The sequence below is a fragment of the Sphaeramia orbicularis genome, chromosome 7, assembly GCF_902148855.1.
Source record: "Sphaeramia orbicularis chromosome 7, fSphaOr1.1, whole genome shotgun sequence".
NCBI classification, from domain to species: Eukaryota; Metazoa; Chordata; class Actinopteri; order Kurtiformes; family Apogonidae; genus Sphaeramia; species Sphaeramia orbicularis.
Genome location: NC_043963.1, coordinates 29,360,180 through 29,568,808, shown reverse-complemented (window position 1 = coordinate 29,568,808; position 208,629 = coordinate 29,360,180). Strand labels below are relative to the sequence as shown.

Genomic DNA, 208,629 nt, shown 5'->3' with positions numbered 1-208,629 from the left:
ATGCCTAAGGAGGAATAAAAACACTGAAGACAAAAATCTTGACTAAGGTTCTCACAATTCATACATGAAAGGGTTAAATGTCATTCAGAGTTGGGGTTAATAAAAACAGTTAGTCAAGCCTGTGGAAATTAAGACAGGAGAAATGTTGTTTTGCGTCTCTCCATAGTTAATTTGCCTGGCCCCTGCATTTCTAACCAGGTGAACTTGTGCAATTTCTATCAGACTGTCACTGTCAGAGAGAAAAAAGAGGAAAAATAAATTTTCTTTAAAAAAAAAATGCATCAGCTTTCTTTGAATCATCCTGTTCACATTGAATTTTAAGTCATTTTTAATGGATTCACTTTTTTATGATTAAAATTAACACTACTTTCAGAGTGAAAATTAAGTAAAATTAGTGTTATTTTTGTTACTTTCATGGTGTTAATTTAACTCTGTTTGAGCTAAAGGAGAAACTCTGACAGTGTAAATAATAAATCCATATGGGTTAATTTAACCCAGGTTGGTGAAATTATGAACTCTTGTGAGTGTTGGTAGTTAAATCAGTCAGTGTTAAGTTAACTCAGGTTTCTGAGTTAAAAAGGCAACTCTGGCGTAGTGTTAAATAATTAACTCCAATGAAAAGGTTAATTTAACTCTGTAAAGTGTGGACCTATATAAACTCTGAAAAAGAGATAAAATCAACTCTGTGGGAGTTGATTCAACTCTCCAATTTTTGCTGTGTGACGGATCTAAAGAAATTACACAGTTTGTTTTCTGACACATTCCTCTTTCCCTGTGGCTCAGAGAATAGACTTTAAAACAGCTCTACTCGTTTATAAGTCTCTCCATGGTCTAGCATCAAAGTACATCTGTGACATGTTGGTCCCATATGAACCATCTCGGACCCTGGGAACCTCAGGGTCTGGTCTTTTCCTGGTGCCCAGAGTCAGGACTAAACAAGGTGAAGCTGCGTTTCAGGTCCATGCAGCTAAACTCTGGAACAGTCTTCCTGATGACATCAGACAGACCTCTACAGTGACAGTGTTTAAGTCCAGGCTGAAAACAGCTCTGTTCAACTGTGCATAGAGCAACTGAAAGGGTTCTATCTGCACGCTTCTCTTTTACTTTGTTTTAATTGATTATTATTTCTGTTCTATTGATTATGTTTTATTTGTAATTATGTTTTTAATCTGTCTCTTTTCCATTTTTGTAAGGCATTGTGAATTGCCCTGTGTATGAACTGTGCTATACAAATAAATCTGCCTTGCCTTGCCTCTTTTTATTCCTACATCAGGAAACACCTTTGACTGGGTACAATGATTACATACTGAGTCCAAATTACAGTTTATCTATCAAGAATAAATCACATTATCACAATCATGTCATGAGAAGAGGTAAAATATTTTATTCCAACTTTATGTGCAACATAATTTTTAGACTTCCTTTCAGTTTTTACAATAGTTTTTACAATACAACATCAGTACAAGTGATTTAATTATGTGCTTGCTCTGTCTTCTATAAAGATCATCATACTTGCCAATGAGATTTCAAGTTTCAAGTTTATTTGTCATATGCGTTCAGGATACAAGTACCATGGCAATGAAACACAGTGTGCCCTTCATCAAAAAATAAATGACAAAGAAATAATAACAATCACAGCAACAATACAAATACTTAATAAATAGCATTAGCCCTCCTATTGTAATACAATAACAAAATAAATAAATACAATTATAAAAGCTGTAGATTTATAGTATTTAATAAGCCAGAAATATTAAGACATGAAAAAGCGTTAAAACACTTTCCAGTGTATCCTCTGTGTGGGGTATAAATGTATTTATTATAGTGGCAAAAGATGCAGAGACATTGTATGGTCAGTGTGTTTGCATATGAGTTAAGAATTATCTACTGACTTAATGCTGAAGCAGAGGGTCACCATCAAAAGCAGTGAACTACATGTTTCTGTTTTTGCATTTTTCCCATTGATTGTAAAGATTCATGAACCACAGGTATGACAGGTGGGTCTAGACCAAGGGTGTCAAACTCATTTTATTTCAGCCCAAAACAATCTGAAGTGGGCCAGACTAGTAACATTAAAAAAGTAAAATTATATTATGAAAGGGTTTGCATCTACAAAGTTTCCTTCAAAAATGTGAATAACATCAACAACCTGAAATTTCTTATGAAAAATAAGTGCAAATTTAACAATATTACGCCTCAGTTTATCATTTATGCATGTACATTACAACTTACAGATCACCGTGGATCTACAAATACACAAAACATTTAACAGAATGTTGGTAAAATTACATTGACTTCTCTTAAGACATTTCAGGCTGTCTGTATTTGTTCGGGTTATTTACATTTGTATGCGAGGATAGTTTGTAAATGTCAATATTTTTTACACTACAACAAAGAAAAAAAAAATGGAGTTGTCATTATTTATAGGTTATTATAGTATTTTATTTGTCTGCAATTTTTGCATTTGAAAAATTTATCCCAGGGGCTGGACTGGATCGGATCCTGTGAGGGGCTGGACTGGATCCTGTGAGGGGCTGGTTTTGGCCCACAGGCTGTATGTTTGACACCTGAGTTCTAGCCTGTACAGCAGATAAGGAACTGATAAAAGTTCAAAATCTACAGAAGGAATTTAACCAATAGAAACATAGTGGCTGAGGTTAGTGAGTTCCATTTAGTGAGCTGTCAGAGCAAAGACGTGTATCTTCAAAACACAATGACAAGACAATAGACAGCATTACATGACTTAATGCATTAACCCCTAAAGACCCAGTGTGTGAAAGGCTAAGTACAAAGGCTGAACCCAAAAGCAAGACCACAAGTAACCAGTAAGGTTTAGTGTTTTTATTAAACACTTTCACAGGGAAAATGGTACAACACAGAGATAATATAATTTCTGTGGAGCCTCTGGTTCCGGGATAATCGTCTGGGCTGCGGGTGGATACGGCAGACGACCGGCGTGGCCTAGCCGGAAAAACCCCAACGGAATCCCCACTAGGGACAGACACAGGGTGGTCAATAAACAAGCCAGGTCATACACGGAAAGACAGTCAAACAAGCAACGGTACATGGGGGACAGGCTGACTCACGGTAGTAATCCAGGCGAAGGTCGAAGCACAGGTAATCGGTGGAGGCTGAGGTATTTAAAGGGAGAAGGCAGAGACAGAGTCGGGTACACGAACCAGGTCGAAAACGAGCAGGCAGGACAGGAACAGGCTGAATCGGTGGTCGAAGGACGAAAACGGGTCAAACACGGCAGACAAACGAACAAGATCCAAAAACCGCTGGTAAGTAAACACAACAAGTTGTAGAGCACAAACTGGCAACTAAACAGGGGAAGACTGAGGGTTTAAATACACAAGAGGGCGGGAAGACAATTGGACACAGGTGGAGATAATCAGGGAGGAGTCAGGTAATCAGGGAAAAGGTGAACACGATCAGGGAGAGGAAGTAAAGACAACAGACAAGACACATGAGGGAAACTTAACAAAATAAAACAGGAAATGACAAACAAAACAGACAAGACAGACAATGTCCAATAGCCGACATGACACAGTGCTACTTTTGCAGCGGTTCCCAAATGAATTTTTCACCCCATATAACCTTTCTTAGGTGATTTATCGTCATTTATTATAATATTATCCTTATTTTTATATTATTTTTTCAGAAAATATATCATTAACTGAGCATAAAACAAGAGCTCCATCCACTGTCATTTATCAAATTCCATGGGTTTTACTGGTGAATCAAAGTTGTAGAAGATGATGGTGTTTCCACGGTAACTACAGCACCTCTGAACGTCCAAATGGGTTATATCTAATGACCATGAAAAGATAAGAAACTATATTTTACACCAATTATTTACATGGATCGATAGGATTAGTGGATCAGAAGTTATTAAACATATATTTGTAGTTGATATTGGTCGCCTGTGGTTGTTTGGGTCTTTATGGGTTATATTTACATCAGGATAGATGATTCCATTTGACAACACTGGTTAAAGTTTTATTGGTTTCAAAGTTTACATCAGACTTAGAGTATGTAAACACTAAGATCAGTTATAGTTTACTGTAAGAGATTAAAAGTGAGTTACTTCCTGATGAGTCTTGTTTAGCAGGTCTGTCACTGAAGTACAGAGGTTCAGCAGTGCAGCAATCCAGTCTGTTTGGTGAAGGGACAGGTTGGTACATAAGCCTTGGCTTGAATCAGAAAAGGAATGTTGACAAAGTACATCCTGTACAAACTACATAAAGATTACATCATCAATATATTCAATGAATGAAAGTGAATTTTACCAAATTCTTCTGATTATAAAACTTTACCAGGTACTTCATTGTCTGTGCAGTGTAATTCATATACTCTGAGAGGCAGTATGTGTAAAGTCACATATGCACAAGCAACAAATACTACCGTGTCTGTAGTACAAGTCTATCCTAAATGGGAAGTTAGGCCATTGATTACAAGCCCAAATGAACAATTTTGACAAGTGGAAGATCTATAGGTCTAAACAGATCCAAAGTAGTCGTGATGGTTCTATGTTTCCTCACATAAAGTTATATTAAAAATAAAAGTAACCTAAAATGTTTATATCAATGACAGTGAATGCAATTAGTGACTTTTACTAAAGGTCTGTTTTCCTGCACAATGAACACTTTGACCTTCAACACTTTAGAGCAGGGGTGTCAAACTCATTTTAGTTCAGGGGACACATTCACCCCAATATGATCTGAAGTGGGCCGGAGCAGTAAAATAATAACAGTGAAAAAAGTTAAATTAAATTATGATAATGTGTACATCTACAAAGTCTCCTTAAAAATCTGAATAATAGGAACAACTTGAAATGTCTCAAGAAAAAAAAGTGCAATTTAAAAAATATTCTTCTTCAGTTTATCATTTACACGTGCACATTATAACTTACAGATCACGGTGCATCTACAAATACACATAACATTTAAAAACAGAATGTTGGTAAAATTGCATTTACTTCTCTTAAGACATTTCAGGTTGTTCATATTTGTTCAGGTTATTCAAATTTTTTGAAAAAGTATAGTTTGTTAATGTAAACATTTTCATGTAATTTTACTTTTTTACACCAAAACAAAAAATTTGCTGTTGTCATTATGTATAGGATATTATGACGATATTTTACTGCTCTGATCAACTTGAGAACTAATTGGTCTGTATGCATCTGTACGTGGAACCTGAATTAAAATGATTTTGACACGATTGTTAATTTCTTCAGTGTAATTTTTGCACTTCACAAATTCATCCCACGGGCCGTATTGGACCCTTTGGCAGGATTTGGCCCCCGGGTCGCATGTTTGACACCTGTGCTTTAGAGGTAGGGTAGGAGATCCTGAAAAAACATTTTGAAAATACACAATTCAAAAGTTGAAACCTCTTTCTTCAGACTTACCCCCCAAGCCACGCCTCCAGAGTACTGGATTATACTTGCAGAGGGGGAAGGACAAATGGCAGTTGAATTTGATAGACATATCACCATTCAATCATTTCAATGGGCTGCTCAAAATGATTGGATGGTGTTTTTTCAGTCCTGTCCATTCCATGGGTGACTAAAAATTTTTTCTTTTTGTGTTAGGGCATTTAATTAATTAGTTGCAATTGGGGTGTGAAGGGGATTTTAAGTAATATAGTAAAAAATGCTCCAGGAAAACATCCCCTACTCTACCTTTAACTACATTTGGTATGGTTATATAAGCTCATTTTGATGACAAATATAGAATGGAAAATAGTACTTTCACTTGCAATGGAGTATTTTTACAGTGTCTAGTACTTTACTGAAGGAACTGATCTAATAGTTCTTTGTCCACTAATACTACACCAAACCAGGAACATGTATCCCAGCTACTCCTGTGGTTTGATTTACGAGAACCTGAGTTGAGATTTTTTTCCTGAGTGTTTTCATTCCTCTTTAGGCATGAAAAAAACAATGCAATTGATTTTTTATTTTTTATTTTTTATTTTTTTTATGAACCTGTTTTTCATGGAGTTACAAACATGTCTGCTCAGCTGGACACCATACATTTAATTATTTAAGCAAAGAAACATTGATTTAAAACCCATCATCAGAAAGTGATGTACCGTGTGAAAACTATTCATTCATTCATTAATTTTTTGTTTATTTCAAGCATTTGTTCAAAATTCCAAAATCATTCATCTACACTCGAAAAGGAGTGGGAAGAAGAAAAACTATGAAACAAAAACATTTTTCATGCAGCTATTCGGATGTTTTCTCACATTTTAACATATTCTAATACTAGTTGTTACTAACTTCATGGTGATAAAATGCAAAAAAAAAAAAAAAATTGATTAATATGATGGCATTAATGAGTCTCCTTTTATTTCCATATGAAAGTCACTGATTATAGAGGTTAGTTTGGTAAGACTTGGATATTATATCAAGGAAGGACTCATGTCTTTGTCTTTGTTTCAAAATGGAGGAAATGATTGCAAGCTCTAGCAGTGAACTCAATAATATAGACTGAAGTGGACATTAATTCTGGTTACATGACTGACTTGGAAGAAGAAATCCATTTGTCTCTGTATGAAAATATTATCAAATTCAGTTATTAATACTATATAATACTCCGTAAATGCTGTACTTTGTCTTCTATCAACCAGTCTTGTAAAAACAACATTCAGCTTGTGTCTAACACAATTATCATGAGTCACTTTTTAATCAAATGTCATTATTTCATACAATATCCACAATGAACAAACAACATCAAGCAAGACAAACAAATTATAAAGAAGAACATGTGTCTCAAGGGAGTAGAACAAGTGGAATCGTCAGTGTTGACAGGATCTGGATTTACAGTTCAAAGTTGTTTTGCATAAAGTTTTCCGTTGAACTGTAAAACAGGAGATGATGGAAAGTACCCTGGCTGCAGGTTTCTTGTTATAATGCTCTGAAATTTTGAGGTAACTTGTGTTTCTAAGCAGTTGATAATATTTGAATAATACTGTCTTCTTTGCGGCACACACTGATAACAACATAAAATGCTCTATGCTGTACTTTTATCTCGATCATTTGCTGCTGGCTACTATTAAACTGTATGATAAGCAAATAAAATGAGACTTTACGGTTTGTTTTTGAAAAAAAGGAGGTAGCATGTGTGTGCATACTGTGTGACAAAATGCCAGACAAAAACCAGCTATTTGCTATAAAACATAATAAAAACAGAAAGTTCATTCTGGTGGTTACAAAAATAATATTAAAATTTGACATGAACACATTAGTTGAATGGTAAACCAAAAAAAAACACATTACAAAATAAGTCATTTCATCTTGTCACTTGTACTAATATAGAAAATCCAGGTTAGGTTCAGTGCGTGTGTTTTAGAGGATCTTATGCAAATATGTGACTCCCTGTAAAAAGCAGTCTTTTGTTTCAGTGCTACATTTTCAAGCATTAAATGGACTCGTAATGAAAGAGAGATGAAATTTGCAAGTGGATTTTCATAGAGGTTACAAAATTTACAGAGATAAGACAGCTGTTTTGTTCGGCTTCAGTCTCAAAACACACATTTTGTAAATAAACAGACTGTGTTTGATACAGGATGCTTTATGTTTTTCTTAATATGCAAAACAAGTCGTGGCCTTTTAGATCTGACCGTGACAAGGGTATGGATTCACTGGCTCTGAGGTGTTCAGTGTGGAACAGCAGCTCACATTTCACACATGTGTATCATGTTTCCAGAAGAACAAACATTTGTGTCTGTCCAGCCGGTGAAACCTGAGATAGAGGCGTCTCCGGTCTCCATGGTGACCGGTACAGAGGCTCCTGCTCTGGAGTACTTCCTGGCCTCTCTGTGTCGAACACCAGTGGCAACTTGAGCTTACCCTTCATTTTCTCTGATGATGTGACACTGACTCCTTTCATTTTCTTTTCTTGTGTCTGTGGCAGCAGTGTTTGAAGTCTGTGGGTTAACTGCCTCGCCAGCCACAGAGATAAAACTTTAGACATGAGCCTCGGCCAACAGTGCCACCTGAATGTTGTGTTCTCTGTTGTCCTTGTCGTCCCTCCTAACTCCTGTATCAAGCCCCTGAAATCATGAGGTAAGCAGTATCGAGGGACACCTCTGAAGGTTCTGGGGATGTCCTTGCTGTGTCCATGGCCCTGTATGTAGACAAAGGCCACCCTTTGACCTTTGTTTTCCTGAATTGCTCCTGCTAAACAAGAAAGGGCAGCTCTAAACACTGGTGCTACCACTGTACAAGGCTCATTCTGGGGAGATGAGTCTGTTTTATTATCTTTTTTTGTCTCAGTTTTATCTTCTTTGCATTTTCCTGGTCTCAATCCATTTAATCTTAAATTCTCTTCTACATCTGCTTTTGGTTTTTTATGCCTCTTCTCTGCCTTGCTGTAGTCTTCCTTCCTTTTGTCACTTTTATCCAATTTTCCCATTTCATCCCACCACTTCTCATAGGTTTGCTTGGCCTCAGGGGTCCAGATAATCAGAACATTTCCTTGTGCTTTGAGCACAGTTTCCCACTGCCCATACAGCCAGGGAATAGGACCCAGGTCCGCCACTCCAGTCCCAGGTTGGTTTTGTGAGCTTTGGGCCCAGAGAGCCAAATGTACTGTGGCGCCTAGATCCGCCTGCAGGATGGAGGCTAAAGTACAAACAGCAGAGATGTGAGCCGGGTGCTCAGATGAACACACCAACAACACTGGCTTCTGGATATACAGCCAACCTAAAAATTCAGGAGGAAGAAAGAGATCAGTGTCATTAGGTTTATAAGCCTGTAAATTTACAATAATTGTTAATACTTTATATTAAGGTTCTTTTTATAATAGGTATTTAACATTATTCCCTTTATATCAGGGATCTCAAACATGCGGCCCGGAGGCCAAACGCGGCCCGCCAAAGATTCCAATGCGGCCCGTGGGATGAATTTACAAAGTGCAAAAATTTCACAGTCAAGGCTGTGGAACTCATTTTAGTTCGGTTTCCACATACAGACCAATATGACCTACAGTAAAATAATAACAGCAGAATAACCTACAAAAAGGAATGACTCCATATTTTCTTCTCGGTTTGATGTGAGAAAAATAACATTGCATTATGCCTATAAATAATATAAATGTCACATTTTTTTCTTTGTTTTAATGCAAAAAAATAACATTAAATTCTGAAAGTATTTACATTTATAAACTATCCTGTACAATATGAACAACCTGAAATGTCTAAAGAAAATTAAGCACAATTTTAACAATTTTCTGCCTGTTACTAAGTGTTTAGTGTCTTTGTAGATCCGATCCATAACGCACATGTAGAAATGATAAGTTGATGCATAATATTGTTAAAATTGCACTAATTTTTAATTTTTAATTTTTTTAAATTTCAGTTTTTTCAGGTTTTTTTTTTTTTTAATAGTTTATAAAAGTAAGTATTTTCATAATTTAATGGGGGGGGGGGGGTTGCACTAAAACAAAGACAAAAATTTGCAGTTGTCATTATTTATAGGTTATTATGTTATTATTTTACTGGTCTGGCCCACTTGAGATCAAATTGGACTGAATGTGGCCCCTGAAAGAAAATGAGTTTGAGACCCCTGCTTTATATAAAACATCATTAATAGGTATTTAACGTTATTACATTTACATAAAGCATCACTAAACATTAAACATTATAATAACATTAACTACGCTTACATCTGTGGTATTTAACATGACACTCTGTGGTGCGACACTTAGTGACACCGTTCGACTCAAGCATTTGTGAGGTAACCATAGAAATACACAATTATTTTAAGATACAGCCTTATCAAAAATTCTTAAAATCATAACATTAACTAAAAATGTTAACTTGACATTAACAAAAATTTAATTATAAATGACAAAATTATCATTATTATTTAGAACAAAGAGCTCTGAGGTTATGTCAAAGATGTCAGTATATTGGATAGTTGGCATTTGCACTGAATCTATTCACACCTACGAGCCAGGGGGGTCATGTTGGATTTATTTGACCACTAGAGGGAGTAGTGAGTCACTTTGTCAGTGTCCAATGGCTTTGACAACTAATAACACAGGGTCTTTGAACAAAGTGTCAGAATATGATAAAAACTACAGGAAGTGACAATGTTTTCACCACTGGACACAGCACTAAAGCAAAAGAACAAAGTCTGATGCTGAAATTGCAGTGTTTCTTTCTCTGTATAAAGTTATATGATGGTATTATCTTTGCTAAGTTGTCGTTTGTTGGTTCATGGTTCAGACTAAACTGTGATAGCTCTGACTTATTTGGACGATTCCAAACAGATCTTTAGTGCAGCTATTGACAGCAAAACCTGTCCAGAAAATGGAGGTGATTTATGGTTTTACTGTGAGTGTTTTCTGTCTAAACCAGTGTTTTTCAACCTTGGGGTCAGGACCCCACTTGGGGTCGCCTGGAATTCAAATGGGGTTGCCTGAAATTTCCAGTAATTGCTAAAAAAAAATAAACAAACTAAAAAATGTACTAATAAAAATATATGGTGAGTTAAGAGAGACAGTCCAAGACATGACAAACTGTGAGTCTGAAACTGAAGCACTGTGGTACTGTTTATCTTTCAAATGTTCATTGTGGTCGGTTTCAGATGCTGCAGCTCTTTCATAATTCATAGTTTGAGTTCTTGTTTGTTCAGTATTAATTGTCAGCCTTGTAAATCCAAGCTGGACTGACTGTACATATCCTGACCAAGGAAAATCAAATTCTCCCTTAGTGCAGTAATCTACACCTGACTTTTCTGCCTCCGTCCAGAATAAAATACATTATATAGACTAAATGTCATCTAAAATTAACTTTCATTTGTAACATAGTATAGCAAACTATTACATGATCAAAAACAAATTAATTTTAGCCAAAAAAAAAAAGTCTCCATTTTGAATGTCTGGGGTTGCCATAAATTTGTGATGTTAAAATGGGGTCACGAGCCAAAAAAGACTGGGAACCATATCTAAACTAACAGAGCTATAATGCAAACTATGAGATGATACAGTTACCTATGTAATGATTATAAGACAGCAGTGACAATTTAACCTGGTCTGACTTTTTGTTTCGAGAAAAAAACTTGATGATACCAGAGTACAGATGTTTAGAAACAATAAGCTTCAGACTTTATTCAGTGAGCAAATAAGACGTATATTGAGACGTAGCATTAAATCATTAGTGGTTTCGGTAACCGTGAGTATCTTTGTATGAAACTTCCCTCTGCTGTTGATAGTCTGGTCTGTCAATAATATGCAAACCTCTTTAAAGGAACACACTATGAGGGACTAACCTGCAGCTCCTTTCTTGGTGAGACGGTGGATGAACATTCCCAGTAAGGTAACAATAACCACAAACACCAAAGCTGCCACCGCATACATGCCACACCTGTTGTGTGTGTCTGAAACACAGAAGATGCACTGAGTTTATGTACTTTGTAAGTGTTTCATGCACATGTGTTCACATATTAATGCATGGGTTCCTAAATGTGCTGGCATACAGTCGCGGAAAAAATTATTAGACCACCTTTGTTTTCTTCAATTTCTTGTTCATTTTAATGCCTGGTACAACTAAAGGTACATTTGTTTGGACAAATATAATGATAACAACAAATATAGTTCATAAGAGTTTAATTTAAGAGGTGATCTCTTGCCATTTTCCATGGTTTTCTTGATAATAACCAAAATCACTTCAGTTCTTACATCAATAGCTCTGGCATTGTACTGACAAAAACAGTGCTTTTAGGCATTCCATGTTTTCTTTTCTGTCTGTTTTAGTCACATGATACACACAGGAGATAGTACTTGATTGCATAACCGTTGTTTTTGAGGACTTTTGATGGTCTAATAATATTTTTCTTGGACTGTATGTGTGTGTTTTTAGAGAACTCACAATCAGGACAGTAGATTCTTTTCCCATGAAGAGCGCGATCTGACTGCCGCACCTGACCAAAATCATGTTGACAGATTTAGACGCAAGAACAAGAAATGCAATGAGTCTAGAAACTTCTCTTAATGTTGTCTTACCTGTACACATGGCCTCTCAGTAACGTTGGACAGAAGAACATTTATAGTTATCGCAGAATTATTCTTGTCCTGTAAAACGTAGATTAGATTAGAATAGAATAGAATAGAATAGAATAGAATAGAATAGAATAGAATAGAATAGAATAGATTTTATTGATCCCACAATGGGGAAATTCAATGGCCAAGGCAGCAACAGAATAAGTGTGCATGCATAAAGATAGTGCAAAAAACAAACAATATTAAATTTAAAAATAATAATAATAGTAATAAAAAGTACACAGACTATACACATATTAACAACAGAGTGGAAGAGCAAAATGTCAGACAGTACAGATGAGACACATACAGGACAAGGTTATGCTATTGTGTTGTACAGTCTGTTGTAAGACTGAGTTTGTATTAAAATCAACTGCATTTGTCTCTGTTTTACAAACACACTTTTACAGTTTACAGACTTACCATTCTACCTGAGTGAACCACTCCAATGGGTGCACATCCTTCGCTTTTCAAGATACAAAGTTGAGCTGAGAACTTTGCAGCGACTGAGGAGGTAATATAAACAAATACCCTCTGCACGCCTGGCTCGATATTCACCTCCCATGATGACATGTCTTTTAAGCATGAAGAAATATGCAGTCAAAAGAGGAAACAAGAATTAAAAAATGGACAAAATATTTCAGAATAACTTAGAAAGAGCTTTTTTTCAGTTTTACTCACCAGCTTGAAAAGGGCAAGAGATGTTATGGCTGCCTTGTAGAGAAAACTATGAAGATGAAACACAAATACTGATGAATCTGCAACTATCACTAACACAATACAACTGGGTGCTTCAATGAAACTGGGTTCATTTTGGTACGTGGCACTTTCCAGCTTTTTTAGACCCAATAATAAAAAAGAAATTTAGATATATTTCCCCCCAGGATGTACCTAATGATGACCTCAGATAAATGCAAAAAAATTATACTCTTGCTCTGAGCTATCCTAAAATTAATGAATTTTTAATAAAATATTGGGGCCAAAAATAGGACCAAAACTGGGACATGAAAAGCTACCTAGGTGTCAGTGCAACAAAACAGCTGGAAAATATGGCTTGAAATGGTCTTATATAGCACTATAAATAAAGACACTGTTAAATTTGATGATCCAAGTGGTGTTTCTTATCCAGACATGCAGGTTTTTCATGAATTGGCAGTCTCATTCCAGGTTTTGTATGTAACCCATTGTGTCCACTTGCATTACATACAGAACCTGCCCAGTTAAACGCATGTAAATCGTGAATGATTTTGCAACAGCGGTCATTTCTGTGAAACACTCTGCCTTGTATAATTAGTTCAATTCTTAAAACGTACCTGTGAGAGAATACTCTTAGAATCTTTTAAAAAAATAGTAGTACATAGTTTTCGTGTCCTTTTGACTATGTTACATGCAGATTTTTGTATTAAATATAATGTAAAATAATATAAAAATGTGTTTTATCTGAAGAATAGTTTCTCTATTATCTCAGTAAGTATTTATTTTTAAAATAGACCCAAAGTGCTTCCAAAATTACTTCATAACATTAGTCTACATCTGGTTTGAATTTTAAGTCCCCATGTCCTGTTTTTAGGGACCAGTTTGATAGAAGCACCCAAATATAAATAAAGGGATGTCTAACTCATTCTCACCTGGACACACATCTGAGGGTGTTTGTCCACAGCAGATGTGTTATATATCTGTTAAGGAGACACGGTAAGTATTTGAGAACCCCATTACTTCATAATATATTTGTTAGGAAATTGATGACAAACGTACCAGTTTATGTCTCTCCTCTTTCTCCACTTGGGACAGGTTGAATACAGGCGTGCAGAGGTGTTCATGCTGCTTCCAACAGAGGGAGGCAGAGATCTTTGCATCGCTGACAGGACACTTTGACCTCCAAACCAGAAGCTGTTCATGCAGTTCGACTTCAGCGGAGTACCAAACATCACTGACATCTGTTATAGTGGTGTAGATATGGATGTGATTAAGACACAGTATGACAACACCATCACTAACAACCATTCAGCCATGAATGTGTTTGTGAGGAAGTAAACCGACAAAAAATGTGTTTGTCCATAATTGATGGTACAGATGGTTTAGTGTTTGAGCCATGGTTTTTAACCCTTTCATGCATATTGGTCACTACAGTGGACAGTTATTCAAAGTCGTTTCCTTGTATATTCATGGGTTTTGTTGTTTTAGTTCCATGTCAGCCAATACAGTGGACCCTTATGCATCATCTCATACACTGACATTCATACCATTACTGTAACTTTGCTGTTCTTGATAAACCTGATCAGCAGTGACATGTTTTAGTGTACATCAATTGTTATTTGTAAGACAAAAAGAGGGTTTTTTTGCATATTATTTCAATGAAGTGAGTAACAACTAGCATTAGAATATGTTAAAATGTGAGAAAACATCAGATTAGCAGCATTAAAAATGTTTTTCTGTCATTGTTTTCATATCACTTTCTGATATTGGGTTTTAAACACATTTCTATACTTCAAAAATTAAATGTATGGACATTTTTGTAACTCCATGAAAAAAAAAAACTCGGATCACATTATTTTTTTCATGCCTAAGGAGGAATAAAAACACCCAAGACAAAAAAATCTAGACTAAGGTTCTCATAATTAATGCATGAAAGGGTTAAATATTATTTTTGAAATTTCTCTCTACTCTTAAGTTTTACACTACAGTTTTACAACTACAACTAAGTAGTACATAGCTACATGTAGCCACACCTACAGTGTCCACAAATCAAACTGGGTCAAGAAGCTTCAAGAGGAAGTGATCTGAATGTTACAATAACAAAACCTTAAATCTTCAGAATGTTATTAAATTTTTATCTCACTATATTGGAGATAATCTATATGCACAAAAATTTGGGACACATCACACCTACAGTCATTCCTGTTAATTTGAAACATTATCATAATAAAAATGTTCGTATTAGTTGTTGTCAGTAATTATCAGTTTTATATAAATGTCAAATCAATATTTCTCTTTAACCCTTAAAGACCTAGAATTATTTTTGTAGCAACTTCAAGATGAATTTTTCCTTACATTAACCTTTCCTGAGTGATTTATCACCATTTATTATAATATTATCCTTTTCATTTGTATTTTTCAGTGAAAATCGGGTATTTTCCTATAATTACTTCACTGACAATGTAGATGATCATAAATCTAAAAGTAAATTTGAAAGTTATTTTATAAAAACTCAAGTGAAAATGACTTTCAGCAAAATAGCATAAAAACAAGTGTCTACAACCACTGACACTTCTCAAACTATGTGGATTCTACTGGTGAATAAATATTACAGAACATGACAGTGTTTCCATGTTCTCTAAGGAGTCTCTAAATGTCCAACTGAACCAAATCTGATGACAATGAAAAGCTGAGAAACTGCATTTTCCCAGAATTATTTCAGTGTATTAATAGGATTAGAGGTTCGAAGGTTACTAAACATTATCAATCAGTAGATGTTTTTGGTTGCCAGCAGCTGTTCAGGTCTTTTAGAGCTAAGTTAAAGGCTGATTTTTCTTCCTGAGTGAAGAAACTAGATGGTTATGTGTGGTTTGAAATGACTATTTATAGTCAGAATAGGACAAATATTAAATAAATCTACTGATATAATATTTAAAACAATTGATTTGAAAAAAAAATCACTGTTGAGTTGAATAAAAACAAACACTTCTTAAGAATTTTTGATGGTAATATAAACCAAACAAAATCTAAAGATGAAATAAAAATCTTAACTGCAATAATATTGGTCACATTATAAAATTATATTACATTTGTCATCATAGTTTTGCAGATCAGATCTCTGCCAGCAATGAAACACCTGAATTGAATGTGTCCCAATACTTTTGGCCATATAGTGTGACACAGACAGAAAACAAGGGGGAAGGTACAGTACATGACATTGAGGCCAGATTACAACCTGAGCCGCTGCAGTATGTGACACGTGCTCTACAAAAGCAACACAACGTCTTTCATGTAATAGAAACAATAATAGCATTAGGGAAAAAGGAAAGAAATCAAATCCTGTGAAAGATACACAAAGGACTCTGTATTGTCTGGAGTAAACCCAACACATCTTCACAAAGACCCTGTTGGTCAATCAGTGCATGGAAGTACAGGAATGGTTGTTTTTTTGCAGATTTTTTTCATGTTTCATATTCTATTAAATATAGATAGTGTATGTAGTGGACGTATTTCCTGATGACCGTGATGAAGGCAAAAAGCTGAAATGTGTTGGTCTAAATTTAGAGTGGAAAAAAAGTACTGCTGGACTTCTTGACCTATTGTAAGTTCTTCTCCTCCAACTTGAAAGTAGGTGACGTTATGCAAGAACCGTTTACTTAGATTAACTATTGTTTGGAAAAACACATTTCAATACATATAATAATGAGCACTCATGACTGATGGAAGAAGAAAAAGAAGAACAATAACAACTATTGTGCCAAGCTCTACTATTGCTCTGTTTGGTGCAACTTCAAATGTTTCATCATTGTCTTCAGAAAACAGATCTTTTATAGCCTTTGTCCGTTTGTTGGCGCGACGACTGATTCTTCTAAAATGGAAATCGTTCACTCTACCGTCTCAGTCTCATTGGGTCAGGGATGTACTTTATTTTGCCAATTTGGAAAAAATCAGACACTTGTTGAGGGGCTCACAACAACAATTCTCTAAAATATGGGACCCTTTTTTTGAACATGTTCGGAAGCTGGACTTCCCTGTAAACTCCGACTGATTTTTTTTCCAATCCTGTGTTAACAACCCAATACCGCTTCACTAGCAACTTGTAATACATATATCATGTTTTGTGTTGTTTTATATGGTTTTTTTTATATTTTGTGTATGTTTTTTCTTGTGTTATTTTATTTTAATAGCTTTACGGTGTTATTGTCCATACACTGTGTTTTCCTGTATTGTGTGATTTTATTGGGGTGGCATCTGGGGGTGCTGTTTCTGTGTATGTGTTTTTGCATATGTGCTTATGTGTTTATGACCCCTGCTGCACACCGAATTTCCTTTCCTAAGGATAAATAAAGCTGAAAGTTGAAGTTGATGTTAAAGTTGATCCTTGAACATTCTTGTCATAAGCTCTTGTCTGTGATTTTGTGTTCTTTCTGAAATTATGTATGAAAAGTTTAATAAAGAAATTGAAGAACTCAAAAAAAAGAACAACAACAACAAGAAAGTGACAAAAAGTCTCTCTGAAATGAACAATCCCTACAGGAACATTAATTATCTTGTATCTGGGTGTGGTCAGTTCACCTGTAATGGTTGTATTCCTAAGAGGGCATTTGGGCAATGATCGCTTGGCATCACTATAGGTGTAATATGCCTGTGAATACAGAAATGCACACATGGACATATGAAAAACCAGCCAGAACAACAAAAAACACCAATGTCAGGAAGTCATTTTGAGTCAAGTACCTCCACACAGGTGCAGGGCAGAAGGTAAGGGAAGTTTATAACAGCGGATGGAGTCTGAGATGGATCAATCTGTAACACATGAATGTAACGCAGAACATCGTGTTCACCTTCTGCTTTGTGTTCATACAAAAGTGTGAAGAGGAGTTTTACCGGTGCTGCTTACAGTAGTGAGGTCAGCGTCACCAGTGCAACGTCCTGACATTGTTAGGTAACACCATCTGATGTGTACTTTGTTTCCAGGCATCGCACTAACAGTGAAGGATTTGGACGACTTGTTTACAGACACATGAAAGTCTGGAATGGGATCTGAGTGACACAAAAATAAATACACTTGGGCAGTTGGCTTTCTCCATAAGCACAATGTCAAATTACATAAAACTGATAACAGAAGTCAAAACATTCACAGAAAAGATTCAAGAACTGAAACAAATGTACCCACTTATAAAATGTACAATGTCTGGTAAGGTCTGACTGTTTTACTTTGAGTGTGTGAATGTGGGTGAAACGTGAATTGGATTTTATGTTGTTTATTACCTCCGCCAAGGAGGTTATGTTTTTGTCAGCGTTGGTTTGTCTGTTTGTCTGTTTGTGTGCAAGATGACTCAAAAAGTTATGGATGGATTTGGATGAAAATTTCAGGAAATGTTGATACTGGCACAAGGAACAAATGATTAAATTTTGGTGGTGATCAGGGGTGGGGGTGGGGGGGTTACTGATCTGCCTTGGCGGAGGTCTGCACTCTACGAGTGCTTTTCTAGAAAAGACAGCGCAAACCTCCACCAAGGCAGATCAGTGCCCCCACCCCACCCCCGATCACCACCAAAATGTAATCATTTGTTCCTTGTGCCAGTATCAACATTTCCTGAAATTTTCATCCAAATCCAGGGCACTGATCTGCCATGGCGAAGGTCTGTGCTCTCCGAGTGCTTCTAGTTTATACTATTGTACTATTGTTCTTACTGTTCTTTTTATTTGTTTTGTTTTGGTTTTTTTTGCTGTTGTTTATACTGTAAATACATTTCTCTGTTGAGAAGCCCAACCAGGGACAGGAGTTGCAAACTACCAAAAATGTAAATATTTCTTTTTATAGCTTTTTATTTACTCCTTGTGCAGAATATCAGATGCTGTATATGTCTACTATGTTTCACTGCATTGTCACTGACAAATAAATAAACAAATGAATGAATGAATGAATGAATGAATATGATGTGCGCTTCACTGCTGAAACTATACTGTATGAGCCTGGTTTGGATGCAGTTGTAAGGAAGAAGTCTCAAAAAACAATACCTGAAACAATAATAAAAATGGCAAAGATCTTTTCAAGGATGTAGTAAATTTCAAGAGGCAATCTGCAGTTTTGTAATAGAGTTAATAAGGTTTTTCTACCCTCAACTGATCACTGACATTTGTAACATTCAGTCTTCAGACTTTAAGACACAGACATTTCTGATACATAAGAAAAAAACATGAAAAGGAGCAAGTGCAGAAAAGGAAGAGCACATGAGACGGAAAGGAAATATAAAACAAAAGGCCAAACGTGAAATTCTGTCCACTCGTACTTATTACACTACCTGTCACTGTGTATTTGGCACTGCAGTTTGTAGATCTAGTGCTGTAAGACACTAGGACAGTGTCTCTTACTTCAGTCTTGACACAGTTATATACCAGCTTCCACTGAAAAAGAAAGTATCAGAATTATTGTACAAAAAAAAATATTATAAAAACATTATTATAGAAAGCTTAAAACAGTAAATGTGTCTCACCAGGGCCGAACTGATATTAGTATATGTCAACTGCTGTGTGTCCCGGCAGCAAAATCTGTTTCGTCCTGCTTTTAGTTTTCTGTCCTTGACACACTAACAAAGAGAGAATAAAAATACAGTTGGATCTTTTTGATTCCATGAGGTGATTTGTGGGTTTACTGTGTCTTTTCTGTCTAAAAACAGAGCTAAACTAACAGAGCTATAATGTAAACTATCAGCAGGTAAAACTTATAAGACACTGTGATATTTTGACTTTTGTTTGAAGAAGAAAACTTGATGATACCATAAAATATATGTGTGTAAACAATGAGCTTTGTTCTTTATTCAGTGAGTGATGCAGTCTGTGTGTATATATATGTATGTATCTATGATCTGTTGGTGGTTTTGGTAATCCTGTGTGTGTCCTGGTGTGTGATTTCCCCTGCTGTTGAGAGTTTGGAATATTACATTAGAGGTCAACCAATATGGGTATGTCTAAGGCCGATGCCAATGCCGATTTTTTAAAATTTGGTTAGCTGATGGACGACATCTACAGTCAATTTTTGAGGCCGATATTTAAGGCCAATTTTTTTTTTTTTTTTTTTTTTTTTTTAAGCGCATTGACCTTAAAATACAATTGAAACACTCAGATAATTAACATTTTTATGCAGTAATATAAATGAAATTATTAATACACGTACACATAGTACTCTTTTAACATTTACTGAACTTCAAGTGCTGCCCACACAGATGCCTGATCAAATGCCTTCTAACATTTTTACTACTGATCAAATATCAGCTTTCAAAAAAAAAAAAAAGAAAATCAAAGCTGATGGCCAATATTGAAAAAAATCAATATTTCGGTCTACCTCTATATTATATTTGTATAATCACTGTGCAGTTGCTCCTGGAGGATTCTGTTGGGTTTCTGTAAATTGGCTTAGTGTCTGGTTTCAACCAACTCAATATGTAATGTGATGTGATGTAATGTGTTGATTTGATTTGATTTGACTTGAATGGTCCATGTCAGTATTTATTATATGGGATGTTTCGGATTCATTTTACCGCTGCATTTGAACTACTTCATCACGTGTGAGTGACTCCCTGCAGAGTTGTGATGAACCTCTACCTAAATTCTTATCTGATTGTTCAGACTGAGGTCGCACTGAAAAAGATCTGATTCAGGACCACATATGGAGACGTCCCCAGATCAAACCTGAAATGATTAGATTTTATGTTTGCATGATTTGTGCTGTTCACAAAAACAAAACAAAACAGAAAATTTTGGACACTATTGCTGGCAATGTGAACGCAGCTAATTGGATAAAATGCTGTACAGTTGGACACAAGTAGTATTAATTATTAAATGGCTTCAAGAAAAAAAAAAAGGCCAACCTTTTTAGGCTTAAGGCTTTTGATGAACTGTTCATGACCCAGAGACTGAATGTGATGAATGTCAATCCTCGGGGCATTACTGAGCTCTGAAAGAAAACACAATGATGCAACACTTGTTTAACAAGACAGTTTTATGTTGATGATTAAATATGACGTATGTGATTGCATTTGAATTTTTTTTTTTTTTTTTACCTATATCCGTCATCCAAACATGGACAGTGACGCATTCATAGTAAGAATCCCCAAACTGACGGACTGAAGTCAGGTTCACGAGACAGGGACCTTTGATTAAGTCTGTCGGGGGGGAGGAAACAGGACCACCCAGGTGACTCATGGGAAATTCTAGAGCCTTTCATGTAAACAGTTACTTGTACCACAAAAACCTGAAACTTACCATGTGGCTGTTGCATCTAAAATAGAGACAAGAGAGTGACATTTGATTAATACAAAAGAAATACTGTGGCCTAGAAATAGCATATTAGATTATTTGTTACGCTTATAGATTTATTTCATGCGATAAAATAGTTACTGATTTGTCCTCATCTTCAGTAAAATAGTATCAGTCAAGGTTTTAATACTACGTATGAAATATTGGGATACTTATTAATGCTGCGGTAAGTGTATTTTTTTTTTATTTTACTACTGTAAATGATTAACTTTTTTGTTGTTTCAATGCATTATTAATAGAAATTAATAATATAAAATACAAGTTTCCCATATGTTGTTGTTCTTTCATTAGAATTTTACGTGTAAACTCCATAGGACAAAAAAGAAACAGATAATAATAATAAGTGAAATAAGGAAAATAATAACCAGTGACCAAGAGCATCTACTGATTGAAATGTTTAATAACCAATGATCCACTAATCCTATCAATACATTTAGATAATTCAGGTAAAATACAGTTTTTTTTTAGCTTTTCAGTAGCATCAGATATGACTTGTTTGGATGTTCAGAGGGTCTGTGCTGAATGTGGAAACTGTGTCATCTTCTGAATCATTGGTTCACTAAATGACTGGTCGTAGGTGTTTGTTTTTACATTCAGTAATGACCTACTTTGCTGAAACAGTCACTTTTTCTTTCTTTGAAAATAATAACCTTTGAATTTTCTCTGAGCTTTTATGAACATATAAATAGTTGATCAATTAAATGCAGGAAAATACACTGAAAACTGCAAATTGTAGAGAATAATATTATAATAAATGGTGATGGATTACTAAGGTGTGGTTAAATGTGGGGAAAAAAAGTCATTTTTGAAGTCGCCACAAAAATAGTTCTCGGTCTTTAAGGGTAAAAAAGGACTCTATAGTACATTATTGTAACTGTTAAGCTATGAAATGAAGTCAAATCACAGTCAGGAGGTTACAGAGCCGTGTTATTACAATGTGAAATGAATGGTTAACATGTATTATTAAAGCAATCATTGTTTCCTCTTAATGCATATTGTATTTTTCCTGGCTTCAAAAATAGATTTCATCTTTTATTGTGACAGATTTAGATAGTGATGTAGAAGATTTCAAAGCAAGGAGTACCCAAACAGTGATAAAGGCACTAATGTCTGTAGATGATTAAATCTGAGGTCATTTGCACAATGACTGTAACAATGTGATCTATCTTTGATAAAGTGTAAATGGGACTAAGTTTGTAATCATTAAGCCTAGTTAACCCTTTATTGTTCATTCATAGAAGTTATTAAAGGACACAAGACTTGATTACTTTTGTGAACTTTTTCCAAATTTTTATTGTCATGTAATAAATCAAGGTCACTGAAGTTACCATATTTGGTTCCTTGCCCAGAGGTGATTAAAAAATACATATGTAATGTGACAGGAATATGTATTTTAGAACATTAGAACATCACTTTTAGAACATTAGACCAATATAAGTGCTGATCCAGACCGCTGTCCACATCCACATTCTCCCTTTGAACATCATTCCTTACATTAGTACCATTACTTCATGGTACCTAACAAAGCAGGTCCACTCACTGTTCATGCAGAGGTGGACCTTACAGACCCTGTAGACCACATTGGACCTGAGATTGTTGACTCACTGTCCTCACTGGAACTGTTGCTGTCACTGTCTTGTAATGTGTGCAGAAATTACTAAAAAATAGTCACTTGCCAGATAAAAGGTTAAAGGTAATTACTGATGTGTATAAATATGAATAAAATAAGTAATGTGTCTAAAAACAAAATTATTCCAACTTCATGGGTAGCTGTGTGTATTTGGAGCGTTCCTGTCCTGTTAGAACCACATATCTTCACAAAGTCAAATTAGATGTCAGCTTTTGTGGCAACACATTTTACAGCTAATTCAGGAGTCAGTACAGTTTAGTTTGCTTTGATATTAACCCTTAAGTCCTCCTCTGGCATTTTTGTACATTTTTCTCTTTTTTTTTCCCCCTTTGTTGATCATTTTCACTGTGTTGCAGCTTTTGGGACATCATTTGGCAAGAGCTTTCTCTTTTGTTATATTTTTGAAATCCAACTCTTAAACTCTTACATGTGTTTTGCACCCTCTGGTTACTTTCATGGCAAAAATGTACACACAAAACAAACTGCTATAAAATCATCATTTTGCAATTTTTTTTTTTTTTTTTTTTGCTTGCTTTTTTCATAAATCTCTATAACACCTTCTACCCTGCTCAAAAATACCAAACACGCAACAATTTTCAGGATTTTAACCCTTTAAATGCCAGTTTAATTATTTGAATTCTGAGTTATTTATGACAAAGAAAACACAAAAATTTAATGTTTTCCATATTTCACAGTTAAAATCATTTTAGTTCAGTGGCCATTTTCAGACCAAATGGGTCCGACCATAAAATACTATCATAACAACCTAGATATAATAACAACTGAAAACATTTCCCTTCGTTTTAGTGTGAAAAAGAAAAAATACATGAAACTGCCTACATTTGCAAATTATCCTTTTTTTTTTTTTCAAAATGTGAATAACCTGAACAAATATGAACCACATGAAATGTCTTAAGAGAAGTAAGTGGTATTTTAACAATATTATGCCTGTTACTAAGTGTTTTGTGTCTTTGTGGATCCACTGTGATCTGTATGTTGTATTACACATGTGTAAATGTTAAACTGAAGCATAATACTGTTAAAATTGCAAATATTTTCTTAAGGGTTCTTCATGTTATCCACATTTTTAAAGGTTAGTTTGTAGATCTAAACATTTCATAATGTATTTTTACTTTTATCACTCTAAAACAGTCTTTTTCAACCTAGGGGTCGGGACCCCACGTGGGGTCACCCGGAATTCAAATGGGGTTGTCTGAAATTTCTAGTAATTGGTATAAATAAAAAAAAAAAAAATTACCAATAAAAATATATATGGTGAGTTGAGAGAGACAATCCCAATCCATAAAAGACATGACAAACTGAAGCTGAAACTGAAGCACTGTGGTACTGTTTATCTTTCAAATGTTCATTGTGGTCAGTTTCAGATGCTGCAGCTCTTTCATAATTCATAGTTTGAGTTATTGTTTGTTCAGTACTAATTGTCAGTAAATACAAGCTGGAATGACTGTACATATCCTGACCAAGGAAAATAAAATTCTCACTTTGTGCAGTAATCTACACCTGGCTTTTCTGCCTCCGTCTATAATAATATACATTATATAGACTAAATGTCGTCTAAAATTAACATTTATTTGCAACATAGTATAGCAAACTATTACATGATGACATGACATGATGAAAAACAAATTCATTTTAGCAAAAAATTCTGAATGTCTGGGGTCGCCAGAAATTTGTGATGTTAAAATGGGGTCACGATCTTAAAAAGGTTGGGAACCACTGCTCTAAAACATAGAGAAAAGTTTGAACAAAGGTTATTATGTTCTAATTTTACTGATCCAGTCCAGTTGACACCATACTGGGCTGTATGTTGCCCCTGAATTAAAATGATTTTGACACCGCTGGCATATTATAAAGCAACACTTAACCCTTCAGTTTATCACAAAATCAACACACGTGGAAACATGGCTGCCAGTGGAATAAAAGTGAAACATAAGAAAGGAAAATGAAAAGTAAAACATAAGAAATATGTGAATGTTTCTGTGCTGCAGTAAAAAGGCACAGCATTTGACTTTAAGATGTATTTAAAATAGGTAGAAATATGTTAAATCTGAAAACCCACAGTCAGCTTGTCAGCGTGTTACCGGTGTTTATGGGGTGTTGTGTTGTCTTACCTGACAGGTGGTTTTGGCACATTCCATCAGCAGTGGAAAAAACGCGATAACAATGAAAGTCAACGCGATGCCAAGACGCATTTTGACGCCTACCGGACATTACAGGTGAAGAAGGTAATGATCATCTGGAGGTCTTTTCTTTGTGTCTGCTCAGATCGGTTGGTTTTCTGCTCTTGGAGTTTTTTTTTCCAGACGCAGAGTTCAGCTGCTTCATGTACCCAAGTCTTTACGCATAAACCCATGAGGGTAAAAGGTTCCAGTAACAGCCTGTTTTGCTGAATGACTCAGTCCTGAAGGCGTTTATGACACAAGTCTACTGTGGGAACAGTAGTTGTAGACCTGTGCTCCGCCTATGGATGACAAAAGGAGGAGACGTTTTGACATAATATAGTATTCTCACAGGATCAGGTTCCCCCCCACCCACCCACCCATAACACACAAACTGCCTGCTGCCAGGAAGTGATGGTGGGAGGTCATGACAGGTCTGAGTACCATGATGTTTCTGAAAGTCTAGTATCTTTCATTCACAAATGTAAGTTCCGTAACACAAAACCAAACTTTTTTTTTTTTTTTTTTTTTTTTTTAAAGATATTGAACTTTATTTAAAGTTTTTAGATAAATATGGAAACAAAAAGGCTTTAAAAACCACCAGTATTTGTTTTGATTTAGACATTGTATTATAATAATTGTATAATCCTTCCCCATAGGCAAACCTGTTATTTTCTTGTTGTATATATTGATTGTGTACTTTACCTTCTTGAATAAAGATTTAACTGAGAAAAAAAAGCTGCAAAAAAAAAAAAAAGTCTAGGATCTTTCATTCACAAATGTAAGTTCTGTAACACAAAACCTTTTTTTTTTTTTTTTTGAAAGATGTTGAACTTTATTTAAAGCTTTTAGATAATACTGGAAACAAAAAGGCTATAAAAACCATCAGTATTTGTTCTGATTTAGATATTATATTATAAAAATTGTATAATCCTTCCCCCTGGCAAACCTGTTATTTTCTTGTCGTATACATTGATAGTATACTTTACCTTCTTAAAGATTTAATGAAAAAAAAAAAAGCTGTAAAAAAAAAAAAAAAAAAAGTCTAGGATCTTTCATTCACAAATGTAAGTTCTGTAACACAAAACCAAATATTTACTTTTTGAAAGATGTTGAATTTTATTTAAAGCTTTTAGATAAATATGGAAACAAAAAGGCTATAAAAACCACCAGTATTTATTCTGATGTAGACATTATATTATAATGACTGTATAATCTCCCCCCCTGGCAAACTTGTTATTTTTCTTGTTGTATACATCGACTGTATACTTTACCTTCTTGAATAGATTTTTAACGGGGGGAAAAAAAGCTGCAAAAAAAAAAAAGTCTAGGATCCTTCCATGGTAGTGGGTTCATTAAATTCTCAAATATTGATTTGATGCATGCAGCAAAATCTTTCACATGATACATAGCCCTCATTAATTTTCATGCTATAATGTATATTTTATTGATCAGTGATTACACTAACTCAGGGATAGTTTAGAACCTAGGTACATTAGTTTCTTTAATGTTGACCAATGGGCCAATCTCCTGAATAATGGATGTGTTTAATGCAGTGAATCATTACATGTGGGTTGTGGGGGTGGGGGGGTGGGGTGGGGTGGGGCTTACAGTCTGAAATAACACGCTTGTAGCATATATGTGAAGTCCACTGTGGTGAAATAACAGGAACAAATGAACAAATGGAAACGACTGTAAATGAAATGTTTAACCTCTGACAGCTTCAGTCCTTCACACTGATCAATACACTGAATGAATGGAACATACAGACTGAATATTGGCTCAGAAAAGTGAATCAGAAAGGTGGGAGCAGTGTTTATTTACAACATGCAATACGATCAACCATATATTTCCAAAATAAAAAATTCAAATTATTTAATTTTTAATTTTTTTTTTATTTTCTTCTTTTATTTATTTACACATTTATTATTATTATTATTACTTTTTATTTTAATTGGCATAAACCAGTACCAGAGAAAGAAAAACAACAAAAAATTAAAAAGGCGAAAAAGGGGAAATAAATATACACTTGCCTATAAAGTTGGAATAAAATATTTAATGAAGGAATGAACTAATGAATAACCCTTTCAGAGCCTCATATGGTTCTACAGAGGCCATCTCATGGTTCTCAGTTTTACAGCTGTTCCTGAACTCCTCCTGTCCCACTTCCACACATGGACATTCACACACTGATCATTACAATCTCAGCATCTTTTCCAACTGTGTAGTCATTTTTAGTATCATGTATAGGGTGGAGTTAGACTCAGAACAGGGTTTAGGTTTCAATTCAAAGGAGGACGTGTTACCTTAACCCAGAACAACCCAAACAGCCACTGGTGACCAAAAGCATCTACTGATCTAAAATGTTTAATATCTTCTGATCCCCTAATACTATCAATAAATAACTGGTGTAAAATGCAGTTTGTCATCTTTTCATGGTCATCAGATATGACCCATTTGGACATTCAGAGGCTCCGTAGTGAACATGGAAGCTCTATCATCTTCTACAACATTGATTCAGAAGTAAAACCAAGAGAGTTGGATCAATGACAGTGGATGGAGACACTGGTTTTTACATTCAGTTATTGATATCTTTGCTAAAAAAAGTCATTTTTTCTTGAGTTTTCTCTATTTCTGATATAGTATTCCTCACCTTTATTCTGAACTTTAATGAACATCATGATCAGTAAACGAAATGTAGGAAAATACCTGATTTTCACTGAAAAAACACATAGGATAATGTTATAATAAATGGTGATCAATCAATTAAGAAAAGTTAAATATAAACAAAAAAAAGTATTTTGGACCTGCCACAAAAGTAGCACTGAGTTTTTTGGGTTAAAACCACATCAGCAGACAACACATAAAGTTGGAATAAAATAGTTTTACTTCTTTTCATGAAATGATTGTGACAATGTGATTTATTGTTGATAGGTAAAGTGTGACTGAGACTCAGTATGTAATCATTGGGTCTGGACAAAAGTGATTACTGATGCATATAAATAGGAATAAAAAGAGGAATGTGTCTGAAAACAAAATTATTCCAACTTTATAGGCAACAGTGCACATACACAAAATAGCAATAAAAAATAATAAGATGATAATGACGGCAATATTATAGTAATAAATATAATAAATAATTTTAATGAGTTATGTTATTGCCTATTGCACAGCACTTCAGTCAGATCTGTTGTCTTTAAACATCCTTTGTAAATACATTTGGATTGGGTTGGGTAGTAATAATAATGAGAAGAAAAGGAAATAAAAAAAAACATTTCACTTTTATTGTGCCTGTGATTCAACTCTTAATTCTTATTTCACTGTATGACATACTATTACTAAATACACTACTGTTCCTGCTGTTCATCATTTCAAAGATCCTTTTATCATATTACTCTTAGTATGACTGTATTCTTATCTATCTCAATTTCTGTCTTTATTGATTGTTTTCTCCTCTGCATGTTCTGTTTATTCAACTATAGGTGAATTCAACTGATTTAGAGTTTTAAATGAGCTATAAAATGTGAATAAATATCACCCAATAAGATTGCTTGGCTATATCTTTATTTCTTATCTTCACTGAGGTTTTGGTTGTGGTCGACTCTTCTTCATTTGGAAGACTTGCGCTGAGGATTGTGGGTACTGAAACATCACTGAAGAGCATCATTAAAAATATTTAAAAGGAGAGACACTGGAACAGTCAAGATAAATAAATGAATAAATGGTCATTACAGATATTTTCCTTGTCTTGATGTTTCACTCACATACACATCAGTTAATATTTATACTCACTTTGTACTCATTTTATACTCGTCTTGTCTTTCATATGATTTCTGTGCATATTTATGTCTTGATTGTCATCCTGTCTCTAACCTGGTTAACTGTTCAACTGTTTGTCATAGCCAGGAAACTCATGTTACATTTTAAATCACACACGTAGGCACAAATGTCGTTTTGTATTATATTGTAGTGTATTGAACTGTACTGTTTTGTAATGTATTGCACTGCCTTGCTCTGTACTGCACTTCTGCCACTGTATGGCTTTGTATTGCACGGATCACTGTTATTTATTTATTGAGTGGTGACTGCAGATGAAAGTTAGCACTGATGCTAACTCTGCCATATTTACATGTTTATACTGAAATGGAATGTATAAATGTGTTCATTAATGTGCACTGTCCCGCTGAAATAAAGACATATACATACATGTAAATCTAAACAAGTATTTCCTGCTATATATAATAAAGGCTAAGTAACTAACTAACTAAATAAATAAATGTGTGCAGTTCAGACAAAACGGCACAAACCAGCTGGACAAAATGGTAAAGAAAGCTGGTTCAGTTTGATGATAAGCTAAACCAAAGAAGAGATGAAGACTGAGGGACATCTTAGACCACAGGTGTCAAACATGTGGCCCGGGGGCCAAATCCAGCCCGCCAAAGGGTCCAATCTGGCCCCTGGGATGAATTTGTGAAATTCAAAAATTACACAGAAGATATTAATCATTTTAGGTCAGGTTCCCAATTTAATCTCAAGTGGGTCGGATCAGTAAAATACCATCACAATAACCTATAAATACTCATAACTCCAAACTTTTCTTTTTGTGAACGTACAAATTTTCATGTCATTTTACTGTATTTACACTAAAACAAACTATCATTTCACAAAAACGTGAATAACCTGAACAAATATGAACATTTCAAAATGTCTGAAGTGCAAGTTTTCCCATATTCTGCCTGTTAGTAAATGTTTTGTGTATTTGTTGATCCGCTGTGATCTGTAAGTTGTAATTTACACGTGTAAATGATAAACTGAGACATAATATTGTTAAAATTGGATTTAGTTTTCTTAAGAAATTTCAGTTTGTTCATGATATTCACATTATTTTAAAAGATAGTTGATAGATGTAAACATTTTGATCGCATAATTTTACTTTTTTTACTCTAAAACAGAGGAAAGTTTGGAGTTGACATTATTTATGTATTATGTTATTATGTCACTGGTCTGGCCCACTGCAGATCAAATTTAGCTTAATGTGGCCCCTGAACAAACATGAGTTTGACACCCCTGTCTTAGACAGAGAAGCAGCTGCAGAAGACAATAGCTTAGTCTGATGATTGTTTAATTTTATTTTCTGGAGCAGATGAACCTTTTTCCTTGTGGATACGTAAAGTTATTCTGTATCTGTTAAGGAGGAACGGATATGCACATACAATTAAAATATGAAGTAGTTCAGCTGAAGTCTGTATTATTGGTTACTTCAGCTACTAAATGCACCCTTAAAACCACATCTCTGCACGCAATAATGCAGATAAAACCTGCATTTCTGTGTGCACAGAGATAGGGCACAGCAGGTCTAATGATTACAGTCAGAACGGAAACCTATAAAAAGGCTTTGGTAGACAGATAGAAAAACAAGTTCCCACAAAGTCATAGGTCACCTCCTGTCTTAACTGGAGGCTGCTGAAACCACTGACAGATGCTTATCTGTCGTTTCCAGTCACGTTTTGAGCGTCACTCAGAGCAGGAAACAAGGCATCTTTAATCAGAAGGGTGTCGTTTTGGTTGCATATCTGAAAACGTAGATCTTGTGGTGAGTGGGTGTCCCAGTTGGGCGGGGAATCTTTATCATGTGTGGAAAGATTTATCAGAAACTTTCACATGGGGAAGAAAGTTAAGAGTTGTTTTTCATGACACAAGATAGGGTTTAGGCGCAAACACTAATTATATACAAAAGCTGTTTGTATTGTCATTGTAAACACATTTAGCTGTCATTCACTATGTGTTTTTATGAACCTTGATGAACCAGTAGAACCAGCTAATCTGTCGTTAGACTCCACATGACAGTCACAGGGCAGGGAAACCAGGATAATAGGCTTAAATTACAGCAATGTTTGCATCTAAACACCTGTTCAAACACATGTAATCCAATATTATACGAAAGAGGAGAGTGCATTTAATTACAGTTCGTACTTGATTTAGATATTTTCAATAGGCATCTGCTCCATGCCAAGATGCATCCACAGTATAAATGTGGTGCAAATATCTCAATGCATTCTTCAGATAATGTGATTATATTGTTGACTGGAAAGACAGAGCGACAAAACGATTACAATACCCCTCGGCCGAGAGGTAAAAACCTCTCAGAGCACCAATAGTCCACCTTTTCTGTAACATGAAGGCACAGCAAATAAAGCAAACAGGAAGTCTATTAAAGATCAACTCAATACACAATGACCACAGCCCAGAAGTTTTAAAAAACTCAATTCTTTTTTATTAAATGTCTATTTTTTATGCAATCTGTTTATATAAAAGTTCTACAGCCTTCAGCCTGAGACTAAGACAGACAGTGACACGATCATGTGTTTCAGTTTAGTCATTATTCATTAACCAGCGTTCGTTAACAAAACAACCGTAAAAACAAGAGAGAGGATGAACACAGAACTGACAGATGAAAAAAAAAGAGAAGAAATCACACAACAATGGTTTGTGCAGTCGGAGTGATTAAAAGTAGTCCATGCTGAGAGGAGCTTGTGGACTGTTTTAAAAAGAGTGAGCAGAATAAATAACATGAAGTCTTTTTTCCCCACAGTACTGGCTGCAGCAGTCCCTCTTTGTGCTCCTCTGATAAATGACAGGACATTAGCACCAGGCCTGGTATTATTTGTTTTTCTTTTGGAGAGCTAGGTATTGCATGTGAAGACGGTGCACTGGGGCTCTCACAGCCATGCCCACAGTGTGTGCAGTTACTGTACACTACATGCATTTCCCTGCTCTAACGTACAAATACATGAGATCGTGTATAAGTCAGGGAGGCAGAATTGTGTGTGTCATAGTGTAATACTATGTTCATTTTATACGTGTGTAAACGATCTCATTTGTTACATATATCAACCACATACGAGGAATATCTGAATCATGATTTTAAACACTTTTTTCAATCATTATCATTAATACCTTTTTTCAATTCTCTTAAATACAATATTTTACATGTCTGATTAAATATGGCTTAGTGTGCATGTGTTTTGGGGCCATTTGAGTGGATGCATTTTCCACTTGGTGCTACTGGCACTGTTTCTTTTGATCTGTGACGTAGGGCTGGGCTCTGTATTGAGAAACATACTCCACAACAGCTGTGAGTAACACAGGGGGTTTGTGTGTGTTCAGTCACTGTCACTGGTCTCACTGCTGGGGTCTCCCTGCACCTTGCTGCGGTGCTGCATAGCGCGATGGTAAGCCACCTGTACTGATTTGCGGATGTTGGATTTTCTTCCCTCCAGCATCTTTTCCTTGTCCAGTTCCTGGTCCACTCCAAGAGGCACAAGCTTGGAGCGTGGCAGCCACTGCCTGCACGAGAACATACGCACTCAACTGTTAATCCAGAAATAATGACACTTTGCATTTTAGTGAAGTATATTTACAGTATTTATTTATTGATATGTATTTAATGTGGACAAAATACAAAATAGTTCTCATTTTTAAATATTTTAATGCAGAAATAAACACATTCCAGCTTTAAAGCCAACTCATGTCACTGTAAAGCTTAAAAGCATAAATACACTGCTGGTTGTTTCACTGCTTAGACACAGATGACAGCTGACTAATGAGCGAGGTCTATGAGGATCATCAAAGCTCTTAAAATGACTCCTGTCATCATGTTTCTAACTGATTCTTTTTTCATAGTGCAGCATACAATGACCTAAAAGCCACTGTGTTTTTTCCCTCTTCCTCTTTTCTGAAAAACCGCTTCGCCCTATTTCTGCAAAACTCTGTCGCATTAGGTCTCCATGCTAAGGGTGCAGTTTCCTTTGAACTACTGCAGCAAACTGCATAAAACATCACCCTCAACTTTGTCTTTTGTTACACAAAGAGAGAAAATAAACACAGAAGAGACACTTCACATTACAACAGCCAGATGAGCCAAAGCACTGACCAGGTTCTCTTGTTGTCAAAGAAAAGCACCAGGAACAGGTGTTCTCTGGCCTCCTGGGTCATCTGCTCTCCCAGCTTCAGCACATCCAACGGTGGGACAGGAATTGGAACGCCCCGGTGGAATACGCCCTCCCTGGGCATTTTTGGATCAATTATCTGCAGGCAAACAGAGGCAAGAAGAGGTTACACATGCAATTATTATGAACGTCTATATTAATCTGTAAAAATAAACATTTATATGGACTGTCCTCTCTCACCAGAGCAGGATATGAAGGATAGCCTCTGCACTTGGCCCACACCAAATCCAGGGCTTCCAGAGAAGAATAGTCATCAGAGGTCATCCAGCACCCTGATCTAGCCCGACTTCGCACCACTGAGATCAGTGAAAAAAAAAAAAAAAAGACAGGAAGACAGTTAACCTCATATAACTTCACTTCTAGCAAAATGATGTGTGCATAATCACACAGGATTTGTGTTAGTATCAAGGTACAGCCCTTTTCATTTCCACTCAATTGTGCAAGAAAATTACCTCCCTAATAACCTTCCACAGAAATGTCAAACATAGGCTGTGATGTCAGATGGCTTCAACAGAGGGGGAATGAAATACTCGACAGAAATGCTGACATTCATCATTGTTTCTCACCTTCCACATCTGAGTCACAAAGTATCTTTTTCAAAAACAACTCAATTAATACCATGAATGTTAAATCATACTGCTGTTCACCAATATGTCTGAATTATTACAGGTATTTAATATGACCATGTTTACACTAACCTATTGCCACATCAACCACAGGTTATAACACAATAGTACATCCGTTTGTGGCCTTTTGCATTGTAACTGAAATGTGTCACATCATATTCGTTTCATATAAGAATGATTTTTGTGCTTGTGTTTTGCACCACAATACAGTGAATGATATCTAATCAAACCAGACTATTCTTTATTTAATTTCGGCTACTACAAATTAAATTGCCTTGACGTCCAAAGCACTGGCTCTTATCAAATGTAGAACTTATTACAGCCATAGTGTGGTTTGCCTGTAATTACAATGTTAAGATCCATAAATATTCAAGGAATAAAGACAATCTTGATAAATACAAACTTGTTGGCATTCAGCCACTTTTTTGGGTTTGCAGGTATGTATGTGATGTCAGTATGTGAGAAAGAGAGACTATAGATTTTCCATGATTTTCCTGGGATTCCAGTAGGATAGGAGTCACTATTAATCACATATTGGGAAAAAAGACAAAGTGGGAATTGTCATAACTACAGGTTAGTTTGTATAAATTAATATGCAGTTCTGGTGTGAATAATACATCATGAATAATATGAAATGTAATTGTAAATTAGTGTTTTTTGTGGGAGGGACCAGAAAAAAACATTACTTCATGAAATGAGGTAGGACTAAGAGTCAGTTTTCTGCTTAGGATAGGAAATGGGACATAAGTTTCTTTTTTTATTCCGTCATGGGATTGGAATGGGACAGGAGTGAAAATCCACCCACATGTCACCCTCTCATTAGTGTGTGCTTACAGTGTGAAACGCTGCGTGATCCTCCGACAGAGTAGGAATCATTTTCTGTGCCCGATGTTTCCTCACTACTGTCCTCCTGGAAGGCAGAGCGAGAGAATGATGCCTTTCCTCTGCCCTGCTTTGAAGGGGTTGTACTAGAAGAAAAGAGAGAAGGCTATGAAGAAGCAAATAAATGCTGTGCAAATTTCAATTTGACCAGTCATTACTTATCAAATCCCAATAAAATACAGTTAAATGGTTGCTTTAATTTATAGTTTTTCATGGATAATTAAATGCTTTTTTCCTTTCAGATAGTTATAACATTCAATCCAAGTGTAATTTGGGGAAGAAATGGGTCCTCTGTAGTGAATGTCCTGACTGGACTAAGCTATTTTGCGCAGCGAATTACCATTCCCTTTATCATCTGGTCAGAGAAAATATTGACTTAAGAAACTTTACACACCGGGCATTGTAGCTCTGTTAACTCAGTGAAAATACAGTCTATTTCTGCAGTAATCACCTGGTCCTGTCAGAGGCCGCACTGCTGCTGCTGCTGGTCGTGGACTCCGAGTCTGAACTAGATCGTGGGAGACGAGGCTCATTTCTGTACACGCGGAAGCTCTCTGTCACCGGCTGGTTTCCTCCATCAAAACCGTTACTGGGCAATCCTAAGGGCAAAGAGTAAGAAGTGACTCTGTGTTTCAAAAAACTGCACATTCATCTTTTCTAAACATGCGTCTCCTGTACCTGGCAGCATGTCGTCATTGTCGCTGTCGCTGTCAGAGCTGGAGCTGCTGTGGGGGCTGCGGGGTCTCTTCCTTTGCCTGCTTGGCGACAGCAGGGGAAGCTGAGGGGGGCCTATGGAGCTTGAGCTCACCCCTGTTGCAGCGTAGGCGGCGTCCCGGTTCTTCGGGGGCCGACCTGGCCTTTTAGGGGGGCCGGCCATTCTTGGGTTTTTCTTTGAGAAGAGGACAGACGTCCGACGGCCCACCTCTGGAGCTAAGGCTGATGAGGACACACCCAGATCTTGATAAACAGGAACATTTATGCGTTAAAACACTAGAAAATGTGACACTGGATAGTTACTTCAATATTTCTCATCACTGAGCTTGTTCACATAAACACTAAAACTCCAATCACTATCTGATTTTTGGAATTACCATTATTCAATGATCACATAAACAGCATAATCTGATATGCTTTATTAGATAACAGTAGTAATCTGACTATGAGGAATCAGATTAACACAGGGGGATTTCTCCCCAATACTCCAAAGCCTTTATACATGTATATATGTTAATCTGATTTATTTTGTTCTTTTACATCTGCGCATGTGTTAAAAAAAAGAAAATTAGAAAATGGAGGTGACATAGTAAAACAAGTGCAGATGACCATGATATGAAGTTTGAGTCTACCATCACTACATATGTTCTGTACATACTCTAAAAGACACTCAGTAATGGACTAAAATGTCAAAACCGGGGTGTTTCAATTATTGAATTTGTGAAGTGTCAGATCTGATTGTTATAACTATCTGATTACTCCCAGTTATCAGATTTTTATGGTCATGTAAACAGGCTCCCTGATATATTTATACACTCCAACAGCAGACATTTGGAGTTACACACTGTATTATTGATGGGATAATTATCCACACACACCCTTTCCGCCAATCTCCTGGCTGCTGCTCTCTCCCCCTTCATCATGGTGTCCAGAAGCTGATGCGTGATGGGGGAGAGAGCCCCGTTCTCCTCCCAGTGAATCCCTGGCTCCCATACCAGAGCCTCCCTCTCGTTGGTGTGCGAGCTTCCTCTTGATGACACTGATCTCTTTCCTCAGAGCTTTGGCTCTCCGTGACTGGCCGATGCTGTGCTTCCCTGAGTTGACCTCATCGAGACGTGCTTGCAGGTAATGTAGCTGCTCTTCTAGAGGCAGCCTTCGCCTGTTTTCTGGCAGAAGTAGGTCTGTGAAAGGTGAGGAGGGACAAAGCTGGGTTTTACTAAACACAAGCAACATTACATGTCCTGGTAAAACAGTTGACGTGATGATTTCAAGATAATGCATGGATAAACAATGCCATCTAGTGGGCAAGAGGCATTAAAGCACCAAAGACTCTGGTACTTAGTTACAAGAAATCCACATTCATATTTAATCAGTTAATGAAATATAACTACAATCATTAACAAATACCAACACAAGCTATAAATTAAACTTGCTGTATAACTAAAATTCATCATCAATATCAAATTAATTTTTTTCCTTTTCTGCTTTGTAAATATTTATCCTCACACCATCCTCCCATTCAGACCCAAACCTCTCTTTTATGACACAGAACATTAGGTTATATTACGTTATCTGCTTCACCATTCACATTCTCCATTTCAAAAATAAGTACTTTTTGAGACTCAAATTTCCAGATTTGACAGTAGGTTTATCAAAATGTTTCAGACATCTGTCTATAAATAACCAGATAAATAACTAAACCATTTATAGTCTTTCAGGACTTCATCACAATGAGCACAATGTCAATCTTCATTCATTAAGATGAATGAGCCAAATTTTTATATAAGACTAGGGCGCATTGGCCCCGCATCAATAAAATATTATCGGATTTTCTGATAGCTGTCAATGCTGATTTTGGCTGATATATCTGTGCATCCCTAAATGAAACATGCATATCATTCAACCTCAAAAACATTACGGATGAACCTGTGGTTTTCTTTGGTAACACTGTAGGATGATTGCTTACCATCTTCATTTGAAGACAGTGGTCGGTCTCGGTCTCGATCTCGATCTCTGTCCCTGTCTCTGTCCCTGTCCCGGTCTCGATCCCGGTCCCTGTCTCTCTCTCGTTCCCGGTCCCTCTCTCGGTCCCTCTCCTGGTCATGCTGACTGTCTGGGCTCTGCTCTCGGTGGAGGTGCATACCAGTCTCATAGTCAAAGCCTATTCGTTCAGCTTGGCGTCTGGCAGATCTTATGACAGCTCCACCCATTTCTCTGAGCCGTAGAGCAGCGCGATAGAAGACTGTGTCCTTGGCGTTGTACTTGAGGCAGTTGTTCACAATGAGGCCAAAGTCTGCCTCAAAGGCCTCAAAAGTGAGGTAGCGATGGGACTCTAGGAGGTTCCACATGGTCTGGAAGTCCATTGGAGTGTCAATATGGTCCAGGTAGTCTGGCACCTGGGAAGAAGGTAAAGAAACAGACATGTTGTAATAACCACAAAGCACTTAAACAAACAGGAAGAGGTTGTGCAGTGTATGCATTTACCTCTGCCAGGGGTACAGGCTCAGTGAAAAAGTTGTTAGTGTCTCTTTCCTGTAACTGCTCCAATGTACTCCTCAACAGGACCAGGAAGGGAGTCAGCTGCATCTCCAGTGCCATCTGCTGCACTTTAATCTGAACACAGACACAAACTTCAACAAAGTCGAACTTGCAAATGAATGTTAGTATAGAGTTAAATTTATGACTTTTAAAGACCTTTGAAGACCATTATGAGGGCACTTCCCTTCATGAAAGACAACCATAGCGATATGGGAAGGCCATAAAGAAGAATAAACATAGGAAGACTGTCAATAACCTCATGAGAAAAGTTGTTGGTAGTTTCTATGGGTAAAGGGCTGAATATCCATTGGATATTTTGGCAGGAGTGTGTTTGTACTTTTTGGAGAACATGTCTGTGTAGGTTCTCATTTGCCCAGGTCATCATTCTTAATCAACAACCAATGCACAGTCATCAAACTTCTAGACACATTATGTGCTGGCCAAACACATCAGTGGTGAAGAGTCCAACCAAATAATTCCGCACCTACAATCTCAATGTAGCAACCACAGCCTCCAGGGTCAGCTGCAGAGCCTGACATTGACAACTCTTTACTCCAACTCCTCCACTCAGATTTGTCAACATAAACACTTCAAAACTCTAGATCTATGGATCCTTCTAGCCTGCTGAATCCTTAAGCCCTGCCTGCCTCTACCTACCCCTCCCCAACCCCTCCCTTCACAATCACTATATTTATTTTATTATGAATAAGATCAATTGTGCATATTTTGTTGTAATACACTAAACTACCTTTAACCAAATTCTTGTGGAATGATGGGAATCCATCAATCTGCCTCACATGGTAACCCGACTTTGGAAGCAGGATGCAAGAGTGACATTTGGCAGCAACGCATATCTACTGCACCTCTGTTCACAGCTGAGACCTAAAAGGTTCCACTGTGTACATTATTGTTATTTTGACCAATTTCGATATATAGTGTTACCATGGTGTAAAAAAGCATGTATAATGGTAGAAGTTTTTGGCTGTGTAACCCAACCACTGAACTTGATATGTGGACAAGTAGCTGGTGGACATCAGATTCGCCATTTCTGATTCAGGGCTGTATCTTACCGTCTCCCTCTTGAGCTTCTCCCTCTTGCGAATGAGCTCCACCAGTAGCCTGGCTCTCTCCAGGTCATGTCTCAGTCTCTGCCACGCCTTCAGCTGCTCCTTTAAAGCGCTCTGCTTCTCCTCACTGTCCCTCTGAAGCAATAAGCACCAAAAGAATTACACAGCTGGGTATGGCAGATTTATAGTAACATTCCCTTAAATTTCTGTATTGAATCTTAGCTTTATTTGTGGCTTACCGAAGGAAGTTGAGAAGACGGTTGTGGTGGAAGTGGTTCAATATGTCGTTGTGACTGTAGGTGGGTTTGGAGGCGGCGCAGCAGAGGTACACCATTACGACTTTGCCTCTTGAGGGTCCAGTAGCTGTGAAGCCGCTGCATAAACTGGCTCTTCCTGGGTACCGTCAAGTTACTTGTAATTTTGCTCAACCTAAAGAACAAAAAAAAGAACACTCCACCTTAGATCATACCCATTATGCTGAATAATTGCACCATATTGTGAATGCTGTGAATACAATAAAAAAGTATATATGTTAGAAAGAAATTCCTTGACTCTTAGAACATACTCCCCATTATCTGAGTCATGTGTTTATCATCAATGGTCGGTTCAGACAGACCCAGTTGTAATACCCTCGCAGGAGTGGGTGTAACTATAAGATAGTCTTTTGCTATGGCTAAAAGCTGAGTGTAAAGCCTCATTTTCCTCCCTAAGGAAAATATCCTGTTTCATGATGTCAGACAGGGCTGGCAATAACAAACACCTGTAAACACTTCCACTGCAGGCACATATTAGAGATGTTTGTTCCAATAAGCAGGTCATCCCACTTTATATTAAATGTTTAAGTAGCATTAGAGGCTTCCATATCCTAGGACACACACACAGTATAAATTTAACATCATCTGCGTTCATACCTGTGGGGTGGTATACAGGGTACAGAAACTACTGGCGCAGCAGCTCTCCTCTCAGCTAAGATCTTCCTCGCTCTCTTCATCTTTAGCCTCGATTTAGCTTTTGCCCTCTTGGCCCTTTCAGAGCTCCAGCCCTTGGAGTCATCATCATGGCCAATGCTGGGTTCATCATCCTCCTCAAGCTCTCCTTCACTATGAGATGAACCCATACTGGCCCCGCCCACTCCCCCTAAAGGTCTTGCTGAGCCTGGGGGTGTGTGGATGTCACAGTATGCTGTCTTGCGGACGCTGAAAGAGGTGCCGTTAGCACCCGTCTCTCTGACAGGCTCCATTTTCATATAGAGGCCCGCCTGCTGAGCACAGGTGACGTGGAAGGCAGTGTAACAGTTGGCTTTGTGACACTGGATACAGGCGCCTGAGCCACGCTGCTTACAGATGTAGCAGGTAAGCTTCCAGCGCGCAGGAGGGATGTGCTCAATACTGTCGATTGGCTCCAAAAAGACCGTGTTTGCAAAGCACACCTGAAGAAATGCAGCAAAATTTTGTTTTAGAAAAATTATTTGAAATCAGAGTAAATAGCTGTAAAAATGGTACATAAATTACAATACTTATGAGATATTCTAACTGCAGTTTTTTCCAGATTATTTTTTTTGTCTAAGAACAAATAACAAAAACCTTGTAACTTTTCTTTAACGGAACACTCCATTGTGTATATAACGATAAAACCCAGACTATATGAGGCTAATAAATAGATACGTTTTACATTTTTCTCCAAAATTGTACCAGTTTAAAAGCCTGCCTTCACTCTCAAACAAATCTCAAAATTAACTGCTCCAGATTACTAGAAAGAACTATTGTGCCTAAATGAAATATGAATGCAAATGAAATGCAGTATATCCCACTGTATCTAACATGTTAAAATGTTGACACAGTATCAGTACTATGTGATGCCCAGTTAGGTTGTTCTGTGCACCTTACCCACTGTAAGAAATTCCACTTAGCTCTATTTTGTGGCTGTTAACATCAGTGTTTGTGCAGCAGCTGTGTATGTCAAATACTGTGCAGGTGATGTGTAAGCTATGACTTGGAATCACCGGTTATGGACAGTTAAGATGAAAAACAAATAATCCACAACACTGGCTAATTGATTGGTGCATCATTAATAATCATTGACTGTTATCATATGTGATTCTTTGTATTGTGATTTGCAAACTGTCACGTACATGAGGAGTCAGTGATGTTTGTATAACAAAAATAATGACTGGTAAGTGAACTAAGCAATACATTCACTCATTTTCTGAACCTGCTTTATCCTCACTAGGGTCACGGGCTAAGCAATACACTGTAACTACAAATGCACCCTACATGTAAGTGAAATTCACTTTGGGACAATTAAATCCTTATGTCTCCATAAATGGACAACAGATCAGTGAAAGCTGCTTTGAACTGCTGAAACACAGCCCAAAGTAGAGCCTCTTATTTTTAATTATTTTCACCTCTGATGAAACATGCATGTTGTGGTGTATAGATTCACCTCTGGGATCCAGAGAGCACACACCACATGTGCCCAACGTGCATCATCTGTCTGTTTGAAAGCTCCACCCTTGTTAGGACAGAGTGCACAATCCACCGCTCTGCTTGGTGACTGCAGACAACGGCGACATAACCACTGTCCCTCTGGGATGTAGGGTACACCATAACACTCCTGGTGTACAGCCAAGTTACACATGTCACAAAACAGGATCACATTGCTGTTCTGACACTCTCCATCATTGCAGATGCAGCACACAGCATCCTCATCAATTAGAGTGCTGGGGTCAGCCTGAAAAATGGAGAAAGAGGAGATATTAAAGGTGGATATCATCTATGTTTGTCCCAGAATTAAGATATCCTTTAACAGTCAGTATTCAGGTACCTTATTGTGACTCTCAAAGTAAGATTCCTTCTCCAAGCGGTCCATGAGGTACTCAAAGACTTCTTGAGGGATGGGTGTCACACCATCACGCCTCCGCTTGTCGTTCATGATGTCAAGCCAGATGTAGTCCTCCTCATCAATGTCATACTCCACTTCCTCATCCAGCTCTTCAACAGACTTGTCAATGTATCTGAAGAAGAATGGAGGAAAATGTATATGAAATACAGAGCATGTGAGGCATGAAGAAATACAAATATTAATCAAACCTCCACTTCCTTGAAGAAACAGAAAATAATGCTAATAACATTGTCAACAAGGTCAGAATAAAGGCATGCTGAAGATATACCAGTATTAGCTTGTGTTTTCAGATACTGGACAATATAAAATCACATAGGTACAAGTTTATTTTCTTATTTCAAGTAAACATGTATTCTATTCTACACATGCTCTAAAATTGACTGTTCAGTGCACTGATACCAGACTTGTTTTAGATAGTAACATTTATTGTAAAACGTAAAATATGAAGTCTCCATTACATTAACTTTGTCACAAATGTTTGAGAACCATATTGCAGGATCACTGCAAAAAATTTTGTCTGTTGATTAATATATCAACATCAGAAATTTCAAATATTCTGACTAATATTAGTACTGTCTACGAAAATCCCATTTTGGATGGGCTTTCACTAAAATCTGCTGGCAACAACAAACTTTCATTTTTTTATTAAATCATCTTCAAGAACCTCTAAAACATAATTTGCTATATTCTTGGTTCAACTGGACTGGTTTAGCTCTTTTGAAAACCTTTCATCTCTCATCTTCGGTTCTGAAGAAGTCTCTTGGATGAGAGATGAAACATTAAACCAGTCCAGTTGAACCGAGAAGAACTACCAAGAACGATGACCTGGGCAAATGAGAACCTACACAGATAATTGGCTACACATTCTTATATAATCATGATGCTACTTCTAGGCTTTAACTACTGCAATGTAATCATTGATGAAGAAGCAGCTTTTAATTAACACAGCATACCTGTAGTAGGAAGAAGGTCGAGGAGGGGCATCTGGTCTTTCTTGGTCCAGTTCTCTGAATACTGCCTCAGGAAGCTTGACTGCAGGCCCTGACTGAGCACTGTGATGATGCTCCGTCTTCTTCTTTTCTTTACCTTTATATTTGGACTTTGGAGTGGCTTTGCCGCCATTAGCAGATGGGATATCTGTCCGGTCCTTGCCACTACCTCCAACCTCGCTACCTCCAGCTCCACCATCACCACCGTTACACACCCCTCCACTACTTCCACCAGTGCCAGATGGTGGAGCATCTTCTGCATCACTGTCTTCCTCTGACACCACATCAATGTTCTCAAAGATGCTAATGCGATGGATACGTCCTTGAAATTCCAATTCCACCATGCGCTGTGCCTGGGCATACGTCATTGTCTCTCTGCCTGGGGAGTGAGAGCGCTCTGACCGGTTGGGACTACCAGGGGTGTTCCCACCGTGCCCTGGACCACCTCCGTTACCTCCGCTTTCATCTGCATCCCCTGAGCCAAGCAGTGGTGCACGAGGAGGTCGTCCTTTCCTCTTCTTCTGTGGCATAGTCTGTGCTGGAGTTGGGTTGTCATGGTCATAGTGGTACAGGTGGTACTCGATGCCGCTGTAGCTCTTGTAGACCTTCCGACAGCTCTCCACAGGACACTCATAAGGTGGCTTGGTGGCCCGTAGGTTATGACAGAAAGTCTTTACATCAAAATCCAGTCCCATTGCGCCAACAGCCACTGCTGGTAAAGATGCTGCTCAGGTTTACATCTGAAACATGAAAACACATATGCCAACCACTAGTAGATCACTTTAAATTCTTATATATACAAACACACAGAGAGTAGAGTACGTTAGTGCTATTTAACTGTAACAAAGAAAAACAGTGACAGATGTGTCTGGACATTGTGCACCTGTTATGGTGCAGTCACGTGACCATTACTCCACCACAGATACACACAAACACACACATACTTCATCAAACAAACAAACTGTTAAGTTAAGCAAACTAATAACAGGTGCAATTTAGGTCAACAAGCTTTGCCAGTATTCCTGGCTGACTTCAGCAACTGATGTCTGGTTGTTGTGCACCAAAACAACTGTCACAACAATGGCTTGGTCTGCAATGGACTCAGCAGAACGTTAACTTAGTATAAGACCGAAATAAAATAACACCGTGTATAGCATATTAAAGCTAACCAAACGATTTAATGCTAATCCAGTTTACGTTAACCTTAGCATTTTACTGCTGCTTCCTGCTCAAACAATGAAGCGGTTTTGCTGAAAGCTTTAGCCAACAAGCTAATTGCGGTTAGCAAACACCATCACCAAGACACTTTACAAACAGTATTGTAACGTTATAGTAGCGGCAGAGAACATTATGCTCATATGCAAGTTACAGAGTAGTCATGTTAAAGTTACCTTCCATTGATATTTTATCTAAAGCGACGTTGTGTTGACGGTGATATTTCATTAGGCTCACTATCCTGAACGTTAGGTTGATATCCATGCTAAATTCAGCCTGAGCACAGAGCATACGGTAGCTAAGTTGAACTGAGGTGTCAATTTAATGGTGCATAGCGAATTTCTTTGGAAGTATTACTAACGACAAACATATAATAGAGTGACTGGAGTTACTATAGAGTACCCTGAGTGCAACTTAGATGACCAGTGAACCCTTTTCACCGTTTCCCTCCACAATGACCTCACCCTGTGTTTCCCAGACACAGAGCAGTCAAATGACAGTGAACGTCTCATTAGATTAGGTTAGCACACAATAAAGCATCCGTGAACAGACACACTACTTTTACCAACACCAGAGGTCCAATAGACAATGTGTAATCCCTCCTTGTGGCAAAATAGCTCAGAAATATAGAGCTGTACGAAGAAAATATCCAGGAATGCTTCATTTGCATTGTGGTGGCGTTACTGCTTCGTGTTTTCAGATCACAGCGGGTTTAAACTGGATCCTGAAATGCCCGCAAAATAGCACTACACTTATGTTTCGATGCTGAAATGTGACCCAGTTCGCCACATAACGAGTCTCAACCGTTTAACGTTACAGATTTGCACTAGCGTTATAAACACTTACTACTCCACGTTCCTCAGGACTGCGTGCTTCGGAAACCTCACACCAGACCAGAAGGGCTGCAGATCGATTTTTAATTCATTAGATAAATCCACAGGAGGTCACAGGACGCGTAGATATGGTAAAATGTTTTGTGAAACGGCATAATATCCAGATAATTTCATTGTGATGGGAATAATTCAGGAACTCGGCTGAACAAAAGGGGCATCCATTGCTGTAACGTTACGCCGTAAACGAGGTTGACACATTCGCCACACAAAGCGGGATCTACTTCTCGCATCGAGTATTAAAATAGTGCCCCAATGTACATATTAAACACTGTCTGCTGTAAGGTAAAATATTTCTTAATTTTTTCCAGTAGTGTTTTTAATTTCCTCATGATTAAAAATTTCTCGCGAGTCGTGTTAATGTTGCGAATCTGTGGATTTGTTTTAGGGATGTTGGCAGGAATTAACGTGAAACCTTCAGTTTATGCGACAAACACAATGATTGTATGAAAATCATTGTGTATATTAGTTTTTATAAAGTTACAGCACTGAAACACCATTCATATAAAAAAAAAATAGCCAAGAGTTTATTAAGTTTTTCTGCATGTACACAATAAATTAAAACAATCAAAAACACCAACACCACATAGTCAAGCACAAAATAATATTTATTTCTCTCTCAACATACAGTCTGTGATTAGAGTGCAGCAGGGAAGGGTGGGGTTATGCAGTGGGACACAGAGCAGGCAAAAGCTATCCCACACATCTGAAATACAAGCCTTTTTGACATACAGAGCTTGTTCACCAGGGGGCAATGTTGTCCACAGAGAAATGAGATGAGCAGAGGAGGAAGTGTCAGCTCTGGTCCTCCTTCTCCTCCTCTGTGCATCTCAGTCCTCTGTTTGATCACTGCATCCAAATGAATATGCCAACATTACACTGTTATTCCCTCCTCTACTCACTGTCAGTTAGCAGGGAGAGAGGTGGAACCCAAAAAAAAAAACAAAAACATACCAGATACAAGTGTAACAGAGAACAGAAATCTCTTACTACTGGAAGTATATCACCAAAGCAGAAGACTCTGCATAATATCCTATAAAAGTCCAATTCAAACCGAATTGATGGAATAATATACATCAAAGCAACCCCTCCACCACCATCACCATCACTTCTAAACAGTCAAACAAACAAAATGTACAAATATAAACTACAAGAAAACTGTACAGTTCACAGCTTGGCAGGACTGGGGTGCTGAAACTGTTCAAATGTGGAGATGTGACATTTATAACCATAGTTGTGTCATTTTAACTTTGCTTTAGGAAACATGAAAAGTTGGCCATGCTTGTCAGTGATTTCAAAAAAATACAGGCGGTGAAACCCACTATATACACTGTTGGAAACTTTTAAACACAGGTTAAATTTAAGGGAGACGAAATGTTGTGCAAATCTCCCACATCAAGTATATTTTCAATTTTGTAATATATTACTGACAAGAAAGAAAAAAGGCTGTCATCAAAAAAGAGCAGAAAAAAAACATACCATCAAACTTCTAACAAGGCAATAACACTGCTTTGTGAGACTCTTATTTGTTACTTTAACTCGAAGGGGATCTTTATTTTTAAGTACCATCCAATGTGAGGAAAACGTTCAACTGTACAGTGGAATCACCTCAGACAATAGCAGCATCCCAAAAAGATCAAGCTTTTAACATAAAATCATTTTATAAACATCAGACTGAACTGGTGATTGCACAAGGAAAGTTTACAGTGTATGCTCTGTAAATAGGACAGCCAAGTTGAAAGAACATTTAGCAGTAGTGAATTCTGAGCTTGCTTGGTGGTGTGTGTAGTGTTTATACTTTGCTTGGTAACATCTGTGTTGCTGGGTGATTTGTAACTTTGTTCAACTTTTCAGCTTGCTCCTGTTGCACACGTCAGAGATAAGGCTTGTGGCAAGGCCACGATCAAAGCTTTGTGGAGGGGATAAATTGCACTTTTAAGCCTCACACCTTCACATATGAATTGCTACATTCTGATAAGAGCACTACCAGAGGCATATACTGTATAAAAGGACTATGTACAGTATCATAGGCTCTGGACACTGCCTTTCATCTAAGCACAAGGCTACAACACTGCCAGTTCTTGTGCTGTCCTACGCACCTATTGTCCTATCAAAAAGAGGCTGTGTCCAAGTGAACCATTCGACCTGAAAAAGTGGATTTTGGCTGCTGGCGTATATATATATTTTTTTTAATATTTTCCCATCTTCAGTCGTTCATTAACCATTTGTTTCTGCAAGGCAACAGTACATCTCACCACTATGGCATTCCATCTGTCACAGGGGTGGAAAGTAAACAAGGATTAAAACATGATTTTATTTAAATAAGAGCATATATTGTGTTAATAGTGCAGTACTACAAGGGCATTTTTATGTAAACCAAAAAACAAAAGTGTCTGTAATGCATTAAAAATGAGACTGCACTCAAGCTAAAACAACTTGGATGCTGACATGCTTTGTTTCACAGAAGAAAAGAAATATATTAATCAATGTCCAAGGCACTACATTCCTTCTCATCTTAAATACTGCCCTGTTTCTGTATCTCAAACCACTGGTATTTGGATTTTCATGTAGTGTGTAAAGTGTACATACATGTAGAAAAAGGCAAAAAAAAAAAAAAAAAAGAGAAAAATCAACGTGAAAACTGTCATATTAAAGAATAAAGTGAAATGTTTTTCTGATTGCTGACAAATTGTCATGTATGGCTGAGTTTAGACAAAGACCAAAGCCAAAAAGCATTAGGTATTCAGGCATACATACTTAACATTTACTGTATAATATAACACGCATACCTCACTCACGCGAACTACAGATATAGGTGTTGTATCAAGAATATCAACACTTGCATCATGTTATTTACAAGATCAAATTATGTACATGTGTGGCTCTGCTGAACCAGATCAAAGTGGACTGTCCTACCCATACACACTAACAAATATTAATATGTGGATTAAGTAGTCCTAGTGGTTTTCGGACAGGCGCCATTCTCAGCATTGTGCATAACCAGAGGGTAGGCTTGGATTCCTGGGTTTGCCATTGTGACATAGGGCATCATTCTTGCAGCACCAAGCAGGCCTACAGGACCCACAGACCCTACAGGACTAGGTAAACCAGGCCACTGCGGGGGGTAAAGAGGGTTGGGTACCATCCCGCCATAGGAGCCTGATGGCAAAAGGTATCCAGGAGGGGGCACTGCAGAGGCGTTTGGAGCCAGGGCTTTAGGCATACCTGGACCTAAAGTAGAAGTCAGGGGGCAGGACAGAGGAAGCTGGAACTTGCTGGATCCAACACGGCATTTCATCTGGAAAGGAAGAGAGTTTACAGGTGGTACAAAACTGTCCATCCATTGTCCCAAATTTACACAAAGACTGATCCTAAGTCATCACGCTCCCTTCCAAATACCTCGTGTGAAGCTGCTCCTCTGGGTGGAGCTCTGCCATCCAGCTCCTGCCGGAGTCTCTGCTGTTTGATCTGATTGAGGGAGGGGCGTGGCTGATGGGCTGCTGCCACTGTCTCTTTCGTCCAGTCATCCACTAGTTTGTGAAGATCGTCAGTAAACGTGCCCCTCTTGTTGTTACTGTTGTTGGTCTGGACCTGAGCAAGACGTGTGATTGGCTGAGGAGACGGCGTGGCTGTGGTGAGAGACGTCGGCGTCTGATGGGAGGCGGTCTGAGCTGCAGGCGTGTTCAGAGAGGACCCTGAAAAGACATTACGGTCTTAACAATTTGCCACCGTTTATAAAATCAACATATCAATTGGCTGCTTTACGGCCACAGTAATTTAAGGCACTTCTACCACAATTAACCTATAACATTATCGGTTGTGATGCCAACCTTAATTTGAGAAAAATAGTCTTCAAAGGTTTGGTTGAGGCTAAAGTACCTGTGAATAGCTGCAACTTATTTTACTGCGACACATTTTCCAAAAGAGCAGCCAAAAGATTACATGAAAGATAACAAAATGACTGTCATGAGTAATTACAGACAAATGAAATGTTTGGTACGCAAGCAATGACACAAATTAGCAAACACAAGTAGGCACAGTGCCATGCAACGACAACAGTAAAACAAAACATAACAAAAACCATAACAAAGTCTGTATAGTACCCATGTTTTCAGAGAGGAATGACACATCTTAAGTGTCCAAAAAAGATCAAATTAAGTGCACATACAAACATAAGGGAGACTGAAATAGTGAGGACAGAGTTAGAAAGACAGAGTAAGAAAGTAAATGAGATAGTTACTACTACTGCGCTCTTTGCCTAGACATAGTCGTTTCAGAGTGGACCCTATAAAAAGGTAAAACAGCACAAGACAGAAACAGTTAGGCTAGGACACACTGCACACCACAGGTATGTGGACAAGCTGCTTCAAAAGCACATTCAGCTATCAAAACAATTAGGGAGAGAAACAGGAGAGGACAAGGGGTTTAAAATTCAGTGAGAAGGACTGGAGGAAAGTGCTTATGTGTTTTCTTCAAAATGATCAATTGGAAACTTCTGACAGGCTTAGAAAAAGAACAAAAAAAAAAAGAAAAACCACACTTAGCCTTGGTTTGTTATGCTGCATGTTAACCTCTTCCTGCAACCCCAAGACCTTCAAATTGAAAATTTTTTGTAAAATAAACTTAGCGAAAACAAGGGAGAAAAATGGCGTTATTGTTTTTCTTTACAATGCCATCTTGGGCAAAACTTAACTATGGCCATTGTCATTTTAGTCAACCTTACACAGAAACTGAATAGTAACTGAATATGGATTACTGGCCAATTCATTGATAGAGAGACAGAATAATGGCATGTTCTAAGAAAGGAAGACTGGATTCTGGATTATAGAGAGATCCCTTCTAGTTCAGCATTTGCCGATGTTAGAATGCCTGTGAAACAAAATAAACAAAACTGAAGGAGCACACAGGTAACTAGCTAGAACGCATCAGAGTCAGCAACTGTCAGAAACATGCAGGTAACTCAAAAGGCAGAGAGGGGAAAAAGAAGAAGTAATATTGATGATACAGCCCTTCATATGGCGGAGCAAGTCTCCATCAGTGCCCTGCCTGGCGCCTGCATCATGCACGTCTTCTCCGTCCAAACATGAGGGACAGAGAGAGCCCGCTTCTATCACAGCAAAGGGCCTGGCTTATCAGGGAAGGACTGGGGGGGGGGGGGGGGGTCTCTATTAGCATACAGAGGACTGCTGACTTGGGCAAAGTGCCTAGACTTGGGAGATGTTACACAATCAAAATTAACAGTGGATGGAAACACACAAGAAATAAATAAAGTGTTAAAAAGGATTTGGGTCTGTCTTTCACACATGTACACAATCTCATACACACGTAGATACACAGGCTTCCTGTCTTGTTTTAAATTGGACCTCAGGCCCATGTTTGGAGAGGACTTGCCATTCACAAGCCCCACTCTGCTTGTGTCTGATTTGAAAGCCAGAAGCACTGCAAAGCATTTGTATGCAGGGGTGGGGGATTTTAGGCAAAATATCCACAAATGACTGGCCATGAATGTAATTGTGGTACTGAAATATTGCCAGAGGACAGACTGTGTGCAGTACCTCAAAAACCTTAAATAAGATGTACTGTCTCGTTACTGCAGGCTAATGAACAGTAGAGGACACATGTACATGCAGGAAATGTTTCCTTCTACATCTTTACGCCAAGATCCTGATGACCCAGTACAGAATTTGAAGTAATTTAGTTACCCATCTTCTGTTCTGTCTTATCCTCTGACCACCAGACAATATTTACCAGGTTGGGAACATAATATAATATAAAAACCCCCTCAAAGGAAGGAATCTCCTGTGAGGATTCGAGTAATAAGAATGGCACTGCCACAAGATAACAGGAGGCCACACACATATGATATAGAATGACTGTGCAAAATACTGAACACTAGTAAAGTAGCAGTGGTGCAAACGCATCATACAAAATAATGAAATAATACTGGAATTACTCTGCACCTGCACATATTACTAGGTATTTTTTAAACAATCCATCTATTAAAGCGCTTTATGTGAAAACAAGAAATTTTAAGTCATATTGCAACTGTTCTGAAGAGGTCAAAGTAAAAAAGGCTGAGCAAAACTGAAAATGAGCAGCTGCCTATATTAGTTTTAATTCTGGGTTTTCAGTTTGCTTGAATTATCATCTATCAGCCTTTCTTCATATACCAAAGGAGGGCGTCAAAGTAAAAAAAAAACAAAAAAACAATTCTATGTACAGTGGCTTTAATTGCACTGGCATGAACCACTTTAGGAGAAGTTCATCTTTTAAGCATGGTTAATTATTAATATGCTGATCAGCTAAAACACAAAGCAATAATTACTTGAGAGTGTACTACACTTTATTATTTATGCTTACAGATTGAAAGCAAACATTTCCTGATTGCACATGTTTTGCTGACTTTTGTTTATATAAATGTTGTTTGTGTGAGGGATACCCTCTGGCTGGCAGAAAAAAAGATATCAAACTCAAGCTTTACTATTGCTGAGGGAGGGGGCCAGCGGTAAGAGTCAAAAATAGGGGATGTAAGTGAGAAGGCCTGAGAGGAGGGTGAAATAGAAATCTGCTGTATTACATAAAAAAAAACAAAACTTGGCTGACAGAAGAGAAAGGCAGGTAAAAGAACAGAAAGATGGAATGAGTGAGGGGAAATAGAAAAGAACAAATACAAACAGATGGACAGAGACACAGGTCCACTGAGGAATCTAGTGCGTGGTTTGCTACTAGACTTATAGGTGACTCTCTCTGACGTTTGGTGGTAAACCGTCCAGCCTGTAAAAATGAATATAAGAGGGAAGAAGAGAAGAAACAAGAGAGACACTTTGTAAAAGTGCACAGAGACCGGGATGAGACCTCCACCATTAAAAGCAGCAGCAAAGGATACTAAGAAGGAGTTCATGATAAGCTGACGGCACTACATTGTCTCCAGATCTTTTGTTTGTTTTAAAATGATGGGATATCTTCCACTAATTATAATGTACAGACTTTTAAGGTATGCTGGAAAAAACATCAGGTTAGTGTATTTTGGTTGTGAGGTTGAATTTTGTGTCTGATATAATCCATTATATTCACATGCTTTTAAATGACCTTACTCAAGAAAAAAAACCTGCTGTATCATAGCTTTTGAACGGACAAAATTATGATACAACATACAAGAGTTTCTAATCTTGTAGAGTATTGATCTATAACATAAGAGATTCTGTCATGCAAGCAAACAAAAACGTTTACGAGTTCAAGTGTAAACTGAAACTGCACAGTGAAAACACCACCTAAGATATTGCTTATAAATTTTAAATGTATATTGGAAAAAAAGAGAAAAATTAGCCTAACTTACCAAAAACTGCATTACATCAGATGAAGAAAAATACTGTATTCATACATTGACATAACAAGTCAGTTATTGTAAGCTCAGAAATTTCACAGAGGAATCTTTATAATACTTGTAACACAGATGGTTTCCAGTACATTATTATTATTACTATTCTGCTTTCCTCTACCTGTGCTTTTCTAAAAGTGGCTCTCCAACTGCAGTTTAGTTCAGTAAAAGGAGAACCTCTTTAAATGCTACAGTATGATTTGCAGGATGTCGTGAAAATACCACTTTGCAGCACTTTGGACGCACACACAAACATATGTATAAACCTATATTGCATACCTTGGGCAACGTTAGCTTGGGAAGCCATTCTGTCACCGTGTAGACCAGCATATATGTTGTCTGAGGAAAAAGACCCCTTCAAGGAACAAGGCTGTTGGGTATGGACCTGCTCTGGGGCAGTGCTGGGCTGACTGCCAGAGCTGGAGCTTCCACTGGAGTGGGCCGAGCCATCTGATAAAACTGAACTTTTAGCAGGAGAGCCAGAAGAACTGGCAGCACTCTCACCTTGGTGAAAAAAAAAAATAAGAGGGAAAAAAAAGAGAGAATGTGAGTCAGAGTGAATCACTTTATGAATCACACACTCCTACATTTTTTTCCTAAACCTCTCCGTTTTCCACTTGTACAAGATGCACGCTTCCAACTGAAAATGCCCTTATATACACACACACAAATAACACACGGACCAGTTATCACCACACCATCCCTTCCCACACACCTTTTCTCTCAACACTGTTGGTGTTGAGGTTGTTTCTGAGCTGCTGCACCATTGGATTGAGCAGTTTTCCAGCCTTCAGCTTATGTTTGCTAGCCCTGCGTCTGCGGCCACTTGGAGGTGCAGCATGAAGAAGGCCTACATTCGGAGGCAGAGTTTTACCCAGTTCCTTGTACAGATGCTCAATCTCACTCCTTTGGAAGGCCTGCAGCTCTGAGATTTCCTTCATGTGTCTAATAAAAGAATGGAGACAAAGTAACTTAAACTCTGACAGTAGCCATCAGAAAATAATGCTCATTGTATGAGTAAGTTTGTTTTACACTACTGTAGGACATTTACTACAATAAAAATGTTCTATGCAGTAGCCGAAGCTGTGACTACCAGGTGTATTTGCTGAAATTATGACTTATTATCAGAAGCAACTCAACTTGATATATTACCAACGCTGCGGCTCAAGATAGTGCAATTTTTATGACTCACTTAATGATAGATGGCTATTACTAATAACTGTAATATTATAATTAATTTTGTGACACGGTGCCGATTCTCATATATATTTTCAATAATAATTAATAGTTTAAATGTATAGATTCAAGACTGGTTCATTTTGTTGTGTGTTTAAAGCCTCAAGCATTAGATAGACTGCTGTAATTGATCTTCAGTCACTTGATTCTTCCACTCAAATAACAGAGAAGCGAAGTAGCGTTACACTATGGCAGTTTTCCAGTCAGTGCCTGACATAATGTCATCATGTGTGGTACAAGATTCCTGTCAATAAATAGCAAATCAAATGTCAAATATACATTAGTAATTTCAAACTCTGAAAGTAGTTACTGAACATCACAGTGTATGAAAAACAGTAATAACAGACTTTTCAGCTTTAGTTGTAGGTAAGTATGCAAGTTACTTTACTTTTCTCTCAGTTTCTGCAGTTCTTTCCTCATGTCTGCATCCTCAAACTCAGAATCATTGTCACTGCTAATGTAGGATGACTGGGCATGTCCTGCAGAAGGCGAAGGAGCATGACCGTTCATTGCCACAGGCTGCCGGCTCGGTGAATCAGCGCTCTGCTCACTTTTGCTCCGGCCGGTACGCCGCAGGAAAGCCACTGCCCTCTTCATGAGGTCGCTTCCGCTGTGTTCAGACAGGGCATGGGCAGGGGGAGTAGGGTGGGGAGGGAGGGCTATGCTGCTGCTTTCTTCATCTGCTGAATCAGAGTACAGGTGAGAGGAGTGGTGGTAGTGGCGAGGTGTGGAGGTGTCTATGGTCTGGGCACGGGGAATATGGCAAGGGGTGCTATCTGGGCTGGAAGTAGGGGTGGCCTGGTAGAAGTTAGGCGGGGCGGAGTAACGGTTGCTGTGGGGTTTGGAGGTTTCTGCATTCTCATCATCTGGTGCAGCAGATACAGATGACTTGCCAACAAGCATACCATCTTTCTCAGTCTTGCCTGGGCCTTTCGTCAGACTGTGAGACCCTCCAGAACCACTAGAGGGTGCTGCAGAACTACAGGTACTGTGGCTCGTCTTGCTTTTCTCTAAATGGCAAATAACATCCGGTGGGGTGGGGATGATCTGGCAGGAAAAGAAGCCAATGTTGATAACAAAATTAGAGTCCATCAACATCATCAACTAATGCAATGTTTGAACAACAAACTGGCACAGGACAGACAATGGCATAAGTCATGACCTGCAATTTCATTAAATTTGGTGAAATGACATTTATATTGAGCAGATTTGGTCATTTCAAGTTTTGAAAGTGAATTCTTACTTGAAAACGGCTCTTGGAACCACATGAACTTGAGGTGGAAGTTGCATCTCTTCTGCTTGAAACCCTATTAGTGGCTGAGGAATCACAGAGAATATATATTATATATATATTTTTTTACATATTTATTTTCAAGCTGTTGTGCAGTAATGATAGGAGATAATAAAGGACTTCAACCTACCTGCCAAGGCAGAGTCACTTAGTGCACCCACAGCATCTGTACGCTCAGGTATCTGAGGCTAACAGAAAAAGAGAGAAAGGTGTGTTAGTATGTGGGAGGTTGTAATAATTGAAAAGTGGTAATTTGCCAGAAGGAGTTCATCAGTGGGCTAAGGCTAACCATTATCCTCCTCTGACCTGTGTTTTGTTTGAATGAGTCAGACCCTGTTTTGTTTTTGGATGTACACACAAGGACACACACACACACACACAAAATGAAGACATCAGAGGAGGATTATGATGAATTATCTGGCTGACAGCAGTAATTTTGTTATCCTCTCCTTTACCTAAACACAATATTAGTCTTGTTCTTTGCAGCCACTAGTCAAATCAATACAAAAAAGCAAGGAAGCCAATGAAGGATGCTGCCATTAATTTACTAACCACTGTATGAATGGTCACATCTCTTCTATCGCTCTCTCACTCACACACATACAGAGACAAATAAAATATGGATTTACCAGCAGCTCTGCCTTCTTCTTTGTAAGTGCTCCCTCGGTGCTTTGGCTGTCTGAGACTGGTGTTGCGCTCACTCCCTCTGTGGTGGAGGCCTGGGGGTCAGAGGTAGAACTGCAAGACTGGGCTGGAGCATGCTCCTGGTACAAAAGGTTTCTTAGTTTCTCATCCAGAGTCTTGATGGTGCGGTCGACAAACTCCACCCTTCGTGGTCCCTCACTATCTGACTCCCCTGGTCCACCACTTGCTGCTGACTGCTGCTGGGTTGACACCTGGGAACTCTGAGAGGCCTGGGAAGATTGATGGGCTGGACTTTGGGGCTGGGACGTCACTGGCTGCATTGATGCAGCGTAAGGTTGCTGCAGAACCACAGATTGATGGGAAGCCACCTGAGGGGGTAGTTCTCCAGTAGGACTGGTCTTCAGGTTAGGCTGATTAGTTTGAGAAGAGGCCAAACCACCAGCTGCCCCTTTATCACTGGCATTCACCTCTAGAGAGACAGGTGGCACAATAGCACAGCATGGCATCTCTGTTACCATAGAGACAGCTGAGATGCAAGGCTCCTCTGCAGGAAGGGAGGTGTTATGGCTGACACCTGCAGCAGCAAGGTTATGTTTTGTTACACAGGGCTGTGGCTGCTGGACCCTAGCTTTGCCCACATTTTGGTCCTGAGGTTGTACTGATGACTGGGCTGCAGAGGGCAGAGAGGAGGGGGACGGGCTCTGTGAGGATAAAGATGCAGCTGGGGTAGACACTGCAGCAACACTGCTGTTGGACCTGGCTGATGATAACACAGGCTTTTCAGATTCTAGAGAAATCAAAACGTAAGAGTTAATTAGAAGAAGAACAGATTGGGAGTTAAACACGTGGGACATGAAGAAGGGAGGCAGGGTCCTGTGGGTGCCAGAGTGTTACATCATTGCATGCCTTCCCCCCATCAGGCACTTGTCAGCTGGAGTATAAATCCTGCCCTTCATTTTTGCCTAGAACCACTGCAGAAGCACTCTTATATAACTGACCCCAACAGCTGAACTGCACGCACACACACACACACACACACACTAGAGCATGCATAGCATCTTCAGAATTAACAGCAAGACAATGGAATAATTCTGTGTGTTCCCTAGAAAACAGCCATCCTCATAAAAGATTTCTGCTCATTAAGACATAATCTGTGGAAATGTGACTAGCATTAATTATGCTTTGTAATTATCCAAGTATGCAGTATACCATGGGCTGTAGAGGTCTGAGGTGTAGTCTTCTCTTTGTCGAACATGGGAGTTTCATCCACTGGACAGATGATAAACCAGCGTTTGCCAGTGTGGAGGACTGTCAAGGACATCAACAGAGAAAAGCTCATAAATCCACACCTATTTTAAAATCTGCTCAGGAGAACAGTTTAGACATCAGCCAAGAAGAATATGGAAATAAAGACATGACAAATCTTTTTTTGTGCTTGAAGGTTCAGTGTATGTGCTGGATGTACACTGTGCATGTATTGCCCTGTATAGTAGATCAGAACAGATTTCCATTTTATGACATGTGGCATCCAGTGTTAACATTCATTACTCTCATCTCCTACATTTGCGTGTGGACCAGTGTTGGCCCCTCCCCTAACTTAAACAGGCCAGAATGGACACAGCAGATATTGGCTTTCACATTCTTGCCTTTTTAGCAGTCACCATAGGGGAGGGTGAGGCAGTCTACAACTACACTGCTAGATGCTACAAAATATTTCACATGGACCTTAAGTAAATATATAAATATGGTGTAAAAAAAAACCTCACCATTTTGCTGGTACACTAGCTGTGGGGAGCTGGGTGCAGTGGCCTTCAAACCCTAAAGAACAGGATAACAATTACTACTGCATGGGTTGCATTTGAATAACCATTTAAAGTTTCTTAAAGCAGCCAAAAAGGGCTAAACTGTAGAAGGGAAATTCAGTTAGATCAAAATGTCACATCAGCAAGAGTGGTACTTTTGGCAGCCCCTGTTGGCAGCACTGCATGTAAAGTCATCTTGAGAGTGCTGTCAAGATGATGCATCCCAAAGCACAGGCACTCCTAGACTGATTGTGCCATCGCAGCTATTAACTGCCAACAGTTCCTTTCTCACCTCTGCTCCCAGAATGCCAGCTCCATCACTTTGTTTGGGACTGCCTCCCTGGTCAGAGCTCCTCTCACCCTCAGTGTCTTCACTCAGCATGTCCTCAGCCTTTTCCACAATGTCCTTCAGCTGCTCAATAAACACCTCTTTTTCCAGCGGCAGAATGAAATCATTTTCCACCTGAGAGGAAGGAAAATGGCCACAAAACACTAAGGGTTTTATCTTACCACCCAGTGCTTAAAATAACTTTATTCATGGCCTGAGCAAGCATGATGAGGAAGAAAAACAACATTCAGACCGTAAACAAAATTATTTCAGTAGGAGTTAAACCATGAAATATTGATCCACCTATCTAAATATAAATTTAGCTTAATTTGGAGAGACTGCAGGAGACACACAGCAAGAGAAGCACAGACATAGATTTTGCTGCATTGCAGCTGAGGACAGCAACATGAGGAGTTTCAGACTTAGCCACAGAAAAGGATCTCCAACAGTGCACTGCGTTGAGCACATTTATGAATTTTTGCTTTTCTGATTAAGGAGGGGCAACTCATTTTCTCACATACCATGTATGTAGCTATTTCTTCTGGTGCATCTCCATCCAAGTCAAACTTGAAAGTGACCATCTTATGGTTGTGCGTTTCCAACTGACACTCTACCATCTTATCCCCAGTGTTACACACCTGTAAGAAGGAGGAATACAAAATACATTATCTGCTGTAACAGTTTTCCAACACAGAGTGCATTTCTGCAGCCTTTGTTCAAAAGTATAGTCTGGATACCCACGTTGAGCATGCTGAGCTTTGGCCTGCTAATCTTCTCCTGTCGAGAGCGAGTACGTGTAGATCTGCGGTGGTGTTTGCGGACTTTCCCCTCGCCTTTGCTTCCATGTGTCCCCTCATAACCATCACTCATCTCTTTTCCTGAAGTAGCATCCGAGTTGACACTGGTGTTTGGAAAGCAGTATATACATTAATACATGTTTTGGTTAATCCATAAGTACAAAAACGAAAAGAGACAAAATTTAAAAAAAGAAATGATCAATGAAAATGTATTTGTTAAAGGGAGATAGGTGATGTGACAATAATTCAAATAAATCAGGTACATACAATCTGACATCCCTACAAACATTATAAACAATGTCAGGGAAACAGTGTTTCACTGTGTGAACTTTCTTTTCCTTTGTACCCACCCATTCTGATACAGAGGTTTCATACAATGCCAACAGTTTACCAGTACACAATAAAATTGCTCAAGGCCCTTCTCAAAATAGAGCTCAGTGAGAAGGTTTTGTAAATTTAGTACTGTGGAATGGCCAGCAGGATTTGGTCATAATTGATATTGTCAGATGATGCTCACAAAGAGCTCAAAGTCATCTTAAATTGATATAGATTTGTGGGGGATTATACTTTATATGCACAACACATTACAAAAAAAAATTATTTCTAGAAAGTACAAGACAATTGTAATTGTATACAACAGTAGCTGACTTAAGACAAACACATGCCATTTCATTGGCTTTACAGACATATTTTCTTCAAATTGTAGAACTATCCTTTGGTCACCACTGTACCAGAAAGGCTCAAATAAAGATCTACATTTAAGTGCTGGGCAGGGAGGAGCATTATGCAATGCCTGTCCAATTATATAAATGCAAAAGGCTGAGCTGAGACGCACTGTGTAAAACAATCAAAAATGAAAGTTGGTGCATTTTTAAAATAAGGTTTTGTATTGTAGTAATTTGTGTTTGAATGTTTTAGTTGGAAAAAAATACACATTTCAAAAATGGTTTGTAATTCTGTGCATTTTCCTTGATAACGAGGCAAGTAGACACAACTCATAAAACTGTCCTCAAACACATCATAAAGCCACCCAGCCCTAAAACTCTATTTTACCATAAAAACATGTATTTTGTTAAACAAAAACATCATTAGCTACAAACTCAAGTTATGGCCAAGAACTCTTTCAACTTGAGCTTCTCATAGTGTTGGTGTGACTACATATACTATATTGTAGCCGCACAAACAATAATTGGTTTAAATTGTTGTACATTTATTTGACAAAACTGACAACTGATTCAGATTTGCTTCATCCAATAGGCATTTCTTTAAAACTAGCTAGTAAAAGTAGTCACCTGCAATGATAGCTAAAGAAAAAGGGGCTAATACCTGTCATAGCTCTGTCCTGCTGAGTGTTTCTCTGCAGCTTGATCCTATGGACAGAACAAAATTCCGAAATAAGAGACAGAATGGATTATGAAGAGTCACAGTTTTCAGACATTTCATTTTGACAGGAGAGGATGTCCAGGGATGTTATATATGCAGTGGGTAGGTGTGGAAAATAAGCTGGCAAATGGGGACAGAACTTCAAAAAGTTATTTGCTCATACCTCCACAGTGGTCTCTGCTGGACCCTGACCAACAGCTCCTGTCACAGCACTATGCTGTTTCTGCTGAGTCAAACTGGCAGATCCTGATGATGCATTCTGAGACTCAGAAGGGTGCAGTGCAGGAATCTGGCTCTGAATATGAGTCTGACTCTGGTTCTGTGGGGGCAGCTGGCATGGATTCTTATTGTCCAGCTGGGTAGCAGTGGTTACAGCTCCTGTCTCAGAGCCAATCTGCACGGGTGAAGAGGACACTGCTGGTTGTGTAAGCTGAGAAGCCTGGACTGTGTGGGAAGGGGGGACAAGCCCAGGGGGGCCAACGGGGTTCTGCTGGGGAACCTGCTATAGAAGACAAAAAAAGATAACATCAGGTACATATTTTCTGACATCCCTACAAACAATATAACAATGTAACATAATTATGACAGACATGGATATCTGGGCACGTGCAGCATTTGGCACTTTGGTCATAATCACATTAAAATATATCAGACTTAAGGATATGTAACGGACACCTAGCAACCTGAATCAGGAAGGCCACCATCCAACTCATACCAGAGTTCTTTGACATATATTATTGTTTATCATTATTTAGGACAGTTTCACTAAAATCAAAGCTTTGTTGTGATTCAAGAACAGATGAAAACAATCAAAACAATGACAGAGGTTATCAGAATCACAGGTTCACCACAGCCACCCTTAAAACACACTAACACTCCAATTCCAAAGCACACCTTCTTGGTAAACATCTGCACTCCACTGCAGCCTTTATAATTACCTGTATCAGGGACTGAGTGCTTCCGTTTTTGGGAGGGTGTGTGTTCTGGACCGAGGCAGTGTGTGCGTGCAGTGGGTGTGTGGGTAATGGTGAAATAAATGTAGGTTGTGGAATGGAAACATCAGATCTAACACTCTGCAACATGGCAGTGGTGGAGTGGTGCTGAGGAGAAGTGGGTCCCACTTTACCCATCACAGGTGTGGGAGATGGTATGAGTGAAACCGGAATTGATGGAGTGAAAATGTTTTCAATGAGTAGGGGGGAAAGGGGAGAGACAGAAGGAGTTACAGGAAGAGTTTGGCCAGGAGACAAGAAAATGGGATTGAGAGAAGAGGAGGTTGAAGGGTGGGGGACAGAGCAGTGAGGGTAAGATGATTCACAGTCAGTCACAGCTGGCAACACCTGGACTGTGGGATACTGTGAAGGGAACTGGGGAAAAGACAAAATGAAAAAGAGAAAAATCAAAAAATCTAGAGGTCAAGGTTGATACATAGGAGGATTATTATTTGCATCATGTTAACTTGCTTCAAAACAAAACTGTGTGTAAATATCGTAGCAGACTAGAAAAAAAATACAGCCAAGAAGTACAAAAGCAGTGAAAGCAGACTGAGGATACCTGGGACTGGTGTGTTGTTTGTAAAGAAGATGAAATCTGCAGAGGTTGGAGCTGTTGGTGGACAGAAGCCTGAGAAGGTAGAGGCTGGGATGGTGCACTGGAAGCTGCCTGTTTGACATTCAGCCCATAGCTCTGTCCGTCTTGTCCTAGTTGTGAAATGTGTTGACCAGCAGCAATATTCTACAGATAGAAAAATGGCACACAGCAAGGAAAAGAGGAAGAGGAAGTTAACCAGTGGCAAGGATTCCAGTTACATCTCTGAAAATCTGCATTTCCTGCTATTGACCAAGATCAGAATAGCTCACATTATACATCCTGTCTCTACGCCTGGTCATCTTGTGATGTTGCACAGAACAAGCCTGGGATGGTTTCATTATCGCTCTATCCATGTAAACTCTGTTTATTCTATCTTTTAACTAACATGTTTTGAATTCAGCAGCACTAAATCAAAACCAAACAAACCAAAGTATCTATACAATGAAGCTGGAAGCGCAGTTGAGAATAGCTTTACAATTATATATTAAAGTACATCATAGTCTGATCCTCCCAAGTCCCACTGTAACAAATTGTGTGGAGGCAAAGTCATTCTACCTGATTCAGGAAAGCAGCGAAGCAAAGATTGGGTTGAAACTGATGAAAAATGAAAACAGGGAAGGGTCAGAGAAGGGAATACAAACAGAATCCAAGACTGGGGCACTGTGTGCGCAACCTAACTAAATGTACTGTGCGAATTATTGACACTACACACTCACCTGTTGTGATATGTGTGCAGCCTGGCTATGCTGGGAAGCAGCTGAAATGCCTTGGGGAGTCACTAACTGGCTGGCTCCTCCATAAGTCTGTGAAGCAGCATTAGACTGTGCAGGCAGGTACTGGCTCTGAGCTGGAGCAGTCTGCTGCTGCAGCCCACTGAGGGAGGAATGTGCATAGGTCTGAGATGCAGCATCAGGTAGGCCTGCAGCAGGGTAACTCTGATGTGGAGCTGCAACATTTATAGCCGAGGATGCTGTTGGATGGGGCTGGGGAGCAGGAGTCTGAACTGCAGTCTGGGATAAATCCTGGCTCTGCTGTGGAACTGGAGGCTGCAGAGATGTCTGACTGTGCTGTTGCAGAGCTGGTGTGAGTTCTTGTTGCCGTGTAGAAGACTGCAGGCTTTGCAGGACAGGCTGTTGTGTCTTTTGTTGGTGTATAGTTGATGCAGTTTCTTGGCTATGCTGGAGATTAGGCGGAATAGATATTAAGCCTTGCCCAGCTTGTTGCTGTTGTTGAATACTGGACTGAGCATTTTGTGGTGGAGACTGTTGGTGCTCTTGCTGAATAGGTATCTGTTGGCTGTTAAGTGCTGGTGTGCATGAGCTCTGGCCAGGCTGCTGACTCTGCAGTTGGACTGTGGCTTGGACGTGCTGCAGTGAGCTGGGAGCCTGTGCCGGATGACACTGAGCTGAGGCTGCCAATGTTGGTGCTGCAGATGCAACAGGATAGCTTTGTGCTGGCTGCTGTACTGTCAGACTAGCTGCTGCACTCAGTTGCTGAGCAGGATTAGGATATCCTGATGAAGACTGAACCTGTTGTGTTGGAGCCATGTAAGTCTGACACGTTTGCTGGATCGGTACAGGAAATGAAGAGCTTTGTCCTGCTCCCTGTTGCTGTTGTTGACCTGGCGCTTGGTAGCTTTGCACATGTTGGGGTACTGCTGGGCACTGTTGCACATTAGGAGGGGTGTAGCTAGCAGCATTATTTGTTTGCTGGATGTTGACTGAACAAATATTGTTAGGAGCTGGTGCTGCAGCACTTGAATGGCCACCATAAGGAACAGCAGAGTAACTCTGTCCAGGCTGGATGTACTGCAGAGGTGTGTGCACTGCTGTGTTGGATGAAGAAGGCAGGCCCTGGACAGATGGCTGATTCTGGTGACCTGCAGAACTAGCCTAAGAACATAAGAAATAAACAAATGTGACTAGGAATAATTTGAGTCATGGTTAAAATGCTACAAATGTAAACTGTGTTAGAATTACATAAAATCATCCAGGATAAGTATAAAGACAGGATAAGGCATAAAAACATTTTCATAAAACATCTGATTTTACAGTAAGCAGACGGTGACAGGTATATGCTAAAAAGGAGGCAAGTGAGAAACGGAACAAATTGAGGGAGATAAGACAGCTGCCACTTCTGTAATCAGCCACCATCTACTCAGGATATAAGCCAAGCTACGGAGAAAGACAGTTGTGATATTGGGCTGGTAAGCAGGAAGTGAAGATGTTAAGGCCTGGGTCAGTTCTAGAAGGATTGGTTAAGGTTAATCAGCAGGAAGAATGTGATCTGTTAGAGACTGTGCCACCGTCTTACAACAGGAGCGAGCTTGTGATTTTTAGGAAGATGGTCAGCTCTGGAGGCCTATGTAGGCAGCAAGACTTAGACAGCAAAGAGAAGTTCAGGCCATCTCCATGCAGATTAATGCTGAACTTCCTACTAATTGGGAGAAATTAGGTAAGCAGGCGAAGACCCCATTTAGTCAACTAAAGGGACTTGTCAGCTATTGATCTAGTGACCTACCACTCCGACAGCCCTGGTAACTTGCTGCTCTTGAGCACCGCATCTATTCATGCAGTCCTGGAGGGTTTCTTGGTCCCCAACTGAACTGCCACTCAGAAGATGCCTCTTCAGGCTCCCGTCTCCATCACTTCGGCCTGGCCTATGAGCAACTGAGGGGTGCACCAGCGAGGTCTGGGTGGGTGTAATGTGACACGGGGCTCCTTTGCGGCTAATTATATTGTACAGTGACTTCTGCAGTAATGAGAAATCTGAACAGGGGTTCACCCCATATCCAGGGGAGGATGTTATACCACCTGTAGACAAGGTGTGTCTCAGGTCACATGGACAAAGATGTGTTGGCAAAACAGAGGTGTGGCGGTTACTGACTTCACGTGTCTTCAGATGAATCAAAGCAAGGCAGGCTTGGCACATGTGTCCTCTTTGCATGGCAAATAAATGGTTGTGATGAGAGGCAAGATTTATAAGACTGCTTAAGTCAGAGTGTCTGCGTCCACTTGGTGCACGTCCTACCAAATTTTCCTTAGTAGAGTCGATGCAGGTGTCACTGAGGCGACGGAATTCAGAAGGTGAAGAAAAAGGGGTGACCTGTAACACTGGGAGTGAACTCTGGGAAAGGAACCCATCCTTAGTCTCTGAGCAAACCTCTGTGGGGCTGAGCTCAGACTGGCACTCTGATACTCTGGGGGTAGGACTGATTGATCTCTGAGACTTAATGAGGGCATGGAGTTGAGCAATGTGGTTTGCCCTATGAGTGTCAATAACAGGGGCACTTCCTCTCCGGGCTGCTGCTCCCAAATGAGTCCTGAGCTCTGGGTTCAGCGTTGGCTTCCACACTTCACCTTTCTCACACGAGTGAGGACGAGCTGTTGTCAGAAGAGGTCCCTGGCACTGATCAAGCTGATACCCAAAAGGCAAAAAATAATAAACAAAAATAAAGAACATAAAACTGTAAGGTGAGATGATGGTTGTAAAAAAGATAGTTTGCAAGAACACACAGTGCTTATATCGATACTGTAAGGGCTACTGCAATGTGGTGATGATGAAGATTCATGTTCACATGTCAAAGACGTATATGGGTGTGTTTACATAGATTTGAGTGTTCTGGCAATGATCACACATACAAAAGCATTCTGTTTGTTCATCTATACATCCAATCCCAATTTTAGAGTAACTGATAAGTGCTTATCCTCGTGAAAAAAAAAAAAACAGATCATGCTAGGTAGAACAGACCAAAAGAGAAACTGCTGTCAGCTGCTTCTACAGGCATAAATTCAGCCAAATGACATAACAGAAACACAAAAATGTAAATATACTCAGCAGTTGTTGGTATTGTAATTAAAAAAAGAGTAATCAGGTCCCAGGACACTTGTAATTTTGATTATATATAGGGATATGAACACCCAGATACCCGATTTATGATCAGACCTGGAATAACCAGGACACTGATGCACATGTGAACACAATCAGGACGTGTTGAATGTTTAAGTGACATTTTATTTGTACAGACAAATACCTTTTGTCTGGTGCACCAGACACAGGAACACTGACTGCTTGTGAAAAGTATACATTTTAATAAATCTGAATGTTCATATTCGGTTTGGGTGTGTGCCCCCAATACAGACCTGCTGTGTTGCCATAGTGATAGGCTCCAACAGGGACTGGTAGAGGACACTCTGTTGGCTGCTATGTGAATCTGAGTACACAGTAGAGCCTGTGCCACTGTCAAGTGTGCCGTCGGCTGCAGAGACACATGCACAAATCATGAGCTTAAAAAAACCAAAAGAATAAAGATGTGTGTTATTTGGTGAGGGGACAGAATATCTTACATGTCACTGATGTAGCACTGGTTGGTAGGTTCCGCAGCCTGTGCTGGTCTGCCTCTGGGTCTTCTGAATCAGGCAAAAGGGGCTGTCCTACATGTGCAACCCCAGCAGAGATGCCCTGAGATGGGGTCATCTGAACCCTGTGGCCTCCTTCACTCTGATCCAGTGGAACTGCAGCAGACACAGTTCTCTCTCTCCTCCATTTGATCAGTGCCACACGATCCCTGATCGACTTTCCCACAGTCTTAGCATCACTCTCGTGGAAGAAGCCAGACTCCACCTGACAAAGAAAGGGGAAGAGCATGACTTCTAGGATATTTTTAGCAATAAGCATGTGAGAGAAGGGAGGGTGCAAGATTGAGAGAGAGAGAGAGAAAGCGAGCGAGAAAGAGAAAGACCAACAAAAGGAAGGAAAAGGAATCTATTTTAAGGGGATCAGACCAGTGGGGAACTATTCCCTTGTCAGCAGCTGAGCTCACTGTTCAACAGGGCAGTCTGGACTCCCAACATCTGCAAATTAAGATGGAGACACAATGCACAAAGCCAATCCATCTTATATATAATCCCCAAAATAGTCCAGATCTCAAAACCCAAATACAAAAAATAAAGTCTATTTAAACTGACAGATCCAGATCTATTAATAATGAAATAAACCATGATTGTCAATTGCTTGCCTGCAAAGAAATCACTCAGGTGCATAAGGAGCACATTTAACATATGGTCTATTAAAATGCAACCACTGCTGAAATGAGGCCAAAACAGCCAAAGACAAATGAAGCAAACAGAGCAAATGATAAAGTTCAGAAACATGTAGAGAGCAGAAAGAGGAATGGAAGAAAATGAATAAAATAGCCAAAAATCGGAGGACAGAAAAGCAGGTTATCAAAATGCAGCTAACTGTATCACTTGGTTGGGTGAATAAAAGTTCTCTTTAATTGTGTGGGAATAATGAATTCTGGGAAACACTGTACAATTTTCTGTACTGTACAATGAGAAATTTCAATGAGAACCAGACAATGTATGTTGCTCATTCATAATTAAGAATGTTAAATAATAAAGGCTGAAAATACCTAGATTTACAATGACAAATTAAAAGTACAGAGTCATACACATATACTCCTCCTGGCAAGGACTTAACAGCTGGGAATCTAGAACCAGCTCTGAACTAGAAATGGCTAGAATCAAAACTTTATGTCTCCAAGCTAATCAGTTATCTTTTATCAATGTCAACTTGTTTTTAATCAATGTTGCACATTGCAAAACAATAAAAATCAACCTCAACTTGCACCAAGAAGAAATCAAGAGGTGGAGCATGTCCAAAGAGTGGCTTAGTTCCACAAAGAACAGATAACAGTACTACCTGTAATATTTGTAAAATTATCATTCAACAGTAAAAAAACAGCTATGTTGACACTGACAACATGTTTAGGGCAAAAAAAAAACTTACGGATAAGGAAAACCGAACCACCAGAATCAATAATGGCCCTGCTTATCAAAAACAACAAAATATTATTAATTCCCATCCCTAGCAGAGTATAAGGATGGGAAATGTCAGAGGGGGGTACAAAGTCAGCCTCAAGTGGTTCAATAGGTAAGTAGACGTGTGGTTATTTTCATTCTAATTTAATGTGGGTTGTGTTTTTCTATACAACAGAAAGCTAGAACAGTGATATTAAGCCTTCAGGGCTTTATTATATTGTAGCTCCCACATGGAGGGAAAAAAAAAAAAAAAAAACTCGGGTTCTGTGCTGTGGATGCCTTATCTGATCATCATGTGCACTCAAGAAAACCATGTAAACAAAAAACAGCAAAAGGAAAACAACAATCACTTAAGGGTACATTCTCCAATGCCAATGAGATGCAAATGGTGCCAGAGGTTAAAACACACTGCAAATGAGAGCCAATTATACATATACAACATGCAAACATTTAAACTTGGAAATGATGAGATAGGTTTCGAAATATGTTGACTATGTCTCATTGTATGGTGGGCTCAATGTGCAAAAATAATTAAATTAGGTTAAGATTTATATAGATGCAGTAAATCTCAATACCATGAATAAAATGTATTAATAAGTCTTTTCTGACTAATTATTCACTCACCATCTCTTGTGCCACAACTTCAGGGACCTCCTTTTCCAAGTCAAAAGTAAACTCGATGGCTCCACTCTCCTTGTATTTCCCTTTTAACTTCTTGTGGTCTTCTACCCACAGTTTCAGGGCTATTGAAACCTTTTTCCCATCATCCTCCTCAGCTAGCTCCACCCTAACGCCTGTGTCCTCAGCAAAGAAGGCATGGTTCAACAGGTCTTTGATGGTGTAGCTGATAAACCAAACAGAGAAGAGCAATACAAGTGTGTTGTGTTACACATCTTTTCTTGTTTTGTTTTTTTGCATGTAAAATCATGAAAAGTATAAAACTACACAGCAGAGTGTAACCTGTATGTTGCCTAAAGGACAAAGCCACTCTGTTAGCATTCATGCTTCAACAAAAACTGCTTCGACCATAAAAAAGCCACAGAGACCTTATTAAGGGTTATTTTCTCCCCTGTACACAACCTCATTATATAACTGAACTGAAAGACACCCTGCAGATATAGAGGAAAGCTGCAATGCTGCTGAGAGCCCAACTGTCAGCACCAGAGCAATGAAGCAGGGGAGGCGAGACAGGGCATGAAGGATGACAGGGCACCTTGCAGACCTTACTGGTTGGACACTGGACAATATCAAGCTCAGTCACTCACCGCTCCTCTTTCTTTTGGCAGATACACTCCCCAATAATCTCCTTGATTTCAGGATCCATGACCTTGTTGTAGCTGGCCGGTTTTACTCCCTGAGGAAAAAGGAAACATAAACAATGACGAGGACATGCCAGGAGAGGCCATCTTGATTAGAACACATTGATTCTGAAAATAAAAGGAAAGAGGCATTGGTGGTGATTTTTTTTTTTTACGTAACACTCAAAGTGACACCCTGAATTTTATCTTTTGAGTGGCACTGTCACCCACTGAGGGCTTGCTGACTTTGACAGAGAATGGCAGCTTTTGCCACTCTGACTGCAATGAATTCTGCTGCTGATTTTTTTTGTGGGGCAAAACCATAAAACGCATGCAAAAAAGATACTTAGAAAATTCTATCAATATCTTCTGTATGCTTAGTATAACTGATACAGAACAGTAAAGACAAATGCATCAAACTATAGATAATAGGGCACTCATATCCTTACATCCTTGGTCATGGCCATCAGGTGTTTTATTGTCTTGTTTCTAAACTACAAATAGAACACAGTTGTTTGCATTGGTTACATGGGTTACACAAGAAGTTATGTGAGAAGTTTCCAGGGATAATTCCATTCTTATTCTTGCTGTGTAAATTTTGTTTAGAGTTTCATAACAGTTGCACTTTTGGTAAGACTCCATGTTTTTAGCCAACTAAATAAAAAGTTTTATAGCAGTGACATTTTGCTCATTTATTTTCTGTGCTCAGCATTATCACTGGTGTAAAAAAAAAAAAAAAAAAAAAATTGGCGATTTCTGCATCCATATGATAATGTGCATACATTCTCTAGATGCTGTAAGAAAAGAAGAAGCAGTATAAACCTAAGAGGGTTTCCTTTGATCAATCTCCTATTAATATCCTGCAGTAGTCCCTGCAGGATAGTCTAATATACATACAGTAACAGTGAAGACAAGGATATCTACAGACAGCTGCACTGATGCTCTCTGACCATTAATGTGGATATAGAGAGCATTGCTTCTTAAACAGCAGGTTAAAGAGTCGTCTCTCAAATTCCAACCCTGCCAAGTCCCAAGAAGTGGAAAATCAATATTCCTCAAAGCTGGAGGTATAGCATGATCTCCTAATCTACAGTTTGCAGAATGCTTTGCTAGAAGAGAGACATTGAATTGGAGTGGAACACAGCCTTTAGGCTTTATCTAAAAAAACAAAGGAGATTTGGACCCCCTCTGCAACTCCATATGGCTCATTAAATTCTTCAACCAAGAAATGCTAGGCTATGGAAAGCAAGAAACTACATTTCCTCCAAGCATCTACTGTTTATTTCAGCAAAAAAGCAAACCATCATCAATCATTTTGAGGCTTTGCACTTCAGAAATCTTGTCATGTAGAACTTACTTGTTTTACTAGGAGAAATAGTAAACATGGTAATAATAAGCCTACAGATGTTACAATCCTTTATCAAGGACACTAAACTTGCCTAATTAACATAATTTGTAAAATCATTAATACAATCATTAATTACATGTTTTTCCATGTTTGTAAAATAATCAATACTCACGCTAGTAACTTTGCGGTAAATCTGAGCAGCATTTTGACACTCGGAGTAGGGGTATTCTGAGGTGGCCATCTCCAGCATACACATCCCAAAGGCATAGACATCAACTGCCTCATCATAGTGCTCCTCATACATCTCTGGAGCCATGAACTCTGGGGTGCCTGAAGAGAGAAAGGCAACATTTTCTATTGTTCTATTACCTAGGGCAAATAAAAAAATATATATGTCAGGTTGATGTTCAAGTTTCCTACCAATGACACTTTTGGCAAAGGAAGCTGCCTTCAGTGTCGCCAGTCCTAAATCACCAATCTTGACTGAGCCAGTAGGTCCGGTGATAAAGATGTTATCGCATTTGAGGTCCCTATGTATGATGGGAGGGGTCCTAGTATGGAGAAAATGTAGGCCTTTCAGGATCTGTCGACACCAGCTCCTCAGCACCTTGGGCTTCATCACCTTGAAACGCTTGAGATAGCTTTGGAAGAAGAAATGTGGATAAATTAGCAACTGCATTTTAAAATATGAAGCTATTTAGTTATTTGTCAGAGTAATTGTCTTTCCCATATGTGGATTTTCTGTACTCACGTTTTTAGTGTTCCTGATGTCATGAGTTCTGTCACTAAAACAATACATTTCTTTCCTTTGAGGGATGACTCCCAAAAGTCATAGAAACGTACAATGTTGGGATGCTGAAGACCCTTCAACATCTCTGCCTCCTCCTTAAAGCGCTGTCTCTCCACTTTTGACAGCTTACGATCCTATAGGAAAGAAGCAAAGGAAAAATAAAGGGTGAATATGAAGCCACAATTAGATATACTCATAATACCATATTGGCTTCTTTTGAGCTACCAGATGGCAGAGCCTTCACCTTGGAGGCTTTTCTGTGCATTTTTGAATCCATTAAGCCTGACCACATAGGGAAGGCAGAGTAAGGAAGACATCAATGTTCATCGCTGAGTTGTACAGACATCTAATTGGACCATATGTGGTACCAAAGCTCTGAGAGTTAACAGCATGTTTGAGTATGTACTTGCTTTCTCAAGCAATAACAACATTAAGGTCTTTAAAAAAATGGCTGTGTTAAAGAGACATAAAAGGGTGATAAACCACAGTGGGTCAGGGGAAAACACCAACATGGTCACACCCACCACACATTGCAGCTACATGCCATCGATCTCCTTCTCTATCTACTTCACTTGCATGCTCACTCTCATCCACTACCTTTTGCTCTTCTTCCCCCTCCCCCATATCTGCAATCTCTGCACCCCTTACACCTACCACTCCCTTTTTCATCACCACACATCCCTCGTCTACACAGAACCATATCTCTGTTAATCCACCCCACTTGATTCCTTCCTCATCCAACTTTCTATGAAGGCTGACCCCACTCTATAAAGAGCTTGGCTCCCACCAGCATCGGAGCTTTCTTTTCACTGCAATTTCTTTAACCACAGCAGCTAAGGCTTACGTAACAAACACACGTACACTCAGTCAGCACAGAGCATAGTCATGAAGCACTGCCCCACCCATTACAGAGACGACACTGACGGAATGTAACGAACACATCCTTGCGAGATATAATCTATTCAATTATTCAAAAGTAAACTCTGCTCGAGACAAAAGTAATTTAATACCTAAAATACACCTAAAGATGCCCTGTGATGCAATGTGCTGAGGAATGGAGTGATATGGTGATGAAGCATGAAATGTGTGTGCGAATGTTGCACGTCAGGTTGTGTGTGCAAGTGTGTGGGGGGGGTGGGGATTTTCACTGCACTCCTCTAACGTCCATGAATAATTCAGTTCTGCAGAGAACCCTTTCTACTGAGGCGAGCTGAGCAATAGAAGGCTGGGGCCGCCCAAGTTTGGCTGGGTTATCCCTAAATGCTCCTTGCTGCACAAGAGGAGCACGTGGACTAAGTTTTACCTCAGACACAAGTTGAATAAAATAAATGAGTTTGACATCTTTGCCCTTTCATCTGACAGACATCACTTATTTGTTGCTTCAGGCTTTCATCTTTCATGAATCCAGCTGCTTTCCTCAATAACCCCTCCACAAATGCTCCCCAAATCCCAATCACACTCCCGACACACCTCCATTTGCTCTCCCATTTCTGTTTTGCTCACAGCAGACACTGGCACTTCTGCATAATTCAGAAGCCACATGTAGGCTCAGAGGTGTTGTGCACAGCATGGCGAAAGACACAGACATACATATGCACGCTGAGACACCCAAACTGTCACTCCAAAAAACACCCATCCACACACACACAGATACACACACGTCAATCACAATATGTGATAAAGCACATTACACAAGCATAGATGAATGAGACTTGTTGCTCAACACTTCATATTTAGTGCGAGGGATGTGAGCTTTTAACAAGTATGACTCATTATTACATCTCAAATCCTAGCACTGCCTCAAATAGATCATCTAGTGTTGCTGTGCGTATATGTTCTCAGAATGCCATCAAGACTGTGCTGTGCATTTGATTGGAAACCTGCTCAGATGGCCATGGGAGTGTGGAGCCGCCCAGCCAAGGTTAAACACACACATAACCAAGACAACAGGCAGCAGGGACAGAAAAATAGATTGTGACATTACCAGGAAGCAATCTATAAACCTGTGCTCCACTCTGCTGCCACCCACTACCTCTGTGACTGTATTAGTCCCACAGTCCAGAGAGCTCATACAGTAACATACTTAACAAAACAGTAGGCCTCTGCGCTCTAAGGGACCAGGTGATATATTAAAACATTGGTCATGGGAACTTAGCAGGCTAATGTAACATGAAATTGCAAAACTATGTGTTCAAATCAAGTTAGTGGTCTGATGTCACATGATTGTATCTGTACTGTCTATTTATAAAGAAAGGTACTCTATAGATGAGGGATGACTATCAGTTCAGTTCAGGATTTTGACCAAAATATGGACAGATAAACAACCCACTGCTCCTATAGAACAACAGGAAGCCTCCAGTATTATCCTCAACTTTATATCCTTAAGTTAACTCATTGTACAATGAATTGTAAAGCCATCAAGCTTTTCTTGTCTGAAAATGGGAGACCAAAAATCTGTCAAAAGAAAAAGAAAATGCATTATTCCATTATTAGTATTAGAATTAAGGATGCAGCAGCTGAAATCATACCAAAGAGTGCCAGAATCTCTTCTCAATTCAAATGAAAAGATGAAATAAAAATATTAATATATGGTAGTTGACCTGATGTGATTCCCTGTTACGTAAAAAAGTGAAGCCACTTTTCTGAGCTTCTGTGTCAGGACATGGAGTACAACAAAAACTTTAATGACAACAAAATCCCAACTTTCTCAATAGCAAGTAACCACTAAATTATAAACATCTGATATGTAAAAACATCTTGAGATGATTCATAATGCAAAAAAAAAAGACAAAAAGGACATGCTGAAGGACTAGTACACTGAATTGTTACAGAAAATCAAAGGGGGACTAATTAATTATTTCCAAAGCTGCAGGTTCCTAAGAAATATGACATGGCCCATTTTCAGAGAAACTAATCTTGGAGGTTAGCCCGTGTTACGAGAACTGTTAATCAAGCTTGATTACTAGCAAATCAAACTCATGCAGAGAGTAGACAAAACACTCAAAATGCCAAACAATCCATCAGAGACTTAGCACCCTTCAGGTAGAACCTCTTCAATGGATAAAATTCTCAAAATACAGAGATACTATACATAGCAAGAGCTTTGTAAGCATGTCAAAACATCTACAATTAAATTAGAAGGCCAGTCTCGAGGAGGAGGTAAAAACAACCCTAAACACTGCACACACAGAAGGTACAGACTCAGTGTACAGGCACTTGGTGTTTTGAGAGGGAAAGCAAAAAACAGTTTCACTGACAACAGAATGACACAGCCGATGTTTTCTGCAGTAATTGCACTTTTTGCTTGATAAAAAAAGTAGTGACGTGCCAGAGGGATTAAGGGGCCTATAGCAGAATGAGTGCCTACTATTGATTAGCCACTAATAGAAACCGACAGCTTCCAGTGAGGTTAGAAGCTGTGGAGCTGTTGAAGATGGCCACCCCATTGGAGCATCAATCTAAGAGACACATCCCAACCAGGCTGACACTCATGAACAGGAGATATTTTTTAGGGATGGCTAACAAAACCAAGTATGAAACGGGCCATATATTCATAGCTCAGATGTTATCGTTTTTACTAACAGTACAGGAGACAGAAAAATTGATTTCCTATATATTACAGTAAAATAAGTTGTTTAGCAAATTTTTCTCACTAACTCCATTTATAGGATATTTGTCTGAGATGCATTTTTGCAATGTTCAATCCGAATGAGAGACCTGGTATCAGGTCTCTGAGGGGCAGGGTCAGCTTTGTTGCACATGGAGAAATAAATGGAAGAGTCATCACCTCATCTAATGACACACATGCAATAAATCTTGAAAACATGTGCTATGCGTCACAAAATCTATTTTAAGCCAAGTACAAGCAGAAAAATGCACAGTTTAATGTGTTAATCTTAGCTAATCTGCCTACCCTGTTTATGTTATCCACAGGTAACCGTATGTACTGGTGCAGCCTGGAACTTCAATATGGGTCTGTTCATAAACTTCATTTCAAATCATCAGAACATCATCAGATGTGTCATTCATAGATGCAGAGAAGGAAGATGTATAGATGTGGAGGCTGCAGAAGTGACAAACTACTGTCCAACAGAAAATTATTTATATTTGTTTCATTACCACTATCGTAACAGTATTACACTATGATAGTGATTAGTTCAAAATAATGCTGTAGCACTTTGCTACTGAATAATATTATTTATAAATTAATGGTATAGGCCTATACCAGGGGCAGCAGGCCTTCGGGAGTACCAGGAGTGTTTTGGTGGGCTACTGGGTCAGTGGGCTGGTGCAGACAGTGAGAGGGAAAAAAAAAACAAACTGCTGTTGCCAATACCTAGACGGCCCACAACAGGGTGAGTATTGGCGCAGTTGGGCCGGCGGCCGGCCTTTAATATGGTTTCCAGTGTTTTATAGGCTAGTTTCACAAGTGACAGGCCAGATAATTTTGGTCCACGTGGGTGTGTCACAGCCCTTTCCCCCTTTCACTTAGCATTTGGGCTGTTTCAGCCAATCGCAGCCAAGAGTCATGGTCTCATCTTCTCAATCCATCAGTCGGGCACGTGACTGACAGATAAAAACAAAACAAACAAAAAGGAGGTGCGGAAAAAATCAGAGAGAAAAAGAGACAAGCAATGTTGGCAGATGCTGCCAAATGCCAAAAAATAACTGAAATGTTCTGCCGCATGTGCAGTGGCATGTTCAGAATTATGTGTATTATTATTATTACTATTATTATTATTATTATTATGTGTATCGTTATTGTTATGTGTATTATTCATTATTGTGTGACTTATTCATCTTGTAAATAGTAACATTAAAATTATTTATCATTTGTTATAATCAGACCTTGGGTGCAAGGATGTGTCATTATCCCATCAAAGGGTTTTCCAGAGACATAATTATGCATTTTGGTAAAATATTATTGCTTTTTGGGAACTTGATGTTCTGCTCACATCTGTTAGAATTACACAAGCGAAAAGCCTAGGGTTTGTGTGTCAAACATGCACCGTAGTTATTTTGTTGTGGTCTGATTTGTGTTAAATAAACTTAAATAATATCAATGTTTAATGGGACATGACATCTTTTTCGGCTGACCACTACCACCCCATTCACGCCCCCTGGAGACTGGACTGGTCAGGTACAAATTCTCAGGCCACTTTTTTGCCCCAGTCCGTCCCTGGCCTATGGTACAAATGAGAAGATAAAGAAAATAATTCAGTTCACAATTTGAACAGTAACCCTAACCCCAGTCTGAAAAAAGAATGGAAAAGAATACTGTTTACACACCAGACAAATAAACGGTGTCATTTGTGGTAGTATTGACAAATTCTTAATGATACCCATCCTTAAAGTTCTCTCTAAAACAGTTTAAGATGAACCCTAGACTGTGTGTTACCAAAGTTCTAATAGAACTCACACAAACATAGCATCATGCACAAATTTGCCTTTTAAGTATAAAAGAACTGAGAGATTACATTTGTCAACATGTACTTTTCCACATCTCATACCTGAAATTAGATACTGGAAAATAAGTGTGTGACTAATCTAATGACAGCCTTTAACATGAAAGATACAGACACACATTTCTGCAGAATTTGGAACAGGTAAGCACAGTAAGCACTTTGTACTGCACCAATTTACCATAAAATGTTGATCACAGTAGCGATACTGGAAAAACTTTATCATGCTGCTCTTCTATCCCATCTTAAATAAGAAAAGTTGGTACTAACTATATATGACATAACATTTCAACCACACAATTTCCATAGAGAAAAACAAGAAAGACTGAGGGTTGAGTCGTAAACTAACACCAACACCATAGAGTCTATCATGTGGAAATTCTCATTCTTGCAGTCCCCACAAGTCACTTAATGGAACTAACAAAGGTTTCAATCTAATATTCAAACCTTTCAAATCTGTAAGTTTGTAAAACCCAGGAAAGGAGCTTTATTAGCAGTGAAAGTGATTTCAGCTAAAGTCCTTATTATGGCAGCTAATGATATAATGTTTTTAAAAAAATCTATGTCGGCTTGGGCTTTTTCATAGACAGCTTTGTGCTCCAACAACGTTCCCTTTCCTCAAATGACTTGCACTTATCCAGAGCTGATTAGCCACATTTGGGGACAAAAAAACCCAACAACAATGTGACAAGGATTTCACTGTAAAACAACTTGTCAACTTCCTCTTCTACGAAACCTCGACACCGGCTTAACCCAGAGTTCATGAACTGTGTCACAACACTTGGCTAAGGAGATTTACTTAAGTAAATATTCAGGATGTCCATGGTGTTGAAAACAGATTTGAATGAACCATTATATGGAGGTAAATAAATGATGCTCAACATATACACAGCCACTATGAAACAGAGCAACAAGGCAATAGTACAGCTTTACTGCAATGAATAGCTTAAGTTCAATCACAGTAATAATGTGATGCTTTATTGATCCATGCAGAGTAGCTTTTTACCATCTGTGCTCCGGCAGAGGTCAAAACACCATGTTGTGCACTTAGTGAGTGAGGATGCTTCAAACCATGTAACACGAGCCTAACTTTTCAGATTGAAGGAAGTATGTTAAAGTACAGTATTTGGCCACACTACATTCTTTGCAGATGCAACAAAACCCAGTGCAATAAGCACAATGACACAGCAGTCCTCTCTGGGATGAACTGTGCCCCAACAGTCAGGAGGCCTGCAGGAGAGTTTGCCCATCAGCTATACTGGTCACTCCATTATCCTTATTTCAGTGTTGCAGCACTCCCTTACAGCAGGTTGACATGCAAGCTCTGAAAAACTGGCACACTAGGCTGGCAAGTAGAGGTGAGTAAAATATTTTAAATTAGGGAGAGCTGGTGAGACTGCTGAAAGGCTAAGAAAAATGGCTAAAAAAAAAAAAAAAAAAAAAAAAAAAAAAAAAAAAGAGCATACTGAACATCCTCTCTTTATCATGGAGGAGCCTGAGAGACAGGAGGATTCTCCAGCAGAACATGCCAAGAGCCAAAAAAACCCCAAACTGCTGAGGTACTGCGTTAGCACAACAACAATGCTGTTAAAATAGCCTATGACCAAGTGACTGCTATTCTGTTGGTATGTACTGGGACTAAGGTGTGAAATACAAGGAGGAAGAGATAAGAGGAAGCTATAAAGAGGATGCTATGTCCAGACAGATAGATATGCATAAAAAAGTATTATGTCACAGCTCCACTCATGACTAATGTGACCTGTAGACTGTGATGAAAAACTCATGTTTGTTGCACGGCTGTCCAACTGTGTGACTGAGTTGGCCAACAAGGATTACAGTACACAAAACTCCTATAAACCTCTTTCAGGCCACAGACTGAATGTGTCCACTGACAAAAAAAAGCTGTTCTTTGACACAGAAAGAAAAAAAAAATCTCATTACACACTGCTTCTTCCAAAGGCCAGTGGTGATTATGCAATGGCCCTATTGTTTTTGCAGTAACATTAATAGTTCTGCTTAAATAGAAAACCACCTGAAAAAGCAGTCAAAGGCCCATATCACATCCTCTCAGACTCTGCTGTCTCCTTGATGATTCCTTTTGCTGGAAGAATCAGTTGATTTATCAAAAATAATGGCTTGTATCATGTACTTTCTTCTAATAACTAAAAGTTTACAGTTTTATAGCCAAAAGTGAAATAGGTCGCTATTTTCCATTTCAAAATGATGAGGCTCCACAGCGAATGAGCAACAAAATTAACCTGCGTATTCAGTAGTACCTGAGGTACAACAGCTGGTGGTGACATCCTTGACACACTGGCACATAGACATTAATCATCCACACTTAATCGTAACACACAAATACTTGGAACCATTGTAACAAACAGCAAGGAGCTAATACATTTAGCTATGAATAGCTGTGGTGCTATGATACCCAGGGTGGCAAATTTGGCCATCTGCTCTGAACCTGAGACAAATATTCACAAATGCGTGCATTGCCCCAGTAAATGACGAAAACCTAATGACGCCAGCTTAGACTGGTGCAAGCCAGAAAGTGTGTACAGACTGGGCAGTCTCACACATGTAACCCTTTTCCCATATCACTGATGATGAGGGTTGGAGCTGAGACAAAGTAGAGTCGAGTGGAGATGAACTGAACACCCTCGCCAACAGCCTCCCCTGACCATTTTAGCAGCCCCTGCAGTGTGGGGGCAAAGCGCCAGAGAGACAGCCTTGATTCAGCATAATATCCTGCCCCAGACTAAACATGACCACACAGGCAAAACACAAAAAGGATTTTCCTGCATGGAGTCATCTTCTGAACTGCTTTATCAAGAGGGTCGCAAGGGTGCTGGAGCCTATCCCAGCTACCTATGGGCAAAGGCGGGGTACACCCTGGATATATCGCCAGTTCATCACATCTTGCATTGAGAATACTAAAAAAAATAGGAATCGAGCAATATAATTTTTTAGGACTGATCAGAAAATCAGTATTTGGATGAAATATATGTTTGAACTTAAAATTTTAATCTTGGTGTAAACTTTTAGATTAGAATTATCTCTTATGAATGATAAATACTCGTGAATGTATTCATTTTATTTTTGCTCACTTCATTGTTGATGGCCTATTACTTAAAATATGTAACTATCAGATCAGAGTTGAGCAGGGCACACCTTGAGACCACAGAGCAGGAATAGATGGCATCTGGGCCAAAAGAGCAACGTAAATTTATTCATCAGATAAAAATATATACATATCTTGAAATATCCAATTTTATCTCTGAATATTACTAGTTTGTAAAGCAATAGGACTGCACAATTAAGTGAAATGCAATATCAACCCACATACCACACTATCACAGTAAATGGTGAAAGAGCTTTAAAAACAACCAAAAAAACACAGCCTTTGCTATAACTGTTTGGATCTCAGGATAGTGAGCAGAGAAAGTTAGAAAGGTACAGTGAAAGCAAGTAAAGTGAACTTCTTTTTGTAAGATATTACTAGTTTCCATTTCTGTGTTTGACTTATTATAGAATTACAAACTTGAAAATTATTAATCTATGTAATTTCCCACCATAATCGTAATATAACTTTCACCAAATCCTGCAACACTAGTGACAATTTCTTATCCAAGTCACCTTTGTTACATGTCATTCCCTTCTATCACAGCTCAAAAATCATTATTATTATTTGTTTATTTGAAAATGAAGCTGTTTTTAAACTGCAACAATCATGGCAAAGTCGTGTTATCCAAAAATAAAAGGATATATTTGGTAGGATGCTGGCTTGCCACTTCCACAGCTCACTTGTTAGTTTGTTGTTGGGAACAAGATGTGGTACTTAATGGGGTAATTCGTCATATGTGACAGAAGGAAAATGTAGGCCGACTGCAGCAAAAGGAATAAAGATAAAACAGGTGGTGTTTCAGGTGGTGCTTCTTAATTCCGACAGTATATTCAATGCAAAACTTGAACATTTGATTTAATGCATTTTAGAAAAATGGTAAAAAAACAAAACAAAAAAAAACACAAGCATGGCCTACTAGCAGAGTGGGAGATAGAAAATATTTTTTCACTAACTAAAGCAGAAAACTACAAATGTACTCAATCTCAGTTTTGATGCCACATTCATCTAAAAACCAGTATATATTAATACATATACATACACCTACATACCCACACACACCTCATCATCTTAAAATTAAGTATTACCCAAAACTGAATAAATAATAAATGACTGAGAATGAGGAATCAAAATAAGCATGTAGTTTATTGTACAAATTTGAGTTGCACATTTCATAGTGGGCTTTTTTACATGCGTGATGTAAATGGCTTTAGGATGTACGGGTCAACGTGAGTGTGCATTTAAAATACCACAGCACCTAAGAAGGAGGCCTTAACAGAATACAGAAGTGCTCCTTCATACACATAACCTTCTTAAATTCCTCAGGGATTACTGGTTCTAATGAGCTGTTGTGACACTTTATATTACTGGGGGAGAGAAGACGTAGTTTAAAGGTTATTTAGCCAATTCTTTATCAGTTCTAGATTGGAGTGCATGAATGTACGCATATGAAAAAATGCTGGTGACCAAATAAAATTGAATACAGGCGTAAGCAATTTCATGATGCTGCTGCTGTCAAGTGTCACATACGACACCTGTTTCTTTATGCCAGTGCCTGTATTTGCCATATGGTGCATATACAAACAGCATGTACACTGAGATCCTCATCAACGTCACAGAAGTCTTTTATAAGCATTATTAACACCACAAATCTGATATTGGCCTCTTGTAGTAATGTAAAATGAGTGTTATTTAGATCACTTGTTCATGTTAAAGCCCTTTCTTCCACACATTTTAACTTATACAAAGACAGAGATTTTCTTCTTTTTTTGCAAACCACAATCTGAACAGCAGAGACTGGAGCTGGTTTAACAGTTACTCTAAGGTCTTCCCCTTCTATAGCCACCTGAGGGTGGGAGAGGCAGAGACAGTAAACACAATATCTATACTGACAAGGAATCTTGAGATGGTATTTTTGCTAAATGCATAAGTCACACATGCGGATTCCACAAACATGACCTTCTCCAACAAACCTGTTGGAAATTTACCACAGGACACATTGCTACAGCTCAGACAGGCTTGTCTTTCTTCCCTCAGCGTCTTCAGTTGGCTGAGTGACATGGTAGCTAAGGCATGCCTGAAGACAGAGGTACTAATAAGATTCTGTAAGATATCACCAGTTGATCTGGCTGGCCTTGCTTCCCTGTTCTTCTTAATGCCAAATTAACCGTAACCAAGTTTGTTTTCAATTGAACAATCAAGACAAGGTTGTTGCTGTTATTTCTATACACATTTACTTCACTCAGATCTAATCCAATATCATCCTATGACATGTCTTAATCTAATCTACCAGTACTGCAAAACCTGGTTTTAAAACCAAGACAATGATCTAGTCACTCAGTGTGTCAGTTGTTGCGTTTCCATGGCTCAGGAATGCCCAAACTACCAGAGACGGGCAGCTTTATATCACTGTCATGGTGTCACTTCCAGTTTTGCATTCACAAGCTGAAAACCAGATTTTATCCATCAAACAACAAGCTCACTGCCAAACACCACAGAAATCTGCACAAGGTCAGAAGTGAACTGTGTGCACTGCAGATAAAAATCTCCACAGAGAAACAATTGGCAGAAACAGGAAGTTTCCAGGGTTAAAAAATAAATTTCACTAAGTAACAAAAGAAAGACAGAAACACAACAGAAGTACTTCTTGAAAAGGAAAAACTAACAAGAGGCATGTTTCTTATAGATTAACATCCTTGCCTGAGCCAGGGCCATCTGTGTAATGCCAACAGCCTGGCACAGAGAGATGGGGGAGATGGGCTTGAGAGAACGAGGGTGGGGTGAGACACAGAGAGACAGGGGGAGGAAAGGAGACAGAGAATAAACACAGGGCCAGATTAAAATTTTGAGGCAAGAAAACCATGTGACTATTGGCTGAAGGAAAAAACAGTGGAAAATCACAGAGTCCTATCTCTTTCACTCAATCTTCCCCAGAAAGCTCCCCCGTCTTTCCACAAGTTTTCAGTAAGCAAAGCAAAGCTGGAATCATCCACATGCAACACTGAAGAGTAAACACGCATAGCAGAGGGATAAAACCAACACTAGTTTGACTGCAGTCTTAAGACAAGATGGTACTTGCACTACTACTATCCCTATTATCTGTCAACTTACAGACTAAATACAAACTATTACAAAAGTAAAATCAAATTTCTCGCAGCTTTATAAACACATGCACATCATGTCATCGCATTAAATTATATTTCAACTTTTCTTACCTAAATCAATTTGACACTTCTAATAACACATTATAACAGATAATTAATAAACATACAAGTGGTTCTGGTCATCTGAAGAAAGGCCTCTCAGATCTTATTGAGTGAAGCATGCAAAGTCTCAGTCGATGTTTCTAATGCACTCAATGAAGTCCTTAAGCTAAAAGTGTTGTGAAGATAAGCAGTCAGCCACCATGCTATTTTCTTTATCCAAACGGTTTCATGCAACACTATGTTTACAGAAACACTAATATTCTACTGTTATTCAAAATAGAGAAATATACTGAATTTGATACTGGTCATGTAATAGTATATTTATGTTAATAGTCAGGCCTTATTAGGTCTTATTCTGACTGTAGCACTTTCTGAGTAAAATATATGGCATCATGCAAATATTATGCAGGATTTGGGAGCATTCTTTAGAAATCTATGTGGTGTATTGAAAATGTGTACTGTAGTTTGCAAGATATGGCCTCTTGCCTGTTTACAGTCAGCTCTGAGCATAGTACACAAAGCCACAAGCCAGTAGCTTGTAAGGCTTGGATGGAGATGCATGCCTAAAAGAAAATATCACATTTTTGATCAAAAAGACTTTGAAATGCATAACAGCTTGCATTGTTGACCTTTTAAAGAAGGTGAATAAAGTAATGAAAAGAGGAAGCTGTGTTCACCACTGGCTAAAAAATAAAAAGTAAATCATTTAAAATTAGGCTGTATTTAAACGGCTTAGAAGAATATTATCTTTTTTTGCATCAAGGCAAATATTTGCATATTTTGTGCATGCCATTTCAGGTCACACAAATAAAAATATACAGGAACAACCAGATAAGAATGTAGTCAGGAAAGGGCTGGAAGTATCATGATTATTATCCATCACTGACTGACTGATGACTGTCCACTAGAGGGAGTTTTAAAATGAGTCACTAGGGAAAAATAAAATACAGTAAATTGCTTCCTGCTCTACATCCTATCAGCTGCAGAATCCAGCTGTTAAGTTGAGGGAGATGTTGGATTGCTCACAGCTACTGTCTATGTGCATGACATCATATGAATTAAGTCATGGGTCTCTCACTGCAACTGTATTTTTACTCACTGCCAGACAAAGGCGTGTTATCTCCAAAGATCATAAGAGTAAGATGTGTCACCGGCTTGTGCTGTTATAGTCATTCCAAGCAGGTTTGTTTTCAGTGTATGAAGGAGTCTACTTGTGCATTCTTGAGTCTTTTCGGGTCACTGACACAGCATGTTTTCAATACCTTAGGCAAAGTATTCACTGAGGCCACAGGGCCGCCACACTGTTCCCAGCAGGTTACAGCACACTTCAGCTGCTTCCTGTCTGCCTACCTCCTGTTGCACAGAGGGAGGGAAGCAAGGAGTAGCACAGATCATAACATACAGATACTGCTGAGAATGTACAGTATGAGCAGCTCTTGCAATGTCCACTGCAATGGCTCTACTTAAGTGTGACAATGTTATGAGGTGGGCAAATTGTAGGGAAACGACTGAATATAGATTGCTGAAAGAAACTCCAACACTGTAATTCCACAGAAGAAACAACTTCTATCACAGATTTCCAGTTTTTGAGGGAGTTCAGTCATGCCTACTGTAGTCCCCTTAAGCCTCCTGGGAGAGAGAGGGAGAGGGCAAGAGAGAAATAATCCCTTCTGCAGTCTCCAATGGATGGAAATAATTAGTTAATACCTTCACACAGTCTAAGCTGGTGATTTTCTTGTGTCTGAGTATCGCTAGACAAGACAATCTCTCTTGTGCGTTGGCAGAACTGCTGATCACTATACTTCAGTGCCTGTGTGTTCAGTATGTCCACGCCTGTCAATCATTTCCATGCGTAAACCATTTAGTAATTTAGAGTACGCCTATTTGCAACCTTAAGTAGACCCCCTCGTGAGACTCCACCTGATTGACAGCTCCCTGTAGACATCACCATTATACTATCATGATGTGTGAACCTTCACCGTCAAAGAGAAGAACACACAGAGAGAATCTTGTCATAGCTAGGCATCCCCCAACCCAGGAGAGTTTCTCATAAAAAGGAGAAGAACAAAGATGGTTAATGTTTGGAAAATAAATATATTTAGAGATCAGCTTTCGTACTTTACCTGCAATTCACACCAGGCAACTTCCACCCAAGTTTCGGTATCCAGGCCTTTGTAGACAGTCTTAAATGACCCTCTTCCTAGCTCAATGTCAAATTTGAGGAACCTTCCCCCTGGAGATGTGGAAACTGCCTTCATCTCTGCCTCCTCCTCATTCTCCTCGCTGGCTGCTTTGATAGCACTTTTACCACTGCACGTAACATTCAACGCATCTCCACCTTTCTCCTTCTCCTCATCAGCACTGACACTTTCTGTTGCACTGTCTTTTTGCCCACCTTGACTTTCAGTACTAGAACCCTCCTGTATCCCACAACTAGTCCCTCGTGTCCTGTCAACTATTGTCCGCAGGTTTATGTTGAGGACCTTACTCCTGTTATCACACTCAGGAGCCTCAAAGGCCTGCTCGTCCGCATCCGAGAACCACAGACTTCTCCTGATGAATCTCTGATGCACATTCTTCTGATAACTGGATGATGAAGGGTACGCACTGGGGTCGCTCCCACCTCTCACTACTGCAGAGGAGTCCTCGAGATTGACATTCCCATCACCCATGGCCTCATACATATTTATGGCCAGTTCGCGTTGGGAGTTGGGCACAGAGGGGTATTTGGGTGTGGGGTGGGCTTCTGATTTAGAATCACCCTCCACATCCATGGTGATTTAAAAGTCCAGTCACTTTGGTTTCCAGGTCATGTGTGCCATGGCTTGACTTCCCAACATGGAAATGAAGAGGTGAATACCTGCAGCGCCCACTCGGTGACGCAGTTTGCCAGCAAAGGCCCCTAACAACACTGGATGGATGACACAGACACAGAGATTTCATCCGATGAAACCATGAGCTGCAAAAGAATTCATAAAATTCATAGTTAGTCAAAGTAAATCCAACAATTCACTATGTGCTCAGCTAAACTATGGTTATCTACTTAATACAGGCCTATATTGTGGACTTTCAGCCAGCTAGTGTGACTAAAAGCAGGTGAATGGAAAGACAAGCCCATGAGTTTAAAAGCTACTGCGATATTATTAACCGAAGCAATTATTAGCTTAACGTTAAAAAACTAGCATAGCTGGTTATAGCTTAAGTTAACGTTAACTTTGACAGTTCATAATTAGCTAGCACGAGCGTCCAACGGTGACAATTCACTAACAATTTAATACAAAACCACCGTTTAGTATTACACCTGAAGAGATGTGAAAGCAGACTTACCTTGTACAAATCGAGGAAAACCGACCAAAAACGACCTGAACTCAGGCTAGCGGTACCAGTCTATGGAGACCCGCTGTGTCCGGTAACGTTATTAGAAAAACCTCGCTCACGTTAGCCGATTGTCCACGACAAAAGGTGGACTTTAAAAACGCCCTATCTGCATATTATTCCCATTCTTCACAGACAAGAGCCACCCAGCTACCCGCAAACAACACGGGTCGTGCTAACTGAACACACATCCCATGACGAGTGAGGAAACAAACAAAAAAAAAAACAACAACAATATTTATCTCCTTTCCAGCCGCTGCATCCCCTCTCCGGTTCTTCGGTTGCGGTGCTCCTGTTTCTCCGTTGCCGTTGTATGTAAAAAAGCGTGTAGCTGGCGACCACTGGGGCCGCTTTAAGAAATGGAAAATTTGAGTTTGCTAGTCGGCTCCTTAGTAAGTAATTTACGCGGACAACTGTTTTCGCTTGTCATCGTCTCTGCTCATTAGGTTAATACACCGGTGAGGCTCACAATGTGTTTCCCATTCAGCCTGCTTGGTTCCACGCCCCTGGTAACGACTGGAGGGAGCGTCCAATCAAACAGAAAGACTGAACCTACTTATACCACAGCAATGATCACACATATCTGAACTCTAAAACATCCTGATACTGATAGACCATATAGAATCACCATGATCACGCATAAATCGGCTGAAATTACCCCCCTCTTAGTGTCTCTCACTTTCACGCCCTGCGTCCAATCCATCCACTGTCACCCACTGCTCCAAACCCTGCTGCATAACAACACACTGTAAAATAAAACGATTCACTATCACAGGACGTCTGATTGTTATGCCACACTGTTAAATAGGCTATATGCTTGCAGGTCCCGTCCTCACTTCTCCTCCAACAGGACCAGCTCAGTTTCACAGTGTTACAGCCTGCAGCTAAGGTGCAGTAGCCTACGCATAAAAAAGATGAGCAGCAGCAATAGAGGAAGTGGGGCTGAGGTAAGATATTTGAGACCATTATCTATTTTACAATATGCATACATAAGGAAAACAGGTAAAATGTTCACTGGGGTAACTGGTGGGGCAGTATAGAAGGAGTTGATGCTGTATAATAAGTGCACAAAATGATGCACAATGGAAGACTTCTTAGTACAGTCTGGGTACTGTACATGGAGAAGTTACTGAGTAAAGATGCAAAAAGCAACCAAGTGTGTAGTTGTGCAAGTATATTGTTAGGCAGGGTCAGACACACATTTCTGATTCATCCTCACTGTGGTTCATGACCAAATATTGTGTGATTTTACAGTTGCAGTACCTTTAATTACCTGTTTCCGTGTTTATTGTCCATTACATATCATGCTTATTAACGTACATTTAGAATAGATTGGTGTTCCACCCAGACACCACCTGAAAAAAGAAAATGCTCAGACATCTTTATGTCTGTCGCAAAGCATGGGTCAGATGACAGTCTGGTTCCGTTGAAGAGTGAAGTATTGTCGGCACCACCTGAGTGACCTTATAAATAATAAATGTCCTTCTTTGTTTCCACTTCACTGGCCAAAATCCACACACACACTCGCACATGTGTCTCAGTTTTACATAATGTCATCTCCCTCATGCCACAACAGGATTGTTGCAGGACAATTGACTGTTTATTGTGTTTTATGTGGCGAATGAGGCAGCCATTTGACAAGTAATTACAGTATACTGTACCACATCCGGTGTGCATCAGCCTGTTTTACTGGATAAGGCCTCACTATGTCATCTCTATAGCTACTGTCTTAATAGAGCAGTTTAATTTCAAATAGATACTGCATGTGTGTATATATGTGTGCATTTTTGGAAGGACGGAGGAAGATGAAGAGGAGAGGATGAAAAGCGAGAGAGAGAGAGTCCCTGGCAGCCAGACATACTTTCTTGTGACTGTCAAAGCTCAGCCAACAGATGCCCAATTTAATATCCTTACGCTCAATAAAATGAGCAATTGGTCTCATTTACTATACAGTAGAATTAGAATCAACCAATAGCCGTTTTGTAGAGTGAAGATTGCATGAGCACTACTTCCACAAGCTTCTGATATCTAGGTTCCACTGAAATCTAAGCACAATCAGATTTTGTGTCAGATTTCAGTGCAGCACCAGCACATTCTTTGCCCCCCCCACTTGTCTTTTTGTCTTTCTTAAAATCAGAACAATGCAAATTTTTCCAGAATGAGAAAAAAGTGTCATTGTGTGGAGTAGAGTGCGCTCTGAAATAGCCATGTTTGCTTTGCACTGTGTAAGGCTGTAAAACTAAAAGCCCTATAGAGAATCATGGAAATTAGATTTACAGTTGGGTCGATCCTCATCTGGAAGAGGGCCAGAATTTGAGGTGAGTGAGAGAGGCAACTGAGGGGATGTGATGGATGGAAAGCCCAGAAGTGCTGATCTGAGGGGGGGAAACAAAAGGAAGAGAAACACACACACCCCTGCAGCTGTAGATGTGAGTTAATTTGCTCTTTCATCATGATGCTGAACTGCAGAAAGACCAGTTAACCAAATAATGAATGGAGGGTCCTGTCATGCCTTAAGTGGTGTCTTCTCTTGTCACTGCAAAGAGATTCTTACATGTCGAATGTTGAGCTTATATGGGTGAAAAAAAAAATCATGGTAAACATTTCAGTGGTTAACGCGTATTTAAGCACTTAACTGTAAGCACTTAATGTGACGATGTGGGAAAAGGTTTGGATTAGGTGAAGAAGGTGAATGAGTTCATTTCTTTTGCTTGGATGCCAGCCAAAACTTTAGTTGACCTGAAAATCTAAGAAAAGCAGCTTTTATGGTTCGGTTACGTTAAAGATTTGACTTAATTCACATATGAGTAAAAATAGCTCTGAACGAAATGAGTCTTTTGTCTGTTTTGAAAGAGCTGCATGAGTGGATCCACTTTAAATCTCATCTACCTGATCAATTCCCATTCCACCTTAAGGCCCCTCAGCTCTTCTGCTAAATTACTCCTCCTGTTCCCACAATCCAAGTAAAACGTAGGGCTCATGTGTTGCATCGGAGTTAGGGAGCATATGTTTTACGTTAGACACTGCTACTTCCATCTATATAAATTTTATTTTAACTACACTGTTGCCCATGAAGTTGGAATAAAATTCTTTTTAACCTCTTTTTATGAAATGACTTTGACAATGTGGTTTACTCTTGATAGATAAAGTGCAAGTATAATCATTGCACGTGGTCAAAGGTTTACTGATGTGTATAAATAGGAATAAAAAGAGGAACAAGATTAATCCAACATAATGGGGAACAGTGTATTTATGCCCATATTTTGTTCTATCATATCTTGTCTTATTTTTTACAGATAAAGAGATTAGACTAGTGCTATTCAAAAGCCCTGGATAAAAAAAGAGACTTACAATATAGGTCAAAATTAACAAGTCAGCCTCTTCTGTGTTATATGCTAATATGAGTTTACCCATGTGTACTGAGTGGTATTATTTACATTCTGATAAATTCATGACTCGTCCTGTAAAACTTTTTTTTTCCTCAATACAATATTTTTTTTTCAATATGTCCTAACATATTTATATAGCACTTCAACATCATTTTTTTCTCTATCTCATATCCAATTTTTGTTCTATCCTATCTGTAATGATATCTTAAATATATCTGTGTTTGTGTGTATTTCTCCCCAGTGACACAAAAATGAGAAGACAGACTCAAACAAACTTATTTGCCTCTAACTATAATCTCTTCCCACATCCAGTCTCCGTCTCTCTTTGGTGTGTCCCACGAGTCTGTTTGAGACAAGGAATACAGTGTGAATAATTCATTACAAAAATAAGCATTGAAACCTAGAACCAGGACAAGAGAACGATTGACTTAATGAGAACCTTTTGTTTCAGATTGTGCAAACCAACAATGGCTTCTGTAACGACTCGGTGACTGACAAGCTTTGTTGTTAAAATGGGAGACAAAAGTCACTGAAAAGATGCAAATTTAGGCTGCAATCCTTTTTTTTCAGTTTAAAGTTTTACCCAAATTAAAGTCTAGACAAGATGCATCCCTTAATTTGGCTTTTTACACTTGTAATATGATTTTTCCCCTCCCTTGTGATAGTATAGTATGATGTACCATGGCCTATATCTACTATCTGTTTTGATTAGCTGTTATCTTATGTTCCCAACCATTTGATATGAGCAGACAGCAGGATATATGTAGACAAAAGCTTTAACTGACTGCACACTGCGTGGGTGTCTGTAGCTTTTAGCCTTGTATACACATTAGTGAAGAATATATTGTCATATATTTCCGTTCTTTATAGGAAAAATCCATTCGCTGATTTTTTAGTTTTTCAACTCACATAAGTTTTCAACATGTGATCTCACAACAAGCATTATCTCATTATGGTCTGTTGACTCAGGGATAAAGAGCTGTCTTTTGAAAAGCCTGTGTCAGTGTGAGCTGAATGGCTGACCCTGACACGTCATGACAGTGTGCCATTTGTGGTGTCAGATCACAGTCACATGGAGCACTACACCCCACCACTCATTGCATTAAATATAAGAAAACATGTTTCATCGTCCTGATATTTAAGGTGTACTCCCTTTGTGTGAGATGAAGCATTTTTATCTCATTCTGACAAAGATTTGCATAAAGCCGATATTTTTAGTTTCTGGGTTATTTCTTCAGCACTGAATTGAAGCTCTGCTAAATTATAAAATCTAGGTACACTGCCAGGTGAAGAGTGTGTTCAGTGACATGTGCAATCCATGACCTCAAAGGCAATAGCTTATTAACAGAATTAAAAAGGTCTGTCCAGTGGTTATCACAGGATTGCAAAAACCTCATCAGAATAATGAGTACAACTCTCCAACCTCTCAAACCACACCCACAGCACAATTTGTACTTCCGCCTCAAACCTCTACTGCATCATACCAATCTCCAATGACATTTAAATTCAAATTATTTCACCATGTGGCATATGGCAGGGTTCAAGTCTTTTCTTTTCTCCCCCTTTGTTTCTATTCCATGGGGAAGACAGTCCACACCAGCTCTGTGGTTTGGTAAATCTCTGTCTTCTGCCGATACACAAAAACAGAAGTCAAGATAAGAAACCTTCTGGGAGCACCGATGATTATTTTATGTTATCAGAGAATTTCCGTGTACAAGTTTGGCCTTGACAAGTGGAAATCTAAATAGTGATAGTGCTCACCTGTAAGATATTGGATGTTCTCTCTGAAGGGACATGCAAAAATAAAAACAGAGACAATATTCATGCATCAACTGTCATCGTTTCTGTAACATTTGTGCTGATCCATACATGATTTTTATTGGAGTAGAGAGGAAATGCACACAAAACCACTTGAATACTACACATCACCTCAGTAATAAATGAGCCATACAATCCAATGTTACAGTAGTTTTTTTTTTTGCCATCTTAAATTATTTTCATCAGCACTTTTTGGTTGCTTAAAGATGCAGCCTAATTTCTTCTCTTATCTGTGTCACTTAAATACAATACAGTACAATACAATATTTAACCCATAAAGACCCAGTGCTACTTTTGTGGCAGTTCCCAAATTGATTTTTTTCTATATTTCACATTTCTTAAATGATTTATCATCATTTATTGAAATATTATCTTCTTGGCATTTTTTTCAGTAAAAATCAGGTGATTTCCTATTTTAATTTACAAATCAAAAAGATGTTCGTTAAAGCTCAGATTAAAGTTGAGGGTTATTATATTAAAAACAGAAAAAAACTGAAGAAAAAGTGACTTTTTCAGTCAAATCTATCCAACTCCATGGGTTTTACTGGTGAATCAACGTTGTAGAAGATGACAGTGTTTCCATGTTCACTATGGAGCCTCAGAACGTCCAAATATGGTCATATCTGATGACCATGAAAAGACTTTTACTCCAATTATTTATATGTATTGATAGGATCAGTGGATCAACAGGTTTTAAACAGTTTAGGTCAGTAGATGCTTTTGGTCACGGGTGGATGTATGCATCTTTATGGGTTAATATACTGGGTGTAAAATGTCAGAAAAGACTATATCATAAAGCAAGAATAGGGAAATAACCCGAATAATTATGTTGATTATAATCTGATATTGAACATGAAGTAGTTGTGGATCCACAATAGTGTACTACAAGATGCATTATTTTGTTATGAAAATTCATCAAATAATGAAAAACATGGTTAAGAGTAATTCAGACTGATGTTATCACAGAAGCATGTGCATATGGACTGTGATGATTTAAAGCATAAGTGCTAATACCACTACACCACTGCACTTTTTCATGTTAATGAGTGTTAATGGTATGCTGCTTGTGTGTCAGTATTCCTTTGCTGCACTAATGGTCCCATGTTCAGAGGTCAGCCTTCTGTAATGGTTTCTCATTGTGCTAATTAGGTCAGAATGATAACCAGATCCTCACCATCAAGGCACAGGAAGCACAAAATGACTTGTTTCCTCATCAGCATGCTCCTTGATACTCTATTGGGGGAACAAAATGCAACACACCACATGCCTCTCTGTTTATTTCCAAGTATTTATCTCAAAGTGATGAACATTATCGCTGTGCCAATTACTTTATTTCTTCTCATATCTGGTCCATTCCCCAGGCCACCCATCCAGATGCTTGGCCTGACAGCACAGCCCATCTGAATATGAACCACTACGCCAATAAGAAGAGTGCTGCTGAGAGCATGCTGGACGTGGCTCTGCTGATGGCCAATGCGTCCCAGTTGAAGGCAGTGCTAGATCAAGGACCAAATTTCACCTTTTACACCCCCGTCGTCATCCTAATCAGCATTTCCCTTTGTCTTCAGGTCACTGTCGGCGTCCTGCTTATCTTCATAGGTGAGAAAATAAACACCCCTATTGGCCTTTTGGTGTCTTTGTTGTCTGACAAGCCTCCACCTTTATTTGCCATTTGTGCTTCATCCTCTCTGCTCTGCATTGACGCACACTACATGCCACCTTTTGCCCTTTAATGCATCCCCCTCACCAATGTCAAGTCCATTGACTCCTGACAAACAGCCATTACAAGCTAGACTCAAGCTGTAACCATAGCAACCATGCCTGACACCAGGTCAGAGTTCATTAGGTTTTAGTGCTGCTGTCAGCACGTGTGGGAGATGAGGGAGCGTAGCTTGTATCTTTGCCATGTTTGTGTGTAAACATGTCAATATGTGTGTGTGTGTGTGTGTGCAATTATGTTCATGCATTTCTACAAGTTAATGTGCAAATCAGCAATGAGGGAAATAAACAAATCACAAAATGACATCTATTTACACGTAGGGTAAAATGTAAATGTCTCTGGATTCAGAAATGCAGGTTTTGTAACAAAAATAAATTAGCTTGAATGGGAATTGCTTGTAAAGGTTAAAAAAAGACTGAACAGCAGGTCAGTGAACTTGAGCCCGGTCACAATGACTCATCTTAGCTCTAGCAGTAAATAGAGCTCTTTTGTCAACAACCTGTTAAAAAATAGGCTCTTCCATCTGCTTTTAAATAGAAGTCTAATACACTGAAAATCTTAGATATTTTTTTCAGAACTGCATAAAGAAAAAGCTTTAACTCCATGTAAATTTCCCCTTATATCTCTCATACTTAACCATTAATTCTTTGTGTTTTATAGTTTGTGAAGTTTACAATATCACCGTTATGATTACATGTAACTACAATTAACTACATGATAAAATGGATATGTTGAGCAATGCATTTCAATGCATCACGTGTCAGAAGCAGGTTGGCAAACATGTGAGAGGCATCACACATTCACCAACGCCTGCCCTCTTTGACCCCTCCCTCCACACAAATCCCTCCACACACACAAACCTCCCGAATGTCCCCTGGTCTCCGGCAGCATATCAAACACAAGTCATTCATATCGTTCTTTTCATTCACCCTCCATTTTCTTTGGCTGTTCTCAGCCAAACTGACCCCCCTCCCATCCTCCCACCCCCACGGATCCAGCTCTATCTAATGGAGCCAGTGGTGCATGATGTGAGTGGCCTACATACCACCCCCTCAACCCCACCCCAGGCAGATCACACACACAAACATAGCCAGGAGGGGTCTTTACACCATTTAACCTTTGGTAATCTCCCACAAATACATGGATACACACCCAAATGAAAAAACACCTCATGCACGCAGAGTCACAGCTATAATAATCCCTCCCTTACTTAGAAACCTACACATCTGCTAATCACATGCTATTTTCACATTCACAGGCTCATGATAATTATTATCATATCATTAATGAGTTATGTTGCAGTCATAGATCAGCTCTATTCTTATTTTGTACAGATCAGTGTTATAGAAAGAGGAAATACAAGCTTCCTTTTGACTCTCCTCTCTTTCCTCATTGTGTGTGTTTGAATGTAAAGTTTACTTTTAGGAACATTAATTCAATGCAGTTCAGTTTTATTTGTACACTAGTACCCATAATGTTGGAATAAAATATTTTTACCTTTTCTCATGAAATGATTTCAACCATCTGATTTATTCTTGATAGATAAAGTGTAATTGGGACTCAGTATGTAATCATTAATGAAAGGCGATTACTGTTTATAAATAAGAATGAAAAGAGGAATGTGTCTGAAAACTAAAAAAAAATCAACTTTATGGGCAACATTATATTAATAATAGAAGATTGTCTCATGGCACAAATTCAGATCAAGGCCTTACAAAGACTATGCGGAGAGGAAACTCAACAAATCCTCCAGGACTAAGCTCAAGGTGACGGTGGGGAGGACAGACTTGTTTTACAGAAAGAAAAACCTGTGACAGAACTGGGTTTTGGGTTTCTTGACCAGCTGGGGTTTATTAAAATGCCCAATCATTTTGATGTGTAAAGAATGTAAAAAGACACTTGCCGCACAACTTTTATACTTGACTTTTTCTTTTTTTACTTTACTTTATTACAAAACAATAATACAAACAAATAAAGAACATTTTGTCAATTTTCTACCAGTTTATTTCTAAAAAAAAAAAAAAAAAAAACATGTAATATTAACATGAATCTGTGTGAAATTGTATGTAATTCATTAATACATTTTTAAAATAAAATTACTTTTTTATCCTTCTTATGAGAAATTGTTCTGTAAAAAACAGGGATCACATTATTTCTTTGTCCTCACATGCCCTTGTCAAAATTAAATACATATACTCACCATGTATTTAGGAATTTATGATTTACTGTAAATCCATGTCATCATTTGACTTCAGTCCAAGAGTGAAGTAGATTGCTTATGTTTGATTAGATGTGTATGTGTGTGTTAACAGTTCGATGGAATCTGAATGATGAGCAAAAGCACTGGACGTTAGACATTATGGAAAACTTGGCCACGGGCCTGGTTTTTATCATAGTGGTGGTCAACATCTTCATCACTGCCTTTGGAGTTCACAGGAGCAACTGACCAGTGAGTCCAAAATCTGCAGGTATTCTTTCTGTCTTTTGCAAATCACACATATTCCTTCATGCATGTTCTCTGTTGCCCTCCCTCTATACAAACAGTTTCACTCCTGCCTTACTGAGCAGTTTGACCTGATTGACATCCATGTAGTCAGCATGTTTTTGGTGCTCTTGTCTCCTGGCCTGACCTTCACAATCCCCAACCTGACCTACAAACACACTGACCTCTCCAGGTGTTCAGAGAAAATTCCACCGGAAAACAACTGGCTCAAAATGCAGCTGTTGTTTCATTTACTAGAAAATGACTGTCCTGCAATGCTGTGGCCTTTCAGAGAGAAAACAGCAAACAGGAGAGAAACAGCAGCGGTGACAAAGGGGTCTGGTACGTAAACAACACAACATTTGTTCCTAGTCGACAAACAGGAAAGTGGAGACAACAGCAGTCAGGCACATGTGACCTCATGCTGTCTGCCTCCTTTGCCGTCCGAAAGTTACCCTGAGCACCGGCCAGACACAAATGCACAACCACAGTCACAGACACATGCTGACAGCTGAACAGGTTTCAATTTTTAATTACACTGATGACGTGTGAGCAGGATGTCATGGTTTATTTTCCAGACAGCTCGGACTAGGAGGTTTGATGCATGTTGAGCAGGGTGTGCCTCATCTGACTCAAAACTCTGCCTCACCCCTGCACCTTTAACCTGACCACCACATCTGTCCCCAACCACAGGCGTCAGGCCGAACATTCAATTATAACAATGTTTGGTTATGCCATAACTCTATTTTGCTATGAGCAAAGCCGGAGTACGTCTGTGGTTCTCTGGACCAGCAGCTGGTGATTCAGAGTCAACACTCTAGCAGAACTGCTTGTTAAAATGGAAGCCTTAATTAGACTGTGTTTCAGCAGTGTCACTGAAACCCCAATTAGAGCCAAGCAAATGCTCATTTTATACAGTTGGATGGTTTAACATGGGAGTACAGCAGCAGTTTAAGTATCTGTTTTGCATAATTATTTGCTCAACACCTGAGAAATGTATGGCTGAAAGTACAGTTTCCACAATGTGATCATGACAAAGCACCTTTCCTATGATAAACAGACGTCACAATTTCAGTCTTTCCCTCCTCCACAGCTATCATTGGTAACCGTGGAAACAGACAGACCAGCAGAGGACCAGATTGATGATACGCACAGCTCCACGGAGGGCAGATCTGTAGATTGGTACAGTATATACACATTGCTGCTGCCTGTGGTCTATCTCAGCCAGCAAGTTCAACACGCTGGGACTGTGGGGCTCTGAGATCAGAAGATGCTGATGATCAACAGGGAGTTTTGGATCTTCTGAAGCAGAAATATATATAGCTTTCTCATGAGAACGCGGATACCAGTATTCCAAATGAACAATCAAGCTGGTGACACTTCCAACCTTCTTTTGCACCTCCCCATGCCTTCTGCTTCTAACTGCCTCCCTCTGATCTGTGGTTCTCTCTACATGCAGAAGACAGAAGTGGAAAAGTGCAGCAAATCTCCTGAGAGTCAGACACCTGAGCTCTCTTCCAGAGTTATACTGTATTACACATGTTCGTTGTGGCCTATTTACACAGGCTGTGAATGTGATAAAGCGGGTTCCCTTTCAGTATGCATTAGCCCAGTACACGTCAAACCTGCTATTTCTTGAGCAGGAAAGTGAACAGCAAATAACCGTTAATCAAACTGACTTTATTCATTCTGTTAATTCAGCTCTCCTTATTAATTTATGAGGGCTTTCTGTTGCTGCTGATAGTCGATTTTAGAGAATACCCAACCATTTTCTATGCTCTTCCTTACCATTTTGCACCAAATGAGTAAGCAGTGCCCTCTAGTGCAATTAATGATAGTGTTCATACAATGAAATAAATGTTTTATCCTCATCTCCATTTCATGTTCGCTGTTTAAGCAATCCACTGACTCTGGTATCATAAAGTAACAACCAGCTAATTATAAACTTTCCATTCTCAATAATATTTCACATTATTATTATTTTTAAAAATTATTTATTTGCTTGTATTTAATTTTCATTTAATCTTCATGGTATGTTACAAATGAAATGTAATTCTAAGTGAAGTCAATGTTTTTTAAGTTTTATTTTGACACATTTTAACATATTTATAGTACTGTTAATCTTTACATTTTCTCAGTTTCATAAGGCACTTGGATCAGCGGGTTACAAAAGATATATATTATGTATTATGAAACTGACATGTGTAAAATACATTGTTAATTTCAAGTTATTGGGTTACATTTAATGTAAAAGAGAAAATTCTTACTTACAAGAGGTATGTTTCTGTTTCACTGTGTGAGTTTAGGACACTCCTAGAATAATGTCAATTTGAGTCTTCCAGAGATTAAAAAAAAAACACAAAAAAAACCCCACTGAGTACATACAAGTATGGTTCTGTAAGTATGTATGAATTTGGCACTGAAAAATGGCAAATTTCATAGTTCCATCTCATGGGACCAACTCAATTGTCTCATTTTTTGTGCTTTCCAGCCTCAGTATAGGCAAGTAAAATATCTTTAGCACCTTTACTAAGTCTTGCAGCAGAGCATTGAAGAAAAGGACTGGTAGATCTCAATGTTTCTCCCTCTGTAGGAAGAAAGAAGAAAACAAAAGTGTTTCAAGCAAAATGAAGAGTGATTCGGAGATGGAGACAAAAAAAATGACCAGTATAATTGAAATGAAATGTGGAAATAATGACCCATGGATGTGAAAGTCAAAATTAAAGCAGAAATTTGAGCACATATATTATTATAAGTATGACTTGCCTCCACAATAGTAGAGCATTGCAATGCCAGCAACAAAACTAAAACAGCTCAGGAAGAAAATGGGACCTGCAGAAGAGAAAAAATAAGGCCGGTAAAAGAACAATAACTATACTGTGAGTTTATCAGACAATACAATATTATATTTGTGTCCTTTCTAACATAAAATACAAACTTTAAAGCTGATCTACAGGGGTAAAGTTTTGTTTTTCACAGTCAAAACAGCCATTCTTTCAGTGTATGGGTCATGATTTGGAGTCAGTTTTACTCTACATCACTCATCTGACCTATTTCCCCGCTGACACACCTTTGACCCAGTGGATGCACCCATGACTGTTCAAAGGAATGCAGGACAGAGGAAGCTGTTTTGGATGGCGGCGTACACGTGAGCACAACTGACCCACAAAGCCAGAGCCCTGAATGTAATGGGATGATGAATGGTGGAGCGATGTAAGGCAGTGGGGCCCACATTCTGATGTTTGGGGTTAAAAGGTTCAGCAGACAACTAGGTTTGCTGAAGAACAAAGCTTGACTGGGCTTAAGGGGTTTATCTGAGGATCAGCGAGGGGTCCAGAGGCACCCAGACTCCACTCACTGACTGTAAGACCACCATATTTAAAAACCCACCCTAGTGGTCGTGTTGTCACGTTTAATTATTATAACTACAGTTTAATCGTGTAAAAAAGTTGTTATTGCAGCCATTTTTCAAAGCATGTCATTATTCATAGTCTGATGTTCCACTTTCCAAACAGCTGCTGGTTTTAGTTCTTTCAAGTCCAAAAGTAAATTTGCACACTAGGCATCTGCTTAAAAGATATCCTCACAATGGCCATTTATTTTCTTTTTCTAATCTTACCATCATAGTGTAATACCATTTTCAGCAGGTGCAGTGAGGAAAACTTTTCTCTGATGACATTCAGCAAAGTCCAAATATTCTCAGCATTTGAGAAACTCCTTTTTATTGGCAATGTAATAGTAATTAAATATAAAAATTAACATGAATATTGACTGAAAACGAGGAACAGCATCACGTAAACAAAGTAATATCTTGGATTAACAAGAGAGGCGTGTGTGTATTCTTATCTAATTTTGAACACATTTGAAAAATCCTTTTTATCTAATATGTCCCTGCAACCTTAAACTGCATGGAGAAACAGCTTAAGCTCGCCTCTTTTTTTCTTTTTTTCTTTTTATCCTAAAGGCAATTTAATGTTTAATTTTATTTTACTTTACTTCTAGCTGTTCTTGTTTTAGCTGATTCATTTGCCTTGTTATATTTTAATTGCTTAATTATTCATAATGGTTTAACTGTTTTACTGATTTGCCTTCTGCTGAATTTTATTACATTTGTCATTCAGGATTGTTATTCTCATGCCTTCAGTCATAAGGTTGTATTGTTTATTGTTTTCCATTGTCTGCAAGCTACTACTAAAAAAAACTTATCAAAACATTAATAATGTGGGTTTTTTAAAAGGTGTTGACAGTATTACAGAGTAGGAACAAGAATGAACTTTACACATCACTGTTAAAATAAATTATAGGTTTTTCTGTGCTATTTAACTTTAAAATTAAAGTAGCAGATTGCATCTAATGCCCTGCTGTTAATGCAAGAGTATGACTTCGATTTACCTCTTTCATTAAGCACATATCTTTCTGGGCTGACTTCCACACTGTTGGTCCACTTGGAGTCTGACATCTCTAGAGGGGAAAAGGAAGAAGATGAGTAACATCTACTTCTTCAGTATCAGATTCACTTCTTGAACTACAGTTCAAGCAGTACTTTGGCTCCTGTTTCTATTTTAAATAGGATAAGGCCAGACAGGGCAATTAAACAGCAGGGAGTCCACTATTATTGGACACCAGGGAAGTTTGTAGTGTAACTGCCTTACATGAAACACACTGAATATACTGAAGGCTTTAACATAACAGACATTCACTACTGGGTCTATGAACACACATATTACGAACAGATATATGGACAAAAAAATCTAATATATAACTGCATTTTTCTTCAACAACATTATGCAAAGTATTGTAGCAATTGTCTCCATTGTATATACTCTACATTTAATTTTACTGACTGAAATATATGGACATAAATCAGTCTCATCCAACTTTGAATTATAAAAGCCATTGAATTTCTAGCACTGAATTTTTTTTTTGCACTGAAATAAAGTATCTGAATTCAACTCTTCATATTTTCAATACCCCATCCTCACTTTTATTTTTCAATGTTCACAAATTCTGAATAAAAAATTTAAATTAAAAAAATTCAAGTGATATAAATTCAAGTTACTCTAATTCAATAGGCCAAATTCAGATGCCCAAATTCAAGGTACATACGCATCTACAGCATCTATGTATATATGTCTATGGTAGTGGACCCACTAGTTGACTGCCTTCCTGCACTGGTGTCACATGACCAACCTAACGTAACTTGATTGGGCTGGCTGTTGGTTCGACTTAAGACAGAATTGATTGCTTATCCTTGGTTTTCCAAATGTTTGATCTGAATTTTATACCTCAAAGTTTGGTATCTGAATTTAGCCTATTGAATTTGAGTAACTTGAATTTATATTACTTGAATATTTTAAATGCAAATTTTTTACTCTAAATTTATGAACATTGAAAAATAAGAGTGAAAATGGGGTATTGAAAATATGAAGAGTTGAGACAAAAAATTCAGATACTTAATTTCACTGCAAAAAAAAAAAAAAAAATCAGTGCTAGAAATTCAATAGCTCTTATAATTCAAAGTTTGATGAAACTGATTTACTTCCATAGAAATCTCTTTCTATTGAAACAACTATAACTATAATAAACCATGCATATAAATGCATGTAAAATAGGTGTGGAAGACCTGATAACATTCATCTGGCATTTACAGACAATGTTTGATTAGTCAAGTTTCACCTGTAGGAGGTAGTATGATGGGTTTTTCTGCCACTGATGAAACAAAATCATGTTCAGAAAAACGTGTTAGCATCACGTTAGCTGCAGCGAAGGCTGTAATACATGATTTTACAAAAAAGGTTTAAGCAACAGTATAAAACAAAAATCATAAACCTTTCATGTTAACATGATACATATAAAAATATTTTGAGTTTGTTAGGATACTGTGGTGAGATAGCTCATCCAATATATTCATCATTATTTATCATTATGTATATATCATCATTTTAATACTAAAGTAATCATCTATAGTGGAAGTACTGTTATTTTAATGTCATATTTCCTGATAGAATAATGCATCAGATGTTTCTAGTATGTTTATATTGCAGATTTTTCTGAATTAATAAGATTGCAGTTGAGTTGATGGACTGTAATTTTGATTAAACGATTGTGACTTGATGTTCTCACTAGACTGTCCACTTATAAAGTAAATAATATAAAACAAATGTGAGTCATGAACTGGTAGAGTGGCTTCACATCTGACAGCCTTACAAATGAGGAGTCTGTATTAAAATGTCTGACGTGTTTACCTTTGTGTCTAACTCTAGAGGGAAGGCTGGAGTACACCTCCTCTGCATGGATGTGAAGTCCTCTGTAGAATTCATGACATGCCTCCTCGCCTTTCCTATACAGATCCTTCAGCAGATCGGCTAATCGCACCTTGGTGGGCACTCTCAGGTTCCTGAACTGCAGAGACACATGCTGCATTCAGACACTGAACAGACCGTATCTGCAAACTCTGCTTCTGTTCTATTAGCTACAAGTGTAAAGACATGGCTGTCAAAACAGGATGTCTTCTTGTTTAAACGGTGCCAAATTTTATCTGTAGTGACCCTGTGAGCCTCCTTGTCACAGAGTATCTGTGGGTATGTCCTGTTCAGCTGCAGCACCAGTCTGTCAACCAGCTCAGTGTCCATCCTCTGGTCTGTGCACAGGAAGTGAGTGTCTCTCTGAAGCTGCTCATGGTAACCATCAGTGTCTAGTCAGGAAAGACAGACAGACGTTACAGAATGGTAGGACACACAGGCAGAACATGGTGTTTAATATGATGCATTCTACTCTACATACAGACAGTGGTGATCCTGTACAATTACAAGTTAGGCTCTAACTGGGCACCTGGAGATTTGATGTCTGGTCTTAAGTAGTGTCTTACTGAGCTGGTATTGGCATCCGTTCTAAAAGTAAAGTACTTATATCAGTGGTTCCCAACCTTTTTTGCCTTGTGACCCCATTTTAACATCACAAATGTCTGGTGACCCCAGATATTCAAAATGGAGACTTTTTTTTTGGCTAAAATTAATTTGTTTTTCATCATGTAATAGTTTGCTATACTATGTTGCAAATAAATGTTAATTTTAGACAACACTTTGGCTATATAATGTATATTATTATGGATTACGAGGCAGAAAAGCCAGGCTGAGATTACTGCACAAAATGAGAATTTTATTTTCCTTGGTCAGGATATGTACAGTCAGTCCAGTTTGGATTTACAAGGCTGGAAATTAATACTGAACAAACAATAACTCAAACTCTGAATTATGAAAGAGCTGCAGCATCTTAAACCAACCTCAATGAACATTTGAAAGATAAACAGTACCACAGTGCTTCAGTTTGTCATCTTAAAAGAGATTGTATTGTGATTGTCTCTCTCTCAACTCACCATATATTTTTTATTACTTTATTACTAAGTTTTTTTTATTTTTATCAATTACTAGAAATTTCAGGCGACCCCATTTGGATTCCAGGTGACCCCATGGTTGAAAAACACTGATTTATAGGTTTATTCTCACGTTTAGATGGGTTAATACAGTTAATATTAAACTATACATTTGTGCACACGCTCTGTAATTTTAATCCAATTTTAATCTTTCTATTTTATACAGTACTGTTCAATAGTCTTAGATCATTTTTAGTTTTGTTGTTTTTGCGGCATTTGAGTGAGCAAAAGCTTACTTTTCATTGTCTTTTTTTCTTTAGATACAACAAAAAAATACAGGGAATATGTGCACCACTTTAAAAGACACACAAAAACCTGAACTAAATGGGATCTAAAGGTTAAAGTCACTATTTAGTGTGACCCCTGACCCCATGACAAAACACAACACAAACAGTTAGAAGCATCTGACATGTACTGAATGAAACCTGGTATAAATCATCAGGAAATTAATGCTATAAATCTCATATGCTCAGAACAAAAGGGTTAAAGACATGTTAAGTGCAAAAATACTACCACATTGGTTTATAGAGGTTGTTTTCTCCCCCTGAAACTTCTGTTTTTACTGCTGTGCATACTTCCCATATATCCAGATTGTATTTTAATATAGAGACTGAGAAATGTTAAATGTGTGGTCATTAGAACTTTACTAAACTAGTACACCTAATGCTGACTTTTGCACAGTACTGTATACCTACCCAGAGATATATAAACAAGGCATGTGTTAAATACTAGTCTGGTAGAAGATGATTTTTTTTTTTAAAATTGTATAAAAGCTGTTGTTGATGAAAGTATTTTTTAAAAACACTCTTATATCCGCACCAATTTCTGTTCCATCTGTTAGCATCACAAGAGATACACAAACAGATATACTTTAATCCTTCACTTTGGAGATTATTTGTGTCCTCATCTTTTCCTGTGCTCTTTGCCTTTACATTAGGCCTCTGTTGGTTTTTGAATAGACCTGTTTAGTCCAATGCTACCTTACACAGGATATTTCACATCTGCAGCTTTACCCAATACCTGAGTACTAGGGTGGTCCAACAATCATGGTAAAAAATAAAGTTTCAGATAACCTCAATTAGAACCCTGCATAAGGTTTTGGCATTCAAAAGATGATTTAGGGAAAAATTTGGAAGAAAAAGGAGATGTTTTAGAGGTTGCAAAAGTTGCTGGAAGTTTCCTGGAATTGACTAATTTTGCATTTTCAGCATAGCCGAGCTGACCTGCTGAGAGAAGCAGCAGTACTATCAAAAACCAAGGTTTTAGTGCTTTATCTAGCAATATATGTATTAAGTAATGCATATACCAGGTTAATTTACTGGAATTTTTATTAATGCTTATTTTTTACTGTTAACAGCCCTGGTATTCTTCTACTCCAGTGTGACACAAGAGCAGGAGCAGCTGATGGTTCACAACATTATGGAAAATGAAGGTTCAGAGGTTCCACTAAAGCGTTGGGATGCCCTTAATCATGCAGATTATGAAGGGAAGCAGATCAGTGATTTTGTCACCACCAGCATGATGCGTTTCTTTGAAACTTTGGATCTGCCACTAGCATTCTTAAGAATTCCTCCAGAAGAGGAGTTGTCAATGATGTTGCTGACAGAGGGGTGAAGCTTATTCAAGACTTCAACTGTAGCCTAACAGAAAATGAAGATCAGAAACAGTACTTGCTCCAAGTTGTCAAAGAACACAGGAACATTTTTTGTAATTTCAATAAAGCAACAGTGGTTGCTGGACTTTCTAAGTAACATTTTTATGCGAGTTGCAGTTTGATTTTGAGAATAAAATTACAAATTATTCTAATATGCCTTATTCATTTGGCTAGTTATGTTATAGTATATAGAGCAATCTTCACGTGTCTTGTGCAACCTCTAAATATTAATTAATTTGCATAAAATTTGGACCGAAGTAATTTGGCCAGATATGGAACCAAATGCAGGGTTCTAATCCAGAGAATCTTAAAAAATTTTCTTTGGACCACCCTGCTGAGTACATCTTTTGTTAGGCTACCTGAATCAGTTCAGCACTATCTTTAAAAATCATGCTCTGGCATTAACTATAAATAGACCTGTAACACTTTATCATTCAGTTTATTGAGAGGTCATCCACATTTATTTCAAGATCACTCTGCTTTTCTGTATTCACAATAATTGGCAACATCCTCAGACAGAAAATGATGCAGTATAAGCAGAGTTATCCCAGTGTAAAATTGATGCCAGTTCATAATGAAAAATGAATAAAATCTCGCTTTAATCACACATAAACAGGATCACAGGGGTTTGATCTGGCAGAATGAATGAATAATAAAAATGCAAACAGGCAACTTTTAACTACTAGTATTTTAAAGCACAGACTTTTCAGTGATATTTCAATTGGTCTTGAGTCTACTTATACAAATATCCCAGAAAAGCTCATTGTTATTGCCAGAGCAACAACTGTTAAATCACAAAATCGATGCAACAAGTGCTCACATAGTGATAATCAGCGATTAGTTATCCTTAGTGACCTGTCAGTCACCGTTCAGGGATTAGTGTTAATGGACTACAACGCGCAACACCACCTTACGCTTGATTCACAAACCTGTCATGTTGACAAAGACACAAACTTTCTTCTCTTTTCCAGGGGCTACGGGTGAAACTTCCTGCTCTCCCCTGTGTAACGGTGTCCGCTTCCCCATTACATGAACGCGCAGTGCCGCTGAGCGCGCACCCGGTGCCACATGACCACGTGACGCACCTCAAGGCCACATGATGATTATCAGGTCGGGACGATAGACTGAGCTCAGAGGCAGATTATCAAGAGCAGGGGTGTCAAACTCATTTTAGTTCAGGGGCCACATGCAGCCAAATATGATCTAAAGTGGGCCGGACCAGTAAAATAATAGAAATAATAGGATAAAAACTGATAAATAATGTCAACTTCAAAGTTTTCTCTATGTTTTTGAGTGAAAAAAGCAAAATTCCTCAATGAAAAAGTTTACATGTACGAACTGCACTTGAACATAACATCAACAAATATGAACAACCTGAAAATTCTTCAGAAAAATAACTGCAATTTTAACAATATTATGCCTTTATCATTTATACATGTGCATCACAACTTACAGCTCACTACAAATACACCTAACATTGAGTAACAGGCAGAATATTGTTAAAATTCCACATATTTAAGACATTTTTGTTCAGGTTATTCACATTTTTTGTTAAAGGCTACTCTGTAAATATAAACATTTGTGTAATTTGACTGTTTTTACACTAAAGCAAAGGAAAAGAAAAATGGTTTTCATTATATACAGGCTATTATGATAGTATTTTACTGGTCTGACCCACTTTAGATTGAATGGACCTAAAATGATTTTAACCTCCTTGATTGTTAATATCTTCAGTGTAATTTTTGCATTTCACAAATTCATCCCAGGGGCTGGACTGGACCCTTTGGCCCCTGGGCCACATCTTTGACACCTGTGATCAAGAGGAATACTGCTTTACACACTGGATCACAATACTATCATTCATCACTTTATTTTTCATTTGCATTCTGCCACTTGTTTGGCCTCCATCGATAATAGGTTTATCAATAAAAAATAATAATGACAATATTTATGATCTTAAGTAGGCCTGATACATTCAATTATTTTAGAAATCTGACATTCCTATGTGGAGCTACATTATCCTACATTACACACGAGGTACTTAAATACAGTACATCCTTTAAGTGTTTGGCTGACTTGAAAACAACTGCATTCACGGAATTCACCCATTGCAGTATACAGTCACTATCCCTCTTCATTATAAAAAAATCTTTATTTACATTCCTTAAAAATGTATATGTACAGAGTCCCCATGCTTTCTTCTTTTGGTGAACTTTTTTTTAGTTAAGTCAACTTCCTCAGCTGCCAAAAATGTTGTGAACCATGATCCTAATATACACCTTCATTGTTAATTTAAACCTCAACACAACAACTTAATTGCTGCCTATGAGGCTCAATTAAAAAAGAAACCTCCTTGACCTTCTACAATCTTACAAGATTGATGTCATTATAGTGCAATGACTCCTCATTGTCGCCAGAGGGCAGTGTGCCATCATGTTTCACAAAAGGCACATAAATCTGTCAGTTCAATCTGTGTTTAGTTTGTTCATATCATCTACTGCAGAAAGAATGAAACAAAAGATAAGGAATGTGTAGCCTCATTCTGCATGTTGTCCTCATTGATTGTTATATATAGAGAATACACTCCTGACTGATGGTGTTCCCATTCGGTGCAACGTATCTTCAGACTGATATAATCCTTATGGAAAATTCCTTAGCGGAGTTTATGTTCCTCAGGTTAGACTCATCTGTAATTCCAGACAAAGTGCCGTGCTGTGCTCCTCCATACTGCCACACCATACTAGGCCCTCCAGCAGAGATCTGGATCAGGCTTGGGTTCGTAGTTTGACAGGCTGACGGTGGAGGTTTGTGGTACTGAGTCTGACTGGAGATTGGTGCAGATTCTGGGTCTGGAGGTAACAGAGGCTGATTGTAATCTTGTCCTGGGAGAGGGGGAGCAGGGCTATAGGCACGAGCTGAGGGGGGGGCGATCCAACCATAACCATACTGCTGAGGACACCTGCAGATGGCAAGATATGAATTTTGATCAGTGCATGGTCGGCTAGTATTTGCTGTTTTTTTTGGAGCTTTTAGGCAAAAGTCAGGTCACTTTTTACCTGCAGGCTTGTGAGTTGTCACATGGCAGAGGGCTGTGTGCATCCCACAGTGACAGCACTTTTTCCTGGCTGTTGTTATTGTTATTATTTCTGCCCTTATGATTGTAGCGGGACCTGCTGTGCTCCTGCTGTTGGGCCTGCTCCTCCCACTGCCACGCATCTGACTCCCTGCAAACACATTTAATGTCATAGCGCATCAGTACACATCTGTCAAAGAAAACTGACTTAAAACTCAAATGTCAGGATGGAATTCTGTGTTTTATTGCATCAGTTACTTTCACTGACCTCTCCAGCTTTTCCCGTTTGTCCTTCTCAATACAGTCTAATAAACAGCAGGTGAGGAAAGCCATGGACATGAGAAAGATGATGGCCGAGCTCACAATAGATGCCAACACAGCCACACGGAAACCGTAGTCCTCATTGTATGAAAGCGCTGGGTTTAAAGACAGGAAACTGATTTACTGACTTAATTTCCATGCACATATGTCATGCACTCAAAAAACAAGCACTCACAGCACTTACAAGGCGGCCACATAGATCATGCAGTAAAATCGTTATACTACCATGTTAAATCACACTCAAGTACCACACAAAGTATTATACCACACTGTCTTAACAGATAATGTCTGCTACACAGACAACTCAAATACATCAAGACTCTGAGAAAGATTGAAATAAAGTCATTTTACAGCAAAGCACACTTGCCCTCTCATCATTAAAAGGACAATAAAATGTAAATTTGCTTTTCAATTTCTTTCAGTTTCACATCACACAGCTCCTTCGCTCCCATGGTGATTGATCCCGAAATATAATTAAGATTGCGCTCCCACTTTTTCCACTCACTAACCAAAAGAGAGACTAAACGTGCACCTGGTCTGCCTGCATTAGCATTAATATTCTCCTTTAATGAGCTTTATCCTCGAGCAACAATTATTTTTTCTCGAACGTATTCTCCCATAATTTAAAGTATTAATTATTTCAGGCCAAATTTAACTTAACTTCATATAATAACTTCATTCAATAGAAAGGCTGCCAATCACATAATATTTAATATATATTCCATGGTGTCTGAATAATGAGCAAACAGATAGTTCAGAGGATGTTTTGCTGTCTCTGCAATTCTGCAACACTCCCAGTGAAAGCTTTTGGAACATTTCATCTGCAGACAAACACACACATTCCTTATTTCAAGTGCATATGAAATACATTCATGAGGGTAATGAGCACACAAATCCAGCGCCACTCTTTATACATTTACATGCATTCCAATATCATGTTTCTTTTCTGTCTACTCACGTTTACAGTAGGTCTCCCCCACCCACTGGGTGCTGTTGGTCATCATGACACACATCAGATTACCTCCAACCAACTTGTGTTTGGCTGGACACTGCAGGGAAATAACGGTGCCCACGTTAGTACCATTGCCCTGGATGATCCTCTGGGAGCCCAGGGCTGGCAGGGGCATGGGTGTGCACTGAGCCTGGGTCTGACCTAAAAGAAAAAGACATGATGGTCTGTTGGTGATGGCATGAAACAGACATAGTGCATGCAACAAAAATACTGATTGACTTATATGTTAAATGCTTCATCTGCATTTGTAAATGAGTTTCCACAGTGATGATCAAGTAGCACAGTACTCCTCAGGACTATGAACAACAAAGAAGGGAGCACTGCAGATGAGATTTGTTGTGGAGTAGGGCAGTAATTCCACAGCTATCAGCTCTGAACCCCTGTAGGGGCTGCACAACACCGTGTGACAAAACACCAACCCCCCATAACAGTCTACTGCTTTGCTGCATTGAATTCTAACAGTATCGAAGCAGGAAATGTGATAAATCATTAAACAAAAGGCCTGCAAGGCTGGTGGAAACATTCAGCCCATCTGGAGCCATGCTAAACAACCAGTTATCAAACAGCAGAGCACAATGTTCAGCACATTACAGGAGGGAGGACTCATAGTGTGTCAGCGAAGTACGAAGCCATAACATAGGAGTATCATTTCATTATGACACAAACAGTTGGAATGCAAATAAACACTGACATCAGTTCGGTGATTTCCAACAGAACTGATCAGGCCCAGGATAACTCTTAACCATTTTGTTTACTGAGGAAAACCTGCTTCTGGTTTCTGCTTGAAAACAATGGAGTTTTGACACAGCAAAGAGTTTTGGTCATCATCAATTTCAATATTACAGGAGGAAAAATCTATGCTCCAAAAGAACACTGAAGTTGTAGACTGTTGAAGTGATTTAGGAGTTTTAGTTCAGATTCAGATTCAGATTCAGAAAACTTTATTTATCCCTCAAGGGCAATTCATTTGCATCTTACCACAGTCATCAGCCCAGACATCAGCCCACATCCAAAGTACAATGTGACAAACATAAATAAATCAGTGCACAAATACAGGACTATTGAAAGCAACTATGAATAAATGCATTTAAATAATCAACAATAAATAATCAATAAATACCAATGCAGACTAAAAGACTAAAAGACCCTATTGGTTCCGCTAGTATTAAAAGAAAACAACACCAAAAACAACAAAAAATCACACAAAATGACTAAAATGGCTTCTGTCAGAGTTTAAAAGTGTGATAACTGAAGGAATAAAAGATAGTTTCTGGTTTATTAGTACAAAGAAAGAAAGAAAGATAGAAAAAAATTCAATATTAAGTGTAGTGTGTTCAGTATTAAGTGAAAGTACTTGCTTTCTTTCTAAAAATGTAAACAAGGTTCACTTCACAGAGACAGGAGACACTGGTCCTGGCAAGTGAAACACATACAGTGTAGACAATGGTCCACCATATTTACGTTTATGTAACACAAGGTCGCACTTCGTTGCTGATCAGCACAGCATCACTTCTATGTCATGCACGCCTGCATGTGAGGCTGCCAGAGACGCCCTGCTGTGTGCGTCGACTGAAGAGTTAACGATGAAATCGTAAAGGTGCTGCTGTTGTCTTCCCATTCACTTCCTCTTTTTAAATTTTCCATTAGGTCACATTTTCTTCTTTTAAAAATCGTCAACTTAGATTTGAACCTAGTCCATTGGTCTAAAAATGCATGTTTATGCTTTTATTTTAGATTATTTTGCAGTATTATAAATGCATTTTGGATTTCATCAGAAATTCCACACACCCCAAAAAACTACAAGTGTAGGGGTGAATATTAGACTCTAATTTGTATATTTCATACTTCTAAAATATGTCCATGCAGTGCAGTATATTAATATTTAATGAATATAACTCTGATAAATGCAATGTGCCAAAAATAAGTATCCATCGACTATACGCTCGACCCGGACAGGACTAACAGCCTGGCTCCTATTTATTTTATATGTATCTTATTTGTGTCTTACCTGAGTTATTGGCATCACTGCTGTCGTTTCTGTCAGTTCTGGACACATCTCCTATGGACGCAGTTGCCGCTGACATGGTGATGACAGACAGACACCCTCAGTCCGCTCCTGTGGTTGTGCGTAAAGACTGCGCAACGGTGCTCCTCGGTACTTGGTACAGGGTAAACAATACGGAATTCCGTTGCTGGACTTGTGCGTGAGCCTCTCCGTCCTATTCTGTTTCCCTCCCAGTGAACGGATTGTGATTTACAGAGTCCTCCCACTATGTCTGTGTCCTCTCCTCGCAACACAGGATTCACTTACTCTAATGCCCGCTTTGGACAGCGCGCTGTAGCCTCTGTCGCGCAAGCGGATGAGCGCCTGGTGCGACCAAGTGAGACAAAGTAATCGGTTGAGACCTTGTCGACCAAAGCAAACATGACTGTCTAACTTGACATGACAGGTCAGGACGTTTTGGATATCAGCGCCGCGCTTTGTAAGCAGGACAGTGATGAGTAACTCCACCCGCAATAAACCGCTTTATGTGGGCAGGAAGTCGCAGCTGTGCATTTTCATCAGGATGTGTTTGAGACAAGCCGAAAATGAACAAACTACACATACTTTGTGACGTAGAACTCATGCACGAGAGGCACACGAGGGTTTGCATGGCATGCACTTCTGATTCCATATTTTTATCTTTATCTCTAAAGCTGAGGCTCCAACCCAGATGAATGTGTCCCATGGAGCCTTGAACCAAATTATTCAATGAAAACGTTTATGTTCACTTTGCAATTCTGTGATGAATAGTCAGCACTAAATTGATGTTTTACATTCAGTTTGAAGCAATGGATCAATATTTCAATAATACTAGTGGCTGAAAGAGTACTTGTGCCAAATGTGCCTGTGTTTTCCTGAGTTGGAAAATAAGACTGATGTGATGTGAAGACTTGAAAAGACCACTGGACAGTAAAACACATCCAAGGAATTTACTGTGCATGCCACTGTAAGCCGGGAATTTGTATTTACTAAAAATGCTTTAATTACAATGCACTTAAATGATTTAAGTTTTATGATGTTACTATAAAATGTTCAGTGTATTCTACTAATTTGTTGACATAGTTGAAAGTACGAAAAAGTTTAAGCTGAATGGAATTAAATCACTAAGTTTTAGTCATGACCACACCTTTTTATCTTCGCATTGCATTATGGGTATTGGGCATGTTGTTGAAAATGTGTTATTTTTCTGTGCAGGGGTTCAGCGGGGTTGTGGTGTTAGTGTTATTTTGGATTTAATGTGTGTATGGCAGTGTTTATTGGCCTTTTTGTGTTTGTTTTTGTATTTTTGTAGAGCTGCACCATGAGTCAGAGCCAGAGGAAGAACAATAGGTTTCCTGTTCATCCTGTATTTGTTCTCTGAAATTGATAATTTGGAAACTGTATCAAACATACAATACTTTCTAATCTGACTAATGACACTGAGTAAGCTTCCACTCATGCTGCAGAACTTAAAGTTGAATATTAACGAAACTGTTATGGTCAGGAGAATTACTCTGAGTTTGACCACCTTAAAAAAATACTTGTTTAAGCAATATTAAATTAATCTGGCTGCAATTTAGAATGTTAGTCAGCGTAACCTAAAATGCTGAGTTGAATGGTTGGACAGTGGGGTTGATTTTACGACAGATTTGAAATACAAATAACTTGTCTTTTAGTGTTTTCTACTTAATAGTTTAAGTTCAATACTTTTAGCATTAAAGTTTAACCTACTTAAACCAAGTGATTAGTCGATCATTACTCATATCATTTAAGTGCAATCACTCTCCTCAAATTTTTTGAGTAAACTCTACTTATCCAGGCTTACAGTGTAATTATGTGATGCCAGAATTTTTGTTTATGTGAAAATAACCACTGAAAAGATGATTTCTACATGTTATTAAACATCTGACGGGTAAAGAGAGAAGTTTTCACTTCTGTTTTTGCATGTTGCTGTGTCATAGATCAACAGGCTTGTGGTGAGAAATGGTAAGAGGGGCCTGTTGCTGGAACATATGAATAACTTGTTTGAAATGTTGTGTCATTGATTGGTGCCACACCCAAATAATCTAAAGCTAAGGAATGAGCAGAGTGCTTTAATTTAGCTCACATTAATGTGTGTAATCTTTGCAAAGTAAAAGATTAAAAATGATAAACATGTAGCGGATGAGTTTACTAAAGATGGAAGGGAGGTTAAAAAGTAGGTTAAAATATTGTTAAACAAAATAGGTTATAGTCTAAGTGAACAATGTCATACTTAATGTAAGAGGTTGAACTGGAAAATTGAAATTATCAACATATAGAAGATCAAGTCAAGTTCAAGTTGGCTTCTTGTCTACAAACATGTATTGATAATGTTGTCTACATACAGTATGTGCTAAAGCGGCAGAGTGTTACATTTCTAGGCTACACAGTGCTTGTTGTTCTTTGAAGACTGAGTCGAAACAATTTAAGTCAGACTAAGATTTCTGTTTTAATCATCTCATCTACAGAAGACTTCAACGTTTTCAAAGATCCAACTTGGACGTGTCAAACACAACCACGCTTGAAGGCCCACTTTGTGTGTTTCAATATTTTGTCAGACGTTACATGTACCCGTTGGTCACATGTTACATAACCTACAGTCAGATTATACATTAAATCAGTGACCACTGTACAGTTTTTTAAACCTATATTAATTTTCCTGTATCGAGTTAGTGCTACATAACCCCATTATCACACCATTCTCATTTGCGTTGCTACATTTTGTGTTCACAAACTGCTAAGCTGGTGCACTGGGTCAGTGAAGGTGAACATAAGCCTATCGACTGAACTGAGAGGACGCTTCCCTCCAGCAGCCACAGACTGCTGTTCCTCTGCTGTAGCTGCTTATTTGGCTCCTTCCATTTGCTCACACATACTCACATAGGTTTTTTTTTTTGTTTGTTTGTTTGTTTGTTTTTTTTTAACTTTTACGGACTTTCTTATACTCTGACAATAGCTGATACAAAGTAAAGTACAGTACTTGTAAGTGACTTTTTCTGTTAATCCAGAAAGTACAGTTTCATGAGCGAGTCAGTTCTCTCTTCTTGCATCTCTGCACTTAATATATGTAAAGATATACAGACAAGGATCCTGTTTTCAGTTTGCATTCACGTCACAAAGCTAAACCGCAAATTTTTTTTTTGCTCAAACTGCATAACTCTCTGATGTCATTGAGGATTCGTGGCATGCATTAGACTGTTTCTGCTCTCTGTGATAAGTGTCTCCACAAGTGCAGACCTGTTCACCTGTGCAAACCTCCACACACCATCTCAGACACACCAGGGACTCCTGCTCAGCAAGCATTTTGATTCATCAATCAAGAATACATTATCATAGCTGATTGTTGTTTATACTACTGTGGAAAAGCTCAGGATACTGCCCTAAAATAATGTTGTTTACTGTAGCAAAAAAACCCACTGAGAAAACCTAAGACACAGTCAAGAGTATAAAGTTGTTTTTCATTTGTGGTGTTTTTTTCATCATCTAAAAGAAAGTCTTGTCCAAAATACTGCCAAATACAGTCATAAAGGGAAGATGTTTATATCACAGTTTTATCGATGGTTAAATAGCGTCCAAATGATTAAAAAAAAAAAAAATAGTGTACTTATGGTTTCCAAAGTATTTAATTACTAATGTGCTCATCTAAAATCTTAACACTGAATCGTTTGAAATGAGAAGACCCTCCGAGAATTGTGTTAACTACTGCACTATTTTGAGAAATTAGTTTGCTTAAAAAGTTCAACTTTTCTTCAGATGTGTGGTGAGTTGCTACAGCAACAGTTAATGTTCTGGTTAATGTTCTCAGTGGGTACAGTTTGGAGTCAGTGCTTTTCCACTTTATACTCTACACCCCGGAATGAGCGCTCTGTACTCCCAATAGATGTTCAATGCTGAAAATGTTCAAAATGTCCAATCCAATAGACAACAAGGAAGCTTTCTAATGAAGCCTTGGACGGTCAATAACGCCTCTTTTTCTGTAATAAAGAAGGAACAAAGTGAGTATCGAGCGTCTTACTAAAGAAGTTTCATCCTTGCCAAATTAATACTTCAAGTCAATGACTCTACAAAGAAGCGAAGCAGGGAGACGCTTGAATGAAAGAGTCAGAACTGCAAGAGATTAACTTGAACAAAAGGAAAACACACTCCAACTGTTGAGAGTGTATTATTAATCTGATCTGACAGGGGAGACAGTGAAAGGTGAGTCAGGTGAGACTGGTCAGCTCGGTGTGTCCGCCCTGCCCCTGACACAGTGTGAAACAGTGACGCTGCTGGTGGGGAACCACTTCATCACACAAGTAATTAAGTAGAGCAGGAGGGGCTTCATCTCGTACTGCCAACGGCTCCATCAACACTCCAGCTCGAACTAGGCCACATATGGCTGGAGGTTTGGGTGGAGGACGCTGAAGGTGACCTCTGCTAAATGTCCTTGGCTCGTTCTTAAAGTGGTAAAACAAACACCCAGTGAGATGTTATTGTTAGCAGTGTACTCAACCTGAAAACATTTGTATTCAAAGCCTTCTACACAAGGTAGGAGGTGCTATGGGGAGAGGTTATTGATATGGAAATGCAGCACACTATGGGTCACTACTAGTACAGGTATGAGTGGATATGAAGATGAGCTCTGTTTTAGTCCGACATCGCTAATAAGGTTGTAGTTTGACTCATGGAATGCTGTGAGAGTGAAACAGCACAGTTAAAAATAGTCCTCATGACTCTTTTATTGATGCCAACATTCGCTAATTTTTCTCAAAGACGCGTAACATAATAATAATATCTTCTACCATTGTCTTTTTCACAATAAGTGAATCATTTTTTCAGGCTGGATTGTGGCCACCAGTGACTAGATGACTTCATAAATCTGTTCCTCCATAAGCTCGCTGAGAAGAGTGAGAAATAGAAGGGTGAGGAGATGGGAAATGGATGGCAGGTAATAAGAATGGGAGTTGAAGAGGAAATAGAGATGATAGAGTACTCCTTTGGTGCAAGCTCAGACATGGCCAGCGTGCAAGGCATAGGTAACAGCAGAGCAGTATTTCATAGACACCACAGAGGATGGAGACGGTATTTCTACAAGGTGGAGAAATTGAGTCGGTGATAATATTTTTGCTCAGGAAAGCAAGTTGAATACAGGCTCACTTTAATATGTATACTCCTGTGTAGTGCAGTGTCTCATATCCAGGTAAATGCACTATACTGGCATCTTTGATAAATGGATGTGTGGGGTGGCCTTTATGATGGAGTTGTCACAGGACATCAGTCATGAAGCACAGCATCTTCTCTGTTTGATTTCCAGGCTGGATGACCCCTGCTGCATGTCATTTCCCCTTTCTCTGTCCTTATTTCCTGTCTCATCTCTGCTATCTGCTGTCAAATAAAGGCCGAAAATGGCCGAAATGAATGGACAGACTCTTGAGATTAAGCAAGCACACTTCTCAGACTGAATTAGCCTTTTTGAACTGATGTGTTGAAGAACAAAGAATGTATTAATCAAAATTATTTTGCTTCTTCACATAGGCAGGTGCCAGTGACCAGTCAGCCGTTGCATCATACCGCTGCAATCCCTCCAGCTAAATTCACCCTCCCTCAGCCCCCCATCCCCCCACCACCTCGATCCTTTCACCACATCTGCCACTGGAGAGCAGAGAGAAATTGACAGAAAAAAAGAAAAAAAAGAGACGCTGGCAAAAAGTGAGAAAGAGCTGGGAATTGCATCAGTTTTATCATGCCACAGTTACTTTGTAGGCTCCACATTTACTAATATGACTGGTACAGCTGGGGAGATTATCCACTGAGGTTGTGAAGTGTTGACAGCAGGGTGGCCCAGTGGTTTCAAAGACACCAACAAATAATAACAAATAAGAATTTGATGTCTGAGGAGAGAGGTAGAAGTATACACTTAAGGGAGGGTGTGAAAATGATGTGCTGCAACGCCTATAAATGCATCTACTGTATATCTGTGGTTGTAGTACTAATTTACTGAACTGAATGTTTAGGTAGATTCACAGCAAAAAATTTAAAAAAATAAGTAACCAGAGAGAATAGATTGTTAATGCTGAATATCTAAACCAGAGGTCTCAAACATGCAGCCCGGGGGCCAAATCCGGCCCTCCAAAGGGTCCAGTCTGCTTTGTGAAATGCAAAAATGACACTGAAGATATTAATCATTTTAGTTCAGGTTCCACATACAGACCAATTCAATCTCAACCAGGTCGGATCAGTAAAATACTATCATAACCTACAAATACAACTCCAAATTTTTGTCTTTGTAAATGTAAACATTTTCATGTCATTTTACTGTATTTATACTAAAACAAACTATCATTTCCCAAAAACGCAAATGACCTGAACAAATATGAACATTTTGAGATGTCTGAAATGCAATTTTACCAATATTCTGCCTGTTATTAAATGTTTTGAGTATTTGTTGATTCACTGTGATCTGCAAGTTGTAATTTACATGTGGAAATGATAAACTGAGACATAATATTGTTAAAATTGCACTTAGTTTTCTTTAAAAAATTTTAGTTTGTTCATGTTTTTCACATTGTTTTAAAGGACAGTTGGTAGATGGGTGCTTCTATGAAACTGGGTACGTTTTGGTACCTGGCACAATAACTTAGAAAGAGATATTTTTTTCAGTTTTACTCACCAGCTTGAAAAGGGCAAGAGATGTTATGGCTGCCTTGTAGAGAAAACTATGAAGATGAAACACAAACGCTGATGAATCTGCAGCTATCACTAACACAATACAACTGGGTGCTTCTATGAAACTGGGTACATTTTGGTACCTGGCACTTTGCCAGCTTTTTTAGAACCAATAATAAAAGAGAAATATAGATATATTTCCCCCCAGGGTGTACCTAATAATGACCTCAGATAACTGTGACAAAATTATACTCTTTCTCTGAGCCATCTCAAAATGAATGAATTTTTAATTGAATATTAGGGCCAAAAATAGGACCAAAATTTGGACATGAAAAACTGCCCAGGTGTCAGTGCATTTTAATTTGAAAACATGGCTGGAAATGGTCTTATATACCACTATAAATAAAGAAACTGTGTTAAATTGGATGATCCTAGTGGTTTTTCTGATCCAGACATGCAGGTTTTTCATGAATCAGCAGTCTCATTCCAGGTTTTGTGTGTGACCCATCGTTTCCACTTACGTTACATACAGAACCTGCCCATTTAAGCGCACATAAATCGCAAATGATTTTGCAACAGCGGCCATTTTTGTCAAACACTCTGCCTTGCATAATTAGTTCAGTTCCCAAAATGTACCTGTGACAGAATAAAGAAATATTCAAAAAAATAGCGCATAATTTTTGTGTCCTTTTGACCGCGTTACATACAGATTTTTGTATAAAATATAATGTAAAATAATATAAAAATGTGTTTTATCTGAAAAATAGTTTCTCTTTTATCTCAGTAAATATTTATTTTTAAAACAGACAGTGCTTCCAAACTTGCTTCATGACATTAGTCTACATCTGGTTTGAATTTTTAGTCCCCATGTCCTGTTTTTAGGGACCAGTTTGATAGAAGCAAATCAGATGTAAACATTTTCATCGCATAATTTGACTTTTTTCACTCTAAAACATAGAAGAAGATTTGGAGTTGACAATATTTATATATTATTATGTTATTATTTCACTGGTCCGGCCCACTTCAGATCAAATTTAGCTTAATATGGCCCCTGAACTAAAATGAATTTAAAAACTCTTATCTAAAGGGTTGATGATGAGGTCAGTGGGTTCAGTTGTTTTCCAGGTGATGAAGAAATAAATAAAGAAGGGGCAAAACAGAAAACACAGTGAAATGATTAGTTTCAGACCATAAATTAAAAAAATAAAATAAAATGTTATCATATCTGCTCCCCAAGCCTCCTATCATTGTTTTATTTTTATCTTCAACCAATTATAAAACACGCTGTAAAAGATAACCATGGTACTGTTCAGTCTATATGTTCAAGGCTATTTCTGAATGGCTCAAGTGTTCCATCCACAGGTCACCTACACACAAACACTCAAAACTGTGACTGTTTCTGAGATTAAAATGTTGTGCATTACACCCCAGCCAAATGAGTCATTCTGAGATTTTTCATTCCGAATGACCTCTGGTTTCCTTCAGTTTGTTTTTGATGCTGTCCGTGCTGCTGCATATCATGTTACAACGTTTAATACAAGCTGATGAGATGTTAGATGTTCTCAGTGATAAGATATTCAGGTCTAACGTTTTATTCGTCATTTGTGCAATGGACCAGAGCCGACAGCGTTCAGTTATGGATGGTGTTTTCTTCATTAGGTGTTCTCGTTCAGACTGCAGCGTAATTGAATTAAATGCAGGTTTGTCTGACAGAAGAAAAACTGGTGTCGGCAGGGGGGAGTAAATTATAAACCACTGTTACTTGAATAGGATTTTAGGCTATTTTCCCAAGAAATAGTGCTGTTTTTTTTTTTGTAAGGCGGTGTTTATAAGAGGATGTGGAGGAGAGGGAAAGTCACTGGTGCCCTAGATAATGGAAGCATGGATAATATGGCTCTTTTGAGGCCATTTTGGTCATTTACTTAAATAGACTTCAAATCATCAGCATTGAATCCAGCTTCACAATCTCAAATTAACATGTAATGATAGGATGATCAGCCTTCTCCTGTGAATGTAAATCTTTTTTTTTTTCACTTCCACTCAGGCTGTGTATAAAATGAAGATGTGAATGATGGTGATGTATTATTTTATTACTGCAATTGCTCATCATCCCTGATCCATCACAGAGCCGATGACTCTTTGATTAAATGTAGGACATTTCCCCCATGTATTAGATGTTATTGATTCAGTGACAAGGCCAGACTGTGAAGTGATGAAAACAACTCTTGTACAAACAGAAAAAGTTGTTTGTAAGTTATGGAAAAAGAAAATTCAACCTGATATTTTACCAGTTTCCAGTTCATGGCATAGAGGTGTGTAAAACAAAAGAAAATGACATTTATAATGAAACTGAGTGCCACACACTCTCACCCAATAACCCACGAAAAAAAAAAAAAAAAAGCAGCAGGAAACAGTTGTAACCATTTCCTTTACAGGAATGGAGAACTGTCTGGCTGTCTTCACCACAGTATGCAGTGAAACATTTCAACACTTGCATTAGTCTGTAAGTGGGTGTTGCTGCAAATATGAGAGTTTAAGGTGCCATGATGCACCCCTTTCACATCTATTTTTCATGCACGACCTCTGGTCATGTAGTGAATCATCATGCTGTTATCCAACAGTGTGAGGTCTAATGTCTAAATGTTTAAAATAACTGTGGATAAAGAAAAATCTGTGCTGTTTGACCCTGACATTTTACTGTCAGAATCAGCTCAGCTATACAATCAGAATTAGCTATAATCATTAAAAATAAGCCTCTCTGGGTTTTGACTGTTGAGCTAAAATTGTGAAATTAAATTTTTAACATGATGAGGGAGTTTAAGTCATAGCCTATTTTTTTCTTGGCTTGTTTTATGATCATTTACGTGGAGAAACTCATCTTCAGCATCTTCAGCAGGTTTCTCCTCAGTGACAGTCTTTATAAATACGCATACTGCCGTTAACTCTTTCATGGTTGCTGTGGTAATGTGACTGACATGACATGCTTTGAACAAAATGTTACAGAGAAAATCATCAGACTTGCTAAGAGTAAAATGTTGTGGTACTGCATGTATGGCTAAATATATGTACGTATATATAAAAAAAGAGAAGCTACAGGGGCAATTTCGTTTCACTTTCTCCAAATAGGTAGGCCAGGACAGGCGTGTACTCTCAATTTAGGAATGCAAAATGCAAATGTTTCTAGGCCACACACACGCAGACACACACACAAACATCTGGTAAGAGGCTTATGCTCCATTGCCATATGACAGCTTTCCCATTAAAACCATTCTCCTCAGCTGCTGTACAAGAGGAAAAGACATCACAGAATCATGACCACAGCTGGAAACACTGAAAAATCTTCATCTGAGTTTTGTTTTTGCCTTCATCACGTTCCTGACAAGAATAAATGGTGACATTCGACTAACCTTTTATGCTCATTAAATCTGTGCCCTTGATAAACAGAGCCATCACTAGAACCTCGAGGCCTCTGACATGAGACAGTCCCGCTGCAACTCATGTCACTGTGTTTTAATTGTGCACACACAAACAAAACTAAAAACAGAAGAGAGGGGTGAGACTAAGGTACTGTATGTAAACCTCTATTTCCTCTCACAAACATTTAGAGACTCACACTTCCTGCCCATCGGCTGTTTAAATCCACATATTCACCACAAAACTTATTTGGATATATGTTCAAAGAAAGATTTCATTGATTTACATTTTCTAGGGCAGGACGATGAGGGCTTATCTCAGCATGGTTTCTGTCCTGCAGTAGACACGGCGCCTACCCGGCTCCACTCTGTTCTAGATGTACAGCATGTAAAACTATGACAGAAGGAAGCAGTCAGCAGTTTGCTCTCTATCTCTGCACCAAAGCTCACAGCTCTACAGAGACGCCAGCCTTCCAATTCATCATTTTGACACTTAGTGTTGACTTGCTAAATAAAGAAGTTATGGTTCATACCTCCTATCGATAGCTGTCCTCACCCCCCCACCCCCACCCCTTTTTTTTTTTTTTTTTGCAAATGTACATCAATAAATTTATGCCCTCAAGATCTGCAAAAGCAAGTGTGATGACTGCAAAGTTGAGACAAAACCAAAAAAAAGAGAGAAGATGAATTAAATCAAGATGTAGAAAATTGGATCTAAGGCAACCACAACAGTTTTATACACCCAGTCCATTCCACACCTTCTTTTATATACACATGCATTTCTGAGAGTTGAAATCAGCCATAATTCAAGCCCATAATCTTTACAGTCAGTCATGTTTTCCTGCACAATGTCTCTGTGTGTATTTTTCCTATAGCAGCAGTAATGAAACTGATCACTTTGTGAAGCATACAAAAGATATACAACACAGCTGGATCACTGGGATTATTATCTTTAGACACCAGATTTAGACGGCAGCACTGAGATGACCGTTAAATAATCTGCCTGTGCTGCGGAGACCTTGCATTAAGTCAGCAGAGCACAGGGAGTTTCAGAGCTGTTCTCATGGTGACAGATGGATATTTTGCTACAAACAGCCAACCTGTTCTTTAAAGAGACACAGTGTGCTTGGCTTCATGTCGATAAAGGTTTTTCTTCACAGTTGCAATAGATCTATCTGATCCAGTGCTTTGAATCTATATCAGACACTCTTAAAATGCATACCCACATGCCAAGATAAAAATGCACTCATCTAAGAAACTGTATCAAAGCTGACAAAGCCAGAAAAGTTAAACTACCATTTTTCATTTTCACATCAAAATTAGTTTTTCAATAGTTTCCTGCTGCCAAAAAACTGTAGTCAGTCAAAATACTGAAAACTATATCTATAATCCCTGAAACGTCTATTTTAGACATCGTGAACTGAAAAGAAAACAGAAATTGAACTTGATATGAATCACAAGATAAGTCTAGTAATCCTAACATTCACAGAAATATGTTATTCATAGAAAAGATACAATGTTAACCCTTCCATATCCTGTCGAGATATTAAATTAAGCTTTCTGTTGGCCTTTCTGTTTGCAGATCGGTGGTGGATGCACCTTATATTTTCTGCATGACATTTCTCGTGGACAACTCATAACACATATTTTGCTCGGTTGTGTGTAGGTGATGAAGCCAGAAGCAACAAAAGGAGAAAACACGAGACAGATGAAGAGACAACGTGGTCCTAAATGAACCACAAGGTCTGTTTATTGATGATATGCTTGACTGCTTTTCCACCGCGCACAGTCCATGTTTTAAACACTCTATGTTGACTCTGCTCACTTACAGTACGACAAGAATGAATTCTGGAGCATTAAAAAGGGGAACAGGGGGATTCTGCAAGATTTCATAGCACGGTACATAAATATGAGTGAGTTTACATGCACAAAGAGATCCAATGATGAGTTTTTTGCTACTTTTGCTTGAAGGCTGGTGCTGATAGGAGCAGGGTACAGGGGGGAAGGCAGAATAAACAGTTTTACAGTACAGTACTTGGTTTCCATCACATCACCAAAGGGAAAGAAGCAGGCAAACAGTTGCTATGCTGAGAGAGAAAACTACATGGAAAGGATTTTTTTTCAGCATGTATACACGTGGAGATACTGAGAAACTGAACCTGCAGCATTGGGTCAGAAATGAGGCCACAAGATCTCATTCTGGCTTTGTACTCTCATCTGGGTGAGTCACAATAATAAGAGTTTGGAAATGTGGTGAATCAGACCACTTTCTGCCTTAGATCAGAGGTCTCAGAGTCCAAAGACAGTAAAAGGGAGGGGATTATTACCAATATAAGAAAGACAAGTATGAGGAGGGGGTCTGTAAGATGGGAGCTGACAGTGGGAGCAACAGGTGGCCAGCCACAAATGTGCACATCTCTGTTTATTTTAAGTTAAAACGCCTTTTTTCTTTGTTTCCTTACATCGCACTATAGTATACATACTGTACAATACCCACTGAACTGCCACTGTGTTCCCAGCAGGGATGAAGAGAACAGAGAGGTGTTGCAGGTTTCTTACACTAACATTCAATACTTAATAAACATGGGAGGGAACTCCCACTCAACCCACACTCACATATACACATTCACACAAATGAAGACACGCACAAGTTAATGCTTCACAACACAGTCGCATAATGTTGAGGAAACTTCATCTTAAAAAAGAAATACAGGAACCTTCATTAGCTATATTACAAATAAAACAAGCTCTTCTTTGACTGTGAAAACACTGAAAAATAAAATATCCTAACCACACATACAGTGGTGATGGTGGTCCATCTTATGTTTGTGTGTTTAGAAACAGAGAAAGATAATGACAAGAAGTATCTGTGTGGTCATTAAAATAAGACTGAAGTGGCATAGGAAGGATTGAGTGGTCCTTACAAAGAAAAAAAAACTAACAAAACAACAAAAAGTGCCAAGGTAAAGTGATTTCAAGTAATCTGTGCTCTATACACAGGAGAGGGGGAGGAAGGGGGTGTGACTCCGCTGTGGCCACTACTGGCTCTTCCTGTGTTCAGTGAGGCTCGTCGATGCATCTGTGGGTGTTTCTCCACGAGCAGCTTTTGAGAGGATGTCCACCCACTTAGACTGCAGTTCTGCATCTTGGGCACTTAGGAGCAAAGTCTGCTGGGTGTGACTGAGTCGGAAAGCGTGTTTTGCCTCCGACTTTTCCCCTGATGGCACCAGGTTGACCTCGAAACCAGGTAGAGGAATCCCACGCGCTCCCTTGGAGTCCTGCAGAAAAAAACAACGATGTGAACCAGGGTTTATTGTAATAAATGACAACTGAGACAAAAACAAGCTAGTAGTGAAACATTAATTTGATTAAAATTTAGTTTTCCTCTTAAAATGGTTTATTGTAGACCAGACTAAAATGACTGCACAATATGGGAGAAAAAGCAAAAGTGCAAAGATCAAGCCAAAACAAAAGCAAGTCATAGTCAAAACAAGTGGTCAGGCACAACAAACCCAACTCATGGCAATTATTGTAGCTTATGTTGGCATCGATCCAGCTGATGTCATCATGTCTATGCGTGTGGTGATGTCAGCATAGACATAGATAGAATACACAAATTTCGGCTATTATAAGTAAATGGGAAAAAAAAAAAAGATTTGGAAATTCCTAAAAAATGTGAACTTGGACCTACTGTTCCCAAATGTAATCACATCTGTTCTGGGTCACTGGCAATCTATAAACCCAATTTGGTATGAATTCATCCACTAGTTTTGCTGCTAAAGTGTTAAAGAAGCAAATAAACAAACAAACAAACAAACCAAACCAAAAACAATACCCCTTGCCTCCCCTACAGGGGGTGAGGTAATAAAGTGGTCTGTACACTGTTATAAGGCAATGTTTTCATTCAAATTGAACTTCTTAAGACACACAACAGTGTGCAGGCCACCTCTGTATGACATTTTATGTTTTTCAGTGAAATGAAGCCTTTGATAAGCAAAAGGCTTCTAAATGATACTTGGTTTCATGCAATCTTTCTATAAATCAAGACTTTCTTCATTATACAACCTTAAAAACTAGCACTACGACCACACTAAAAATAGCTGATATAGAAATAAAAGTATTTATTCACTCATTAAAGCAATTAGCTATTTACTGAGATTAAAAATAAAAATATATATAAACTATTTAAAACTATAAACCAAAAGTTTGTTTGTCTCAGCAACTGTTTTTGACACAATTTAATTTGATAAAGATAGGGCTGAGAAATATATAAAATTGATATGATTAAGTGAGGTTTTGCTTTCTTGCAAAATTACGAATATTCCTCTGGAGATTTTCCAAAATGAAACCTGTTTTGCTTTTTCTAATAAATAAATTGTCAGAATGTTTCTCCAATCATATATGTCATATAATTTTAGTAAAGACCAGTATTTTTGAATCGAGTTTTGTCTAGTTTGTGTAGCCTGAAAGCAGTCAATTAACATTGTAAATTATTCTTAGCACTGAAAAAGATTGAACTTTTATCACCTTATCGTCCATCTCTAGATGAAGACAAGACAAAAACAATACACATACACATACACAGGTGACGGCTCAAGATAATACACTCCACTAAGCATGTATAGTAAACCATGCTCTCCTCTTTCCTTTGCCCTTCTTTCTTTGCCTATAATCAGGAAATGCTTATCCAACTCCCATTAATCCTAATCTTTGGAATGGCAGCTTTCTGTTGGGGGATTGGGATATTAGTCTTGGAAATGAATCAGGGAAGCTTTAACAGGCTGACTTCCCCTCTGTGTCATCCAGTATGAATGGCAGTATCTGGTAGAAAGCTTTCCAAACATGATTGCTTTGGGGAATCTTTTTCAAGCAATCATGTCAACCACTAGTTTCATACATCTCTTTGGGACACTCGGAGCAGATTTATTTCTACAAACGGGGGGCCAAGTTTTCAAGGAACTGAATTTGTTTTTATCTGGTCAATACAAGCCACAACCCGGTCCCACAGCAGAGCAGCTACCTGAGGTCACACTCAGGGCAACCAAATCCTCCTGGCCCAAATCTATAGAGCACAGACAGCGCACAGACAAGCCTGGCACAGGAGAATGGACAGATCTGACTGACACATGCTCAGTCATGTGCCCGGGCGCTGCTCAGTACAGATGTCCTGCTAAAACTGGAGGAAGTAAACAGGACGTACAGAAAGCAAGACTATCAGCAAACTCTCTGTGGCTGTCTGAAGTCGCATGTGCAATGTATAGAAATCCTTATTGACACAATGATTATCTCTACTGGGAAGGTTCACAGTAGGAGTAGACTATATGGGTAAGTGACAAACATACTGCCTCAAACAGATGGAAATATGTTTTAGTTTGTAAACAACAGATATGTCCAAATATCATCTTTAGAGAAAGTGTTTTTAACTCTTACCTGTCCACTGCTCTGCACATAGAGCACCAGAGGCTCGGCTTTGGTGACAGCCACCCACATCTTAGTCCAGGTCTTTCCTTTCTCCTGTACCTGGAGGTGACCACACAGTATGCAGTTCTCCGCTGTCAGAGATGTCTGCCTCTGTGAACACAACAATATACTGTAAATAGTATGTCTTTTTTTTTTTTTTTTAAACTAATTTTATTGATCATCTAGATCAAACATTGATCACATACAATCATGAACACACCTTGATAACAATGCTCATTCAACAATGTTAGTTACTGTACCAGTTAATTTAAAGTAGCAAAGGAAGAAAATGAATTGCACAAGTCAAAGCTAAAAAGAGGAAGAAAAACCCAAAACTACACTAAACTGAAAAAAAAAGAAAACAGCCACAAAACAACATCAAAACAAAAAACATAGATAACCCCCCCCCTCAAAAAAAAAAAAAAATCTGCTGTTTCAACAGATATTGCGATACAGATGTCCACCTACGTATAAAAATAATCATCAAATACTTAAACCATAAAGACCCAGTGCTACATTTGTAGCAGTTCCAAAATATTGTTTTTGTCTACATTTAACTTTTCTTAAGTGAGTTATCACAATTTATTATGATATAATCCTCTGTTTTTGGTTTTTTTTTTTGTTGCATTTTTTTCAGTGAACATCAGGTATTTTCCTGCATTTAATTTACTGATCATGTGGATGTTCCCAAAAGCTCAGATTAAAGTTGGAGGTCATTATATCAAAAATGGAGAAAACTGAAGAAAAAGTGACTTTTTCAGGAAAATCTATCAAAAAACTGAACATAAACCAAGTGTGTCCATCCACTGTCATTGATCCAACTCCATGGGTTTTACTGGTGAATCAATGCTGTAGAAAATGACAGTCTTTCCACGGGAACTATGAAGCCTCTGAACGCCCAAATGGGTCATATCTGATGACCATGAAAAGATGACAAACTGCATTTTACAACAGTTATTTACATGGATTGATCAAATTAGTGGTTTATAAGTTATTAAACATTTTAGATCAGTAGATGGTTTTGGTCTGTAGCTGTTTGGGTCTTTATGGGTTAATTTCTGCTTTATTTCTGAAAAAAAAAACCTTTACATTAGGGGGTGTCAATATACAATATGAGCAGCTATGTAAAAGACAAAAAAACAAAACAAAACATTTGATTTTAGCAGAAAAAGCACTTAGATTGAGTTTGTACTTCCAAACTATCTGCATCATGTTTGAGGGTTTAGATTTGATGAGCAACCCAGATCTCCCACAGTGCACCGTTACATAACAGCCTTTAACAAGGATTCGATGTAGGACACAGTGAGATTTGTCCATGACCAGGTGTTCATGCTCCTGTTGGTCCTTATCTAACCCTGGTCTGGTTTAGAGCTCCCTCCTCTGGTACGTAACATCACTGCAGGCGTGTTTTCTACACTTGTTTAGCTGTTGATAAAGTGTAAATGTGAAGTGGACTAAGATCATCAGTGAGTCTGAAGGATCATTTATTTAATTTAATAACAGTAAGCGATACAATGATCAAGTTTTCCGTGTAACCAGATTAGACCGTGTCTGTGTTGCGTCGTGTACCGTCAGACATTTACAGACGCTGAAGCAGACCGATGAGTCAGCAGAGACGGCTGGTCCTCCTTGAGCTCAGATAATCTTATAAATCGCCAGAAAGGGATCAGTTGATCTTTCAATGTGAATATGCGTTGACACATCACGGTCAATGTCTCTGTATAATGTGTTTTAATGTGAGATCCAAGGCCCTCTCATCTTACATTAAGCCATTATTGTGCTTCTTCTTTCAGGCTGTGCTGCAGCAGTGCATTCTGGTTACTGTATTTCACTGCTGGTACACTAGGAGACTTGGATCCACTTGGACTGACATGAATCACGGCAGAGAAGTAAACTATTGTACACTTGCTACTCAGTCTTTCTCAGTATGTGTGTGTTGTCTCCAAATGTGAGTCTCACCTCAGGCGCAGCTTTTCGTTTCTGTTCACTAACGCCCAGATTCTCCAGGCTAAGGCTGGCTTCAAAGCACTCCGGGCACACTCGACTCGTTTTGTTGTCCAAGGTCTTTGAACACTTTGCACAGATGGCCTGCAGAAGGACACAGAGAGAAAGAGAGAGAGAGAGAGAAGGGGAGACAGCGTTGAAATACCACACAGTTGACGGTTAACTGTCCGAAAGATTTTCCTACTTGTTCTCTTTCTCCTTTCAAATTTCCCGTCTAACATCTGCACTCACCGCTCCGCAGGCTTTGCAGTGGTGTTTGCGTTTGGTGAAATTGAAGCTTTCGTTGCAACCTTTACACGTCTGCTTTTCTTTCTCCTTTTTCTTGGAACTCTTCTGTATAAAAGACATAAAAAAAAAAAAGTAGTCATATGTCAAGGTCCTCAGACTTTTGGGAAACCAATAGGGATATCTGGAGGCTTTGTTCCTTTTGCTTGCTTTGCCCATCTTCTCCTTAAAACTGTATGAGCACCCAGACAAATGGACATGCTCTCTAGCAGACATCTAAAACAGAAATCAAACTGACATTTCATATGATATGTAGGAGTCGAGTCTACCTGACAGGTCTTATTATACAAACATGTGGACACACTTTGGAAAAGTTGGGCTTGAAATCATTTACTTTTAGAAAATATGAACTTTTTATTGTTTTAGAACAGGTTTGTGTTGTACAGTCGTGGAAAAAATTATTAGACCACCCTTGTTTTCTTCAATTTCTTGTTCATTTTAATGCCTGGTACAACTAAAGGTACATTTGTTTGGACAAATATAATGATAACAACAAAAACAGCTCATAAGAGTTTAATTTAAGAGCTGATATCTAGCCATTTTCCATGTTTTCTTGATAATAACCAAAATCACTTAACTTCTTGCATCAATATCTACGGCATTGCACTGCCAAAAACAGTGCTTTTAGGCATTCCATGTTTTCTTTTTGGTCTGTTTTAGTCACATGATACACACAGGAGTTAGTACTTGATTGCATAACCATTGTTTCTGATGACTTTTGATGGTCTAATAATTTTTTCCGTGACTGTAGATAAAAAGAGTGATAGGTAGTAATAATCTATCCTAATCCTAATTATCATCAACACAAGCGAGAGGTCTTTTTCTTTGAAAAGAAAAATACAAGGAGTTTTTTTTCTTAAAGCATTTTTCTTTAAATACAAATTGTTCCACATACTAAATGTTTTATTAGTTGGGTTAAAATGAATGTTATCCTGCAGTGACAACAACTGCTTGCATAGCTAAAGAACCCCTTAAACTATTGTTTACAGGGTCAGTAGTATTTTTAATAGCTGAATTTCACACTGTCTTTGTATGTGATATGCAAATAAACCCCATTTCATGTTCTTTTAATCAGTTTGATAAACCAAAATAATGCAATACTAAGCGCTTGACCTCAAAGATTTATATTTTTGTGCCACATTGAACAAAATATTTTCCTGGGTAAAAATATCTTACCCTTTCATGCAGTTTTTCGCCATCTGAGTCGATGGATGTGTTACACCAGGGACCCTGAGGAGAGGAATAAACACACTGAGCACTGGTCACTTTCTCCTGCACTGAGTTATATCACCACTAGATGGCAGTCTACACCAGCTGAATCTGCTCATCGGGCTTGTGTCAAGTTACTTTTGGCCAGAATCCATCTCCAGCCAGCTCAAAGTGGGTCAGAGCAGATCCATAAGAGTTTTGTATACACTTTCACTTAGGTTTTCCCTATTAGGTCATGAGAGAGTTCTGGGAGAAGAGACATGCAGATGCTACATGTGCAACTATCAGCGATGGAAAGAAAGAGCTTCTTTATACGTATGATTGTACCACATCCATAGATGGGGAGTTGTTTGGGCAAACAAAGACCACACTATGATGGACTGCACTGGCTACTGATGATTAATTGTGCAGGATGACCCACTAATTGAGTGATCAGTGAAGTGACTGATAATGGGGGTGAATGACCAACCGGTGAGTCAGGCAGGTGGTCATCTTCTCTGGAGAAAGAGCTGTTGAATGCTTTATTGAATGTTTCGCTGTTTTGCTTGTGCCGCTCAATGGTGGCCAGGATCACCTGAAAGTCAGAAGAGAGAAAAGAAACAGTGAGTGGTAATGCATTATTATAATCATGAAACAAAAAAACAAAAATACATGGACAAAAGTATTCAAAAATGTTGAATTCAGATGTTTCTTTTCTAACAGGGGTCTGGGCTACAAAACAATAAAGACAAATATCACAATATTGTTTTATATTGGGATAAATATCATTGCATTAATTAGTTTTGCTTAAAGTGCTATTTTTGCTTCCAAAATGCTTCAGAGATGGTTTTTACTTAATTTTCCTCATTATCAGTTTTATTTTTATTCATGACTATTTTAAATATTCTACCTCTAAATTTCTAAAATATTTTTCACGGTCTGACTGTAAATAAGGAAATATTTAACAAAATATTAATGTTCATAAACAACACGGACAAAAATACTGGGACACATCATGACTACAACTCGTAAAATGTCCTGTTCATGCTGATTTGAGAAATAAACATCACTATTTCCTTAAAATTTAATGGGAGATTTTTCTCCCTGAGTGACATGTGAAGGAAGGAGATGGTTAGTTGCGGTAGAAAACTATTATTTCCAGTCAAAGCACAAAAAATATTTTTTGAAATTTAGAGGTAGAACATTTAAAATCATGTTGTGGATAAAAAAAAGAAAAAAAAAAACAATTTTGAGAGAAACTACGAAAAAAAACATCTCTGAGGTGATTTGGAAGTAAAGATAACAATTTAAACAAAACAAAGCAATGAAATGCAATGATATTTATATTATATAAATATAATGATAATATAATCATAACATAAAACTTTTGCCACAGAGCCCTGTTAGAAAAACACCTGAATTCAACGTGTCCCAATACTTTTGTCCATATAGTGTATGTTACAGATAACTATCCTGGGATGTACAAACTTAAAATTTTTGTTTTGCTGCACTTAAAGAATCTAGTAATTACCTCAAGAGGAACAGATTATCTAAAATGAAAAGAAAATGATAACGTGAGCCTCTGCTTTCACTGTTTGAGTAGGAACAAGGAGATCATCTATGCTGTACCGTCTACGCTGTCAATGCTGCAAATGAACAATAGCCATGAGGACATCAAAGCTCCAGTGTCTGCAGACCTGCCTCTTCAGTGATGCACAAAAACCTTCCCTAAATCTTTAGATTTCTCTTCCTGTCAGCTTATTAAATGCTGCCTCTATTCATTTATGCACCTCTCTCGTGCATACAAACGCCCACCTACCTTTCCAGGCTGTGAAATATTTTAATCAGCTTTACTCTGCTGTAATGGGCTAAATGTGCAATAATGAGGCGCTTGATTAGAGAATATTATTCCCAAACACACTGAATGAGTGTGGGAAGGAAATCTGTAAATCCAGTTTTTAATAAGCACTACTATGAAAAGGCACATGAACCAAAATGCTGCAAGAGCACGCGTGTCAGACAGTGACAGTGTGTACATATGTGTGTGGGTGTACGACATGTTTGGGAGCATGTGTGTGATCCTTGCCTGAATCCAATCTTCCTTCTCTTCAGCTGTCCTGGAAAGCAAATAAAAGATGGTGGGGGTTATTTAATCGACACCAAATTGCAATGATATAATTGAACTACTCATATAATCAATAAAACAGTGGAATCATATTATCAGCCAACAGTGGAATTGCAATGAACTTATTTATATTCATTACAGAAATGGTGGATTTTAACCCTTTAACGCCAGATGTATCATATTTGATACATGAGTTTTGAAGCCCTCTACATGATCAGTATGATATTTTTTTTCTTGAAAAACATGATATATACAATTAGATACAAGCAATACACGGATAATCCACCAGGGGGGAGGAATTCATTTACCAGAGGCCTTTCCAGTGACACTTGCAAGACTGTCATTAATGAGGAAGGAGGCAGAACTTTGGCAATTTTGAAAAGGAATTACCAATTTGTTAGACATGTTTGTGTTATATTATGTTTTTGTTTGTTCAAAAATAATAATTTTTTAAGCAGTGAGACCCGATGTATCAAATATGATACAAAATTGACACTTATAACAAGGAAACTGATATTTGAAAAACATTTTTACTGGTTGTTCAGAAGGACCAATAAAGGCTCCATTTTCAAAGAACTGGAATTTTCTGTCAATGATTTAATGGTTCAGGCTTTACAGGGATGAAATTCAGGCTGGTTCAGTGTCTGTACCTGGCTTGCAGCTCCAGTGAACGCTGCTTGCCAATGATGGCAAACGTGTGAGGAAGATTCTGTTTCACATTTTCCTGCACCTGTAATCAGCAAATAAAGGAAAAGTCAATTGGAGATGAGGTAAAAAAAAAATTAAAAAGGAGAACAAAAGATATGCGATAGAATGAAAAGCACAACTTTACCTCCATGCCAGCGATGTCAATCCTCTCCCTGACACTGAACTTCTGTCCCATCAGTCTGAGTTTAGGCACACAGTATAGCACCATATTGTTGAACTAGATCAGAGATAAAAAATGGAAATTATGAATAGCATGGACAGTAATGCAGTAATGCTAGAGGAGGGGTTATATTTGTGAGATCTAAAGTCTGGTGCTCCAAATACTTGAAGGATTTATTTCAATTGTGATATGATCCAAATAAAAAGCACAACGTTGATGTTTTGTCCTTGTCTGATATTTCTGCAACAGTTCAACCGTCTCACCAAGTAGAGGTATCGATCTTGTGCTGTTCCATTTTTGGCTGACATCTTCTTGATATGTCCTTCTTTAATGAGCTCATTGGCTGGATTAACTATGTCTTCCTCCCCCCCAAGTCGCTCATAAACTTCCAGCAGTTTGTGCATCTTCTCCTGCAAACATACAATAAGAAAAGGATGAGCAAAAGCACAATAATAAAAGCAAACACAGCCTGCTCCACTAGATGGGGTTATCAGCTATCAGCAAAGACCCAGAGGAAGGACATAGAAGGAACAGTAAGGCAGTGAGCAGGTATTATATTTCTGTTTTAGTTCAATAATATATCTGTGTGCTTCAGATGCTTAAAGGACATTAGAAGTAGACATTGCATGGCCAGACAGAGGAAGAAATTAAAAAAGGATGAGTGTCAAAGGCTTCTGCAAGCTGTGAAACATAAGGCAGGAAACAGCAACTTCCTGTCTGCGCTGTTTCGACTTGTTCACTCCCTTAGACTCATGGTGACTGACAGCATGGCGTCAGATTGGGCAACACACACCGACTGGCTTTTGTCAAGCTCAGTAAGACATCAGAAAGCATAAAAGAAAAAGCAGAATTTGCTGTCTTCAGTAGAATCGATTGCTACAGAGGAATATAGTGTTGAATAATGGACGCTAAGGTATTTCTAAATGGCTCAGTGAAGTTGACCTTTGACCTTTTGGGTGTAAAATGCCACCATTTCATTCATTAAAGGGGTCATATTTTTGCTAAACCCACTTTTATTAGTCTTTGTACATTTATTTGTGTATTTGGACCCTAATAGTTCAAAAAGTTTGAATTTGAACCCTCCAGGTGCTGCAAAGCTATCTTTATATTCATTTAGGCAAAAATCTAGTCGATTTCTACAATGTGTTTTAATTCCTGCTTAATTTGCTACGTCTATAACTAGTTACGTCACGACATTTGCACATATAAGGTCAAGACTTTCGACGAGCATTTCTCTGAGTACGACATAATTGTTTGTCAGCAGCAGCGGTTGTAGTCCATACTGAAAATATGTTCAAACTAAAATGTCCCGTTGTTGGTTGAACAGGACAGAGCAGCACAGTCAACAACCTGGAGGGGGCGGGGCATAAAGTGGCTCATTTGCATTTAAAGGGCCAGCGCTCAAAACAACCTTTCTGGTGTCATTACTCAGAAATAGGGTTGAAGATGGACCTGTGGAGTTGAATTAATGAAGAATTCAGAACCAAGCATAGAATTTACAGTTTATGTAGACCACAGGGAAGTGTTTTAAAATGCATTATTTCATTTTTAAAAAAAGCAAAAAATCATTCCATTAAAGGATAGAGTAGCATGTAAATTCTGGATCTTTGGCTAAAAACTTGTTTCATGACCTTTAACCACCAAAATAGTCTATCTATCTATCTGTCTATCTATCTATCTATCTATCTATCTATCTATCTATCTATCTATCTATCTATCTATCTATCTATCTATCTATCTATCTATCTATCTATCTATCTATCTATCTATCTATCTATCTATCTATCTATCTATCTATCTATCTATCTATCTATCTAATTTAGTGTTCGTTCCAAATGTGAAGGAATTCCCTCAAACTGTTCCTTTATTCTAATAAAGTTCATGTAAATGTGACGTATGGACAGATGAGATAAGTTAAATGCAGTGTTATTTACCATTTTCCTGATTGCTGCATTTGAGTGATTAGCTGCTGTAGAGATGAGCTCCAGTGCCTCTGAAACACACAAACACAAACAAACATCAACACATGTTCATCAGTGGAAAGCAGCATTTGTCAGTGCTGTCACTATAATGATATAACATGGATTTTTATAAACTCAAGCACTGAACATGTACTTTCTTTACAGCAACTGCACTTTGTGCATTAGCCTTATTCTTAGCCAGTACACAGAGTCTAGTATTAATGCCTGTGAGCACCTGAGTCATCTGTTTCAATCATGCCCTACTTAGAACAGAGGTGACACACAGCTGGGAGAAATGAGGCCAGAACCACTGCGACAAACTTCTACTGTAGTGAACGAGAAAGAACTTCCACTGAACTGAAAACACCAATGATGAAGGAAATAATGTGCAGGTAAATATCAAGAACATCAGAATATGGAGAATTACATTAAAAGTAGTTAACCCTGACTTAGATGCAATTATTTTGGATAATCACATCCATTCACCAATTAGTTTTTACACTGTTTAAGATTTGACTTGTGTTCTTTTAATAACATCTTCTTCTGTGCTGCTGTTATTTAAGTCACTTTTGGTATGTGACAATATCTATAATTTCCTGAAATACACTGTTGCCCCTAAAGTTGTAATAATTTTGTTTTCAGACACATTCCTCTTTTAATTCCTATTTATATGCATCAGTAATCACCTTTACCCAGGTGTTATATAACATACTGAGTCCCAGTTACAATTTATCTATCAAGAATAAATCACATTGTTACAATTATTTCATGAGAATGAAATGAAAAATATTTTATTCCAACTTTATTGCCAACAGTGCATTTTCAGTAATAGACTTTGTATATTTAAATTATTATTAGATTTTGTTTATGAAGCCTGAAAGAAAAACAGATGTGGCTTTCAATTATGTGTGGTAGGTGTCCTGTGTATAGAATTAAACTAATGTTAGGCTTGTGTTATACTACTGGTATAATATTAATAGAAAACGACAAATCATTAATCATAATTATATGTATTACAATTAATCATCAGCTCAAAACTTCATTATCATGGCAGCCTTACTTTTAACGGAACTGCTTAACATCCTGCCATCATCATTAAAGCAGAATAAATGAACAAATTACACCAAGTAGGTCATTACCAAGAGGTAAATGCTCGTCTTCAAACAATACGAGAAGCTTTAGGAAGCTAAATTAATTTACGGAAATCGAAGTTAGTGGCAGTGTTCTTTAATATCTATGTATTTATAAAACTAAGTACAAAAAGTCACATACTACAGTAAAAAAGCTTAATTCATGGGCTCCCTTAATGCTTTATCGAGCAAGTAACTATTTTTGGTAATTTCTGCACACATTACAAGACAGTGACAGCAAAAGTTCCAGTGTGGACAGTGAGGTAATAATCTCAGGTCCAATGTGGTCTACAGGGTCCGTAAGGTCCGCCTCTGCATGAACAGTGAGTGTACCTGCTTTGTTAGGTACCATGAAGTAATAGTACTGATGTATGGTTTTGTTTTGCTTGTTTTTTTATACCTGTCTTTCTCTTGCGCTGGTGTGTTGTATATTGATGCTGTTAACTGTGAAATTTCCCCATGGTGGAATCAATACAGTCTTATCTTATCTTATCTTATCTTATTTTATCTTATCTTATCTTAGGTAATGATGTTCACAGTGATAATGTGTATGTTGACAGGTGTCTGTATCACCATGTATGTTGTTGTAATTTTCTCAAAATTATGTTCCAGTGTTCCAAAATACATGTTCCTTTCAAATTATGTGTGTTTTTCTTTTATTTTTACATATAATTCTTTGATTTTTATTTATTTATTTATTTATTGCCACTTATGGGCAAGGAACCAAATATGGTAACTTCACTGACCTTGATTTTCTACATGACAATAAAAATTGCACAAAAGTAATAAAGTCTTGTTAGATCCTCCAATAACACACTAAGGTTAAAATTCTGAATTTCAGAGTATTTCTATGAGTGAACTATAAAGGGTTAAATATTGCAGGGTAGTAGAAAAGTCTTGTGAAATGTCTTCCGCAGTAATAGTGTTAAAGAAATATTTTTCATGTCGCCTGGTAATAAAGTTCTGTTCATAGTTTGAAACGTGGCCAATGCTGTGTTAAACTAATTCAGAAGGTGTGAGATGGCTCATATTCTGAATTCAGAGTTTGGTTTCATCCCATCGCTCCAGAGGTTCTACTTTTTTACTCTTTCCTCTGAGCAGTCTCAGTCTGTAACTCAGCAGAACCATAAATGTTTTCTTAAATCCAAACATTTTTAGCACAAATGGAAATGTATCTGCTTCACTGTTGCCTTCCAGAGGGTGGATCTGGGAGCCAATATATCTCAGGGCATTTTCATTTTTATAACTTTAACACATCTTTTCTTCTAGTAAAAAAAATCTAAGGCTGAACTATTTAGTCTTCATGTGCATTTATAAAGAAAACAACTAGAAAAGCAGAAGTATGAATCTAAAATGGGCATTTTACTGACACAAGTGCTAACTGTGTACACTAATATATCTGCCACATTTACCATTTATAGACAAGACTTCAGAGTGAATTACATGTGAGACACGTACACAGATGATGAAGACGAGATAAACAGGACAGGAAACTGTAACTAGACTGTTCCTATGAACCTGAATTCTCATAAACAGTATGTTCATAAAACTGCTCATATCTCACTCTCTGCGTCTTTTCGGTCCAGAGCATCATCAGGCAGTTTTTTTCAGGTAGTCTTTGAGCAACAGTTCATATCTGGGAATCCTCTGGACCGGTTCCAGCATGTGGTGCTGCAACGTCAGGTTCCCACACACATCCTGTTTCTGTTGGTTCACATGAAATCACAAATATTTGAGCTGATTAAACTGCAGCTGTTGTGAAGAGCAGCACAGAGACATAAAATACAGGGAAAAGCTCAGAAATGAGTCATTTAATACTACACAATTAAGCCTCATTTTCATGAAGTTTAAGATTTTTTTTAACCCTTAGAGACCTACAACTGTTTTTGTGCTGACTTTAAAAAAAAAAATCTCTAAATCTAACCTTTCCTAATTGATTTATCAATATTTACTATTTTATCCTCTGCATTTCCGTTAAAATCGTGTGTTTTATTACATTTAATTTACTGACCATGTAAATCTTCTGAATCATTCATAGGTTATTATATCAAAACAGAGAAAAGTGAAGTACAAGGGACTTTTTCAACAAAATACATCAGTAACTGAACGCAAAAACAAGCGTCTACAGACAAACTACATGAATGAATCCATGTTGGCAGAAGGTGATGGTGTTTCCACATTGACTATGGAACTTATGAAGCTTATGAAAGCTATGAAATTGTATTTTGCCTGAATTATTTACATGTATTGGTAAGATTAGTGGCTTAAAAGTTATTAAACACTTTAGATCACCGGCAGCTGTTTAGGTCTTTGAGGGTTAAACAACTAATTCTTTTTTCTTTCTAGGAGTTCACACACACACACACACACACACACACACACACACACACAGACCTGTATATTCTGAACGACACTCTTGAACTGTGACGACCGCTGTGTCCAGGTGTTGACCAAGTCCATGGCTCGGTCAAAGTTTTTCACATATTCCCCATACATCTTCATGAACGGAGCCAGTTTCTGGAGGATGTCTCCGATACGAGGGTTGGTGTCCCTACAGCAACAGCAAGAAATTGTTTAATTTAAGGCTGGATTCGCAAAACCTTTTAACAGAAGAGGAGAAACAATAGCACAGGGTGTGTATTTCAGTAACTAAACCATAGACGGAGCTTTCAAAGCTTTACAATACTATACAACATTGAGAACCGATGCCATTTTCATGAGTAAAAGACAAAGGCGTGAAAATAAACTAATTATTTCAGGATTTCAATATTAGTTTTTCTTAATAACCTGCTGAAAAGTCATTCTCTGTGCTTCTCAGACTTGCTGCGTGAATGTCGCTTGATTGGAAAACCTTTCATTTGGAGCCAACAAAATTTTAATGAGTTCCACAAAATAATGTGAGGGGAACCATTATGTGACAGGTGATTTCCCTAAACACAGCTCTCTAGAGGAGTCATTATCTACCAGGGGTGGCTGATGCTGGCACAACAACACACACTAGAGGTAAATTTCCCGCTTACAGTGAAAAACTACAGAAAATGCCCTCATTCTGCAACTCTGACACACAAACAAACAAGTTAGCAATCTGATGCTGCTGGAAAACCCAACAATGATGCCCCCGTCCTGCTGAAACCCTGCTGTTTAAGTTAAACACACAACACCAATAACACTGTAAATGACCGCAGATGCTGGGAGAGTGTATTCCTTACCATTCTCCAGTAATGCGAGTTTTCAGCTCAGGGAGCAGAAACTTGTCGTGGAAGCAGTAGATGGAGGAGATGTTGGAGAAGATCCCTGTAATGACATCCTGAGGGATTCCAGCCTCTGTCAGCTTAGTGCAAAATACCTGCAGGGAAAAAAGTGCAAAAAAATTCAGCCAAAACTCATGCAACTGTGTCCAAAACCTCCAAATCTGGCACCTATTCAAGAAGCATGTGCATAAACACGGAGAGAAATATTTTCCTCCTTTGACAGTAAGTGTTTGCTTTCAGATATGGGACAAACGTATCTGTGTGTCACTGTGTGAGACTCTTATATGATGAAAACACTTGAGTGTAAAGTAAAACAGGTCACATCTTCACACAGTTTGTTATGTCTGAGCAACCAAGGACATTCAATTTGATATAAAGAAGAGAAAAGTTGGAAAATTCTGGCATTTTTGCTTTTTTTTTTGTTTAACCCATAAAGACCCAGTGTGACTTTTGTGGTAGTTCCCAAATGATTTTTTCTCTCTATTGAACTTTTCTTAAGTGACCTATCACCATTTACTGTAATATTACCCTCTGTATTTTACGAATTGTCAGTGAAAATTAAGTGTTTTCTTATATTTAATTTACTGATCATGAAGATGTTCATAAAAGCTCTGATTAAAGTTGAAGTTTATTATATCTGAAACAGAGAAAACTTAAGACAAATTGACTTTTTCAGTATGATATCAGTAAACCAAGTGTCTCCATTCACTGTCATTGATCCAACTCCATGGGTTTTACTGGTGAATCAATGTTGTAGGAGATGACAGTGTTTCCACATTCACTACGGAGCCTCTGAACATTTGATGACTATGAAAAGATGACAAACTGCATTTTACACCAATTATTCACATGGACATTATTTACAGTCTATGGTCCCACGATCTGTTGTCTCTACGAGTTCCAAAAGTCCTGCCTGGAACAACCTAGAGAAGGAGATCGAACTAAAGGAATTGATCTCTTTTAACATTCAAAGTCATTTTAAATGAATGGGAAAAGGATAAATGTGGCTGTCGATGTTTTTCTAACTGACTGAATCTGGTTCTGCTTTGAGGTGCTTTTAAGGAACATTGTTGTTATACTTTTAGTACCTTTTAAAATAATGGTGGTGTTTTATATGTATGTTCTTATTTTAATGTTTTATACATGCTTTTAGCACTGACTTTTATTGTGTTTTATGTATGCTTTTTTGTGTACAGTATATTTTTAGTGTGGCTGTATGGCTGTCATTTCTATTTTGTGTAACTCCTGCTAGTTAAATTAAAGGTTATAATAATTCACATTTTTTGCAAAAGGATAGTTTTTAAATGTACACATTTTCATCATGTAATTTTTTTTTTTTTTTGGACTAAAACAAAGAAAAAAGTTTGGATTTGGCATTATTTATAGGTTTTTGTGCTATTATTCTACCGGTCCAGCCCATTTGAGATCAAATCCAGCTCTATCTGTTTGGTAATATGCAACAAATCTCAACAAATCTGATAAAAAACACACACAAAACACAATTAAGTGATTCTTCAACCTCGCATCACATATGTACTGACAGTGTAGCATAATACAGTTTTAATTCATATATAATATACTGTCCTACACCCCCAGTGATTCAGTTTTATAAGCAATACTTCTCTACTGTAATCTACTTTAACCCCAGTGATAAACTTCACTTTCATAACCTTTTTCTTTTGTCCCAGTCACAACAATGGATGGGCACAAGTGTTTCCATGGAAACTTGTGTCGTATGTGAAACCCGTGTGACAAAAACAGGAAGCTAAACCATGAGGCCGTCTGCCCTCTGTAGCAAACACAGCAAAGTCGATTGTGATAGGGCAGCTGTGCAGCTCCTCTACCACATGAACCAAATAAAGAGGAAGAGGATTCAACCACATGGAGTACACTTGCAACACACACACACCAACTAACACAAATAGAGCAAATATATTCACTGTTTTAATGAGCATTTACAGGAAAAAAACAAAACAATACTGACACTACTTTTTCTGCCCTGATGAGCTACTTCAAGGAAATAATAGTAATAAATTTATAGCCTTTCCTCTCTTACTTTGATAAAACATCTATACAAAACATAACAGAATAGAATTGTTATTTAAGCATAATTAAGTGAATGTGGACCAATGTGGGTGGGGGGTGGAGGGGTACTACTTTTCTCTACCTGTGCTGAGAGGATATATATACTGAAAACGTGTCCTAATAAAAAGATTATTTAAAAAAAAAAAAAAAAAAACAGTAATGACGTCACATTTTGTCAATGTTTCAGTCACCCCTTAGATTTTATCAGTCACAATCATTTTCTCATTTTTATCACCAGGAATTTAACTTCATTAGCTGTGGGTATAGGTGTAGATTTCAGGGAGATAAGGGTTTTGATGACTTAAAAACTGCTGGAACGTTAATCCCAGACAACATTTCATCTGAAGGGGTGGCTTTTTACAGCCAAAAATCATAAAATCAAACCTACTGGGTCAAACGTAAAGAGTCAAAAGCAAAAAAGAGGAAGATGTTAGTGATTAGGACAGACTCAAAACCAAGTAAGTGGTCAGAGACAAGGTACCTTTTTGACTAAACTTTTAAATGTGTTGTTTATTGACTAATCTTAAGATAATATCGTCTACCCGAAAAGTTTGAGTTCAGTAATATGGCTGAGATGTCACAAATCATCATCCCCGAAACACAAATATGTGTTTTGAATGTGGAAAAAAAAGTAAAATCTGATCGGAAATCCTTGAAAGAAACAGATATAGGGTGTTTAAGTTTAGTAATATATGTATCAATAATGTGTGTTACTACATTTTTCACAGAATTAAAGGTAGGGTAGGAGATCCTGGAAAAACGGTTCGAGCAAGCTATATTTTGAAAATACACAATTCAAAAGTCCAAACCCCTTTCTTCAGACTTCTCCCCGAAGCCACTCCTCCAGAGTACTGGATTGTACTCGCAGAGGAGGGAGGGACAAATGGCAATTGAATTTGATAGACATATCACCATTCAATCATTTCGATGGGCCCGTTAAAATGATTGGATGATGTTTTTTCAGTCCTGTCCGTTCCACAGGTGACTAAAATTTTTTATTTATTTATTTTTAACTTTTTATTTAGATTTTTGCAGAATATAAAACAGAACAAAACATCTGGGACAAGACATAAATTAAAAAAAAAAAAAGAATAAAATAAATAAATTACACCACATAGTATTATTATTGTTACAGATATTATACTATATCTATAGATACATTGCCAAGTATCGAAATATTCATATATTTGTATACATATGCACACATCTATATAAATACAAAACACCTCATGTCAGGGCTTATAAGAGCAATTCTCATCAACAACCCAAAAAGTTTAATTATACAAATAGTCTTCAACCATGTGCCATCTCCGCTTAAAAAGATCCATTTTCATTTGTAATGATGCAGTCATTCTTTCTATAGTGTACACTTGTTTCAGTCTTTGTTTCCATTCTATTACCGTTGGTAATTTGACACTCTTCCAATTTACTGTTACTATTTTTTTAGCAATCAATAGTAAAATATGTAAAATATATCTATGCTCTGCATTAAAATCATTGACCGGGATGACTCCAAGTAAATAGAACAAAACATTTGAAGAGACTTCTCTTTAAATTTTTTATTTTTGTGTTAGAACATTTAATTAATTGGTTGTAATTGGGGTTTGAAGGGGATTTTAAGCAATATAGTAAAAAAAGCTCCAGGAAAATATCTTCTACCCTACCTTTAAGTGATTTCCAAAACATTTCTACCATCAACTAAAGCAAAAAATGCACAAATTGGTGCATAGAAATCCAAAAGGATGTAGGAGAAGAAGTGCTTAAAGTGTCTCTCCTAATGTTGGAAACCCTAAACCAAATTCTCCTCACTAAGATGTTTATGTTAATAATATTACTACATCAAATCTGCAGTGAGTAATAAATGCGAAGGTATTAAGATATAATAAGAGCTGATGGAATCCTAAAATAGGGCTTTAGTAATTCTGTATTTGTGTATGTTGGAAAAAAAAAACCAACTCCATGTAAAAAGCTGAATCTGGGCACTATTATTAAACTAGACTAGTTTTTAAAGAGCTTTCTACATCATCTTTAATCCATAGGATTTACAAACTTGTACTTTTAGAGCCCTGTGAGGACAAGTCAGGCCAACACGTATCCTTTACAGCCACACACAGTGCACGCAGTGGTGACAAAGCTGTTTTTATGCTGCACATGTATAAATATAAACACATGCACAAACCCCTACACTCACAAACACACAGTCAGTTTCTCACATGATCGTGCTTACACTGTTCTGAGTAATCCAGTCAACAGAGGAAGGGTTGTTGTGGATCACAGTGCCACTTTTAATCCAGCTCAGCCCTGATCTCAATCACTAAAACCACTGGCACACTTAGCAGATTGAAATTTGGACCTCGTCATCGGACTCGCCGAACCGCCGGCGAGATGAAACGGCACACGGGGGGGTGGTAGTTACCTGGTCGAGGAGGTTTAGTCGTTTGACGTAGGCCTCTTCAGTGTGGAGGAGCTCTTTGGCGATGTTCAGGAGCTTCTGAGCCTCTGAGCACTGAAGGAAACAAACACAGGATTATTTATACACTGAGGCTTTTTAACAGAATAAACATGGGAGGAATGACACACACTTCTGTATAAAAGTACAACATGGCTTCTAAAATTCAGAGTTCAGACCCTGGCTTTAGCTTTTATAATGAATATCCTTGGAATGTACAGACATAGGATGGATTTAAGAACCAGAGTCACCATACTTCAAACATATGACAGAAGTAACGACTGGCTTTTGTAGGGATAACTTCTGCAATGAAAACTATTTAACACATTACTGCATTTTATCACAGACATATTCACTATTATCACATCTGCTGTTGTTGGTCATTTATATTGAGTGTCAAACACTTCTTTTCATATATTGTGGATTTCTATGCATCAATTTGTGCATTTTTTGTTTCAGTTTTTGGTGGGTCAGTTAAAAATGCAATAAGGCTCATAATAGATACATGTATTACTTTAAAATAATTTATCTTAAAGCACCTCCTCACCTTCCATTACTGTTACTGTATTTGCACTACTGCCACTATTGTACATAGGTCTTGCTTTACATCTCCACAGAGCATCTATTATATCTTTTATACTACATTTTCCATTATTATTCTATGTTGCACTATTACCTCCACCAAGGAGGTTATGTTTTCATCGGGGTTTGTCTGTTTGTTTGTTAGCAAAGTATCTCAAAAAGTTAAGGACAGATTGGGGTGAAAATTTCAGGAAATGTTGATACTGGCGCAAGGAACAAATGATTAAATTTTGGTGGTAATTGGGGGAGGGGGGTGATCTGCCTTGGCGGAAGTCTGCACTTCTTTTCTAGTTATTATCTGTATTATTTTTTAAAATTTTTTTTTTATGTATAGCATTTTTCCTTCTTTTTTTTATACTAAAGTGAGAGAGAATCAGCATTTCAATTCTCTGTACATCCTGTGTATGTAAAAGTAAACATAACTGGTCCTGATCCTGGTGAAAGTCTGTTAAACTGTATTTTACTCCCTGCTTTTATGCAGACTAGGATTATGTATTTCTATCTACCACTATGCATTGTTTTCTTGTTTGCTATTATGGATTTTATCATTAACGGTGAAGTACTTTGGAACTATTACTATGAAAACTGCTACACACAGTAAATTTCCTATTCAAGTATCTGTAATAGACAATTATAATCAGTATTACCTGAGTCAGTATTAAGGTGATCAGCCTTTTACATAGACAGCTTTTGAGTTGTGTCATATGCAAAGTTATACTGTTGCCTGTTTTGTTTGTGGCTGAGACATCTCTTAGCTGCATTTACAGCAAACTGAAGCGACTTTCACAAAGCTCTATTTTAGTCACTGGTTTAGTTCAACTACCTCTGAAACTGTTAGGACAGGTTCTTTCCTGATGTAGTCAAACTAATGTGCTCTCTTAAAGTTATGATGTTGACACTGAACAACAAATACATTAAGTCTATTGCAACAGTGTGTGTTTCACAATATTCGTCTACCTCACACACAATCAGCTGCTGTAATGCCTGAAGGAACAGCAGAGATGACCATATAATAAATGCTGTTTTAAAGTGCATGATTAACAGCTCAACTTGTTTTAATGTCTGCAGAGAAGATGGCACTCAAGATCAGCAAAACCTTTCACTCTCTTGCAGTGCTCATCACAGAAAAACCCACATCCTCTGTGACAAGATTGTCATGACATGGCTATCAAAATGTCAGCTGCACTGTCAGACACATTCATACACAAACACACAGAAAAAACATGCACAGACACACAGAAAGAAACACACCCTTCCTCTGCACAGCGGGTTTGGGATCAGGAAGTGCTGGACAGTCATGATACCTCTGCCCTGCTCTGAGCAGAGGCCGGACCATAGTGGATTCATGTGACATTAGATTGAGTTTTAGGTGTGTTTGACAGCACTGATGAAAAGGACTTCTGCTGAGAAGAAGAATTCCACTAGTGTGATGATTTTCATGAGTGCTGCTACATTATTAATATGGTGTTGTTTCACCTTGTATTACTTTTTCAGAAATCGGTATAATAGTACTAATACTAATACTATAATAATAATCATCATCATCATAATAATTCCACAAAACTTGGTGCACTGTTTAAAACGATGCTGATTCTCTTTTTCCCAATTGATTAAATCAGTTGAATAGTCCATCCAACTGTTAAAGTGTTTATTGTTTTAGTACTTTTCCAGCTTTTTATTGCTTCTCTCATGAATTTTTGGAGATATATTCCTGCAATCAAATTAAAAATTACCTAACACTTTCTTAAAATGGTATATTTCCTTAGTATAAACACTTGATGACATGTTTTCTATGATTTATTATGAATAAAATGTTTGCAAATCATTCCATCCTGTGGAGATGTGTCACCTGCATCATATACATAATGAACTTTTTTCCTTAAAATGGGAAACTTACTGAGTTTAAATATTTGGTATCTTTTCTATGTTCTGTTGTAAATATATAAAATATGTATCTATGGGAATGACTTTTTGTAATTGGTGAAAATGGAAAAATACAGACACATAAATAAATATGGACCAGTGAAACATCAACCTTGAAATGAAAGAAAATATCTTCTGGAATTGAACATCAAACTAACTAAAAAAAAACAAAAACAAAAAATCTAGATTGAGCATTTTTTTAAAAAATTTTTTGGGTTGCTATTTTAAGTAATTCCAGTTAAAAAACCTAGCTAGAGCTATTTGCAGATATCTATGTCCTTGCTGAAAAGATGTCCTGTTGTTGCTGATTAATTTTCCAAATTGCTGACTCTGTTTCCTTTAGTATATTTAGAGACTTTTTCTAATCAGGAACTGTAGGAAATACTGTATTACCAGCATGTTTATAGGTCACCAGGAAGAGTGTATGTACTGTTTGTGATATGAGTGTTGTTTACAATCAATAGCCAAACTGAAGGACAAGATAAAGCTGAAACTTTAGACCAGCTGTGTTAAGATTTGTCTCTGGCCTCGTCCTTACCCATGCTCCTGTTACTGCTTTTGGGCAGACACTCATCCTTTTATGTAACAGCAGAGCAGCTTTTAGATAAACCTGAGTCAATTCTGACCGGCAAACTGCGGCGGTAACAGCGTATAACGTTTCATGCTGAGGTATTCTTTGAAACTGTTCATCCAGGCTGAGATAATAATAGACACAGGCTACTTTTTCCACTACATGAAAGGTAGTCTGACTGGCTCTGATGAGGCTTTTAACTTGCAAGATGTTCTCATTTTAAACATGCCATAAAAATTCCTGAAAATTAAGAGGTAGGTGGAGGTTGAATGAGATATCTGATGACCACCTCTGATGTTTGGAGTTTTATTTTAGAGTTTAGATTATGGTCTTTTATTTTAATGACTTGATGAGGCTTAAACATGCGAGCTACTCACTTTGTGTGCCTCTGAGTGTGTATCTGTCAGATACACACTCTGTGTGTCTGTCAAAGAGTGAATCTCTCCACTGCTCCCCTCATCCAAGTCACTGTCCTCATCTTGAGTTGAGTCTCGCTTGTTGCCCAGGGTAACACAGCAGGACACACTTTCTGTTTCCGTGACGCTATCATAATGGTCCTCTTCATCAATGGCGTCCTCATTAGGGAACACCTCCCCTTCGGCGGCGCATGACGGGCTGTCGATGCCACTGTCCCGGTTAGGGATCTTCCCGTTCTGCTCCGATGTGTCCGGATTGTCCAGGAGCTCATGGGAGGAGCCGTCCTCCTGCTCCACATCGTCAAGGCAACCAACACTGTGTGCGATGTTGACCTCAGTGTCCAACGGAGCATCGTCCGAGCCGCTGATGTGCACAGAGGCCAGACGGGAGAGTTCAGGCACCTCGTCGGTCCGATCAGATGTGCCGAGTGCAAGTTTGTCCACAGGGGAGGAGTCTCCTGCTACCTTTACCGTGGCGTCCTGGCTGCAGGAGGAAGTGATGTCATTCACAGTGTCCATCCTCAGACACAGGTGCAGCTGAGACCGTGGGAGCACCCCCAGGATGGGAACCCTGGCAAAAAACAAACACACCTGATTTTAACCATTTAACATCCAGAAGGTTATAGGGTTTAGGGTTACGTCTGAGCCACATGTAAACTAATTAAGGTTGTGTTTTAACCAGATGCTCAAAACCGAAATCAGAGTTTTATCTTTAAGTTTAATTTATGCAGTTTGGCCTTGCCATAAGTTTACCTGCAACAGAACGTTCCATGTTGCAACTATTAAATGCTGTAAAACATATGACTAATCTGTCATGTAGCCTGATTACTTTAAAAATATGTAATTTCAAAGAAAGATGTGTTATGGCCCCATGTTTATTACTTTTATCTGATAAATATTGCTTATTCAGTAGTCCTTAGCTTTTCTCAGGCAAAATGAGTTTCCACCTGCTGTATTACACAATACAGGACAGAAAAAGGACATTATTTTTGGAGGATTTCTTAGATTTTACCCTTAAACAGCAAAACACCCAAACAAGATATGAAGCAGGAAATTATTTGGAAACATCCAGTTCCCGTGCTCACATGCAGACGCACACCTGAGCATTATACAACACACTATGAACCCAATGACCTAGAAAACAGATAATGAAGCCTTACCTTGAGTTTTCAAACCTCTCGATGAGCAGCCCCACCTTCTGGGCCTCTCTCTGTGGCTCTGCTCCCAGGACAGGAGGGGTTAGAACAGGCTTTGGTTTAGGAGGAGGAGGCGGCGCTGGCAGGGGTCTAGAAGGTGCCGGGGGGATCCTTTTCGGTTTCTTGTCTTGCCCAAGAGCCAGCAGATGTGCAGGTTTAGGGGGCACTACAGATGCAGACGATGAAACAAGACAAGAACAACAGAGGAGAGTGGCATGAGGCTGCAGACATGAACCAAAATAATCAGGTAACACGTAGAAATCCGAGTGAGAAAACCTCCATGGCTAAGTCCTGATGTCAAATATTGCTCCCTTGTAAAACCTCAAGACCATAACCTAAGGGAGAAGACTAAAAGTCCAACACAGAAGCTGGCACTATAGTAGCGGTGCAGAGTGAGACCGACTGTGAGCCTCAACTGTCTGCCTACTTCCTTATTTCAGAGGAGGATGCTGACATGAACGTGTGCGTAAGTCGTTGTGGTTCCAGCTAAAATAAAAAAAGAGAAATGATAACGTGTAAAAACGTACAGTACATACATGTGTGCATACAGACTACAGACTAGGCTTGGGTATACACTGGCATGGCATCAATTTTCAGAAAGATGAACATTTGAAACCAGGAAATGGAATGATTTGCTAGAGTTGTTAATTTCAGCACTTCCTCTGTGTTCATGTGTGTCTCTTTATTTAATTAAATACAATGCCTCAGCTGGACTCTTACCCAAACAAAATATATTAAAAGCCCTAACAAAAAAAGAGCAGGACCAGTAAATTATTAATTGTTGAGTTTCATTCAATAAATCATTATAAAGATATACATAAACAAGTGTAACCAGCACTTTTATCATTTGTTTTTCAAATTATCAAAGTAAGATTTAGCATATTTTATCTCTTTAGATGATAATTAAAAAAACAAAACAGAACTGTAGACCAGTCATGTTTGTCATTCTTCTACAGTTACATATTGATATTTTTTATTGCATTCAGTCCCTTTTGGTGATAAAGAGTTGCAAATATCTTTGGAAATGACATGAAATAAACGTAAATACAAAATGTGCATTTTAAGAAGCGTGATTCATACTCTTAAAACAAATTTAAGACAATTTTGAATAGCTTATCTGGCAAACACTTTGTTTTTTAATGTGGGAATGTTGCATATTAGAGCATTTAAGCTTGATTTAACAATCCAAATAAAATACACTGTTGCCCATAAAGTGTGAATAATTTTGTTTTTAGACACATTTCTCTTTTTATTCCAATTTATACACATCAGTAATCACCTTCAACCAGGTACAATGATTACATACTCAGTCCCAGTTACACTTTACCTATCAAGAATAAAGCACATTGTCACAATCATTTCATGAGAAGAGGTAGAAATATTTTATTCCAGTTTTATGGGCAACATTATATAAAGTAATACCAAGTAAATTACCTACCATAATGATAATAATAATATGCAGCATACTAATGCATTCATTATTATTTATTATTTATCATAAAAGCACAGCTGGTGCTGCTACAAACCTCCTAAATAATGTCCTGGAATAAATCATAGAAATTCCCTGAACATAATGGGTGAATCATATTTAACATTCTTCCAATGATGCCTGAACATAAACACTGGGGAGCCACTGTCCTGTTTTCCATAAGCAGCTCCATCTTCGGTGACCTACTGAGCGATCTGAGTGACAGAGTGAGGCCAGACAGCTGACACGCTTCATGTTATAGGGGAAGGTTTTCTCAGAACAGAATAAATAACATCTTGGTAGCAGAGGTCTGATACTGCTGCACCTTTCAATTAAAATGACAGCACCGCTTTGAAGGGGCCACGCTGTCACTGCATTTTACCTTGAGGTTTCTGTGCGATTGGTGATTTGGGTGAGGTGGTGAGCTGGGGCCGGGGTTTGATGGCTGGCCTGTCGTGACATGGTCTGGGGGTGAGACCTTTCGTTACTGACCGCGGTGAACACAGGTAGTCCGAGGACCCACACTGGTACTGTAGAGGGGACGGGGGGAGGTCTGCAGGAGGGAAACATCATACAGAACAGTATTAGTTATCGATCGGGAGGATTAGATTTAAACATTTTAATCCTTTTTTGGGTTGGATGAGACAGGTTTCATTAAAAATAGATGCAGCACCCAGTGTAATCCTGCTGCACAGATGCATAGTGTGTGCACAGTACTGCAGGTACGACCTTGAGGATGTTCCCCTCAGATAGAGAACAGCATTGATCCTGTCACAGGCCTCAGGCAGAGCACATTGAACTGCATATTGGTTTCCCTCGAACTCTCTGATAGGACTGAATTAGACTGACTGCAGCGCCTCTTTACTCAGTCTATGAATAGTGAGTGTAGGAAAGAGACAGTAAACACAGACAGTGAATCTGATAAGTATGTATTCATCTGACATCCATTCAAAATGTTTCATGTGTTAGACAGGAACAACAGATGTAGGTACAGTTAAATAAAATGCAAATGATGCAATGAATAGAACTTCTATCTCTAGCTCTCTGACCAGACTTTGTCCCAGATGAAGCTTTTAAGAAGAAGTTTAATGCAAGAATAACAACTAAAAGTATGAAAAACAAGCATAAAGACATATAATAAAGAAACATACAGACCTTAAAACAGGTTAAAGGGTTATACTGTATGTAGTATCTCAGCTTTCAAATATTAAAAAATAACTTAAAATTATCATTACAGTGTTTAGAATAAAGACCTACGATGTTATATCAAAGATGCCAATGGATTTATGTGACCACTAGAGGGAGTAGTGAGTCACTCTGCTGGTCTCACAGAGAAATGAAAATTATTACCTCAGGACCTTTGACAAAAGTCTCAGAAAGTGAAAGATGGGATGAAAACCACTAAGAAGCAACTATTAGAGTAAAAGAAAGTGACAAAGTGAAATTCGAAATAAGAATGAAAAGAATGGAGTTTGATGTTGAAAATCACAGTCTTGATCATGAAAATTATGAAGTTTTAATGTTATTATTTGATGATATTATCTTTGCTAAATTCACTGTTTGTTGATCCACGGTTCAGACTAAACTGTGACAGTTCTAACTTAGTTGGTACAATTCCAAACAGATCTTTGGTGCAGATACTGACAACACAAACCGTACAGAAAACAGAGGTGATTTGTGGCTAAAAACAGAGCTAAGCTAACAGAGCTATAATGTAAACTATCAGCTGATGCAGCACATGAAGATTATAAGACAGTGGTATTTTGACCACCTGTGAATTTTAGTTTGAAAAAGAAAACTTGAATATACCATAATACAGATGTGTGTACACAATGAGATTTAAATTTTATTCAGTGTATGGATACATAGAGGTGATTTCTACGTGAGACTTTGAAATATAAATACTTCATTTAACCCCTTTAAGAGACTCAACTACACAAAAATAGACAGGCAATCTGTATAAGCAACAGTAAAAAAAACAAACAAAAAGTAAATTAAACTGAAGTATTCATATATTTGCCTTATTTAATCCACATTTGTACCCTGATGCTTAAAGCTTAAAGTCATTTAATATATTTTATTTAGAGCTGCACTATATATCGTTTGAATATCATCCTTGCAATGTATGTATGCGCAATAGTCACATCGCAGGTCCTGCAATGTAGGGGGCAAATGAACTCAATATGTTCTCATCTAATTTCAAGGGTATGTGACACACACTGCGCGCAGCGATCCACCAATCACAATCTTTCTCAGCTCTTCTCAGTTTGGGGTGAGTCGCTGGTAATGACGTTGAAAAATGAGCAACGAACAAGAGAAAATCACCATAAACGAAGACTTGGTGCCAAAAAGAAAAGAAACATCAATTATCTGGAATTATTTTGGCTACAGGAGGGATGATATTGAAACACGTGTTCTGTGTCGACAGTGTCTTGCACCTGCAACGAGAGGTAACAACTAATCTGTTTGACCGTTTACATCGGCACCAAACAGCTATTGCATACTCCACAGTATTTTTTTATATTGCAATATATATCACAGGATTTAAAAAAATTGCAATGTCAGTTTTTTCCAATATCGAACAGCCCTAATTTTATTAATAATAAATAATGACAACAAATCTATGGCCTCTAAATTAGAAAAGGGAATTGACTGAAAAGGAAAAAGGAAAGGAAAAAAATTCAAACTTCTTTCAGTTTTTGATGTGAACATTTACCAGACCTGTGTCTCCATGTACAAATATGTTCACTGAACTCACATTCTTCCCAAAGTTTTTCAGAATTTCTTTATGTTGTCCTCTGTTATTCCCAACTATCCTACACGATATTCAAGCAAAGTTTATCTTCCGTACTGCCGAACTTCTGTCAGTCAGTATTCTCTGAATATCGTGGACCAAATCTGTGGAATGATCTACCACCGGAACCTCAATCAACATCTACTTTATCATTGTTTAAAAAGCATCTGAAAAGGACTTTAATTCATGAAAAAATGTAAAGCTATATATCATTTGATTTGTATTTGATGATTTATAATGTGATTTACATTTTTATTGTTTTTACTTTAGTTTATTAATTCAGTTATATCGTATTTTTAATTCTTTTTTCTTTTTCTTTTGTATTGTTCATTTCTGGGGAGGTATTCCTATAAGCCTTTTTTGGGTTCTAACCTCTCCTGCACAATAATGTTACTTGTTTGAATGTTGTTGTTTTTTTCTTTCTTGCTGTTTTATGATGTGCAAATAAATAACTAAATAAAAAGGCAAAAAGGCAAGAAAATACTCTCGAGAATCCTATTTTTATTATGAAACTAATAAGCAGTGACATGTTATGGTGGACTAAACTGATTCACTTAAGGGGGAAAACCTGCTTTTCCAAATATAGCAAACCTTTGTAAATACGTGTGTCCAAGTGGATACTGAGGCATCCTTTTTTGACATTGTTATTATCTGATTTGCCCTTTTGTTGGAACAGAATGATGTCCCTTGGTAGATTATAATAATAACTATGCAAACTACAAGTGCACAGCTTTGTTCCTTCAGGCTTATGGATTTGATCTAGTCACACCAACTTTTTCTCAACTGGATTACAGCCTGGAATTGCAGCGAGCCCCTGCAACAGCTCTGGCACATCTAATTTGGTGTTTTTCAGCTGTGCTCCAGGCAGTGGAAGGGGAGAATTCAGTCTGTAATGAGTGTTGTTACGCTGCCTACCCCATGTGGCACACTGCAGCTTTTCCCACCATCTTTACACCACAGAGGAATAAGAAGAGGCAGCGGGAAAATATGAGACTACACTCCATAAAATCAAAAAAAAAAAAAAAAAAAATACAAAAAAAAAAAAAAACTACAAAACCTTGTTGTCTATTCAGTTTTCTGGAATTGTGTCCCTATAGCAACAGAAATATTCCAAGCATAGAGGCTCATGCTGTGGTTTTCACTAATACTGTCTCTAAATCAGTGAAGTCTAGTGGGTTGAGTCAGAGGAAACGCTTGACCTATAAAACAGTGAACAGGCATGTCCTTCAACCAAACAACTGCCATGTGAAGCACTCTTTGACCCAACGCTGGCTGGGGTCGATCTTGGGAAAAGCAAACAGCCTGGAAGACAGCAGCATAGGGGGCCCGGTACCTATGGAAACTCCACGTCACTATGGTTACAAGCAAGAGAACCTGGCCCTCATATCAAACTGTCTAACACTAAACAGAAACTTGCCGACACAGCAGAGAGAGAGAAAAAAAAAAAAAAAAAACGCGGCACATTTAGACAGTTCACAAACACAGGATAATTGGGATAGAAAACACACACATAAAAGTACCTTATTTTTATTAATAATGTCATATTCCTAAGATTCAGTTAATTCTGTCAAAGAGATAAGTAGAAAACAGAAAGCATTACCTGTCTCCAGCCGTTCAATTTCACATATCCAAAGTCCAAAGACCAAGACAATGCTAATCTCCTGTACAACTGAGTCAGTATCAAAACAAATCCTGCCCAGTTTGCCAAAGTACACGTGAACGTCACCGACTAGCCACACACACACACACCAAACAAAGATCATCAAAGCTTAGTTGTGCATTACACCCTCATTCAGACACACTCACACTTGCTTATCCTTTCCCAGGTGTGTTCGGGGAGCTGCACCTGTCTGTTCACCTGCCAAACCTGATCCACGTACCTCCTCCCGGTGTTGACAGTCACGTATGTGCATGTGTGTGTCACTGTTCAGTCCAGCACTTCAGAGATACTCAACAGCAGGCTCACAGTGAAGAGCTAGAGTTAAACACACCTTTAACACCACTACTGCACTGATTCATTTGTACTGGGAGGGATCCAGTAGATGAGATTAACGCTTTAATTGTGAAATTTTACCAAGGCCTTTGTAAAAACGCACGAAATCACTGATCTGAGCCCAGTTTCAGTTACACATGGACAGATGACGAGACAACTATCATCACACCTTGTTGACTGTGCGTTACCATGACAACATTTCCCCGCTCTGACAATATTTTTGTCATCATCAGTGGTGGAGTCTCGCTCTACGTGCTTATACTTGAATATTTTCATGTAACACAGTTGTCTAGTTCCTCTCTACCACATCTCAGAAGTGAATGTACTTTTACTACATTTATGTTACAGTTTTAGTTGCGAAAACAAAGTTTTTTCATCCAGTTGAAGCTACGTGTCTTGACGTATGTTTATTTTTAATATTTGTGATTTCATTTCATTTATTAAGATCCCCATTAGCAACTGAAACATCAGTAGCTATTCTTCCTGGAGTCTCCAAAAATGTCTGTGATAACCTGAACAACTAAGTGTTATTTTATGGGTTGAGAAAATTCTCAAGCTAAACCAAACTAATTAAAAACCCTAGAAGACAAAAAAAAAACAAAAAACAATTTAACGGGGAGCTACTGGTATTCAGCAAACTAAAGGTGCTCATGGAGTTGGCATGAACAATTGGAAAAAGACAAATATCCAGGCACTCACTTGGTTGGAAAATGTAGAAAATGTATATATAAATAAAGGCTTTTTAGATTTTCTAAATTTTCCAACCAAAGTGAGTACCTGGATTTTTGTCTTTTTCCAATAATTAAAAACCCTCTTGGATTTTCTACAAAACTGATGTTTTTCTGAGCGCATGAAAAGCTGACATTTTAGATAATAATCCAAAAAGTGGAAGTGCTGCTGGGTCTTCTTCTTGGTAATTATCCACAGGTGCTCTTTGGAAACTTGTGGTGTGTCTGGTTATTTAGAGTCAAAAAAAAAAAAAAAAAATCTGCATAAGCATGCTAGATTTCAAAAAATATATCCAAGGCACACTGTAGGATTTGTGCAAAAATAAAATTTTACTTTTATTTTTACACAAATCCTACAGTGTGCCTTGGATATATATATTTTTTTAAATCTAGCATGCTTATGTGGATTTTTTTTTTTTTTTTTTGACTCTAAATAACCTGACATTTTAGATATATGTATGTAGTTCTAACAAACATGCCATCCTGTATAATATATGATGCAACATATAGAGCAGTAAAATGTTATATGCACATTAATGCAGCAGTATCAAGAACATAAACCACACGATGATGTCTTCTACTTTTCATACTTTAAGTACATTAAGTGAGGTTTTAGATCTAGAACTCTTACTTGTAATGGAGTATTTCCAGTGTGGTATTATTACTTTTACTTGCTGTGAAGTGCAGGATGTGAAGGACTTGTTCCACCACTGCTCATAAGCTCAAGCAGCGACTAACCTGTGATCTTCTCAGTTCGTTCATGTGATGTAATGCTCATAAGTCACGCAGAAGAGAACAGAACGAACAGCACCCAGAGAGATTAACAAATATTTTGGGTCGTAACCTGAAGAACCGCATTTCACTGCATTTCTAAATATACTGAGAGATGCGTACCCAACTCGCCAAAAATATTCAGACACTTTCAGGTATTTGTCAGGGATCTTCTAGAAATGTAAACCTGGTTCTCTCGCTCCTGTTCTGTGAGTGAAAAGCACAATGTGCTGCCAAATGTCTGGTGACACTGCGATAGTGTCACAGGAGAAACAGCTCAGGAATGTCCGTCTTATGTCATGTAGCATAGTATATAAGCCCACATTGGAAAGGTTTGGCAGGGACAACTTCTACTTGGAACAGAATCGAGGATGTAATTTTCAAGCTGCTACATTAACTTCTTGTCGGTAAAAATATTTGGCTTTTAATAAAACAATAGATAACGGAAAAAAAATTAACAACACAAGAGTAAAACAGAAGATTTTAGGGTTTTTTTTTGGCAGCGTTTGATTCCTGAGCTAAAATGATTTTTTTCATGTTTTTCATCAGACAACATGAATTCATTAATGTTGCAAACATCTACAAAAACAATAAACAGATAATTATTTTGATGACTGATTAATCAGTTTGTGCAATTTTTTCTAATGAAAAAATGAAAAACCCAACAAATCTCTGATCACACCCTCTTAAATTTGAATATTTTCTGTTTTCTTTAGGCCTCTTTGACAGTAAAACTAATTTTTATTTTTCCTTTATTTTTGGTGGCACAATGAAAAAAGAAAAACAAGAAAAATGAAGAATTACATTACAATAAAAGCAATAAACTGCACAAAAAGTTTTAGAAAATCAAAATTATGTTAGAACAAGCATAAACAACAAGACAATAACCAAAGCAGAACCAAACAAAATAACTTGGGCTTGGATGAACAAACAAGACATCATCAACACTAATCACCCTTGTTTTACATTTTATGAACCAAACTAAGCAATTAATTGAGAAAATAATTGACAGATAAATCCGAAAATAATCGTTATTTACCACGGACAACCAAATTATTCAGATTTACTATTCAAGCCTAAAAAAACATCTCATACACTTAAGCACATTTCCTGTCCCAAAATCCTTAAATTATGTAGAAAATATATAAAATGTGATAAATGACCAAAACCTACAATTTTACTAGAGTTAATCCTTTATTTGCACCATTATTTGTTAATAATTAATGATGGCACCTGAACTGACACTGCACCAGTTTGCTTTGAAAAAAGAACAACCTTATTTTGGAATAAACTCACTCATCTTTTTTCCAGTTTCTCAAACACACAAGAGACGCAAAGATGAAAAAAATGCAAAAAACCTCACTGGTTGTCAGTCACCATCAGCCCTGAGGCGACCCCCTCAGAGTCATTTATTACCCATCATCCCTTGAGTACAGTCCTCCCACCCCAGTAGTGTGTGCCAGTCAATCAGAGTTCCACCCCACAAGCTCACCCTGGATGAGGCTGAGCTGACAACCCTGTTCCCCTCACTTCAACCACCTCCTGATTCCCATCAAGATGCTGCCGAATCCCAGTGACTCCCTTTCCGACTGTGACACCTCATTACTCCCATATCACTATCGCATTTCCCATTGTGTCTGCATGTATAATACCTGCTTTGCTAGCTGGATATACAGTTTTGGTTTCACTTCTTCTCTGCCCACAGTGTATCGATCTGGTTCCTTCAGTGTGTTACCCCGAAAGACTCAGTCAAAGAGCAGCAGTCTCTCATCTAATGGCTCTTAGATTTATAATGGACATCAAACCATAGAGGCACTTAACTTCTAAACTCAACTACACACAGACCTGGGGATACGGCGGGAAGACAGAGTGATGAGCAAATAGACAAACAAAAGAGATAGAGGAGAGCGTCATTAGTTTTCACAGTGTGTCATCTACCACTCCATCCTTTCATATCCCCTCTTACTTCACGCCGTCTCTCTCCTCCCTGAGCAGCAGGAGACAGTAATGAGCACTCTGACCTTGAGCTACTTTTTTTTTTTTTGTCATCACTTCAGCGGCTAAAAGCTTAAGCCAGAAATCCAATGAGGAGCACAGTTAGTTTAGTAAATATTGGTGCACTAAGAATATTAAGGGCTCACACTACAGGGACAAAGAAAGGGGGAAATTGTGACTGTGTTTGTTTATTTAAGCGCAGAAAGAGAGATTCTGCAAAACTAATTTAATACAAATAATACGAATTGAATACAATTAATCTAGTAAGATGATATAAGGATACAGTCTAAACCAGGGGTGTCAAACTCATTTTCTTTCAGAGGCCACATTCAGCTCAATTTGATCTCCAGTGGGCCGGACCAGTAAAACAATAACATAATAACCTATAAATAATGACAACTCCCAAATTTTTAGTGCAAAAAATAACATTAAATGATGAAACTATTTTCATTTTACACACTATCCAAAACAAAAAAAACATGTGAATAACCTGAAAAAAACTGAAATTTCTGAAGAAAAACAAGTACAATTTTATCAATATTATGCCTCAAGTTATGATTTATACATGTGCATGCCAGATCAGATCTACCAAGGCACAAAACAGGCAGAATATTGTTAAAATTGCCCTTATTTTTCTTTAGACATTTCATATTTGTTCAGGTTATTGAAATTTTATTGTTAAAGACTATCAGAATTTAATGTTCTTTGCAATAAATTGGTGTTGCCATTATTTATAGGCATAATGTTATATTATTTTTCTCACATTAAACCAAGAAGAAAATTTGGAGTCATTATTTCTAGGATATTATGCTGTTATTTTTGAGTTTGATGCCCTTGACTGTTAATATCTTCAGGGTAATTTTTGTATTTTGCACTTTGTAAATTCATCTCACGGGCCAGATTGGAACCAGTTTTAGCCCCTGCGCCACATGTTTTACACCTGTGATCTAAACTGATGTTAGGATTGTCAGGGAGGCAATATATTACGACTTTTTCAGTAAAATTTTAGGGAATCGACATAGTACAAAGAACACACCACCACATGCATAGTCTCCACACTTCATTAACACTCTGCCATTGCCGTAAATAGGTCTGGCTCTATCCATTATCATTCTGGAATAGGGTTAAAAAAAAAAAAAAAAAATCTGGGTTGTTTGTTCTTCATGGCACTGAGCGCAGGAACAGAGTTGTTTTGGTGGAACATGAGGAAGCACGTCATGCTATTAAAATGACACATGAAAAGATGTGTATCTGTCAGAACTTGTCATTTTCAGAGTGTATTGTTCTGTCACATAATGAGGGACTTTCAAAGTGAAAACATAACAGAATGACAGTACTTCCACTGCATGATGGAAATATTCACTGCTGACTACCTGCATGTAATCTGAGTTTAGTCAGATAGTACACATAAATTACGACACTGCTCCAAAATGAAACCTATGCAGAAGTATCTGGAAGTGTAATACCCCTTTCAGCCACTAGGTGCTGGCTTAATCAGTCATTTTTTTCCCCCAAAGTCATTCTGGTGTTATTTGTTTTACTTGGAACCTTTTAATACATTTTGTGGTGGTTCATCTTTAAATTAATTCTCAAGTTACAGATTTGATGTCTGCTATGTCAGATTTTGATTGACAGGATGCGACTGATCACTTGCTCACTATGCAGTCAATTGCTATTTTCGAGCTTCTGCTTATTGAATTGAAATATGTTTTTCATGACAGACACCTCAACAGCGGTTATGGTTAATGAGTTGCACTAACAGAAAGGCAAAATGACTTGGTTTTGTAAATGATTAATGAAGTTTAGTGTTTTACTGAGTCATTAAGACAGCATTAGGTGACCCCTGACCCCTTGTGCTCCAACACCTTCAGGCCTTTGGCAGCCTTATCACAAGATCTAATGTTGCATTAGTGTTTTGATATTTTCTAATTATCATAGCACTTATAAATACATTTATACCAGCTCATATGACCATGGTGATAAACACAGCAAAAGACCGTGATGAATAAGAAAATGTAATTTACTCATGCCACTTGTTACAGTGACATTCGTCCTCTCAAGTGGAGCCCCAACTATTATCACATTAACTGGTGTTAATCTGGTGATGACTGAGATGTCATCATAGTACTGAAGAATGTTATCACAGGATACAGATTTTCTCTGTATTATGAGGGACAGTCTAATTAAATCAAGGGCTGACATAAGGGGTTGATTGAATTGAGCAAATACTGCATAGAAATAGAAAAATACCTGTTTTATATTGTAAGATAATGGAGTAAATCTCATTAGTTTATGTTTTGTTTTTTTTTATCTACATTTTAATTACTGATACTTGTTGTAATCTAATTTACAAGCTGTAAACTTGAGTGCAGAAAAAATACAGTACAAATGAGATTTGTGCTGTAATGTGTAATGTAATTTTCTTTTAGTTTAACCCATAAAGATCCAGTGCTACTTTTGTGGCACTTCTCTATTTTTTTCTCCATATTTAACTTTTCTTAAGGGATCACCATTTATTATTACATTATCCTCTGTATTTTGCATTTTTTTCAGTAAAAATCAGGTATTTTCCTATATTTAATTTACTGATCATGTAGGTGTTGATAAAAGCTAGGATTAAAGTTGAGGTTATTATGTCAGAAACAGAAAAAAATGAAGCGACATTTTCAGTAAAATATGTCAATAACTGAACATAAACCAAGTGTCTCCATCCACTGTCATTGATCCAACTCCATGGGTTTTACTGATGAATCAATGTTGTAGAAGACAATGGTGTTTCCATGTTCACTACGGAGCCTTTGAACGTCCAAATGGGTCATATCTGATGACCATGAAAAGATGAGAAACTGCATTTTACACCAATTATTTACATGTATTGATAGGTTTAGTGGTTCAGAAGTTATTCAACATTTTAGATCAGCAGATGATTTTGGTCACCAGTGGCTGTTTGGGTCTTTATGGGTTAAATTAAAAAAATTATACAGAAAAAAAAGGATTAGTATTGAAGGGAGCAGGTATCAGTGTTGGTACTAATATCAAAGATCTATGAATAACACCCACAGCTACATAATAATAAGTACAGAGATAGATCCAATCTATTGGTCTGTGAAGAATGAAAGTATATAGGTTTTTAATAGCTTATCCTATTTTGCGTACAGATGGGTGTATGTGATTCTCAAATGGGTGATTTCAGAGTGGAGTATCTATTTAAATGGAGCTATTCTCATGCACACAGAGGAAATAAAGCTGTGAAAGGAAACCCTGGTGTCAGGACAAGAGCAGCTGCTCCAGGATCTGCAGCAGAGCAAATCCTCAATCTCTGACAATCAGCAGATTTCTCCCATAGAGTAATAAGGCTCCAACTCCCAGTTCACCACAGGGTTTATTAACACACGCACATGCAATCATACACACACATGTACAGACGGATCAGCAGCTATGCAATCACACAATGGCATCTGGCACCAGATTACAAATCTATATTCATCTATTTTTCATCACAATGACAAAATCCATGTTCGCTTTGTCTTTTTAATGCACAGCCTTTGTGTCAGATAATTGTTATTTCAGAATTAGTGATGCCTAAAGTTTCACTCATATCATATCTTTACAGGGGTCTGGGGTAGTGGGTAAATCATCTTGTTAGGTTTGTCGTTTCCCTTAAATCAGGTCAGTGGGCACAGCACGTTCAATGACACGTCTCCCACACTAAGTGGGAGGATTTCACCAGTTCCCACAGATTAGAAGGGTGAGATTTTGGCGATGGATGGAAGGACTAGAGGATGAGGAGGCAGCAGATGGTGAAATATGTTGGAGAAAGTAATACAAGAAGGTCTGTGGGATATGACCAAAATCTTATATCTTGGCATCAGGGCTTTCAGATCCAGGTAACAATGTAATACATGTCCCAGTACGACATATTTTCTGTAAATTCAAGCAAAAAAAAAAAAAAAGATCACATGGTATTCTTATAACACTGGTGCCGACTGGAATTACTTTTCTCCGTTTATTTGAAATCTTAGAGGAGCAATAAATTTGGACCTTAAATGTGAATCTGCTGAAAAATATCTCAACAAATATATAAAACTGATTCATGGCAGACTTCATGGCAGACTTTTAGTTGGAAGCTCCTTGTTTTCTTTTTCGTCTTCTTTAGTGAGGTTCAATTGCCTCCATATTCATGTTTTTAGTGCCTTCATTGTGAATTTCCTGTGTGTTCTATACCAAGTGGAAGAAAACGAAGTTATCCAAATAATGAAAAATATCACTGTCTCAGTAATAAATGAGTAATACAACAAAATAAACAATACAGCTCAGAGTGAAAACAGGCTTAAATATTGTGGAATCACTTCAGAACATATGTATGGCACAAAATATATATATGAAAACAAGTGGAAAAACTAGTCTTGTGAGAATGTGAAAACATGGAATAATGTTCCATTGTAATAAATCACTTCTGATCTGATTTTGTGAAATACTGTTACTATCACAAGTGGAGCGAGAAAATCACAAATAAAAACTGACAAGTCAATGTGGTGCGGTCCATGATGAATCCCTGCCTAAATCCAGCTACTCTAGAAACAATCCTTCCTCGCTGCATCCTGAGAAAAGCAAAGAGACCCAATTGCCATGGCAACAATGTTGATCTATATTGCTAATATAGTAGGTAGGTCATGGTGCACCATAAAGAACCTGCCTAACTTTCAGCAGAATTACAGCTAAGATAAAAGTGGACATAAAAATGCCATAAGAAATGAATAAAACATGTCCCTTATGTCTTCAGATGGCAGAAAATGAGAAGACGGGCCATTCAAAGTAAAATGATATAGAAAAAAAATTATAGAGGGCATGCACATAAAGTGGGTCAAACACCAGCCTTCAACCTTCTGATGCTTTCGTAGGATTTGAGAAGAGCAGGGGTGTTGCATGAGTTTTCCCCTGATGAGACCATTTACAGCATGACCCATAGTCTGAATAATTCAGCTGCAAACTCCAGATTGTTCCTGTACAAGTCATTGGTGAGCACTAAGAGTTTATAGTAAGTAACACAATGACACCGGGATATCACATGGGAATGAATCAAATTTTATCATCATCATCAAACCCACTGTCCTCTCAGCCTCCACCCACCATCACTACAGTACAAGGAGACTTTTATGAGGAAGTAAACCACTGCTTGTCTGGATCCAGCACAGTAGAATAGCCCAGGGCATTACTGTAAAGGAAGCAGCCACAGATTGGCAATTAGGCCAACACACACACACACACACACACATACACAGGAGAACAAGGGGGTTTACAAACCTGCCTGTGGAGATGACTGGCTGACTGTCCCAGAAACGACTGAAGCCTACTGTAGCAGCTCTCAATGGTGGCTTTCACTGTGTAACGTTAAAACCAAAGCGGCTCTTCTGCACAACAATTAGGGTGAAGCTGAGCAGGAGAGCCCATCTTTTCCTCTCAGTCCAGTCTCTAAACACTAACACACCTTCGTTAACAGCAGGGGAAATTTCTAACTGCTGGTACTGGAAAAAATACTCCAGCTCTTTCCATACCCACTGGGGGTGGGGGGAGGTCTTACCAAACACAGGTCTGCTCCATGAGTCACTAGCACCCAAAGCCTGAAATAGCATTTTCAAAACAAATTTCAATCATTCCCTGTCCGGAAAAGGCCGCATTGTAATGAGGAGTGTGCAAGTGAATGTTTTGGCTAATTAGACTGTCAACTGACTAAAGGTCTCTGAAGCTTTAAATGAATTGATTATTTTACAATGTATTGATGAGTGGCATTAATCAATCATTGTTGTGGAGAGCACCAGTTAAAATCTGCCAACGTGGCTGACTGAGTGATTGATTACAAGTGACACATCAATGGATGTTGTGAACACTGTCTGCAGAATCCAACCGCATCAACCTCTACATGCATGCACGCACACCAACATGTGCATGAGTACACATGTTAAGCACACACATACATACGTTATTCTGTTGCTTAGCCCCGCTGCTCGATTCTACAGAAGCCCATCTGCACTACAGACCACCAAATTACTCTGACACTTAACTCATGTCAACATTGTTACCATTACACTCTGATCTGCTAACAGTTTACAGCACGCAGCAAAGTGTTCCACTACGACCACAGAAAAACATTCAGCAGCTACCAAAAACACTGTCGACCAAATCATTCCCTTTCCCAAATAAAACGGAACCCACACTGAGAGAACATTTCACAGCGAACCAAAAAACACCTCTTATGGCCACAGAATTACACCTCTGGAAAAGCCAAAGTTCCCAGACAGAACTCGTCGGAAGTGATGCATGTGCGGAGTTCTCTACTAAATCCAATTTTCAAGTATATACACAATTCATTGGAAATAATGAGAGAAAGATAGGAAAATTGCAGACTGAAAACCAAACAATACAATATGAGACATTGACAGAACAAAGCAGCATATGTAGGGCTTAAACTTCATTTAAATCAGTGTTTTTCAACCTTGGGGTCAGGACCCCATGTGGGGTCACCTGGATTTCAAATGGGGTCACCTGAAATTTCTAGTAATTGATAAAAATAAATTAAAAAAACAATATTTAATAAAAAATATATGGTGATTTGAGAGAGACAATCACAATACATAAAAGACATGACAAACTCTGAAGCTGAAACTGAAGCACTATGGTACTGTTTATCTTTCAAATGGTCATTGTGGTCAGTTTCAGATGCTGCAGCTCTTTCATAATTCATAGTAGGGCTGCACGATTTTGGCAGAAATAAAAATCCCGATTTTTTCCTCTAAAAATTCGATTTTCGATTTTGATTTCGATTTTTGGGTAAAACTACAAAAGACAACAGAAGTCAGCATGTCGTTTTTGTGAGCAGCCCACAATGCTAGGCACTGCTCTGACCTCAAATCTGTGATGGTATCACGTGATGAACCCACAGAAGTTTATTTTTTCTTAATTAAATCTTTATTGAATGAAGTAGAGTATACAAACAATGTATACAACAAGAAAATAACATAAATTTGCCAGGGGGAATACACTATAATACAATGCCCAAATCAGAGCAAATACTTATGTTTTTTATACCTTTTTTTATACCTGCTTTTTTGTTTCCAGATTTATCTAACAGCTTTAAATAAAGTTCAACATCTTTCAAAAAAATTAATATTTGGTTTTGTGCTACAGAACTTACATTTGTGAATGAAAAATTTAGCAAGTAAGAGGACTAAATTAATTACTTATATATACATATATATATATACACACACACACACACACACACACACACACACACACACACACATATATATATATACATATATATATATATATATATATATTTTTTTTTTTTTTTTTTTTTTTTTTTTTCTGGGCATCTGGGCCCACAGAAGTGATACCAGTGTCAGTCAGTGACAGGCATCAGTCGTGCGTGCGTGGACCACGTTAATATGAGTGATTCACATGCGGTTCTATTTAAACTGGGGGATCCGTGCGTGGAACAGACCGACCCAGGACACACTGGAGGGATTCTATCTGTGGAGCTGGTGGATGTGTGTGGGCACAGGGCTGTCTGGGCTCCTCTGCTGAGGCTGATGACCCGGACCCGGACCCGGATCGGAAGAAGACAGTACGGTACGGATCTGGGACAACGTAAGATGAGTGATCCGCATACAGGTCTATTTCAGTTGCGGGATCCATGCGTGAAGCCACGGCTTACACTGCTATAAGTACTGCGGGCTCATGAACACATTTAAAGTCCGGTCATTACACGGATTTCTGTGACAGACCGCTGTCACTGATAGGAGGAGGAGCCTATGGTAGCCGGCAAGCGCGCGGCCCGCAGGCACGAGAGATGAAATCGATTTTACGATTTCCCTTTTTTAAAAATCGTCCAAATTAAAAAATCCGATTTCGATTTAAAATCGATTAATCGTGCAGCCCTAATTCATAGTTTGAGTTATTCTTTTTTCAGTATTAATTGTCAGCCTTGTAAATACAAGCTGGACTGACTGTACATATCCTGACCAAGGAAAATAAAATTCTCACTTTGTGCAGTAATCTACACCTGGCTTTACTGCCTCTATTCATAATAATATACATTATATAGCCCAAATGTCATCTAAAATTAATGTTTATTTGTAACATAGTATAGCAAACTATAACATGATCAAAAACAAATTCATTTTAGCAAAAAAAAGGTCTCTGTTTTGAATGTCTGGGGTCACCAGAAATTTGTGATGTTAAAAATGGGGTCACGAGCTAAAAAAGGTTGAGAACCACTGACTTAAATGCTGAACAATTTATGAATACTCATTAGAATTTTAACAATCCCATATTTAACCTACAAAACAACATAAACATTGCAATAAGACACTCAAAGTTACTGCATTTGACCTTCAATAATATAAAACTTAGTAAAATAAGGAGCTTGATTCAGAGTGTTCGCACTTTTACTTAATTATGCTCCATGAGGAATCGACTGACTTATTTAATACAGTATAGCACAGTATGTAATTTCCAACACTGTGTGGGTTTTTCAATCAAAACAGAAAGGAACGACATGGTAGTGGATGATGTGATGAAGTTTGTGGGATCATGGGAGTTGGTGTTTTCACCACCACTGCTAATAAAAATCTGGACAGAAATCATGTTTACAAAGTATAAGGTAATGAATTGAAGTTTTATTTACATTATGATTTATGATGTATATTCACTTCATCACATTTGAATATATTTTCTGGGCATCTTGCCATGTCTTGTGAGAGTGGGAGCTATGCAGCAGGGGACCAGGAAGTGACCCCAGGTTAGTGCAGTGAGGCCTAAACCTATGCAGTATGTGGTCTACGAGGAGAGTCACCTTGGCAACTGATTTTATCACATTTAAATTAAAATAAAGAGCTACGAGTAACTTTAAACAGTGAATATAACAACGTGGACAGGTGACCAAATGAAATGCTGAATAAAATTGTGCACTTCTCTGTATTAGACCATATTTACAAATACTTAACAGAATCTAAGCGAAGAAGTAAAAAAAATCTGTAGGTCACAACATTATTCGATATTATGTAGAAATTATAGATGATATAATTTAGACACTGCCCATTCGTTCATCATTCGGCTACCACATGCATTCAGTGTGATCTTTTCCAATCTTTATTCAGCTTATGTTTTTCTGTATCTCGTGCCCCCCATTGAGTATGACTGTAGTCGTAGTGGGTGAGGTGGAGGGGTGCCCGCTGCACCACCCTACATCTGTTCCAGGCAGGATGGATGTCAGCTTTTGGAGGGGAGTGTCTATGAGGCTGTTGACAGTCAAAGTGTCCCAGAGCGGGACAGCCCTGCCCAGTACAGGTCAAAGTGTCGCCCATTCCAGTCCAGTTCAGTCCAGTCTGGGTGGTTTGACTTGATATAAAAGGGCTGAGCTGATGAAAAAAGCGGGGTTTAGGGTGAGGAACTGGGGGTAACTCAACATCTCTTGTCCTGATCCTCTGTCCTGATACACACTGGACTCTTACCAACATCCACAAAGAGACAAAAGGGTCAGTGTGCATTCAACACCAATGTGTCTACTTTGACGTCAGAATCATTCTGAAAATGTCACTTGGCTTCTGAAAGGCGGCGTCAGCACTGGGAGCTCTCCAACAAGGAGCATCTGAGGCAGGCAGCTCCTGTCAGCCTGTCTGAACTTATGAGGAAAGCCTTTGACACCGGCTCATGGCTGCGCTTTCTTAGATGAGTCACCCATTTTTGAAAACTGAGAAACCTTTAAACGCCAATGAGAACGAAGCCTAAATTAACATACAGGGAGCCTTAAATGGAAACTTAAATCACCAAAACCTCCTCCTCAAGCTGAGGTTTGTGGAAGGCACAATTAACTAAGACATGGGAGCGAGAAGCCAAGAAATACCATGAAGACACACAAACAAATCACTGTACAGCGAGAGGCCTCTTATAGAAGCCAGGTGTACACTAGACAGACTAATAAAGGCTCCTGTTTCCTCTCTAATGGCTCCAGTATTTCCCCTCTCAGCAACACACTGCAGCCCTCTGAGCCATGCTCGTCTACCCACACAGGAGACGGCAGGACGGTTCGCGCCAACTTCCTAAACACTTAGCCTAATGTAGGAAACCAGTGTTGGCATTGAACCTGATACAAAGACGCTGACATACTGTACAGCTGCATGAAATATTTGTTGAGAACGTGGAAATATCTGTGCTGAAAAGACTGGATCGGACAATTTAGTGAAATTACGATGTAATCTATTTTTGACCCATTCAGTACTTAAAATATACACTTGTATTTTTTTTATTACTCAAATAATCACACCAGACAATGCTCTCTTTTATCTGTAAAATACAATAGTACAAACTGATGCAAGATAAACTCATGGATTTTTTTTGCATTTTCTTCTCATACTTCATGGTGTTGCTCTGATCGACATGCCCACTTCTACATAATGCACTAATAATCAATATCAACTTGTCTAATGGTCACTCTATTCACACTGTATAACAATCTAAACAGTTACTGGGTGATTATTCATGCTATTCAAGCAGAGGTAGTCCTCATTTAGTCCTCACTTCAAGTGAGTTGCCAAGCCTTTTCTATTGTGAGAAAGCATGGATCTACTTTAAACGGCTGTTATATCGTCTTTCATATGTCTATTGGCTAAATCACAGCCCTCGATTGTAATTTCTATAGAAAATAGCTGCTAAGACCGCAATTGCCTGCAGCTACAGCTCTACCCATCTGTCATCTGTCACCTGTGTTACCTGCAGCAGCTCGCTTCTGGAACGGTCTGAAAAGCAAAGGGGTATTTAAAGGGGGCTAATTAGTGGGCTGCAATTACTAGGTTTATTCTGGTCAGCATTCACAGATTCATGAGTGATATGTAGACGCTTTGGGTACGAGTCAGGTGGTTTAATAAAATATCTCTGAAACGTAAGTCATGTACAGTCGCAGAAAAAAATTATTAGACCACCCTTGTTTTCTTCAATTTCTTGTTAATTTTAATGCCTGTTAGCATTAAAGGTGCATTTGTTTGGAAAAATATAATGATAACAACAAAAAATAGCTCATAAGAGTTTGATTTCAGAGCTGATAGCTATCCATTTTCCATGTTTTCTTGATAATAACCAAAATCACTTAAGTTCTTATATCAATAGCTATGACATTGTACTGCCAAAACAGTGCTTTTAGGCATTCCATGTTTTCTTTTCTGCCTGTTTTAGTCACATGATACACACAGGAGTTAGTACTTGATTGCATAACCATTGTTTTTGGTGATTTTTGATGGTTTAATAAGTTTTTCCATCTCATTAACAGATTTGATGTCAGTGAAAAGTACAAAAAAGTCACAGCTAATGCAACAAAATGACCAATTTTTTTCTATTTTGCCTCTATATTCCCATTTTATTACTGAGAATTATCAATCCCCCTCAGAGATACTACCCAAGAAGATTACTGAAAACTCTTACTGTCCTGAAAGTAACCATTTACGGTATTTTACTGGTACACGTAGCCCCCATGTGCGCACAGGTAGTGACTTTTTACAAGGACACATTAAAGTGCCCCCTGATGTGAATATGGCAGGAAAGGATTCTCTGGTCATATATCTCTAAAAGAACAAGTATATTTAAAACAACGATGTGCACACATACGCAGAAACACTTTCCCCTCTGGCAGAAATTCATTAAATATCTTGTTACTAGCCTCTGGAGGCCATCGCTCATCACCGCCAGGGCAAACACAACTACAAAGACACACTTTCTGCATTAACACTGAAACCTTGTAAGCTTTGAACTGAGCAGGAGACAAAAAATTAGAGGCATATGGCTTCTCCTTCTGATGGAGGTCAACTGAAAGATGTTTACTGTTACCACTGACTGAGTATAACAGGAGGGGGTCAGTGTTTGTGTATGTGTGTTTGCGTGTCATTTTTCTATTCTTCCTGTCTGATACTGAAGACTTGCTCAAAGACAACACGTATGGTCCAGTGGAGACAAGAGAGCTCCTAACACTTTCCGACTGAGCGCTCAGACCAAATGGAGGAGTAAAGGACACACGCATACAAGCATGTGCACGCGAAGACACAAGGACACACCACAAACGAGCAAACAAAACACTTGTGTCTTCTTACTGTCCAGCCTGGAGGATGCAAGTGAAAGTTTAAACCTTAAGTAGAGTGGTTATCAGACTGGAACCAAGCAGCATTTAGATGACTGGGAAACACAAAAACACACACTGCCTGCTTCCGGTAAGAAAAGTGGCAGTATCGCCCACCGATCCTTCATCATCTAATCACTTGACATTACTTTTTTTTTGCTGATTCCTATAATCATCGTGCCAACACCACAGGAAATGCCATCACCGCTAAGTAAAGGAAGACCCCAGGTGCCCTGGGTGAAGAGGGCGTTGTGGGTATAATTACCACGGTGATGGAGTACACTAATCACAGTGACTCTTAAAACTGGTATCTGTGTGTGTTTTTTCTATTTGTGTGTGGTGTTGTGGGTCAGCATCATCACAAGCACTTCAAATGATCAAATGACAAACATGGCGTATCTCCTTCCTCTCGATTCATCCAAGGAATGAAAGATAAACACATGCACACGAGTTTGATGAATTTACATCCTCATGAGGACGACAAAGATAGAAACATACAATTTTCATCCAAATGGAAGAAAGATTTGGGATTTTAAAGAATATGTAAGTGCAGCGGCTTCACCAGAATGAGTGTTAGCAGAGTTACAGACCCACCCCTGCATTAAATATTTGTGGATATTGTGGGTTAAAGATATCCTTTCCTTTGGTTTTCTCCAAAAGTAAACCTGTCCAGATGGAGGAAAAGGGTGAAACATGACTCATGACTTTTTCCACTGCCCAGGGTTTCCTACATTTTGCCTTACTCACAAGGTTACTGTGTAGGTCTTTGTGTGTTGGCCTTAGGTCCCAGTGGTTTCTACATGGCAGCCTTTCCATGACTGATGTTTGTGGCTTTCCTAAAAGCTTGTGTGTTTGTTTACACTGTTTCACAGTTCATTTTTCACTTTTGGTCTTTTTTTTAATCCCCATCCCCCATCTATGAGCTTTGAATTGGGACCACCCTTCTTTTGATGCTAATAGAAGAAGTCTGTATTTCAAGACTATTCTCTGTAGCACATCATTCAGCACTTGGAAAAACAGGGCATCAATTATTTGGGTACTGACAAACTTTTAAAACACAGATACAAGTAAAGTAATGCTAAATACCAAACAGTCATTAACTTGTTAGTGTAATTAGGCATAGCTTTTCCATGTGACACTAGTTTCCCTATGCTAACATGTATTTTTCATATGTTATTTCCTTAATTCTGCCCATAAATTACCTAACTTTAAGAGAAGTAGAATTAGATTTGCATATTCAGAGTCTGTCCTTTATTTACACTTAAAATAAATCCAACTAAGGGGCATGATTATGTAGATGTAGGGTGTGAAGCTTGTTTACGCTCTAATATCACCACCAATCCAAGAGGATCAGGCCCCTCTGATCCCTGAGAAGTCTGTGATGATCCAGAAATGTAGGCAGCTGTAGCTGTACAGCTGTTTGACAACACCCTGGTATATATGTCGGTCAGAGCCTGTAGCTTCTTGGCCCAGCACCATCCCATTGATCTGGGTCAAAAGGTCATTGATTAAACCAAGTCTCTCAGTCTCTAGGCAATGCCACAGTGTCTGCCACACACTCAGCCTCAGCACACCTCACACAGCTGCTGCCGGTTGTCATGGAAACACTTCTCCGACTCCTTAAGACAACTCCCTACTCAGCTAAATTATAGTGTGCTAAAAGAAAGCCCTAAGAGACTGACTACAAACACACCGGCAGCAAATAACTGAAAAAAAAAAAAAAATAGAGATGCTGTCATATTGATTGAGATTTAAATCCAAAGGATGAAGTCATGTAATGACATCACTGAGACAGTAGTGGTCATCACTTTGTCACTTTTACAGAACCCAACCTCAGAGCTTGTATTTACTCAAAGTTGTAAAAATGTCAGCATGAGATAGTGTGTTGTGCTATTTTATCGGGAAAACAGGACAGGGGCAATGAACCAAAAAAAGAAAAAAAAAAAAACCTTGGCACTGTTCACTGCTTACAACATTACTCAGTGCACATCACTTGTTCAAGAAGCCAGAGGGCTCAGCTCTCACTCCTAATTAGTCGATGTAGTATAAATCAAACAGAAATCCAAACAAACTAGAGACGAAGATAGGGGAACCAAAACACAGTCCTACTCAGAAATTCCCTGAAAAAACACTGCGGGGAGGAATCAAGGCAGCAGAAAATCGCCCCCGATGTACAGTCTCAATAAAACATGCACCCTGGCATGTATATTTCAGAAGGCAGCAAGAATTAGCCCACATTCAGCAGACAGCTCCGAGCTCACACACCCAAACATAACCCAGACAGAGGAAAACACATGCATTCTGAAAAGCAGCAGCACCTGCTACACACTCCTGTACTTACAAAAATATGCACAAACAGAGGGTTTAACTGCGCTGCTCTTCACTAAATAATGCTCAAGTAAAATATTTCACTCAAGCAGATGCATAAAGATGATTAAAGCAGCATTACTAACTCACCAGGTCAAACTCAGCTTGCCATCAGTGTTTGAGGTTTCCTGTTTTCACTTTCTGCTTGAAATCTCTGTTAATCCTGGTCTTGCCTGCTGTGTAAATACAAAAGGCGGACTCCAATCTAGTTCAGCACAGAAACAGAAGCAGGCTTTCTGAAGAGTCCAGATGCTGTAGTAACGCTGTTAAGGAGACGGCATGCTACTGCTATTACTCCTGTTCCCTCTCTAACCACCACGCTGCCACTCTCTCTCCCTCTCTCTTTCGCTCTCTCCTCCTCTTTCCCCCCTCCTCCTCCTCCTCTTCCTCCTCCTCCTCCTCCCCTCACCCTCTACAAACGCACTGTCCCAGCCCCAAAAAATGTGCTCCTGTCCTGCTCTCTCCCTGTCCCTGATCCCTGCACCATTCAGAGCAGCGGACTAAACAATGCCTCCGCCGCCGCCGCTCTGAAAGGAACCCAGGAGCAGTTCTCAGCCGGCAATAATGCCTCCCAACTGTCGCCATGGAAACTAATGACGGCCCGGGTTGGCAGGAGGAGGGAGGAGGCAAGAGGCGGCGGAGGAAGAAAAAAGGGGGAGATGGAGAGGGAGGGGAGAGTTAAGGGAGAGAGAGAGAGAAGAGTGGAGGAAAAGTGGCTGAATGAAAGATGGGGGAAGTGTGTATGAGTATCAGTGGGTGTGTTCCTGCAGTTGTTGCCTGAGTGTTTGCCAGCAAATGAGTGACCTGGACAGGAGAGCAGGTTTTGGAGGATATCCGTCAGGTATTTGTGTTGGGAATTCAGATAATTACAGAGGTGGAGGGTCCTCTTTGGGGCCAATCTTTTAGTTTGTATAAGATTTTAGTATAATAAAATACCCATCACCTTTGCTCCTTATTGCTTTTTTTTAATCTAACACAAGTTCAAACCTCCAAAAATGCAGTTTATTATCACATAAAACTAATAAAAGTGGAAAGTGTTGCTTCTAATGCTGAAACTAACACATTTTTTTGCCAGCAACAGATTGTTTGTTTTTGTTGTGGGCAGTTGCTTAAATCTTTTGTACCATAAAGGTTTTGTTTTGTCCAGCCCAAAAACACTAAGAACTTCAAATATAATATTTAATATAAAACCAAGAAAGTCATTTTACCGGAAATTAAAACATTTTGGGTCCTAAAGTTACTAAAATAAATGCAAATCATAATGTTGTGTCTAAACCAAGCCTAAAATTCAAAATGATTTGATTTACACTAATATAAAACAGAGAAACAAGTTATATTTCTTAAGCAAAACTTCAAATTATTTTGTCTATCGGGCTGAAATAACAGAATGGTTATTTTTATACAATAAAGCTTTACAACATACCACTCATCTTTCTGTCAAAATGCTTCTATTGCCTGACTGAATTTAGAAATAGCAAAGATTTTCTATTCACAATTATATGAAATGTAAAAAGTAAAAAGCAGCAAGTCCAGAGTGTATTTTTCTCTTAAATGATTAATAATTAATATTTTACTTTTGGGGGCAAATTAGCATTTGCAACAAACACTATGATGCTTACATGGGGTGTATATGTATCTGCCCCTATAAAAAAAACATAAATTGATAAAACAATGAATAAAACATTGCCATCTTTATTGTTTATCGACCACTGAAAATCTAATCAGAGCTGTTATTTAATTTTCTGCTGATTGATTGTATCAACACTGGTGCCTTTTTGTGAAAATAATTTGTGCTTCTAAAGTGTAAATAATCAATATTACTGTGTCCCATGGGGAACCACATTACTGCAGGTCTCTGGGGAGTACATCCGTGTCTCTGTGCGACTTCCCCCCAGCAGACATGGGGATCACAAAAGCTGCCAGAATGACGCGCCCAAGCTGCTCGAGCCCTCTTCATATGCACATATAATTACAACAACCCCCCTCCCTCCATATCTCCCCATGTTCCCTCTATCCCCACTCAATAGTTTGGGGTGACATCAGCCTGAAAGACGGGGTGACATTGCCCGACACCGGCTCTGAACCCCCCAAACGAATACCATCGATAACCATGGAAACACTGCTGAAATATCCTCGGTTTCTAAATGATATCGGAGCTTTAAAGCTGGCTGTGAAGAGAGGAGCGGAAGAGAGGGGGAATCTGAAGAGGGGGATGGGTCGATCTGGATTCAGGAAACGGAGGAGCTTTAAAATTGTAGGCGAGTTAAAAGTGGCTGAGAGTGGGTCAAAATGGGCCCCTACTGATCCTCTTGTTGAAGCAGCGACATGTACTCCATCCTCCTGTGTAAACCCCTCATCTTTAGCAGCGTATTCTAGGCCACCTCTTACTAAACTGATTGAAATTCTCAACACAGTGAATTATGCATCGCACTGGACAGGGGAACAGGTGCTGCTCTCCACAGCTATAAAGTCGGCCGCTCACCCGGGCAGACCTGCAGTAGTAAAATATCCTCACATGAGGGAATGACAAGACAGTGAATGTGTGCTACAGACGCCCTGGAGGGTAATCCAAATATGGGGAAAAACCCATTTCAAATAAGAATGGAGCCTTGCCTTTGTGGGTTATCTAATGAGCCATAGTGCTCGTCGCCCCCTCTTTACACCAAAGAGAGGAATGTGAGGCGTGGGTTAGGCAGGAATGTTCAACCTCTCACTACCTTGTTACCTCGTTTTATCTTATGTGAGGCTGAGACTGCTGCTCAAAGTGAAATTTGGATATAATGGGGCAAATGAGTGAGTTTGATGGGCTTGTTACATCCTGGAATAAACATACAGAAACAGAGATGAAGGAGACTGTCAGAGACTAAAAGATGTTGCTGGCACAGTTGACAACATACAGCCTTCTGTCACCCTTTAGTGTTCGCGCTAATTACAACAATGATCTCTTTCCATCTGCCTACAAAGAAAAAAAACTTTGTGATTATTTGCTGGCTCTGTCACACACAAACTCACTAATACACTGACTAAACTGTCCAAATCTTATGTAAGGCAGCCTAATTCTACTGATTTAAGAGGGACATGTCACACATATGACTGAAACCAGTAAAAACACACACCTGATATGTCAAAGCACCCACATCAGACTTGATATAAACTCAGCACTGCAAAAATCAAAATCATACCAAGGGTATTTTTCTCATTTTTAGTCAAAATATCTCATCACACTTAAAATAAGACATAATCACCTAAAGAGTAACTTCTAAGTGAGATATAAGAACTTGTTGTTAGACAATAGATCTTGAAAATCTTATTTCAAGAAATCTGACCAAGATAATTTTCACTTGTTCCATTGGTAGATTTTTTTTTTGCTTAATTCAATATATATATATATATATATATATTTTTTTTTTGTGCTTAATTCAATATTGTTTTTGCTTAATTCAAGCAAAAAAAAAAATCTGCCAATGGAACAAGTGAAAATTATCTTGGTAAGATTATTTTGAAATAAGATTTTCAAGATCTATTGTCTAAAAATAAGTTCTTATATCTCACTGAAAAGTTACTCTTAAGGTGATTATGTCTTATTTTAAGTGTGATGAAATATTTTGACTAAAAATGAGAAAAATACAGTTGGTAAGATTTAGATTTTTGCAGTGAGGAAAGGAAATAAATAAGAAGAGAGCACTATTTATTCACTAAAATAGTTATAATCAGTTCAGCTCAGTGGGATAATAGCAATAATGACTTGAAATGAAAATTTGTTGGTCAAGGCATTTCAAAGAAGTGTTATTTGGGGATCAGATTTTCATCAACATTATCATTTCCATGTATTAGTCATAGCCCTTCTTCATTTCCATTACTATGGATCAGTATTTGGGCGAAAAAATGTCATTAAAAATACAACATTAACCTCATTAAAGATGTTTTTCTGCTATATTAACATACTGTCCAAAAATGGAGGTATGATATTGCTACAGTTCATCACCAATCGTCTATTCTGTGACAAAGACACAAAATCCAGTCAAACATATGCAAAACCTTGAATTAATACTGGTTGAAAGTCGTCCAAAATTCTGTCAAATGGCTTTCACAAGACAGAGCTAAATTTGATGCACAAACCCTTTTTTTTCTTCTATAGGCTCACTGAGGACTTAGCCCAGTTAAAGTCAGAAGGGACTCGATACAGAAATCTGCATAGATAAATAAGAATTTATTTTAAATAGCTCAGATCAATTGGCGGGTTGCTGCCATGGCACACTTGGTTTGTCTGCCTCGGCATGAACCCTGCAGATGAAAGCCGGAAGGAGGACACTAGACTGTTGTCATGGAGACAACTCACATTCCACAGCATGTTGACCCGACTCCAGGATTTTTTCCAAAAAGCCCTTGCAGAGAAACACAACACAGGCATGAATAAATCCACCAAACATAAACAAAAAAAAAAAAAAGAGGGGTGGAAATTGAGAAACTTATCTTCAAATTTGTCTTTGGGGGTCCTGGAGTGCTACTGAAACACAACATCTAGCAGAAGGAGTGGAAGGACACAGTTAAAACAGCTGGAGTCCATCTTCCACCACGTACAATTACTGACACACATTTATGATGACACTCTGAGCTCACGGATCAGCTTTCTCCGAAGGGAAATGCACTCACATAGATTCAATATACTCATCAATTAAGGCTTTCAAGAGGAAATAAGGTTAGATTACAGTTATGAAGGAAGACAGGTGATCTTATGTGTCAGCTTTAATTGCTCTGTCTCTTTCCTCCTTGAATATAACATAAGTTCATTCCTTAATGTGCTGCTCAAATATTGAACCTGACAGCCACCTTTACGTTAACTCCTTAGACATTCAGCAGCTAAAAAATCAAAGACATGTTCTAAATTACTCTAACAAGCACACTTCTACCCCTCTTTCCTCAGGAGTCACAGCTTCTCTTTAAAGAAGAGGCCATTAATATTTCACCCACAGGAGAATCTTTTAATTCATTATTAATATTTAAACCTTTCTGCTGGGGTAGAGAGGTCTTATCTGAATTACAAAGAAGCTACAGCAGAGCATAATCCGAGCATCTATGTGCTCCCTGACACAAAATGTATACAGTAGATCTGCTGTCCCACTCTGTTAAAGCAGCTGGTAATGGTGGTGAAGTCTAGAAAATGTATTTCTACAGTGGTCCCATGCTGTCAGGCCCTGGGGCACAGTGGAGACGATGGGGGCAAAGTACAAAGTAAAAAAAGAGAGAGGACACAGAAAGGGCATAGGAGACTCCTTGGCTTTGTCAAAAATATGACTCTGAACATGTAGTTATTCTCACATCTGTAGTTTTAGAAAAAGACAGCCGGAAGTTTCACTGAGACCAACATGACGATTTAAGTAAATAATTGTTCAGTCCCTGTTGCTATTTTTTTACAAAGCTATATACTTTGCCAATTTGTACCGTTTGCATCAATACACAGTCTGGCCATAAAAAAAAAAAAAAAAAAAACAATCACCACTAGGGTGTGTATTGGCAAGAATCTGGCGATACAATACAAATCACAATACTAGGATCACGATACGATATATCATGATACTGTTAAAAAGGGAATGTTTTTGTTTGTTTCTTTTTTTAAAATGTTTATTTCCTGGAAGAATTGAATTACACCAGAAATATGCACAAATACTAAACATATTTTTATTTGATCAAAACAGGATCTAATGCTGTATCACAAAATTTTCCTGTTAAAACTTAAATTATGTTTTACAGACATTATAGATTAAGATCCTGCTCAAATGTTCATATTCTATTAGTTCATAACTAACATCGTAACAATATTTTTGTGCAATCCCAACAAAGGAACTAGCATCTGCCTCTCTCAGACAGTAAAAAGTTCTTTTAGGATTCTTCAAATAACCATTGTTTAATAAAACAGTGTTAAATAAAAAGAAATTAGATATAAACAATAAAGAAAACAAACAAACAAAAAGAGCCTTCACCATATCTGCACTTGAATAAATACCTAAAAATATCGATAGAGTACTTTTTAATATCAATATAGTATTGTGAAATGAAATATCGTGATATATTACGAACCGATATTTTCTAACACCCCTAATCACCACGTGGATTTAACTATGCAAATGTTCCATTGGATAATTACTGCAGAGATGAATATGTTTCATCTGGTAATAAGGTCTTTAACCCTAACTGAGGCAGTGAGAAGCTTCTCATTTATTAAACAATCATCAGTTTGATAGAGATCATAAAACTCAGACAACAGCAGCTATCATCAGTCTCAACAGGCTTGTTAAAGGGGCTTTCAAGGAGCATGAGCTGTCATTTCCACACATGGACTGGCCATCCACAGAATACAGAACTGAACCCCATTGAGAGTCTTTGGGATGTACAAAAAATGAACGCAACTACCGATGTAAAAAATGTGACATTCATTGTGATGCTGCATAAACATTGCATTACATAAATGATGCCTCAGTGAATTTATATTATATTCAGACTAAAAGTGCTCCAAAAAATATTGCATGTAGGGTTTTTTTTTGGCAGTGTATCTCTAGTTATGTGTTCGTGATGTAAGACCCAAACATCAACCGTTGATCAAAACCATCTACTGATCTAAACTGTTGATCCAGTAATCCTATAAATACATGTAAATAATTGGTGTAAAATGCAGTTTGTCATCTTTTCAAGGTCATCAGATATGACCCATTTGGATGTTCAGAGGCTCTGTAGTAGGGCTGCACAATATTGGAAAAAACTGACATTGCAATTTTTTTAACCCTGCGATATATATTGCAATATGAAAAAATACTCAGGAGTATATGATAGATGTGTGGTGGACATAAATGGTCAAACTAATTAGTTGTGTTTCCACTTGTTGTGGCAATGGAACACATCTTTCAATATCATCCTTGTAGCTGAAATAATTCCAGATAACTGATGTTGCTTTTGTTTTTTGGCACCAAGTCTTCATTTATGGTGATTTTCTCTTGTTCGTTGCTCATTTTTCAATGTTGTTACCAGCGACTCACTCTAAACTGATTAAGAATGATTGTGATTGGTGGATCGTTGCGTGGAGTGTGTGTCAGGTACCCTTGAAATGAGATGAGAACATGTTGAGTTCATTTGCCTCCTACATTGCAGGATCTGCGATGTGACTATTGCGCACACGTACATTGCAATGTTGATGCTCAAACAATATATTGTGCAGCTCTACTCTGTAGTGAATGTGGAAACACCATTATCTTCTACAACACTGATTCACTAGTACAACCTATGGAGTTGGATCAATGACAGTGGATGGAGACACTTGGGTTATGCTTAGTTAATGATATATTTTACTGAAAAAGTCACTTTTTCATCATTTTTTTCTGTTTTGATGTAATAACTTTTGACTTTACTCTGAACTTTTATGAACATCTACATGATCAGTCAGTGAAACATAGGAAAATAGATGATTTTCACTGGAAAAATGCAAGATTCAGAAGATAATATTATAACAAACAGTGATAAATCACTTAGGAAAGCTCAAATAGAGAGGAAAAATTCATTTGGGAGCTGCCACAAAAGTCACACTGGGTGCTTATGGGTTAATTAAGAATCTTTATTCTTTATTCGTCAGTATTTCACATGCAAGCATGCAACACAGGCTGAAATTCACCCTCTGCATTTATCCATCACTAGCTGAAACACCACACACTGCAGACCAGGAGTAGTGGGCTGCTATGTCAGGCGAGCAAATGGAAGGTTAAGTGCCTTGCTCAAGGGCACATGAGCCAACAATTTCTCTGTTAGTCCGGGGAATTGAACCGGTCACAAACCAATTCTCCAACCCTCTCGGCCAAAGCTACTTTTACATACAGTAACATGAATTATTATGCATCACATTCACATAGATGTCTTTTAGCCAAACATTAGAATCATCAACAAAACAGGCCTGTCTGTTCACCACAAAATAATAGTAAAAATAAAAAATGCAATTCATGTTTTTGCTAATATATGAAATCATGAGCACAGTGATAGAAACAGACAAAGCCCTTTTTCAGTTGCATGGTTTTGTTTGTGTCTGCAGTGAGACAGATCTTAAGTACTGTGTGCTCTTCATTTGCCCTTCCTCCATCTGTCTAATGCTCCAAATGAGGCATGTGGACGTTTATATGCAAGTTATTGACAAATACCACTATTTATCCACGAACAGCTATGGCACTATAGGTCTTGCGTGTGTTTTGTGGGTGTAAAGGTTAAAATTTCGAGGTTAAATTCATTGCGTCATAACAGAGAGAATTTTTGCTGATGTGTTCCAACTCAACATAAGAACACAGGCCTCAGTGGAAAAAGTGACTGTAATAGGATTCATTATGTATCTATTAAACCAAAGGAGCTGGTTTTAACCCACCAACAGTGCTCTATTAATGATTTCTATGGGCCCCTTGGACAAGATGAATTGGGAATCCAGCAAACAGTAGAGCAATATAAAAAACAGCCAAAAACAAAGACTGACCTTTGATCCAAATAACATTTCTACAGACTATTGTTCTGTGGTTGGACAATGCAAAATGATGAACAATCATATTTTCGTGCACACTCAGTGTTGTTCGACAGCAGCTTTTTGCTTCTGACGACATATTATAAGGTGTTGAAAGAGGTTTGGTCTTAAGTGGTGTACATGTTTAATATTTTCCACTGGAGCACAGTGTTTGGACGGCGGTTACGTCCTTGTGTATGGTCTTGGAAGGTGTGATGGAATCGTGCAGCCCTGTGATGGTTTGTAACTATTAAAGGTGTGACAGTAAAATGTGTGTACGCGTGTGTGTATGTATGGAACGCGTGTCCACCGCAGCGGGTTTGGTCATCTGATGAGCTGCAGGCTCATCTCTCCCTACAGCGCCCAGATGGCCTGTGATTATGCACGGCTCAGTAGAGATTACTGTGCGAGAGAGAGAGAGAGAAACATAAAGAGAGAGCAAAAATAAATAGTTCAAATGAGGAAAACGTTGGAACAAATTGAAATGGAAATACGTGGTGCGCAGGGTCAAATAAATGGAGCAAGGGTGATGATGCAGCGTGGCTAGACTCACCCAAAACTGAAGCATAAAACACATGCACATAAAACCTACCACAGTCTTCCATGTTCAATATGTGCAATATATCTGTTTATTCACCTTATACCAGGGGTGTCAAACCATTTCAGTTCAGGGGCCACATTCACCCCAATATGATCTGAACTGGGCCGGAGCAGTAAAATAATACCAGTGAAAAATGTTAAATTACATTATGACAATGTTTATATCTACATCCTTTCCTTAAAAATCTGAATAACATGAACAACTTGAAATGTCTTAAGAAAAACAAGTACAGTTTTAACAATATTCTGCCTCAGTTTATCAGTTTATCATTTACACTTGTGCATTACAACTTACATTACAATTACAAATACACATAATATTGATTAAATTGCATTTGCTTTTCTCAGGACATTTCCTGTTGTTCATATTTCTTCAGGTTATTCACATTTTTTGTAAAAGGATAGTTTGTTAATGTAAACATTTCCATGTAATTTTACTTTTTTTCCCACTAAAACAAAGATAAAATCTGCAGTTGTCATTATTTACAGGTTAATGTGACAGTATTTTTCTAGTCTGACCCAATTGAGACCTAATTGGTTTATATGTGTAAGTAAAATTATTTTTACACTATTGATTGTTAATATCTTCAATGTAATTTTTGCATTCCACAAATTCATCCTATGGACTAGATTGGACCCTTTGGCGGGCTGGATTTGGCCCCCGGGCCGCATGTTTGACACCTGTGCCTTATACCATCGTTAAGCTCCTATTATACTGTGTAGTTAATATTGTTAAGTGTTGTTAGGTGTGTGTTTTCATGTCTAGCTACTTTTATTTTGTCTTAGATACTTTGATTGTCTTAGCTGCTTTTACATGTTTTCAGCTTTGTTTTAGCTACTTTTAATTGTTTTTAGCTAACTCTATTTTGGGTTTAGTATATGTTCTCTTTTATATCAGGCCTGATTGCACTGATCTGAAGAGCACCTTGAGTTTCATCATGTTGATGCCTTGTGCTAATATGATGACAATAAAGCTTCTATCTATCTATCTATCTATCTATCTATCTATCTATCTATCTATCTATCTATCTATCTATCTATCTATCTATCTATCTATCTATCTATCTATCTATCTATCTATCTATCTATCTATCTATCTATCTAGTAGGGCTGCACAATTCTGGCAAAAATGTGAATCACGATTTTTTTGCTTTGAATTAAGATCACAATTCTCTGGCACAATTTTTTTTTTTTTTCCACAAAATGTTTATTGCACTGCTGTCCAGGAAAATGGGTTCTTTTACCTCTGATTCGCATCTTTCATATCACTAGTCCGGTCACTTATGGTCCTGGTTGCTAAGCGACGTCAGCTGATCTATGAAAGTTTGCAGTGCAAAGAAATGAGATTGCGTACATGTGTGAATCAAGATTGCAATCTTTTAACGATTAATCATGCAGCCCATCTATCTATCTATCTATCTATCTATCTATCTATCTATCTATCTATCTATCTATCTATCTATCTATCTATCTATCTATCTATCTAGTATATATCTGCAGTTTTGTTTGACTTTTAGCAATGTTGCTGTGATCGAAAGCATGAGCAACGGTATGTAGGGGTTAGCAGGTGATAGATGGGATAGGTGTGTGTGTGTGTGTGAGTCTTAAGGGAATGGCTCTAACAAATATATATACACACAAGGGCATATGTCACCAGCGGCAATTTGATATGATGGATCACTTACTGGCAAGTAAAGAACACCCAAAAGAGCGGCGAGAAAAATGATCAACGCTTCACTGAACCAACATCATTTAGCTTTTGGGGAGTGCAGCCAGGGACTTCCATACATGTCAATTGTGAATTTAAATTTTTTTCAGTCCTGTTGTTAAAAAACTACATCCTTCAAGATGCATTTTCACCTACTTTCTGCAGCTGTGAGGAGATACTTGAGATATGAACGCCAAAAAACTGGAAAAACCGTGAGAACAGGAGCAGAATGCAAAACATCCAAAGCTTCCATTTGTGAATGAGTCAACACATTCATACCATACACTGCTCGGATATCAACAACACTGAAACCGAGAGTAGCGCTCATATTTCTGTCAGGAAAAGACACAACAATGACGCCATCCTTCACTCTGTCATTTAGGAACGCAAACCCACAAGCTACTTATTGTTAATAGGGTTGAAGCTTGTTGTGATAATGAGCGGTTCACCTTTAAGTGTATTGCTGGCACACTCTCCCTGCTGTCAAACAGATTATAAGAGGATGACGCACGTCTAGCCGTTTTGTTTTTGTTTTTTTGTTTATCGCTTTACTGAACGTGATCAGACATAGCAGCAGAAGGCCAGCATATGTGTGTGTTTGTGTGTTTCATTTAATAAGACTCATCATTCAGCTTTGAGGTGATAGACAGCAGTTTTACAACCTCCAGTACTCGTACTTCAGATTTCAAAGATGTTTTTGTAAAGAAATTAATTACAGCAACTTCACCTCAGGCACGTGAAGCTCCCAAACACACACACACAACGGAGATTTTTTAAGAAATCAGCTGACAGTGTGTGTGCATGTACAGTACACACACACAGTTAAACACAGATGCCAAGCCCTGAAGCAGTTTGTTGTTTCATTTTGACCTTTCAGCATAGTTATTAATCCAATGAGGCGCTTGTTAGTGAATTAGGGCCTAAATTCTAAAAAAAAAAAAAAAAAAAAAAACTGAAATCCTGAAATAGGGGTTTGAAGAAAATTATCCACAATGAACCAGGAAGAGGAACAGGATCCATCTGTGTGGATGTAGCTCTCATCTCCTCATTAAGACCAGGGTGTTATGTCCAACAGCACGTTTTCAGCAGGGGGACGGTGTCATAATGACTGTCCTGTGATGAGAGCTGTGGGTAGTCTGTGGGTTCTATGGTGAAGAGGGAAACCAGTTGTCAAGCTCACAGGTTCAACTCTCTGGGTGATACTTAAACAAAAGGAGGGTGTAGGTGACGTATCTCAATATCGTGACTGAAAATAAAGGCAAAAAAGTCATCCTGCTGTGGTTTTTTTTTTCCCCCCACAGCCATTAAACTGTTAAGGCCAATTGTCCCCCAATGGTGCTATCTTGTTTCACAGAGTCAGAGGCAGAGGAGTATAGCAAGATAAATGGCTGACGGGTAGCGTAGACTATAATAGGAAAGAGGAGAGGAGACACAGTGGAGAGTCAGCCTGCTGTTGCCAGGGTGACCTTCAGTGTGAAGCACCTCGTTGTCACCCACAATCAGAGCGGCCGGATCTGTCCGCAGCCCAAACACAACTATTAAACCCAATAAATATTCTGCAGTGTGAAGGACCTTTAAGAGTTTCCACTGGTATGGACAGATTAAATAAACTGGCTTTAAATTAGACTCCTACTGAAGCATATATCTGTTAAAATCCAGACTAAAAGATAATAGTCTAGTGTCTCAACAGCTGCTGTGTGGGATGTTGAACTTTACAAGGACAACATCACAGCGCCATCTAGTGGAACATTAGCAGATGTACACTTTGTGAAGGTCTGCAGTGCAATACAGAGATTCTGCGATTCTGAAAAGAGATAAGAAAGTGCATCATAAACAGGACTGGAACGTCTTTTTTTTTCTTTATTTTATGAAGTGGCAGTGAAACAGCTGTGATTTATGAGATTTTGTACCATAATGATACAGAAGCACCTTTCAACATCAAAACACATATTAACAGATACTATTATACTTTTCTTTTTTTATTCTTTTGTTCAGACAAGGTATAGTTTTTAGATGTTACCTGCTTGACAGTTTCGACTGTGACTCCAGTCTTCCTAAAAACTATACTTTGTCTGAACAAAAGAAAAAAGAAAAGTATAATAACATAAACGGAAGACAAAATGAATGTCATTGGCCTTAACAGATACTAATTTACATCAGAAAAACACGGATATCGTTGAATCCATGGATTGTGGAACTCTCATCCTGCATAGATATTGAAAGGCTCACATACACAATTAAACAGAAACTCATATCTTCCACAAGATATGGGATTTATTTCTAAAATTTTTAGAATCAAGGCCTGATATCTAATCTTCATAACTTACAAAGTGAGACCATACCTTTTTTTTTTTTTAAATGATGTTTGATTATGTGTCAGATATACAAAAATTGATGTTGAGAAGTATTCAAGTCACTATTACTTATATTGTCTGTCAATTATTATTTTGTTATTTACGTTCACTGCTGTTTCAAAATTCTGAGATGGTCTTTGGGGGGGGTTCTGGGGGTTTATGCTCAAGGGAGACCAACACAATATTACCAATTCATGTCAGAAAAGATATGTAATGTGTTAAAACTTTAATAAAGATATGTGTTTAAAAAAAAAAAATACACTGATAGCAGTGAGGACTGTTTTGCGACCACATAAAACATTCATCCAACACTGAAAGGCTGCAAACAATAACACTTCTGCTCTCTGGCAGTGCTTTACAGTCCCTTATGAAAGCACTATTCACAGTCATGCAATGCAAAAAAAAAGGGGTGAATCTGTGTCAGGCTTAGACTGGTGGTCTGAGGAGATTAGACCGAAGAAAAGTTTTGAGTTTCCTACAGACTGACAGACCCTGAGGCAGTGTGTACAGTACATATATATGTGTGTAACCCGCTGTGACATGTAAAGTGTTCAGTAAAAAAAAGTGTGAAAAATGCTTAGCAGGAAATATAAATGCTGAGTTTTATGGGTAAAATGTGTGTGTGTGCTCAATGTACTGAGTAGCAATAATATACATGCTTAAAGAAGAAATAGGAAAGAGAGAGAGAGAGACAATGCTTAGTGACAACAGAAGGGCAAAACTGAGTAGGGTGGGGGGTGGGAGGGCACCCAGGGGAGAAAGCATGGAGAATTTAACACAGGCTGCCTTTGTTAGCTGCAATCAGTAAGACTAGGGAGACATTTACAACATGGTTTATGGCTACATCAGGTGAGTGAATGTGAATAGGGGAGTGTGTGTGTGTGGGTGTGTGTGTGTGTGGGGGGGGGGTGATTAGGAGAGAGGGGAGACTAAACCTAAGTTGAATGTTGTAGAATCAGGTATGGTTTAGATTACTGCTGACCATTTCTGAAACATATCATATAGGTTTATTGATTGATATACGACCTGCCCGGCAGCCACTGGTTTCATTACATGGAGGTATCAAATGTTTCCTGACACCTGAGATGGGGAGCTGATCGTAAGGTCATTCCTTTTTTTTTTTTTTTTTTTTTTAACTTTACAACATATAGCATCAGCATGTGAAATTGCAGTGCTAGGCAAGTGCTATTTTTTTTTCTTTGACATTTTCTTGTGTTGAAGGTTGCTGTTACTTTATAGTTGAAGGCTAATTGAAAAAATATAAAATGTAAAAAAGACCAAAAGCTGTCACACATCCTTTTATCAGTGCAATCAATGCTGTGCTGAATGGTAAGTATACTTATCAAAGGAGGATCTAATTAAAGAAATGCAATGTAATGTTTATAATTCTGTTTTCATTAGTATGTTATCAGAAGAAAATGAGAATCGTGTTTTCATTCCCTTAGAATGAGCTGTTTGTGTCAACAGAGTGAATGGCATGCCATTCATGAGGTCTGCCATGTTGCACTACTATAGTTCTCTAGACTCTGTACTTCTACTGTATACAAGCTCCAAACAGACTTCCTGTTCTTCCTTTTCTTTTTCACAGTAAAAGCTGTGATTTTTTTTTTTTTTTTTTTTCCTGATAAGAGCATAGTTTCACTGACTTTGTCCACTTACAGCAGAGGACTTGAGGAGTTTCTTCTGTGGTTTACTGGAAAAAATACAGAAGGATTTCACAGTTGTGCCCTGAAAGCAATATGATGCCACTGCATAAGGGGGGATAATATCCTTTAAGGTCATTGCTGGAAAAATAATGATACCTCAGAAAGATGCATACTCATCGAATATTGTAGAATGAATTAATAACTCCTGCTTTACAAGACAATAAGCTGGAGGTCATCTGGCTGAGTTACATTTTTTTCCCCAGAATAACACTCGTCCAAGCTGTGCCCTGCCTTCGCCTATTGGTAGCTGGGATAGGCTCCAGCACACCCCTGACCCTAGTGAGGATAAACCGGGTTCAGAAGATGAATGAATGAGTGAATGAGTGAATGAGTGAATGAATGAATGAATGAATGAACACTACATGATCTAACTGAGCCAACTGAAGGTAGAGCGGGTCGTCCAATAACTGAAGGGTTGGGTTCGAATCCTGCTCTGTCCCAGTCATGTGCCATTGTGTCCTTGGGCAAGACACTTCACCCACCTTGCCTCCACTCAGACTAGTGTATGAATGTGTGTGAATGTTTGGTGGTGGTCAGAGGGGCCGTTTGGGGTGAATTGGCAGCCATGCTTCTGTCAGTCTGCCCCAGGGCAGCTGTGGGTACAAATGTACACTGTAAAAAAAACCTGTAAAAAAAACAGTATTATTCCGGCAGCAGGGGTGCCGATAAAAATACTTTTAAATAACAGAAAATAACCCTCTCATAAAAATATGGTAATTTTCCATAATTAAAATACAGTTTTTTGCCCTAACTTTACATGAGAATTTGCATATTTTTTTTTACTTTTTCATGTTTAATAAAGAATATTTACATGTATTAAAACAATCAAATTACATATATATATATATATATATATATATATATATATATATATATTTTTTTTTTTTTTTTTTTTTTTTTTTTTTTCAATGAGACTAAGTTGTACAATCCACTGATAAAAAACTGTATTTGGACAGTTTATCAGTGCTTATATATGTTTTACATTCGCAAAAATACATTTATTCAACATTTTTGCTGTGAAACCTCCCGTAATTACACAAGATATTTGTCAATTAACAAACAAGTCTTGTTAAACTTACAGAACAAATACTTCTTTTACGGTTAATTGTCAGTATTTTTATAGTATTAAACTTTAAACTATTAACTTTAAATTAACAGTTTAAGCTCATAAATAGAAAAGAAATATTTATGAAATTACGATACATTTGCAGATGTATTTTAACTGTATTTTTCAGTGAAAAAAGAAAAAAAATTCTTTTAAAAAATGGAAATTTTATGGGTATTCACTGTAACAGTTTTTTCGTGTTATTTTACATTTGACATGTAAAATCAGTGTATTTTTGGAATTTCATTGATATTTTCCTGTATCTTAAAAATACAGGAAAAATCTGTAAAATAAACAGTGAAAATTCTGTTAAATTACAGATTTTTTTTACAGTGTAGTTTACCACCACCAGAGTATGAATGTGAGAGTGAATGAATAATGGATCAGCAATGCAAAGTGCTTTGGGTGCCTTGAAAAGCACTATAGAAATCTAATCCATTATCATTATTATAAACTCTCAAACAAAGGACAAATTAAATTAAAGCTCATAATCATCAACTAAAAAAAAATCTCTGACACTATGTTTTTTACTATCAGGCAAAAACCCCACAAAATTGTTTGGAAAAAATGGCTTTCGTATATTTTTAGCCCCCCCCCCCAAAAAACAAATGCATACATGGAGCATGTGAGCATAAACAATTTCAATGTTTGACATGTAAGCTAGTCCTTGAAGTTCAACAAAATATGCTTATGCTAATGTGTATATTCCAGCACCCCCTTGTGATTCAGAGGTCATAACAAAAGGAACCACTCTAACATATAACTGAAAACTGTTGCAAATTTGGTGAAATACATTGAATGGTTTTCAAGTTATACTCTGGAGACATAATTATGACATAAACTGAAAAAAGGATTCTTTGGGTTTACTAGATTTTAGTGTGGATATCGGATCCATATGATCAGAATGACAAGATCTGACATGCTTTTTCACTTTGTTTCTATGAACAAGTACATGTAAAGTCAGTGCATTTAATTCAAATCAGAATGCTTGAAAAAATCATGTTAATGCAACACATAATTTCCTAGTTACCCTCATATAAATGTATTGCCTATGATAGTATTTAAATCATGTTCAGCTCTATATCTCTTGCATAATATGCGGAAAAACTGAGCAAAAACTGTTTCTAACTAGACACTGCGACAGTGAGAATGGAATATTCAGTTGATTGCAATCTTAAACTTCACCACTAGATGCCACTAAATATTACACACTGAACTTTTAAAGCGCCTTTTGCATTTGGAGCTCTTGCTTCCAACTGCAATACCATATGACAGTAATGATTTTTCTGCAAGATCTACACACTATGGTGGAATAAGCAGAACCAAATTCCAGCCTGGAAGCTAATAAATAAGAAACTCACTGCTCCTGAAATGCTTGGCAGTGGTGCTCAGTGTATATCTGCATGATGCCGCATAAGATAAAAAGTTGCAAAGTTCCATATAAAAGGTCCTGTGGTGTTATTTAAGATGTGAATTCAGTGTACGATTATGTTGCTTGGAAGACGTCCATAGTTTCACAAGCCACATTCTACCTGGTCAAACCATAAACTACCTCCTTTCCTTTCTTTCCTTCCCCTTCCTCCCTTCATTCCTGATGCCCCAGCCTCACCCCAGCGTGTACAGGAAGCCCCGATTCCAGCGAGCCTGCTCTTCAGATGATCAGAGAGGAAAAACACAATGCCTTCAGTGTGCTAGAAAGGAGTTCAACTCATAAAATGCACACACACACAAAGGGAGAGAATTCGAATGGAACATGCTTTTACTATTAAGGCTCTGTTTTTTCTTTCCATATGACTTTCCCAGGAAAATCCCCCTCATCAGGGTAGGTCCAATCCAGACAGACAGCAGACTAGAGAAGAGACACAGATACAGTACAGACAGAGGGCTGTGGAGAAACTGACCTCCTCATCCTGCGACTGAGACACAAACAAAGACTTTTAGGGCGTGAAAAGGCTACTGAACCAGGCCTTCTCTCAGAGCATTTATCAGATGTCGGAGCAAAATTGCTGATTTCAGATTATTTTTTCCATTTTTAGCCTGACCATGGGGAGTCAGTAAATGATCCTCAATCAGTGCTCCCACTCTCTGACGCTTTAAAGTTCCCCGGATCGGCATCTGGCTCGCACACAACTCTATCTATCAAGACGACTGATGAGATTAATTTAGTCTTTGGGGTATAATGTCTGTCCTTTATTGGGTGACACCGAGTAATTCTGTCCATTTTGAGAAGGCCTCAACAGTTGGTACCATTTAAGAAAACTAGGTCACTTCCGCCTTCTGTGTGTGTACATACGAGTGTGCGTTTCAACGTGTGTGTGTGTGTGTGTCTCAGCCAGATCCTACTATAAGCCAAGAGACCTCCAGTATAAACATATTGTGCAGGAAAGACTGCTACTCTGAACAGAAACATCCTAATACCAAACAGTATTTGACTCACTGCTCACTCTATTTTTGTTGTCACTGCTCAGCTCCAACCTCTGAGACGTGGAGTAATAGTGTGAACTTTTTTTTTTTACCCAAACCAATCTTTTAATCCAAAATATACTATAAGACGTCACAGTTCTGTGCAATATGTTAGTCCAAGCTGCAGCTTCAGTTCTACAGTAGACTGACTTCATCTGAGATAAGGCTGTGACTTTGACATCAGCTTAAATAAAACAGGACCTCACACCATTTAAGGCTATATTTATAATGCATATCATTGTGTGTTTTAATATTTTGGCAAATAATTACAGTGTGATCGTTCTGCTCTTGTTAAGATCAAGGAAATTATTTTCAAAACCGATTTAGTCTGATGGTTATTTTGATGAAAACATCCAAGTCCGAAAATAGCAAAAATATGCTGGTCATGCCTGCCTTTAGCCGGAGGAAATGTGCTCCAAACAGCACAGTAATTCAAGTATTACTATTGAATGTTAGATGTTCATACCTTCTGAGAGCTGATAAACTGTGCGTTCTTGCACGGAAAATCGTTTTAATTTTCAGTAATTATCAACTTAGGGTGCGATTTGTCAAAAAAAACGGGAGTGAGGGGGGGGTGATTTTGTGTGTGTGTGTGTGTGTGTGTGTGTGTGTGTGTGTGTGTGTGTGTGTGTGTGTGTGGAGTAGCAGTTATAAACATGGGGTTTCAGTCCATTTTAACATAACTAACGCTGGCATGAAACGAAAGTGAAACTTAACATATTTTCAAAGTCCAAATCCCAGGTTCTATTCCTCTCTTATACAGCGGATCTTGTACGACATTTTTGCAACTTCCAACCTGTATCCACTGGACCCCCTCCACTGCTCTATGGGCCCCCCACAAATGCTGGGCCCCATTAAACTCTCACCCCCCCCTTTACGGTGCCCCAGTGCATGGGGGAAGTTTGCGAATTCTGAGACTGCCGTCAATTCAGTTCAGGTGAATATTAGTGTCAGTAATGTAGGATACAGGTGGAAGAAAACTCAGTCACAAACTGCCTGTTATTTCAATTGGTTGGTTGCCCCCCCAAGGATGAAATTCATTGAACAGAAGTAGGGATGTAAAAACCAGAGGGGCAGGTTCACCCCCATCCCCCCAACCAATCACACCCTGATTACAGTTGTCAGTTACATGGTTTTCAACTGACTTACTATTTCACATTTACATATGAATCAGAGGATGCAAAATGTATTTAATGGACAAGAAACATATATTAAAATACTGTAAAATGCTGCCATTATCTTTCACTGAAACTACCAAAGGTGAAATCAAGGGGAAAAAAAGAGCAGAATGTTAAAGCACACACTATCCTTCTGCAGCTCTCTCCTCTTGGTCCAAATTAAAAGAAAGAAGTAAAGACAGATGATCTCAAGGTGTTTCATAATGTTTAATGGGAAAATGAAGCCACTTTGCCATAAGGCTGGGTGATAAAACAATAATAACATATATCGCGAAATAACTTTTCTTCGATAGAAATATAAGACATGCTCGATACAATTTCGATAGAATTCATTCATCCATGTTTTGACAGACGTAAGAACAGCCAGTCATAATTAGCAGTGAGTAAGTAGCGCCACCACAGTAAGTTAGGTTGACACTAACAGCACAGGCATAAGAGCAGCAGCAGCACACATACTAATGTTTGGGCTGCAGCGGGAGGTAATGAGTGTTCCCTCAGGAGAAAATTTGACTGAGAACTCAGGTGACCAGGTTACTGAAAAGCAGGGTGCAGCATAGAAGCCAGGAGTCAGACGCGCAGAGTAAGTTAAGTTTGATTTTCAGTTTACGCCAGTTACGGCAGTTAACGAAAGCACCCCCACGTTATTTTTTCAATCAAAAATAACCTTCTGATGTCTTCTCAACTAACTTATGAGTACGGAAAATTTAAGTTTGACAAAAACAGTGATTTGATTTATATCGTGATACACATCGATATCATCTGATATGAAAAAAATAACCTATATGATATGATTTTTTTCCGTATTGCCCAGCCCTACCAACAGTCAATTACATATTTAATGCCGCTCCCTGTCTGAAAACACTTGTGACTAGGGGTGTAAGAAAATATCAGTTCTGCAATATATTGCAATATTTCATTTCGCAATACTGTATCGATATTAAAAAGTATCAATATTTTTAGGTACTTATTCAAATGCAGATATTATGGAGGTTCTTTTTTTCTTATATTTTATTTATTCTTATTTATCACTCTTTTATTAAATAATGTTAGTTCCTTTGTTGGGATTGAACTAAAATAATGTTCTGATGTTAGTTCTGAATGAAGAGAATATGAACATTTGAACAGGATCTTAAACTGTAATGTCTGTAAAACAGAATTTCAGTTTGAACACAGGAACATTTTGTGATATAGCATTAGATCCTGTTAGGATCAAATAAAAATGTGTTTAGTATTTGTGCAGATTTCTGGTGTAATTCAATTCTTCAAGGAAATAATCATTAAAAAAAAAAAGAAACAAACAAAAAAATTGCCTTTTTAACAGTATCATGATATATCGTGATATATCGTATGGTGATCCTAGTATCGTGATTTGTATCGTATCACCAGATTCTTGCCGATACACACCCCTACTTGTGATCGTGAACACCAGACAAACAGACGCTCCTACAGTAGAGTAGTAGAGTCTTACACATCAGGATTCTACTCAACACTTGAATTGCAAGATGCTGAGAGGTAATTATAGATTTTTTGCCCAGTGAAGCTAAAAAAAACTAGTCAGTTTCTCCTTTTCACTTCTCAAAAATCATTCAAATGAAACAATCTAAGAACTAAACTCCTGCTCTTATCTCCCTAAAGTCAACATAAGAGATACTGTAATAAACATATTTCATTTTAAGAGGTGTGGTTCAGTAACAGCTTACACAAAGGTGTTGTAATATACTTCCTTCCTGTGTGTATTCTCTATTCATAACAGCTCCAATTAAATCTCACCTTTCAAAGTAGCACACCTATGAATGACTCCAAACCTGTTAAACTGGAGTGTCCATTTAAGTCCGACATCTATTCACTTCCCCTCAAAGAAAACAGTAACATCTATACAACAAACCAGTTTTAATTAGAACCAGTTTGGTTTAAATACTTTACATTGCATGCATGTCTGAAAGGGCCCCACCAATGATATCTCATTTAGTGTTAACTTAAGACTTGTAGTGGTTATAATGCAAACACTGTAACTGCTTGACATGGTGACAGACATTTACAGTCCATTAGCAACATCTGGAAAGGACTTTGAGATTGAATTGTCAGCCGATTCAGCAAACAAACTTTTCTAAAAATAACAGGGAAGGGGTAAATCAGATCAGAGACCCTTATTCTGTGCATGTACTCAAACTGCAGTGGCATCCCTGCAGACGCCTTAGGAACAGCAGGATCCACACATGACCGCTATTAAGAAAATCAATGTGACACTCAGGCAGGCAGCGAAAGAGCCTGAAGCTTCTGAGCGGCTCTGAGACTGAGTCATGCTGCCTCACAAACACACAGACTGAGCGATAAAGAGATGGAGCGCCAGAGCAGGGAAGTGGATGTTACAGACTCATACTTACAGGAATACGCCAGGGACTAGGTGACTAAGCTGCTGGTCACCTACAACACATAACCACTTAACTCAATGATGAGATTTTTAACCACAGCACTAAAATGTTAAGTGATAAGAGCTGACTGGTATCATCTGACATTTACTGATAACGTAGTGACTACATCTATCTTTGTGTGCATTTCAGCTAATATATGGTGTGATTCTGCAGCCTCGGGAAATTTTTCTTCCTTTCAGGAAAACAATCACAATGTGTTTGTGTGTATTCAGCATAGAGCTCATTTTGAGATGGATTTAGATCAGCTTAGTGTGAAGACGAAAAGGAGAGGGAAGCAGCTAGAAGACAGAAAATTCAGCACACATACAGTATAATACACATAGAACCGATAGTGGATTTTTAAAAGGTAATAACAACAGTTTATGAATGAGAAACAAAGCTGATTGACTAGAAGACATCACCTCACACTGCCTCCTACTTGAAAAAAAAAACAAACCTTAGGAACTTAATAACTGCTGCCCTTAACACAGGGGTGTCAAAATCATTTTCTTCTGGGGCCACATTCAGCCCCATTTAATCTGAAGTGGGCCGGACCAGTAAAATAATAGCGTGATAGCTGATAAATAATGACAACTCCAAATTGTTTTAGTGCAAAAAAATGACATTAAATCATGCCAATATTTACATTTACAAACTATCCCAAAAAAAAAAGGATGGGAGTAACCTGAAAAAAATTTAATTTGTTAAGAAATATAAGTACAATTTTATCAATATTATGCCTCGACTTATCATTTATACATGTGCATTACAGATCAGATCTACAACGGCACAAAACATTTAGTAACAGGCAAAATATTGTTAAAATTGCACATAATTTTTTTTAGACATTTGAGGTTGTTCATATTTGTTCAAGTTATTCACATTTTATTGTTACAAGATAGTTTGTTAACGTAAACATTTTCATAATTTAATATTTTTTGCACTAAATCAAAGAGAAAAAAATTGGTGTTGTCATTATTTATAGGTTATTAGGATATTATTTTGGAGTTTGATGCCCTAGCTTGCACTTTGCAAATTCATCCTGCTGGCCGGATTGGAACCTTTGGTGGGTCGGTTTCGGCCCCCAGGCCGCATGTTTGACACCTGTGCCTTAACATAAGACTCAAAGTAATTAGGTAACTAATGATGATAATAATGGATTGGATTTCTATAGCACTTTTCAAGGCACCTTATTGATCCATTATTTAATTGCTTTCACATTCAAATGCTGAAACTAGGATTAAAACACTAGGTTAGTACTATATATAGTTGGGATTATGAGTGTTTCCTTCAAAATCAGTAATTCTGGTTGAGAAGCTGAACATTCACCATTGGACATTAGTGAGTCCATGCCCTGCTGATATGAACAGTGTGTAAAAGTCCTGTTAGTGCTGATCAATCAGATCAATTAATTAATAAATCTACTTCTACTGGAATGTACACCCCATGAACTGACAGAATATCTCATATACACAAATATTAAATGTCGACCGATATGGGTTTTTCTAAAGTCGATGTCAATTTTTAAAAATTCGGTCAGCCGATGGACAATATCTACAGCTGAATTTTTAGGCCGGTATTTAAGGTCAATTTCTTTTTTTTTTTTTAAAAGCACCTTGGCCAGAAAATACAATTGAAACACTCAAAGAAGAATAGAAATGAAATTATTAATACACATACACATAGTACTCTTCTAACATTTATTGAACTTCAAGTGCCGCCCACATAGATGCCTGATCAAATATCTCATAACATTTTTACTACAGATAAAATATCGGTTTTCCAAAAAAAAAAAAAAAATTAAGGCAGATGGTCGATACTGAAAAAAAAAAATCAATATATCTGCCTGATATATTGTCCGGACAATATATCAGTCTACTTCTAACAAACATAAATGTGACGATTTGTTTATCTCAAGTCAGGCGAGATATTGGTGCTGTTTCTTTATAAATCATTAGCGTTACAGTATCATTTCCTGAGTCATATTTTTTTCAGGTTATAGCCAATGATGCAAAATGTTGTGTTAGGAGAGTAAAGTTATCAGTTATCACAATTTAGCCAAAAATGTGACTTGTATGATGTGACAGTGTATCCATCAGTGCAGTTCTTCTGTGCAGCATCTCTGGTTATACTGTGGGTTGACAGATTGGTTCTCCACATGTATGTATAATGGTACCCTCAGCTGTCACTGTGCATAGTTACACCATCCAACTGTTTTCAAAGCTGAGGTGCAGCACCTTCACTCAAGGAACCAGACAGAACCAGGAATCAGCAAATTAAAAAGTGTTCTCCCCTTACTTCCTCTTCCTCTCAGGAGGCTTTCTGTTACTTCAGTACAATCCAGAATTATAATGGAATTGGAGTTAGATAAAGCAAATCCACCCCAAGATAATGCTACCAATTTCATTTCAAGCTGAACTCGACTCCACTGACGTCTTTCGATTAAGGCACTAGTGTGTAGAAGACCAACGCTGCTTAAGACTTTATGGGTTGAATAAATCTTTGCGCTGGAGCTACACTGGTGTGCAGACTTCTTTGTTGTTCTACTTTCATTGTATTATTTTCTGGTACCCAGTAAGACTACTTACCTACAGGGGATGTGCATGTTCTGACACTTTACTCCAATTTAGATAAGGGCAGCACAATTTAGTGAAAAAAATTATTCTGAGATGGTCAGTGTTGTATACAATACTGACAAGCCACATGAGTAGAAGTACAGGTACCTTACCGAAAAATTACTTTGGTAGAAGCTAAAGTCACCAACTGATATGTTACTCAAGTTAAAGTCTTTAAGTATCCAGTATTTACTGTACTTAAGAATATCAAGTAATCTACAATTAAAATCTACTCAAGTAATGAAAGCAAAAGTACAAGAAAATGTTAATAACAACCAAAGGCAGTTAGAATTTTGAATATTATAAAGTTTATCCAGGATTTTAAAACATGGGAAAGTAAAAGATAAGCAGTCAAAATACAGAAAAATAATGTCTAAATCACGCACTTGAAAAACAAGGTTTCAAAAACCTGAACAGGAGTAGAATACTGCTGGTATAAGAAGTGTCAGAATTTGAAAAACTATGAAGCTTATGTGGCACCTCCAAGCATGGAGCCGACCTTACACTTCGTAAACAAGGAATCCAAAGTCTAAACCACTGACATAATATCAACCTGTTTTATATCATAGTTTCATTCAACTCTCCTTCACATCAACAGATTTCCGACAGGTTGAGTGTGGATCGTCGTTTGCACATGCGCATTAAGTGATTAGACCCAATGACAAATATCTAATTTCCTTTAATATATTTTTCGTAACGAGTAATGATACTGTGCATTAAAAATGTATGGATGTAGAAGTATGTCATTGAGTTAGGAATTGTAGTGACGTAAAAGTGAAAATAAACAAAATAAAAAATTACTCAGAAAAGTACAAATTCTCCCAAAACACACTTGAGTACAGTAGTGAAGTATTATTACTTTGTTACTATACAACACTAGAGATTATTGTGGACAACATTACAATCTGATACAGCACAGAATGCACAGTTTATTTAGCATTTTGTAAAGTGTATTTTCCCTAACTCAAAAATATCAACTTAAACACATATATAAAATACAAAATGTTCTAAAAACGTGCGATCAATCAACAGAGCGGACATGTTAACACTGTGCATTGGGCAGAATGGCAACACGATACCAACCAGGGCTCATGACTCAATATATTGTGATATATAACGATACCGTGATGTGAGTGAGGTGAAAAAGTTCAGTTATTTTAGGAAAACTCTCACTGTATAAACAACACACCACCATATGCATACCACATGCTTGAGCGTATCCCCTAAGAGACACTAACCACTGTCCCCATCTCCACAGCCTCATAAGTCAACATGATGAGTGAGTGTTGAGCAGTCGTGAACATGTACAGTGGGTCAAGCTCATGGTGACCCCCCCCCCCTTTGTGTACACGGAGCACAAAAGCTCCCTTTAGAACACAGGTGTCAAACATACGGTCCATGGGCCAATACCAGCCTGCACAAGGGTCCAATCCAGCCCGTTGGAATAAATTTGTAAAATGCAAAAATTACACTAAAGATAATAACAATCAATGGAGTTAAAATCATTTTAGTTCAGGTTCCACAGACCAATATGATCTCAAGTGGGTCGGACCAATAAAATATTATCATAACCTATAAATAATGACAACTACAAATGTTTCTCTTTGTTTTAGTGTAAAAACTAAAATTCCTTAAAAGTCATACAAACCATTCTGTCACAAAAAAATGTGAATAACTTATAATATAATATTAATAAATATGAACAACCTGAAATGTCTTAAATAGGTCATATTTTGCTAAACCCACTTGTATTAGTCTTTGGTATATTTATTTGTGTATTTGGACCCTAATGGTTCAAAAAGTTTGAATTTGAACCCTCCAGGTGCTGCAAAGCTATCTTTATATTCATTTTGGCAAAAATCGAGTGGATTTCAACAACCTGTTTTAATTCCTGCTTAATTTGTTACATCTATAACTAGTTAGGTCACAACATTTGGCCATATAAGGTCAAGACTTCCAACGAACATTTCTCTGAGTACGACATAATTGTTTATCAGCAGCAGCAGTTAGACTAAAAACTGAAAATATGTCCAAATTTTGAGTTGATTACCTAAAATGTTCAGCTGTTGGCTTAACAGGACAGAGCAGCATAGTCAACAACCTGAAGGGGGCGGGGCATGAAGTGGCTCATGTGCATTTAAAGGGCCAGCGCTCAAAACGACCTTTCTGGTGTCATTACACAGAAATAGGGTTGAAGATGGACCGGTGGAGTTGAATTAATGAAGAATTCAGACCCAAGCAGAGCATTTACAGTTTATGTAGACCACAGGGAAATGTTTTAAAATGCATAATTCCATTTAAAAAAAACAAAATATCAGTCCTTTAAGAGAAATACGTGTAATTTTAGCAATATTCTGTCTGTTACTAAATGTTTAATGTATTTGTTGATTTCTTAGTTGTAATGCACATATGCAAATGATAAACTGAGACATAATGTTAAAATTGCACTTATTTTTCTTAAGAAATTTCAAGTTGCTCATGTAATTCACATTTTTAAGGAAACTTTATAGATGTAAACACTTTCACAATGTACCTTTACCTTTTCCACTGTTATTATTTTACTGATCCGGCTCACTTCACATCATACTGGATTGAATGTGGCTCCTGAACTGAGCAGACTTTTTGGGTCACGGACACTGTTTTTTGTCCACGTGTTACATACACACACCTGATTTTACTGGCTGCAGGTTTTGAGGCAAGTTAAATGCCACTGAGGTCGACTTGAATGCTGAGACAGCCCTTCAGAGATGTGGTGACGATGCTCTACCACTCATCTGAGGTCAACTGATGCTCTGAGGCAGCATGTATGAGTCTGAATAACGTTTTTGCCTCCGTCAGCATCACTTAAGGCGTAATCTGACCATTGGACCAGGACTGTATATAGCCATGACAAGCCTATAAAGCAGGTCAGAGCAACAGCAAAAGCCTGAGCTGGGAAAAAAAAGGAGAAAAAAAAGTAGGAATGGGGAGTTGGATGTTGGATAGATAATATTCTCACCGTGCTCCTGTGCTGTGTTTATCTAACACAGAGGGGAGGTGTTTACATTAGCTCGGTTAAACACAGACAGGCCCAATAGCTTGTGTTAATCATAAATAATCTAAACAGCCAGGCAGGACATCCATATCGGAGGAGTGGGTCGCCACCACACACGGACCACCAACGTCCCACATCTGAGGAGGAGACACACTCACCTACTTATGACGAAGAATGAAGTGTGTGACACTGAGTTTAGGGCCAATATGAGATTGGAAACATTTCAAAGGATTGAGGTGGAAAGTGAGAGGCGTGTTATCTATCCCACTGCAGTTGACTGTATTTGTGATGTGGTTTGTTTGAATAGATTCTCCGATGATTTGATGCGAGGAGTCGACAACCCTTTTGACCCTCCCATCGTAAACACAAAAATAAGCATTAGAGAGTGCACATGTTGGTGGGTTTCCCATGTGGAAGGAATCGAGTTGAGGGAACTTCTGAACAGAAAAAAAAACAACATGTATATTTCATCTAGTGACAGATGCAGCGAATAGTGTGTGTGTGCATGTGTGAGTGTGTGTGTATTTGCTGGGGAGGGGGTTTAAGCAGGCAGAGATTGATCCTGGACAGTGTGGGAGAGAAAGAGGGAAGTACAAAAAAACAAAGAGCAAGGCCTTGGGAAAGAGTGTGTGCATGTGTGTGTGTGTTTGTACATGTGTGTGTGGGAGAGAAACGAAACACTGCTGGACTGCCGGAAAAAGAAAGTCAGCCAGGAGGACGGCAGATCGATTCCTCCCCCGAGTCTCACAACAAATACACTCTCTTTCTCTCTGCATAGCTCACCTCTGCTGCAGCCTGATATCGTCCCATCAGCACTTCATCTCTATCACCCTCTATATTACCCTCCCCCTTCTCTGTCTGCAAGCTAGCACTTTATTCTCAGGGTCCGTCGACTATGAACGAGCTTAAAACTCAATCTGATTTCCAAGTCTGGCTCTCACAGTAACTCATCATGGTTAGCTGATAGGTGGTGGGGCACTTTCCCTCCCCCCAATCTGTCTTTAGAAACAACAGAGTATGGTTCATTAACACAAAAGGCACAACACACCACCTATGTATGTAGTGCACAAAGCAGACAATACACAGACTGGGATCAAAATGTAATATAATAAAGCTCTCACAGTTCTCATCAGGCACGTGCACACATAGGACCCAAAGGGTGCTTGAGCCCTTGCCCTTTTTAGCCTCTCAGAAAAAAGTACCCTTTTTAAAACACCACTGTTATCTATCATACGCATTTCTTTGTAATAGCGTGTCACAATATTGTATATAGAGAGAGCGATGAAAAAATGTGCCCTTTTCTGACTTTGAGCCCCTGCCCATCTATAATCCTGTACACATCCCTGGTTCTCATAATTAAAAATCTGATTGCATATAATACACAACGGAAACCACACACTCCTACACACCCTCCACAAACACCAGTCATCCAATATGACAGATGGACAAACAAACTTGGAGACACTTTCAACATATCTCTAATCTCATGAGCCTTGCATCACAAACACACACTCCTGCACTTAAATCACACACTGTTATGAACACACACACATGGATGAATGACTCCACTTCTGATCACCATCATGGAGACTCAGAGGGGTCAGAGGATGGTTTTAGGACACATACAGTCACAGTTTATCTGGATATGAGGATATGAGTGTGTGAGTGTGTGTGTGTGTGTGGGGGGGGTAATGCGTCAGTTTGGGGCAGAGCTCCTTCTTTACTGGTTTGTCACGGCTTTGCTCCTATTCTTGCCATGTCAGCTATAGACTATTAATGCGTCCCTTACTGTTCTTGGCCGGATGAGTAAAAACAACACTCTTTAGGTTGTTTTGGACTTGACGCAGGCCTGCAGCTGCCTTGTTGACAGCTGGCAAAAGCATTGTGGAATCCAAACCCTGTGCGCAATAGCAGCTGTAGCCGTTTGGAAACAACTTTAAGAGCGCAAGAAGGAAAAGAAGGAAGGGTCCGCCTTTATCAGAGCGGTTCTCTTACCAGTGGCTGAAACCCCCTGCATCCTGCACAAACTTCTTCTCCGGTCTTCTTTTTTTTTTTTCTGCTGAACCCGTCCTTTTCTCGGTGATCCAGCCAACAGTGTGGTCCCTGCGTACGGTACAAACTCGGAGGAGCGTCTCCACTACTCCACTTCAGAGCCTCCTTTTTCCTGTTCGTTGACAAATTTAAAAAAAAAAAAAAAAAAAAAAAGGAAAAGAAAAAGAAAAAAAAAACTTCCACTAAGGATACTTCATGATTCCCAAACGGACGCGAGAAAATTTACCCGGGTCATTTTTTTTTTTTTGCGCAGAATAAGAGCTCTGTAGTCCTTCATGAAGTCTCCTCTCTCCTCCCTCCCCAGAAACACAACTCTGTCCTCTCTGCCGCTGGAAAAAAAGAAAAAAAAAGAAAATGCGCGTTCTCGATGCGCGGCGCGGGCACATCGACCCATTCATTGAGTGTAATCTACAATAAGGCTGAGCTCCAATTAAATAAGCTCCTATTAAAACGCACATCCTACACATTTTGAATGAATGAATGAATGAATATTTTATTTCAGTTATGTACAAAACACATACATATTAAAATTTAAAAAAAAAAACAAAAAAAAACGTAAAATTAACACAATTGTTAACTGAAAAAGGAAGAAGCTGAAGCCAGAGGCTTATTTCTGCTTCTCCTATTCCCATCCTTTCTCCAACTCCACACCTGAAGTCGCAGCAGATAAAACATTAACACAAATTATTCTACATTCGGTTTCTTAAGTCACTTTGAAATCATATTACTCTCATAGCCCTTGAGAATTTGACAAATTAAAGCTTTTTTGAAACTCGACAGCGAGCCTCACAATTTCACTTCATTCTTCAATTTGTTCCATAATTTGACACCAATAACAGAAACACAGTGATATTTAATGCTTGTTCTTACTTTACATGTTTCATACACAAACTTCCCTCTTAAATTATAATTCCCTTCTCTTAACTTGAAAATTTTCTGAATACAAACAGGAAGATTTTTACTTTTAGCACGAAACAGTCTTTTTGTGTAAGAAAAAAAAAAAAAAAACAGTTTTCATGACCACATTTAACATTTCTAGTCATTTTCTCTGACATTTGCATGCCCACTTAACCCTTTCATGCATGAATTATTACCTCCGCCAAGGAGGTTATGTTTTTGCCAGGGTTTGTTTGTTTGTCTGTCTGTCTGTCTGTCTGTCTGTCTGTTTGTTTGTTTGTTTGTTTGTTTGTTTGTCTGTCCGTTAGTGTGCAACATAACTCAAAAAGTTATGGACAGATTTGGATTAAATTTTCAGGGTTTGTTGGAAATGGGATAAGGAAGAAATGATTACATTTTGGTGGTGATCGGGGGTGGCGGGGCCCACGGGGGGGGGCACTGACCAGCCTTGGCGGAGGTCTGCGCTCTCCGAGTGCTTCTAGTTTGAACCTGTGTTGAGATCTTTTCTTGAGTGTTTTAATTCCTCATTAGGCATGAAAAAAAATGCAATTGAGTTTTTTTTTCATTGATTTACAAAAATGTCCACATGGCTACACCATGCATTTTATTCTTGAAGCAAAGAAACTTGTATCAGAAAGTGATATGAAAAAATAAACTAAAAACATTTTTATGCTGCTAATCAGATGTTTTCTCACATTTTAAAATATTCTAATACTAGTTATGACTCACTTGATTGATTGATTGATTTGATTGATTAATGTATTTATTTCTAATATGAATGTCAAAACAGAAGAAAATAAATAAACAAAACACTTAACCATTTCATGCATAGTGGTCACTACAGTGGACAGCTATTCTACAGCTGTTCTCTTGTATATTTATGGATTTTGTTGTTTTAGTTCTATATCAGCCAACACAGTAGATGCTTATGTACACTGTAATTCATACCATTACTTTAAATTTGCTGATCTGCAGTAACATGTTTGATTGTAAAAAAAAAAAAAAAAAAAAAAAAAAAAAAAAAAAAGGCTAATTGTTATTAAACTGTAATTAACTGGGTTTTTTTTTTCTCAACCAAAAAGTTTTGTTTTGTTTTGTTTTGTTTTGTTTTTTGAATATTATCTCCATGCAGGTATTGTTAAAATATGAGAAAACATCAAATTAGCAGCATTAAAAATGTATCTCATAGTTTTCACACAGTATATCAAAAGATACATGTTTCTTTGCTTCTAACATGAAATGCATGGTTTTGTAACTCCATGTAAAATCGGTTCATTAAAAAAAATGCAATCACATTGTTTGTTTGTTTTCACACCTAAAGAGGAATAAAATCACTTAGGGAAAAAAACAATCTTTAAGGTTCTCTTAATTCATTAATTAAGAGGTTAAACATAAGACATATAAAACATATTCAAAAATGAGTGAGAAGAAGCAGTACTTACAAACTCTGACCCCTTCTTCTTAAAAAATTAACAATAATAATCTTCCTAGTTCGTGGAGATAATATGCAAAAAAAAAACAAAAACAAAAAACAAACATTAAAAAAAAAAAAAAAACTGTTAATTACAATCTAACAATTAACAATTGATTTAAGCTCAAAAATATCACTGCAGACCAGATTTATCAAGAACAGGAAAGTTACAGTGATGGTTTGAATGTCAGTGTATTGGATGGTGCGTAAGCGTCCACTGTGTCGGCTGATTATGCAACTAAAACAACAAAACCTGTGACTATACAAGAGAACAGCTGTAGAATAACTGTCCACTGGAGTGAACACTGTGCATGAAAGGGTTAAGTAAGTTTGCGTCTCAGTGGAGGATTGTACTCTCAGCCATGATTTGCCCATCGGCACAGAGGCATGACATGGGCCGTCACGTGAAGTCATGAAAAGGATGAGGCCTATTTCAAGAGATAGCCCCTCTTTGAAAACTCCACAGCTGCCTATTAGTGTGGAAAAAAAGAGCCAGGGAAGTTGAATACTAACTGGCACAGTATTTCCATGTCACTGCTCAGGCTTTTTCTCTTCGTCTTTTAATTGATCATGTTGGGTTTCCAGTCTGTTGAATGAATGCTGTCAGCTGCCTCTGTGGATCATTATATAAGCAATAAGGAAAGGGTTGAGAAAATAATACAGTCTTATTTGCAGATCATTATAGTCATAAATTGTGGTTTCTGTTACTGCTCGTGTATGAAGCTCTTTTTTATTCAAGTTCAAAGTCTGATGGAATATTACTCTGTGTGGTCTGTCTCCTTCAAAGTCCAGTTGGATGATACCTGCAGACACTTACATCATCACTACCCTTCTGCTCGATATATAATTCAGTGATGACTTTCCTCAGCGATGTGACTTTACTCACACGCCACAGTGATGTGACTTCAAACTAGGGCAACTGTAGTTTTGTCATGAGGAACAAACTGAAGACTTTTTCATTTGTAATCCAGTCATTTACCATGAAGAATAGATAGATAGATAGATAGATAGATAGATAGATAGATAGATAGATAGATAGATAGATAGATAGATAGATAGATAGATAGATAGATAGATAGATAGATAGATAGATAGATAGATAGATAGATAGATAGATAGATAGATAGAAGCTTTATTGCCATCATATTAGATAGATACATGCTTGCATACACACACACACACACACACACACACACACATACATACATACATACATACATACACACACACGCATACATACATACATACATACATACATACATACATACATACATACATACACACATACACACATACACACACATGCATACATACATACATATTTACATACATACATACATACTTGCATACACACACATACATACATACACACATACATACATACATACATACACACACACACATGCGTACATACATACATACTTACATACATGCATACATACATACATACATACACACACACATGCATGCATGCATACATATATACATACATACACACACACATACATACATACATACATACATATTTACATAAATACATACATACATACATACATACATACATACATACATACATACGTACATACATGCATACACATTCATATGTACATACATACTTACATACATATGTACAGACATACATACATAGTTACATATATACATACTTACATATATACATACAAACATAGATACTTAATTACATACATACATACATACATACATACTTACATACATATACACATACAGGGGTTGGAGAAAATAATGGAAACACCTTAAAAAATCAACAAAATATAATTTAATATGGTGTAGGTCCGCCTTTTGCGGCAATTAGAGCCTCAATTCTCCGAGGTATTGAATCATACAACTTGTGAATTATTTCCAAAGGAATTTTAAGCCATTCTTCAGTTAGAATACCCTCCAACTCTTTTAGAGACGATGGCGGTGGAAATCGACATCTTACTTGAATCTCTAAAACTGACCATAAATGCTCAATAATGTTGAGGTCTGGGGACTGTGCCGGCCATATGTGATGCTCAACTTCATTAGAATGTTCCTCATGCCATTCTTTAACAATTCTAGCTGTATGGATTGGGGCATTATCATCTTGAGGTGAAGGTGTTTCCATTATTTTGTCCAACCCCTGTACATACATACACACACATATAAACCTACTCAAGAAAACAGAAGAAAGCAACACACATCCAGTGATGATCAAACACCTTCAGTTATTTCATTACTCCTCTTTGAACTGCTTCATATTTGGATAATGTATGAGCTCTACGCTCCAGCTTTACAGAAACGCCTAAACTTTTTCTTGTTGTACATCACTTAAATGTATGAACACCAGAAGACAATATTCTACAGTCAAAGGTGATCCCTGAATTCTGCTATTTGACTCTCGCAGTGCAAAAACCTCAGATATCATACTTACAAAGAGAAAAGTAGACAATTTTCATATTTAAAGTCTGAAAATTTAAGATTAGAAAGCATATTTTCTTGATAATTGGAACTGACCTATAAACTGATGTGCAAACGTCCTGGCAAATCTTGCTCTGTTAACAAAATTTAACTATTCCTTTCAATGCTAATTTCAAGTGAAAATCAACATTCGGGCACATTATTCTGAACTGTCACCCTTCCTCACTCCGCCCTTTGTTTATTCGGCCAACCCTCCACCTATTCGACACCCGTGTCAACTCAGTCACGCGTCATTAACCCTTTTTTTGTGGCTGGCTGCTGCACGCTTTTTGTCTGCTTCAGACCATCACAGACAACAGCTGGACCTTTAATGATAATGCCTCCTTGTCTGGCAGCTTGTCAGGCAATACAACACTTAACTGACCTGTGTTCATTTCTAATAAGCTATACATACATCACCTCTACACCTCCCAATAATACAAGCTCACTGACTGCACTTCAGTTACTGATTTGTTAGATGTGACTTTTATTTTGCAGACTCAAGCAAATACAAAGCCAGAACACACATTCTTCTTTTGATTAAACTTTCACCCTCTTTGCTGTGGAGAATAATTCTGAACATGTCAGTGCAGAGTCTGAAAGGCTAAGTGTTTTGTGGATGACTGAACTTGTGTTTTAAATAGACCAGGGGCCCGGTGCCCCTCTTAGTGCCTCCGAGTGCATGGAGCTGCCTGTCAGCCAGTCTGGGGCATGCTGGTCCACAGAAAGCAGAACACCAACCAGCCCCCTGGGAGACATCCTCTCCTCCGCTTCCCTGGGGTTTCATAAGCCCAGTACAGAGGCAAACAACAGCATTCACAGAGAGGAAGGAAGAATGAAGGAAATGAGGAAGAGAGGTGAAGATGGGAGACTGAGGGGGAGGAGCTGTTTGTTAAAGACAATTAGAACTGACAGGGAAAGAAAATGGAGTGGTAGATGAGCAGTCAAGCTGAAGGATGAGTGTGAAAGTCGGCTGAGGAAGGTGTGAGATGAGCTGCCTTCTGCTTTCACACTTACCTGAAACCTTCGAGGTCTGAATGCCACAATCATATCACTAATCACACATTAGCATGGGGTGTCAGTCTTTATTCATTACAGCACAAGCACTGTTTTTAGGTGCAAATTAATGCTTCCTACTGGTTGAATTAACACTATTTTCTGAGTCTAACCTTAACCAGATGATACCAGGGTAAAGACACCAGCTGAAGGGATGGAAGAAATAATCTGAGCCTGTAGTTAAGATAATTCATTTATTACTTGTTTTCAACACTTTTTATACTGTTGGATGGTTTAATCTACATCAAATCATCATATTATTTAACTGTGTTCCCAAAAATCTCTCTAGGAACCCACTTTATGAAAACTATAAACCACCCTATTGTGATCCAGTTCACACAAAGCCTCAACTAAAAGGTGTAAAAAGTGCACATTGATGCACAAATGAACATTTCTGACCATTTTTACTGTCACGTACATATCATCTTTTAATGATGTCTCACAAATATAGATCAGATATTGGTTGGTATTTGTGACTTTTGATGAATCATAAATATGTTAAATATTCTATAGACGTGATCTTGATGTACTTACATTGTGGTGATGTGCTGTCTTAAGTTTGGTTTTAATTCTGCTCATCCATAAAATACATTAACATTTTAAATACTTTACTACTGAGACTATTTTTTGAC

General features: G+C 38.1%; 7 protein-coding genes across 23 annotated transcripts; 1 reads left to right on the top strand and 6 right to left on the bottom strand.

Annotated features, from left to right (window-relative positions):
- Nucleotides 1-6,231: 6,231 nt before the first annotated feature.
- On the bottom strand, nucleotides 6,232-25,159 carry LOC115421899 (uncharacterized). Its single transcript, XM_030137898.1, has 17 exons — nucleotides 24,837-25,159; nucleotides 21,021-21,036; nucleotides 20,819-20,920; nucleotides 20,627-20,712; nucleotides 19,253-19,345; nucleotides 19,061-19,163; nucleotides 17,653-17,795; nucleotides 17,490-17,558; nucleotides 17,328-17,397; nucleotides 13,812-13,993; nucleotides 13,685-13,732; nucleotides 12,738-12,783; nucleotides 12,480-12,631; nucleotides 12,021-12,089; nucleotides 11,887-11,938; nucleotides 11,288-11,395; nucleotides 6,232-8,716 (listed from the first exon to the last, which is right to left on the bottom strand). The coding sequence occupies exons 1-17, from the start codon at nucleotides 24,915-24,917 to the stop codon at nucleotides 7,707-7,709; spliced, it is 2,430 nt and encodes an 809-aa protein (XP_029993758.1). The 5' UTR covers nucleotides 24,918-25,159; the 3' UTR covers nucleotides 6,232-7,706.
- Nucleotides 25,160-31,133: 5,974 nt separating this feature from the next.
- brpf1 (bromodomain and PHD finger containing, 1) lies at nucleotides 31,134-44,890 on the bottom strand. 5 transcript variants are annotated; one of them, XM_030138999.1, is made up of 17 exons: nucleotides 44,672-44,890; nucleotides 42,575-43,350; nucleotides 41,544-41,733; nucleotides 41,163-41,450; nucleotides 39,632-40,149; nucleotides 38,960-39,149; nucleotides 38,724-38,855; nucleotides 37,600-37,728; nucleotides 37,182-37,511; nucleotides 37,082-37,151; nucleotides 35,994-36,296; nucleotides 35,080-35,358; nucleotides 34,853-35,000; nucleotides 34,354-34,487; nucleotides 33,074-33,189; nucleotides 32,818-32,972; nucleotides 31,134-32,231 (listed from the first exon to the last, which is right to left on the bottom strand). In XM_030138999.1, the coding sequence occupies exons 2-17, from the start codon at nucleotides 43,303-43,305 to the stop codon at nucleotides 32,048-32,050; spliced, it is 3,897 nt and encodes a 1,298-aa protein (XP_029994859.1). In that variant the 5' UTR covers nucleotides 43,306-43,350; nucleotides 44,672-44,890; the 3' UTR covers nucleotides 31,134-32,047. The 5 variants fall into 5 exon arrangements, with proteins under 5 accessions (XP_029994859.1, XP_029994855.1, XP_029994860.1 ...); XM_030138995.1 differs by having other exon boundaries at nucleotides 37,082-37,511; XM_030139000.1 differs by having other exon boundaries at nucleotides 33,074-33,126; nucleotides 37,082-37,511.
- A 415-nt stretch (nucleotides 44,891-45,305) lies between these two features.
- Nucleotides 45,306-86,433, bottom strand: LOC115422168 (serine/threonine-protein kinase WNK2). Of its 11 annotated transcripts, none has more exons than XM_030138271.1 (31): nucleotides 85,540-86,431; nucleotides 84,336-85,171; nucleotides 70,385-70,557; nucleotides 70,054-70,274; nucleotides 69,806-69,963; nucleotides 68,253-68,341; nucleotides 67,612-67,831; nucleotides 65,512-65,788; nucleotides 65,308-65,423; nucleotides 63,686-64,582; nucleotides 61,882-63,057; nucleotides 61,721-61,759; nucleotides 61,130-61,309; nucleotides 60,514-60,942; nucleotides 59,739-60,077; nucleotides 59,519-59,562; nucleotides 58,137-58,296; nucleotides 57,917-58,033; nucleotides 57,360-57,530; nucleotides 57,032-57,083; nucleotides 56,475-56,573; nucleotides 55,250-56,052; nucleotides 54,751-54,808; nucleotides 54,573-54,646; nucleotides 53,718-54,376; nucleotides 52,809-53,038; nucleotides 52,373-52,597; nucleotides 51,391-51,489; nucleotides 48,956-49,000; nucleotides 48,115-48,410; nucleotides 45,306-48,013 (listed from the first exon to the last, which is right to left on the bottom strand). In XM_030138271.1, exons 2-31 carry the CDS (start codon nucleotides 84,984-84,986, stop codon nucleotides 47,663-47,665), a joined length of 8,448 nt encoding a protein of 2,815 aa, XP_029994131.1. In that variant the 5' UTR covers nucleotides 84,987-85,171; nucleotides 85,540-86,431; the 3' UTR covers nucleotides 45,306-47,662. The 11 variants fall into 11 exon arrangements, with proteins under 11 accessions (XP_029994131.1, XP_029994133.1, XP_029994132.1 ...); XM_030138273.1 differs by having other exon boundaries at nucleotides 59,739-60,074; XM_030138272.1 differs by having other exon boundaries at nucleotides 84,336-85,123.
- Nucleotides 86,434-87,729: 1,296 nt separating this feature from the next.
- On the top strand, nucleotides 87,730-97,346 carry LOC115422173 (ninjurin-1). Its single transcript, XM_030138288.1, has 4 exons — nucleotides 87,730-87,905; nucleotides 92,156-92,393; nucleotides 94,827-94,982; nucleotides 95,255-97,346. The coding sequence occupies exons 2-3, from the start codon at nucleotides 92,201-92,203 to the stop codon at nucleotides 94,958-94,960; spliced, it is 327 nt and encodes a 108-aa protein (XP_029994148.1). The 5' UTR covers nucleotides 87,730-87,905; nucleotides 92,156-92,200; the 3' UTR covers nucleotides 94,961-94,982; nucleotides 95,255-97,346.
- LOC115422171 (caspase recruitment domain-containing protein 19-like) lies at nucleotides 97,057-105,232 on the bottom strand. 3 transcript variants are annotated; one of them, XM_030138285.1, is made up of 7 exons: nucleotides 105,012-105,232; nucleotides 101,545-101,690; nucleotides 101,242-101,398; nucleotides 100,673-100,705; nucleotides 99,389-99,457; nucleotides 97,763-97,828; nucleotides 97,057-97,583 (listed from the first exon to the last, which is right to left on the bottom strand). In XM_030138285.1, exons 1-7 carry the CDS (start codon nucleotides 105,106-105,108, stop codon nucleotides 97,468-97,470), a joined length of 684 nt encoding a protein of 227 aa, XP_029994145.1. In that variant the 5' UTR covers nucleotides 105,109-105,232; the 3' UTR covers nucleotides 97,057-97,467. The 3 variants fall into 3 exon arrangements, with proteins under 3 accessions (XP_029994145.1, XP_029994146.1, XP_029994147.1); XM_030138286.1 differs by lacking the exon at nucleotides 100,673-100,705; XM_030138287.1 differs by lacking the exons at nucleotides 99,389-99,457; nucleotides 100,673-100,705.
- Nucleotides 105,233-105,927: 695 nt separating this feature from the next.
- Nucleotides 105,928-110,950, bottom strand: susd3 (sushi domain containing 3). Its single transcript, XM_030138284.1, has 5 exons — nucleotides 110,497-110,950; nucleotides 108,435-108,629; nucleotides 107,424-107,571; nucleotides 107,139-107,306; nucleotides 105,928-107,041 (listed from the first exon to the last, which is right to left on the bottom strand). The coding sequence occupies exons 1-5, from the start codon at nucleotides 110,570-110,572 to the stop codon at nucleotides 106,705-106,707; spliced, it is 924 nt and encodes a 307-aa protein (XP_029994144.1). The 5' UTR covers nucleotides 110,573-110,950; the 3' UTR covers nucleotides 105,928-106,704.
- Nucleotides 110,951-122,295: 11,345 nt separating this feature from the next.
- fgd (faciogenital dysplasia) lies at nucleotides 122,296-202,418 on the bottom strand. The gene is given in 20 exon segments (XM_030138283.1): nucleotides 122,296-123,868; nucleotides 126,021-126,161; nucleotides 128,010-128,138; nucleotides 128,286-128,387; nucleotides 129,516-129,569; nucleotides 130,018-130,122; nucleotides 131,614-131,644; nucleotides 132,303-132,382; nucleotides 132,485-132,577; nucleotides 132,784-132,930; nucleotides 134,455-134,513; nucleotides 137,176-137,218; nucleotides 137,220-137,315; nucleotides 138,006-138,162; nucleotides 138,821-138,957; nucleotides 143,364-143,453; nucleotides 146,850-147,459; nucleotides 148,049-148,250; nucleotides 149,935-150,105; nucleotides 202,060-202,418. Coding segments are annotated over 20 exon segments (2,709 nt in total). The 5' UTR covers nucleotides 202,082-202,418; the 3' UTR covers nucleotides 122,296-123,628.
- Between the last annotated feature and the right edge of the window lie 6,211 nt (nucleotides 202,419-208,629).

What these genes read in the sequence shown, in the direction of transcription:
- LOC115421899 (XM_030137898.1), bottom strand. Translation starts at nt 24,917, where the DNA reads ATGCGTCTTGGCATCGCGTTGACTTTCATTGTTATCGCGTTTTTTCCA. An exon ending in GTGACGCTGACCTCACTACT is followed by an intron (nt 17,559 to 17,652) that starts GTAAGCAGCACC and finishes CATGTGTTACAG; the next exon opens with ATTGATCCATCTCAGACTCC. An exon ending in TGCCCTGCACCTGTGTGGAG is followed by an intron (nt 17,398 to 17,489) that starts GTACTTGACTCA and finishes CTGTATTCACAG; the next exon opens with GCATATTACACCTATAGTGA.
- brpf1 (XM_030138995.1), bottom strand. Translation starts at nt 43,305, where the DNA reads ATGGGACTGGATTTTGATGTAAAGACTTTCTGTCATAACCTACGGGCC. An exon ending in CGTCTTCTCAACTTCCTTCG is followed by an intron (nt 38,856 to 38,959) that starts GTAAGCCACAAA and finishes TTATTGCTTCAG; the next exon opens with AGGGACAGTGAGGAGAAGCA. An exon ending in GCGGCCTCTGACAGGACCAG is followed by an intron (nt 34,488 to 34,852) that starts GTGATTACTGCA and finishes CTTTTCTTCTAG; the next exon opens with TACAACCCCTTCAAAGCAGG.
- LOC115422168 (XM_030138271.1), bottom strand. Translation starts at nt 84,986, where the DNA reads ATGGATGTGGAGGGTGATTCTAAATCAGAAGCCCACCCCACACCCAAA. An exon ending in TTGCCTGGTGTGAATTGCAG is followed by an intron (nt 70,558 to 84,335) that starts GTAAAGTACGAA and finishes TCTTTCCTATAG; the next exon opens with GATCGTAAGCTGTCAAAAGT. An exon ending in TCAGACCTCTACAGCCCATG is followed by an intron (nt 56,053 to 56,474) that starts GTATACTGCATA and finishes TGATTTCTCTAG; the next exon opens with AATCTGAAAAGCCTGTGTTA.
- LOC115422173 (XM_030138288.1), top strand. Translation starts at nt 92,201, where the DNA reads ATGAACCACTACGCCAATAAGAAGAGTGCTGCTGAGAGCATGCTGGAC. An exon ending in CGTCCTGCTTATCTTCATAG is followed by an intron (nt 92,394 to 94,826) that starts GTGAGAAAATAA and finishes GTGTGTTAACAG; the next exon opens with TTCGATGGAATCTGAATGAT.
- LOC115422171 (XM_030138285.1), bottom strand. Translation starts at nt 105,108, where the DNA reads ATGGGGAAGCGGACACCGTTACACAGGGGAGAGCAGGAAGTTTCACCC. An exon ending in GTGACAAGGAGGCTCACAGG is followed by an intron (nt 101,399 to 101,544) that starts GTCACTACAGAT and finishes GTGTCTCTGCAG; the next exon opens with TTCAGGAACCTGAGAGTGCC. An exon ending in CATCATACTACCTCCTACAG is followed by an intron (nt 99,458 to 100,672) that starts GTGAAACTTGAC and finishes TTTCCCCTCTAG; the next exon opens with AGATGTCAGACTCCAAGTGG.
- susd3 (XM_030138284.1), bottom strand. Translation starts at nt 110,572, where the DNA reads ATGTCAGCGGCAACTGCGTCCATAGGAGATGTGTCCAGAACTGACAGA. An exon ending in CAGTGATGCCAATAACTCAG is followed by an intron (nt 108,630 to 110,496) that starts GTAAGACACAAA and finishes TTTTTCTTTTAG; the next exon opens with GTCAGACCCAGGCTCAGTGC. An exon ending in GGGGGAGACCTACTGTAAAC is followed by an intron (nt 107,572 to 108,434) that starts GTGAGTAGACAG and finishes CTTTAAACCCAG; the next exon opens with CGCTTTCATACAATGAGGAC.